The 288358-nt window shown below is 28.8% G+C and overlaps 26 protein-coding genes and 2 long non-coding RNA genes across 44 annotated transcripts in view; 15 read left to right on the plus strand and 13 right to left on the minus strand.

The window, feature by feature from the left end:
* The window catches only part of LOC137830415 (RING/U-box superfamily protein), an 8071-nt gene extending 2478 nt beyond the window's left edge, over positions 1 to 5593 (plus strand). The window contains exons 2-9 of one of the 3 annotated variants that reach the window (XR_016523222.1): positions 1 to 297; positions 1543 to 2170; positions 2273 to 2356; positions 2854 to 3048; positions 4237 to 4334; positions 4760 to 4984; positions 5069 to 5167; positions 5246 to 5593. The exon at positions 1 to 297 is cut by the window's left edge and continues 593 nt beyond it. Coding sequence is in view for 2 of the 3 variants with exons in the window: in XM_068637736.1 (XP_068493837.1) it covers positions 1 to 297; positions 1543 to 2170; positions 2273 to 2356; positions 2854 to 3048; positions 4237 to 4334; positions 4760 to 4859; positions 5069 to 5167; positions 5246 to 5308 (1564 nt within the window). In the remaining variant the exon portion in view is untranslated. The remainder of the gene's footprint in view (positions 298 to 1542; positions 2171 to 2272; positions 2357 to 2853; positions 3049 to 4236; positions 4335 to 4759; positions 4985 to 5068; positions 5168 to 5245) is intronic. The other 2 variants (XM_068637736.1, XM_090304865.1) reach the window with 2 other exon arrangements.
* A 1597-nt stretch (positions 5594 to 7190) lies between these two features.
* LOC137830416 (3-ketoacyl-CoA thiolase 2, peroxisomal) lies at positions 7191 to 12557 on the minus strand. Its single transcript, XM_068637737.1, has 14 exons — positions 12262 to 12557; positions 11540 to 11616; positions 11310 to 11394; positions 10993 to 11119; positions 10809 to 10907; positions 10656 to 10723; positions 10424 to 10531; positions 10254 to 10331; positions 10044 to 10176; positions 9862 to 9958; positions 9050 to 9173; positions 8854 to 8962; positions 7590 to 7673; positions 7191 to 7501 (listed from the first exon to the last, which is right to left on the minus strand). Exons 1-14 carry the CDS (start codon positions 12340 to 12342, stop codon positions 7395 to 7397), a joined length of 1377 nt encoding a protein of 458 aa, XP_068493838.1. The 5' UTR covers positions 12343 to 12557; the 3' UTR covers positions 7191 to 7394.
* A 4581-nt stretch (positions 12558 to 17138) lies between these two features.
* KAB1 (potassium channel beta subunit 1) lies at positions 17139 to 21479 on the minus strand. Its single transcript, XM_068637738.1, has 4 exons — positions 20672 to 21479; positions 20234 to 20377; positions 19849 to 20013; positions 17139 to 17531 (listed from the first exon to the last, which is right to left on the minus strand). The coding sequence occupies exons 1-4, from the start codon at positions 21233 to 21235 to the stop codon at positions 17418 to 17420; spliced, it is 987 nt and encodes a 328-aa protein (XP_068493839.1). The 5' UTR covers positions 21236 to 21479; the 3' UTR covers positions 17139 to 17417.
* A 34140-nt stretch (positions 21480 to 55619) lies between these two features.
* Positions 55620 to 60941, plus strand: LOC137830418 (Pectin lyase-like superfamily protein). 2 transcript variants are annotated; one of them, XM_068637739.2, is made up of 7 exons: positions 55620 to 55854; positions 56236 to 56295; positions 57235 to 57309; positions 58694 to 59336; positions 59429 to 59532; positions 59886 to 60024; positions 60124 to 60941. In XM_068637739.2, exons 1-7 carry the CDS (start codon positions 55742 to 55744, stop codon positions 60343 to 60345), a joined length of 1356 nt encoding a protein of 451 aa, XP_068493840.1. In that variant the 5' UTR covers positions 55620 to 55741; the 3' UTR covers positions 60346 to 60941. The 2 variants fall into 2 exon arrangements, with proteins under 2 accessions (XP_068493840.1, XP_068493841.1); XM_068637740.2 differs by lacking the exon at positions 56236 to 56295 and having other exon boundaries at positions 55639 to 55854.
* A 4400-nt stretch (positions 60942 to 65341) lies between these two features.
* Positions 65342 to 72074, minus strand: LOC137830419 (Inosine triphosphate pyrophosphatase family protein). The gene is made up of 9 exons (XM_090304885.1): positions 71886 to 72074; positions 71621 to 71759; positions 71081 to 71145; positions 70911 to 70974; positions 70809 to 70818; positions 67330 to 67361; positions 67104 to 67216; positions 65642 to 65718; positions 65342 to 65556 (listed from the first exon to the last, which is right to left on the minus strand). Exons 1-9 carry the CDS (start codon positions 71940 to 71942, stop codon positions 65439 to 65441), a joined length of 675 nt encoding a protein of 224 aa, XP_090161011.1. The 5' UTR covers positions 71943 to 72074; the 3' UTR covers positions 65342 to 65438.
* Positions 72075 to 78333: 6259 nt separating this feature from the next.
* Positions 78334 to 78813, minus strand: LOC137829986 (uncharacterized). Its single transcript, XR_011084122.2, has 2 exons — positions 78711 to 78813; positions 78334 to 78596 (listed from the first exon to the last, which is right to left on the minus strand). It is a non-coding gene; the product is annotated as an uncharacterized LOC137829986 (long non-coding RNA).
* An 18763-nt stretch (positions 78814 to 97576) lies between these two features.
* On the minus strand, positions 97577 to 98005 carry LOC150026008 (uncharacterized). The gene is made up of 2 exons (XR_016523035.1): positions 97910 to 98005; positions 97577 to 97771 (listed from the first exon to the last, which is right to left on the minus strand). It is a non-coding gene; the product is annotated as an uncharacterized LOC150026008 (long non-coding RNA).
* Positions 98006 to 105715: 7710 nt separating this feature from the next.
* Positions 105716 to 112051, plus strand: LOC137830420 (protein PAM71-homolog, chloroplastic). 3 transcript variants are annotated; one of them, XM_090304862.1, is made up of 11 exons: positions 105750 to 106037; positions 106585 to 106753; positions 107666 to 107846; positions 108424 to 108471; positions 108997 to 109093; positions 110571 to 110734; positions 110929 to 110994; positions 111162 to 111180; positions 111267 to 111317; positions 111446 to 111550; positions 111630 to 112051. In XM_090304862.1, the coding sequence occupies exons 1-10, from the start codon at positions 105917 to 105919 to the stop codon at positions 111529 to 111531; spliced, it is 1002 nt and encodes a 333-aa protein (XP_090160988.1). In that variant the 5' UTR covers positions 105750 to 105916; the 3' UTR covers positions 111532 to 111550; positions 111630 to 112051. The 3 variants fall into 3 exon arrangements, with proteins under 3 accessions (XP_068493845.1, XP_068493843.1, XP_090160988.1); XM_068637744.1 differs by lacking the exon at positions 111162 to 111180 and having other exon boundaries at positions 105716 to 106037; positions 106591 to 106753; XM_068637742.2 differs by lacking the exon at positions 111162 to 111180 and having other exon boundaries at positions 105718 to 106037.
* Positions 112052 to 113382: 1331 nt separating this feature from the next.
* Positions 113383 to 117563, minus strand: LOC137830421 (Core-2/I-branching beta-1,6-N-acetylglucosaminyltransferase family protein). The gene is made up of 4 exons (XM_068637745.2): positions 116648 to 117563; positions 115797 to 115872; positions 115547 to 115662; positions 113383 to 114345 (listed from the first exon to the last, which is right to left on the minus strand). Exons 1-4 carry the CDS (start codon positions 117252 to 117254, stop codon positions 113834 to 113836), a joined length of 1311 nt encoding a protein of 436 aa, XP_068493846.1. The 5' UTR covers positions 117255 to 117563; the 3' UTR covers positions 113383 to 113833.
* A 2338-nt stretch (positions 117564 to 119901) lies between these two features.
* LOC137830422 (uncharacterized) lies at positions 119902 to 124308 on the plus strand. Its single transcript, XM_068637746.1, has 3 exons — positions 119902 to 120215; positions 122306 to 122694; positions 123288 to 124308. Exons 1-3 carry the CDS (start codon positions 120175 to 120177, stop codon positions 124109 to 124111), a joined length of 1254 nt encoding a protein of 417 aa, XP_068493847.1. The 5' UTR covers positions 119902 to 120174; the 3' UTR covers positions 124112 to 124308.
* A 998-nt stretch (positions 124309 to 125306) lies between these two features.
* Positions 125307 to 130033, plus strand: LOC137830423 (hydroxyethylthiazole kinase family protein). 2 transcript variants are annotated; one of them, XM_068637747.2, is made up of 3 exons: positions 125307 to 125924; positions 128018 to 128437; positions 128916 to 130033. In XM_068637747.2, the coding sequence occupies exons 1-2, from the start codon at positions 125487 to 125489 to the stop codon at positions 128408 to 128410; spliced, it is 831 nt and encodes a 276-aa protein (XP_068493848.1). In that variant the 5' UTR covers positions 125307 to 125486; the 3' UTR covers positions 128411 to 128437; positions 128916 to 130033. The 2 variants fall into 2 exon arrangements, with proteins under 2 accessions (XP_068493848.1, XP_090161211.1); XM_090305085.1 differs by lacking the exons at positions 128018 to 128437; positions 128916 to 130033 and adding an exon at positions 126099 to 126286 and having other exon boundaries at positions 125385 to 125924.
* Positions 128939 to 129872, minus strand: LOC137830424 (dirigent protein 16). The gene has a single exon (XM_068637749.2). The coding sequence runs from the start codon at positions 129870 to 129872 to the stop codon at positions 129129 to 129131; it is 744 nt and encodes a 247-aa protein (XP_068493850.1). The 3' UTR covers positions 128939 to 129128.
* A 1272-nt stretch (positions 130034 to 131305) lies between the features above and the next one.
* Positions 131306 to 132208, minus strand: LOC137830425 (dirigent protein 16). The gene has a single exon (XM_068637750.2). It carries the CDS (start codon positions 132156 to 132158, stop codon positions 131424 to 131426), a length of 735 nt encoding a protein of 244 aa, XP_068493851.1. The 5' UTR covers positions 132159 to 132208; the 3' UTR covers positions 131306 to 131423.
* Positions 132209 to 133552: 1344 nt separating this feature from the next.
* Positions 133553 to 138685, minus strand: LOC137830427 (Serinc-domain containing serine and sphingolipid biosynthesis protein). Of its 4 annotated transcripts, none has more exons than XM_090305086.1 (12): positions 138522 to 138640; positions 137935 to 138067; positions 137587 to 137746; positions 137368 to 137392; positions 137201 to 137290; positions 136643 to 136814; positions 136334 to 136407; positions 135714 to 135783; positions 135144 to 135215; positions 134633 to 134766; positions 134440 to 134513; positions 133553 to 133818 (listed from the first exon to the last, which is right to left on the minus strand). In XM_090305086.1, exons 2-12 carry the CDS (start codon positions 137995 to 137997, stop codon positions 133727 to 133729), a joined length of 1026 nt encoding a protein of 341 aa, XP_090161212.1. In that variant the 5' UTR covers positions 137998 to 138067; positions 138522 to 138640; the 3' UTR covers positions 133553 to 133726. The 4 variants fall into 4 exon arrangements, with proteins under 4 accessions (XP_090161212.1, XP_068493852.1, XP_068493853.1 ...); XM_068637751.2 differs by having other exon boundaries at positions 133583 to 133818; positions 137991 to 138067; positions 138359 to 138685; XM_068637752.2 differs by having other exon boundaries at positions 133583 to 133818; positions 137991 to 138067.
* Positions 138686 to 143191: 4506 nt separating this feature from the next.
* ING1 (RING/FYVE/PHD zinc finger superfamily protein) lies at positions 143192 to 148792 on the plus strand. Of its 2 annotated transcripts, XM_068637755.2 has the most exons (7): positions 143192 to 143342; positions 143470 to 143541; positions 145883 to 146070; positions 146535 to 146598; positions 146753 to 146855; positions 148213 to 148375; positions 148460 to 148792. In XM_068637755.2, the coding sequence occupies exons 1-7, from the start codon at positions 143315 to 143317 to the stop codon at positions 148568 to 148570; spliced, it is 729 nt and encodes a 242-aa protein (XP_068493856.1). In that variant the 5' UTR covers positions 143192 to 143314; the 3' UTR covers positions 148571 to 148792. The 2 variants fall into 2 exon arrangements, 1 of the variants encoding a protein (XP_068493856.1); XR_016523317.1 differs by lacking the exon at positions 146753 to 146855.
* Positions 148793 to 149062: 270 nt separating this feature from the next.
* On the minus strand, positions 149063 to 153680 carry LOC137830428 (chaperonin CPN60-2, mitochondrial). The gene is made up of 18 exons (XM_068637753.1): positions 153446 to 153680; positions 153166 to 153190; positions 152889 to 153020; positions 152437 to 152596; positions 152109 to 152284; positions 151926 to 152021; positions 151638 to 151742; positions 151427 to 151513; positions 151255 to 151344; positions 151090 to 151170; positions 150938 to 151006; positions 150648 to 150725; positions 150435 to 150530; positions 150235 to 150334; positions 150053 to 150156; positions 149730 to 149835; positions 149544 to 149622; positions 149063 to 149402 (listed from the first exon to the last, which is right to left on the minus strand). The coding sequence occupies exons 1-18, from the start codon at positions 153481 to 153483 to the stop codon at positions 149297 to 149299; spliced, it is 1728 nt and encodes a 575-aa protein (XP_068493854.1). The 5' UTR covers positions 153484 to 153680; the 3' UTR covers positions 149063 to 149296.
* Positions 153681 to 155385: 1705 nt separating this feature from the next.
* On the plus strand, positions 155386 to 158680 carry LOC137830433 (NADH dehydrogenase [ubiquinone] 1 alpha subcomplex subunit 13-A). Its single transcript, XM_068637759.2, has 3 exons — positions 155386 to 155603; positions 158141 to 158212; positions 158313 to 158680. Exons 1-3 carry the CDS (start codon positions 155389 to 155391, stop codon positions 158455 to 158457), a joined length of 432 nt encoding a protein of 143 aa, XP_068493860.1. The 5' UTR covers positions 155386 to 155388; the 3' UTR covers positions 158458 to 158680.
* A 4256-nt stretch (positions 158681 to 162936) lies between these two features.
* BLI (protein BLISTER) lies at positions 162937 to 177095 on the plus strand. 2 transcript variants are annotated; one of them, XM_068637757.2, is made up of 13 exons: positions 162937 to 163484; positions 165876 to 166572; positions 166720 to 167222; positions 168511 to 168630; positions 169287 to 169352; positions 170131 to 170241; positions 171598 to 171674; positions 172672 to 172739; positions 173666 to 173770; positions 175137 to 175315; positions 175489 to 175557; positions 175946 to 176101; positions 176421 to 177095. In XM_068637757.2, exons 1-13 carry the CDS (start codon positions 163407 to 163409, stop codon positions 176499 to 176501), a joined length of 2310 nt encoding a protein of 769 aa, XP_068493858.2. In that variant the 5' UTR covers positions 162937 to 163406; the 3' UTR covers positions 176502 to 177095. The 2 variants fall into 2 exon arrangements, 1 of the variants encoding a protein (XP_068493858.2); XR_016523318.1 differs by lacking the exons at positions 171598 to 171674; positions 172672 to 172739; positions 173666 to 173770; ... (2 more) ...; positions 175946 to 176101; positions 176421 to 177095 and adding an exon at positions 169653 to 169731 and having other exon boundaries at positions 162984 to 163484; positions 170131 to 170177.
* A 1920-nt stretch (positions 177096 to 179015) lies between these two features.
* On the plus strand, positions 179016 to 186898 carry HCAR (coenzyme F420 hydrogenase family / dehydrogenase, beta subunit family). Of its 2 annotated transcripts, none has more exons than XM_068637756.2 (19): positions 179016 to 179155; positions 179268 to 179355; positions 179673 to 179757; positions 180193 to 180304; positions 181400 to 181484; positions 181595 to 181636; positions 181741 to 181819; positions 182708 to 182759; positions 182858 to 182920; positions 183075 to 183172; positions 183374 to 183409; positions 183494 to 183555; positions 183696 to 183723; positions 184502 to 184581; positions 184752 to 184821; positions 184898 to 184955; positions 185135 to 185199; positions 185286 to 185380; positions 186457 to 186898. In XM_068637756.2, exons 1-19 carry the CDS (start codon positions 179101 to 179103, stop codon positions 186548 to 186550), a joined length of 1347 nt encoding a protein of 448 aa, XP_068493857.1. In that variant the 5' UTR covers positions 179016 to 179100; the 3' UTR covers positions 186551 to 186898. The 2 variants fall into 2 exon arrangements, 1 of the variants encoding a protein (XP_068493857.1); XR_016523078.1 differs by having other exon boundaries at positions 179030 to 179155; positions 182858 to 182931.
* Positions 186899 to 199172: 12274 nt separating this feature from the next.
* On the minus strand, positions 199173 to 201466 carry YUC3 (YUCCA 3). The gene is given in 4 exon segments (XM_068637758.2): positions 199173 to 199475; positions 200110 to 200206; positions 200208 to 200467; positions 200705 to 201466. Coding segments are annotated over 4 exon segments (1287 nt in total). The 5' UTR covers positions 201407 to 201466; the 3' UTR covers positions 199173 to 199247.
* Positions 201467 to 220195: 18729 nt separating this feature from the next.
* Positions 220196 to 222231, plus strand: LOC137830434 (beta-1,2-N-acetylglucosaminyltransferase II). Its single transcript, XM_068637760.2, has 2 exons — positions 220196 to 220608; positions 220695 to 222231. The coding sequence occupies exon 2, from the start codon at positions 220760 to 220762 to the stop codon at positions 222074 to 222076; it is 1317 nt and encodes a 438-aa protein (XP_068493861.1). The 5' UTR covers positions 220196 to 220608; positions 220695 to 220759; the 3' UTR covers positions 222077 to 222231.
* A 3990-nt stretch (positions 222232 to 226221) lies between these two features.
* LOC137830435 (putative mediator of RNA polymerase II transcription subunit 26b) lies at positions 226222 to 233919 on the minus strand. 2 transcript variants are annotated; one of them, XM_068637763.2, is made up of 9 exons: positions 232594 to 233919; positions 232151 to 232219; positions 231929 to 232011; positions 230501 to 230553; positions 230287 to 230417; positions 230151 to 230178; positions 229725 to 230035; positions 229560 to 229650; positions 226222 to 226641 (listed from the first exon to the last, which is right to left on the minus strand). In XM_068637763.2, exons 1-9 carry the CDS (start codon positions 233074 to 233076, stop codon positions 226517 to 226519), a joined length of 1374 nt encoding a protein of 457 aa, XP_068493864.2. In that variant the 5' UTR covers positions 233077 to 233919; the 3' UTR covers positions 226222 to 226516. The 2 variants fall into 2 exon arrangements, 1 of the variants encoding a protein (XP_068493864.2); XR_016523219.1 differs by lacking the exon at positions 230151 to 230178 and having other exon boundaries at positions 232594 to 233917.
* Positions 233920 to 237653: 3734 nt separating this feature from the next.
* Positions 237654 to 243236, minus strand: WCRKC2 (WCRKC thioredoxin 2). Of its 2 annotated transcripts, none has more exons than XM_068637765.2 (6): positions 242853 to 243236; positions 242204 to 242278; positions 239972 to 240030; positions 239225 to 239242; positions 238567 to 239148; positions 237654 to 238181 (listed from the first exon to the last, which is right to left on the minus strand). In XM_068637765.2, the coding sequence occupies exons 1-5, from the start codon at positions 243134 to 243136 to the stop codon at positions 239120 to 239122; spliced, it is 465 nt and encodes a 154-aa protein (XP_068493866.1). In that variant the 5' UTR covers positions 243137 to 243236; the 3' UTR covers positions 237654 to 238181; positions 238567 to 239119. The 2 variants fall into 2 exon arrangements, with proteins under 2 accessions (XP_068493866.1, XP_068493865.1); XM_068637764.2 differs by having other exon boundaries at positions 239964 to 240030; positions 242853 to 243235.
* A 3029-nt stretch (positions 243237 to 246265) lies between these two features.
* On the plus strand, positions 246266 to 251374 carry LOC137830437 (uncharacterized). 3 transcript variants are annotated; one of them, XM_090304262.1, is made up of 5 exons: positions 246266 to 246421; positions 247551 to 247625; positions 247786 to 247934; positions 250520 to 250598; positions 250820 to 251374. In XM_090304262.1, the coding sequence occupies exons 2-5, from the start codon at positions 247586 to 247588 to the stop codon at positions 251005 to 251007; spliced, it is 456 nt and encodes a 151-aa protein (XP_090160388.1). In that variant the 5' UTR covers positions 246266 to 246421; positions 247551 to 247585; the 3' UTR covers positions 251008 to 251374. The 3 variants fall into 3 exon arrangements, with proteins under 3 accessions (XP_090160388.1, XP_068493869.1, XP_068493868.1); XM_068637768.1 differs by having other exon boundaries at positions 246289 to 246372; XM_068637767.2 differs by having other exon boundaries at positions 246297 to 246473.
* A 3276-nt stretch (positions 251375 to 254650) lies between these two features.
* Positions 254651 to 255626, plus strand: LOC137830438 (GCN5-related N-acetyltransferase 8). Its single transcript, XM_068637769.2, has one exon. It carries the CDS (start codon positions 254738 to 254740, stop codon positions 255428 to 255430), a length of 693 nt encoding a protein of 230 aa, XP_068493870.2. The 5' UTR covers positions 254651 to 254737; the 3' UTR covers positions 255431 to 255626.
* A 5309-nt stretch (positions 255627 to 260935) lies between these two features.
* Positions 260936 to 261908, plus strand: LOC137828342 (GCN5-related N-acetyltransferase 8). The gene has a single exon (XM_068634865.2). It carries the CDS (start codon positions 261015 to 261017, stop codon positions 261696 to 261698), a length of 684 nt encoding a protein of 227 aa, XP_068490966.2. The 5' UTR covers positions 260936 to 261014; the 3' UTR covers positions 261699 to 261908.
* Positions 261909 to 270387: 8479 nt separating this feature from the next.
* Positions 270388 to 271071, plus strand: LOC137828343 (TPD1 protein homolog 1B). The gene is made up of 2 exons (XM_068634866.2): positions 270388 to 270530; positions 270627 to 271071. The coding sequence occupies exons 1-2, from the start codon at positions 270446 to 270448 to the stop codon at positions 270938 to 270940; spliced, it is 399 nt and encodes a 132-aa protein (XP_068490967.1). The 5' UTR covers positions 270388 to 270445; the 3' UTR covers positions 270941 to 271071.
* An 11363-nt stretch (positions 271072 to 282434) lies between these two features.
* LOC137830439 (lectin DB58) lies at positions 282435 to 283377 on the plus strand. The gene has a single exon (XM_068637771.2). The coding sequence runs from the start codon at positions 282466 to 282468 to the stop codon at positions 283288 to 283290; it is 825 nt and encodes a 274-aa protein (XP_068493872.1). The 5' UTR covers positions 282435 to 282465; the 3' UTR covers positions 283291 to 283377.
* Positions 283378 to 288358: the final 4981 nt, after the last annotated feature.

Genomic DNA, 288358 nt, shown 5'->3' on the forward strand with positions numbered 1-288358 from the left:
ATTTGTTTCCACCTCTCCACAAGGTAGAGGGCACAAGAGATTGGTGCGAAATGGGTGCATTTTACCTATCAATATTGCAACGAGGGCTAAACAATTAGCTGAACAGAGAAACCTTCAAACTGAAGATGTTCAACAGAGCCACGCTGATCATGTGCTTTCTAGCAATACAGTGTCACCAAATAGTGTTGATGACATAGTTGCTAGAGAGAGATGCAATGGTAGAGGTAAAGGAAAGGAAGTACTTATTCCTCCTCCATTCAATGGACGCAATGCTGGAACCTTTTGCACTGCTAGCAGGTAACATGACCGTGCTTCACATTGAAGTTTTTTTTTAGTTTTTTAGTTAATGACTTGAAGGTAATATCACCTTTTGCTGGCAATCTTGCGTCAAGAGTTTTACAAGATTTATCTGCATGGAATTGTTGCATTATATGAATAAACTGCTAGTAGCTTGATAATTGACTGTGTGCTGTGAAGTCTTTAACAAGTTAGTGAATCGTATAACTTAAAAATGTATTGAATCTAATTACTTAATAAGGCTATCCAAAATGCTCCACATTTTATGAAAAATTGGTTCTCTTTCTTATAATTATAGAAATAAGGAACTGATCCAATATAATCAAGAATATTTAGATTATATATGTATTATTAGGAACATTTTTATTTATTCCTGTATCATATCTTTGTTATTAGAGTATATCAAATCTCCTTTATTTATTTTATTGATTCATTTTTCTCAATATAAAAAAAAGTACATCTGCTGTCTTAGAAACATATGGTTTCAGCTCAATGTTTCTCTCTTTCTTAGAGTTTAACACTCTTGAATGGATTTGATTTTTGGGGTTACAACTGAAAATGAAATGAGATTATTTCTTCTTTCTTGGTCTAAAGGCATGCATACAGTTCATTTCTTGCAATAAAAAGTTTGGCCATAAAAAAATGCATATATTGAGTCTTGGTCGTGATAATTATTGATCTTGGACTGGATTGTTGGAACTTCATGAAGTCTTTGGCACGAGTACATTTAATTAGAACTTAGGGTGAGTGAGAAAAATAACTTTAGAAAAATCTTCCTCTTGCATTAGGGTAGTTCTGATTGTCTTAAGAATTTGGTCTTAGGGTACACCTCACAACATTAGATCTTATGGTAAGGATTATAAAAAGCCATATAGGTGCTACATTGACCATATTTCTAGTTGATGTGTTTAAACCCACCAAGAGTGGACGTCCTGAGACTTGACTCAACTTTTCTGATCAAAGTCTCCATAGATAGGCCTTATAGCTTGCAATCCTTGTTTCATAATTTTGTCAAATATTTTCCTAATCCGGGATTCATTGCAAATTCTGTTGGAGGTATGAAAACTTTCATTGTGCAATGCAACTTTTTTTTGTTAGTTGGTAAAATTCAAACAAAATATTGGCCCCTAATGTTTATAGAATCCTTTTGGAAAGTGAAAAAAGCATCATTGTCTATGTGTTTAAATTTGTTACACCTCTTGTTTCTGTTGACTAATACTGAGAAGGAATTTGATACTCCTTCAGCAGCCCTGTCATCAATCATGAAGAGGTCACTGGTACCAGTAATGATACAAGAAATTCACTTCAATACTCTGGGGGACAAGGTGGTTGGAGAACTACTCATAATGAGAGGAATGCTAATCAGCACTTGTATGATGTACATGGGCATCCTAGAAATAATGGTGTTGGAAGATGTTTTAATAGACGGAATACATACCTAGTGAATGGAAGAAACATTGGGAGTGATCAAAGCTGCACACGTGTACATGGTTCTCAATCAGATCATACAGCTCAACCAATTTCTGTGATTATTCCAGATGTGGAACAGCTGTCTGTTAACCGTCCTACTGCTGACATTCTGAGTAAAAGACAAAGAAAACGTGAATCATCTGGGGAATCATCAAGTTCATATCCGGAAGTGGTAGAGTTGTTATCAACACCAAGGAACTCAGCAAGCTCATCCCGGAGCCGTGTCTTGGATCCTGAAGTGGTTGAGTTGATGTCCACACCAAGGTACAAATCATCTGAAGATTTAGATGATAATGACAATAATAGCTTGGAAGCTCGGGCCAGACAAGTGGAAGCAGATGAGATATTGGCACGAGAACTCCAAGAACAATTGTATCATGATGATTCTATTGAAGACAGAGGGGTTGGTTTCTTTTTTCTTCTTTTTTTCTTGCTTTTTATGAGATGTAGTTTAAGCATATATTTCTGTTTTTACACAGCTTCATCACATTTTGATTTGTTGCAGATTGATGAACATTTAGCGTGGGAGTTGCAGCATGCAGAGGATAGTCTGCCTACATCCATTGATAGCCACAGCAGAAATCATCCTGTAACTAAGCCTCTTCTCTGTCTCTCTTAAATGAATATGTTAAAGAAAACTCCTTTCTCTGTAAATAAAGTTTCTTGTATGTTTCACTTACTACTATGTTGTTAAGATGCTTCCTTTTGTGCAGCGATGCTATAATGTGTCCTGTATATACTCATTTAACCCTTTCAAAATATTTAAAAGACTTAGATGATCTATGGATGGTGTTGTGTTAAAGGTGGAAATGTCTGGAAGGAACTTGAAAGCTACATATGACATAACCGTTATCTTTGTTATTTGGCATGACTGTACAGTTCTCTAGAATTTATCTGTGATGAGCGTAGTTCAATATTATTCTGTGTCCATGTGAGTAGGATGCTAGAAAAATATTATTAGAACTTGTACGCTCAAGTAAGAGGATATTTTGTTACCTAGCCAGTTTTGTGTTAGTTGAAAAGTTGGGCTATTTAGAGATATATTAATTGATAGCAGGATTTGACAAAACCTACTTTATTATACAGGTACGTTTTCCTAGGGCAAACAGACAGCCTCGTATATTGCCTAATCAGAGTTCTTCCAGAAGGAGACCTGAGCCTCTAGCTTTCTCTAATAGAATGGCACGGTTGAGGAGTCGCGCCACAAGTAGGACTCGGGCATCTAACATATCATCTAGAGGAAGAAGCCCCCAGTTTCCTCTGGATATGGACTTGGACATGGTATCCTCATACATTGTCCCTCTGATATTTTCTTGTTTCTTTACGTATTTTTATTCTCTTTGCATGCCTTGGTGACTTTCTAATGTAATTTTTGGCAATGTCATGTTTTGGTAGCATGCAGTCCTTTTTTGTTATTATTTCATTATCTTAATAAAAAAAATTCTAGAGTATTTTGTTCTAGACTTGTTTAAAGTCATTTTTTTCTATTCCCCTCAGTTCCTTTGATACTCTATTAAACTGGTTTTGTAAAGGGAGTTTCCACAGTACATATGCGGGGGGACTAGGGTGCCTTGTATTTTTAATTATTTTTCCCCAGATTTTGTTTTATTTTTTATTTTAGAAAACCAAACAAAGTATGTATTTACTTTTTGCATTCATATGCTACAGATTGAACTAGGTCTATCCTAGCCCAACTTGACTTAGGGCCTATCTGGTCCAAACTTGTCTCAACCTTGCATGAGCTACACTCAACCAGACCTGGTTTTACCTTATCCGGGTTTGACCCAACCTAACCTTTCATAACATGAGACTTCTTCCACCTCTAGAAAGGGGTAACAAATCTGATAATATTCTCTGGAAATTCTTGGCATTCTGTATGTTTTCCACCATGTCTATTCTGTTACGCCATTCGATGACATCCAAAGTGGCTGCGATGGGCAGCACTGGAAAACCTGCATTATCACTGATATGTTGTGCTGGCTAGCTAAACTCCACCGCCAATTTCTGACGTGACGTTGCCATACATAGTTGATTTTGCTAACCCTTCTCTAGGTTTGGAATTATGTACAAGGAAAAACTATTTGACAATAAGGTGAGGGGATATTTTGATCAGAATAGAACTTGAGACAAAAGTAAAATCTTAAAAGCAAGTACAAAAGTGTGTATTCTGCCTTGATGTTTTAGCACATTGATATTTGACTTTGGCTTGTGTTCTCATTTTTTTGGTACATGTATCTCTTCATGTTTTTTCTCCATGATTTCTAGCTTCCTCACCAAATTTTTATATAGTAAGAAGTTGTACTTTTGCTTAATCTCAACATCAAAGTGATTCTATTGGAATACAAGCATACACTGCTTCTTGTGTGTCTGGAATTTATTATTGTTGAATTTGTAGAGTTTGGATTGAGATTATGTGGCATAGCATATGTATAATTTTAATTTTCCTTGGCATCCATCTCTCCTGTACAGAGACTTGATATATTAGAAGCTTTGGAGAATTCAATGGGGGATTTCAGTGATATGGGAGTGGTTGATGGCATCTTTAATGCGGGACGTGATTTCAACGCGTAAGTTTGTATTGAATAATTTACAATTTGCGCACATAAGTTATACTTCATTCTTGTGTAGAAGAATGATGCAAAAGAGGTTCTTCTCATTTCCTCATTTGTTTTAATCTCTAAACCAAAGCTTCTTAATTTTTCGTTCTTAAAATTGAAGTAGTAACACAACTTAGAAAGTGTAAGGGAGAGAACTGGATAAGACAAAAATACCTATGAAGGGAGGCAGCAGACAAGTTCTTCATTCTGTATATTATGCAGTACTACAAGTCATTAAAACGCAAGTGTTTTTGTCGTGCAAGGGCCCCATAATGTACTCAGTTTTTCATATCTGATTCTTTGAATGAAGTTCTTGGATATGGTGATTTCACAATTGTTTACAGAAAGTTTTATTTCTTTTATGTCATGAATTTATGGTCCATGTTTTCTTGCAGAAGTGACTATGAAATGTTATTGGCCCTTGATGAGAGAAATCACCAACATACTGGTGCATCTACTAATATGATCAATAGCCTTCCGCAGTTAACAATCCAGGTTATTTATTATTGTCTAGTGAAATTATTTATCCACTTTTGGAATGAACCCTTAACTCTGTCTCCTTTTTTCTCCAACCCTTCATGATTTCGTGGTCCAATTTCACTTCTGGGGCAGAGAACCTGGTGAGACAGCAGAAAATAGGGGTTGGGGGAAAATGGAATTGATTTTCGATTCAATGCTGATATGTTTCCTGTTCATTGTCACAGAATGACAACATGACAGAGCCATGTGCTATATGTCTTGAGACCCCAGCCAGGGGAGAAACTATTCGCCACCTTCCCTGTTTGCACAAATTTCACAAAGATGTCAGACCATTAAACCTATTTGTTTGTTTCTATGTAGAAACTGTAAAATGCTAACTTGCTTTAATCTATTTTTTGCAGTGTATCGATCCTTGGCTCCAGAGGAAAACAACATGCCCCGTGTGCAAGTCATCAATCACCTAATTCATTTTAGGACTTCAGTGGTTAATTTATCTTTTGATGATTTAGATATTCATCAATTAGCCACCTCATTTTTTCTCTCAAGGAAAAAAGTAAAACCTGATATGTAATAGATATGCCATTTCACAGTGCGCTTGTTTTATCTTTTCATACAGTAGATATTCAAAAGTGAATAGAGGCACAGAAAGATCTGCAAGTCGTAACGGTGCTGATATACTGTTACTGTCTTCTGAATTGTGGTTAGAGTTCTGGGGCAAAATGAATGCATATTGAGAAATCGGTTCTGAATCATGTTGTAATTTAACTTCTACTGCTGGTGGTAAATAGTGCAGAGTTGCACCAGCCCAATTTTCACAATTTTTTGTTTCTTGCTCGATACAATACCCATCAAAATAAAGATGAGAATCATGGTAGCTTTATTTCTAACTTTGAGGGTAAAAGAGAACGAGGCTTCAAGGTCCACAAAATGACAACAAACCTTAGATATAATAATAAATTATTTAAGGTTGTTTTGTTTGTGACCTTTTTAGCAGTTTTGTTTAATTTCTTTATTTAACTCATAAATGTCTTTTACACATTTGTTCCTAAGGTGGCTTTCTCTATCAAACCATCGTGCAAGGATAATTATTTCAAAGAAAAAGAATAAAGCAATAACAAATTTCTTATAGTCCCTCCATCACAATACTCCATCCTAGCCTTGATCGAAAAACAAATCAATTTTTTATTTTGTACCCATTTTTAACCATAAAAATATCACATTATTTTAATTTTGCCGTGTTTTTAAAAATTTAAAAATATATTTTTATTAAAGTAAATTAAATTAACGTTTTCTGATATTTTATTATTATTATAGTTTTTTTCAAATGTGTAATGTTTTTAAAATTTACGAAAACGTATATTTTGTTGTAAAGCATATAGTTTGTTATTTCAAGGATACCATGAATATGAACTGGTTTTATTCAAACGTTTCAAAATCAATTCTGATAGATTTTATTAATACAAATTATTTGTCATATCATCATAATGTTTTATTATAAATATGATATTTATTTACATGTGATATATTGTTATTTTATGGTTATTTATAAAACAAATCATCACAATAACATCGTCAATTTAAAAAAAAAAAATTATCATTGCATAAGACAAGTAGTGAATGTCTTCTATAACTTATGATTTATCCTTAGATAAAATTACATCAACGATAACATGTGAACATAATATATATTATATGCATTGCTCAATTGAAAGAATGATACATTCAAAAGGTTACAATAAAGCACATTCTTCTACATATTTTTTTATTTATGGTCTTCAAAGAATAATAATATTGACATGTTTTTTTATTATTTTCTTTATTATTATCATATTAATTTTATTTATGATAATAATAATGCGTTGGCCACATTAATCATTTCCAGCTTACATATGCTCTCAAATAAATTTCATGAACATTGTGATCACATTCTTCATAGATCACATTTCAGAACAAACTTATCAACTCTTCTACAGGTTAAAAAATCGGCTTAGACAAATTAAAATAAAAATCTAGAAATATTATACCGAAGCTTCTAAAAATTAATTTATCATATAATAATTTAATTTATAGAAAAAATAATCTCAATTTTTCTTTCTATTTTTCTGTCCTAGAAATCGTGATAGATTGTTGATCTGTTATGCAAGTTCATGTACCATCTAGGGTTTGAATCCCTATCTTTCCATTGATAATTTGCTGTTTTTTTTAACTTGGTTTTAAATTTACCAGTTAAATATATTAGAATAGATAAAAAAAAACCTTAAAATATTTGCAGCAAAAACACAGAATCCATTTGTTTCTTATTGTTCATCCTAATTAGGGTGGATAAAGAGTAGAGAGAAGAGAGAGTAAAAGATGTAATAACTTATGTGATTAGGAGGTTTAAGAGACAAAAGAAGTGTTTATAATTAAACAAAACATATGCAAAATAATGCTAGTCTTATGAATAGAAAGTTTTGAAATCTTGAACAGTGATTGACATTTTCACTGTCATGGGACAAAGCCTTAATGTGATTTTTGTTTGATTACCAACCAAGTATGAGGAAACTATTTCTAGCGAGCATCCTTGGATAAAAGAAGGTCATCCACTTTCCGGGCATTGCATAGCTCATCAGCACAATCACCACTCTCAAAAACAGCAGCTGCCCCCATTCCAGTACCTGCTCACAACAGAAAAGGCATCATCTTTTGCAGGATGTTTATGTGAGAAGGTAAGCACGTAAACATGCAGTGAGAAAGTGATTGTACCTATGCACATAGATATAACTCCAAAACGACAGTCCCTGCCACGTTTCCTCATTTCATGCAACAGTGTAGCAACACATCGAGCACCTACAAAAAATTTGAAAACCATTATTGAAATTCATAAAGAATACCATGCATTATTGGTATTTAGCAAGTGCACATGACAATAGTCGTGTTCCAGGTTGAATATAAGAGAGGGATGTTGTAGGTGACACCAGTTGTCTTGAAATCAAATGGATCAAGTCACAATCGAATCGTGAATTGTAATACTTAAACTGCTATGCTCTTAGATAAAAGTTTTGCCTTAATTATAAGCTACAATTTTAGTCTAGTGGTAAGCTCTCAATCCAACAAAGGATTGGAGAATGGTATATAGATACTCTAAAATGTTTGCCTGTAGTCATACACAGTATTGGATACCAGATTTTCTTATGAACCTAGATCATATCCAATACTCACTTGTAGGGTTGGTAATTTTTATGATTTAGTTACTTTATTATTATGCTTTTATATTTCTATAGTATACCCTCTAGCAGTATCAGTAACCTAATTTTGGAGTTAGATTATAATGCTTTTTTATCTGGTTTCTGTCAACTCCACTGATAAGCTCATTATTTTGAAGGTATATGTGGGACTCCAGTGCATAAACCAATGCTAGTAAATCAGAAATTGAACCAGTGAAGGAACTAACTGAAATAACAGCCTAATCATGGTTAAAATATGGTCGAACCAAAGTGTTATTATGTTTTGTATAATAGATTAAAGTTTCAAAGCATGTTAAATCAGTTATTTATTTTTTAACATAAAAGAAAAATTGTATATAACTAAATATCATATACTATGAGCAAAATAATCAACAGGCTAACTTGTTTCAGTAGTACATCTATCACTTTACATCCAAGGGTTCCAGTCTTCTTGAGTCCTTAATTTCCCATTTTTGTGTCAAAAATTAAAGTCCTAATCTAGTCTGATTGTACAGGTCAACCTTCAAGGCTGTCTTGTAATGGAGGGCTAATCCCTCTGATACCAAGTTGAGATAAATAAAAGAGACTATATTTTGTAGAGCTTATCACTCCTCTCATATGTTCTCATATTTATATTGGTAGAATTATGATATGATACAATTAGAGGGAAGAGCAAAGATCAAAACTAGAGTCCAAGGTACTGCTCATAGGCACAGCATATAGTAGTCTTCAATACAATTACTTCCTACCTTTATTTAATACCTATTCTAAGGAAATGTAAGATAAAAAGTTGTGATATACACCTGTTGCACCTAGAGGATGCCCAATTGCCATTGCACCTCCATTAACATTGATCTTTTCTGGATCAAGCCCTAGCTTGTTTCGGCAATACAAGAACTGGGAAGCAAATGCCTTAACACAAGCAATGTATTGAAGTGAGTAAATGTAAATTCAGACAGAGAAAACGGAAAATGTAACACAAACACATTGGTAAGGTACCTCATTTATTTCAAAAAGATCAATATCATCCAGCTCTAGACCTGCAGCCTTAACAGCAACAGGAATTGCAGCAGCAGGGCCCACACCCATGATGGCAGGATCAACACCAACTGCTGTGAAAGTCCTAGATGACAGCCAATAAATAATGTTCACATTTTTATCTTATCAATTATTCAATTTCACATTTTAACTACATAGATAATATAATTTGTGATTTTAGAATGGAAAAATTCATTACAACAAAGATAATTATATAAATATGAAGTTCCAATTTCTGAAGGAAATGCTTGACAAGTTTGTTCAATAAATTGTTATCTTCCAAGATAATATTGTATGCGGAAACAAAGGGACCGAATCTTGTATTTAGGGATTATAGCAAATACAAGAAACTGGACAAAACAAGAATTTGTCAGTACTTTTTTTTTAATATATTTTTGAGTTCTGTAAATTATGTTTTTGATGAATAGAGCACTCGATGGCAAAAACGTGTGCCAAAAGTTGCTGGTATAGTTGCCAAGAAAATTGGTACTAACCTAGTAGGACTTGATAGTAAAATATACACCTAGCATAAGAAGGAACTAGATGTATCATTTCAGAAACCAGATGAAGTATAAATATGTGTTGTTTGGCCAAAACAGAGGAAAGTACATCATTCTGCAGCTTAGCATTCATTCATTCATCTATTCCAAAATATATTTTTTCTAAATTTTGTTAAACTTAATTCAAACTTAGTCTAGAACGTTCGGCATGTCAATATGCAATGAATATATAAATATTTCCAGAGACTAAAGTTTATGTCACAGACTATGTACCTGAATACACCAAGAATGGGTAGCCCCTTTTGCTGTGCAACACTTCTTTTCATAAGCAGAACAGCTGCAGCACCATCACTCACCTGGCTAGAATTACCTAAAGCACAGGCATCACATGATTAAATTTAGAACACCAATTAGAAGGGATTTGGGAAACGAACCAGGATTTTATGATCTTATACCAGCAGTAGTAGTTCCATCTTTCTTGAAGACAGGTTTGAGCCTCTCTAGATCAGAAAACTTTGCTCCATATCGAATTCCATCATCAACAGAAATGGTGACAGATTTCTCCTCACCAGATTTTGGGTCCACAATCTGATAGAAAAGAAGAGGTTTGTTTCAGCACCCAATATCCCAAAGAAAGATTCAATATACCCTGTAATGGCAAATACCTTGGTGGAGACTGGGATAATTTCGTCTTTAAATCTACCAGAAGCAGTAGCTGCAGCAGCTCGTCTATGAGACTCAACCTAACAACATAATTGTTAAGAAGCTTCAGTTCAAAGTCATTAAATTATAAAATAGAACGAAATCTTGAATTAAAACATATATCCAAACTTACTGCAGCCAGATCTTGTTCCTTCCTTGAAACACCAAAGCGATGTGCAACATTTTCAGAGGTAATACCCATTGGAAGAAGGCAGTTTTGTGCTTGTTCAAACATTTTTACCTGTCACAACGCCGAAGAAAATATCATAACTTTGTAGCCATTCTAGAGGTTTTATTTCCTAAAACCAAAATTAAGATTGTATAATAAAGCTGGAGATGGAGTGATGAAAAGAGGGAAAAAATACTTTAGGATTAACTGATCCTTCCCATGCCATTGGATTCGCTGTCATAGATTCCAAACCAGCACCAATACCTAAACAAAATAATTAAAGGTAACATTAGACAGTAAAAATCATGGCAATCACAAGAAGAACAAAGCAAATTGGTGCTTCCTTTACCAATGTCATAGAATCCGGCCCTTATAGCAGCAGCTACATCAGCCACAGCCTGGAGCCCAGATGAGCATTGCCTATTAACAGTTCTTATAGGTACAGTTTCTGGACGAAAATAAAATTACATGTATTATCAATAACAAATCAGAGTCACATATCAGGTTTACAAGCACAGAATATCTACACATACCAGGAAAACCAGCATAAAATGCAGACATACGGCATTCACTGGCTCTTTGAGATCCAGGAGCCAATACAGTGCCCACAATAATATCCCCAACTTCACTTGGGTTGACATTGGTTCTCTCAATTACAGCCTACGATGAAAACCCGTGTTCATGTAGAGTTATAGAATAGAACATTAACATTTAATAGAGTAAACTATGAACTACAGTACAAAGTACCTTTGCATAAATCACCACAGCTTAAGAAATGCAGTTATTTGTTAGAACTCATTTAAAATTGAAAATGCACAAAAACTAAAAATCAAAAGCAAAGAACTGAAACCTTTAAAACAGGAGCCAGTAGATCATCAGCATGAGTGTCTTTGAAACCTCCACGCTTAGATTTGCAAAGAGCAGTCCGATAAGCACTACAAAATTGTAAATACATTATTTTGGGTAAAAATTAAAGATCCCACAAACACAAATCCGCATAATTCACAGCTGTAGACTGTTATTAAATAAATAAAGCCTGTTTAACATTAGATATTTCAATTGAGTAAGATCAGAACTTACGCCACGATTACAACATCGTCCCCAAATGTAGATGTTCTATGATAAGCAGCACTGTCCCCCGCCGCACATGCTGAAGCCTAGTGAATTTATACAATTAATCCAAAGTAACATAGAATTCTGAGCAAACAATTAATCAAGAAAATAAATTCCAATTTAAATGTCAAAAGGGTACTTCTCTCATACGCCAAACAAGTGAAACAACCCATTGAACAAATATAAGGACGTTCTGTTACATGAACACGTCCATATACATATTGTTTTACTATAAATAACAAAATCCCAACAATCAATCAAGGAAGCTATATGTAGCAAAAGAATCATGTTTTTTTCCTTCTTCCAAAATCCCCACTCGAACTCTAGCAGCCTATAAAATCACAAAATACATTTAAGAAAAGAAATCTATAAAATTCTGATGTAATAATCAATCAAGAGAATAAATTTTCATAAACACGTACAAGATCAAAAATTTCTATAAAATTCAGAGCTAACAATCAAAGTAGAGAACAATTTGTCATAGAAATAACAAAAGGGTAATCAACACACATGCCAAACAACCTATGAAATGAATATGCAAATATTTTGAGCTAACAACCAATCAAGGGAGCTGATTATGGCAGAGTTAGCAAAAGGGTAGTTTTCCCAAAAGCCAAAAAAGCGTGAATAGATTAAACGAAAAGGGTAACGATGAAAACCATGTTAGTGATCAGAAAAGTGAAACTAACAGAGAGAGAGGATGAATGGTTGGAAGATGAAGGGTTGAGATGATGAAGCAAAATCTTCTGTCTGTTGATCGCTTTCTCCATCTTGTGTTTGGTGATTTCGAAATTGAAGAAAATTGGCAGAGAAAGGAAGATTGGTGAGATGCAGAAAACAGATTTGATTTGATCACTTCACACTTTCCATTTATTTATCCAGTTTTTGACAGCAACACAAAAAGACATAATTATTTTATCATATTATCATAAATTTATTAATATTAATAATAGATCAAATATCTTCTCACAGTTTCTTGTTATATGTTAAAATTTATTATACAAAATTTTGAGTTGGTTTTAAACTAATTTTTAGTGTATTTTTTGTCATATTATTTTTTTTCTGTGATTTTATTTTTTTTATTTTATAAAAAGTTTTCATGTTATATATCACTATGTTACTCGACATCTCACCTAGACTGAAACCTCAACTGACAACAATCATTTATCATCACATAAAAAAAAATATTATTAAAAGAAAGAAAATACAAAAATATGGGGATTATACCAAAACTCATATGTTAACAAAAACAATACGTAGTTAGACTATACATATTAATAAAGAATTCTAAGAACATACTAGATGGAAGTCTATTATACCAATGAAAAGATTCTCTATGAATAAATCCTAAATTAGCCAACTTGTCAGCACACGCATTCCCTTCACGAAAAAATATGAGTAATCCTAAACCTGATTTTTACACCGTAATTAAGACAAATATTCCATCAATTACGAAGCATCCAAGGAACATTTGTTCTAGCAGTAAACGCAGCATAAACTAAAGCCGAGTTACATTCCAGCTAGACACTGGTAAAACCCAACTTTTGACCTTCCTCCAAAGCATATATAACTTCATAAAATTTAAAAGATTTAGAAAATTCATAATTTTGATTGCATATTCAATTTTGTAAAGTTTTTTTATTTCATTACTTTTTTTTGTCATATTTTAAAATGAAAGTGGTATGTCAATGTTTATTAAAAAAAATTAAACATACGTTAAATTCAATATTTCAAAAAATACAATAATTTACTAATAAAATCCAAGACTAAAATCATTAAAAATATAGAAGAATTAAGGAAAACCTAATTTGTAATTTAACCACTATATTATTGTTAACAAAATTTCACACATTTCACTTCTTATTTAATAAGTTAGTATGATGATTTTATAATAGAAATGTTTGAAAAGCTCATAAAAAATATGTTAAGAGGAATATTTATCTCATTAAAAACAATTTTGCTTGAATAATTTAAAAAATTTATTTTAGTTTTTAAAATAGAAAAAACAATAAAATAACCTAATCTTGTTCGAAAATGGACAAACACGATAATTCTTTAAAAAATGGGTGTTTTTTTTAGTCGCGGCTTCCAGCGCGTGCTTACCACCTTCGCTCCTTTCTTTCACGTTTTTATGGAAAGACAAAAGAATCTTACGGAAAGAGACTGATTAATTGTAATCAACAATTTTGAAAGAAAAAATTTATTATTCTTTGAAACTGTAGCAAACAATTGTTCGCCTTAATAATTTGTTATGTTAATTTTTTATTTTAATATACAATTTATAATTGGAATTAACTATCAAAAGATCATCTCTTAAAAAGTTAACAATCATAATAAATTGAAATTTAATTATTTTTAAATTTTAAATTATAAATTATAGTTTGTATTTTTTTTTTCTAGAATAAATTATCTTAGATATTCTAAACTTCTTATGATCTATATAGCACAAACACAACTGATAACATGAACACAAAAATACGTATAATTTATTAAATGTAGGACACGAAAACACATATCTATGTATTATATGTGCACAAGTATATTTTAATTTTTTTTTTAGCAGAAAGATGTTTTTCATAACTGATTTAAAATGATTTGTTCTTTATTTTTATATTTATACAATAAATTTAAATTTTTATAAATTAACGTATTTCTCCTATTTAAAATTATATTAAAATGTTAAAAAATCAAATAAATATTTTTTAAATTAAACCCTGTGCACCAATGTATTATATAAAAATTAGTTGGATTCTTTGATAAAAAAAAAATTATTAAAAAAGAGAGAGATAAATCCTTAGCAGCTATGGACGTACCATTGCACCAAATAACAACATATATCCTAAAGATTGAAACTTAAAAGTTACCAACTTTAGAAATAAGTATGTTCAATTTACAAATAAATTAATTACCAAATTTATAAAACTTTACAATCTATCTATTAATATTAATATTTTTTATTAATGTTATTATTAATATCAATATTACTAATATTGTTGTTAATATTATTTGTATATGGTTATTAATGTTATTGATATTTTTGTTAATATTATTAGTATTATTAATATCATTGTTAATATTATTATTATTGATATTATTATTAAAATTAATAATATTATTAAAATTATTGATATAATGAAAATTATTATTATTGTTAATATTAATATTAGTATTAATATTAATATTAATATTATAATTTTAATACTAATATTATTAATAATAATTGTTATTATTATATCTACTTAGAGAAACTAGTTAGATTTATCATTTCCGATTATCCATAGATTACCATTGGTGGAAAAAAACATCAAATTATATCCCAAAGAAAAAAAAAAGATTTTAATTCAATAGCCATTTAAAAACAACCATTTCATTTAATTCAAATATATTATTACACAATAGTAATCACTTTTTAATAACTAAGTTGTGCAATAATTTTCTTAAAAAATGTTTTAATTTTTTTCAATTTTTTTTTATATCTATTTCCTATACCTTTCTCAAAATTTTCTCCTATTCCTTTATTTTTCATCTCTCTTTGTTTCCTTTTGACATATTCACTCAAAATACAAAATTTATATATATGATAACATAATTTATTTTCTCTTTCCCTCTATGTTTATCACCTCACCATTTAGCTTTTATCTTTGTCCAGAATAAAAAAAATGTATGTTGGACATTCACTAAGTTGTGTAATATCTTCTTAATTTTCTAAATTTTGATTACATAAACTTAAAAGTTTTTTAAAATTATTTCATTAAGCATAGCTTAGATATATGACATGATTCTGTTATGTGCAAAATAAAATTTATTTCCAAAAAAGTTTGAATGGATAAAATGTGTTCTGTGATAGTGTAAAATTCCAAATAAATTAAATATGTATTGCATTTTTTTAATAAATTTTTGTCTTTATACAAATTAAACATATATTTTAGACTGTAATAAAAATTAAATATGTTCTTAAGGAATTTTCTTATCTATAAATTTATATAAGTTAATATTTGTATGGAATTTATAGATAAGAAAATTCAAAATATGGAAGGTGTGCTCACAGCACAGAAGCGCGTTTGCAAATTATCCAATCCAGGAGTTTGGAAACGTGCAATTTTGATGAAGCTAGATTGATGCGTAAGGGATACGTACGTGGATATATATATATATATATATATATATATATATATATATATATATATAATTAATATTATATATATAATTAAATATTATTTATATATATATATAATATTTTTTGATGAGATTTTTTTCCAATTAATTGAAGATTTATTTTCATTAAACCTTTACTCAGGACTTTGGTTCTTTTATTTTATTTATGATTTTTGAGAAATCTGATTTAATATTTAATTTTGCATGTGTTTTTTTAATTATTAATTGAAAAATAAATCTAACATATTTATACAATTAACCATAAAAAAAATCATTATTAAAAATATAATAAATTATATAAACTAAAGAAAAGTGAATATTAAACTTAAATTATAGATCTTCCTATATTTGAGAACAAAAATTACAAACAAAAATCATGGAATTTGCAGGATTGAAATGAAGCAACGTGGAAATAAAATAAGAAGAGGTTAACAAAAGATGAGAGAAGGTTAAGAGTATGAAAGAAAGAGACTCTGAAGAGAAAATTTGCAAAAAAAGGTTAATGAAAAAGAATAACTCTATGCAGAATAAGCTTCTTGTAGTAAAAGCGCAATAAATAACCTATTACACTTGTTTTAACATTTTTCCATTATAATATTTTAGAATATATGTTACTCTAATAAACTTTAGGATATAATATAGTATTGCTTATGTTAATTTTTCACATGCATTTGGTAACAAACAAGAATGTCATTCTTGTATCTATTCCAAAATTATTGTAAAAACAAATCATATAGAGTTGAAGAAGTAAATATCGAAGATAGTAATAAAAACAAAAATAGAGTCATTTGTCAAAGAAAAATAAGGATTTATAAAAAAAATGCATTAAATGAAACATTCTAAAGATAAAGAGATGAGGATTATATTTGAAATGCATTTAGGTTAATGGTTAATGTTTTACCATTTAATTTGATAATAAAGTTTCATTATTTATTCAAATGTTAAACTTTATTGATGAATATGGAAAGGATTTAAAATCCCCTACTTATCATTAAATTATAATTTTTTTTGTTTGAAAAAGATAATAGACAAACTAGTTCAGAAAAAATGAGGTTAAATAGAAAAAATGAGGATGTACTTTAAGGTGTGATGTGTGATAGTTGAACACATGAAAAAGGATGGTCTCTTTCCAATTTTTGATAAATAATCCAAATGGAACAATGGTATTTTAATGAAAATGGTGCAGTTTTAAGAAAAAATTGTAGCCATTTCTCCACCAAAGAAAGGGTTATGCACAATAACATGGTTTAGCTGTTTAGCTACACTTAGATTCAAGAATGTGATTCGTTCAATATGCCACAATGAAATGAATTTACGCCCTCACCAAAATAACCAATTAAGCATGCCTTATTCCACGAGATCAAGCTAACTACATGGTAATGGATCAAGAAATGCAATTGGACTCTCAAGATCCAAATAATAGTATCACATTTATAAGACATTAAAATAATTCAATCGATGGGAATCAATTATTTCAGAAGGCAAACGTAAGCCTAAACTCCAAGATCTTAATCCTTCGTTTCCAAAATCAAAGAAGGAAAATATAAGAAAAAAAAAAGAGTCTCAGGAGGAAATCACATAAACCAAACCAATAAATTTCAACATGAATTTTCACTCCAGTGCCCAGGGATGAAGGAGTCTACTATCTAATGCATATTTAAGATGTGTCAACCATGGAAAAACTCCGATTTCATCTGTACGAGTCAGGGCGCTTTGGCTTGCTTTGAACAACAGCTTCAATCTTCTCCATCACAACAGGAGTCAGTAATGGAATGACATCGATGGCTTTCATGTTCTCTTGAATCTGGGCAAAAGAAAGCAGAAAAAAATAAGATAATATTACAATGGCAATGTTCATTCTTGCAAGTTATATCTCAAATTAAGAATGACATCAATTGCGTTCATGGTCACTTGAACGAGTTGAACAAAAGAAACAGGAAACAGAAAAAATATGAAAATTTAAAGGTTGTGAAGTCCATTCTTGTAGGCGAGTTAAAATTGTGCACGTACAGGGATGTGTGAGCAATTATTTCATTGCTGCACAACTATATGTACAATATATTTTTAATCCTCCTTATTACGAAAAATAATTTCAAAAGTTACGAATATGCATATGGTTACAGGAGTACTTCTTTTCCTTCCGCTACAACAGGTTACATTGGTTTTGTGTTTATTGCTTCTTTGCTCAATCAATGTAAACTAAACTGTGCATCCTATTGAGATTGGTTGTGTAGTTTGTCCACATGTAAACCATTCTGTTGTGTGCCATCAGAAAACCACCACATTTCAGATTCTTTAAAGAAAAGGTTCTTTGTAGAGTTCTTTGTTTTTATCATTTGAAGGAAAAAATGGCATCAATTTTAAAGGTGGTCCAAATCACGCTGCCACAAAAGAAAGCGGTATTGGAGAAAGGATTGTGAAGTTCATTGTGTTTCAATTGATGGGAAAGCAATGAATGTGAAGGTCAAATATTGTGAGAAAGTATTACAAGTGAAATCTATAGATTAAAACATCATTTAGCAGGAACTTTAAAGGATGTTGAAGCATGTATAGCATTACCGGAAGATGTTAAACAATGTTGGATGTTGTTTATCACTTGCGGCAACATTCAATTAAAAAAATCAAAATTGACTAGCATGGTTGATTCAAAAGATGCTGGAAAAAAGACTAAGGCAAGAAGAAGGGGGTTATGACTCATCAAGTATTTAAAGAAAAGGGCAATCAAACTACTATCAATGCCATTTTCAAGATAAGCGAGAGGAGTATGCATGTCAAGAAATTGCTTTATTTTTCTATAACAATGTTATTCCATTTAATACATCAAATGGAGAAGAGTTCAAAAGGGTTCTTGAGTTCAAGTGCTTTTGAGAGGGTAAGAATTTAAATTTATGAAATTGACTTCATTATTATTTACCTATACCACCAAGTAGGTTAATATGATGTTTTGATGAATTTTATAATTATTTAGGTTTACACCAAGAAAAGGAAATAAATAGCTTACGGCAAAAGACCATGAATGTTGTGGTGTTGGTGGTGATGGCTAATTCAAGATTGAACAAAAAAGACATCATAAAAATAAATGACTATAACATTGATGATCTTCATTCTAATGATGAATGGATTGTGGAGGAGGATGAAGTAAACTCAACTTTGGATGCTTCAAATGAAGACATCTTAATTGAAATTGGAGAAGTTAGTAGTGTTGTTGCTACACACCTATAGATGATTTGAAGGTTCCTCTAATTGTTGATAGTGATGAATGTCATGGAGGAAATGACAATAATGAAAATCATGTGGGGGAGGATATCTATCATGTTTTTAATATAAACAATCTTCTTGGTTAGTTTGTTAGTATTAAGCATCTATGAATTTATTAGTTGTTTATGAGTAATTTTGTGAATTTTGAACCTATCCTTAGTTGTGTTATGTATTGGATCTCATTACTCAAGACTTATTATGAGTTATTTTTATTGTCTATATTATTTTTAAAGCATGCACAGGTCTATGAAAAGGCCAATCACTTTCAGAGGAGACCAAATTCGGTACTAGAGATAATGGGAAGGATCATGCATGACCACTATATAATTATCCGTCAAAGATAGGTTCCATGTTGAAATTTCACTAGGTTGTGAATGATGACATACTTGAAAAGGTGCTAGAGAAGCATCCCAAATTATGGGCATATTCATCTCATGGTGTGAAAGGAAGATTGACAATGGTGGAAAAATTACTACATATGTCGTCATTAAAAGAAACAGGTTTATAATATGAAACAAACTCAAAAAAAGAGGCATCAACATATACCTTCCATGTCTAGGTCCGTGAATTGGTCTAAGGCGAAGTTTCGTACCACACTTAAAATAAAGAAGAACAGGCACTAAAAATCTCTCCACACATAATCAAAACAATTCTTATCCTTTCATCTCAGAACTCATCAAGAACAAAATTCAATAATAGGCAAAATGAAGAAAAATAAGGAAAAATGACCAACAATCCTAGCTCGTAGGAATTGACATATGAACAACATTTCAACAATTTGCAATCAACATTCTAACAAATTGCAATCAACATTTCAACAATAGATAAACTAGCGATCTCCTTAAACAGCTAAAAGAACTAACCTGAGACTCCTTTGTAGCACCACAGATAACAGAAGAAACATTGGGATTAGCGGCACACCATGCAATCGCAAGTTGTGATAGTGGAACACCAAGCTCATCCGCAATTGGCTTCAATCCATCGACCTTCTTAAGCACATCATCAACCAGTGATCGCGATGCCAGATTCTACGAAAAGCACCACACAAAGAGTACTTAAACAAAAGCCACAACAGTCCAAAAATATTAAACAAAAAAATCCCAGCCCCAGTCCTTAGATTGTAAGCACAAATACCTTCAGTCCTAAACATAACAAAATCACTACTTGTCTGAAAAACATTAAACTAAATGCCAGATCGCATCAGCTAAAATGAGGATTCTATAAAGATTTCATCAAATGGAAAAGTACTTTGTAATTTTCCAATGCAAATCTGCTATCTGAAGGTATAACTCCTTTCTTATATTTCCCAGTGAGCACTCCAGAGGCAAGAGGACTCCATGTAGTGAGGCCTATGCCATAGTTGGTGTACAGAGGAAGATACTCAGACTCAACCTGCATCATTATATAGTCAAATAAGGCCAATCAAAAGACCAGAGCCAAATAAAAAAAAGAGAGCAATGAAACAAAAATAAAAAAGAAATAGTTTATACTAAAACCTTCACTATTTCCCTCTTTCAAAAGATTATCAACCACTAAAAAAACAAATCGGCTTTTAACATATCGAAAAGCAAGAGTATAATTCACTTTTTTCTTCCCATATAAGTGTTTATTCAGAGAAGTTCAATCATGCAATAAAATAAGTGCAAAGCAATTAGAGTGTGCTACTAGATGGAGTGGAGCAAGAACCTTGTGCCTGGACAAGAGGTTATACTCAGGCTGTTCAACAATAGGCCCGACGAGGTCGAGTCTCTGGGCCACAGCCCAGGCCTCGGTGATCTGCTGGGCGGACCACTCACTGGTGCCCCAGTAGAAAGCCCAGCCCTTGTCAATCACGTGATTCATGGCCCGCACGGTTTCCTCGATGGGCGTGGAGGTGTCGGGGCGGTGGCAGTAGATAACGTCGACGTAGTCCATGTCGAGGCGCTTGAGCGAAGCCTTGGTGCCCTCCACAATGTGCTTGCGCGAGAGGCCCTTGTCGTTGGGGCCCTGGCCGCCCCAGAAGATCTTGGTCGAAACGACGACGTCGGAGCGCTTCCACCCGAGCTCCCGGATCGCCTGCCCCATGATCTCCTCGGCGCGGCCGTTCGCGTAGACCTCCGCATTGTCGAAGAAGTTGACGCCGTTGTCGCGGCAGCACTGGAGCAACGCCTTCGCCTCCTTCACGTCCAACTGGTTCCCAAAGCTCACCCACGCGCCGTACGACAACTGGCTCACCTTCAGCCCCGATCGCCCAAGGTTCCTGTACTGCATCGTGCTCGATTCTCTTCAGCAGAGCGAGAGAAAATCTAGAGAGAGAGAAAGAGGAATCTAGAGAGAGAGAGTGAGTTGAGTTGCGTGCCAACTGTTTGAGATTGGAACGGGACTCGGAAGAACACAAAAAACGTGGTCTTCAATTAATAATCAACTTCATGAATCATCGTTTTGTGGTACAAATTGTTTTCCCAAATTATCCTTTTGTGTTAAGATAATTCCTAAACAAATCCACCGACTTACCACTATCAGAATTGGGTTATCCCAGATTGTGTTTTTATAGAAAAATTAAAATAATTTTAAAATCTTAATGTTACTTTGAAGTTATTAAATTTATTGCAGTTTTTGAAGTTTGTAATACTATTCTACAAAAATATATTTTTACATAATTGTTAGAACTGTAATAAAATTTAAAATTGAACAAATAAATTCAATTAATACAATTCCTTTTTCAAACTTTATTTTAGAAAAAAAAATACTACAAATATTCTAATACATTCAATGTCGAGATTTAATTCTTTACATTTTCTTTCTCAATCCTTTAAAATTTGAGATTATAACATTAACATCATTCATAAAAAAATCAAAACACATATAATAATTAGATTTACCATAGTAGTATATAACATTTAATTATAATTAAATTAAATATGTTGATATTAATAACAGCTCATTTAATATTGTATTTAAAACATAAACTAAAAACATATCAATTATAAATTATTATTATTATTATAATATCTCATGAATATTTAATGTCTCATTTGTTTCCTTGTAATCAAGACACCAAATTTATTCCACATAAAAGTTGTTTTTTCACCATAGATTTAATATACTTTTTTATTTAAATAAATTGTTTTTGCTTTTATTTATTAAAGTATACTACATAGGACTGAGAGACCCAATTCTCGCCATATTTTATTCAACTTTTCAAAAATTTATGAAAATAGAAATCGTCTTTTCTACAACCAAATTTTTACTTGTTTTTCTTTTTCAAAATATATTTTGATTTATTTTTAAATTAGAATTTTATAATATAATTATTTCCTTACATTTTATATTAGCTTAAGTATTCCATTGTTTCTTCAGTAAATATAAATATGTTAGTATTTCTAAGCAATTTAATTCTTTAATTTTCATTTAATAAATATAGATATTTTAATATCGTTATTAGTTAATTGTTATAAAAATATTAGCAATATTATTTTATTTAAATTTTTAGAAGAACATTTATTAAATTTAGTTTTTAAATTATTTTAGTTTCAATTAAAATTTTAAACACAGATATTTTATATTTTTTAATCCATTTAAGTATTTAATTTTTATTCAGTAAGTAAAAGTACTTTAATATCTTTAACTAATTTAATTTTTATTTATAATTTTTTATTTACATAATATAAGTAAGCAATAAATTTTTAAAATTTAACTAAATGACATTTAAAAAATTTATTAAATGTATTTTTTAATTACTTTAAATCAAGTAAAACTATGTTATGCATTTTTATATATAAAATATGTCAATCGTAAATTAATTTTAGAAAATCGATTAGTAAATTTATTAATATCATATATTATAACATGTATTATAAAATAATGTTTAAATTTAGCTGTATTATCATTAAATAAATATTATTTTTGTTATTACAATTAATAGAATGGATAGAAAATTATGGTATAAAATGTTAAAGCTTTATTTGAAATTATAAGGAAATGTTTTAAAAAGTATTGTTATTATATTGAAGTTGCATAAAATAATTATTTAACATACAAAATTTTTGTTGTCTAAAATAATTTCCAAATTATGCATGATAATAATGCGTATGATATTGTTGACGATACTTATATCTTGTGTATTCAATTTTCATTTTATCACGAGTTATTCATATCTCACTTTGGAAAATGACTTTTCTCAATGTGTTGTTTTTAAACTCATTTCCTTTATTACTCTTTCAAAACTTATACTATAGTTTTCAAAAAAAATTAGTTCAAACTCATTTTTTTCAATACAATTTTTAATTACGGTGCCTTGTAACTCTTAATCTTCTCGTATATGTTAATTTGTTTCATTTTAAGTTTGATTACGAATATTTTAAGATATAAGATTGTCATAATGGAAAAAAATGAAACTGAAAAAGGTAAGTGAAATAATAATTTAAACAAATTTTTAATCCCTGTAAAATTAATGACTTTTGATTTTGGTTATTATAATTTTGTGTTGTTTTTAGTTTCTAGAAAAATTAGAATGATTAATTTTAGTCCATGTATGAATTTTAGTTTTAATCATTATAAATACTTTTCCTTTCATTTTCATCTTCAAATTTCAAATCATTAGTTTTAGTACACAGTATTCATTTTAACATAAATTTATAAAAAAATATTTATTTTATAAATTGTAAAAGTTTTTTTTAGGTGTTTAAGGCTAATATTATATCCCCTTACCAATTAATCACTCAATATTTTGTTAGTGATCAATTGATGTAATATAATATTAAGAATCAAAAGTGGTGCTTTTTCATTTTCAAGAAATTAAAATTTGAATTTAATTAATTATATTAACTGAAAACATATTTAAGTGAAAATATTTTTATTGTGTTTCACAATCAACATAAACTTATTTTAAGGGGAAGAAAAAGCCGAGTTATACTAAACAATGGATTTTTCTTTCTACACCCCCCCCCCCCCAATTTTCAATTTGCACCCCATGGTTGGATAAAATTATCAAATTGCCTTTCATTTGCTTCTCCCTCACTACACTCCATCGTCGCTTTCGCTGCTGCACAAAAAAAAACTCGTCCTAGAAAGCTCTTTTTGAAACACATTCGAAAAACTTATTCAAGAAAACTCATTCTAGGAAGACTGTTTCTTCTTTCAACTCTATATATTATTTTTTCACTCAATACAAAATTTGAAAATACATTTTTATCCTTCTTATATCACTCTTATATTTCGGATTACATAATCTGAAAATTAATTTCGGATTTAAAAATAGCTTATGGATTATGTAATTCGAAATATATTTTTAAAAAATGGTATTTCGGATTGTATAATCCAGAAGTTTGGATTTAAGAGTAGCTTTCAGATTATATAATCCGGACACACATTTGAAAAGAGACTTCTGGATTACATAATTCAGAAGTTAATTTAGAATTTCATATTATGTAATCCAGAGACAAATCATACATCTTAAAAAAAGCTTTTGGATTACATGATCCAGAAACTAATTACAAATTTGGAAAAAAAATGTCTAAATTACGTAATCCAAAATATTATTTAAAGACATTTTTGAAATATCAAAAATTTGTGGAGGTGGAAGAAGAGCAAATGGAGGTGGAGGTACAGGAAGAAACAGTCTTCTTAAAAAAACATATTTCGAAAGAGATTATATACATTTTAAAAAGTTTGTTCTAAAAGTACTATTTTATAACATTTGTTCCAAAATGTATTTTATGTGTAATGAAAATTGCATTCTAAAAATCTTGTTTCAAAAAAATTTATCATATTCTATAAAAATTGTTCGATAATATATTTCATGAATTTCATAAAGTTGTGTTATGGAAAAATTTTCAGGATAGGTAATTCATAAGTTATTTTAAAAAATGGTAAAATGGTTATTTTGAGAATTATGGGGGTGCGCCAGAAATTATGTAGCTGCAGGAAGAGAAAGCCCTAGAAAAAGGAAGTGGCATTAACAACATTAGCCTTTGTATGATGATCCACTAGGTGAGTTTTCCTTCGAATAACACTTTGTGAAAGAATCAACTACAATTCTCACTCTTCACTCAAAAAGACTCAGCACTGGAACTTTTTTCAGTTGTTAGTTACTACTAACTACCTTCTTTTGTTACCCTTTTGCTTTATTCTCTTTTAAAACACACTTTCCTCATTTTATTCTTTTGCATTTTTATTGCAACACAATGATTGATGGTTTTCAATTATAATTTTTTAGGGATTTAATTACTTCTATTAATTAATTAATTAATTTATTTATTTCAATTTGATTTATCGTTTAACATAAAGTTCAATCAAATTTCTCATATTTCAAAAATAAAACGATAATGATATAAGTATTAACCATTGAATATTACATTTTAATTTACACACATACAATTTATAAAAAAAAACTAGCAATGATTTATGCCATTAACGATATTAATTTCAATCGATGAAATACTCATGTTATTACATTTTTAAGAAGTTTTAATAGTTTTTTGTCTTATTATTATCATGATTTCTTTAATTTTGTCCCATTATTTTGAACATTTTGGTTATATATATATTTTTTAAAATAAGCGAATATAAACTTATTTCTATTAAATTAGTGATAACATGTGTGGCAAAGATACATGTAGAATAGGGTTGTTGAAGTTAAATGGTTAATGGAGGGAACAAAATATGCTTTACAAATAGTAAAGTTTATGTGTAACTTTGGAAGGTAAAGAAAAAGTGAGTTATGTATAATGAAGTTCACTCATTTCATTTGAACTACCTTTATTTCGAACTCATTTCATTTCACTTCACTTGCAAGATTTATATAAATAATTTTGGGAAAAAGCTAAAATAAGTTTTACAAAAATTAAAATTAGTTTTTATGACTTAATTGGTAGTTTTTTTATTTTCTTTAAAATATTAAATTTTAAATTATAATCATCTAAAACTTAGACCTTGGTTATTTGACATTAAGTGTGTGTAATAAAAATACAAGTTCTATTATCTATTCAACAAATAAATAATTGAAAGATAATTTTAAAGTTGCTTTTATCACTTTTATTTTGGAATTGTATTCTGAAACCACTTTCTTCATTCATTTGCATCTTCCATGTTATAAAGGGCTATACTAAATTTTTGGGCCTATTGGAGGGAATTTGGGAGGTGCAGGAAGCAAAGACTTATTCTCCTTGTTCAATAATAAAAGGAAAATAATACTTTCATATTCTTTACAAAAATTACATCCACTTTATAATCTACTTTAATAATATAATAATATTAAAATTTTGCATTAAAAATAAAACAAATATTATTATTTTAATTTGTTAAATGAGTGTCTTTTATTTGATTGGTGTTCAAATATCATCATCCTTATTAAAAAGAAATGTGCAGTATTAACAGGTAATTTCTTTCCACTAATTTACAAATATATTTTAGATTATATGATTTAAAAATATCTTTTAAGTTCACATTGATACATTTTAGAATATAAAATCCAAATTATATTTTTAAATTTCATAATTCTAAAATAATCTAAAACCACAAATTTATAATATCTAAAAGATCTCATTTTCACAATTAAATATCTAAATAGGTTTTTGAAGAGGGTGATAATATGCAAGTGGTTTATGTTCATGTGAGTGAATCTTTGAGGTGTGACATAAAGCATACTCATGCAAGTTTCTCTATCAATAACTTTTATATAGGTTGTGGAAGGGTCTACTTGATGTAACATTTTATGCTTTAGATTATATCTCTCACACATAAATTAAAACAAGAACAAAAATGGAGAATTGTCAAACCATGTAATATTTTTATTATTTGTTTAAAAAATTAAAAATAAAAGTTTACTTTATATGATTTACAATTTTTTTTTGTATCAACCTAGGATGAAATACCCAGGAGAAGACTTCTCTTTTTCACTTTTTTTAGTTTTCAATAATTCTAAATATGATTTTTAAAACATAAAAATTAAAAAATATTATAAGAATAAATAAAAAAGTAAAACATTTCATTTCTTTATTGACAGAAATATTTATTTCATTTGTATAAATAAGCATTGAAATATTTATTTATTTCTTGTTTTATATATTCAAGTTTATTTTATTTCTATCTCTAAATATGTTTGAGATTTTGTTTTTAGTATTAAAACAAATTTTTAGTACTTTTGGTATGTATAATTTTTTTTCATTGTTGGTATTTGCTATCATGTAACAAGGCAAATTCTCCCTCCATCTCTCTAACTTTCCTATGTAACTTCATATTAATTATGGAAATTCGATTTTAACCTTTTTAAATTTTTTAAATAGTTCTAAATGAAATATAACTTCACTTTTTTTAAATAATCTCAATTGTACATCAATTCCAACCGCATATCTTTTTTCCAGCCACATACCTCCCTTTCAACCACAACACTTTTATTCTTCTCAACTTGCAATGCTTAAGAGAACAATTCTATCATGTGAACATGTGTGAGAGATTGACGAAAAGATTTGTTATATTTGATGTTCTCCAACGAAGATAATTTTTTTTTTTTAGTTTTGTACTATATATTTGCACCTTTTTTTTTAGGTTTTGTGACTTTCGGATTGTACAATATAGAATACAATTTTAATTAAGGGGATGTTATGAATTTCGCAATCCGATATACACCAACAAAATGAAAAAAAAAACAAACGAAAACACATCCACCACAAACAACCACAACCACATGTGAAAACACTCATTTTAAAATGAAAAAGAAACCAAAATAAATGCATGGAGGTGTAGGAAATTTTTGCAAAGTAACAATAGAAACTAGTGACGTATCAATCATATTTGTAGCCCAATCACTTGTTTTCTTACCAAATAGTTTAACAAGTTAGTTATACATAATCTTGTGTTTTTGGTAAATTATGTTTTAATCCATTTTTGGTTAGATTTGGGTTGGTGTTTATGAGGAATTGGGTTTGGGTTATTGTAGGAATGGGTAGACTTGCCATTTATATGATTAGCTTAAGCAAGCATTATAATAGTAAACTATGCAACCTTTGATGTCTTTGTCTCATCCAATGTCTTTGTCTCTTCTTTTACATCACTAAATGTTATACTAAGTATACTCCCATCTCTAATATCTTCATCTTATAATTTGATAGATGTAATAAATCCATAAGTAATATTTTTTTAAAATAATTTGAATTCCAAAGGGCTAACCCAATATTTAAGTTAGAAGGCTTAATTTTTAATTTTTGAATAATTAAATATTTTGTTTTAAATAAAATAAATAAATTAAACATTGAATTAAAAAAAATTATTGAATAAATTGACAAATAAATTAAAATGATTTGATAAACTAAAATGTGAAGAATTTAGGATTGATTTTTACAAAAACCACCCTTCATATACATTAGTTAAATATAAATTTATTTGTCTAAATTTCAATCATATCATAAGCTAATTAAATTATTCGAATATTAATTTCTTTAAAAAATACTTAAATTGATTGAAAATAATCTCAATCGTTTACAAATTATAATGAATCAATTAACATTGTAAACAAGATGCCTAATTCAAATTAGAAGTTCTTCACAAAAATTATGTAAAAGCATTGTCCAATGATAATCAAATTCTAATTAATCAAGTAAAAGATTATTAAACTAATATAAGCATTAAGTATATAGAAGAACAATATAATTAAAATAAACATTTCAAATTTAAAATAAAGTTTTACACTAGTTTGAGTCTCATCATTCAATCCTAATAAAGATTATTTACATGTCCCTATGTTCATTTTGACACAGTATAATACCTAATACTTAAAGGATCTTGCATGTGTATCCTTTGGTAATGTAATTACAAGAAATGGATTATCAAAATTCAAGAAGAATTTTTTTTTCTCACATCAAGAACAATAGTTTGAGTGAAACGTAAAAGGTGTCAACATAAAAGGCTACCAACTTCTAAAAATTTCTAGCACAATTAAGAGAAAAATAGTATAACACACCCACAAAATTCTCTACTTTACTATAAATCCAACAAAGAACTTTTATAAAACAGTAAATATTTCAAGATACAATGAAAAATATAAATACATTTTTTTTCAAAAGAGTTTAAAATAAAACTTTAATACTTTCTAAATGTTGCTATGTTGTTCTTGCACCATACAATTAATGTATACAAAAGTAAATTATTGAACTAAATTTTCAACACGAGAAAAATGTATATAAAATAAAACATTTTAATTAGTATTAAAAAACAATTCAAGTCAATCGAATACAAACATATAAAAATCATATAAACTACACATAAATTTATATATAAAAGAATATTCAACAAATAAATTAATTATCATCTTTTCAAGAAACTCATATTAACTATGTTCTATTATATATTAACATTTGATCTAATTCAAGATTTGGATTAATAAGCGAACCTAAGAGTAATGAATTAGGATAAGTTCATTACAACTCAAGATGTACATCTACACATTTTACCGTGTGCAATAAGTGTCTTTCAACTCTTCATGACCTGATATCTTAATTTATGTGACTTAGATTTAGATTATCAGTTAAATAAAGAAAATACATAGTATTAGTAACAATAAAAAGAAAAAAAAATGGAAAAGATGAATTGAAATAGATAAAGATGAAATAAAGAGGGGAGAATTAATAAAATTGAAAAGAAGATATAGAATAATTAAAGGAGAAGAGGAAGTTGAAGGGAAATGTGTAAAGGGAGAGGATGAGGAATAAAGAGAGGGTTTGAAAGTTGTTGCAATTTGCAAATGTCTCTCACTCTCTCTCTTTCCTTTGAGTGCTCCTTAATGAGCGCTTGACGTTGGTGTGTAGTTGGAGCCATGTGTTTGTTGGATCATTATTTCTTGCCTCTCCAATGTGGGACCAACACTTTTCCATTTCTTTTCCCAAACATTCTATCAATTTCATTAGCTGTCTTGCATTGCATGCCATGCAAATCTCCTTTCTTTGCCTCTTAACAAAATCAAATCAAATCATTCATTTCATTTGGGTTTTTGCCCAATCCTCTGAATTAAGATTCTAATTTGAACAATCTTTTCAAATCACTATTCACAGAAAAAAACAAAAAATATTAGTTTTAATAATATTTCTAAAAGGTTTAGCTTTTTGATACAAAACTTACTTTTATCATGTTAAAATTAAAATTTGAACACATGTGGAGCTTTATTTTTAAAAATAGCCTTTTTAATAATGTCATCTTTATAATCATTGCAAGATCGTGTGAGGAAAGGAAGTAAGATTAGGTTAGAAATTAGAACACAAAATCATATTACAAATATACCTATTTTCCTCATGTCTATCTAAGATACAATATGGTCTAATACCATACATATAAACCCTAATCTTATAAGTATATTACTTTACATATATAATTGTGATGAGAATCATCCAAAAGGATTTTACAAAATCAAATGCATTTAAAACGTAAATTACACACACATATATATATATATATATATATATCAATTAACTTCATTTAGGTTTAATTCTTACATTTACAACTTCATTTTTATATTCAAAATATAATCACATCAAATAACAAATTTTCGTACAATGAATAATATATCTATACTGGATCTAAACACAAATGCATATAAAATAAATAAAAATTTGGATGATTCATATTAATTACTTCTTATCTCATTAATACTTTATCCAATTCAAAATATTTTTTAAGTGAATGGCAAAATCAAGGATAGTGGTAAGTTTATTGGATACTAAGTCTATACATCGACAAATTGTCTTAGTGAATATCTCTCTTCAATTTGATTGATTTGATGTCTTAATTTACATTATATAACTTATCACATAAACAAATAAATCAATCATAATCATAAGAGTTTGTACTTAAGATATGTTATTAAAAAATATTAATAATTATCTTCTGGTACATCCTATAGTACTTTCATATCATTTAGAATTAAGAATAGAAGACAATTTTAATTTATTATTTATTTTAAATTATATTTTTTATAATTATTTATTGAACCGTCTTGCATTATCATCTATAACTGCTAGGAACCGAATGGTCCTATAACGTATTGGTATCTGGTGATAAGAACATTAATTAAATCATACGAAAATTAAGTGATAAGAACACTAAGGGTTTATTTGTTTCTGTGGATATAATGTAACAGACAAAGAATTGAGAGGATATCAAATATTTATACTTTATTATATATATTTAATTTTAAACTTATAACATCAAAGATTGTCTACAACTATCATTTTCCCTTAAAAAATCCTACGCTTCCCACTCTCTTCTCACTCTTCTCATTCACACATTCTCTCAATCACTTTTCCTTCTCTCGTTGTTTTAACAGTTAAAAAAATTAATTACTCTCATTTCACAACTCGGCATTTTAATAATATTTTTTTATATTTGAATATAAATTATTAATTATTATACTATTAAAATATGTTGTAAATTGCTTTTGTTTTTGTTTGAGGGGCTAGACAATAAGTGCTAGAACAATTGATTTTTTTTTACTTAAGTCATGTTTTCCTTTCTTAGGTTCTTGGTCAAAAGTGCATCTGAAAGGTTTTCCCACACTTAATTGATTATTTAGTATTTTTGGTACAATTAATGTTATAATAATGACGTACATTTGCATTGATTATTATGCATATTTAAAATATATGATGAATCTTTTACTGTTGGATCTAGATTATGATGTGTGTTGCTTAATGCTCTTATCACCTAATTTTCATATGGTTTTAATTAATGTTAATATGCGTTTTAATTAATACATTCCTCTCCATGGTGTTCGGTTGGTACCGGATATCAATACTTTATGGGACCATTTAGGGATGACAATGCGGGACAAGCCATGTGGGCCGACCCACAACCTACTATCAAAAAGCGCGATACGAACTCATTAATATAGTTCGTTGACATGCTTAGCCCGATTCCACCCCGCATCATAATCTGTACGGGCCAATAGTGAGGTGGAAGGAGTTGAACCACATAAATAAAAGAATATTTAAAAAAATAAAAATCATACCTCACTCATTAATTTTTAAATTGATATATATATATATATATATATATATATATATATATATATAAAATACATAATAAATAAATAAAATTTAGAAATAATAAATGCAATAAATTTTTAAAAAATAATAAATAAAGAATATGAATCTTTAAATAATTCAAATATTTTATTTTTGATTAAATAATTCATTATTTTAATATATATATATATATATATAATAATAATAAAATAAAATAAAAACAAAAAAACTAGTAAATAACATAATAGAAAATGAATTTTGGCAGACTATTCCCTCTTTGTGTTTGAAAAATTAAAAATGTTGTGACTCCTCTCTCACTACACACAGCACCCACGTAAAAAAATCCCACGCTTTTCAGTCTCTGACTCTCCTCATTCACACATTCTTCTCCCATTCATTCATTCATTCTACACTTCCATTATCATTCTTCTACAGCCAAATGCAAACTCTCAACCACCAAGAACTCTGCTTTTCTGTTTTGTTCTGTTTTCGTTGCTGCATTTCCGTTTTCATAGCTCTGTTTAGAGGAATGGTAGTTGCCTCTGCACTCACTGCACCTACGCTTCTGTCTCTGGATTATACGTTCTTCTACGTCTTCTGTGTGCGGAAATCTGTTGTTTTGCCAAGTTTTTATGAGATCATTCTATGCATTTAACAACATATGAATTTCTCACCTATTTATTTATTTATATAAAATTATAATATATATTATTGTATAATTAAAGTTAGTTGTTAGAGGAGAGTATTTTTTTTTAAGGAGCGTGAAAGTAATGTTTTTAATTTTTTCAAATAGTGTCACATGGTGATGATGCAAGTCTCTTGGTTAGAAACGTGTTTCACTTTTCACTCCTTTTCATTTTTCGAATGTTGTCTTGGTGGGACCTCTTTTTTCATTTTCAATGTTTTTATCAAACAATTCTATTTGCCTTCATTCTATAATATATGTAACGTAAAATCATGTGTGCCAATTTACGTCTCAGTTTTGTTAATGTTGTGCATCTGAATTTAAGGTTACACCATGTGAATTCCAGGGCATCACGCTCTTTTATTTAATGTTTTCAATTTCAATTTTTACGTCTGAAATTTCTTTTTTCCAACATTTTTTAAAATTATCATCTTCGTTTACATACTTTTTGTTTTAGGGTCTCGTACTTGCATTCATTTTATTTTTTTTATATAAATTTTTAGAAATTCTAATGTTGAATTTCAGACTCGTTTGATAACTAAGATTTGTTTTTCGTCAAATTTCAGAAATTATCATGCTTTTCAGATTCGTTTAATAATTAAGATTTTCTTTTGTAAATTTTAAAATGTTATTATGTTGAGTTTCGAAAAGACCAAATTACATATTTAAAAAAAAAACATAGGACGAAATTAGAAAACCAAAAAGTAATTAAGTCATAAAAAAACTACAAAATCCTTAATTTTTCATTGCCAAAATCCTTGTCGGGTTAAAATAAAAAATTCCAAAAAATATTTTCCTTTTTTTACATGTTTTTCTATTTCATTCGTAGAAAAAAATATACATTATAAAAATCACCTATTTTTTGCACATTTAATTAATAGTAATCGTCTTACGATAAACATTGTAGGTGTTAACATATTTTTTACGTGTAATCAACTCTAGACTTAAAATCTGATTTCAAAAATCTTTCTTTTTGGTTTTCTCATACTTTTCATAATAAATTATAATAGTGATTTCTCTGTTTTAATGAATAGTATATTGATAATGAAAATCGATTTTCTTACCTCTCGTAGAATAATTAAGCTTTTATAGTTCTACACTAACTAGTGTTTTCTTGTTATTAGTGTCTATCTAGATATAATATTATGAAGGTTAGATAAAGTGCAAAATCAAAAAATTAACGTTATTTAGTTGCATTAAATACAAGTTACTTATTCACGTTTATATATGAAATAAATGCGTTAATCATGTTGATATTAAACTATATAATAAACAAAGACATGAGTATATATATGCAAATGACGACTATTGTACAAATAAGAATCGAAAAGGTTGTGACAAAATAATTCACTATGTTATATCAATTTATTAATAAATTAGTTATTTATAATTTAAGCGATAATATAAATTTGTATATCTTGCAATATTTCATGGTTACAGTTGTTTGACTCTAATATATACACTTAACTGGAGTAATATATTTTATTATCTTGTACAAGGTAGTTGACATATTGAATTAGTTTTTAGACTTTATAATTGATTAATTTTATTTTTTCAATACAATTCTTTACGTTTTACAATAATGACCATTGCTATATTTATTTACAATTTTATTAAATTTTTGTATAATCTTAAACATGTTGAGTTATGAATGTTTTTCATTATGAATCAAATAATATTACACCTTGATTATAAATTGTATTGAACCCATATTCTATAAATTGTGGGTTTTGAATGAATTTTTGTTGGATGAAGGTTGATTTAATCGAAGTAAATATCATAAAATAAAATAATATTTAAAAAGTAGAAACAATAATAATAATTATGACGAGAATTGTCATTGTATGTGTATTTTCAACAATAACTATGGTAAGAATTATCATTGTATGTCTCTGTATATATAATTGATTTAAACAAAAGTACACCACATAACCTTTGTCCTAAGTGACAAATATGATGATAATTAGATTTCAATCATCATCGCATATACCATATAATATATATTGTTTGAATCTGTGAAAGTCTCATGTTTCAATGTTGACTAAAAAATCGTCGTTAAAGGCTTTTTTTTAATCATATTAAATATTCTTTTATAGTAGTATCTCGATTTTATCCGTAAATAAATCATCTTCACTTTTACAATTTAACTAAATTTATTATTAGAGTTTTTCTTGTCTGTTTAGGTGAAATTTGTAATAAAAGGATTAAGTATCAAATTCTTGAAATTCTTGGTTGTTTAAAATTTACGTGACAGTTAACAAATATCATAAGAAAAAAATAATTAGAATGCATATTAATAGATTCAAAACATTCACCAACGCGGTTTATCTAATTTCATATGTAAAATAATTTATGGATGTTCAAATTCTAAATTAATATAATACCAATATATTATAAGTTTGTGAAGTGTCACACGAAATTTAAAAAATGAATGGAGTAGAATAAATCATAAACTTCACTTTAAAAGTCATTTGGTTAGAAAGAGTAATTATCAAACGTTTAGTTTATAAATTTTATGTTCTAAACTTTGTAAAAGAAATAAATATTGGACATCCAAAACTTATTAATATGATATCTTCCGGTACATCTAATAATTTTACGTAATTAAAGAGTTAAGGTCAATGTCATTTTATATGAACATTCTTCCTTTAATCTATCGAGACAATTTCAAACTTCAAAACAGACAATACCTCAGATGTCACTACAAGAAAATCATGAAATAGAAACCAATTTTTAGAGACCAAAATAATTAGTTGCAATAGTAACTCAATTAGAGACCATTTTAGAAACTAAAAAAAAATTTAGTTTCTAAATTAGTTTCTATTATTGTTAAATAGTTTCCAAATTGGTATCTAATTAGCAACCAAGATTTTAGAGACTAAATTTAGAAACTAAATAATTGGTATCTAATACCTTAGTTGCTAATTAGATACCAATTTAGAAACTATTTAACAATAATAGAAAATAATAGAAACTAATTTAGAAACCAATTTTTTTTTTAGTTTCTAAAATGGTCTCTATTTTAGTTTCTATTGTAACTAATTATTTTGGTCTCTAAAAATTGGTTTCTATTTCATGATTTTCTTGTAGTGTGTGGTGATTTACCATAACTACAACGAATTTGAGATTGGAACATTAACGTTTTATGTGGAAATGAAACAAAGTTCCAAAGACAAAGTTTCGTTATCCAAGGGAATGGAAGTGGTTCTAAAGGCAAACTTTCGTCCCTATTTTCTCAACTAGGAGACTTATTTCGATACGTCCAATAGTCTTCACATAGTTAAAGAATTGAGGTCAATGACAATTTATATACATCTTCCTCTTTTAATCCATCGAAACACCTTTTAAAAACAAAATGAAACTCCAAACTCCAAAATAGAGAATATTTAGTTCATCATAACTAAATATACACTCAAATTAAAATATATAAATAAGGAAAAATTTAGCCTTATTTTACATATTGAATTAGGATTAAACTCAAATTTTAAAATAACATTAAAACTTATTTTAACATGATTTACTAGGATCTAGATAATAATAATAATAATATATATATATATATATATATATATATATATATATATACCAATTGAATATTATAAACTTCTTGTTTGAGGCATTTCGTTCTCAATATGGAAAGAATGTATTAAATATTTCACATTGAATAAAGTAAAATCAAATTAATATATATAAGTTGAAAAATTCAAAAGAAGAATTCTTTTTTAAATTAACGTGGTGCTTGTGTTGAAGTTACGTAGCAAACCAAACAATGTTAGTTGGTGAAAACTTGGTAACGGATTTAACTTCTTCCACAAGTTCCAGGAAGTTAACACAGCAATAAAAATGTGTTGAGTAAGTAACATATTAAAGGACAGTGATAACATAAAGGAGACATAAACCAAACCTATTGACCTCAAGGACACAGTACAAACAGAAACATAGTTTGGTAAGTTTGGAATTAGTACAACGTTAGGAATGTTAGTTGAAATGATGGTTCTTCTGAGAAACCATGCCATAACTGGATCAATAAATTGTGTAGATCTAGGTCTTCATCACAATAAATAAACAAAAATGAAACCCATCAAGATTTAGAGCATCCCAAGTTAATGGAGGAGTAGGTGGATATATTCCTATAGTAGTTCAAAAGAGTATTCATAAATCTACCACCCCCATTTCATCCATGTAACAACTCTTTCTATTCCTTTTCAATAATTCTTAAGATTAAATATAAACTTTTTCCTTTTATATTATAATGTACATTTGATTTTTTTTTTTGGCCAAACTTTAGACATTCTCGTATTTGTATTTTTCGTACGTAACAAACGAATTTTCAGCGTGAACTGCGTTATAATATCGTAACAACCATATTGATGAGTCAACATGAAATGTTTTAACATTCTAATTCACACTGAAAATCTATTTGTCATGTAACAAAATTTGACAAAGACTCAGTCCAATAGTTTCCTTACTACAAATATTCACGAGATCAAAAGTTATGCCTTTGGTTTAACATCCAACGTACCTTGAATATGTATAATTTGTCACTTGTACTCCAACACGTGTTTAGAGAAATATGAACCATAGTTTATAGAATATTATAAGTGACTACAACCCTAAAATTTTATTTTGTATTTAAACTTTCCATTAGATTTATTATATATTATTCTTCATATATGGTTGGAAAGCAAAATTTTGTTCTCTTTTCATCTAACTTTGAACTTGGGACATGAGAGTGACTTTAAAACAAATTTAATATTTGCAATTCTAATAGATGCCATATCCACTTTATATCATCATGAAAGCTGGCCAAAACCCTATCTATTTGCAGGGCTGGAATCTAGATTATTATATCTTTCTATACATATCCATATATCATAACAAAAAAATCTCCTAATAATTAATGTGTGACCAAGACATTCCTAAGCAACTTCATGTATAATTTTTAAATTACTTTCATATATATATATATATATATCTATATTTTGCTTTTCTATGGACATGATTAATTGGTATCTATAAAAAATCATATAATTTGATTCAGGTGAATATGTGTAAAGTTTAGTTAATAATTACTTCATGAAATATTGAACCACAAATAATTACATTTTTTTTTCAATCAAACTTTACATTAATCATCATTATATGAAAAATATTATTAATATATATATATATATATATATATATATATATAAATATGACACTACAAGAAAATCATGAAATAGAAATCATTTTTTAGAGACCAAAATAATTAGTTATAATAGTAACTAAATTAGAGACTATTTTAGAAACTAAAACAAAAATTGGTTTCTAAATTAGTTTCTATTATTGTCAAATAGTTTTTAAATTGGTATCAAATTAGCAACCAAGGTTTTAACTACTAATTATTTAGTTTCTAAATTTGGTATCTAAAACCTTGGTTGCTAATTAGATATCAATTTAGAAACTATTTAACAATAATAGAAACTAATTTAGAAACCAATTTTTGTTTTAGTTTCTAAAATGGTATCTAATTTAATTACTATTGCAACTAATTATTTTGGTCTCTAAAAATTAGTTTTTATTTCATGATTTTCTTATAGTGTGAATAAACTATGATAAAACTTATATATAAGAATAAAATACAAATTTAATTTCTAATACATTAATAATTTTGTGCCTAACTTCAAACTTATTTGCATTGCTTGTGGTATATAGTGTTTATGATTGGAGGTACAAAAATTAATGTGAGAAAGTGTGAAAGGATTTTGAGCCATGTGAGCCATATATGAAGGGTATAACCAATTAGAGCTCACATGGTTGGTCTATTTTGGTGGATAAATTGGACCATGTAATCTTGTATTCAAACACCATATGTGCTCCTAATTCACTCTACCTATCAAAATGGAACCACAAATACAAAATACTTTGCCCTAAAATATGTCAAATTTTAGGCAAATGAACATGATTGTGCACACCATTTCAAAAAAGGTTCCTCTCTTTGAAGTTCATTGCTTCTTCCCCATGTGCTTTGCTTTGGTGTTGTTGGGAACATTTTGGGTCAACTTTTAATACTATGTGTGTGTTGCTAGCTCACTCCACTTTTTTGTTTTCTTCATCACACATGCTCCTTACCTATGCAAAAACACTAGTCAATTCTTGTCGGTTTTATCACTCTTTCTTATAATTCTAATTCTCGTATTCTAATTAAGATTATACTTTCTTTGCTTGTGATTGTTTAAGTGAATGGAGAAAGTTGGACTTCCCATGATTTTAAAATTGGAAAAAAACATTCTTGAAAATCATGCAAGATTGATCAATGTTTGTTTTTAATGTGATCATGTATGTCCTAACCTATTTGTTAATTGTTAATACTTTCTTAAACATGAAACTTTTCAATCACAGGTACATAAAATCTTACCTATTACGTCAATTCATTGAGTTGATATAATATAAATTATAAAAAGTTTATATAAATTGTATAGAGTAAGAACAATTACAAAGAAAAGGATTAATATATATATATATATATATATAAAATCATATGTAAAGGGGTAAAAAAAACTAACATGGATTTAATAAGAATGGGAAAAAAGATACCGACAAACTAATCTGTATGTTTCGGTACTGTAAATATAGTCTCTCATTGTTTAGGAGTCGAGGTTAAGGATAATTTATATACATTACAAAAAAATTATTAAATAAAAATTAATTTTAGAGATAAAAAATAATTAGTTGTTATAGTGATCAAATTGAAAAAATATTGGTTTTTAATTTAGTTTTTATTATTAATAAATAGTTATTAAATTGGTATTTAATTAGTTAACAAGTCTTTTGCTACCAAATTTAGAATCTAAATTGGTTTCTAATTATTTTTTATCTTTAAAATTAGTTTTTATTTAATAATTTTCTTGTAGTGATATTTCCTCCTCCTCGAATCCATCAAAATGTTTTTTAAAGATAGAATCGTGATAAACATCAATTTACAAAACAAATAATATCTTGAATATAATAATTTACCAACAATAATGGAATGTAATATAATTTATTTTAATTTTTATGTAGCTTAAACTTTAAATAAGTGAAACATGCCTTATTATTTTTAGAAAGCAGTGCAAGATAGACAAATTATGGATTACTTCACTGGTAACGTTATAATCAATATTATACTTACTTTAAGGGTAAGTAATCAAACACACACGTGTATATATATTGCTAAATCTCACAATTATATGCAAATATTGATACTAATGAAAAAACAAATGAAGTAATAGTTGGCAATGCAATCTCAGAAGTTTGTTTAATATTTGGAAATATAATAATGAAATACTGAATGCATTTATGAACGTTCTTCCTAATTAATTGGAGTGGTAGGTTGATAGAGACTATAAACAGACACATGGTGGTTAAACCAATATTATGTGATTTCTTAATCATTCAACAGCTCTAGTTTTTTTTCTTTCTTTTTCTTCATAAATCAAACAAATTAAAATGTCTTTTAGATTATTTATATTCTAACTACATTCTAACCTCCCCATTTTTAAATAATTATATTAATTATTTTATTTTTATTTTAAAATAAGAAAAATTGTACGTTTTAATTTTTGTAATTAAATTTATATTTCATATTCTATCTAAATAAAGTCTGAATGTTGAAAAATAAATCAAGTAATTTAAAAAAAATGACTAAATAAAATGAAAATAATAATAATAATAAATAATAAGATAAAATAATTTAATTATAAAAATATAAGTAATTATTTAAAAAAATCTAACACATAAGAACATGAAAAAATGATAAAATTACGTTTAATAAATGTGATCATAAATAGAAGGAGAAAGAAAGGGAATTTGTGCAAAGTGAAAGTAAGAAATTTTAAACCTTCTAAAAACACTTATAATTAATTTTAAATGTACATTAACCACTACAAGAAAATCATGAAATAGAAACCAATTTTTAGATACCAAAATAATTAGTTGTAATAGTAACTAAATTAGAGACCATTTTATAAACTAAAAAGAATTGGTTTCTAAATTAGTTTATATTATTGGTAAATAGTTTCTAAATTGGTATCTAATTAGCAACCAAGGTTTTAACTGCCAATTATTTAGTTTCTAAATTTAGTCTATAGAGTCATGGTTGTTAATTAGATACCAATTTAGAAACTATTTAACAATAATAGAAACTAATTTAGAAACCAATATTTTTTTTTAGTTTCTAAAATGGTCTCTAATTTAGTTACTAGTGCAACTAATTATTTTGGTCTCTAAAAATTAGTTTCTATTTCATGATTTTCTCGTATTGTTAATCAAAATTTATAAACTAGTTTCTAAATTATTATCTAATTAGCTATTAAGGTTTTAGCTACCAACTACTTTAAATTATAAAATTTGTAACTAAAATTTTGATAACTAATTAAATACTAAATAGTTAATTAGATACTAATTTAAAAAACAGTTCATGAGTTTGTTGGAGTGTTGGTGACGTTTATGTCAGATATACAAAGAAATTGGGTCATGGACTTAAAATTTTGTTACATGTGTGTTCAACAAAGGAATTTATTGAGACATTATAACTGGAAGAAGGAGTTGTAGTTCTTATAGAGAATAATAAAACTTGTAAGGTGAAAAATGTGTGGTGAAACAAATTTAGATGTTTCTTGGTGTAGCTTGCTACATGGGTCGTGAATGAGAACTTAGTTTTCGTCTGGGTATGCGTCCTTGGATTGCTGTTGCATATTCAGCTCCTGTTGCAGCCGCTACTGCTGTTTTCTTGATCTATCCTATTGGTCAAGGAAGCTTTTCGGATGGTATGCCTTTAGGAATTTCTGGTACTTTCAATTTTATGATTGTATTTCAGGCTGAGCATAATATTCTTATGCATCCATTTCGCTAGAACAAAGATTATAACAATCAATGTCTCTTGGAACTTTTGACTTTTTAGATAACTAACAATTGATTTTTTCTGGTTGCTAGGTGTTTTTGTAAAAGGGTTAAAACACTCTTAAAGTGTTCCTCTCAATTTTATAAAAAACTATAATATATTTAAAAAAATAAAATTAATTTATTTTATAAAAATAATAATATATTTAAACCAAAATAGTATTTTGTTATTCTAGGTATATTGTTTCTTTTTATCTCATATCCTAATAAATGAAATGTTTTCTACTTTTACTTTGTGTTTTTAAAGAGAAGTGATGATCATTATTAATCTTTTAAGTATGGGTTAAATTTAATATATTTTTTTTAATGAAGATGTACCTTTATTTATATTTAATTTATCCTATACAAAATTGACTAACTCTTCCCCCTTAGTTGTAAGCAATTGCTTGGCATTATCATATTATGAGTTGAAAACATGGAGATGTCTCATCTAGTGGGTTGGAGTCCAATTGCACTTAAATAAGAAGTTGAAAACTTGCAAGTTAGATATTAAAGGGTAACTAGCAACAACACAACCCCACACAAATAATAAGAATAATCATTTTTCACATTAATTTATTATATCCTTTTTATTTATACTTAGTTTTAAGACCATTGATAGAATTTTTACCTTAAAAGTAGTATATAACTGAAAAAGTGTGTAAAAAATATCTATTATACATCAATCAATTAGAATTTTTCATTGCATAAAAGCTAAATCGTAATACTGTTTCCTTTTTATCACAATTTTGGTTCTCCAAATTTTTTATATTTTGTCCCATATTTTAATAAAACTGTAAATTTAGTCACGTCTTCAGTCTTGCATAATTTTTTTTTATTTAATTGAACCTCAGACCTATCAGTTAAAGCACCATCAACAAATAATTTAGTTAAAATAAAAATAAATAAAAGGGATGAAAATGTATACAAAATTAAACATTAAACTAAAATTTCAAATCATTTAAAATTTGATGACTAACATCATGTAAGGGAGAACAAAATTGTGATTTAGCCAATTTTTAAAATAGTTGTACTGAAATATTAAACGATATTGTAAAGTTTTAAAAATTTGATGCACCAATCAATTAAAAATCCTCGTGAACATAAATTTTAAAGCAATCATTTTAAAAATCAACAATGGTGTTACCTATAGTGGTTTATGATTACATTACAGTGGGAAAATAAGTTATATTACAATGTTTTAAAATGAAATTGATAATAAAATGAAGAAACAGCTTTTGATATTATATTAAGCTGTGTTTTTGTAATATTGATTTTAGGTTAAATAAGTGGAATAGTTACACTTAATGTTGCCTTACCTAATTCTTAATGATAGTTTAGTTTTATTGATCTTGATTTTGAACGTTAATAGTTATAATGTGTCGGTCGACCAGATCGTCTGCTTGTATCTCGATCAGCTTGATCAGGGAGACCGAGTCACATCATCTGGATCGGCTATACCACAAAATGTTTTTTTTTCTGTAAAAAAGAGGTTAAACTGCAGAGAAATAGAAAGGGTGATTGAGATTTGTTAAAATATTTGATGTTATGCATGAGTGTTGATAAAACAATGATTTTGTCCCTTTACTTGTGTGAATCAAATGATTTGTGTTTAACTTCTCAACTGAAAAAGTCAAAAGGTGATAACTAACCCATGCGAGGCATGAACATTGGTCCACTTAATCAAAGGTTGTTCTTTGCTTGCATTCCATCATAATAATGTTTTTTTCTCATTACATGAAGATGATAGCGTGAAGACAAAAAAGTTCAAATTACGTGAAAAACAATGTTAGCCATAGTCTCCTAGGCATGGAACTTTGTCATCATCAAACTCACCTTGCTTCTTTCTCTCTTTCTTGCATGGCAAGAGGGAACACCATAGTGGTCCAAAACCTCAATTCTTAAGCTTTTCAATAATTAACACATTACTTTATTCTAAATTTGTATTGATTTTCTTAAAATCGTTCTAAACCTTTTTTTTATCACCAAATAAATAAATATGAACTACTTTAAGAGTGATCAAACTTAAACTACTAAACAGAGAAATATAAAAACATCATACAAGTGTCCTGATCAAACTAAAAGCATGTAAAGTCAAGGACTTTTAATGATAAACAAACTCGTCAACGGATCTAGACACCAATCCGACCAGGAAAAACAAACGTGCATAACTTTAGATGTAATCCAAGACCAGATCTTTAATTGGACCAAAGAAAATTTGTTAGAATGATCTATCACTCCACCTTTAAATTTTAAAATTTAATCCTAAATCCTAAATTATACATTGATTAAAAATATAGTCAAATTATATTATATAAGTTGATATAAATTTTATCATTTAAGTTAATTATGTAAAATTGAATCTATATCTATCCTAATAAAATTATGGACTATACACATTTTGTTATCCACTATTAGGTATTTTAGTTCTTAGAGATGTTCCATCTTTAATAAAAGTATGTTTGTTGAAAATCTCATATTAATTATATATAATTAAATTATAGTATCTGAATGAATATAAATCTTACTTATTTTATAATATTTAAATTTAAAGTTTATTTTGTAATATTTTCTATTCAAAATTCATAAACATCTTGTTTAACAAAATAATTTTTTGAATTAAAAAAAAAATATATGTTTATGAATCTTACGTTAAAATAATATTATTGATGATAAGAAATTATGTAAGTAACTTTGAAAATATTCTAATGATGCCTACATATTCCAATGAGGTATCGTATGAAGAAGAAAAGAATTTAGTGAGCTCATAAATAATATTGTAAGTATTTGATTTTTTTAAAGTGATACTACGTGGTGTTGTACGTTTACTGGTGATACTACGTCGTCTTGAAGAAAATATTGTACTCTTCCGGAAAAAGAAAACAGTCACACTTTTGGGGTTTAATCATTAATTATCACAATCATTAGAAATAGTATCATGTTTTTTAAGCTTTAATTTAATTTTATATCATGTTATGACATTTACATATTTTATTATTATTCCTTTTGTTTCATTTTATTATACTTGTTTAACTTTTTTACATATATATGAAGTTGTTCTGCCACTTAACTTATTTATAATTAAAATTATATTACGTTGAGCAATACTATTTTAGATATTATTCTTCTAATAATTGTGTTCCATGTATAAGTAATTATTGTATAAGAAGTATTAAAAATATATTTTAATTATAACTCAACTTTATAAAATTAATTCATAAAATAAAATTTATGTTTATTTATATACTATAAAATATTTTTTCTTTCTAATATATTATTATGAAAAATGGGTATTAATAAATTGAAAAAATGAGAAGGAGTTAGATAGGGTAGTTGCTATTTGTTGTTCTCGTGAACCTAAAAATGGGTATTAATAAATTCAGTAGTTTTGGATGAAATATGAAGTGTACGTAATACGTATAAATATTTATGTCATTCCCCAAAGTTATGTCCGTGAATAATGCAGCACAAAAATATTAAAATTAAAAGGCAGAGACAGCAAGAACACACGTGAATGTATTTATATTTTTTATATTTATACATACTCAAAAATAAATAAACACAACAAATCATGCTTCTATACGATTATGTTATTAAAAAAAAAGAATGGAGATTTTATTTATAAATCAATGAGGAGAAAATTTGGATCACACTTTATTTTTTTTTGTCTTTTATGTGACTAAAACCTTCCAGGTAATTTAACTTTGGGTATAATGTGTATCTATTTATTCTTATGATAATAAAAATATAATTAAAAATTTAGGTAGTATAACAATTATTAAAATAAAAATTATTATTTGATGTTATTAAAAATAATATAGAAAGGTAAATATATTTTGGTAACTTTTTAATGTAATAAATACATAATACTTGAGGATAATTATTATTTATGGTAGATAGCGTTTTTCTAAAAAATATAATAAACTCAATGGAATAAATAATTTTTATGAGGATAAAATTTGTAAGTATATTTAAAAAAACGACTTCGGAAATCTTCTTTTATTAATAATTATAAATAAATATATTTTATTAATTTTAATAATATTATAGTTATTTATAGTAAAAAAATTATAAATAATAAAATTAATAAAATGGGTTACGTCTATACAAGTAAAACCTGCAGCTAAATATGTATACTAAGAAAAGTAATTACAAAAAATAATCCACTTTTACTAATAATTATAGATATATATTATAGATTAATAATACATCGTTTGGCCTTATACTTATGAAAATGGTTTCAAATTACGCTAAAAGTATTTTTTAATATTTTTATAGCCTTTTATCTTGAAAATATATCTTTATCTAGTATTTATATTTTGATTAGTATTATGAAAGAACTAATTTGACTCATGTGAGACTTGGTTCATCAGATAAGAAATAAAATTGAATTAAATTTTATATTTATTGAAGTAAAGTTAAGGTGAATTGGTTCGATCTACCTATTTATAGTAGTCAAAACATTCACTTATTTATTAAACATTAATTATAATTAAAAAATGATACTATAAAAATAATGAATAAAAAATTAAAGTGTCTACTAAAAAAGTATTCGAATGAATAACAAAAAATAAGTGTAATATGATTTTATTTGATTAAAATTATTCATGTTTGAAAAATTATTCAAGTTAAAAACATTGTCAATAAATGAAATTGAATCAAGATATTACGTATTTAATTGTTGCTGAACATTATTTGAAATATATTCACAAATTCACAATAAAGTTCTCATGCTAAAATTTCTATTAATTTCGTATTATATTACTTCAAAGTCTACATCTTATACAAAATTAAAGAACAAATCCAATTATTGTAAGATAAAATTTACTTGTATTTGAAAGAAATAAACATAGCTTGAAAATAATAAATATAAATAAATATAATGTACTATATGCTTTGGTTTGGTCGATTTTTCACTCGCATAATTTGAAGTTGAAAAAAAATAAACATAATTTGACGAAATTATAATTTTAGCTGTTTCTGATTTTTGTTTTCAGATTTTTAAAAATTTAGTTGGTTCGATTTTAAAAATCCCTATTTTAATTATTTTATTATAATTATATATTAAAAAAACATTTTATAACAAATAAGAGACAAATACTTTATTTGGATTTGAGACAGCAAGGAAGAAGAAAAATATAGAAAGGGAAATTATTGGATTGAGAATGTGGAGATAAATGATAAAAAAATATTCATAATTTAATATAAAAAATATAAATATAAATTATAATTAAAATAAATTTAAATTTAAAAAATAATATTAAATACTAATAAAAAGAATATTTTAATAATAAATTAAAATATCTTCATAAAATAACAAAATTTAAATTGTTTTAATTTATTTATTATTTTAATTATTCATTTTATTATAATATAAAAATACATATTAATAATTGATAAATATATTATTATATACATACATATATATTATAAAAGGTTTCATGTTAGACATCACTATGCAACTTATATCTCATCTAGGCTGACATCTCCAAGTAACAACAATCATCTGTCATCACATGAAACAAAATATTATTAAAAGAAAAAATAAAATACAAAAAAATATGGAGATTAGATCAAAACCTATATGTTAACAAAAACGATACGATACATATGTGATTTATACCTATTCATAGATAACTCTAAGAATAGATTATATAGAAACCTATTATACCAATGAGATGAGTCTCTATGAATAATCATAAGTTAGTCACCTTATCCGTACACGCATTTCCTTCACCAAAGATATTAGTAATCTTAAACCTTAATTTCCCACATTAATTAAGACAAGTGTTCTACTGATTACGAAACATCCATGAAACCTTAGTCCTAATCGTAAATGCACCACTAACCAAGACAAAATCACATTCAAATCATACATTAGTAAAACCCAATTTTTGAGTTTCGTTCATAACATATATAACTCCATAAAATTCAACAATAAATATATATACATATATTATTTAACTTCTATTATAAAAACAACAAATAATAAATTGTATATTTTAAGAATAATCGCGTTAAGATAATCCAAATCCTATTTAAAAAAATTATTTTAGAATGATAAATGTAAACTTAAAATTTTTATTTTAAAAATATAAATTAGAATTTTGAATGTCTAATAAAAAAAAACTTATTTTCTCTACAAAATTATATTCTCTGAATTTTCTTTATTTTTTAAAGTTGTTTTCATTTTTTCCAACAAAATTCATATTTTCTATAAATGGGATTCTCCATTATAATTGTTTTTTTATTGTACACAAATTTCTTTATATTTTATTCTTATATCAATATTTCATTTTATTTTGGTTATTTTATAATTACTTAAATTTAAAATAAAAAAGATATAATATTAAATTTAGAAGAAAAACTAGCATTACATTTATTTAAAAATAATTAGTCAAATAAAACTTTGAATTGAAACGTGATTTGTTGGATAGTTAAACGAAAAAAAATAAAATCAAAAGATGAATGTAAACCACAAAAATTTAGTTTTTTTTATCTTATTTTTTTCTTAATGGTATTTAATATTTAAAAAATACGATATATACATATAATAATAATAATAATAATAAATGGTTTCCGCTTGTCATAAGGTGATTACATCTTAGGTGTTTCCAAGTGATTAATTTAGGTATAGCTTCTGATGAATACTCAATGAAATTTATGCAACATTTGGCTTCTATAAATGTAACATTTGGCTTCTATAAATGTGTAGATAAGTTATGCAAAGTAAGTTAATATGCAGAATGTGTAATTAATATGCAGAATGTGAAAAGTAGGAAAAAGACAAGAACATACATGTAAATAGGGTTTTGGTGAAGTTTAACTAAGATGGGAATTATTTAATGTAGTGGAATACATTAAAATTGTACTTGAAATCTGCACACTGTGTCACATGCACCAATAGATGCATTCACATGTTGCCCATTATGCCACTATCTTTCTTTCAATTTTTTCATTCTTATTTGGGTTTAGGGTTTGACTCAGTTTCTTACACATTCTTTCAAACAATCCTAATTCGCAACAAAGAAAGGAAAATTAGGGCTAATGAGCAGCAAGATGTGCCATGGATTGAGGAATGATTTGTTTGTCAAAAGTAGTTTGGTGTGGGAATTCGTTGGAGATTGCTGTCCATTTCTTTTCTTTTTTAAAAATTACAAAAGTGAAAAGTTTTAATAATGTCTTTCATACTGGACAAAATCTCAAAAGATATGTATGTGTGAAATGACATGTAATATAAATATATAAATTAATTTATCCATAATTTTTTTTTTCCTGATTTATGAAGAATCTTATCCAATGTTGTCCTTATCTTGTAATAATTATATAACTAAATACCATGGAAAACAGGGAGATTAAATTGATGATTATTAGTTTGCCTGCACAGAGATAAAAAAAAATATTTTAGATAATAAAATCATTTTATAAATCGTCTATTAATAACTTGTTAATTCAAGCATATCTGAATTTATATCCTCTAAGAAAAGTTTCACCTGATATTATAATTAATTAACAGAAATGTGACCGGAAGAGAAAGATTTAATAAATTTAGTTTGTAAGATTCTGAGATAAATATTAGTTATTTACAAAATTGAATTATATTATAAGGGAATTTTAAGTCTAACTCAATTTCATAAAACTGATTTATAAGGCGAGGTTTACATCCACATATATACTATAAAATGTATTAACACTACAAGAAAATCATGAAATAGAAACCAATTTTTAGAGACCAAAATAATTAGTTACAATAGGAACTAAAATAGAGACCATTTTAGAAACTAAAAAAAAAATTGGTTTCTAAATTAGTTTCTATTATTTTCTTTTATTGTTAAATAGTTTCTAAATTGGTATCTAATTAGCAACTAAGGTTTTAGATACCAATTATTTAGTTTCTAAATTTAGTCTCTAAAACCTTGGTTGCTAATTAGATATCAATTTAAAAACTATTTAACAATAATAGAAAATAATAGAAACTAATTTAGAAATCAAATTTCTTTTTAGTTTCTAAAATGGTCTCTAATTTAGTTACTATTGTAACTAATTATTTTGGTTTCTAAAAATTGGTTTCTATTTCATGATTTTCTTGTAGTGTAATCTCTAGTTGTGGAATCTCCAACACACTCCCTTCACGTTGTGGTTGTAGCTACCAACTCGTTCATGAGACTATATATTATAGGTGATATGATAACGGTCTAATAGTAGATAATCTGATAAGCCCAACAAACAATGATTAGGATAGATTTGAAATAACTCTCCAGGTTTAAAAAATGAATTTTAAATTTACGTATCCACTTCTTCCTAATTTATATATATTTTTTTTAAATAATATATTTTAAAAAAACATTTTTATGTCCTTCTAGAATTATTAATACATTAATAATAGCAAATATTTAATTAATTTGGATCACGTTTGATGAGATGAATGATAATTGCGAAACTTTTTTTTATAGGTTTTAGAAATATTAATTTTGATAAGTAAATTAGAACAATCCTACCAATTGAATTATACACACTTGATTGAATATGGAAAAAAAGTATTAAATGATTGTTTGTTTTCTAATTAATGAATATTTTTTCAATAATATAGTATTGAGATAGTGGAAAATAAAAAAATTCAAACAATAATTTTGTTGATGATTGGGAAAATGACTAGAAAGAAAATAATTTTATAATAATAGAGTACTATAGTATATATTTTTGGCATGTGGCCCATGCTCATGGTTTTGAAAGTTAAGTGAACAAAACATTGAAAACTGAAACACTCTTATATATAAGACTTGGGTTAAAGTCAAATTTCCTCATTTTGCCTACAGAAAATAGAAAGTGAAAGATCACAAGTCAAACTCAACCCTTGTGTTTTAAGAGGAACAAATCACAAGGTAGTGACTAGGGAGAAATACAAAGACATAACTTTTATTATTGTTTATTTTACTCCTTACATGTTTTGAAACGAGAAATATGATATGTATAACAATGCATACAATATGTAACTTTTTTTTTTTATATTTATCTACCATTATATCACATATAATAATTATGAAGAAAGTAAACAAAAAAAAAATTGTTAATTTTCTCTTTAAACTAACTAATATGAAGGAAAATGTTCTTAGTTTACAACTCAATAATAATTCTTTAGCATAAAATTAGAGCACATAGTTTATTTTCATTTTTTTAAAAAAAATCTTTCATCTATGCAACTTGACATCTCAGATAGACTGACATCCTAAACAACAACATTCACCTGTCATCACGTGAAAGAAATATTATTAAAAAAATACAAAAATATGGAAGGATTATACCAAAACTCATATATTAACAAAAATGATACATAGTTAGTTCATTTTCATACTTAAAAATGCAAGTCTTAAATAACTTAACCCCTAAATAATCAAGAATTACAACTCAAACATTGCCAAAAAGAGTTAATCTAACGCCCTAGGCCAATACATATGAAATATATGCATGTACACATTTTTTAAATAATTATTTATTATATTATTCAAATATATATATATATATATCAATTAAGGCGATCACTCATATTTTTCGTGAATGAAATGCGTGTGCTGATAAATTGGCTAATTTAGAATTTATTTATAGAAAATCATTTTATTAGTATAATAAACTTCCATCTAGTCTGTTCTTAAAATTCTTTATAAATATGTATAGTCTACATATGTATCGTTTTTGTTAACATATTTGTTTTGGTCTAGTCCATCCATATTTTTGTATTTTTTTTAATAATAATATTTTTTTCATGTGATGACCGATAATTGTTGTTACTTGAGATGCTAGTTTAACTAAGATGTCAAATTACATAATGATGTCTAACATAAAAGTTTTTTATATAAAAATAATATCAATTAAGGTTAATTTTAGGTACATAACTTACTTAAACATTCAACAATTTATTTTTATGACTAATTTTCAATTATTTATAAAAAAATGTTACTTTAAAAATGAAAAAACACAAGTTTATAATTGCCATGTGATACAATATAATTCCAAAATTAATCAATTTTAGTACAAAAATATTTCTCTCTAGAACTGTAATTTGGTACAAAATTATCAACCTAATAACACTTTTCCAAAAAAACATATCTAACACGTAAAAGTTTGACTTATAATAAGTTTGATGATTGAAAAAATATTGAAAGAAAAAAGTTAAAAAAAATTGACAACCGACAGGTATAGGTTATAGAATAAAATATTGTATGTGGTGCCTAATTCAGTAGATTGAATTCTATTTGTTCATAATAATCACTTATTCTATCTACTCCAATGTGTTACAGTTACAAGTTTGAACTTGTTATAGACCTACCCCACCCAATGTCAAGTTTCTATCAAGAGAATCAAATATAAAATACCAATTTCCCAATTTCTAATTTTTTCATATAAAAATACTATTATACATAAAGCAAAAAAAATAAAATAAAAAAAAAGAGTGTAACTTTATTGGTAAGGGTTGAATGGTGATGGAATAATAGTCGTCGAACTCATTAATCTTCAGAACAAAGTCACTGCCCGTGATTACCGCATTTTCAACGTACGTTTCCGCGGAATCAATCTCATAAATAAAAAAATAACTAACTCAAAAAGATTCAAACAAAAATTTCACCAATATTCTTTTTCTTCCTCTCCCAATTAATTTAACCTATTTCAACTATTTAGGAACTTTTCTCTGTCATGAAAATGTAATTTTAGTTTATTAATTTTTAAATTTCTTTAAACAGGTTATATATTCGAGTATATTAATATTAAGATAATATTAAATGAGTCTAACATATTTTGATTAATATATTGTTCTTAAAAAATATCATTATAAGTAAAACAAATATAAATAATTATTTATCTCGATTTTTAAGTTTTGTTTGAATGAGAATGAGAATAAAAAAAGAAAAATTAATAAATAATCGATTAAGTTACTTAACATAATCGATTAGGAATTTTTTTTCCACAAATCTCTTTGTTATTATAAAGAAAGTTTAAACCGTTAAAATTATCTATTTTTTCATGATTTTAATATTTTATTAACCTGATTTAGGGTTTTAATATTTGCATTTTTACGCTCCATCCAAACACACTATTAAGGATGTGAAACATACAATTAATTAATTGTAATAAAATAAATCTTTCACTTAAAGTGTAAGAATGATTTTTTTTTTTAAGAATCGCTTAATTATGGATGAAATATTTCGATCTCAAATAATTTAAAATAATATTGTTTATAAGAAAAATGTTTCTATAAGTTAAAAAAAAATATTTATATAATAAACTCTAACTCTCAAATCATAAAGAATATAAAAACTTTGAATATAATGTGAGTGTCTTAAATGATGCTAATATGTTATTATAGATTGTAAAATGAGAATTATGTGATTATTAATTAATGTTTAGGTGGGTGAGATTGGTGGGGGTGTTTGTTGGTGAGACTAAATTGCATTAACATAATTAGTTTATAAACATAATTAGTTAAATTGAAAGATTTTTAATAGATAATAAAATTTAAAAAAAAAAATGTATCTATGATAAGGTTTTAGTTGGCTTTATTCTTACGCGTTGTGGGCGTGAAATCAGCAGTAAACGGTGTTTTGTTTTGTGTGTTATCCGAAATTGGTACGGCCCCAACTCCCGGGATATAATCCTCTGTCTCTGCCCCACCCATTCCTCCCATGGTCCCCACTTTCTCTACCCACCACTCTTCATTTATTCCACATATTCTCTCTTTCACTTATGCCATTTATTCATCTATTATTCACCCATTTCTTTTTCCATATCTCACTTTCATTCTTTTCTTTCACACCATCACCACATGTGAACTATAGTATTTTCGGACATTTAAAGAAGGTTTTTCCCCTTTTCATTTTTCGGTTTTACTCCTTTCAAACTATCATTATTATTTTTCATTATAAAAACCTAAATTTAAGGGAATACTTTATATATCCACTACATAAGTGGGGGGGTTTTAGGCCTCTCAAACTTTAAATTATAGTTTTTAAAAAAATATGTATCATACATACATGGATTCTCATTCAATAATAAATTATAGTATATGAAGAGTGTTTTCATTTTTATAGTTATTAACTTCAAAGGTATGTTTATTATAACTTTTTTTTTTCTTAGTTGGCATTATAATCTCTTTTAAGTTTATAGTATGTAATAATTAAACTAAAAATTAGTGAGACTCAATTAAACATATAATTAAGAGGAGGATTAGAGGCAAAATTATGTAAGGTATTAGAAGATTAATTGAAAAAATCGTGTTAATACAGGTTCAATAACAAGAAGGTCTAACTCGTATTTATAAATAGATTGAATCACATCATGTTAATGTACGTATTTATTAACCATTAATTACACTAACTATCAAAGATCGAAAACTGACTTAACCGTTGGATGACCTTTTGCAGGTATATCCATTGGACAGTTGAATCGAAGATTGATGTTTCAACACAAATGACAATCACACACAACAAGAGAAAGATACATTCTCGGTCCAAACATTATTGAACAACAATTATAAATAATTTTACAATATATTTATTGTTATAAGATCATAATTACTTAATATGTTATGGTGTGTAATTACAATAATCTTTGACTACTAATTAATTTATCGTTATTCAACTATGCTGATTTCGACCATAATCAATTGAATTGTGTGATGTAAGAAAATTCAATTCTTTCTCGGATACCCAATGATACATGAAAACAACATTAATTGCACTCCATCAAAATCAACCTTCTTACAAAAGAAGCAAAAACCGATGAACATATATTTTATACCATTGCGTCATTGCAAGGAATTTCAACATTTCAGATTACGTTCTTTTCATTATTTTAATTATTTAAGTATAGTGTACTCAAGAGAGGAAAACGAGAGATAAAAATTAAAAAGGAACAAAATCAAAATCAAGTTTAAAGTATATAAAATTAAAGACTAGACTATAAATTTATTTCTTAAAATTGGAATAGTATGAAAGTACGTAGATATATAATTATAAGTTGTCCATAAAAAAATTGGTTATAAAAAACCATACAAAATATATAAAAGTTAGTGTGATGATAAAATATTTTTATCAAGAAAATTCTTAAAATAAGATACTTACATATTTTATTTTTTATTTTTTATTTTTTTTTACTACTGTGTTTCTTGATTTATATCTGTCATCTTTCATAGCATTACTACTCGCACTTTTTAATTAATCATCTTTATTAAATCACTAGTTTCTCCCATTATAACTCAGCATTTTTTTTATTGTATTTTAGAATATTGGAATATATATTAACGCACATCCGAATATATGATAATTAGCCTAATTTTGTTATAATAATTAGACGTGAAATCTTAAATTATAAAAAACAGGACATAGTCTTACTAACATGAATCAATATAAAAATTACAAAGCATAATTTTGTTTTACTCTTAAATTTTCGATCGTATATTACTGAATTATCATATAACCTTAAAAATGAGTTGTTTTAAATAATATTTGTGAAAACAATTTAATAAAATGACAGTCTTAAAAATTTTAGAAAAGTTTTGAATAGATAATTTAAATCTCCATTATTCTTGTGTATTTGGGTTTGTATAATATGAAAGAATAGTAAGAAATTAAAAGAAGAATGAATTATTAAGAGACAATGATATTGTAGAGAAATTAAAAACCGTTTGAAGTTAGTTGGGAGTGACTGGTGGATAAAGGAGTAGAAAGTAGAAAAAGAGAAAGTGGTGATGTGAGATTTCAGATCTTAGTATTAGTATCAGTATCAGTATTAGTATCCGTATCATTAATTCGTAATTCGTATCGTAACAGTACCATACCCTGCGACGGTATGTGACAGCTACTGGAGCCACGTGCGAGAGAGAGAGGGTAAAAAAGTGAAATAGAAGAAGAAGAAGAAGAAGAGAGAAAAAGCAAAAGCTAAAAGCAACAACAAACAACAGTAACAGTAGTACTTTCTTAGATAACGGCGTCAGAGGGACGGCGGAGACCCAAACAAGAAAAACGATCAGTTACTTAACGCCGTGTAAAGGTTGGCGTTTCTCGTTTACTGTCTATAAAAAACCGTTATGTTGGAACCTGTCCTTCTGAGTCCACTCCACCCAATTCTCTCTCTTTTTCTCTTCAACATTCTCATTCCTTCCACCCAGAACAAGGAGAATTCAACTTTCAGGCAATGGCGCTGCTTTCTTCTTCTTCTTCTGCCACGTGGCTCCTCTTCTTCCTTCTCGCGCTCTTCGTTCAACTACACGCCATGCCCACCACCACACCGCAGATCTCTCACCTCAGGTCTCAACACAAACACTCTGTTTCACTCTTGGAACAATCTTTTCTCTGTCTTCTGTCATGGGTTGGTTTAGCTTATAGCTACATTGTGTGGATTTCCAAACCAAAACCCTACTCCTTACTTTTTTGTGGGATCTCACCATTGGAGTGGGATTTTCCATTGATATTAGCTTTTAGAGAGAGAAAAAGAAGGAAGCTAAGCACATTGTGACTTGTTTGGTTTTTGAAAAGGAAAATCTCAATTCCACGTCTCAAATTGATCACTCGTTTTCGTTTTCGTTTATTGGTGTTGCTTTTCCTTTTCATATTCCCAGTGAAACAGAGAGAAAACGAAGATCTTGCTCTGAGACATTTTTTCCTTTTCATTTTTTGTTTTGGCTGTAGGAATGTTGAAGTGGAAAAACACAGGTTGCCGAGCTTGCAGAACTCGTCAATGGTTGAGAGGTTAGTGTACTTTCTTTCCACCGTTGGAAGAAGCTAAAACTCTGATCCTTCTTCCTTGAACCGCCGGTTAATCTGAACCGTGTGTTCCGAGTTCTAACTCTAAGTCTCGGCCATTGGATCGAGCAAACGATCACAGCCGTTGAAAAATCGTTGATGCTTCGATCTGGATCGTTTATTCGGTTATGTTCGTTCTTCTCTGTGTTTGTTTGTTTTGAGTGTTCTGCAAAAGCAAAATAACTCCTCACACCACACCATTAAAGAGTTAGTTAACCGTCAACAAACTTTTTTCCTCTTCCAAAGCTACCCTCTCAATGTGTTCAGTATTTTTTTATCTTAAGGATATTTTTGTCATTATTTAGAGGATAAGGTTAAGAATTTTTTTTTATCTTAACCACTTTTATCAAGTTGTTGTTTTTTCACTTTAACTTTTTACGGAGCAAATGTATTTACCGAACTCACTAAAATCTCTCACCGACAAGTGTCACTGTTGAGTTTTTATTTCCTTTTTTTCTTTAATTTAACATTGTTCTGTCAATTTTGTTTTTCTAAAATAGGTGTTTATTTGTTCGGAAGGAAAACAATTTGTTTCTCCTTTTGTATTTTTTAAATATTTGATTTATTATAGTACAGAAAGGACATTAGTTAACAGGTCACGGTTGCCGACTGCAATAAAGTGTATATATATATATATATTAATTTTCCTTACAATTTCACCAAAAGGTGTAGTTTATCTATGGCTACTATCTTTACATTTAGTGCATAAGTCAAACTTTGGTTATTACAAGAAAAATTGATTATATATTGATTATATGAAGTTTAGTGTTTTCATAAGAGCACTGTAACTAAGCCTACTTAGTGAAATAATATAATAATTGAATTAGTAGTTTGTTTGTTTATTTATTGGTTAAGATTGTGACTGTGCTTAACTTTTTGTCTCAGGGCAAAAGAGGCTGAGAAATTAAATGAAGAAGCTGCAGTGGCTAACCCAGAGGAAGTGGTTTCAATGGTTGAGATGTGGGTCTTTATTTCTCTCTCTTCATTTTCACTATACAGACAAACCTCGTTACAATGTCCTTCATAGCTAAGCACATAAGTTAAAGCAAAAGATAAAATTACATGAACCTATAATGATCTATAATGTTTTATTATGTTTTTATTAATTTATTCATTCACGTGGAGTAGGGACTATTGAGTGTAATGAGGGTAGGGTAGTGGCGTGGCGTGGCGTGGCATTTTGGTGGCACTCATAACTCTCTCTTGAGAATTGAGACCTAACTATTTACCCAACTCACCCATTTTTTCTATCACTTTACTTTCCTGATTTTGCCACAGTTGAAACAATTTGAAACTTTGAAGACTTACCCTTTTCCTCTTTTTGACCCTTTTGTGGCATGTCAAGTTGGAACCTTACCTTGTCACTAACCAGCGACGTTTTCGGTCATGGTCTCTCTCCTTTTCATGGTTCAGTCACATGCACTTTCTCATGATATGCCCTTCTTCATGCTCATGGTGCTTTTGCATGCCATTATAAATCTAACCCCTTTGCCTATAAGCAAATTAATGAATGTTTCCTCATAAATGTGGTGTACTTCCGGGTACAACTCTTTCTCTCCATTAAAAACAGTTACTTCTAGCAGTTCTGATCAAATTTTTCGGTGCTTTGATATGTGGATTGAGTTTTTTTGTATAAAATTTTACAATGTTTTGGTTGTTGATTCCTTGTAACGTGGCCACAGTTGCACATTTGGGTCAAGATCCATGTGGTGACAGAATAGCATATTTACCATATCTTCTATTCCAGAAAAAGCCAAGAGTTTTTAGCCGTTACAATTAGGAAAATTCCTTTTGTCTTCACTCGTCACATGGATAAATTATTTTGACATCGTTTGTTTCCTCCACTAAGCTCAAGAAGATTTACGAAAAGTTTTTTCTTGGGTAGTGTCCAGTGGCTTTATTTTATTCCTGTTAGCTGACTCTACCTATTTAGATTAGGTCTATAATTATTGTGATACATAAAGTCAGAACATTTTGTCTGCATTTACATGTATGCCACACAGGAATTTAACGCAAGCATATGCAAAGTGTGCTAAATTTTTATCCCATCTTGGCATGGTTTCAAAATGTTAATGTTTGAAGCAAACAAAATTGGAAATTACATGAGAACTGATCGCTTAGTGTAGATTGGAAGAGCTTGTACAACACCAAATAAAGATTGTTGATTACAGTAAAGACATTATGAAAGCAATGTTGTTCAATTTGTAACACCTTATGTGTTTAACTTGTATCACATCCTGGCATGTTATTAAACTATTTATTTGTTAAGCAATAAGAATTGGGTAATAATATTTGATTGCTCGACACTGATGGCACTAAGAAAACAATGTTGTTGATATCACAGGAGCATCCACAATAGTACACAGAGAAGGAATCTGGGGTTTTTCTCCTGTGGAACTGGTAACCCCATTGATGATTGCTGGCGTTGTGACCCTAACTGGCAACGCAACAGGAAGCGTCTTGCAGATTGTGGCATTGGTTTTGGCAGAAATGCCATTGGTGGTCGTGATGGCAAGTACTATGTTGTGACTGATCCCAGGGATGATGACCCTGTGAACCCCAAACCTGGCACTCTTCGCCATGCTGTGATCCAGGACAGGCCCTTGTGGATTGTGTTCAAGAGGGACATGGTTATTCAGTTGAAGCAAGAACTAATCATGAACAGCTTCAAGACCATTGATGGAAGGGGAGCCAATGTGCACATTGCTAATGGGGCATGTATCACAATCCAGTTTATTACCAACGTCATCATCCATGGCCTGCATATTCATGATTGCGTACCTACGGGAAATGCCATGGTGAGGAGCTCCCCCACCCACTTTGGTTGGAGGACAATGGCTGATGGAGATGCCATCTCCATATTTAGCTCAAGCCACATTTGGGTTGACCACAACTCCTTGTCCCACTGTGCTGATGGCCTTGTGGATGCTGTCTTGGGCTCAACAGCCATAACTATTTCAAACAACCACTTCACCCACCACAACGAGGTACTTTCGGTCTAGTTTCCTGTGTCAAAGTGCACTTTTTCCCTTGTTGAATCATGGATCAAATTTGTTATCTTATTACTTTGCAAATTCAGGTGATTCTGCTGGGCCACAGTGACTCTTACACAAGAGACAAGCTCATGCAAGTGACCATCGCATACAACCATTTCGGAGAGGGACTAATCCAGAGAATGCCACGGTAATATTTAATGTCACTTTTTGCATTGAAACCTCTTTTGCTCGTTATCCTTTTCCTTTTTCTCTTTGTGTGCTTTAAATGCAAATAAATGTAACCACAAGATAGGTTGGTCTGGATGGGCAGACTCGCAGCGACCTTCTTTGGTGCATTAATTTTATTTTTAAGCTTTCTTCTTCAGTTTAAGGAAATCACAATTTTTTTGGAAGAATCAGTTTTGCGGGACCAGATGGTGTAGCCATTAATCAACAACTGGATAGGGCTATTTTGTCCCCTCCTACAATGAAGTATTTCAAATCAGAGGTGGAATATTATATTATCTAATCTAACAAAAACACTGATTATGAATAATGCAGGTGTAGACATGGATATTTTCACGTGGTGAACAATGACTACACTCACTGGGAAATGTATGCTATTGGTGGAAGTGCTAACCCCACCATTAACAGCCAGGGCAACCGATACAATGCTCCTGTTAACCCTTTTGCCAAGGAGGTACAATAGTACAATCAATCCATGTGATGCTGTAAATTGATGACGTTTTAGTTAAGCCGATTTCACTAACTGATTGAGAAAAAAATCTCGGTGTAACAGGTGACTAAGAGGGTGGAAACAGCACAAACTCAGTGGAAGGGTTGGAATTGGAGGTCTGAGGGAGATTTGTTGCTGAATGGTGCCTATTTCACCCCATCAGGAGCTGGAGCCTCAGCCAGCTATGCTAGGGCCTCAAGCTTAGGAGCCAAATCATCTTCCATGGTTGGTTCCATGACTTCCAATGCTGGTGCACTCGGTTGCAAAAGAGGCCGTCAGTGCTAGCATACACCAACCACCAGCCATGTGAATGAAAGAGCAATTATTTTTCTTTTGTGTTTGATTCTAAGTTTTTACCATATTATAGTAGAACATCATCATATATCCATTGCTTTCCTCACACCTCCGTCATCCTGCATTCTTGACAAGTGTACATTAATTACACATGTCAATATGGTCTCTGTTACCCATCGCCACATTGTGTGTTTTGCTGTTGGTCAACCTTAGCTGCTCGACTTGCTCCAGCTGAAACAAACAATGCAATTGTAGGAGCAGGTGCAGAAGCGCCATCCATTGTTTTCCTTTTCAATTTTTGCCTTTTCCATTGCTCCTTCCCAGCTCATATCATCTCATCAACCTTACCCACCAATTATATGCATATTTTTCCAAATGTCAAATCATGTCTCCTTACATACTGTTCAGTCTTTTTCAGTTTTTCTTATAGGATTTGAATGAGCCCCAAATATATATATATATGATTTTTCTTTTCTGTTATTTTTTTACTATTTGTTTTGCTGAGTTAATTATACAAGCAAAAGCATGATTGTCAAAGTTGAGTTATATGGAAACACTTTATCAATGGCGATTATGGAATTGTAATAGCTGTGGTGTTGCTTTTTAACTTTCTCAACTTTTTAGCCTTTTTTTCCCTTGTCAATGGAAGTAATCTTTGCTTTTGTTGTGCAATTATGGCTGTAAATCATTAAACATATCTGGCAGTGTTGGTTTCTCTACCAACATGTGCGATTCGCTCATGTGCACCCCATGATCCTCCTCTCCCTCATTATCTTTCTAATTAACATGATGATCCCCTTTACCTGTGTTGTCCCCCCCTTAATTCTAACTACCAATTACTTAAGATATTTCCCTGCTGCCTTTCACATTATCATGCCTCAAATACTCAACAAGACATGCCATAATTTTAAAGGAATGCTTCTTCAACAATTGAACTCTTTAAAGGCCTTCAAGAAAGTAATGTTAATTGGAAAGCTAAACCACAAAACAAAAACGATCATCTTCTATTAGACATTTCAATAATCTCATTAGGCTGTTAACAGAACATATTTAACTGTTAATGTCACAACTGCATGTCAATAATCACATTTATTTAGCCTTAAAAATGACTAATACTATTTCGATTTATTGGAATATCTAAGAATAATATAAAGGATGGAGAATTCTAGCTTGAGGGTATCGCCACTCTCCACAAAAAGTCACTGAGCAAATGTGATCAAGAAGGTGATTAGTGTTTGGTCTAATGGGTTAGGAGAAATGCATGAGAATAAGATAAAGTTTGACTAGAATGAAAGAGGTGTGTAATTTGTGAAAGGGCAGAGCAGATGAATGAAGTATTGTTGAAATGTCTGTGTCTGTGACAAGTGGTTGGAGGCAGCTAGTAAATGCCTGCGGAGAGAGCAATGGACAGTGATAAACAGAGACAGGGATGAGTGATGAGTGATGATGAGTGGTGAATGCACATGGTTAGATTTATAATAAAGACTATACCTCCCCTGCATGTGAGATAGGTCCCATAGGGCATGTGCCTTGTTCTTCGCCAAAATTGCCTTACAGATCATATGGGTTTTCGGATACCAAACTTCTCCATTCACTTTCCAAATCACTTTTCCTTTCCAAATTCCTCACTTCTACTCTTTACACATTCACACTTTTTTTTAATGTGGAATTCATATTTCAGTCAAAAATTAGTTTTTTAATATAATACAGAATTGTCAATATAAGCACTCTAAATATAATTGTCTAGTTATACCAAAAGGTTTTCCATTAGATGACCCCAATTGAGTTTAATTTAGACTCTAAATCATTACCATTTTATGAATAATTTAGAAGTCTGTTTATTACAGTACATCCAATAGGGATTAACTTATGATTTTTATTGTCTAAGGAGCTAAGCTAATTCTTGTACAGAGTAACTGTTTACTGTTTTCTATGTTACACCACTAGTGAATGAAAATTGATCTTATATATATAGAGTTATTGGTATATCTAGAATCTTTTCTGAAGACGTTACTTTAAAATAGTTGCTTCCATTAAACATTTAGGTCCATCGTTTTCTTTATCCTTCCAAGATTGCTACGAACTAATGTCTGGCCCTAAATTGGTGTCATGATATTGGCATTTGTGTTGAAGGATCACCTCTCCTTCAAAGGAAGGGCACCATGTCCCAATATTGTGATTTTACTTTTCCATTCAAATGTTCATCATCAAACACTTTAATCAATGGGTGTGTAAAGTTATTTATCAATAATCTCAAATTCAAAATCTTAAATATTTGAATCTTCAAGAGATAGTTATGTTTTTGTGGAAATACAGTGAGGAGCTTGCAAAGGGACTCAATCCAGAATATTTAAAAATTTCATAGTAAAATTAAGAGCTATTTATGAATATCATTCTTCACCAACTTCACATTTCTTTTAATAAAATCATATCAAAAGTAGCTTACTGACATGTTATTCATTCTTATTAAGTGTGGTTATTATAAGATTGTTATTAGGAATTGCATTAACTCGTTTAGAAAAAAAACGACCACAATACAAATATATAAAATAATGAGAAAATCAAGATTATTAAATTTTAGAGGTTAAATATATATTTTGTCCATATACTTGAATGTTACAATATTATAAAACAGATATATTAAAAATTTGTTTATTATATAAAAAACAAAACATGTAATAACTCATTTCTATAATTTGTTTACTGTAAATATGAAAAAAAAACAAAAAGTAATTCTACATTATATACAGAAAACATATTTAACACAAAAGTTTATTTATGTATGATAACTACGTGTAAGTCTATGTAACTAGAGGTTGAATTTAATGAAGCAAAATTCTTGAAATATGGGTGGAAAGAAAGAAAAGAAAAGTTGTGTGTTGAGAATTGTAATGGTATGCATTAAGTAGAGAAAAAGTTAGGTCATAGTAACTCTTCATATTGCAAAGTTCCAATCCAATGGTAATTTAGACTCCAAGGATCAAAAAAGAGAAGAATGAGATTGTAATGAATATAAATTTGTAGCACCGACAACGTTAATGGGTAGCCCTAGTCCTAGTCTTAGTCCTTGTCCTAGTCCTATTGGTCCCCACAGAGAAAAAGCTTGAATGAATACTACCCTTAAGAAGGGCATTCAAAGTTCAAAAGGTCAAACAAGTCACTCACACACACCCACGCAAGATATTCTCATAACCCTTTCATACTTACAAGCTATCCCTCACTATTTTTGTTGCTAAAACTTACTTACTTCTAGTTATTAAATGTTTTAAAATATAAATTTTAAAATTGAGATTTATAAATAAAAATAGGATTAAAAAACTAAAATTAGTTTCATTCCACATTTTATAGTTATATTATTTATCGATTTTTCCCAAAATTTAATCCACGACAAACAAAATTAATTCATATTTTTAATTATGTTTTATTATTCTATGTTGAAAATTATTAAATTCAAATTTGACTTTAATAATTTGTTGCAACAAAATATGTGTTAGAAGATAACACATGGCTTAATAAAATTCCATTATGATTGAAGTATAACCCTAAAAATAAATTTCCCTTTTTGATGCTATATTTTGTTGTTTGAATACTTACTAGAAAAAGTAGAGGATCTATAGTTTTTGTTTTTTTGTCTCATCTCTTCACTATTAATTATATTGTAGACAAGTTTGAGTGAGAGTGAGGGGCTCAAGAAAATTTTACTTATGATAATTATCCCTTAAGAACCAACAAAGGACCCACCCTATGAGATTTTATTTTGCATTTCAAGAAACATTATTTTTTTTACAAATGATAATTAATGATTATTGGTGTTGTTATTCCGAGAGGTGGTGAATTTGGATCTGTTAGGGTTAGTCCCTTTGTCCCAAAAGAATAATTGCAACTCTATTATGTCGGTTATCGAGCCATGATTCCATTTCAGAAAATTTATTTTAATTTTAAAGATTGAAATATTTTTTAAAAAAACTTACTATAATAAGTAACTATTTTTAAGTTTGAACTTGAGCAAACTTAAGAGATTATTAGATATTTGTAAGTTTTTTTTTATCTTCGGAAGCTGTTATTAGCTTCAGCACTATCTTCCAGTAATTCTTTTAACACTGTTTATATGTTGATAAAGAATTAAGAAGATCTGTAAGAAACAAAAACTTTGGGAATTTGTGATGAACCTTAATAAACCTAACATCTTGAAAATACGAACACCGACAAAGGTTGTTGTGTCTTTCCCTGGTTTTGTAAGGTTGACAGTAAAACAGTATCTGTGTCTCACTTCCTGGTCCCTTTCTCTACACAGGACACTGCCCAAAACACTCACTCATGAGTCATTTTTTAGATCATTCTCTCCACACTTTATATGGAAGGATTATCTATGAATTTTACTTATAATTAATTTTCATAAAAAAAAATTAAATATTCATTTTTTATTGCATGCGTACATAACATATCATTTAAAAGTATGGATTTTTAAGAATAAAATGATATTTTCTTGTCCTAAAATTATTAAATTATGAATTTTCTAAAAATCTTGTATTGGAAATAAATTGTTTGGAGAGTCTTAAAATATGATATAACAGAAGAAGATCCATAATAAATAAATTAAAATCTCAAGTAAGAATTATGGGAATGGAAGATGTCTTGTAAAGTTTTTTCAAAGGTGTTTTTTCATCAATAAATTAAATCTGCAATATTATTTCAAGTGATCCAGTTGAATATTACTTACAACTTGGTTATGAAAGAAATTTGCTTTTCATTATACAAAGATACACCCTATTTATATGATATAACTAAAAAAATCTAACCAATACTTCACTATTTCTATTTTTATTTCCTATACTTTTTTTTTTACATATAACCATTATATTTTATTCTCTTCCTGCAATTTTATTCGGACAAAAACATCTATAAACTTGCAAGATTAGCTTCTCTTTCTTTTTTGGATACTTTCCTATTTTTTGTTTTTTATTTTTGTTCTTTCACGGGAGATATAAAAAAAAATCAAAATAGTTTCCATTTTGTTACTGTTAGAAACATTCATTTGAAGTCTATAACAATCTACCAAATTGACAGCACACACACCATAGCTTTCACACGTTATTGATCTCAAAAGCATATCCAGCTTCTGCAAAATGAGATTTCACCAATGCAAGAGATTTGGAGCGGTGGGAAATTTTATTCTTTTCTTCTTTGGGCATTTGTGCATACCTACAAAGAATACAAGGAATTAGCTTTAGCAACAAACTATGAAACATTTGAAAGGAACATGACATGAAAGAAGGGATTGAAATACGTTTGATCATATCCTTCAGGTTCAAAAATAGGATCCCATCCAAAATCATTGGGCCCTCTTGGAGGAACAATCTTCCCCTAACATTACCATGGACCACAGCATTGAGTTAGTTACACTCACACATTAACCAATTTGAGATATGTAATTTGTACAACAATTTGTAGAATTTCTTTTGTCTCTCTTTCTTCCACATAATATGTCATAATAATAAAAGGAAATAAACATAAAAAACTATGTATAAATTGTAGTATATAGGAGGGTGCATCAATTGTCTTATGAATTAAGTTAGGTAAACTAAATCATGATTGAATTATAGTGTTTGATTTATTATACTCTTTTAAGTATAAAATGTTCCATCCTAACTCTCAAATAGTCTTTATTATAATGATTGAATTATATTGTTTGATTTATTATACTCTTTTAAGTATAAAATATTCCATCCTAACTCTCAAATAGTCTTTAATATAATGATAAAGAGTTTCATCCAATAATTGGTATTAAAGTTAAGATCAATTTTTTCGGATAGTTCGTTGGTGTTGTGAGGGTTGTCAGGATCTGTATAAGGGTTGGATCACCCCTGAAGTGATCCATATTTAATTTATTGTTTATTATTGATAAAAAAAAATAACGAGTTCAATTCCAATGAATCAATTGTTAAGAGAGAAATTATTACAAGTTATATCAATTATCTTTATCTTATATTATAAGATAAGTTAGGTAAACCAAGTCACAATCTCAATTCCAATGAATCAATTGTTAAAGAGAGAAATTATTACAAGTTATATCAATTATCTTTATCTTATAAGATAAGTTAGGTAAACCAAGTCACAATCGAGAAGTTATATTGCAAGTTTGATATATTGTTGAGGGGTATATATATCACATATCAACCACTTTCTATCAAGTTAAAATTTATTGAAAACTAAAAATCATGAGTGAAACTCATTAAGTAAGAAGTGAGACTCGTCCAGTCAATAATAAAGAATGTATTAGTAAAGGGGAAACCAGTGCTTTTATTCGTTGTAATGTTGATCAAACTTGGTTTTGGTCAATTATGTACTTTCAAATTGGTGAATTAGTATTCAGACTCAAGAATGAATATATGTGATTTTTGTCAACTTTGTTGTGATGGCAAAAGAACTACCACTAAACGTTAAATTTAAGCACCAAAGGAATTCATTTGACATATTTTTAGAAGTTTGAAAGAATAATTCATCAATTTAGAAGTATATATGGACTCAAATGAAGTTTAATAAAAAGTATCAGACTAAAAACATACCTTTTCCTAAAAAAGTGTTGAAGAATGTGTTGCTAGCATTTTTCAATTTGGAAAAGTATATTATGCTAGTAATTGAATCATTTAGTAACCAGATGGGAATAAGGAGATTCATATAATTTCAACCAATTGGCAGAGAAAATATATGCACTCGTAATTATGTAAAAAAGGGATTCAAAGAGATACCGGAGTTTTTCCAGAAAATGTGATAGGTTCACTATCTGGACCTGCTGCAAAGGAAAATACACATAAGGCAAAGGCTGATTTATCATCATATGCCATCAGCAAATTGTTGAGACCTGGAAAATGAATAAGAGGAATGAGTAAATCAAATTTTGTGGGATATCCTTATTCCTGAAAACATGTACTAAATATTGAAAACTGATCCAAAATTATGCAGTTTGGGTACAACCTTCATGACCAATCTTCTGCAGAAACCATTTGCTGCATGATGTACATCAATGCAGTTAGACAATAATCATTACGAAGTACTGATAATGAATCTAAAAAATCTCACTTGCTAAATGCTGATGATTCAGAAATAGTGTACACACAAAAGCTTAAAAGAATTCAGATGAATATTTTTACATTTAACATTCAATGACAATAACCTACATGGATGAGACTATTACATAAACATCAAACAGGAAATGCAAAAAAATAGGATGAGATTTTTCACTCATATACATACAAAAATACAAACATTCTTTATTACTGAAAAAGGACTGTCACTCATTTATCACAGCAGCAGCAAATATTTGGGGATAAGAAAGGGAAGCCAAATATTTCGACAACCAAAACAAAAAAGAATACAACATACTCAAATATTTATATGAACCATATAAGCAACTAGCAATTTAGCTTGTGTATTGCACAAAATAAATATTTATTTTACATAACTAAAATTTATAATCATAAATTATTTTAAATATGTAAATTATATTAAAATTAAAATTTATAATCGATAAGTATTTATAGACATAAATTATATTTTAGATTTATGATTAAATAATTTACATTGTGACACAATTAGTGGGTTTTGGGTTAGTCCCCATTTGCTTGTACGACCATTTTAATTGTTTTTTTGGTACTTGAGGTGCTGGAAATTATTGGTTCTATTTGGGGTGTCAACTATCAAATAACATAGTAATACTTTAGCACTTCCCTCTCGTTGAAGATAGTAATTCAAATTAACATATACTGAGTGATAATAACTTTGGAAAATTCAAATATGTGCCAGACCATATATAAAACGGATCATATAACAAACAACAATGAACAAATTGTGATAAATCATATATCCGGAATATGATAATTGAAACAGTACATCCCACTACACTGCAAAATCACTTCAAAGAATTCCTATCACTTGAGAAAATAAAGAAAAAGACAAAGAGAGATTGAAAAGGTTTCCTTTATGTAGTCATATTTATATACAGCAGACATGAGATACAACGATGAGAATTGAAAGAGCAAAAGACAAGTAATCCTGGGTACAGATAGGTTCTACCCAAAACAGCTTTTGAACAAAGCTAACTTAGCCTACTTTGAACCCATTCTAACACTTTCATTGTTTGATGGTAAACAATATCACCTATGGGTCGTTAATTGAAGCCTATCTTGATGCTTGCACTCTATAGGAGGTCATTGAAGATGAGTACGAAGTTTCAACCCTATTAGATAATCCAACAGTTGCTCAAATCAAAATCCACAAAGAGAGGAAGCATAGAAAGTCAAAAGCAAGAACAACCCTGATTGCCGCAGTATCATTCATTTTGTTAACCAGAATAATGACAATGAAAACATCCAATGAGATTAGTGAGTTTTGAAGCAAGAGTACAATGGAAATGAAAAGGATGCAAGAGCTGAACTTGATGAAAGAATTGGAGATGAAGAGAATGAAGGAATCAGAAACAACTAAGGAATAATCCAACAAGCTTCTTGGCATAGTCAACTGCAGGGGATTTGTCAAGCATTACTGCCAGAATTGTTGAATGCACTACAGACACAAGAGGCAAGAAGTATTTGTACAGGGAGCTTTCTAAGTCAAAAACTACAAAGGTTACAAATACAACCAAAACAACAATGCATGTGCCTTTTCACCTTGTCCCTATTGCAAGAAAAATAGACCCATGCAACAAGTGTTCGAGGGGGCCAAATATGAAATTGCACAAGTGTGATCAATTGGGACATGTGGGAAAGATATACAAGTCTTAACATTAACAAGAAGCTGTCAAGATGATAGGAACTTGGGTATTATGGGATGTCCAAATCTCACATCAAGTAGTATAGCATTTGGTTCTCCCCCTTAATAGTTAGCTTGTGAGGGTGGATTCCCCAAGTACTTGGGTGCTTATCAATTGGTATTAAAGTCGGTTGTTGTGTCTCGAAAAGGGCTTCCTGTGAAGGGGAGGATTTTGACCAACAAGATGGAGTGAAGCATCGTAAAGTGAAAGTCACTTAGATGTCCGTGCTATGATATGAACTTGGGTATTATAGGGGTGTCCAAGTTCCACATCGAGTAGTATAGGATGCTCAATGGAGTATTTAAGTATTTGGTTCTCCTCCTTAATAGCTAGCTTTTGAGGGTTGGTCTCCAAGCATGTGGGTACTTATGGGGGTTGGGTTGGAAGACTCATCAAATGGAGCACTAAAAAAGTGGACGAAACTCTCACTCAATTCCCTCAAGACATTAACAACCAGCTCTAATACTAAATTGATAAGTACTCAAGCACTTGGGAAACCGACCCTCAAAAGCTAGTGGCACCCCATAATACCCAAGTTCCTTGTCGTGTTTTACAACCAATAACTTCCCAAAGGATTAACTAGATTTGCTATATCATGTTTTACAACAAATAACTTTGACTTATACAACCAATAACTTCAGAAAAGGTTTATAGATAGTAACTTCACAAAAGATTGTACAAATCACATGACTCATGATTAAGAGTTCTTCAAAGAGCTCAACAAATTTGTCATTTCCAAAGTAAGAATTGGAAATGGAGCACATATTGCTATGAAAGGTATATAAACAACTACAATTAACAGTCATCCAGGTTTGATTTTAATTTCTGATGTCTTATATGTTCATGAGATTATTCAAAATCTATTGCTCAATTATTGGAGAAAGGTTATATCATTATTTGAACACAAAATTCGCGTGGTTAAAGGAGTGAGCATACCAGGATCTGGATTCTATAGAGGAAAAATTGCTTAAGATGGTTTTGCAGTATAAAATGATCACATATAGATGTGTTTGAAAAATGTGAGACTACAATATACACCAACATCCCTTTAATGAAGATTAGAGATAAACCCTAAAAGAAAGGTCGGAGAGTATTAAAGAGGACATAGAGCAAATCGCACTACATATACCTACAAATAAGGATCATGCACAATGGCAAACTAGAATCCCTAAGGCCAACCCCATTTACTGGGAATGAAATATACTCAGTACTTCACTTGAGAATAATGGGAAGTCCCAAATTACTGAACAGAACACAGATTTTGAGGATCTATGCCTCCCGAAGCCCAAAGGACCCAGTTTCCCCTGAAATCACAAGATAATTCTCTCTCACTCTCGCTCTCTCAACCTACCTTCTTATTTCAAACTGTCTAAGCACAAGAAAGATTGGCCCAGACCAATAATACAAAATGGCCTAATAGTACATATGTAAAAATCTATTCTCTAATATCTATCATCATCAGTTTCCTACTATAGTTTCAGCCTATTTTAAGAAACCATATGCTTCTTGTACTTTTCTACATCAGTTTTATGCTAAAAAGCTACAGTATAAATGAATAACAATATTATGAAGGCTTAAACAATTATGACAAAAAAAGGGGTAAAGTTCACCTGAGCACAATGGTTAAGGGTGAAAATGAACTTACATGTAAGGCCCTGAAAAAGTTTAAAACAGACAATCAAAATCAGTCAGGTTGTATAATAATGCCAGTTTTCCTTGCATGACAAAAAAACAAAACAATATCCACCTGGAAGACCCTTCAAGGCATTGAAGCAGAGGCAAGTGTCTTCAACCAACACAGGTCCGTTCACCTTGGCATACACCGTAAAGAAAAGTATAAAAACGATCAGAAACAGAAAAAACAGCCTAAAACCACATAAAGCCAAGCATATGTGAGAAAAAATTATAACAAGATACCTGAAGGGCAGCCATTCGAGCCTTCTCTTTAGAGATATCTTCAGGCTCTCCTTGCAACTCGGGCACTTGATATCAAAAGAATGAAAAAACAAACTCTAAGAAGAACCATCAAACAAGAAAAGCAACTGAACAAAAAACAATTGTCTATTTGATTCACTTTCTCACGTTTCAGTTCTAAAAAGTGTTTTTCTATAACAATTTCACATCACTGAGCAATCAATTTCTTGGTAAAAAAATGAATAAAGTTTTGAAAATTGTTTTCAAAATAAGTGTTTCGAAACCAAACAAGTAGAAAAGATGTTTTCTCATTTCTTTTCTTTTTTTCTCCCACTTTCATCTTGCCCTGTGTCTCCTTTTCCGCAATCTGCTATACACCTTGCACCACCCTCCATTAGGGGGTCGAGCAACTTTCTTTAGTAGCATTTTTCAAACCTAAAAAGAACCTTTGAAAACAGAAATCAAACACACCCTAAATGTCTGAACAAAACAGACAACATAGACAAGTAGAGGGAAAGAATAAAAGGGGAAGAGTGAGATTACAATCAAGTTTGAGGGATTGGAAAGGAATGGAATTCCCCAAGATGGCACGAACTTCTTCAAGCTTTTTGGCATTTCCAGTCACAAAAGTAACAGGACGTGACAGTAGCAATCCTCGTGCAGCAGCCATTGCACAAATAAGCTTTTTCATTTCCATTACAGAAAAAGAAAAGAAAAAACGTGAAAAAACGTTTCTTTTTCAATTTTTCTCCATGGGCATCACAGAAATGAACTGGAACTTAATTCTATGAATGAATGCTCTTCTTACCTGAAGGAGCGCGCTTCTCCTCAGAATCAAACCATATTCATCTATATTTATAAACATTTTAATGCAAGTATGGCTAAGCGGTCAGCCCGCCCAGCAGGCCCTCCCGCACTTGACCCACAGAATAAGGGTTGGATTGGCCCGTCCCACAGATTAAGGGCTGGTTCACGGTCTCTGGATCAGCCTGCATTTAATTTTTTTATTATTTTCAAAAATTTAATGATTTCTTTTTATTTTATTTTTAAAAAAAAATTGTCATAAAAAACAAAGACATAAAGATTAATTCAACTATAAACATTAATGGAATGTTACATAATTCAAGTATCAATCTTTCAATATTTTTCACTTACTCTGTCTAATATATCCATTATTATTTATTACAAATTACATGAAAAATATCATATCTCTATTTTTATCCCTAAAACTAGGCCAAAAAGGAGTCTTGAGGAAATTATAACTCCAATGATCCTTGTAATTTTCTATCCCAAATTGAAAAATGAAGAAAAACATAACATTTACTCTATTGCTGCCAAAGTCAATTTCTTTTTTGGCTTGCAGATCAACCTGTCCCGCCTGTTGCTGGCCCGTGCGGACTGCGAATTATGCGGGGCGGACTAATGCGGGTTAGCAGGTTCGCGCGGCCCGTCCCACATTTTTTACCAGCGAGTCGTTGTCATCCCTTTGTATTCTTAAATTTATTTTAAATAAATTAATATTAATCATAGTTATACATATATATTAACAAAAGAAAAAACAACACTATTGGGACTTTTTTTTGCAAGAGATGATATGAAGAATAAGAATAAGAAGAAAACAATAATTTTCGTTGCACAAGAAAATTATTAAATAATAATTAAATTTAGATATAAAAATAATTAATTATTATATTAATTAAATTAGATATTAATTTAAAATTAATATATTATTATTTTTAAAGTAGTTTTTATTATTAATAAAAAATTATAAAATGATTTTTAAATTTGCATTTAAATTAACTACCTAAGTTTTAGCTACTAATATTTTAAATATCAATTTAAAAATTATTTTATAAATTTTTATTAATAATATAAACTATTTTAGATATCAATAGAATTTTTTTTATTTTATAAACTGACATCTAATTTAATCAAATATTAACTAATTATTTTAATTTTCAAAAATAATTCTATTTAATAATTTTTTTAGTGTATATAGGTTATGACACTTAGATCCTTTGTGGTAGTTTTTTTTTAACACTTTTATGATATATTTGTTTGTTGACATGTATTTATATATAATATACATATACTTTCGTTTGAAATACACCTATTATACATCTTTTGTGTTTTTTTTCTATTTCTCTCCTTTTATCACATTATATATATATATAATTTAAATTTTATTTTCATAATAGTTGTTAAAACTGTATATAACTTAATAATTATATTTAATAAAAAAACTTCAAGAAATCATTAATAATGTTTGAGTGTTGTACTTAGTAAAAATTTATGTGTAATATATAAAATAAGTTGAAAACTAATTATTGATGTCAAATAATACTTTTATTTTAATATTTGCAAATCTGAGGTTTGTTTTTTATGCCTCGAGGGATGCACTTTGTTCCAATCTTCTATAATACTTGATGGATTAATTATTTTACCGTATAACTTATATTAGTCAAATCATTTTATACTTTAAATAAAAAGTTATTTTATTATTTATGAATGTTTTTGACAAAATAACAAATATTGATGTGTTTTATCTATTATATTGAAACATAGTATAAAAATAATAAATTAAATTTTTATACCTACTCCAAATTAAACATTCATTAGATTAAAAAATAACAACGTAAACAAAGTTTATGAATAACTTTGAAAGTTAAAAGTTACCCTTATTTTTTTTTCTATTTTTAATAATGACAACAAAAATAAATTTTAGTCAAATATTCAAGACAAAATTTAACATAATGGTTAAACAAATATCATAATATTAGTCAAATAATGAATATTTTTTTAGTACGAATAAAGAACAAATTTTATTTGTTTAATAAAAGAAATTAAAATTTTAGAGTGAATTATAATTTTTAAGTAATGTAATTTTAAGTTTATTACTAGTTAAAATAAGAGTATATTTAATATATATATATATGTAATTTAGTTGTAATCAAGGTTATAAACGTCATGTTTATATATTATTGAAGGAATACATTCTTTGTTCGCAACCAAATCCAGTAAGATCTAAATTAAGAGAATTGTTGAACATATTAGGAGCAACAACATAATGTCCCTGAACATTTCCCTCCCACGTAACCTATGACCTTGCAGTGAGCATCACAGTCAGGAAATTGACCACATGTTCTGTGACAGTTTGGCGGTACATGTTGACTCCCAACACCTACATTATGGATTATTCAAAACTAAAATTAGGAACAATTCACCAAAACCAAAACTCAAAGATAAAACACACATGTTTCACAAATATATGTTCTAAAATATAATTTATACATACCAGATGAAATCACAACAACAATTGTTGCTAAAAGGAGAACTTTGAACAAAACTATCCAGATTTGTGAATAAGCAGACATTCTTACAATTTTTGTGATTTTTGCTCAATATACTTTGTTTGATCTATCTATATCTAATCATGTACATTTGCCTTTATATACATGTGAATTCAAATTGAACATATCTAATACTTATTTTTCATAATAAATTAATATAATTGAATACTTGTGAGTATTAATGTGTAAGTTTTAAATATTAATTAAAAAAAATTACATGATTTTCTTTAATTTCCATTACAGAAAAATCATTAAATAGAAATCAATTTTAGAGAAAAATAATAATTAATTATTTAATTAAATTATATATTATTTTAAAGACTAAAATAATTTATTGGTATATAAAGTAGTTTTTATTATTTATAAACTAGTCTTTAAATTGATATCTGACTAATTATCAAGATTTTAGCTGCCAATTAATTTAGATTTTAAAGTTGGTATCTAAAAGCTTAAGTAATTAATTATATAGTAATTTAAAAACTAATTTATAATTTTGATTAATAATAATTATTTTAGATACTAATATTTTTTAATTTATAAAATAATATATATTTTAGTAATATAATAACTAATTATTATTTTTAATTAATTATTATTTAATAATCTTTTTATTGTTTATAAAAGTCAATGTATCTTTTATGTTATCATTGCCGAAATATGTTAATTCAGGAAGATTATTAATGTGTAGCTTTTAAATATTAATTGAAAAATAAAAATTTATATGACTTTTATTAGTTATTAATTTTGTAAAATTCTATGTATCATTTTAAAGATTCGATGTATCTTTTTAGGATATTTTCATTAACGAAGAGTTATGCCTCATTATATAAACTAAAGAAGTTTATACATGAACTATTAATGTATGATATTTAAATATTAATTAAAAAAATTACATGACTTTCATTGATTTTGTACAATTTAATATATCCTTTAAAAACTAATTATTAATGTACAAAGAGAAACTTTCATTTTAATATTTATAAATAAAAAATTATTTTTTGATGATTAAAGTGATGAAATTTGTTTAACAGACATACGTTATAATGTTTCTGTTCTTGGTTTTGTGTATATCAAGTTAAAAATAGGAAAATAGATGTTTAATGAATAAAATAATTTTAATATATAATTTTTATAATAGTTTAATATATATATAATTGAATATCAATTCTTACATAATGAAAAAATTTAAATATTATCATCTATTGTTGTTATTAGCAAAGAATTATATAAAAATATAATAAGTTTATTTATAGAGTATTAACGTCTAAGTTTTAAATGTTAATTGAAAAAGAAAAGTTAAGTGTTGTTATTAATAAAAATTTATGTATAAATAATAGAATAATTTCATTTATGGAGTATTGACGTGTAAGTTTTAAATGTTAATTGAAAAAGAAAAGTTTATATGACTTTTTCTTAATTTTTGTAAAACTCAATTTATCCTTTTAAAGATTGAATGTGTATTTGTTTTTATGTTGTTATTAATGAAATTTATGTGTTATTATATAAAATAAGTTTATTTATGAACTATAAGTGTAATATTTAAATATTAAATAAAAATTAAAAATTTACATGAATTTAATTAATTTTGTAAAAGTTAATATATCCTTTTAAAACTAATTAATTCTTTGCAAATGAAAACTTTCATTTTATTATTTATAAATATGAATTAAAGATTAAAGGGATACTTAAAAGAAAAAAATATGAATCATGTTTAATATAGTTTCACATTGTTTAGTAGTCGAGGTCAAAAGCAGTTTAGATACATATTTCTCCCTTAATTACAAGAGGTGCCTTTAAAGGACAAAATTGTTACGGATTTCCGAATTCCAAAATGAACAATACCTCGTATGCGGGGGAATCCTCCCCTTAGATCTCGTTTGCGGTGATTGGATGTACCTCGTATTGTATAATTGTATAAGTTTGAACTTAATTAAGAGAAGTAAATTATAAATTTTGTTGTTATCTTAATGTAGATGATTTGGAAGTAGGTTTAACTTAGTCACAATATTAAGTAGGTATTGTATTTGTTTGAGAATATTTAGAATGTTTTAAACTTTGAAATTTAATAATTATATGTTTATGAAATTTGAAATGTTTGAGTTAAATGTTTTTATGTTTGTAATATAATTTAATACTTCTAATATTTAGTTAGTGGTGTATTTATGATTCATATGTTGGATTATTGAAAGTAAATATCATATGACAAATAAAATTGGTTTAGTTTGAATGGATGAAGTTAAAGTAAGACATGTTATATGTTTATTAATTAAATAGGTATACTATTGTAATTTGGTCAAATTGGTTGAAGATGATGTTATTTTTAGGAACACATTACTCCGTTTTATTTATAAGAAGGAGAATAGAATCCAGCTGGATCAATTTGGTCAACCTATACAATTTTGCAGAAGTACGAATTATGCAGAGCCGATGGACAATCACTTTATTCACCCAACAAAATTCAATTAATTAATTTGAGAGATTTAGTCATTGGGCAACTAATTTATCTGCATAACGAAATTCAATTTATTGAAAACTCGAGAAATTTATTTCTTGAATGAAAAATTTGTTTACCCAACAATATTCAATTAATTAAAAATTCAAGAGGTTTGGTCATTGAGAGAGTTTACTCCTTTAGCTGAATAAGTAGAATGATGAATGAGTAAATTTTAAGGTATTTTAAATTCCCTAGAGAAGTAAAGTGGTGACTGAGCGAGAATGTTTTATCATTTATCAATATATTATGCTTAATATTATTATAAGGGGATGAATGATAAATTTGTAATTTATTAGTCTTTAAATTGAGTTGAAATATATATTAATGAAACCATATGATGATATGGTTGTGATGTGATATATGGTGTTTATAAACATAGTTACTTTCAAGGAGGAAATACTATGCTGAGATGTTTATGTTTTGTATTAAATTTGACTTTGAAGGAGATGGTTCTACCTCTATTGATATTGGACTCATATAGAAGAAAATATTTGGTGGTGAGAGTCAAAGGAGATTACTATGACATAATTTGTGGTGTGTAAAAAAGAATTGTATATGATAAGTCATATGGATTTAACCAATCCAGTCACATGATTGGATTCATCCTATTATGTAGCATTGTTGCGTGAGACAACTTAGTAAAAGTAGTGTGATATGTGTATATATGTTGTGATGTTAATGTCGATGACATATCAATTGTCAATAATATATAAATACTTTGTTCTAATTATCTACCTATCAATATTTGGAATTATCAATAATAATGAAATAAAATATGAATCAAATTAAATATGTTACTTAATGTACTAATAATTTCGTGATACAGGTTGGATAAGTAAAATAAGTTATGCGATGACTATTGATTATAAATGTTTTTGATCTAAAAACAAATGTTTGATCCAATAGTTCATATCATGAATTCATCGACATATTTTACATACAAAGTAAAAATAAAAAAATTTATCTATTATATTGAAAAATCGTATAAAAGTAATAAATTAAATTTGTATACATACTCTGGGTCAAAGACTCATTAGATTAAAAACAACAACAAACTCATTAGATTAAAAACAACAACGTAAACAATAGAGTAACCAAAAATAAAAATTAAACATGCAAATATTTGATCTAATAAGTTTTTGAATAACTTTGAAAGTTAAAAGTTACCCTTAATAAATAAGTTTATCTTTTTTTTATCTATTTTAACAAGAACAAAAATAATGACAATAAAAATAAGTTTTAGCTAAATATTCAAGACAAAATTCAACATTAAGCGGATGTTTTTTAGTACGAATAAAGAACAAATTTTATTTGTTTAATAAAAGAAATTACAATTTTAGAGTGAATTATAATTCTTAAGTAATGTAATTTCAAGTTTATTACTAGTTAAAATAAGAGTATATTTAATATATATATATATATATATATATAATTTAGTTGTAATCAAGGTTATAAACGTCATGTTTATATATTATTGAAGGAATACATTCTTTTGGTCGCAACCAAATCTAGTAAGATCTAAATTAAGAGAATTGTTGAACATCTTAGGAGCAACAACATAATGTCCCTGCGCATTTCCCTCCCACGTAACCTATGACCTTGCAGTGAGCATCACAGTCAGGAAATTGACCACATGTTCCGTGACAGTTCGGCGGTACATGTTGACTCCCAACACCTACATTATGGATTATTCAAAATTAAAATTAGGAACCATTCACCAAAACCAAAACTCAAACATAAAACACACATGTTTCACAAATATATGTTCTAAAATATAATTTATACATACCAGATGAAATCACAACAACAATTGTTGCTACAAGGAGAACTTTGAACAAAACCATCCAAATTCGTGAATAAGCAGACATTCTTACAATTTTTGTGATTTTTGCTCAATATACTTGGTATGATCTATCTATATCTAGCCATATACATTTGCCTTTATATACATGTGAATTCAAATTGAACATATCTAATACTTATTTTTCATAATAATTTAATATAATTGAATACTTATGAGTATTAATGTGTAAGTTTTAAATATCAATTAAAAAATAAAATTTAGATGGTTTTCTTTAATTTCCATTATAGAAAAATCATTAAATAGAAATCAATTTTCGAGAAAAAATAATAATTAGTTATTTGATTAAATTAGATATTATTTTAACGACTAAAATAATTTATTGGTATATAAAGTAGTTTTTATTATTTATAAGTTACTCTCTAAATTGATATCTAAATAATTATCAAGAATTTAGCTGTCAGTTGTTATCTAAAACCTTGGTAATTAATTATATAGTAATTTAAAAACTAATTTATAATTTGTATTAATAATAAAAATTATTTTAGATACTTTTTATAAAATAATATATATTTCTGTAATATAATAACTATTTTTTTTTCTTAAATTAATTATTATTTAATAATTTTTTTATTGTTTATAAAAGTCAATGTATCTTTTAAATATTAAATGTATCTTTTATGTTATTATTGACAAAATATGTTAATTCAGGGGCATTATTAATGTGTAGCTTTTAAATATTAATTGAAAAATAAAAATTTATATGACTTTTATTAGTTATAAATTTTGAAAAATTCTATGTATCATTTTAAAGATTCAATGTATCTTTTTAGGATATTGTAATTAACAAAGAGTTAGCGTCATTATATAAAAGAAGTTTATATATGAACTATTAATGTATGATATTTAAATATTAATTAAAAAAATTACACGACTTTCATTGATTTTGTACAATTCAATATATCCTTTAAAAACTAATTATTAATGTACAAAGAAAAATTTTCATTTTAATATTTATAAATAAAAAAATAATTATTGATGATTAAAGTGATAAAATTTGTTTAACAGACATGCGTTATAATCTTTTTATTCTTGGTTTTATGTATATCAAGTTAAAAATAGGAAAATAAATTATTAATTTAATATCACCATAATCATATTCGTAAGTTTTATTTATTTTTTGTTTGTTTTGGAAAAAGAGTGAAGAGAGAAAGTGTTTTACAAGCATGTCTTTAACACCACCGAATAATACTTATTAAGAATATTATAAATAACATTTATTATACTAATTTTTAATATTATAGATACTCAAAGTTTGAAATTTTTTAAATAAAAAAAATAGTACAATGAAATGGAGATTAATGAGAGTTAGAATTAAAAAAAATCATATAATAAAAACATGTTTTACTATGTTTATAAATACTATAATCTGTTTATCTTTTTCACTATATTATTATATTTTATTAATATATTATGCTTAATATTATTACAAACAAAATTGGTTTAGTTTGAATGGATCAAGTTAAAGTAAGACATGTTATATGTTTAGTAATTAAATAGGTATAATATTGTAATTTGGTCAAATTGGTTGAAGATGATGTTATTTTTAGGGACACATTACTCCATTTTATTTATAAGAAGGAGAGTAGAATCATGTTGGATGAATTTGGTGTCAACCTATACAATCTTGCAGAAGTACAAATTATGCAGAATCGATGGACAACTACTTTATTCACCCAACAAAATTCAATTAATTAATTTGAGAGATTTAGTCATTGAGCAACCAATTTGTCTGCATAACGAAATTCAATTAATTGAAAACTCCAGAAATTTATTTCTTGAATGACAAATTTGTTTACCCAACAATATTCAGGTAATTAAAAATTTGAGAGGTTTGGTCATTGAGAGAAGCGACTCCTTTAGCTGAACAAGTAGAATGATGAATGAGTGAATTTTAAAGTGTTTTAAATTCACTAAAGAACACTACAAGAAAATCATCAAATAGAAACCAATTTTTAAAGACCAAAATAATTAATTGCAATAGTAACTAAATTAGAGACCATTTAAAAAAAAAAGGTTTCTAAATTAATTTCTATTATTGTTAAATAGTTTCTAAATTGGTATCTAATGGTTTTAACTACCAATTTATAAATCATTTAACAATAATAGAAATTAATTTAGAAACCAAAAATTTATTTAGTCCCTAAAATGGTCTCTAATTTAGTCATTATAACAACTAATTAGTTTTTGTTTCTAAAATTGGTTTCTATTTTATGATTTTCTTGTAATGGAAGTAAAGTGGTGACTCAGTGAGAGTGTTTTCTAAATTTTGAAAAACATGTTTTAAGATATCTATAAATATTAAAAAAAATATCTTTCATTTTATTATTATATTTTATCAATATATTATGCTTAATATTATTATAAGGGGATGAATGATAAATTTGTAATTTATTAGTCTTTAAATTGAGTTGGAATGTATATGAATGAAACCATATGATGATATGGTTGTGATGTGATATATGGTGTTTGTAAACATAATTACTTTTAATTAGGGAATACTATGCTGAGATATTTATGTTTTGTATTAAATATGACTTTGAAGGTGATGGTTCTTATTCTATTGATATTGGACTCACATAGAAGAAAATATTTGGTGGTGAGAGTCAAAGGAGAATCCTATGACATAATTTGTGGTGTGTAAAAAAGAATTGTATATGATAAGTCTTATGGATTTAACCAGGCACATGATTGGATTCGTTCTATTATGTAGCATTGTTGCGTGAGACAACTTAGTAAAAGTAGTGTGATATGTGTATATATGCTGTGATGTTAATGTCCATGACTTATCAATTGTCAATAATATATAAGTACTTTGTTCTAATTATCTACCTATCAATATTTGAAATTATCAATAATAATGAAATAAAATATGAATCAAATTAAATATATTACTTAATGTACTAATAATTTCGTGATGCAGGTTGGATAAGTAAAATCATATTTTTGACTTGTTATACTCTTAAGTAAAATAAATTATGTGATGACTATTGATTATAAATGTTTTTGACCTAAGAACATATGTTTAATCCAATAGTTCATATCATGAATTCCATCGACATATTTTACATACAAAGTAAAAATAATAAATTTTATCTATTATATTAAAAAATCGTATAAAAGTAATAAATTAAATTTGTATACATCCTCTAGGTTAAAGACTCATTAGATTAAAAACAACAACGTAAATAATAGAGTAACGAAAAAATAAAGATTAAACATGCAAATACATAAATATTTGATCTAGTAAGTTTTTTAATAACTTTGAAAGTTAAAAGTTACACTTAATAAATAAGTTTATCTTTTTTATCTATTTTTAACAAGAACAAAAATAATGGCAGCAAAAATAAGTTTTAGCTAAATATTCAAGACAAAATTCAACATGAATGGATGTTTTTTAGTACGAATAACTAAATCTTATTTGTTTAATAAAAAAATTAAATTTTTAAAGTGAATTATAATTTTATTGTTAATTTATTACGAGTTAAAATAAGAGTATATTTAATATATATATATATATAATTTAGTTATAATTAAGGTTATAAATGTTGTTAAAACTGTATGTAACTTAATAATTATATTTAATAAAAAAATTTCAAGAAATCATTAATAATGTTTGAGTGTTGAACTTAGTAAAAATTTATGTGTAATTATATAAAATAAGTTGAAAACTAATTATTGATGTCAAATAATATTTTTATTTCAGTATTTGCAAGTATGAGGTTTGTTTTCTATGACTCGAGATGCAATTTGTTCCAATCTTCTATAATACTTGATGGATTAATTATTTTGGAGTATAAATTAGATTAGTCAAGTCATTTTATACTTTAAGTAAAAAGTTATTTTATCAACTATAAATCTTTTGACCTAATAACAAATGTTGTATCCAATAATTTCACGAAATTCTATTGATATATTTTATCTATTATATTGAGACATAGTATAAAAGTAATAAATTAAATTTGTATACATAGTCCAATTTAAACATTCATTAGATTAAAAACAACAACGTAAACAAAGTTTATGAATAACTTTGAAAGTTAAAAGTTACCCTTAGCAAATAAGTTATCTCTTTTTTTTATATTTTTAACAATAACAACAATAATGACAACAAAAATAAATTTTAGTCAAATATTAAAGACAAAATTTAACATACTGGTTAAACAAACATCATAATATTACGTCAAATAACGGATGTTTTTTTAGTACGAATAAAGAACAAATCTTATTTGTTTAATAAAAGAAATTAAAATTTTAGAGTGAATTATGATTCTTAATTAATGTAATTTCATTATTAGTTTATGACTAGTTAAAATAAGAGAATATATATATATATATATAATTTAGTTGTAATCAAGGTTATAAACGTCATGTTTATATATTATTGAAGGAATACATTGTTTGGTCGCAACCAGATCTAGTAAGATCTAAACTAAGAGAATTGTTGAACATCTTAGGAGCAACAACATAATGTCCCTGCGCATTTTCCTCCCATGTAACCTATGACCTTGCAGTGAGCATCACAGTCAGGAAATTGACCACATGTTCCGTGACAGTTCGGCGGTACATGTTGACTCCTAACACCTACATTATGGATTATTCAAAACTAAAATTAGGAACAATTCACCAAAACCAAAACTCAAACATAAAACACACATGTTTCACAAATATATGTTCTAAAATATTATTTATACATACCAGATGAAATCACAACAACAATTGTTGCTACAAGAAGAATTTTGAACAAAACCATCCAAATTTGTGAATAAGCAGACATTCTTACAATTTTTGTAATTTTTGCTCAATATACTTTGTATGATCTATCTATATCTAGCCATGTACATTTGCCTTTATATACATGTGAATCCAAATTGAACATATCTAATACTTATTTTTCATAATAATTTAATATAATTGAATAATTATGAGTATTAATGTGTAAGTTTTAAATATTAATATTAATTAAAACATAAATTTTAGATGGTTTTCTTTAATTTTCATTACAGAAAAATCATTAAATAGAAATCAATTTTAGAGAAAAAATAATAATTAGTTACTTGATTAAATTAGATATTATTTTAACGACTAAAATAATTTATTTGTATATAAAGTAGTTTTTATTATTTATAAGTTAGATGCCAATTAATTTAGATTTTAAAGTTGGTATCTAAAATCTTGGTAATTAATTTTATAGTAATTTAAAAACTAATTTATAATTTGTATTAATAATAAAAATTATATTAGATAATAATACTTTTTTAATTTATAAAATAATATATATTTCTGTAATATAATAACTATTTTTTTTTCTTAAATTAATTATTATTTAATAAATTTTTTATTGTTTATAAAAGTCAATGTATCTTTTAAATGTTAAATGTATCTTTTATGTTATTATTGACAAAATATGTTAATTCAGGGGATTATTAATGTGTAGCTTTTAAATATTAATTGAAAAATAAAAATTTACATGACTTTTATTAGTTATAAATTTTGTAAAATTCTATGTATCATTTTAAAGATTCAATGTATCTTTTTAGATATTGTAATTAACAATATAAAAGAAGTTTATATAAGAACTATTAATGTATGATATTTAAATATTAATTAAAAAAAAATTACATGACTTTCATTGATGTTGTACAATTCAATATATCCTTTAAAAACTAATTATTAATGTACAAAGAAAAACTTTCATTTTAATATTTATAAATAAAAAATTAATTCTTGATGATTAAAGTGATAAAATTTGTTTAACCTGCGTTATGATGTTTCTGTTCTTGGTTTTACGTATATCAAGTTAAAAATAGGAAAATAAATTATCAATTTAATATCACATGATCATATTCGTAAGTTTTATTTATTTTTCGTTGGTTTTGGAAAAAGAGTGAAGAGAGAAAGTGTTTTACAAGTATGTCTTTAACACCACCGAATAATACTTATTAAGAATATTATAAATAACATTTATTATACTAATTTTTAATATTATAGATACTCAAAGTTTCAAATTTTTAAATAAAAAAATAATATTACAATGAAATGGAGATTAATGAGGGTTAGAATTAAAAAAATCATATAATAAAAACATGTTTTACTATGTTTATAAATACTATAATTTGTTTATCTTTTTCACTATATTATTATATTTTATTAATGTATTATGTTTAATATTATTATAAGGGTTTTTCACTATATTATTATATTTTATTAATGTATTATGTTTAATATTATTATAAGGGAATTATTGGTAAATTTGTAATTTATTATACATTTATTTTTAAAAAAGGATTACTATATAGAAATGTTTAAGTTGTGAATTAAATTTAAGTGCTTTGATATTGAATTCACATATAGAAAAATATTATGTTCTTGAAGAAAATTTTTATATGTGGTGTGAAAAAAGAACGGTGTATGGTATGTCCGATGAATTTTTCTATCACATTAATGAATTCGTCATATTATGTAACATTATAGTGTGATACGTGTAGATCTATGGTATTGTGATGTTAATGTCAGTAACTTATGATATGAGAAGTAGTCAATTAGGTGAGAGTTTAACGTGGTGATTCAAATAGATGTTTAATGAATAAAATAATTTTAATATATAATTTTTATAATAGTTTAATATATATATATATATATAATTGAATATCAATTCTTACATATATTTAATGAAAAAATTTAAATATTATCATCTATATTTTTTAGAGTGTTGTTGTTATTAACAAAGATTTATATATAAATATAATAAGTTTATTTATGGAGTAATAACGTGTAAATTTTAAATGTTAATTGAAAAATAAAAGTTAAGTGTTGTTATTAACAAAAAAATTATGTATAAACAATAGAATAATTTCATTTATGGAGTATTATCGTATAAGTTTTAAATGTGAGTTGAAAAATAAAAGTTCATATGACTTTTTCTTAATTTTTGTAAAACTCAATTTATCCTTTTAAATATTGAATGGATATTTTATTTTATGTTGTTATTAATGAAGTTTTACGTGTCATTATATAAAATAAGTTTATTTATGAACTATAAGTGTAATATTTAAATATTAAATAAAATTTAAAAATTTACATGAATGTTATTAATTTTGTAAAAGTCAATATATCCTTTTTAAAACTAATTAATTATCTGCAAATGAAAACTTTCATTTTATTATTTATAAATATGAATTAAAGATTAAAGGAATACTCTTTGTTTCTAACCACCACTTTATAATGTTGATACTTAAAATTACCAATAATACACAATGAAAAGAAAAAAATATGAATCATGTTCAATATAGTATCACATTGTTTAGTAGTCGAGGTCAAAAGCAGTTTAAATACATCTTTCATCCTTAACTTCGAGAGATGCCTTTTAAGGACAAAATTGTTACGGATTTTTGAGTTCTAAAATGAACAATACCTCGTATGTGGGGAATCCTCCCCTTAGATTTGGCTTGCGGTGATTGGATGTACCTCGTATTGTATAATTGTATAAGTTTGAACTTAGTTAAGAGAAATCAATTATAAATTTCGTCATTATCTTAATGTAGATAATTTGGACGTAGGTCTAACTTAGTCACAATATTACGTAGGTATTGTGTTTGTTTGAGAATATTTATAATGTTTTAAACTTTGAAATTTAATAATTATATGTTTATGAAATTTGAGATGTTCGAGTTAAATGTTTTTATGTTTGTAATATAATTTAATACTTCTAATATTTACTTAGTGGTGTATTTATGATTCATATTGTAATAAATCTTATTTGTTTAATAAAATAAATTAAATTTTTTAGAGTGTTATAATTCTTAAATAATGTAATTTCATTGTTAATTTATTATAAGTTAAAATAAGAGTATATTTAATATATATATATATATATATATATAATTTAGTTGCAATCAAGGTTATAAATGTCATGTTTAGATATTATTGAATGAATACATTGTTTGGTTGCAACCAGATCTAAACTAAGAGAATTATTGAATATCGAAGGAGCAACAACAATATCTCATTGTGCATTTTCCTCCATCGTAACCTATAAACTTGCAGTGAGCATCACAATCAGGAAATTCAGCACATGTTCCGTGACAATATGGCGGGATATGTTGACTCCTCACACCTACATTATGAATTGTTCAAAACTAAAATTAGGAACAATTCACTAAAACCAAAACTCAAAGATAAAACACACACATGTTTCACAAATATATGTTCTAAAATATAATTTATACATACCAGATGAAATCACAACAACAATTGTTGCTACAAGGAGAACTTTGAACAAAATCATCCAGATTTGTAAATAACCAGACATTCTTACAAATTTTGAGATTTTTGCTCAATATATAGTCATGTACATTTGCCTTTATATACATGTGAATTCAAATTGAACATATCTAATACTTATTTCCATAATAATTTAATATAATTTAATACTTATGAGTATTAATGTGTAGGTTTTAAATATTAATTAAAAAATAAATTTACATGATTTTTTTTAATTTCCATTACAGAAAAATCATTAAATAGAAATAAATTTTAGAAGAAAAAAAATAATGAGTTACTTGATTAAATTAGATATTATTTTAAAGATTAAAACAATTTATTGATATATAAAGTAATTTAGATTTTAGCTACCAATTAATTTATATTATAAAGTTGGTACGATAATTAATTATATACTAATTTAAAAATTAATTTATAATTTTTATTAATAATAAAAATTATTTTACATGCTAATAATTTTTATAATCTCTAAAATAATATATATTTTAGTTAATATAATATAGTAACTAATTTTTTTCTCTCTTAAATTAATTATTATTTAATGATTTTTTATTATTTATAAAAGTCTATGTATCTTTTAAGTTTTAAATGTATCTTTTATGTTGTCATTATTAATTATTACTGTATCCTTTAAGTTTCATCATTTTTATTAATTATTAATTTTGTAAAATTAAGTGTAGCATTTTAAAGATTAAATGTATCTTTCCTTGATTTTGTAAAATTCAATATATCCTTTAAAAACTAATTATTACTTTACAAAGAAAAACTTTGATTTTAATATTTATAAATAGGAAATTGATTATAGATGATTGAAGTGATGAAATTTATTTAACACAGTTGGGTTATAATGTTGATATTTAAAATTATCAATAATATATAAGGATGGAAACAAAGTATGAATCAATTTAAAGTATTATAAGTTTTTTTTTTCTGGATTTGATGTATATCAAGTGTAAAATAGGAAAATAAATTATGAATTTATTTTTTATTGTGTGAAACAATTTGTACACCTAATATGGGAAAAAGATTATTTGACAACTACTTCTCTATTGCACCATCAGATTACAAACGTTGACGTTTGGTTAATTATATATTCAAAGTATTTTTTACCATTCAACAAATTTATCCTCTTTATCTTATTTTGACTTTTGTTATTGTAATAGATGTACCTAATCTATACAAAAAATGCAAAACATTATCAAAGAAGTCAATCAAAGTTTTTAAATAAAAAAAAATCATATATTCTATTTTTTAAATTATAATTTATTCTTTATTCTAACAAAAATATTTGTTTAACAACCGTGACAATTGTGATGTGACATTTTTCTAAAGAATTACAAAATTAGAAAATTATTCTTATGATATTTTAAAAAAATTATTTTGATAACTTTCTTTTCTGATTTTACATATTAATTATTTTCAACTAATAGAAAACTTTTTAATCTCACATTATATATAATATCACCATTGTCAATACTTGTATATATAATGAAATATCTTATACTTAAATTAAAAAAACTAAAAAATATAATTAAAATTTTGATATTATTAATTGTTAAATGTAACACCCAAAAATAAATCTAACTATTACAATACAGGTTTTATGTATACAAGCTAAAAGTTTTTCAAAACATTCCTAATATCTGATTAGGACGCATAGAAAAACAAATATTTACAATATAAAGTTCAAAAGAACATCCTAAAGCTTTCCGGGACCTCCAACACCTGTGTGGTCATCTTGCTCGTGTACATATAGTACAGTTATCACAGTTCACAACATAGCAAAAAAAACAAGGGTAAGCTAGTGAAAATAAAATTTTATAATTACATAATTAAATTTAAAAGAGAAAACCAAATTACATGATCAATTTATCAAATTATTCAATCTTCTTCAAATCCCAACAATAAAACAATCACATAGATCTCACATGGATCTACACATTCAGGATATTCAACAAACAAAATAACATCTGGCACCTTCCGGAAGAAGTAAATCCTACCAGATACTAACACTTGATCCAATGATTACTAGTGAATCCAACAGAAATGATCATGGTAAGTTCAATACAACCCAAGTCGTGCATCTCATATGTCACGGTGTGCATGAACTCCCCCGTCAACTTCTCATCGCATGATATCTTAGTCTATGTGACTTAGATCATCACTGTTACCACATATGCATCAATACTTAATACACATACAAACATCAGTCCATGCATTATCCCAAATGTATGAATTCAATTCCATTCAATTTTCATCGTACAATATCATTCAAAACACGATCCACAATATTCAAAAGTCTATTTAACATAAAATGACAACACTTAAATACTAAACCATCAAAATTTAATATTTTTACAAGTTTAAATAATATATAAACAAATAACACAATATATAAAGACACAACATCCTACAAGAGAAATTGAATATTGGGACCACGTCCCTTCCACATTTAGATCTTCTATACTAGGGTGCTATTAAAAATTAAATTTAGCTTCCATTACCTTAATTGCCAACAACTTCTAGAATTTTATTCCCCACCGTCCGGATAAGCTTCAAGATTTACGGGCCTAATGCAAGTTATTCAAATAGAACAAAAATTCAGTATATAATAAAATAAGTTGAGAGAATTAATCTTTTCAACTAACCCCACCAAGATTGATGAATAAATTCTAAGAAAAAACAGAGAACAAAAGATCTTTAGAGCAAAAATGAACTTACTCTGTTTGAAAATCTGATCGGGTAGAAATGTTCCTTAACTCGCCAATGAAGATTGGGAGGGGAAAATAAGGAGGGGAAATTAAGAGAGAAGAGAGAGATTTAGAGAGAGAATGAAAGATAAAGAAGAAAGAAAAAAAAAATGGTGCGTAGGGAGGGGTCTGTTGGGTAAAGAAAAAAAAGCGTTGTTACATTAAATAATTGATTTTTTGAGATATTAAATTTTTTTATGTAATTCGGAAGTGTTAATTTTTTACTTTTAGACTACGTAATTCAGTATGTTTATTTTCTTAAATAAGTTATTGATTATGTAATCCGGTAATGTTAGTTGTTAAAAAAGGTTCCGGATTACATAATTCAAAAGTGGTAATTTTTTATTTCTGGATTATATAATCTGAAAGTGATAATTTAAATAGGTTTTGGATTCCATAATTTGGAAGTGATAATTTTTTATTTCCAGATTATGTAATCCATAGTGTCAAACATTACTTATATTTTTATCTTTTACTAAAGGATAATTTTAAGAATTTGAAAACTTATGAAAGTGTCAGAAGAAGAAGTTATGGAGGTGCAGTAAAAAAACAGTCCTGAACCTACCTTCTTATTTCAAACTGTCTAAGCACAAGAAAGATTGGCCCAGACCAATAATACAAAATGACCTAATATGTATATAAAAATATCTTCTCTAATAACCATCATCATCAGTTTCCTACCATAGTTTCAGCCTATTTTAAGAAACCATATGCTTCTTCTACTTTTCTACATCAGTTTTATGCTAAGTTCATCTCAGCACACAATGGTTAAGGGTGAAAATGAACTTACATGTAAGTCCCTGAAAAAGTTTAAAACAATAAATCAAAATGTCAGGTTGTATAATAATGCTAACTTTCATGAAAAAAAAAAACAAAATAATATCTACAAGATATAATATACTTTTTGTAAATTAATTCCATTAGAAGTTTCTTACATGTAAATTCCTTTTTAAACATGTTTATATAAAGAATATTTTAGTTTATAAATAAAAAAATTATAGTTTAATATGTTTTTAAGTCCCAAGTGGACCAATAAATAAAGTTTAATTATGGTAGATTGTCAATTTTATTTGCAATTTATTAATTATGGTATTTTTACAAATCTAATATATTCACTAAATTTAATAGATATAATATATATTTTGATAAATTTGTTAACAATAAAGAAAAATTAAAAACAGTGACGAAATAAATATATGTTTTAAAATGTAATTCCTGATGAAAATAGAAGCACAGTAATTTTGGTTGGAGATAAACTTTCAATGAAATCGTTGAGATAACTGAATAATGAGACATTCCTGTGTATGTATGTATAGTATATAGGTTATGACACTTTCCTTTGTTGTGTTTTTTTTAATACTTTTTATGATATATTTGTTTGTTGACATGTATTTATATATAAAATATGATATACATATACTTTCGTTTGAAATACACCTGTTATACATTTTTTGAATTTTTTCTATTTCTCTCCTTTTATCACATTATATATAATTTAAATTTCATTTTCATAATAGTTGTTAAAACTGTATATAACTTAATAATTATATTTAATAAAAAAAACTTCAATAAATCATTAATTTCAATAATTTCATGAAGTTTTATTGATGTCTTTTACATGGGAGACTAAAAATAATCGTATAAATTTTATCTATTATATTGGAACATAGTATAAAAGTAATAAATTAAATTTGTATACATACTTCAAGTTAAAGACTCATTAGATTAAAAATAACAAAGTAAACAACAAACTAACGAAAAAGGAGAGATTAAACATCAATGCAAATACAAAAATGTTGGATCAAATAAGTTTTTGAATAAATTTGAAAGTTAAAAGTTATCTTAGTATATAAGTTTATCTTCTTTTTTTTATCTATTTTTAACATAATAATATTCACAACAACAAAAAATTAGTAAAAATATTCAAGAAAAATTTAAACATACTACTTAAACAAACATCATACTATTACATTAAATTAACAGAATTTAATAAAAGAAATTAAAATTGTACAGTGAATTATAATTCTTAAGTAATGTAATTTCATTGTTAATTTATTATTAGTTAAAATTATAGTATATTTAATATATATATATAGAGTAAGTTTACTTGTAATGAAGGTTATAAACGCCATGTTTAGATATTATTGAAGGAATACATTGTTTCGTTGCAACCAGATCTAGTAAAATCTAAACTAAGAGAATTGATGAACATTAAAGGAGCAACAACACAATCTTTCTATGCATTTTCCTCCCTCGTAACCTATTAACTTGCAGTGAGCATCACACTTAGGAAAATCAAAACATGTTCCGCGACAGTTCGACGGCACATGTTGACTCCTCACACCTACATTATGGATTGTTCAAAACTAAAATTAAGAACAATTCACTAAAACCAAAACTCAAACATAAAACACACACATGTTTCACAAATATATGTTCTAAAATATAATTTATACATACTAGATGAAATCACAACAACAATTGTTGCTACAAGGAGAACTTTGAACAATATACTTTATATGATCTATCTATATCTAGCTATGTACATTTGCCTTTATATACATGGGAATTCAAATTGAACATATTTAATACTTATTTTCATAATAATTTAATATAATTGAATACTTATGAGTATTAATGTGTAAGTTTTAAATATTAATTAAAAAATAAAATTTACTTGATTTTCTTTAATTTCCATTACAGGAAAATCATTAAATAGAAATCAATTTTAGAGTAAAAAAATAATTAGTTACTTGATTTAATTAGATATTATTCTAGAGACTAAAATAATTTATTGGTATATAAAGTAGTTCTTATTATTTATAAACTACTCTTTAAATTGATATCTAACTAATTACTGAGATTTTAACTACCAATTAATTTAGATTCTAAAGTTGGTAGTTAAAACCTTGGTAATTAATTATATAATAATTTTAAAACTAATTTATAATTTATATTAATAATAAAAATTATTTTAGATACTAATAATTTTTGTAATCTCTAAAATAATATATATTTTAATTAATATAATAACTAATTATTATTTTTTCTTAAATTAATTATTATTTAATAATTTGTTATTGTTTATAAAAGTCAATGTATAAATGCATCTTTTATGTTATCATTGACGAAATATGTTAATTTAGGGGGATTATTAATGTGTAGCTTTTAACTATTAATTGAAAAATTAAAATTTATATGACTTTTATTAGTTATTAATTTTGTAAAATTCTGTGTATCATTTTAAAGATTCAATGTATCTTTTTAGGATATAGTAATTAGTGAAGAGTTATGCGTCATTATATAAAACAAGTTTATATATGAATTATCAATTAATGTGTAATATTTAAATATTAATTAGAAAATAAAAATTAACATGACTTTCATTGATTTTGTGCAATTCAATATATCCTTTAAAAACTAATTATTAATGTACAAAGAAATTTTTTCACTTTAATATTTATAAATAGAAAATTAATTCTTAATGATTAAAGTGATGAAATTTGTTTAACAGACCTGCATTAATAATGTTATTTAAAATAACCAATAATATATAAGGAAAGAAAGTATGAACCAATTTAAAATATTATAATTATTTTTGTTCTTGGTTTTGTGTATATCAAGTTATAAAAATAGGAAAATAAATTCTCAATTTAATCTCACCCTAACCATATTCCTAACTTTTATTTATTTTTCGTTGGTTGTAGAAAAAGAGTGAGGAGAGAAAGTGTTTTCCAGGCATGTTTTTAACACACTACTGAATAACACTTATTACGAATATTATAAATAATACTTATTATACTAATTTTTAATTGAAAAATAAAAGTTTATATGACTTTTTAATTAATTTTTGTAAAACTCAATTTATCCTTTTAAAGATTGAATGTGTATTTTTTTAGGATGTTATCATTAATGAAGTTTTCCGTGCATTATATAAAATAAGTTTATTTATGAACTATAAGTGTAATATTTAAATATTAAATAAAAATTAAAAATTTACAGGAGTTTTATTAATTTTGTAAAAGTCAATATATCTTTTTTATAACTAATTAATTCTCTGCAAATGAAAACTTTCATTTTATTATTTATAAACACTACAAGAAAATCATAAAATAAAAATTAATTTAAAAGTAAAAATAATTACTTGCTACAGTGACTTTTCTAAATAGTTTTTATTATTGTTAAATAACTTCTTAATTGATATCTAATTAACTACCAATGTTTTAACTACCATTTATTTAGATTCTAAATTTGATAGCAAAAACTTTGGTAGCTAATTAGATACCAATTTGATAGCAAAATTCTTAAGTAATGTAATTTCATTGTTAATTTATTATTAGTTAAAATTAGAGTATATTTAATATATATATAGAGAGTTTAGTTGTAATCAAGGTTATACGTTCGTGTTTAGATATTATTCAAGGAAATGAATACATTGTTTTGTTGCAACCAGATCTAGTAAGATCTAAACTAAGAGAGTTGTTGAACATCTTAGGAGCAACAACACAATATCCCTACGCATTTCCCTCCCACGTAACCTATGAACTTGCAATGAGCATCACAATCAGGAAATTGACCACATGTTCCATGACAAGTCGGTGGTACATGTTGACTCTTCACACCTACATTATGTATTGTTCAAAATTAAAATTAGGAACAATTCACCAAAACCAAAACTCAAAGATAAAACACACACAGATGTTTCACAAATATGTTATAAAATATAATTTATACATACTAGATGAAATCACAACAACAATTGTTGCTATAAGGAGAACTTTGAACAAAATCATCCAGATTTGTGAATAACCAGACATTCTTACAATTTTTGTGGTTTTTGTTCAATATACTTTATATGATCTATCTATATCTAGCCATGTACACTTGCCTTTATATACATGTGAATTCAAATTGAACATATCTAATACTTATTTTCATAATAATATGATATAATTGAATACTTATGAGTATTAATGTGTAGGTTTTAAAAATTAATTAAATTTTTTTTACATGATTTTCTTTAATTTCCATTACAGAAAAATCATTAAATAGAAATCAATTTTAGAGAAAAATAATAATTAGTTACTTGATTAAATTATATATTATTTTAGAGACTAAAATAATTTATTGGTAGATAAAGTAGTTTTATTATTTATAAACTACTCTTTAAATTGATATCTAACTAATTACCAAGATTTTAGCTACCAATTAATTTAGATTCTAAAGTTGTAGCTAAAACCTGGTTAATTAATTAAATAGTAATTTAAAAACTAATTTATGATTTTTTTTAATAATAAAAATTATTTTAGAAACTAATAATTTTTTAATCTTTAAAATAATATATATGTTAGTCAATATAATAAGTAATTATTATTTTTTTCTTAAATTAATTATTATTTAATAATTTTTTTATTGTTTATAAAAGTTAATGTATCTTTTATGATATCATTGACGAAATGTGTTAATTCAGGGAGATTATTAATGTGTAGCTTTTAACTATTAATTGAAAAATAAAAATTTATATGACTTTTATTAGTTATTAATTTTTTAAAATTCTGTGTATCATTTTAAAGATTCAATGTATCTGTTTAGGATAATGTAATTAATGAAGAGTTACGCGTCATTATATAAAATAAGTTTATATATGAATTATCAATTAATGTGTAATATTTAAATATTAAATAGAAAATAAAAATTTACATGACTTTCATTGATTTTGTACAATTCAATATATCCTTTAAAAACTAATTATTAATGTACAAAGAAAAATTTTCATTTTAATATTTATAAATAGAAAATTAATTCTTGATGATTAAAGTGATGAAATTTGTTTAATAGAACTACGTTATAATGTTGATATTTAAAATAACCAATATTTTATAAGGAAAAAAAAAGAGTATGAACCAATTTAAAATATTATAACTGTTTCGGTTATTGGTTTTTTGTATATAAATTAAAAATAGGAAAATAAATTATCAATTTAATCAAACCCTAACCATATTCCTAAGTTGTTTTTTTTTTTAAAAAAAAAAAGAGTGAAGAGAGAAAGTGTTTTACAAGCATGTCTTTAACATTACTGAATAACACTTATTATGAATATTATAAATAACATTTATTATACTAATTTTTAATATTATAATACTCAAAATTGAAAACTCTTTAAATAAAAAATAATAGTACAATGAAATGGAGTTTAATGAGAGTTAGAATTAAAAAAATCATATAATAAAAACATGTTTTACTATGTTTATAAATGTTATAATTTATTTATTTTTTCACTATATATTGTTATTGTATTTATTATATTTTATTAATGTATTATACTTAATATTATTATAAGGGAATGATTTGTAAATTTATAATTTAGGTATAATTACCTTATTCGTCCTTACATTTAGGGTCAATATTCAATTTAGTATAGTGGTTTTTAAAAGAATAAATTTGGTTGCTATGTTTTTAAAATGTATCCAAATTGATCATTTTTGTTATATACTTATGTGGCAGAGAGATGTGCTTATGTGGAGGACACGATGTATTTAAAGTCATTTGTATTTAAATTTGCTACCTATGAGCGACTAATATTTTAAATATCAAATTAGAAATTATTTTATAAATTTTTATTAATAATAGAAACTATTTTAGATATCAATAAAAAATTTATTTTATAAAATTATCTCTAATTTAATTAAATAGTAACTAATTATTTTAGTTTTAAAAAATAATTTCTATTTAATATTTTTTTTTAGTGTATATAGGTTATGACACTTAGATCCTTTGTGGTGTTTTTTTTTTTTAATACTTTTATGATATATTTGTTTTTTGACATGTATTTATATATAAAATATAATATACATATACTTTCGTTTGAAATACACCTATTATCTTTTATCTTTTGTGTTTTTTCTATTTGTCTCCTTTTATCACATTATATATATATAATTTAAATTTTATTTTCATAATAGTTGTTAAAACTGTATATAACTTAATAATTATATTTAATAAAAAAACAAATCATTAATATTTTTTGAGTGTTGTACTTAGTAAAAATTTATGTGTAATTATATAAAATAAGTTCAAAAATAATTATTGATGTTAAATAACATTTTGATTTCAATATTTGCAAATCTAAGGTTTGTTTTTTATGACTCAAGGGATGCACTTTGTTCTAATCTTCTATCTTCTGTAATACTTGATGGATTAATCATTTTATACTTTAATAAAAATTTAATTTATCAAGGATAAATCTTTTTGACCTAATAACAAATGGATGCAATAATTTCATGAAGTTCTATTGATATCCTTTACATAAAAAAAGTAAAAATAATCATATAAAATTTTATCTATTATATTGAAATATCGTGTAAAAGTAATAAATTAAATTTGTATACATACTTCAAATTAAAAACAACAACGTAAACAACAAACTAACAAAAAAGTAGAGATTAAACATCGAGCGGATAAAAAAAATGTTGGATCAAATAAGTTTTTGAATAATTTGAAAGTTAAAAGTTACCCTAGGAAATAAGTTTTTCTTTTTTATCTATTTTTAACAAACAAAACTAAATTTTAGTCAAATATTCAAGACAAAATTCAACATACTACTTAAACAAACATCATAATATTACATTAAATTAACAGAGTTTAATAAAAGAAATATTATAATTCTTAAGTAATGTAATTTTATTGTTAATATATTATTAGATAAAATAAGAGTATATTTAATATATATATAGAGAGAAAAAAAAAAAGACATAGAGAGAGTTTAGTAAACGTTGTGTTTAAATATTATTGAAGGAATATATTGTTTAGTTGCAAGCAGATCTTAGGAGCAACAACACAATGTGCCTATGCATTTTCCTCCTCCAATGTAACCTAAGACCTTGCAGCGAGCAGCACAGTCACCAAATTCATTACATGTTTCGTGACAGAACGGTGGATGACGTTGACTCCCCACACCTACATTATGGATTTTCAAAACTAAAGTTACCAACAATTCACCAAAACCAAAACTCAAAGACACACAAGTTTCACAAATATATGTTCTAAAATATAATAATAATAATAATAATAATAATAATAATAATTTTTATATACCAGATGAAATGACAAGAACAATTGTTGCTGCAAGGAGGACTTTGAACAAAATCATCCACATTACTGAATAACCAGACATTCTTACAAATTCTCTGTTTTTTCCTTAATATACTTTATATCTTCTATCAATATACATTCACCTTTATATACATGCGAATTCAAATTCAACATATCTAATACTCAACTTTAAACTTTAATTTCCTAATAATTTAATATAATTGAATATTTATGAGTATTAATGTGTAAATTTTGAATATTAATTAAAAAATAAATTTTACATGATTTTCTTTAATTTTTATTCAAAATCATTAAATAGAAATCAATTTTAGAAGAAAAAAAAATTAGTTATTTGATTAAATTAGATATTATTTTAGAAACTAAAAGAATTTATTAGTATATAAAGTAGTTTTTTATTAGTTATAAATTACTCTTTAAATTGATATCTAACTAATTATTAAGATTTTAGTTACTAATTAATTTAGATCCTAAAATTAGTAACTAAAATATTAATAATTAATTATATACCAATTTAAAAATTAATGTATAAATTTTATTAATAATAAAAAATATTTTGGATATTAATAAATTTTTAAAACAATATATATTTTAGTCAATATAGTAATTAATTATTTTTTATTTTTAAAATTATTATTTAATAATTTTGTTATTGTTTACAAAAGTCTATGTATCTTTTAAATGTTAAATGTATTTTAAATATTAAATGTATTTTAAATATTAAATGTATCTTTTATGTCTGGCTGGAATGTAACTCTGTCTTGGTTTGTGCTGCGTTTACGACCAATGTTCCTTAGATGCTTCGTAATCGATGAAATACTTATCTTAATTACTGTTAACAGGTGTAGGGTTACTCATATTTTTTGTGAAGGTATGTATATGCTGATAAGTTGACTAATTTAAGATTTATTCATAGAGAATCCTTTATTTGGTATAATAGACTTCCATCTAGTTTGTTTTTTTAGAATTCTTTATTAATAGGTATAGTATACTTATGTATCGTTTTTGTTAACATATGAGTTTTGGTCTAGTCCCCCCATATTTTTGTATTTTTTTTAATAATATTTTTTATGTGATGATAGATGATTGTTGTTACCTGAGGTGTCAACCTAGTTGAGATGTCAAGTAACATAGTGATGCCTAACATGAAAGTTTTTTATAAAAAAAAATGTATCTTTTATGTTGTCATTGAAGAAATATGTTGATTCACGAATTATTGATGTGTAGCTTTTAAATATTAATTAAAAAATAAAAATTTATATGACTTTTATTAATTATTAATTTTGTAAAATTCAGCGTATATTCAATGTATATTTTTAGGATATTGTCATTAATGAAGAGTTACGGGTCATTATATAAAATAAGTTTATATATGAATTATTAATGTGTGATATTTAAATATTAATTAGAAAATAAAATTTACATGACTTTCATTGATTTTGTAAAATTCAATATATCCTTTAAAAACTAATTAATGCTGAAAATTTTCATTTTAATATTTATAAATATGAAATTAAAGATTAAAGAGATGAACTTTGTTTCTAACCCACGAGTTTATAATGTTGATATTTTAAAATTACCAATAATATATAACGAAAAGAAAAGAAGTATGAATCAATTTATTATTGTATAAGTTTAGTTTAAAGTATTTGTTCTGGTACGTTCATTATAGTCCCATATCGCTCACTAGTTAAGGTGAAAGACAGGTTAAATACATTATTCATTTAACACTGAAAGAAGTTTTTTAAGGACAAAACTGTTATAAGTTTAAATTTGATTAAGAAAAATCAATTATAAATTTTGCTATTATCTTAATGTAGATAATTTGAACGTATGTCTAACTTGATCACAAAATTAATTATTTTTTAGGAATTGTATTTGTTTGAGAATATTTGGAATGTTTTAAACTTTAAATTGAATAATTATATGTTTATGAAATTTGAGATATTTGAGTTAAATGTTTTTGTGTTTGCAATATAATTTAATATTTTTTATATTCAATTAGTGGTGTACTTATGATTCATTTGTTGGATTATTGAAAGTGAATAATATGACAATAAAAAAAATAGTTTGAATGGACGTAGTTAAAGCAAGACATGTTGTATGTTTAGTAATTAAAGAGGTATTGTACTTTGGTCAAATTGGTTTAGGGTTTAGGGTCAAATTGGTTCAAGATGATGTTATTTTCAGGGACACATTACTCTATTTTATTTATTAAAATGAAAGTAGACGCACTTTGTTCCAATCTTCTATCATACTTGATGGATTAATTATTTTACGGTATAAATTAAATTAGTCAAATCATTTTATAAGTTATTTTATCAACTATAAATCTTTTTGACCTAATAACAAATGTTGGATTCAATAATTTCATGAAGTTCTATTGATGTCTTTTACATAGAGATTTAGTTTGGTGTAAACATTTTTTTGACTGGGAGAAACCTATGGTGGATTAGTTGTGTCAGGCTTTACTTGAGGTTATGATGGATTTGGGAGAGGGCGATAGGTGGATTTGGAAGGTAGGGGGTCTTCGGACTTTACCAGTCAACTCTGCATATTCTCTTGTTATGGAGTTGTTGGAGGGTGTTGGAGAATAAGATTGCTACTGGGGTTAATTTGGAAAGGCAAGGGGTGTTGGTTGAAAGTTCTTTGTGTGCTTTGTTTCCCTTTTCCAGTTGGTGTTTGGAACCTTTGGAATGTATGAGAATGGTTGTTTGTTGTAGTTTAGGTTTTCTAGTACGGTTAGTGCTTTTGTTTGTTAGTTTGGTAGCTTTAGTTAGATGTTGGTTATTGTATTTTTGTATAAGGGTTGAATTACCCCTGAAGGGATACAAAAATATTGGATCAAATAAGTTTTTAATTAAAATTGAAAGTTAAAAGTTACCATTAGTAAATAAGTTTATTTTTTATTTCTATTTTTAACAATAACAACAATAATGACAGCAAAAATAAATTTTAGTAAAATATTTAAGACAAAATTCAACATACTGTTTTAAACAAACATCATAATTTAGTACGAATAACCAAATCTTATTTGTTTAATAAAAGAAATTAAATTTTTTGAGTGAATTATAATTCTTAAGTAATGTAATTTGATTGTTAGTTTATTACTAGTTAAAATAAGAGTATATTTAATATATATATATATATATATATATATATATATATAATTTAGTTGTAATCAAGGTTATAAACGTCATGTTTAGATATTATTGAAGGAATACATTGTTTGGTCGCAACCAGATCTAGTAAGATCTAAATTAAGAGAATCGTTAAACATCTTAGGAGCAACAACACAATGTCCCTGCGCATTTCCCTCCCACGTAACCTATGAACTTGCAGTGAGCATCACAGTCAGGAAATTGACCACATGTTCCATGACAAGTCGGCGATACATGTTGACTCCTCACACCTACATTATGGATTGTTCAAAACTAAAATTAGGAACAATTCACTAAAACCAAAACTCAAAGATAAAACACACACATGTTTCACAAATATATGTTCTAAAATATAATTTATACATACCAGATGAAATCACAACAACAATTGTTGCTATAAGGAGAACTTTGAACAAAATAATCCAGATTTGTGAATAACCAGACATTCTTACCATTTTTGTGGTTTTTGCTCAATATACTTTATATGATCTATCTATATCTAGCCATGTACACATGTCTTTATATACATGTGAATTCAAATTGAACATATTTAATACTTATTTCCATAATAATTTAATATAATTGAATACTTATGAGTATTAATGTATAGGTTTTAAATATTAATTAAAAAATAAAATTTACATGGTTTTCTTTAATTTCTATTACAGAAAAATCATTAAATAGAAATCAATTTTAAAGGAAAAAAAAACAATTAGTTACTTGATGAAATTAGATATTATTTTAGAGACTAATTTAATGGTAGATAAAGTAATTTTTATTATTTATAAACTACTCTTTAAATTGATATCTAACTAATTATCAAGATTTTAGCTACCAATTAATTTAGATTCTAAAGTTGGTAGTTAAAACCTTGTTAATTAATTATATAGTAATTTAAAAACTAATTTATAATTTTTATTAATAATAAAAATTATTTTAGATACTAATAATTTTGTAATCTCTAAAATAATATATATTTTAGTCAATATAATAACTAATTATTATTATTTTCTTAAATTAATTATTATTTAATAAATTTTTTATTGTTTATAAAAGTCAATGTATCTTTTATGTTATCATTGAGTAAATATGTTAATTCGGGGTTATTAATGTGTAGCTTTTAAATATTAATTGAAAAATATAAATTTATATGACTTTTATTAGTTATTAATTTTGTAAAATTATGACTTTCATTAGTTATTAATTTTGTAAAATTATGTGAATCATTTTAAAGATTCAATGTATTTTTTAAGGATATTCTCATTAATGAAGAGTTACGCGTCATTATGTAAAAGAAATTTATATATGAACTATTAAGGTGTGATATTTAAATATTAATTAGAAAATAAAAAATTACATGACTTTAATTAATTTTGTACAATTCAATATATCCTTTAAAAACTCATTATTGGCGTGCAAATGAAAACTTTCATTTCAAATTTTATAAATACGAAATTGACTCTTGCTGATAATATCAATTTAAAGTATTGTATAATTGTATAAGCTTAAATTTTAAATTTAATTAAGAGAAGACAATTATAAATTTTTACACTATCTTATTGTAGATAATTTAGATGTAAGTGTGAGTGGTCACAATATTAATTTTATTTTTCTGGAGGAATTTTTTTTGAAGATATTTAAAGTGCTTTCAACTTTGAGATGAATAATTATGTATTTATGAAATTTGAGATATTTAAGATATTTTTCTAAATTTTGAACGAGAGTGATTTCTAAATTTGGAAAATATATTTTAAGATATTTTTAAATGTTAAAAATTATTTATCTTTCATTATATTAAAACATATAATGTTATGGTTATGATATGTGTATTTGTAAACATGGTTAGTTTATTAAGGAAATACTATTTTTTATTTATTTTATCTTATAAGTTAGTAGGATGTTACAATTAATATTTAACACATATATTAGTTTAATTGTGATTTTGGAGTTGTTGAATAGGAATTCATTATTTAATTTTTTTAAAATTATCTTTTGATTGAATATTTTAATACTAATAAGACTATAAGTGTTTTGTTAATTTGATATAAAAAAACTTGAAAGAAACAGTTTCATAGTTCTTCACTTTTTTTTTCTAATGTTACTATCGTCCCTAAATGATACCATCTTAACCATTAAATATATAAAAATAACTAAAGTAATATACATTTAGTGATTTAAAAGATTTAATTATAATTCTAGAGTGTATAAAAAATTGGAAAATAACTCATTAATCAACTTACAATAGAGATTATGATATCATCTTCGACCTAAAACATTATGATAACGAGTTTCTGATTTTTTTTATTCAGTTTTATTTTATTTCAACTCAATAACTCGTACTTAAATTCTGAATAATATAATTTTAATATTTTGAACGTGAAATAATGTGTTGAAAGCGATTATTTGTACGATGAAATCCAAACAATATTAAAAGAAAAGTAGAATAAAATAAATGAAATTAAGGAGAATGAGTAGGAATGAGTTTTATTTTTTAATGGATGATTATTGAAGAAATACATTGTTTGGTTGGAATGATAAAGAATTATTTGGCATAGTCTTAAGAGCAACAACCCTATTTCTTTGTTGTTCACTAACGATTTAGGAGTTAAAGTTTAGGATTTAAAGTTTTTAATGATTTAAGATTTATGATTTATATTGATGTTTATCATGAAAGTTTTTATAGAAAAAAATTATTGATAAAATTTCATAAAATCGACATATAGGATGAAATTTTCACCCACTAATATATGTAATATATTTTTATAGAAATGTTAAGAAAAAGTAAAATAAAAAAACGTTATTAAAATAAATGTGTTTTAAATTTTAATTTGTACAAGGAAAATAGAACAAGAATTGCAGCAGCAAATAAGTTTAAGCAAAATGGTCCAGATATTTTTGTGTATGTATAAGATATGAAACTTTGGATCCTTTGTGCTTTTTGCTTAATATTTTATATAATATCTATCTCCTTCTCTATGTCTCTATATATTTATACTAAGAGTTAGAACCTATTGTAGCCCATAACTTCAAACTTTTTTCTCGTAATATTAATTGGAATAATAAAAGCTTACATGATTTTTAATAATTTTGTAAAAGTCGATACATGAAGACTAATTAATATTGTGAGAAAAAAAACATTTCAACATTTGAAATATGAAGTTGGCTTCTGAACCGTCCCGGATTTCATCGGACATATACCGATCAAGTTCAAGTTGAATGTATTCTATTTCAGTCTAAACCATGAGAAAGTTAATGACAAAGTAAAATTAATCATGATTTTTGTGACTATTATTATAAACCTCCACATAATTATGTTAGTGTAATAATATTAATTTAGATAAATATATTATGAAAATCAATTTTATTATGCACTTATAATATATCATATTAAAACTTGAAGAAACTAGAATTAAAGATTAAAGTCCATGAAAACTTATAAACACATGACAATTCAGAGGAAGTACTCTCAACTTACTTGAATTTTAACAATATATTTACTATATACACAAGATTTGATGTTCTTATTGATTTGAGCATATTTTCTCCACGTGGAACTCCCTCATTTCGTGAAGGTTGAATATATTCAAAACTCATCTAGATTTCGACCAATCTCGTCTTGACAAAAACAACTTCTAATAAATTATTTAAAATTATTAATGATATATAATGAAAGAAAGTATGAGTCAGATTAAATTATTGGATATTGGATAACACATTATCGTTTAAAGTTTTTGTATATATAAATTGGAAATATAAGAAGAGTATTATTAAGTGTGTCCTTGATGGTGAGACGGTTAATGTAATAATCAACATCTTATTCTTTTATGTCGGTTGTAGAAAAAATCAATATAGAAAATGTTGTACCAACACATCTTTTACTAGTAACTAGATAAAGTTTCCACTTCACCTGCATCTATATGCTGATTTTAAAATTAATATTATGTGATAAAAATAATAACCATTTAAGAAAAGCAATATCGTACTCTTTATTTATAACATGTAAATAGATAAAAAAAAATGTAATTATATATAAACCAAATTAAAAAAAAATATATTTTTATTTATATATAAACTTTTAAAAGTCTAACCTGATATAAATTATACACATTACACATAATTTTTATTAAAAAAAATAAATTTAACTTAATCTTATAAAATTGAATTTAAAAAATAACATTTATCACTAATATATATAAAATATATATTTATGAAAGGTATGATAAGGATTGTTTAATAAATTTTTACTTAAATAAATTTTAAATTATTAATTCTTATATATTATTAAAAGATAAATTCAAAATTTAATTTAATTTTATAAAATCAAACTTTTTTTCTCACTACATATTAAAATATGAGATCTTTAACATCTTTCAAACCAGATTAAATTTTACCCTAATAAAAACATAAAACCACTAAAAGTAGAATAATGTTTTAGAGGTAGTTAAATAAAGACAAGAAAATATTTACATAGGCTTAAAATATATCTAAAGGGATAATTTATAATATTAAAATATTTATAATCATGAAATGTATAAAAAGTATTTAAAAATGAGCTCAAACATACATTTTCTCAAATTACAATTTTTAATTATAATTAGCAAATAATTTGAAAATAACATTTCCATTCTCTGAAGATGGTAAGAAAAAGGCATGAATGAATGCGTGGCCACTTCATCCATAATTTGGCTCTCCCCCTTTGCATACGTGGCAACCGTCAAGAACTCTTGTTCTAGCACCACCCTTAGCTCAACTTGTTTCCTTCAAAGTTTCTGAGTTTTGCAGAACCCATTCAACCCAAAAATGGAACTGTAGAACCACTTTCACAGAAAACATGAGAGGTTTAGGTCCTCATGCCCCTTTGGTTTCTAGGGGAAAGCCTCCTCCTTCCTTGGTGGTGGTGGATGCGTTGCCTTGCTCTTCCCATTTCACCAGAACCACCATCCTGTACCCATGTAAGTTCTAACCAGCATCTATGCTGTTTTCTTACACCCCATTTCAAAAGTTTTCATTTTTATGAATTATGCTCTCTCAAGTCTTATCCTTTAGTTTTAAATTCACATGCTTTTTTTGGTGGTACTTGTTAAATGGGTTTTCTTTTTGTGACCATGAAAGGAATTTGCTATGGGTCAAGTCGAATTTGGTGGGTCAATTTCAAAATCATCACCCTTTGGGTGTTTGATGAGAAGTTATGTTTTTCCAAGTAATTATGATAACAAATTTAAGATTTTGTCCTGTGGTTTTTACATTTTATGTTGTAGTTTGAAGTGATGTTTCTTTGTCTTCAATTGGTGAGATTAATGCGTAGTTTAAGTAGTTATGGTTGTATTCATATGTTTATCTCTAATTCTAATCCTTGAAGTCTGAATCAAATCTTATGAGTGGATTTTGTGCTCTCTTACATTTATTAGACAACGGTTAGCTGCTTAGAGTTCTTTATGTGGATTATATTGTTTGTACTTATGATTGTTGGCTTAGTGAGTGACATTATGCCTGAATTAGATATAGTAAGACGCAGACAGAAATCAGGGTTGAGCTTTGCCCGTGGCACAGTTCGAGCCCTAGCATCCAATATTAGTGGTGTTCAACCAGGAGATGATGGAAGCCATAATGAGAAAGATGGCCACAATGTCTTTGAAAAGAATGCCATAGAGGACAGTTCTTCTAAAGTGTGAGTTCCACAGTTCCACTTGATTGATTTCATTTGCTATGCAACAATGAAAGGTGGCTCTAGGAACTTATCACAGTGGACTTTTAGTCTTAGCACTTTCAGTGGTGTAATGTTCTTTTGCTTTTCTGATTATATACTTCCTTGAAATCCCTGCTTTTATATGTAAAATTAGGTTGTAAACTTGCCATATCACATGTATATTTATGAAATCGAGGTGTGGGTGGAATTACATGCTTCAGTTCTTCTTATTTCTACACTTGATATTAGAGACTTGTAGTTGAGGTTTTTGATGGACAAGGTTACCAGCCACAATCCTAATTCTTAACCTCAAATCTCAAATTGGCAACATGAGCTTTGGGTCAATAAACCTGGTTCCTCTGCAGCACAATCTTTCTCCTCCCAAATTATTTGTTATCAGTTTGAGCCTAATCAAGCATGGCCATTTCCCGTTAGTTTTGTTCAAACAATCTTAGATGATCCTCTGCTTCATTTGGGATCAAATTAATTTGTTTTTGAGGAAATTGCATTCCTCCATGCAGTAAAACACTTATCATATGCTCATACTGGCTTAGCCCGATGAATCTATTAAAGTGCGAAATATATTTCTTTAGCAGATAAGATTTAAAAGATTTGTACTATAGTAGGTAAAAGTTTGAAGAGAAAATTGACAGTATTCATATCATCATTAATAAAAGATTAGTTATTTAAGCCACACATGTGGTTGCATTCAAAGGGAAACATTCTCCAATTTATTTAGCAGATTGACGTTAGTTTCTGCATCCATTATTTAGTTTTGTTGAGTGAATTAACATGTCAATCAAATCTTTTCGGTTGCTTTTTTAAGTTACTATTATTATGATTGTTCATGGCTCTATGACAATTCTAATGCGCATACATTTTATGGTTTGGCAGTGTGAAACCTCCTCAGATCCCTTATCCTCTCTCTATAGCTTTTGTGCTGTTGGGATGTGCTCTTGTCTTTTCACTAATTGCCTTTGTCAAAGGGGGGCCTTCATCAGTTTTAGCAGCAATTTCAAAGTCAGGATTCACTGCTGCATTTACATTAATATTTGTTTCTGAGATTGGAGACAAGGTAATTAGCTATTATTATTTAGACTCTCTTGATCCTTTTTCTTCACATTAACTTCTCATGGGTGCCACTTAGGCACTTTTTTCTCCAAAAAAAGGGAATTTCTTGTTCTGTAGCTGAGAAATAAAAACTTAATGAGCTACTATATGAATAGTTTTTAAGTTTTTCATATACTTGAATGAGCAGAACTCTTCAATCTGAATGTTCTTAGAAAATATCAGCTTTATTACGAAAATCCTGCAGTGACTAACATTTAACATTTTTTTGTTTTGTTTTTAATCCTGATTGGAGTTTTACGTGTTGAGTTTTGTAATGCTACTAAACCAAAATAACAAAATTTTAATCAATAGATATATTTAGTTTGTCCAAATAGATGTCACTAAATTTTTCCCGCCTCCTACATCAACTTTGTTTAGATTTTTTTATCATTATTACATTGAAATTATTGCATTGCTTTTTACCATATGGATTTCTATAACCATGACAACTACAGGTTTAGTTGTATTATAGTTTTTTATTAAACATTCATTTCCCCTGCATGTATTCATGGACCTAAAGTTGGCATTTATTCTTTTGACAGACATTCTTTATTGCTGCACTCTTGGCAATGCAATTTGAGAAGGGATTGGTGAGTCTTCTGACTTCTTTTTTCAACAATTTCTCCCTCCCCCCTCCCCCGTTTCCCAGCTTTTACTGCAATCCAGTCCATCATTGATGTAATATTATCTAGTTTTCTTTGTTATTGTTTTAATTTTGTTGGCCTGTATACTCCTAAATTTTAGAATTGAAATAATTCTTCTCTTTATGGTTTATTTTCTCTCTGTTCAACAACCTCATCTGTTTCTGTTACATTATTACATGTGTCTTTACTATGTTTTGTTGTAAAAGGCTAGACAAACAATTTTACTTAAATACAGGTTTCTTAACTTGTGTAGCAGTCGTCCTTTTCCTTCCTGCGCACACTAATTTGTTTGTCAATTCAGTAGTTTTAATATTAAAATAGCATCTGTTTAATTGATAATCTTGTAGTGTACTCATTTTGGGATTGCCATACATCTCAAAGCTCATAGTTCTAACTAATTGATTTTCATAGCAGTGTAATTTGTATTTTGAAACATCTTATATTTTTACTGAGATTTTATGTATTAACCAGGTCCTATTGGGTTCAATGGGTGCTCTTGGACTCATGTCAATTCTATCTGTTGTTATTGGCCGAATCTTTCAATCGGTGCCTGCTCAGTTTCAGACAAGTAAGTTGTAGCATATGGTATTTCTCGTACTGTTCAGATTTACCATATTTTAGTATGTCTTTATAGTGAAGGAATTTGACTCAACATTTTAGGCAATGCATTCTGTTCTGAAGTACTGTTTTAGTGTAATCTGTTTGATAAACATAGACTAAAGCTTGCTATTGAATTAATATTTTGTATGAAGTGGAGTAAGAAAATTACTATATCTTATATCTTATGCTTTTCTGAAAAATTTCATAACTTTTATAGTTTAATGAGAACTAGTGATTGATTTGTGTCATTATTTTTTTTTTCACAGTATGGCTTGCTTTAACCTCTCCAATTATATCCACATATTTGTCTCTTGTTTTAAATCTGTTTTGATGTACAGCAATCAGTACTACCAACTGTAATTAGCTACCTAAAATTGAGCTTCTCATGGAATGAGCTCCATCTGGTTGTACACACTACACATTGTTTATGGCTTTGGAAGCTCTTTCCAAACTGACATTATGATTCAAGTAGGTAAAGTTCAATTGGTCGAGCAGTGAGTGAGTTGTTGTAAACCCTCTGGTACTCATGTGAAGTACTATGATAAGTAAAAAACTGACATGATGATATATTTTAAAGAAAAAATAATTGCTGCTGATGCAGTACAAAACCATCTTTTTCACTGTTCTTATTTTCAATCAAAATATGATGTAATTGTCCATTTGCATCTACATGGGCAAATAAAAAACCCTCTTGATTGGCCATTGTTAAATTAGAAGCGTTCCCTTGGCACATAATTTAACCAAGTCCACATGCATGCTAACATCTGTCTCCCACTCTCCCTTCACAATTAAGATTAGATGGATCATGTTGGAAATGAAATGATAACAGTAGAAATTATAGCTTTGGAGAACTGTTGAGATGTCCCACATTTTCCAGTAATATGGCCAAAGTATTCCCTATAAGACTTGGCTAATCCTGTGTTCTTGAACTAGCTTTTGAGATTGAGCTTGGCTCAGTTAATTTCTTTCAGAAACATTAGGATTGTATACAGAATTAGCCATTGGGAACATTACCGGGATAGAAAATAATCAATTTTTTTGTTCTTACAAATATAAGTTGGAAGTTGTTTCAAGTATCTGAGATTAGAATGCAAGTTACAATTACCTTCCTCAACATTGATATAAACAGAGCTGTCATGTTGGTCCTTCTGAAGTTCCACTACAAGAGAGCTTGAATTTTATTGATCTGCAATAAGTAGCTTTCGATTTTTTCAGTGTGTCAATCTTCATTATTCACTGCACTTTTACATCAGATAGAAATATCTGAAGTTTGTTTTTCATAATTTTCTTTCATCTTTGTCCTACTTTAATTCAATACTTTTAGTTTCAGGTAATCTCTGTTCTGTAGTATTGAATTCTCTTTTCACCCTGGCAGAGTGTTGATCTAGATCATTTGTTATGGTAGTAAGTAACTGATGTTTCTGCTTTATGTGGTCTACCTACAGCCTTGCCAATCGGAGAATATGCAGCAGTGACCCTTCTTTTGTTTTTCGGCTTAAAATCAATAAAAGAGGCATGGGATCTTCCATCAGATGTGGTTAAGAAGGGTGATAACAGCAGTCCCGAACTTGATGAACTTGCTGAAGCAGAGGAGCTTGTGAAAGAGAAGGTTAGAAACCCTATGCATGGCCAACAGTCCTGGATATTTGTGCACATGTAAACGTTTTGGTTAAGTTTTTATGATGCACAACTCAGTAATATATCCAAGGCCGGCAGCATATGTGGTTACATTATTCTACCTTCATATTGGCAATTCAACTGTCATGTATACCCTTTAACCATGTCTTTCCGAATTACCTTCAGGTATCAAAACGACTTTCAAATCCTCTAGAGATTGTATGGAAGTCATTCAGCCTCGTATTTTTTGCAGTAAGGCTCCTATTTTTCATACCGATTTTATCAAGGAACAATTTAGCATAAATTTGTGATTGGAAAATCACCACTATAATAAAAAAAAGTGTGTTAGTTAATGCATTGTGAAAATCTTACTGAATCTTGCTTTTGCTCAAAATGTTCCCCCTGATCAATATGCTGAGTCTATGTTGTTGGCACTAGGTACTGATTAATCAACACTTAACTTATATCATGAAGCAATTGTGTTATCCTGCATGAATTTTAATTTAGTTACTGGAATTATGTAGGAATGGGGAGATCGCTCTATGCTTGCAACTATTGCACTAGGAGCTGCTCAGGTGCACTTTTAAATTCTGTGTTGACCCAACACTTTTTACTTTATATATATATATATATATATATATATATATATATATATATATATATATATATATATATGACATGAATAATATGTTATTTGTTTCAGTCTCCTTGGGGTGTGGCAAGTGGAGCCATTGCTGGACACCTACTGGCAACAACTATTGCCATTCTTGGAGGAGCATTCCTTGCTAACTACATTTCTGAAAAACTGGTAAAAGTCATAACTTAATTGAACATTGAATGATTGAATTTGTAATTTAATATCTAATAATGCAATTTACTTTCATCAGGTTGGCTACTTGGGTGGAGGGCTGTTCCTAACTTTTGCTGTGGCCACCTTTTTTGGGGTTTTCTGATTCATTGTTCTCTATCCTCACACCTTTTTTGTATGTAATGTATCATTTATGGACTTAGAAGGAATAAAACATACTCAAAACACAGAAAGATTGGTGAGAGAACAGAGAAAAGCTGATATTTTAACTTTGTTAAATTTCTTTAGCAGACATTAGGGGCAAATTGCTCACATTGTTAGAGAATAAGAAGCATGAAATGTGCCATTAGAGAAACTTGTGCAATTCTTTCTGGAGACTAGCTTTTGTGGGGGTGTGCTGATTTGTTGTATTAATAAAACTATATCACAGATTCAAAGACTATTGAAATTCTTGCTAATGATAAATATCAATGAGAAATGTCATCATGGTTGGATTCTTAATGGGCACCACCTTGGTTGTAAAACACTAAAATTCACAAATTTCACATTCACTTTAATTAGTAATTCCTTCCAATACTATTTAGTTAACCCTGAAATCTTCCAAATTTCTTCTTCTGTTGATTGTCAGATTAATTTAGAGTAATTTATGATATTAAGACTTTATCATAGCAATGTGTAGACTTTGAGAATGAACATAATGTCTCTGTTTGATATGTGAAATTAATATGCAAATTAATGAAAAACCGAGAAAGATCTTAGTCATGAAGTTCTGAAATAAAATTTGAAAATCAAAATTTTATTTTGGAATATCAATTTCATAGTGCAAAAGATACGTTTTTAAAAAAAAGTCGAAAAAATCTCAAAATATATTGTGGAAAAGAGATCTATAATCCATAAACTGTTCTGGAAATTTAAATCTGAAAAGTATTTTTATCCGCAAAGAAATTCCGAAATGTATTTTTATCCGCAAAAAAAACAAAATTTAATTTGTACATAGAAATATTGTAACGCCAAAAATTGGAAAACAGACTATTAATTAGAAAATTATTGTAAGGAAGATATCTATATGCAGGCTTTTACTTCCTGCACCCCCTAATTTGGTGAAATGACCAAATTACCCCATCTGCTTCTCCTATTGCAACCCACCACCACTACAAATGTTGCAAGAGAAGAAGACAAAAAATATCTCTGGAAAGCTTTTTCCAAAAACATTTCATTTAATTTAAATTTAATTTAATGTATTCCAAAAAACTTGTTTTGGAAAATTCATTCTGGAAAATGTATTCCACGTATTATACATATTCCAGAAATCTTGTTCCATAAATGTATTTCATATGTTAATCTTGTTCTAAAAATCTTATCCTATTCCGGAAAACATGTTCTACAATATATTTTATGAACTCTAGAAAGTGTTTTGGAAAAGCTTCTAAAATAAGCAATCCAGGAGTCACTTAACGAAATGGTAAAATAGTCATTTTAAAAATTGTGCAATGCAGATTCAGAAACAGGGGTGCAGGAAGTAAAAGCTTCAATTCCAATAGGCACCCAATCTGCTATTAAAATGACAAAAAATGCCCCTTCTAAATGATGAAAATAACCTTACATAAAAGGAGGGTGTAAATGAAAATTACTTCCAAAACCTTTTATCCAGAAATATCTGAATTTCAATTTCCAGAACACATTTTTGAATTCCAGAAATTCAATGCATTTTTAAGTGTGTTCCAGATTTTTTTGTCCTGAATGTATTTTTTTACTTTTGAATTATATTTACTTTTGGAAATTTGAAGAAAATGATAAGGCACAGGTTAGAATTGATATGGTACAAGAAGAAATTGCCAACTAAAAAATATGTTCTGGACTACACAATCTGAAATATTTCCAATCCATCAATAATTTAGATTTTTCACAGGTGGGGGAAGAAGGTATGGAGGTGCTAAAAGAAATTAGCTCCTAATTAAAGACCGAGATTCAAATATCTTCCTCACAAGCTAATAGTACATTTTAATGGAAGGTGTGGATACTCTGATATGCACGTTCCAAAGCTTTAGAATGATTGATCTAAGATTTAGTTGTAAGTAACTTGGAATCCATGTTGCAAGTATCTGAAGGTGAATGATAAAAAGGGCACTCAGAAAGAACTGCAAAATTTTCAATGATGCTAACATAATACATACCTATCTTGTGTAAAGATCTATACCCTGATTATGCTACAAGAGTTTCAGCAGACAAGGCACACAAACCATTGTTACAGTGTTGTGATGTGATGTGAGGCAAGAGTCAGGTTCATTCATATATGCACTGGTGTGATCGGAATATCCCATTTGCCAGCACTTCAACAATCGCCTTCTCAAGCCGTTGAGAACCTGTTCCAGGTCTCAAGATCTTGGCATCACCCCATGTTAAACAAGTGTTGTTCCCAGCCTCACCTAAGCACCATCCACCGGGAACAACTGATCTAGGAGTTCGACCAAGAAGATTTTGGTCAATGAGATCAAGCACAGGATCGTCTTTCTCGAACTTTTCAGCAAAGATAGCTCCACTCCCAATCATGTCATCCAAATCTGTGGAATTAAGTGATCGAAGATCATTTCTGTGGCTGTCTTGGACACCATATAGTAAGTTTTGATTTATGACTGTTCTGTTAAACTGCCGGGAATTGCAGAGAACTGTGGGGAAATAGTTGGACAAGGATGAAGGTGTGTTTGCAAAATACATCAGTAGAATCCTTGGGAGGTTGTCTTCTCCCAGGATGCAGAACTCCATGAAACTGCGACTTAAGATAGAAAAAGATGAACCTGCACAAAAAAGACCAAGATTTACCCAACCCTTTTCACTGAGAGTTGAGGCAAGTATAATTATAGTGAAAAACAATGTATGCAGAAAGTAACAAGACAACCAATGTCTGTGCATAAGTACAAGATAGAAACTCCTTTAAAGCAATCATAAATGAAATACCAAATCTATAACCTTCAATGTATAATGAGTACTTTGTGTGACCATAAAAAGCTTGTAATATGTTGTAGGGATTAAAATTCTAGGCATTCAATTGCAATGGCAAAGGAAGAGATGAACACATACAAGAGGATGTTGCAATAGATGAGTATGTATGACAGTTTGGATAGAATAGGAATGAGATCTTTCAGAAAGGAGGTTGGAGTGGCTCCTATAGAGTGAAAATCTTAAGATGGTTTGGGCAAATGAAACAATCTATATATACCTGGGTAAGGAGATCCTAGAATACTGACAATGCCCTTACAAAAGATGTTAAGTTGGAGTTATTAATAGCATACCGGAGAATGGAGACTACCAAGAAAGATCTAAGGCACATTGTTATGTTAGTTTTATTCCATTTAGTTGGATTTCAAACAGAGTAAAGGCACATTTAGATTCAGTGTCATTGATAGTAAAGTTTTACACTGACAAGGAACCATATGTGACGCGCATAAGAACCAATAGAAGCTATTTTTGCAAGTGAAGCCCTTTAGTTATTACAATGATTTGCTATTTTCTTGTTTTCTGATAGTGCAAAAAATTTGTTGTGCGCCACTGAATCAACAACTGAACATTTATGATAATTTCTGATGCGTATATATGCTTACGTCAACCTCAACTTTGCACTAAAAGATGTTAATCAAAGTTCTGCATATCTATTCTGATTTCTCCTGTCTTCCTCTGCTAAATTTAATTGGATTACCTTTCATTTGATCCATTTTCTAATTAGAGCCTATGCTGGTGTTTTACTCAAATGTCCAACCCACCATAGACAATTTTCTCATCTTCTCCTCAATACATATACAATCCAACTTTGTCCTAAAAAGTAAAAACATTTGATCTTGATGTTATCTTCCTTTTTTCTAAATGAATGCCAATCATTCATCAGTACTTAACCACTACAGCTCTTTTCCACTCTTGCAGTCATTGGCACATTAACTAAATAAAGTGAAAAGCCAAAAATATGCAGAGACTCAGATACATTACACTAAAACACATTAATACCTGTGAACACACGGTAAGCACTAGGAAGTTCTCTCTTCTGAGTAGCATAAAACATTTCAGTCCCTTCAGATAGATACAGTCCAGGATCAACGATAATAGGTTTCAATTTCCTTGCTCTACATCACCAAAACACATGGAAAACAAATATCATTGTTGCAGCCCATATAACATCAACCGCTAATCATAACGGTCCCCTATGCAAAACAAACAATAACAACAAAAGAGTAAATATACAAGAAAACAAACTTACTCTTTCCATCCAATATAACTTGAATGTTTCACAAAGTTCATATCCTTAGGCAGAAACGACAAAATGTGGAGAAGATCTGACATACCACAAAAGATTCATCATCAAAATACCAAATACATGGTTATAGGCAACATATAAGAAAAGCATAACATCATTTTAGCACCTGAAAGGCAAAAATCATCATTTTAATCCCTGAAAAATGAAATTTCCAACCATTATAGTCCTTTATTTCAACATCAATTTGAACACTTAAATTACTAAATTGATTCACATTTTAATCTTTTAGGAGGTTAAAATCATGATTCCATCTTTCAAAGACTACAACAGACAATGAATCTTTCAGTACCTAAAACTAAAATATTTTGAGTTTAACTTTTAAGCCCATCATTGCACTGTGAACAAACTTAACATACACAATTTGTGATTGAATTAGATTATTAGTACACTCACTGCTAAGTCCAAAAGCTCCAAAATCTGAAAAACACCATTTTCACACCTCAAGACTAAAAAAGTCAATCCATAATTCCGTATAGCTCTACATTTAAACCCAATTTAGTCCCTAAAAACAACTAAACCAATCTAACTCTATTTTTCCAGTAGAGAAGCTCTCAAAAGCACTTTTACCTCCTAACCAAACATGTCATCAGTCACATTATTCCAAAAGACTAATTTTCTCCTCTCAAAATTAAAAAAAATCTATCAACACAATGCAATCCTTTAATCTCAACATTTCAGTACTCTCTAAAGACAACAAAATCCACACACATTTTCGTCTTTCAAAACGACCACCACCACTTTCAAATCTTTGGAACCAAAATGGCATTTCACTCAAATTCATTCAACACTCATACCATCTTGCGTAACAAGAGGGTAAGCATCGGCGCTGAGGCTAACGAACCAGTCCCAGTGCCGCGAGAGGCGGAGCAAGACGGAGGCGGCGTGGAGGCGCAGCGAGACAGGGGAGGACCCTTTGGGGTAGGAGAAATCGGGCTTCCCCACGACGTGGACGTTCTGCGCGGCCTTGAAGATGGGGTGGGACTGGACGGTGACGGCCACCAGCTCGCGCTCTGCATGAGGGGCGGAGGGGTCAAGGTGGAGGAGGTAGATGTTGAGAGGGTGGTAGGTGGCGTGCAGGAGGCGGAGGATCCGTGCGGCATCGCCCCGGGAGCCTGAGATTAGGTAGGCGACGGCGGGCGGAGGAGGGGGAGAGGGTTTGTGGGGGTCAAAGACGAGGCGATGTGTATGGGTCGGGTGGAGATACGGGTCGGGTCCTGAGTGGGTGGGGATGGTGGAATGGGAGAGGGTGAGTATGAGGGTGAGGGAGAGGAGTGAGAGAAAGAGGAAGGTGCAGAGAAGGATAAGGGTAGGTTTTGGCTTTGGATCTCTTAGGTTGAAGAAGGTGGAGGAAAATGATGATGACGGTGGTGGTGGTGGTGGTGGTGAACTTGGGTTCTGCATATTTTTGGTTCTTCTGTGTCTGATGTGTAAAAATGGTTACTTTTTTTTATTCTTCTAGTGAGATCTCTCTCCTTTGCTTCACCTTTGATGTGATCAAATGTTGGTTGGTTCAGTTCTGGTTTTTTTTCAAATGGGATCTCTCCTTTTGCTTCAACTGTGGATTTTCATGGTGATGAAATGAAAAAAAATGGTGTTGGTTGATTCAGTTGTGTTTTTCCCTGTTGCTTCAGTTGTCTCTGTTTTTCTTTTTCTCTGTTTGCTTCAGTTGTGGGTTTTGGATTGGTTCTCTTCATTCTTCCCTTCACCAACTCAACTAAGGACATGATCTATTTAGATGAAAAAAAAATCATAATAATATCTAAAACAGAAAAAAAAAATATAAGTTAATATTAATTTGTATATAAGTAAATGTGTATAAATAATTAATTTTAACTTTAAAAAAAATTACTTCATTTTTTCTATTGAAAGCTACCTTAATTTGAAAATCACTTTCCCCACATTCTTAGATATTGTCATTAATGGATCTTATATATTAGATTTAACAAAATTAATACTCCTTTTACTGGTTTAATTCGTTAGTAATTTCATCGCCGAAAAAAAAATTATTACAATTTTATTAACTTTTTTTTATAAAGCTTTCATGTACAATTTTACTAACTTTAGAGATCTAATTTTATTTTAAAATTGTAAGGACAAGATTCAATTATAAATATTTTAAGCTTAACGATGTATATACTTGAGAACTGGAAATGGCTTTATATTTTTATTTGTGCTTTTTCAAATATGATGATTTTTTGCATTTTGATTTTGAAGAAAAAAATATGGAAAACGTGTATTCTAATAAAAATTGATTGAATAACTTCATTTAAATGGTGATAGCATTTTAATGGTTAATAAAATTTAACTACTTGTTTAATTAGTAGTATACTTTATTAAACATTAAAAATATAGGAACCCTATTTTTATTATTTTTATAGTAAGTTAAAAGTTACAAAATTATAATTAAAACCAATCATAAAATGGAAGAGAAATAATAACATTTCATAAAATTAGTTTTCAATATTTTCAAAATTATTCTGAATATATTTTGGAGTTCTATTTGAAATGGATGATAATTTTGTTTATGGTGAAAGTGTTCTTCTAATTAATTATTCAGTACCAAAATTAAGAGGAAGATAATTAGCTTTTTTCAACAATTGATATGTCATCACCAAAGTTTAACTTTTTTTATTTTTACTTAATCTAAGATTAAAACCCACACTAAAATTTCTAATAACAAATTAATAAAAGAGCAACCTTAATTTCCATTAAAAAAATTGTTTTTCTCTAAATTTACGGTAAAAAATATATCAATGTTAAGTATAGGTAGCTAAAAAAAATTAGATAAACAGTTATAAAACAAGTTAGTCATTATTTTTTATTATACTTGTAAGATAAACCTCTAAACTTAAGTTTGTAAAATCCATTTCATTAAAGTTCTTTTAAATGTATAAATGACAGTTTTAAACAATCTAAGTATTAATTTTTATTTTTTCAAAGTATTTAAGAAAAAAAATCTAAAAAGGAAAAGAAAAAAATTCAAATAATTTAGATGATATTTTTAATAACTACAAGTGAATTTTTGTATAGAATTATAATAATACTTTTATATTATAATTACTCTTTTTTTTAAAAAAAACTAAAAAAATAAAAACAATACATCCTAGATTAGAGAGATTCACACCTACTAATAGATGATTTCGGTGGAAATAGCATGAATGGTTTTTAATTTTATTCATATTTATATAAAAAAAATTATGTTGAATTTACCCCTCTCATAAAAACTAACTACAAATACGTATTATGGAAAGGATTATTAGTTATGTAACACTGAAACGAATACCGAAATGAATACGGATACGGAGATATGTTTTATCTCTAAAATGTAGGATACGGAGACACGGATTTATATATTATATAATTATGAATTATATAAATTGGTAATAAAGATTTATGTGTACAAGTATGTTTCAGTTTTTTTAGCATAAATATATTTTTTATGGCTAGTTCAAAAGGATTTGTTCCTTATTTTAATAATCATACTAAAATTACATACAATAAATTTGAATTTTTTAAAAAATTAATGTGTTTTTCCTTTTTAAAATTGTGTTAAAATCGTGATAGAATTGTCAGAAATCCAACAAATATTTTTGAATCAGACACTTCACCCATAAGTGTCCTACAATTGTCTTTCGAGTGTCGATGTCCGATATGTGTGTCTGACACGGATACACCATTTAACATTTAAGAGGAGTGTTTGGACCTAATAGATTATCAATAGTGAAAAAACAATAATATTTTAAAGAGGGATAAGTCGCCATTGACCCAAATAGATCCAAGGGATCATAATATTTGGTTTCCACATAAAACACAAAAATAAAATGAGTAAATGCTAGTATTAGTTAATGTATAGTATTTATGTATTACATAATCTTCTTCTAAGTTTTTTTATATCATGTGGTATATATTTTAAGATGTTCTAATAAATTTGTTTCAACAATGAAGTCTAATAATAAAAACAATATTTTTATAAATTTTTTACTTTTATTTTAACTTTTTTTTTATATTAAAAATTTAATATATTTGACTCTTGAAATTTGGATATTCTTAAATTTGAACCCTGGTTAAAAATCCTCGAGATGCTCTTAACCCCCTTCTCTATATCAACAATTATGTCTGAAGCATTTTTGGTTTCTCATCCCCAAATCGCTCCTCCTCTCCAAACGCCGTGACACTCTCTCCGGCAACCTACCACACGACGGTTTGCCCGGGTTTTCCCCTTTCTTCTTCCGCGGTGTCCCCTCCGATTCCCTTAATTCCGACATTTCCAATTTCTGCGTATTTGTCCCAATTCATCGGCGACCATTTTCCTCTTTCACCCATGGATCTCTCAGACACTCCAGAAGCTCTCATTCTTACTAGGTTAATTTTTGCCCCCTTTTACTTCTCAGTCCTCTTTTCTGTTCTCACTCTTGTTGATTTACCATTTTTTTTCAAGCTCTTGTTAAAAAAAAGCATCTTTTTTTATTTTATTTCTTTTTGGGTTGCTTGCTCTGGTTTTTCTTACCGCTAAAGAGAATGTGTGCAGTTATGAAATATGGGGTTGGTTGTTACACTGAGATCAGATAAGCCATGCGTGCCTTTTTATTTATGTTATGTTTGGATGTATGTCTTGGGATCCAGAGGCACTTGTTGGAGAAGACAAACTTCTCGAAGAAGAGTTGGAGGAGGGGAAAATAAGAAAAAAAATGCATTAGATGTTATATAGTTTTTTTTTTTTTTTTTTTAATTTAAACTTTTTAACTTCTGCATGAGCTAATTTAACTTACCAAGAGGATTCATTTCATTTCTTATTTTTCTCTCTTAGGAGTACTTCTGTAAAAGTTGTCCAAACAAGCCCAAAAGGAGGGAAATGAAAATGATTTTTCCTTTTAACCTTTGAAGGAAGTCAAAGATTCATTTTTTAAGCTTAAAAATTAGTTATTAGAAGAAGAAGAAAACAAATATAAGAGACCTGAAAGAGCTACCATGCAAATTAGAAGTTAAGAGATCTTTACCGAAAATATAGTTTTTATTTTTCTAACAGAAACTTCTCAAAAACTGTTCTAGCTTTGGGTTCAAACTTAGTCAAATGAACAGTTTGTTTGGTTTCATTGGTATGTTTAGGTGAAATAATTATGAAGAAAAACACGAGCATGTTTCTCTAAAATTAAAATTATTTTATGTATAAGTTAATTAATTGATATGTTGTAGTAAAAGATGATTTCTAATTTGTGCTCAAACTTGTGAAGTTTATTCAAACATAACCTCAAAATAAACTAATTTTAGTTTAGGAATGTGTGTTTTCATTTCTTTTTAATTCAGGATTATTTGTTGTTTTCCTTGTTGATTTCTCAGTTGTTGACCATAATTGGGTTGTTCATGTCAAGTTCTGTGTTCTGTGAAAATTCAATGAAGGTCTTACCCGTGTAGTGGACTTAACGGTTAACTATCATGAATTTCTGTGCTTTTATATAAGAATGTTGGGCGTTGAAAAAATAGTCTTGTTGTAAGGGCCATGCTTATTTGGATTAATTTATTTTGAAGAACACTTTAAGGAAAAAGAAAGAAACTTTTTTGAGAATTTTCTTTTTTCATTTTTTAAAGGTGGGAGAGTCCTTTTGATGTTGTTGTTGAGGATGTTATTGAGGGAAAAAATTTAAGGTAAATAATATCTACTAATGTTTGGTCTTGAATTGAGTCAATGGTGTCATGTCATGTGTGATCTATGCAGTTCATGTGTGGGTTTCAATTAAGAGAGCTCTAAACTACTTTTACTATCAAAGAAACATATTTTTCCTTCTTCATTTTGTACAATGAACTTCAGAATTAAGTTGATCCTAGAAGTACTTTCCCATCTTTTATCGAAACATGGCCTTAGTCTACTTCACCAAATGGGATAACGCTTTATTCTTTATTTTTTTTAAATGTTCTTTCTTTTAAACATGAGTGAGCAAGACAATCGAAATGTGGTGACCGAGTAATTATTGAAGGCTCGTAATACTTTTTTTCCACCACAAATCTTTCACATATCAATCATTTTTTGCCTTACTGGAGTCTGTAAAGCTATTTTTTTTCATTTATGCGGTTTATAACACATGCCACACTACTAATAAGTTAATAACACATGTTAAATCTCGGTGAGATTATGTTAAGCACTGATTGTTGGCCCGTGGTCATGATATTACTATTTAGCTCAATTCCTAAGTAAGTGGTGAATGAGGTCAGCAACATTTTCACCTGTGTACCCAGTATTTTGTGATCATCTTCACACTAGTTGGCTTACATTTGCACAATGGAGTGACTTAAGTAGTGAGGTTAAGTTATAGGAAATTTCATTTGTATCATCAAATTTATTCTACAAGCACATGAGTACATTAACAATTATAACGTGCTAATATACAGGAAAAAGTAACCAATAGTGTGTTTCTATGGACTCTTCAGCAGTTGGCATTGTCTTTTTGTTATTGCAGTCTTCAGGATGAAAAGGAACCCTTGAAGGATGACTCTGCAATTGGCAGCAATGCTTATAAGGATGTGACAAAGGATAAAACCTTTGATCTTCAATCTGTGTCATCTTACTCTTCTGGCGAAGGTTTGCCATATGCACCTGATGGGTGGCCAAATGCTGGTGATGTATGGGGCTGGAAAGTGGCGGGAAGGAGGTCCAAGGGTGGATATTTTACTGACAGATCCCTTATCCCTCCAGCATCTCTTCAGAAGGGTACTCGCAAGCTAGAGTTTCGGAGCAAGGCTGATATTAAGAGATATCTTCATTCAAATTTTCCTAACATGACACTTGAAGCATTCTTTGCTTTATTTAGCTGGATGATTCCCTCAGCTGAGGAAACCCCCACAAAAGGTTAGCCCAAAACAGTTTCACAATTTTCTTTTTCAACCCTGTGCTGTTATTTTTTCATTCATCGTTGCCTAGTTTCTTTTAATTGTTTTTATTTTGGTACTGTTTCGATTGGCTGTAGTTTAAGTATTTCAAATTTTTTTCCTGCATGAAAGCGCTTCTATTTTGTCTCAGTTTACTTACTCTTATACTTTTCCTCCATGGTTATCATGAGCCCCTACATTGTTTAACATTTACTCCCACCAAAATGATTCACGGCTTTTATTATTTGTTGGTGGACTTTCTTCCTTCACGCTTCTCCTTGTATGAGGGTGAGCACTAGGAGGCCAGTGATGGCTCATATTTTGTATGTTTCCTCAGTTTTTTCTTATTGTGTGGTGGGTCAGTTGTTTTTCTAATTGATGAGATGAGTTGGGATCTTATTTGCTAGAAAGGAGCAAAGCAAGAATCTTTTTGGTCTGAAGTTCCTCTTATTATCTACATAGTAACTTGACTTCTAACTCGTACCTTTGCAACTTTTGTTGCCCTTCCATCTTGTGTATTTCTCTTATTTCATGATGTATATGTCCTTCTAACCTTACAATCACCGGAGACAGTAGAAGATGATGATACTGGCTCCCAGAGAAAGTCAAGACGGAAAAGTGTCGGTCGCCCGAGGAAATCCTCCGCCCTAGTTCCTGTCAGGCCCTGTGTAACACCTGATCAAGTTGCAAAATTTGATGCTTATCTTGATAACTTGGATGACATGCTTGATATGCCTCATACTGAGACGACAGCATCGGATCACGCTACTTGTGCTAGTGCGTTGGATGCTGAATCGATAGAGTGTTGCAAGAAGAAGCTTTCCTCCCTTCTTGCTCTAGATTTCCCTTCATTGGTCTCAAGCAATGATGTTGCAGAAGTTGCAATACTTGCATCCCAAATTCGTGAAGATCCCAATCTCACTGTTGATCAACTGTTTAAGTTAAAATTGGTGGAACAAGTTCCCTTAGCCGGTGAGGCCTTCCTTGAGGCCAAGGAGAGCATTGAAGAGGCAGACAAACGCATGGCTGACCTTCAGGCAAAGAAACTCGAAATTCCAACTCTGAAAAAAGAGTACAACGAATTGAAGGAAAAACTGTCTGAGAGAGAAGCTGAAATGGACATAAGTACTTTATCTATCAAAGAAATTGATGATCAAATTCGGCAACTTCAATTGAAAAGGAACCGAATATCTAGTGCCCTTGAAACCATGCAGAAGGATAAAGATAAGCTCACTTCTGAGCTATCAAACGTTGCCAACTCAATTTCAACCATTGTTAATGAGATTCAGTCGGGTTTATCACAGAAATCAAAATGGGATCTGAAGAAAGCCAACAATGTCCGACGTGTAGCTGAGATACAAGAAAAGTTCGTGACTTTAAGAGGGTTAACGTTTTAATGAAACAGTTGTGGAGTTTCTGATTGTGTTAAGAACTCTTTAGGATAGTAACTATTTATGACAGTGATATGTAATGTATCTATCTATGTTTCTAACTAATCAGTCTGCATCTATTGGAGGCTTTGTGATATGTGGTAATGCCTGTAGTCAACTTAAAACTGCAAATCACCTGTTTTATTTTAACTACTCTTTCCTTATGATACCTTTTTTTTTTTTAATTTTATGTAGATTTAATATTTGATTGATGATATATATATATATATATATATATATATATATATATATATATATATATATTAGAGTAGTTTAAACGAAAAAAAATGTCTAAAATGTAGATTACATTGTAGAAACTAAAAGTGAAGCAAAAGTTGTTTTTTTTGGTAAACACTCTTCATGGTGTTAAGTGGATATGTAATTTAATTTTATAAATTTTGTAATTGTTCTTCATATTAATGCTTAAAATATCTTTTTTATTAATTTTTTATCATTCAAAAGTATAATATCTCTCGAGCAACGTATATCATGTTATGTTTTTGATAATAACCAAATCATTTAATTTAACCTCCTACCTTCTTTCGCATGTTTTTCAGATATTTTTTTTAAAAATTATTCAAATAAATTCATTGTCAAAATATTTGGCAAATTCTCCCTAAACCTTCATCTAATTTTTAAATACTAATAAAAGAATATCTAATTTTTAAATACTAAAAGTATCCTCCTTTTTAAATTTGGTTTGAGGTTCTAGATTGACTAATATGGTATTCATTTCAAAAAATTATTTCAATACTTATGCATTATTTAAAACAAATTATTGTTGATGGAGTAATTTATTTATTTTTGTTTTTGGTGGCGAAGGAGTATAGTTGAGAAATTGTGTAGATCGAATTTATAATCTGGTTTGTGTTTTATATTTACAAATTGGATTGTATAATTCAAGATACAATCCTAAATCCAATTTAAAATTTTGGATTGGTTAATTCAGTATTCATTTAAAAAAGTAATAAATTTAATATTTTAAATAATGTAAACTAATTAAATTTAATAATTTATATATACATTTTCATAAATTAACATTTTTTACGTTTTTCTTTTTCTAAAATTGTTTGTCCAAAAAAAAACTGAAAAAAAAATTGAAGGCAAAAAAGTAGGGTTTTTGAGATTCAATTTCTACTCAATTTCAATCATAGTTGAAAATAGTTAAATTTTAATTAAGGTGTGTTTATGTTAAACATTCTTAAAATGTTAAGAAAACGATGCTTGGTGTTCTAGTGAATTCAATATATTGTTGTGTTGTTTGTGTTATGTAGTTATTTCTTCTTCTTCTTCTTCTTCTTCTTCTTCTTCTTCTGCTTTTTCTTCTAGATCTTTCTTCTCTATGGACTCAAACCAAACACAGTGGGCTTCCAAGGCATGGCACCTTCTATCTCTGCTTCGCGCCCAATCCCCTCTCATCCAATGCATAACCAACTTCGTCTCCATGGATATCGTCGCCAACACCCTCCTCTCCGCCGGCGCCTCCCCCGCCATGATCCACGCCGTCCAGGAGCTCCCTGACTTCACCCCACGCGCCGCCGCCCTCTGCGTCAACGTTGGCACTCTCACCCCCTCCTGGCTTCCCGCCATGAAAGCCGCCGCCCAAATCTGCAACACGCTCCGCACGCCCTGGGTCCTGGACCCCGTCGCCGCTTCCGCCTCCTCCTTCCGCTTCGAAGCCTGCCAGGAACTGCTCCGTCTCCGGCCCACCGTCGTCAGGGGAAACGCCTCTGAGATCATCGCACTCGCTTCTGCGGAACCGCACGCCAATGCTTCCAAGGTAATCAATCAATCAATCCATCCAACAATTTAATTTCTAAACTATCAATAGCAATGATTAATTGACACTAAATCATATTAAGTTGTAATATTTATAGATTAATTTATAAACTTTTTCCAAATCTAACAATTAAATTAGAATTTTCTTTATTTTAAGGACTAAATTGTGACTTAGGATCACGGGTGTGGAAGGGACTAGACCTAACCGAGTCAGCTGAATCTGACAATTTTTTTTCTTCTGTCATTTAAACATTTTTTGTTCCACTAACTTTCACATATTTATTGCATATATTGATTGTATTATTAAGTGATTTGGTTTGAGATACTTATTATAAATAGAGTAGAATCACCTATTCCACTAAACATGATACACAATTACGAGATAATATTACACATATGTACCTGAAAATATGATACACAATTAGGAGATAATATTACAAATACATGTACCTAAAAATCAAAGTGTAAACCTATTTAAAAGGGGCGAAAATAAGTGAAGTCTCCAAACTAAATTATAATGTCAACTTAAATAAATAAAAATAGTAAATAATTTGTTTCTGTAAGTTCAATGTAGTTAAAAATGATAGTTTATATACATTTTTTTTACATAATTATGAATTTCAAAACGGATAATATATTGAATATAGTTTGAATAGTGATTGACCTAGTGTTATTATCTCAATACTTAAACACACTTGAGGCCGGATAATTATAATAGAAAAATGATTTTAATGATCGTATATTAGTATCAATTTGGGTATTTTATCTTATACTTTATTAAAACAATTTAAACTAATGTAATTCATACATTTTTATTCTTAATTTTTTAAAAATTAAAATATCGATTCAATTATTTTATTAAAAACAATAAAGTGAGACTATGTTTATAAGCAACCGGATCCTATAGAAGATATTAAACTTATTTCTAAGAAACTCTACATGTAAATTGTTCTAATGAGAAAATAATAAGATGTTGAATCTTAAAAGGATATTTATGGTTTTGTTAAAGATTCTGTAATTAGTGTAATACAGTTTTATGGTTACGAGTCCTATGTTTACACTTTTAGCCAATAAACATTATCGTTGATATGAATTTTAAGCAGTTAATGATAGATAATGGTTTTGCATCATTGACATATAAACTATTTTTCATCATAAATTTTAATGTGTAGTTTTTTTATAATTTATATAATTTGTTATTGGTTGATATGGTTAATTTTTTACACTATAGTACATGAAAATTAAACTCTAGTTTTATATTTTTCAATTTTTTTAAGAAAGAAAAAAATTGACAAGTTTTGTTGGCTCATTGTCATAGGAATTAACAAACATATTAAACTTTTTCATTATTTATAAAAGTATACAAAAGTAAACATAAACATAATATTCTATTTTTATTTTTACAAATATTATATATATATATATGTGTGTGTGTGTGTGTAATTTTAATTAAAAAAAAATATTTTTTCAAAATCTTCCAAATAACCTCTTGATTTATGTAAAATGGAACTGGTGAACGGGTTGGAGTGATTTGTTTTGTTCGTGATTGTTTGTTCTGGGTGATTATTTTTGGAGTTTAGAAGCCACAATTGGGTTATATATAGATTTATAGTGGATCACGAGGGTAAGGTGCTGCTGTGGCTGAACGAGATAATTTACTAGTGCACACAGCATTTCTAATAGGCTGTAGTCTCATAGATTATCTAATACCCTTTAACATTAGCCCCATTGGTGAATTTTGTTCCCTAATGGTATAAAAATGGAAATATAGTACTTGAATTTTTATAACTCAGTTATGGGTAAATCAACTTTGTTAATACCAAATATTGTTAATAATGTCTAGGGATTGATCGGTGGTACCAATTTCGTAGATTAAATTGATGTTTTACTTATTCTTCCAATGATTTTCTTGGAATAAACGTTAGAATGCATGTAAAAGAGTTATGACTACTGGTCCAATGTATCTTCAAGAAATGAAAGAAAAAAGGATGCTTGAGGCTCACTGAATATTCAACTAAACATTTATAATTTGTTCTCTCCCTTAAATCTGATAAAATTTGTCATTACACTATGTAATATAGCTCCATTGTCCAGGGTGCGGACAGTGTTCACGACTCAATGGATGCAGTTGAAGCAGCAAAGCTCTTAGCTCAGACAAGTGGTGCCGTAGTTGCAGTGTCAGGAGCCACTGACATTGTCACGGATGGAAATCGAGTTGTTGGTGCTCTCAATGGGGTGGCCATGATGCAAAAAATAACAGCAACTGGGTGTTCAGTCACTGCACTGATTGCTGCCTTTGTTGCTGTTGACAAAAGCCATGCTTTGGATGCGACAGTGTCAGCATTAGCAGTATTTGGTGTCGCTGGTGAGCTAGGAATGAAGATGGCCAAAGGTCCAGCATCGTTGCGAATGCACTTGATCGATGCACTCTATGGACTTGATGAAGCTGCCTTGAATTCTCATGTTAATATCACCAGTCTGTGTTGAAAATATGAAGATCCTGCTTGCGAATTGGTAATTATCATAAAATTCTTGTGTCATAATTTTCTATCTATGGTGTCCATTGATTGAAGAGGAATGTGGACTGTTAATTCAATGACATGGTGCAGTAGAGATCCCTCTATAATTTATGATAACAATCACTGGTAGCTACTTAGTAACAACAGAATCTTCATATAGTTTTAAATAACTCACCATTTCACCCCTTTCTTAGTAGAATGGTCATCATTGTGTAAGTATAGGTTTTTGTGTTCAGATTTAACTCCTAACGAGTGTATGCATATGAACTAATAAGTGACCGTTTCTTCCATTTCATGATTCATATGCAGTAAAAAATTTCATTGTCTGAATTTTTCTTGATTATCTTTCATCATGCTTTGTCTTTTTTTCTCTACAGCTTATGTTGACACCATACAGCTAATGCTTTTTTAGAACATAATGATAGCTTATTACTGATTTGCTTAATTTTATAGTTTTACTTGTAAACTGCCAGGCAATTATTGCTTCTGCTTGTATTCAAAAATCAAAATCCGATCAGAAATAAGCGCCACAATCTATCATTTTCTGTAAAGAAAAAAAAGAAGCAAAGCAGCATATGGTTTCTTGGGAATACAACTAGAATTTCAAATACATCATGCAAACAAAGTATCAAACTGACAATATACAAGACCAATCTCAGTCATCACTGATCAAACAGCACCCAGTTTTAGTATTTCAAATAGATAGTGATCCTCAGCAAGGTCTCTGCACCATCAGTGGAAATCTGTCCTGGTGGGATAAGAGCTCTCAGTTCCGCAAAACCCCTTGCATTCTTGAACTTCCCTGTGCCCCCTAGTACAGATATTCGTGACATGGTGCTTCCTATCTTATACAGGCCATAAAAGTTCAAGCTATCACCATATTCCCCTCCTTCAAACAGGGCTGTAAAAGCCATCATCTGTCTAGTCCCATCAGCTGAACTTGCCACATACACTCCTTGAGCCTTCCCAACTAGTTGGGACCCCTCTTCAGGTTGAGAGGTCAGCATATCATCAATGACAGTAATTGTACCAAAGCTTAGTCCCAGTCCATCAGGTCCTAACTGCAGCTGGGCATTGTTTTGGTTGTTGTTAGCCGAGTTTGGTGCAAATGAAGTACCAGCCAATCCAGTTCCTAGTGGAATACCAAAAACTCCATTGACAGTGGGGTTAGCACCGTTGGCATTGGGGATGGGAATCCCACCTTGGGGGGTGTTGAATCCTACTGGCGTTGCAAAGGGTATTTGACCACTGTATATGCTTCCCAGCAAGCCGGTCACTGGTCGAGCTGTCGGGTTACTACCCCCCAGAATGTCGTGCATGTATAACTCAATAACAGGTTCTTTCCCAGTGGCTGCAACTGCTGCTACAGTTATGGCCAAATTTGCACAGGCAAGCAAAATTGCAAGGGAAGCTGCAGTAAAGGATCCCATAACCGTCTTGTTTACTAGTGTTTCATAGGTATTCTTCTATATGGTAATGAATTTTATGAGAGAATGTGGAATCAAATGCATGTCTTAGTGTTATATAGGAGGGAACACACAGTGTGTTGGAGTGGTTGAGACACTGTCGATAATGAAGTTGTTGAACATAACAGGAAAGTAGATTAGTTGTGCCTTATACTCAACCAAATGAGTCAACATTTGTGTTCAATGACATTGTTTAGATGTAAGGAAAGAAAGTGGCTGTGCTATGAGGTTCATTGTGTAGGATTCCATGGAAGAAAAAAGTAATAGTGTGCTGTGTCACAACCACCCTATTAACCTGTAATAATTTACATAAAAAAGATAAACCATATATTTTAATGGAAATTAAAATATTAGGATAGCTTTCTGTCACAAAACTTATATCGTCTCAGGGATAAAGAAAGAATTTAGAAACATGAAAAATGAGAATTTTCCTGCTAATGCAAACTGTTAGAAATAGCAGTAGCAATGTAGCTATGAATGTAAGGAAATAACGATCATTGCAGGAAGTAGAGTTGTTGTCCATGTGATGAAAAAATAGATTGAGAGAAGATGAAGCCCTTGGAGCATATGATGTGTACAGATAGACAGTTCCACATATGAAGTTATTTTTGATAAATTTTTCCATTGGTTGCTGTTGTGTAAGTTCATTCCGAAATGGTTCTCCAATTTCTTACTGAATGGGCAACTTAAGTTGAATAGCATATAAAAAAAGTCAGTACACATAACATGCATTACATTTATTGGTACCTTATTAAGGTCATATTAACTAATTTACATACCCAGGGTATATCGTGAGCACGTCTCAATATGTAACCACCATGTTCAATATGGCTAACTCAATCAAACTCTTCCGCAATATACATAAATGTATATTTAGAAATAAACTAACACATTTTTATACAAACTCACATAAAAGGGTGTCTCACAACATATAAATTCTTCTTAAAAGATACTCTTTAATTTCACTGTACTGCAATATTGTTATGCCCCAACAAGTATGTAAGTCTTCCATGTTATTTTAAAGCATCCATGTCAAATTCGAATGAGCAAATTCAAAATTGGAAATTAAAAAAAAATGTGATGAACAAGTTTTAAAGTTCATTCATTAAGTAAGAAAATCATTCAAATGATGATTTAGAAGTTATGGATGAAAACAGGTTGAAAGGAATACCAGTAGCAAATATCCATTATATTTTTCATCTAACTAATTAGCTTTAACCCTTTTGAGTACCTTATTGCCAAAGTATTTGTAAATTCTTTTATACTCTCGTGCATGTACATAGATACTTTTCATTTATTTATTTATTTTCGATTAAAAAAATTAAGTTGTCCCATTATCAATAATAATATATATGATACACTGTTAACCAACTTAGTCCAAGTTACAGATTCTCATGTAACAATTCACCAACAGGTTTTTTCATGGGATTATAAGTTGAAATACATTGAGAAAAACACAAGACAAAATAATCTGATAAAAACAGAACTAATCACAAATGCATCCACATCAGTAGTTCAATAAAAGTGAATAGTGATTCTGAGCAGTGTCTCAGCACCATCAGTGGAAACTTGCCCTGGTGGGATAAGAGGTCTCAGCTCAGCAAACCCCCTTGCACTCTTGAACTTCCCTGTTCCCCCTATCACAGACAATTTCGACAAGGTGCTTCCTATCTTGTACAAGCCATAAAAGTTCAAGCTATCACCATACTCTCCTCCTTCAAAAATTGCTGTGAATGCCATCATTTGTCTGCTCCCATCTGCTGAACTAGCCACATACACCCCTTGAGCCTTCCCAACCAGTTGTGACCCCAACTCAGGTTGAGAGGTCAACACATCATCAATCACAGTTAGTGTGCCAAAACCAAGCCCTAACCCATCAGGTCCTAGTTCCAATTGTGCACTGTTTTGGTTGTTGCTGTTTGGTGCAAAGATGGTGCCTGCCAAGCCAGTGCCTAGTGGAATGCCAGTGACTCCATTCACTGTGGGAAAGGCACCATTTGCATTGGGGATGGGAATTGAACCCTGTGGGGTGTTGAACCCTATTGGGGTGGCAAAGGGCACTTGACCACTGTATATGCTGCCTAGCAACCCTGTCACCGGGCGTGCTGTAGGGTTACTGCCCCCAAGAATGTCATGCATGTACAATTCCATCACAGGTTCTGTGGCTGCCATGCAAATTGGCACTGCCACAAGGGCAAAGGCAAACAACATTGCAACACCAAAAACTGTGGCAGATGAGCCCAAAGACATGTTTTGTACTTAGTTTGTTTGTTTTAGGAGAATAGAATGGTTATTTTGAATTGAGTGAAATGGAATTCATCTCTTGGTCTTATATAGTACTAAGGAATTAATTCAGTGTGTGTGTGTGTGTTGGAGTAGTTGTGAGAAATGGTGGTAATGAAGTTGTTACTGCCATAACATATTAGTTGTGCTTTCAGCAATTTGGATCAGTCAATTTTAATTGGAAAAAGTTTCTTTAAAAACATATATTAGACAAACATTTATATTAATATAATAATATTTTGAATTAAAAATAAAATGAAAATAAATAAAATATTAATTTATTGAAATGTGAAAGATATGTTTTTACTGTTTACAGTGTTAACATATTAGCATCTGAGTGAAAGGATTAATCGAACAATTGCTTTAACCGGATACCAACTTCTTTCAAGGATTTAAAATTTGCTACCTAGAAACTTCAACGTGGTACGACTTTTAATTTTTTTTTTTTTTTTCTGTTAAGCAATATTTTAAACTCTTTTTATGCAAAATATATGTATATGATTTGCAACTTTAATCATCATAAAAAATTAAAATTCATTAAAATCTCTTCATCTCTAATTTCTAACTGATTTAATTTTTAGTGTTAATATTTTTTTTAAAGTTCGAAACTTAATAAATTTATTTTATTTTATTTTAAATATATGATATTGTCTGAGTTAATTAGTTTCACTGCCCACATGTTTATTGAGTTAAAATACGTATTGCATTGTCCAAAAATACTAAAAAATTATATGTATTCAATTTCTTTTATTACTAATATCATCAGTATATGTCATTATATATTAGTGGTTATGATAAAAATTAAGTTGAGCAACCAAAAAAAAAATTCAAATATTTTAGGATCATTGAAAGAGCCAACAATAAAAACAAAATATAAATAACTATTTCTTTTCTAGAAAAAATTTCTCGTTTATTAAACACCTAATTCAAAAGGAAAGTTCCTGGTTTTCAAAACAAATATATGTTACATATTTTAATTCAAAAGTTATATATGCTTTTAAACTTTAATAAATTTTTACTTCCAAGGAAAAAAAAGTTCTATACATATTGTTACCAAGTAAATAAATAGGTTTTATATATAATCCATTAAAAGCATAACTGTTGGGTGAATTTATACCAGAAGAAGTTGTCAACCATTTTTTTAACATAATCATGATGTAAATTTAAATAATGAGGTCAACAAACACTTAATACAAATTGCTGCCAACTAAACCATTAGTTTGTGGTCCTCAAGAGCTAAACCAATTAGAACTCATATTACATCAGATCATAAACCTTACTAACCATGATTTGAATTTAAATACTGTGGTTATAAGCACAAAGTGATGAGATATGAGAACCATGAAGATTTGAAAATGTCAGGTCTACCTCCTAAAGCAAAATATTTTATCATTTTATTGCAATCTCCACTTTTTTGCCTTTCAACCATTAAAGAATAAGTGAGTTGAAGAGTAAAATACTATTATGGAACAGAAAAATTTTAAAGGGAAGATTTTTTGTGGTTTTAAGAATGTTGGTGATTTTGTCTTTGTTAATCATGGCATAACTGAGTCAACTGTCTCCTGCACAGATCCACCATTATCCATGATTTTGTTCTGTCTCACAATTGGGGAAATCAGCATCCATACTGTTTCAATCAAATAAATTTGAAACCAATTAATATATGAATTGGAAAGGTGGGTGAATTATTATATGTCTATATTAGATAAGCTTGTTTAGAAACACTTTAAGAGAAGAAAAAAAATAACTTTTTTTCATAAACTAAAATTAGTTTATTCATAGATTAATTTTGTAAAAATATTTCCATATTAACTCCCCAATAAAATGTTTTTTATTTATAAATAAACTTCATTCTTTCCTCAACAAAAGTTTAGCAAAAGTTTCACTTGCAATCCCCAATTATTAATAAGTTAACTTTAAACTTAACTCAACCTTACAAAACAAACTTATAAGAGAGGTTGTGAAATCTCTAACACCCCTCGTATCGAGACTATGTATTTATGGATGGTTCGATAGCGAATGACTTTCCAACACAATTCTCATTAGAATATGTTATAAATAATATATTAAGAAGTCGACTTTTAAGCCTAACTAACTCAATTTTACAAAACAGACTAAAAAAAAATTTATACTCACTTATCTATTATAAAATGTTTTATCTGTGTTGTTAATATGAGTAGTGGTTGAATCTATTGAAAATTTGGAAAACAGTTTTTTCTACAGATGTAGATAATAGTGATTCACTTACTGTAAATTGTTGCTGCAAACCACTCATTGATAACTCTCACCCATGCACTTATCCAGCCAACATCAATGCTCCACCTGGTGTGGTTTGATGTGTGCATGATTCATAAAAGTGATGAAGAAGATGTAAGATGTCATAAATTATCATGATCATACAGAATGCATAGAATGACTATATTATGAATTAGGTTCCTCACTTTCTGGCTGAGTTATTCAGATCCCAACTGATGAATAACATTGCAAAGTACATTGCCCCTAAGGAGAATACCAAATGAAAAAATCCATAACTGTAAGGAATATCATCTTCATGTTCAACTTTATCTTCTGAAAACTGAAAAGGACAAAAAAATCGCTTCAATATGTGGGCAAAAACATCATTTTACGATTTTATCATCATAATCACACTGATCTTTTCTATCTGTCACAATAAGGAAGTGGCTTTGCTTTGATTAAATAATGTTGTTTTGGATATTGAGAAAGCCATGAAAAGATTATGGTCTAACTTTTTCACTGATCATAGAGGGATAATTTTCTCTTGACTTTTTAAAGAATTTTTTTTTCAACTTGCAGCATGCTTGAGTTGTCTTGTTAGATCAAAGAATAGAGATTCAGAAACTCCTTAAAATGTAGGAAAGGGTTGAAAATGGAATTTTGAAGAAACAAAAATTTTCTGAATTTAATGGGGGAAGACTCAGAAGAATGATTCACCTGAAAGGATTTGGAATCAATGCCTGTGGAAAAGGCTGCTATCACAATTGCAAATATGGCGATAAGGAAGCCCTGTTAAGAAAATAATACATGATGCAAAATAAACAGGTGGACTAAAACATTCAGGTAAAGAAACATCAATAGTATGTGAAAATGTGCATATTAATTGTAATCCACAAAACACAAAAACAAAAATATGAATAGAACATTATGAACCAAAGTGATTTTCCTCAATCATTATTTACCAAGCATTTACTCAAAATGTTAATTTTGTAGAGCTGCAGTTAAAATAGAGGAAATAAGCATCCCAAGCTACTTCTCATGCAAGAAAAAAAGACAAATATATCACCTTCACATAATAAACATAAGATATACACCTACTTCTACTTAAACATTCTGCCAAATCTGCCAATACTCAAACAGAAAATCTACTTTTGTTAACCTCAATAATTACCTATAAAAGACTGAAGAAAGAATGAATGCTTTGGAGTTTTGGACTCTAGAGAAGTGAAGAGGAAGTAAACAAAGGTTTTTTTCAAATTTAACATGAAGATAGACTCAAAAACTTACAATTATAGTTATCCAATCACTGTTTCCTTTCTCTTGATTCTCTGTAACACATCTTGCAGTTGCAGGTTCACTGAAACTCCATGATGGAGATCTATAAGTATACAATCTCTAGAAGGAATTTCCAAATAAAATATACGATTTGAAGTTGACACTGAATTATGTTAGTACATATATAATTCAAATTAACCCTCTTTAGCAAAATCAAAGTAATGATCATGGAATCAGCCACAGCTGAGTATATTACATTCCATGTAAGAAGGAAATTTTGATCTATCTTCATCTAAACAACATATGCTAACGTGAGTCATACATAAAAAGAGAAGTTATGCTTCACAAAACCTTAATTTTGAAACAAAATAAAAGAAAAGTGACAATTAATCCACTGAGGTGGTAAAACAAACACAAAATTACAGGAATCAAAGGTGAAGAAAAAAAATTAGTGACAAAAAATGTGACTATATTTTATAGATTAAATACATAATTAAGTTAAAGTGATATATAGTGTGTTTGGTTTGACTTTTGAAATCTCAAATCCACATTTTGATGTGAAAAACTGAAAGCTATTCAAAATAGACATGTATATAATATCCAAAATTAGACAAAGAAATGAGAATCCTGACCTTCTCATTGCACACCAACAAAGGAAAACAATGTAAGAAGCCATAATCCCTGAAGATAAAAGACCTCTATTAACCTGTAAGAATTAAACAGATAAATGATAAACCACACATTTTAGTTATTTTAATGGAAATTAAAATATTAGAACATCTTTCTGTCACACAAAAATTTCTCATTCTATATATAAAGATTAAAAACATGTTTAATCCCAACTTATATCATCTCAGGGATAAAGAAAGAAATTAGAAACATGAAAAGTCAGAGATTTTTCCTGCTAATGCAAACTGTTAGAAATAGCAGTAGGAGTGTACCTTTGAATGTAAGGAAATAACCATCATTGCAGCAAGTAGAATTGCTGTCCATGTGATGAAAAATAGATTGAGAGAACATGAAGTACTTGGAGCATATGATGTGTACAGATAGACAATTCCACATATAGAGGCAACATAAAACAATGTTGACATTAGAAGTCCAAAGGAGCACCTGTGAAAACACACTATTATTGATTATCTCTGATTTACAGTTATATTCCTATATCAAATTGACCTAGATTTTATCATTCATAAGCTTTAAACTTTGATGACTTTATTATTAAAAAATATACATAAATAAAAATCACAATGAACTGGTAATAGGTATTCACTAGTATGAGTATTAGTATACATTTAGTTAACAAGGGGTAATTAAGATATTTATTCTAGTTATCTCCATCTCCAGGTATTCATTAAAAACACCTATTTTATAAATTGTATATATTGAGAATTTTAGATGCAGATATCCAGTCAACAATCTCTAACCAGAGTAATGAAAACATGAAAAAGTTGATTTTTTAAGTTTAGCTATGAACTTTTGCAGCAATATGTACCTACCTCTGCTTCCTTTCTTGATCTGGAGTCCAGTAGTTATTCCACCAAGTGATAAATTGGATGACACTCACAAGTTGTAGAAGAAGAAAAATTCTGTGTGGGCATGAACCACCACATGCATGAACAACCTTGTATTGGTAAAAAAAAGTGAAAGATTTTTTGAAGCTTACCCTGCACCAATACGAGCAACCTCACCTGCAAGATTGTACCTATGTTAAGATTCTTATCCAATGATATTCAAGGAAAAGGCAAAGAAAGAAAGAAGTTCTGTTTTCAATGAATGAAAAATAATATTGTACTCAAAGCTATTTGAATGATAACCGCTACTTAGAAGCATCACTATTAGTACTATGTGATAGTCAAAATTATCAAAAAAGCAAAAAACTTACCATATATTTGAACAAGTTCTGAAGGGAAAAAGAATGGGAGTGCCATTGATACAAGCAGTATAATAGACTTCACTTCCCACTTCCCAGAATGCCATAAATTCCGTTGTTCATGTAATTTTCTTGTTTTGACTGTTGTGACTAACATAACTAAGAAAAATATCTGTTTCATCGTTAAGGAAGATATTTCTTGTTATGAATCAACATTCTAGCATATTCTGTTGGGAATCCAAATCAGAAAGTTATAAATTCTGTTGGCATTTCAAGGATGTTGGCAGAAGATACAAGATTACTATATAGTAAGTTAATAAATAAACATTGCTTTGTTTAGAGGGTTATATCCAGAGATACAGTGACAGTATATAATGATTCGTCATGGAGCTGAAACTCTGATAACTGAAAGATACATAGCATCCTAAGCTCACGCGAAGAACTCCCAATGCATGAAAACAGTCTTCTCCTTCTTTTCCACAAACTTTGATATCTGTACAAATTAGAACAGTATGAACAACAAGAATGAGTAACAAATAGGTCCATGAAAAATGTTTAATGGATTGTTGTTCCACTTTGAAAGCTTCATCATGAAGAAATTGGATTATATAACTTTTGGCAACAAGAAGCGTATTTATTTTAAGATTTTTCTGGGAGATACAAAAGCATTTGCCATGACCCTCCTGATCAACTTTGAAGTATCCATTATAGGCATGGAAGCTTAATCATTTCAGTGAGAATCTAGAATTCTTTACCAAGGTATAGAAGATAGATTTACTCTTACAATGAATAAATGGTAGAACACCTTGTCCATAGTCACGGAAAAACCAGGCAATAAAATTCATTATCAAGAATATAATGCCAAAATAATAGCGAGCTCTCAGTGATTTCTTTCTTCCCACTGCATAATCAACCCTGTTTAACTCCAAATAAGAAACCACTTCTACCTGAAGCACACTCTCTGTGTCCCTTAGATTAGCATGTGCTGCTGTTGCTTCAGTTGTTACTTCAGAGGCACTCATTCTGCAATCAAACCAAGCAATTTATCAAACACTGGCAGTGTCACATACCAACAGTGTTTCAAATATTACCAACTATCAAAATGTGTAGCAAAACATTAGCCTAGTGTTACACTAGAAACTAGATTTAAGTTAAAAGATAGTGAAATGTGCTCAAAAGATGGAAACACCCAACAAAGATGCTCATCTTACAAACTACAGAAAGGAGAACAAAGCCAACTTAATGATGCTCACACAAGAAACATTCAATAATTGACTAAAAATAAAAACTCTGATTACAAGTAGACCATGGAGTAAGAGTTATGAACTCAATGCAGGAAATGCCTTTTAATGCATGAACCAAGTACAAAGTTCTCGCCTTCTTTTGGTTAAGAGTGCACTCAGAAGCAAAGACACAGTTGAAATAGAGAAATAGAATAAGGGTGTTGTTGATCCTACTTGGTAAAAGAAAATGCCAAGTCTCAGCTTGAGAAGCAGCAGGTTGAGAAGTGTATTTGAAGACAGAAGAAGGAGGGTATGTGATATGTAATGTAATAGCTTGAAACTGGTGTTTTCACACCCGTTGGAATGGATTCATTGGAACAATTTTGTTGGTGTCCACATTTGACATGTTGTGATACTTTAACACATCAAATATTTGTTTTTGTCCTTTCTTTTTGACTTTCTGCATCATTGTAGTAAATCTTCACATTTTGGTGCAGCTCACTTATGTAGAAGCTTCCTCTTCTTTCCATAATATTAATTTACAGAAAAACTAGCCAAGAAATATAATGTTAACAAACTAAGTACCTTCTACAAGTAGAAAAAGCCAGCTGTTTGATGAAATTTTCACAAGATGTAATATTATTTTTAGTCCTTGTGCTTATGCTAGTTCAAACTCCTATTGTAAAATTCACTCAACTGTTGTGTTTAAACTTGATAGCAGCTAAAACAAGAAATTATTGGGTGGTTAAGAACTATGACCCTTCTATGGTCGCAACCAATACATATATTTAAATTTTTAATTTATGATCAAAGTTAATAACATTCAATTATATGTCATGCACAGATTAACAGGGATCATGATAATATACCATCATCTAATCCTTTTTGCAATAAACAGATTTCAAGAATCTATATTTAATATCCAAATAATTTGGATATACACTAAATTGAAACCAAAGTTTTATGACTTGTATACTATAAGGTGATTAATATCTGAACAAAACTATATGATCTTTTTCTTTTAGAATTTTCAATTTAAAGAGTTTGGAGTTTATCCAACTTTGAGGTATGAATACTCTTCTATCTACTTTATTTTATTAAAAAATTATCATTAAATTTGTCTACTATTTTATTAAAAAATTTCATTAAATTTGTCTACTATTTTATTCAAAAATTATCATTAAATTTGTTTACTATTTTATTTTATATGTATAGGATTATTTAAATAAACTTATTCTAAAAGAAGAAAAAATCTTTTTTAGCCCTTGAGTATGTAAGAAGTGTGATTATGTTATTTCAAAATCAGATTTTAAGTTTAAATGTTATTTCTATTCACTTTATATATTATCATTTTTTTCATATCTTTAGTAAATGTAAAATGTTGAACAAATCAATTTATATATTTTTTATATGAATTAAATTAAATTTTTTATTATATGTTTGTTGAAGATTTCACATCAATTAATAATATATAAGTGAGTGTAAACCTAAACTTCAGTTGATCTTGTAAAATTTGATTAGACTTGCTTAATAATATTAGTTTACATATTTTACGTATTTTAAGTAGTAAATTGTTGATTTATTTGAAAGCTAATCTAGATGAAAATGTACTAGATGCATGATTGATTGAGTAGAGTGATTATTGTTAAAAATGTTGGAGAAAAATGAGATTGGAAAAGGTGTTTGTTTGAATGAAAAGAAGTTTTGGACATTAAAAAAAGAAGTTAGAATATAGACAAAGAAGATGAAGACAAAAATGGGTAGCCACATGAAGAACTTTTCCAGCATTTGCTACATCATTTCAAAAAATATATCCAAACACGTCCTAACGCTTATTCAAATAAGGATTAGTAACCGTTGAATGTATCTTTCCCGTACCAACTTTTATTTATATTTTTTTAAGTTATTTAAGCTTCAAAAAGAAACAAAAACTTAATAAACTTTTATGTACTTTTTTTAACATGTATTATTATTAGATTGATTTTATTTGGATATCCATAATTGAAAAGTAGATATATTTTTATATCTATACAAAGAACAAGATTCATAAAATTTATTTAAAAAAATAAAAAATTAATTAAATTTGAAATATCTTATAAATTTAGTATTTTTAGTTAGGTTTTTATTAAAAAAATAAGTATTTCTTAATGTTTTTTTTTAATATCTGAATAAGTCATTTTATTTAAATTAGTTGATGGGATGACTATTAATTAAATTTACTTATTTATTTTTAAATATTTTATTTTTATAAAGTAAAAATAGTTAATAGTTGGTTAAAAAATATTAAAATAGGGATAACAAATTAAATATAAGCTAATCAAATAATTTATAACTTATAAACTAAAATCGTTTAAAATAAAATATTTTACTCAACACTTTTATGGTGATAAAACTAACAAGTCACTAAAATAAAGTAGTAATTAATTTATTCACTTCAGAAAACATTTTTTTTTTCATTTATATAGTGTTATACACTCTAACATATACCTCGAACACATTATTAACTAAAATCTAATAAACACTATAAGTGAAATTCTTCAAGATTCTTAAAGGTGAGATTTATTAAATTTTATAATTTTTTCTAAATAAAAAAACAAGATATTAAAAAGTGTGTTGTTAATATTTGTAGAATAACTAAATCCATGTCCTATCTCAATGAGATAAAAAAAATTTCTATACAAAGATTTTAAAAAATTAAAATAAATTTTCTGTAAATTCAATTAATTTATTTATAAGCTATCTGTTTTTGAATAATTTAAATAAAAAATTGTATAAAATAGTTTATGTTTAAATTTATGAATAAATTATTTTATATTTTTGGATGTGAACCTGAGTTGTCTTCTTCATTAAATTGGTGTATTCTATTTACGTACAAAAGTATAAATAAAATTTGTGTTTGTTTAAAACGAATTGAAAAAAAAAAATTATAGAAATCTCAATATGAAAGGAAAATTTAATTTTTTATATATATTTTTTTTTCCATAAAAGATTACATGTTTTCTTGCTATATACTTTGCCCGTATTCTTAAGCACAAATAACTTATTTGTAAAGAATTTGAATATGTTTTGAAGTTAGGTATGTGTTCTTCACATACTGAGTCACAAAACTTGCAACTATGAAATTTATTTGTGAAACCATGCAGATTATGTTTGGTGAAAGTTGATAAGAATTAATTTGAAAAATATGTTTTTTTGGTAAAGAAAAAGACCAAGAGTAACAAGATTAATAAAAAATATGAGAGAGAAAATATGAAAATGAAATAATTTATCTTTTGTTAAAAGACTTTTTAAGTACAAAACGTTACAAAGTACTAATTTTTAAAGTGAACAATATAATTTTCTTTTGCTATTTTAAAAATTCTTTAGTTAATCTCATTTTTTTAGATAAGTTATATATATATATATAATATTTTGTCAAATTAATGTTATATATCAAATATCAATATATTAACTATACCACTATAAATTTGATAAAAGTATTATTTTTAAAAAATAAATTAAGATTACTTATAATAATAAGACAAAATTATAAAAAATTAACCAAAATTTAATTATAAAAACGAAGAGTTAAAAAAAATATCTAGTAATTTTGGACAACTAACATTTCTACGTAAACCTTAAACCTTAAATCCTATTTGCGAAGATTTATCTAGATGATTAAATACTAATCATATAAAAATCTACTATTAAAATAAAAAATCAATAATAAAAAATAGTTGATAAAATAGAACTTTATTATAACTTAGTATATAAAATTATAAATTACATATATCTTATATTTATTATTAAAATTATTTGAATGCAATAATAATGTGATCTAATAAGATTTTTGCTTTCACAATTTGTAAAGATTAACAAAGAAAAAAAAAATCAGATTGTCAACAAGAAAAAAAATATCTATGACATCATTAATACCTAGTACTTCTAGACAACATTTGTCAACATTAGTTGTACTTTAATCATATAGCGATTTATATATATTTATATATATTTATATATATATATATATATATATATATATATCAATTTTTTTTACTATAACACATATAAAAGTTAATTTAATGAAAATTGTAACAAATTTGTAGAATTAATCCTACTTTGATGTCTAACAAATTACTAAATTATGTAACTGTTCAATTCCGGACAAATTTTTCTGTTCATAATATTTTTTTATACTAAAAAACAAAACAAAAATGGTCATGGTGAATATTTATAAAATAGAGACAAAAAAAGTGAAATATAGTAATTTATCATTAAGATTAAAGTAATCAAGATTTTTAAATATATGTAGATTCTTTTAAAAAAAATTATAGATTAATACATCTTATTATAGTAATAGATTAAACTTTATGACATTTTAATTTATTTTAAAAAAAATATTGATACAGGCAAAATTAAATTCATCTCCTACCTTCATTGTTTTTGTGATCAATTGTTACAGAAAATATTTTGATTTTTCATCTTAAACTGAACTCGACTACTCCCATTCAGCTTTCTGTCCACAAACCCTAACCCTAATGTCGTTCCTCGAGGAATTTCAAGCCAGTAATATATTCCTTCCTCTATTTCTCCATTTCTCTTTTCCCTTTTGCAGATTAGGATTTTTAGGGTTCAATCATGTGTTTGTGCTTTCAATTCCCAATTAACAAAATCACTCTGTGTTTTTCTACAGATTTGGATTCGCTGCCCGTTATTCTTCAGAAGAAGTATGCGTTATTACGTGACTTGGATAAGAGCTTACAGGGTAATTGTAACCATAAAATTCTATTTATTTATTTATTAAGAGTCTCTATTTTTTTTAGGTTATTTTTTTATGCGCTGTCAGTGAAAAAATGGTTACACAATCAAACAATAAGAATGTACAATTGTACAATTGGAAGTAGTCGTGTAAGAAATCAATAAACATGTACAATTCTTATCTATAACCAAAATGAAGATCATTGCCCTCAAAGGTTTTGCATTTCAAACTTTGGGAGCTGCTGCTGAAACTTGAATAGGTGGACACATGTAGCCTATTCATCAAGTAAAACCACACTAGACCACCAAATATTGTGATGATAAGACTCTTCTTCCTTCTCACATGTTTGTTGGGGATCTTTTCAGGAAGCATAGACTATGCATGGCTGTAACTTTAGGTAACTGGACCTACCTACCTTTTATCAAAGGGGTCTTAGCATCACTGCATAAAGAGAGATGAAATGTTGAGTTTATTTTGTGAAGTTTTTGGAAGGTGTAATTTGTAGGAAACTGAACCTAATTTTTTCAGAATCTTATAGGCTCTGAATAAGTAAGAGCAAGATTTTGAGTTTTTGGGAGTTGGAAGACAGGGCTAGAAGAGCGAAAAAGGGAGAACAGTAAAACAGAATAGAGAAGAGACAGGGAAAGATGAGAGAAACTAATATCATATAATTTATGCAGTGCACTTCTGTCATTAACATTCAATTTACATTCAATCTGTACAGAATACAATAGCCTACATTATTCACAGGCAGCTACCAAGCAGCTATGAACTAATAGTGTCTAACTAATTAACTAACATCATTCTCTTGTTTACATTTACATATCAGATAAAGGTTGAATTTCTAAAGAATTTGGATTGTCCTCTATGCATAGTTGATTTCAGAAACCCATGGTTAGTGGCCACCCGGATTCAAAAACTTGTTTTCGAGATCAATTTTGCATATTCTATCTTGCAAAAATAATCAGGATACTACATTGACATCAATTATTTGGTATAATATGTGAACTTTGCATAGGCAAACTCTAAAGCATAGTTATTATTCACCGATAGTAGCACATAGTGGTTATAACATGATAGCAGAATAGTGTGATAGCAGATAGTAGGATAATCACTATTCTGAGGAATGTAGATACTGGCTGAATAATTATATTAAACATATATAAATGCTAAAATAACTAAATATTTATGCATGATGAAAATATATTTATAATTAATAATCAGAAGCTACATTCTTAAGCTAAATACGCAAGTCAATTAGAACAAAAATAAAGAAATTGATTAAGTATAAGGTTCCCAAGTGGATGATGCTACAGCTACTTAAAGGGTGACTGATTAAAAAAAGACAATCAAAATAGAACCGAAACATAGAACAATAGGGGTGAGTGGTAGAACAGACCAAGAGATACAAATAAAAAAGAAAGGTGTGAGAACTGAAAGAAGTAGAGGATGAGCAGACAATTGACAGAACAGAGTTCATGCAAAATAGAGAAGTTTTGGCTGAAAACAACACCAGAAAGGACTGGAGTTTTTTTGTGGGTTGTGTGAATAAAGCTTTCAACAAAGTTTCAAGCAAGGTTTTGTACCCATCACAGTGGTGCCACTATAACGCTGAGTGAAATGTTATAGTTCTAATGTTATACATTGGTTAGACTAGAATTTTTAACTTTCAATGATAATTTCAGTATACTATGATAAGTTTGTGCTTGGAATTTTGAAGATCTTATTTTTGGTTTATTTGATTGATCATGTCCAGTCAATGCTATTGTTGGAGATTTCACATGAACTAAAAATACACTAAATTATAGTGTATAAGTAGTGCAAACCTCACCTTGCAAGTCAATTTTTGTGAGATTGGATTTGGCTTGGCTTGAAGTCCAATTTCTAGGATGGTATCGGAGCATATTCTACTAAAGTTTATTGGTTGGACAACCCACAAATATCTAGTTCTAAGTTTGAGATGTTTAGTCCTCGGTGTGAGAGGGTGTGTTGGAGACCCTATACCAACTAAAGACATGGTCAAATTATAGTATACAAGTGGGTAAAAATCTCAATGTGCAACCTACTTTTGAGGTTGTATTAAACTTAAAGTTCGCTCTTTACATTTACAATATGATATATGTTCATTATGTTGCTCGTGATTACCCATAGATATATATATTAAACTAAAGATACAGTGCACTATTTTTCATATTCATGATCAATATCTGCAATTCCCATTCTTCTATTGATAAATGAAAAAGAAGAAAAACGTAGTTGTGTGTGTCCGTTTCTATTGTTATCATATCACATCTTAGGTCTTGTTTAAGGTTTCCACTCAACATAAGCATTGTGTGTGTGTAAACAGATATTCAAAGGCAAAACGAACAGCGTTGTGAACATGAAATTGAAGATATTAGGCGAGGAGTTAGGTCTGGAAACATTACACCTGATACTTCAGTTATTAGATTCTCTGATGAAGCGCTTGATGAGCAAAAGCATAGTATCAGGGTTGCTGATGAAAAAGTTGCCTTGGCTGTCCAGGCATATGATTTGGTAGTCCACATTTATCTTGTTACATTCATTTTTAAGACCTTTGTTAATGCTTGGCTTTGAATATGTCTACTTGCACTTTGATATTGTGGTTTTTTTGGTAATACCTACTGTGATATAGCTGGATCAAAAGATTGTATTTCCACAACCCAGCTATCTGTATCTTGCTTCTTTACTGGTTTTTTTGTTCTTTTTTGGGTTGTCGATGATTTTCATTACACTCAGGTGTTCGCATGTGAAATAGTTATGCAAACATGGTTCGTGTACATTATTTTCCTTTTATTACGCACTTGTTTTGGCTATTGGAAGTTGGGTAAGGAGTTATGTATGCAAGTATTGTTCTTTGGTAAAGAGAAATTCAGTTCAGGAATAGATATTGGAATAAATTTACGGTGAAGTTAATGAAAACTGGTTTCTTGTTTTATTTTCATGAATTTAGTAATTACATATTTATGATTGTGTTGCAGGTAGATACACACATACAACAACTTGATCAGTATCTTAAAAAGTTTGATGAGGAGCTTCGGCGTGGTACTGCACTTCCTACCTTTTTTGTGCAACTTATAATCTGCAGTGTAAATGTTGTTAATAGTCTTCTATATGTGATATAGTTGAAGTGTATTGTATTTGATAACAAACTAATCCTACTTGTGAATAAAACCTAATTTTATATGATTAATGACAGAAAGAGAAAATGCTGCAATAACTGGAGTGCCTGCTTCCGGTCCCGAGGGTAATACAAAACCTGGAAGGGGTAATGAAAGTGGGACTGGTAGAGGACGAAAAAAGTATGTCTCTTCTAGAAATCATTTTAATCGATTTTCTAATAGCTTATAACTTATCCTTTATGCTTTTTTACTGTCACGTGCATTTCCTAAATAAGGATTCTTGCCTTTATGATACTGTTATGTGCTGAACTCAAGAATTACTTCTTGAGTACAAATGTGGGGTTTCCACCTAATAATATGATACCTTAGTTCCCTTTAAAGTCACCCAAATTAATATAAAATAACTTACTGTCACGTCATAATAACCTATAACTGCCTAATCCAAAATTAATGCAAAAATAACTTCCTATTACAAATTATAAGTGCCTGAATCAGATTTGGTCCTAATAATGCCTTCCGGTAAAGCACCTTGTCCTCAAGGCCTAAAATAATAAAGAAACTATTCCTTGCTGATCAACACTGAATTTGGTTTCATCAATTCAAGACCTTTGAATCTTCTCTTCTGTTATAGTCTCCCCCCAAAATAAGCACTCGTAACTTCCTTTTAGAACACCTTCAAAGGAGCCCAAATGGCTTGCCAATGGCCACATTGAAAAGAACAACCTTTTCTTCCCCGTTTTTTAACATACTCTTGATAAGGTAAATGCTTACTTCCATGATTTCTAAACATTTTTTTTTTCTTAATCATTAGCAACAGAGCCTGTACCTTGTATCTGCTCCCACTCCCTACGTGAAGAATAGAATGTCGTTGTTACTTGAATTCAATTTGTGATACCTAAAAAGCATTGACTCAGAAGTTAATGAATAGGCAGATATCAATTTTGATGGAAGAAATATATGATAATTTTCTGCTATCATCCCATGTTTATATGTTTTTTCTTCATTTAATACTTTCACGACACTTGACATTATGGTATGGTTCTTTGTTGTTATGTGCTTGTACATTGCTATCCGGATACCTTACTGTCATCAATCATAGCATCTATATGTAGTTAAACCTCAATTGATCCAAAATACTTTAAGTATATGAAAGTTCTAGATCCTCAAGTACTACTTATTCTGATACAAAACCCTAGAAGTGAAATATTTGGAAGCCAAATTTATTTAAAAAAATATTTACCATAATGAAAAATCCTTATGATGTAATAAAATGTCAGAATTTCGTTTTATAATTCCTTATGACTACCTTCGTAACAACAGCAGATTTCATTTTACACTTAAAAGAGCATTATCCTTAAACATTTAATAAATAAGTTTATGAAATGAAGAAGTGGTATTTATATATAAGTTTAGCTTTCTCTTTTTTCTTCTCCTGTTTTCCCATTAGAATACACTTATGCTTCATGTATGCTAAAATATATCAAACATAGCAAGCAAGAGCTTACAATCTGATGCATTTTTTGAACTAACTCTCCAGAACACGCCAAACCACATTGGTCACAGCGGCAGCAACAGAAGCACAAACCACAGCAAAGCCAACTGGCATGGATTTAGATTTACCTGTTGATCCAAATGAACCCACATACTGCTTTTGTAATCAAGTTAGCTATGGAGCGATGGTTGCATGTGATAACCCCAACGTAGGTGTTTGTTTTTCCCTTTTACATTTTTTGTCCATTTTATCTACATTGCTTACATATTTCCTTATCTATTCAAATTGACAGTGCAAAATAGAGTGGTTCCATTTCGGTTGTGTTGGCCTGAAAGAACAACCAAAAGGAAAATGGTATTGTTCAAATTGTGCAGCAACCAAAAATCGGCGTAGAGGCAAATGAGGCTGAAAGAAGTCTAAGAATAATTTTAAAAATGATTCAGTGTGTATATCTTCATATCTCCAGAAGGGTTTTATTTATATTAACGCGCAGGGCCTAGAAACTTAGCTTATGTAGCTGTTATTATTTGGGAAATTTTGAAAGTGCTAATTTCCTTCGACTTGTGGTGTATGTTTTTGCACAAATTTCAGAGCTATTATCAATGCTCCAATTGTTCTTCTCCAAGTCATAGAATAATGATTCTGCACAAATAATAAATCTAAACTAAACGGTAATAAACCAGATCTTGACCATCAAGGGTCAAAATAAAAGTGAAACCCGTAAGCAGATGGGAACTAACTTCATACTTTTCGACCAGATATGACCATGGAGTATTATTGTTTACATATAAACTGATTCATCGAGATATTCCTCATGTAAAATCCGGTAAAAAACTAGAACTAGTTCGGTTAAAAGATAAATTATGAAGATTGTTTTCAGTTTTGGAGAGTGTACTTGTACTAAATATGGACGGAATTCCTTAAATCAATTCAGTTTTGGGAGGAAAAAATTGTTCCAAATGTCTTGTAATTGGAATTATTACAGTCAAATTTTCTTACCTACATCTCGTTCTCTCACTATGATTACAGTGATGCCTTCACACAAATAATTTAACAACAAAAAAAGGTTGTGAGTGTGGGTTCAGCACCAATCTATGTCTTCAGGTGCAATGAAACCAATCGAAGCCGGTTAATAATCCATGCCACCCATTCCTCCAGCCATAGCTGGAATATCCTTATCATCCTTAGGAAGTTCAGACACGACAGCTTCAGTTGTTGTCATCAAAGATGATACACTGCAGAAAAAGGGTCATAAGCATTAACCAATATACACAAAACAAAAAGGTACATATCTAGAAGTCTGGTTATAACCAACTACATAACAAACAAACAGTTAAAATGCATCAATATCTACATAAAATTTCAGAATATCCTACCTTGCTGCATCAACCAAGGCTGTCCTAATCACCTTCAATGGGTCAATGATTCCAGATTTAACCATATCCACATACTCACCTAATTTCGGAATAGAAACAAAAATAAAAATATATCAGCAAAATCAGTATCTCTTCTGTCGAGGAACAAATACACAACAAGAGAAAATGAAATAAAAGAACACTAACCATTGGCAGCATCATATCCTAGATCAAGATCGTCCTGTTCCAATAGTTTGCCAACAACAACTGCACCCTCAACTCCCGCATTTGATGCAATTGTGAGCACGGGTGTCTGCATTATATTTTGGGGACAAGAAAGAATATAATGGCAACCCAAATTAGCAATTTCAGTTAAAAGTCTTAAACAATTTCATAGATCTTAAGAATATCAATTCATATAGCAGAATGAACACTAGGATGAGAAGAAAATCGTGGAGCAAGTTTTGCTTGCACAAGTGTCAGAATCAAAATGTGATATGGAGGAGCATAAGAGCAAATAAAAAACAGACCTTTAAAGCATTTTGGATAATCTGGACGCCAATCTTCTGATCGAAGTTAGCAGTTTGAAGTTTATCCAACTCTTTTGATGCATATAGAAGAGCAACACCACCACCTGAAATACCAGAACAAATTGAGGTCAGATATCATTCATGATTGTAAAACTAATAAACTGTTAGCATTAATATTTTACCGGGTACTATGCCCTCTTCAACAGCAGCCTTAGTTGCATTCAAGGCATCTGTCACTCTATCCTTCTTCTCACCAACTTCAGCTTCACTGGCTCCTCCAATCTGTAGAAAAGTATTTTTCAAATGTTACTTTTGTCAAAATAGAACAACAGTGGGATGTTCACCGCAGACAAACCATGAAACCAAGATGAAATAAGTATACCTTAAGCACTGCAACACCACCAGAAAGCTTGGCTAATCTCTCCTGTAACTTTTCTTTGTCATAATCCGAGGTACTGTTTTCAATTGCTGATCTAATCTGTTTATCAAAAGTCAATACAATCAAGTCAGATATGGCATTAAACCTGACATGTTGGCTGGAAATAGAATACATGTATTACGGGAAAACCAAATTTATAGATCAACTAAGTCAAACCTGTTCGCATCTTTCCTCAATTGCTTTCTTGTCACCAGCTCCATCAAGAACGACAGTGTCATCCTTAGAAATAGTTATCTGCAACAATAAATGAGTTGTCCACGTTAACCCTATGCACTTTCATGATAAGAACAGAGAACACAATGAAAATATATTCCAACATCAAACAAGAAAGTTGCTCCAGGAAATTCAACATCCTCTACCAGAACCAGTAAACAACATTAACTGGGAAAAGGTACAAAAGTTGTAAAGTGGATTCAAATTTTTTACAAATAAAGCTAAATTCTTACTTTTTTGCAACTGCCAAGCATATCCAAATCCACTTGTTCAAGCTTCAAGCCAAGTTCTTCAGTGATAAGCTATTGGGATACAGAAAAACTATCATTAATAAGTTCACAAAATAAGATTTAATGCAGCAGTAACCTCAAAACAGTAAACTTACTGCTCCTCCTGTGAGAACTGCAAGATCTTGGAGACCAGACTTCCTATTTTCACCAAAACCAGGGGCCTTAATAGCACATACCTACAGCAAAGCTTCATATATAACATCAACTCTGACTAATAATCCAAATAATCAGGAACCTACAGTCAAGCAGGCAAAACGAACCTTAATTCCAGCCCGAAGCTTATTTAGAATAAGTGTTGCAAGAGCATCACTTTCAACATCCTCGGCAATAATCAATAACGGTCTTTGTCTCTGAAAATGAGAGCAGGTGTCAGTCAGCCAGTATCAATATTTTAAAAGTCAGAGGCAAAAGAAAGTGAATGACACTTCTCACCTTCAAAGCTAACTCTAATACTTTAACTACAGCATTTATACTCGAGATTTTCTTCTCATGGATTAGAATGAGGGGATCCTCAAGTTCCTAGAGGCACAAGACATGCATGGTGGTAAGTATATAAAACAAACAAGTATTCATGAGCAAGGGATTTAACAGACTGCTTTTATAAATAGTCTAATGTTGCGAAGTACATAGATAAAGAACATACACATTTCTGGTTCTTATCATTTGTTATGAAATAAGGAGATATGTAGCCCCTGTCAAGCTTCATTCCTTCAACAACTTCCAACTCATTATATAAAGTTTTGCCATCCTGAAATAGTTCAATGATCAAGCTCATAAGCTACAAATATAAAAGGGGTACAGATCTAAACTACTAAACAACCCTCACACTTATCTCCACAAAGAAAAGCAAGACGTAATAAATTAAAATCTTTCTACAAGTAAAAATAGGCATGTAAAACACTAATATATAGCATGATCAGATAAAACTTACTGAAATAGTGATAACTCCCTCTTTGCCAACTTTCTCCATAGCTTTGGCAATCAGCTCACCAATTTCACGCTCTCCATTAGCAGATATTGTCCCAACCTATCAATTCAAATTCAAAACTCAGAGTCTATATTAGCATCTCCTGCAATATGCAAGGAAAGGCATTAACAGAGTTGTTCCACAAACCTGTGCTATTTCTTCAGATGTGCTAATCATCCGAGCTCTACTTTTCAAGTTTGTTACAACAGCATCAACAGCCATATTTATACCACGCCTCAGGTCCATTGCATTCATTCCAGCAGCAACTGATTTGCAGCCTTCAGCAAATATAGCTCGTGTAAGGACCGTGGCACACGTGGTTCCTACAAAACAATTGAAATGCTCCCTCATTATTTCAGTCACGGTAAAATTTAAATTACTACATAATAAAAGCTTGCTAAATGTCAGTGTGCAGCCTACTAGCATCTATACCATGTCCTGATATAATAATAAGATGTTAGATATGTCAGCTTACCATCACCAGCCGCATCATTAGTAGCATTAGCAACCTGCTTTACGAGACTGGCACCAACATTCTTAACTTTATCCTTGAATTCAATGCTCTTTGCAACAGTTACTCCATCTTTGGTTACTTTAGGGCCACCAAAACTTTGCTCAATTACCACATTACGCCCCTTAAAGAGAATAAACTCAACATCAATAAACTATTGAACAGTGACAATACCTCAAAACAGACTAGCATTAATATCGTTCATTATTAGTCAAATAGTACTTTTGTCCCTCTAAAGCAAAAAATTGACTTCATAGACAAATGAGATTCAGCCGTGATCATACAGAAATGGCATTCCTTCTACACTTACCACTTATTCTACCTCCTTTACAAACAATAACTCTCCCCATCTAACATCAACAAAAGAATGTAAGAAAACAACAAACACAAAGCAAACAAATAATCCACTTAGTTACCTTGGGACCCATGGTTACTTTGACAGCTTCTGCAAGCTCTTCAACACCCTTAAGCATCAGAGCCCGAGCCTCCACACCAAATCTAATGTCTTTAGCCGCATAATTTCGGCTCCAGCTCAACCTACTTCCAACCTAAATCATGCAGCAAAAGATAACAGACCAAAAAAAAGAACATAAACTAACGGTTTACCCTCACAAATCTCCAAAAAAATCACATTTTCAAATGTCAGCGTTACAATACTTAAAAAGAAGTGTCATTAAAACATTAGAGTTCCACCTGTTTGCTGCCACTCCGAGCAATCCTGCAACCAAAGAAACAGCAATTCAAAGTCAAAACAAAAACTCCATTAATCCCAGTCAGGTGTTAGCCTCCAAACCCACAACTTAGCACCCAACATGTAAGACTCAATCACACAATACCCAATGAGGTAATGATTAAAAAATCAAACTTTGATCCATTTTGCAAGATTTTCTGTAACCCAGATGAACAATTTGACTTCCACACAACACAGGAATAAGAGGGAACAAACAAAAGCAAGAGTGGATAGGAGGGTGACCTTGCTTTGGAGGCGAGGCTAGAAGCAAAACGATACATGATGCGAATAAGAAATGAAGAGAGAAAGTAAAGAAATGCAGCAATGGAGCACCCAATGCAAAGGCAAAGTGAGAGAATGGGAGAGAGAGTGTGTGGGGTTTTTGAAAGGAAAGAGAAGGGTCTGGAAAAAGCGGCTTCTTCTGCTCTCTAGGGTTTAAGCCAACAACCCCTTAACCACGTTCATAGTTCACGAAATTGTGTTTTTTTAATAATTAAATTGAAATTCAATCACTGATTTTTAAAAATAAAACAGTGTTTGTATGTTTGCATCCAACATAACAAATTTAATTATTTTTCATATTAGTTTTAAAGTATATTAGTAATAAAAAATAATAATAAGATTTAAAATGTTTGATTTTGAAAATATTTAATTCGATAAATGATTTTTCAACTTCTCTCTTTAAATAATCTTTATTGATAAAAGAATACATGATCTTAGATTTCAATACCAAGTTGGAAATAAATATGGAAAATGAAGTTGTCATTAAAATAAATTAAATAAAATATTGAATAGATCGAAATATATTGATTGCCTCTCATCTGAAAAAAAAAATATAGCAATACAAATTTTGATACACTATTCACATTTTCCCATGAAGATACTTTATAAATAAAATTAGTTCATTTTAATAAATCAAAATCATGAATAAGTACATATTTTATTTTACAAATCAATTTTCGATTCTAACCCATTAATACTGTTTTACAAACCATTATTTACAAACATATTATAAAATGAACATACGGTTAGCTTATATATATGTATAATTTCCAATTTTTCTTAATAAAAACAAATAAACATTTTATGAGTTTTTTTTTTTTTTGCAAACATAGTTAAAATACACGTTTTGATATTTTCATTTTCAAAAATAAAAGTCAAAGAATAAACAAACATGTTATGTAAAAGTTAAAAATTTGAAAATGAGTATATAAATAGAAAATGAAAGATGGTTTTTTTCAATAAAAAAGACACCCACTTAATTATTTATCCCATTATTATTTACCCATATTCATTACACATATTGAGAAAAATGCTAACAATATATACTTTTCTCATCTAATTTGAGGGTAAAAAATTATTGAAAATAAATTACTCTCAAAGTGAAAAAAAAACAAGAAAAATTCAAATGTGATGATCTTACCATCTTATTCCAAAACTTTTATTCTTTCAAATTAAAGTATATTTTATTAACCATTTTTTTTCAAGATTTACCAAATCGGTGTAATTTTATAATATAATTATCAAAATATATAAATTTTTAAAATAATATCCATAAGTAAGTCATACTTCATGACTTCAGTTTTTTTTTATAGATTTTTGAAGTTGTATTTATCTAGTTTTTGTTACAAAAATAGTGTTTAAATTGATGAATTATAACTTTTTAATTTTTTAAAATTCTAAGCAGTAACTACTAAGACTTTCATACTAGAATCTATTATCTATCAAGGTTAACCAGACATCTAAATTGAAGTGAAATAATAATAATTTAATTTACTAACATATTTTTTAACAAATAATTTAATTTGAATGAAATAGAGAAAATTTTCTAACATGTTTTTTTTTATGAAAAAATAATTTTCAGATTTCAATGCAGTTAGCAGCAAGGGGACAATTTAATATTTTAACAAGCTCATAAATAGGGGTGCACATGAAAACTATGGGAGTGCAAAAGGAAATTACCTAAGTTGTGGGCTGGGATAAGGTCCAACAAAACGGGTTACACTGTAGGACTATCCACTTAGGAACCCGACCCGAATATAGAACCCGAATCCCTTTCAGTTTCCCTTTTCACATACTCACAGAGAGAAGAGAAACAAAGCAGAGCTTGAAATCCATTGTTGATTGTTACTACTTTTTCCTGTTTCCCACACAACGAGTGGCGGAAGAGAAGAGATCGGAAAAAGATGACGGAGGCTGTGATAAGGAACAAGCCAGGGATGGCCAGCGTCAAGGACATGCCGGTTCTCCAGGACGGTCCACCGCCGGGCGGGTTCGCTCCGGTCCGGTTCGCTCGCCGCATCCCTAACAAGGGCCCCAGCGCCGTGGCCATCTTCCTCGCTACCTTCGGAACATTCTCTTGGGGGATGTACCAGGTCGGCCAGGGCAACAAGATCCGAAGGTTCTTCTCTTCTCTTCTCTTTTCCATTTTTTTTCTTTTTGATTTATTTCTCTTTGTTCGGAATCTTTCTATCAATTGAAGTTTTAACATTTTGTATGAGGAGTGAATTCCATTATGTATTCAACTGTTTTCTAATTTAATCGAGGAATCGTCTTTGATTTCCTCATTTGGATTTCGTCATATTATTTCTTTAACTTTATATTTTGTTACTTTTTTTTTTAATTTCTTCTCCTATTGGTGTTTATATCTGAACACACGCCAGAATCATTTGGCTTGTTTAAAGTGTTTACATTATCATGATCAAAGTTTAGCTTATAAGGGAAACTAATTTAGTTTCTCCTTCTATTGGTGTTTATGGATAAACTAATCCAAACAAAACCCTTTTAGTGTTTTTGTGTCACTTTATAATCGTGTATCCTGTCGCCTATTACATATTCGTAATTCGAGTATTCTGTTATTGTTGGGTTGTTACTCTATCTTTTATTTGTCCGTGATTCTTTAACAGCATCTATTAATACAGAAATTTATGTTTTTAAATGTTATAATTTGAAGTGTTGTCAACAAATTCTGGGATTTAATTGAGCGTTTGGAGCTCCTGATTTGATATTCGAGACTATTATGTATCATTTGACTTCTAGATTTAATGGTGGCGATTAATTATTACTGTAGGATTTTGCTTCTTTGCTTGATTTCAAAATGACTACCTTGGAATCTATATTTCTTTACTGTAGTTGAATTTGAATGAAATGATGTTTTAACTAATTGCCCCGTGGTTGAGGACCATGCTAGCAATTGAAGTTTATTCATTCTGTACGAGGAGTGATTCCATTTTGTATTCAACAGTTAGCCTTGTGGTTGTTATCCCTGATTTTTATTTATTTTATTTTAATTACTTGTGGTTGTTATCCCATTTTTACAACAAGAAGGCTTGGGCCACTACTTGACCTAATCGTTTAAATTAATAGGTATTTAAAGTTTTAGTGTTTTTTGTAAAGCAATTTAGAATACTTGGAATAACTTCTATGAAAGTGTTTAAGTGTCTCACACCATGAGCTGTGGTGTTCCTTGATTCTTTGGCAAAGCCATAATTAAGTAGTCCACTTCCTCTCTTATAAAGGAAAACCTTAGTTAAATGTTGCACATCATTACTTGACACCAACCTCTTGATGTAGCATATAACCCATTAGTAACCTACAAATCATATTCCAATTTTGGGTTGGAATAAAGGAATTCTAGATATAGGCCATTGGTTACATCCTTCTATTTACTTTCATTGTTATTGAAAGACTTCATAATAGTTTCCTTAGGACTTTTCCATTGCTTCATAGATATGGCCAACAGTTTTTCTTTCCCCGTCTACAAGATGAAGTACATGAACAAGAGGAACTACGATTTTGAAAATGAAAACCACATGGTTCCAAGAACAAAGGCGGCAATGATAGGCCATAGGCGTGGTGGCACCGGTAGGCCACAGGACTTTTTAGAGCAATTGTTAGTTTATGAATTATAAAGGGAGAGACTTTTCGTTGCAGTGACTTGTATGTTTAATTATGATGATGAGTTGTTAATTGTTACTGCTGGAGTCTGCATCTTTCCTTGATTCCAAAGTGGCTACCTTGGAATGTACATTTCTTTAATATATTTGAATGAATATTCTGTTAACTAATGACCCTAACCAAACATTTTTGGTTTGTTTGCTTCCTCTGTGATTTGGTTGTTTCCTTGATTTCCACTTTGTATTTTCTTAACAACCCGGTTTGATTATAGCTTACATGCAAGCCAATGTATTGAAAATATGCTTTACTCAATCCAGTTAGTGGGAAATAATCGAGGATCCATTGTTACAGAAAATAACTTGACCGTGGAAAATGTTTTCAGTAGAAATGAGCTTCTTGAATTAAATCATTACATGAAATACTTCCCGCAGAAATATTTTCAGATGAGAACATAGAATACAGGAAAATTGAAAAAGGTTTTCCCTTCTTTTGATGGGTTGTACCGGTTGACCAGAAAGAATTTATTATATACTCTTTTCAATTTTTCTTTTGAAAAAACTAGGTTGGAACAATTCTAAATTTGTCTGGAAAGTAGAAACGAAAGGAGCCTGTATTTTCCTGTGTAAGTTAATTTGATACTGGAAAATTGTTTGTCTCTTGTGTCTTTGTGGGAAAAGGATATCTACAGAAGACGTTTTGGTGCTCTTGATTTTTCTATAAAAGTGGAGTTTCTATTTGTTAGCGAGAGGTGACGTCTAATTTTAATTTTGAAAAAGTATAAAAAACACCTAATTTACTACTCCTTAGATTTTGTCCATAAAAAGAAATGGATATTAGTGCATATTCTTGGATATTTACTTCTCACTGCGAGTCTCTGATTTCACTGTTTTTTATTCTTCTTTTATGATTGGTTTTGGGCATTGGTGGGATGTGGTACTGAAAAATAGAAATCTTCGTTGAAGGAAGAACCAGACACGTAGTTTTGTTTTCAGTTCCCACTCAAAAAACTAAAACTGATGTATAATGTTTCATTTCCTATAGGGCACTGAAGGAAGAAAAATATTCTGCCCGCCGATCCATACTGCCTGTGCTACAGGCTGAAGAGGATGAGAGGTATTTGAAAATGCTTTCACCAATTTTGTAATGTCACATACACAGGTACTATTGTGCTAACCATTTTCATCTCCATTATTTTGTTTGTTTCCTCCTCTAGATTTGTTAGAGAGTGGAATAAATATCTCGAGTATGAGGCAGAAGTGATGAAGGATGTGCCTGGTTGGAAAGTTGGAGAAAGTGTATATAATTCTGGGAGATGGGTGCCCCCAGCAAGTGGTGAGTTGCGTCCTGATATCTGGTGATGTTATTTCGGCCATCTCCATCAGAAATTGTGCTGCCTCTTGCATGTTCATTACATTCTGGTACTTTTGTCCAGTTTCTAAAATAAATTTGTATCTGGAACATTTGTGACTGCTTTGCCAAATTTTAAAACAACAATGCATTTTGAATTTGTCCTTCATGTTGGCAATTGCACTTATCTCCGATGTATGTCAGTACATAAATGCACATTCTTGGCATTGTAAACTGTGACTTTTTTTTTCCGTAAGTTGAGGAAAGAACAAGTATCGAACCCAAAAAGAGAGAAGTGGTGAAATTTTTAACAGTTTTTAAAACAGCATTGCCGGTGTTGTAGGGGATTAGATAGTACTCCATCTTATCTCTGATTTCTAGAACAATAAGGCACATGCTTAATCGGGGTAAAGAAGGGTTAATTCCAACGTTTCTCCACCCTCTTGGCCATTAACCATTTGGAAAATCTTTCATGTTCCTTGTTTCATATTTTTTCTTAGTCACTAGTTTTAAGTGAGGTGAGCTCAGAACGGCAACAGTGTACTATAAAGAACTGGTGCCTGACTCTGTATACTAAGTGTGATTAGATTTAGAAGTTTGAGGTTGATTGTTTTGAGGAATTAGAAACCAAGTGAAAGCCTTGGATCATATCATATGTTGTTGTTCTCTGATTCTAACAAGTTTTCAAAAGAAAAGGTGAAAAGGGTAGAGCCTAAAATTTGGGGATGTAGAAAGCAGCACATTTGATTCTCTTGGATTTACTTGCATCCCAGGTATTCCCTACATGACTGTTTCTTCCTGCACCTCCATATCTTCTCCTCTCATCTCCATACGCAACATGAAAATATATTTTTATCCTTTTTATGTCACTCCCATATAGTAATTTCCGGATTATGTAATCCGGAAACTCATTTAAAAAAAAACTTCTGGATTACATAATCCGGAAGCCAAAATAAGACTTATGGATTATGTAATCCGGAAATTAATCATGCATATGAAAAAATGTTTTCGGATTATGTAATCCGGAAGTTAATTACAAATTTGAAAAATAACTTCCAGATTACATAATCCGGAATAGTATAGAGGGGCATTTTTGGAAATTTGAAAATATATGGAGGTGAGAGAAGAAGGCATGGAGGTGCAGGAAGAAACAGTCTCCCTAAAGGTAAGAATTTTCAAAACAGATCAATTAAATTTAAACCAACTTTATATTATATTTTTATTTTATCTCAAATATAAGCTTGCTAAAATTTAGAAAAAATTATATTACAATTTTAGTTTGTTTTTTATTGTATTAGTTTTTTTTTCTATATTTTAACTAATTTAGGTATTGGGTATTAGGTATTGGTGTTAGTAGTATACTTCTTTTAACTCTCACGTGAATAGAATATTTACAAATAGTAATATTTATTATATTTTGGTTGTACCTACTTTAATTCGTCATTTCCGAACTACTCGATATAATTGAAAGAATGTTTGTATTTAAGTAGTGCTTGGTTAATTATATTAACTTAAACTTAGTCTAAAGTGAAAATTAAGATAAGAATCTTGAAGTGTTCTCTCTTAATTTTATAGTTTATCAAACATAATCTTGTATTTAAGTGAAAAAAGGGTGCAAGGTGTTATTGGATCTTCGGTTAAAAATTAATGAAATTGAGAAGTAACTCGATTTGTATCATATTTTTGCATTAAAAATGTTCAATATTGTCAAAAGGAAGAAAAACTTAAATTGAATAAATATTATTTTAATTGCCATCATTTTAATTGCCATCATGTTATTAGTAAGAGTGAGACTATAATTAAATATTCTAAATAAGATTTTGAATTCAAATATGATAGATAGAACAAGGTGATTAAAAAAAGAGAAAAAAATAAGAATTAGTTTTAAAAAGGGTACTGTGTATTAATATGTTCATAAATATTTATTTGTTTAAAAAAAAAAACTTTAGTTAAATGTAAGAAGTTTCTCGAGTTAGGTTACTTGATGTCCTAACTCAACTTAATTCAATCAATTGAATATCGTTTATAATTAGGTAAACTAACTTAGTTGAGTGATAAGTTTTTTATTTATTTATAAAAGCTTTTATGTATCATTCTACAACTTAACATTTATCAAGTTAGACTCATAATTCATATAACAATATTCATCTGTCATTATATGAAAAAATTATTATTATTAAAAAAAATAAAAAAATATGGTAGAGCTACACCAAAATTCATATAAATTGAGTGATAGATTTTTTATCTAATACTCTAGACTCACTTTTATAAACTTTTATGAATAAATTTATGTTATGAATTTTTCATGTCTTAAATTAATTTGGATAACTTTTTTATGACTTTAATATATTGATTTATTTGAAATCTTTAATTATTTTTTTTAAGATTGTGTTATTTTTTTACATCAAAAATGTTTTTTTTTAAATCTTAATCTAATTAACTAAACACAATTCAGCTGTTAGTTGAGTTGAATTGAGTTTAATATAAAAAATGTATAAACTCAATCCTACATAATTCTATATTTTTTTAATGAGTTGACTAAAGAATTTGTCCAAATTCTATCCAACTCAACCTCCAAACACTCTAACTGTAAATTAAAGATGTATTTAAATATATAATGTAATACTTATAAAATAATCGTGTAATTTTATTATTATTTTATTTGCATGATGGAACTTTTTATTATTATTATTATTATTATTATTTATTTCTAACATTTTTTTGTTTGCATTATGTTGTCAATAAACAAGGAATAGATAAAAAATGATGATGTATATAAACTAAACAAACAACTAAGTACATAAAATAATAATTAAATATTTATGTTTAAAAAAGACAAATACATAACAATCTTTTAAAATTTGTGGAAAAACTACAAATCACCATAAGAATAATGCAAATTTTCAACATAACTTAGTTATGTACAAAACCTTGTTACAAATATGAAAAAAACTTTCTTAGTTACAAATGAAGTATTTTTTTGCATACAACTTTCATGTAATGTGTATGTTTCATTTGTTCATTCTTTTATTAATCTTTTAAATATGAAAAAAAACTTACTTTTATAAATATTTTAAATCGAATCATTATATTTTGTCTATTTATCAATGTCTTTTCATAATCACATTTGACTTTAGACTGATACTATTTATTGTTGTATCTAAAGTATGGTGCAAATAAAGTCTTTAGGTAAATTTTGTAGACATGTTGTCATAGAAAAATATTAACATTTTAAATATGAATTTCATATTAAAACTTACGACTTATCATCATTATAATGACTCAATAATTTTAATAATTTTTAAATAACATTTCGTCAATTAAAAATATATTAAATAACATATCTTAAATTAAGAATATAGTGAATTATCATATGAAAACATTTAATATTGCATTGAACATCACTAAAATATTTTATAAATATTTAATATACTATTAATAATATAATTAATTATTTTAAATTATTAAATATCATTGCATTTAATATGCTATTGGAATATTAAGAAAAATACTTATATGGTTTTACAAAAATACTAAATATAAATAAATAACTGAGTAAGTGAGTTGGGGATTTACACTACTAGTGAAAGTTTCTTACAAGTTAAATTATAAAGCTTAAATCAAATCTTAAAACACTATTATACCATGTAAGAGAGTTTCAAGAATCATAGTAGAAACTTTCAATGATTTGTTCATAAAAAAAAAAGACAATCCTATACATTTAATATATAACATAATTACTACAAATGTTTAACCTAAAGTTTTTTTTTTCTTATCTTATGACACATTTTTGTGCAAAACCATTAATATGTTATGAACTTTGACCAAAAAAAAAATTGTTCTCCATTGCTACTTTCTCCACCAATAATGGACTAAAAAGTATTTAAAAAACTGCATTAATTTATAATCAAAATTATATATAAAAAATAGAAGGTTAAAAATATATTCACCCTAACTCTTCATTTTGTCTTACTTTAACTGAAATATTAGGCATTTATTACATTGAAAGAAATTAAAAAAGTTACAAATATATGTTACTCTGGCATAACTTGATTTTTTAATGTATATATTAGTTTATAGCCATAACTCTAATTTAAAAGGGATACTTTTCATTCAAGATAAATAAAAGTATTAGAAATGAAGGAGTGAATTTAATTCCATTAATTATTTTTATACTTTTACAATACATGGATTGAATATATTTTCTTGTCAGTCAACAACACTGTATATAATAGATAGATAGATTATTTTCTCAAATTAATTTAGAATATCGGAAATAAGAAAATAAAAACAAAATTAAACAATTACCTAATGGGTTGAGTTTTCCTAAAATGTATGATTTATTAAAAAAACAAAAATATAAACCTAAGTTAAGAAATAAAATTGGATCTCCTATTAAAATAACATTTTCTTTATTCTGAAACAGTTTATTTAAAATAATTCACTATTTAAAGTTTCTTACATGAGAAATTGTTTGAAGTGAAAATGGCAAGGACACATGTCCTCTTTGGTAATTTCCAGCAAGGCACCCAAATTAGTTCAAACCCTCCATCACCTGCTTCCATCTTCTCAAATAATAAAAACGTTGCAAAACAGAGCCAAAAAAAATATAAACAAAAATAAAGCAAAAAATACAAAGAAATCCCAAATCCAAAACCAAGAGAGAGGCCCGAAATCTCTCTCTCCGATCAGATCGGGCACTGTCTGTCAAATACAATTTCGATTCCTTTCTTTTTCTCAACGTTTCATTTCTCAAATTTTCAAATTATTCGCCATTTTTATCGATTCCTTTTTCTGCACTCTTATCGTTTCCGATTTCCGCGATCTGGGGAGTTCCTTCCGATGTTAGGGTTTGTGGCTGTTTGATTCGGATCCATTGCGACGGTGATGGCGATTAGCGCGTTGAGGTTTTGAATTTCTGCCTATTTTTTCGCTCTAGATCGTTTGTTTGGGTTCTCTAATGGCTTCGGCTCAGGTGCTGCCTAACTCCTCCACGTCGTCGCGGAAGCAAGAGCATCTTGAAGCTGGCAAGCGCCGGGTATGGATTTGTTTGTTTGGTTGATTTGGTTTTGCTGTTTCTTTGTTTTTGTTGGAGATTGAGATTGGGAAATGTGGTGTTGTTGATTTGGTTAATGCCGTGTTTCTTGTTGTTATAATGTTGCGCATTTGTGTGTGCACGTGGGAGTAATGTGGGTAGTTCGGTATAGGGTTTAATTTTTGTTGTTGGACTTGGATGGAATTTATTATTTTTTCTTGTCATGAATATTTTGTAGCTATTGGATTGTGTTACTGATTGGGATGGGAAAGGGAAGGGAATGGTGAAATGATTGGAGGGGGCTGAAAGGAAGTGGAATTTTTGATCTTCAATGACGCATTGAATGCCAGTCTTTTAAGCAAGTTGAAGGGAAGGGAATAATGAGGGTGGTCCTGTTTCTGAGTATATGCAAGAGGAGGGTCTGTTGGATGGAGCTTGGTGATCTAGTAGCTGCTTGCATGAGGATCCATTCTTTGGGTTTACAAAGCTTATGCTATTCCTTAGGCTTCGACCAAGGTTTTGAATTATAGTCATGTGACTTGATATTGCTGGAAATTCCAGACAAATGTGGCTGCTATTGTGGTGGCGGATATTCGAACCAAAAACCATGACAGTACAGCCAAAGGTTGTGGTGGCAGGCCGTTTTTTAAAATCTTAGCTGCTATGTTTTGTTTTGGGGACAGGGAGAATAATCTTGGGAGAGTATCTTTTTTCCCCTTTGAGGGATTTAGTTATCCTTCTTTTTGTATGTTACTCATTATTACATAAACCTCAGCCGCACTTATGCTTTTTGTTTAGCACCTGACTGCTTAATATCTATAACCCACTAGTTAGTTCATTAGTAGCCTGGTCTGTTTCTTTAACCACCAGGTTATTTCGCATTGAATCTTGGGTTTGATTTGCATCATACAACCAGGGAGGCTGTTTGCGGAATAGTAATATTATATTATTATAGTACTGATCATTCTTCCCAGTTCCCGTTTTCAAGAGTCCTGTTTTAAAATAAGGTCCAGTAAACATAAATAATTCAAGCATGTAATAATTTACTATGCCCATTAGGGGAGTGATAAATTTACAAAATTATACCATTGAAATTAATAAACTAGTTAGTTTATCGTACAACCAGGAAAGCCATTACCGAATAGTAATAATGTTGTATATTCACCATTTTCCCCATGAAAGACATCTTTTACTCCCAGCGTAGTCAATAGCAGACTATAGCAGCATCGTGGTGTCATGGCCATGGCCACCACTATGTTGGCTCAGTGACAAAACTTTCTATTTTTGCACCTTGAATGACAACATTTGGTGCTATGTAAGGTGTGAATTCTTGTGATTTTTCTCCTTTTAATTATAAATATGCCTTTATTTATTCTTGAGCCTCTATATATATGTAATATAAACTATGTAACTTATATCTGGAATTTCATAATGGTGGTTTTCCTGCCATAACAGTTTAGGTAGGTTGGCCACTCCGAGTGGCTATCTGGGACTAATAACTGTTTTTATCTGTTTGAAGAAGATTTTCCTAAGGTGCTAAATGCCTTAAGTTATGTTTTGTTTAAATGTTGGACTTTACATGTTTTGTAACATGTAATCTATCTCAGTAAATCTCACCTTGATTTAGTTAATCTAATTCTAGCCCCTTTGTGTAGTTATTATTATAGAGTGATTCAGTCATTTATTGGTTTAGAATATTATTTCCTTTTGAACGTTATTGAAATCAGCTGTCATATTGTCATTAATTGGACCCAAAGTTTCTGAATATTTTTATTCTCTTGGTTATGAAAGTGTTCACTACTTTTCTTAATCTCAGAATTCTCAGTTAATTACATTGGCCTCTTTGAATAAAAAGGGCGTTTTTTGTTTCTAATTTTTACTTAGAGGTTCTATATTGGTGTGTCACTCTCACTGTGATAGTTCTGCATAATCCAGCCTTTCTGTGTCAAGAACTCACTATCTCTACTTAAATTGTTGGGTGAAGACTGAATGTGGTTTTTATATTTGACACCTCGCCCTAAGCAATAATTCTTTGGGCTTTAAGTGTGGGCAATTCATAGGTCTACCTTAATCTGTTTTGAAATTAACTTTTAATTAAACAAATTGGGCCAGGTAACAAGGATCAAACAGTAGATCGCATGATCATTAGAGGCTTTGATACCTTGTCAAGAACTACATCAAACCTAAGCTCCACATGAAGGCACAGATGAATGGTTTCATGTCTTTAGATTCCTTATATTTTCTATGCAATTTGACTACTCATTTTATTATTAATTCTTTCTAAGTTATTGCGTTGTGCTACTTTGTAGTTTGTACTACTTCTGAAATGCTATTCTCTTTTTTGCCTTTTTTTTTCTGTCAATCTCAAATATTTTGGATTTTTGGATCTTGCAGCTGGAGGAGTTTCGGAAAAAGAAAGCTGCGGAGCGAGCCAAGAAGACTTCAAACTCTAGCCAAGTTCACAATTCTGATGATAACTTGAACAAAAAACAATCCTCTGAAGTTGAAAATGTACGCATTAACGATTCCGATGGAGTTACCACATCTGATGACGTGGGAGGAGCTGTTACCGACAGTTCAACTTTGGGGATTGGTAATGACAAGACTCAGAATTTGTTTAGCCAAAGTAGTAATCAAGGGTCTTTGGCTGGTAAAACTTCTTTTGCGAGGAATGATCTTAGTACACCATCTACAAGTTTGGTGGAGGCACATTCCAAAACTGATGAATATAATAGATATAATTCTTCTTTAGTTACCGCATCTTCAGATTTTAGTCAAAGAAATGAGACAAATAATGTGAATGATATGTATGGAATTTCATCAGGGGAAGCAAACCACCAAAGTGTTCCTCTCCACCTGCAAGAAAGTCAATTTGATAGTAATGCTAGTCAATTTAGTTTTCATGGGATGAATGTAAACCAGTCAAATAAGAGTAACAGCTCTTTGAAGGATTATGCGGTTACTGATAATCTCACTTCACATTTTCCTTCAAAAACCGTACCTCAGAACTCTGTTGATGGTCTACAGCAAATCAAGCTGACAAATTCTAGCACTTTAGATAGTGGCTACTCACATAGTTTGCTTTCTGGAGGTAACAGTTTATTTTTCACTTCTTTGCTTTTATAGTTTCAAAGTTTTGTAATTTGTTTCATTATTTTACCTTTTTCATACATACAGCCTGACAATCACATAGTGCTCTCTGCTGATGTAGTTGTGCATAATATATGTATTATTTCAGGTTTCAGTGAGTCTTTCAGCTCCAAGTTTAGAGAAACCGTTACTAGTTCTGATAATAATCTGCCCAGTCTTCATGGTGCTACTATGCCAAAATTTGATTCCACAGGCTTTGAAGCAAGAAGTTCCTCTTATAGTACACCAATGGAATCTAGTTCTAGGAGGTCACGTCCATCTTTTCTCGATTCTCTAAATGTCACCAAAACTTCTTTGGGCTCTCCATTTCATCAATCAGAGCAAAGTTCCTCTATGTCCAATCATTTAGAATCAAGCAGCAATGATATACCTGGCTCTACTTATTTCCCTAAGCCATCTGAAGAGACTAAAAGTGTGTCACTTTTCCCAAATTTTAAAACTGAGAATGTTCATAGTCCACTTGAGCATTTAGCCCCTTCTGTTGTTGATAAAGATAATCATGGCGCTCTGTTAAGTGCTAAGGAAAATGGCTTGGAGAAGAATGCGTATTACTCATCTTCAAAAAATGAAGACTTTGCTGCTTTAGAACAGGTGATTTCTGCTAGTTATAGTCATGATATTACTTTCTTTGAGCCTGTTATATGATGCAATAGTGCTTTACTTTGTTGATGGGCTTGATGATTAGTATAAAATATAATCTGGTTCTGTTTATTGAGTTTTGTGCTTAATTTATTAGTTACAGAAATGTTTGTTTTTACAAGCATTTGGTTGATGGGAATATGATATGCCAAATAGGAGCTATGTACCTACTTTTTATTAGAGTTGGGGAAATTTTTGATGATTTTGTTTGTGCTTAAATTGTGAAAAGAAATGTCAATATGTTACAACTAAGATATTTCCATACGTGATTGTAATGTTTATATTTGTCTAGTTTAAACCAATGGAATGTGGATATAAATTGTCCATATTGGTTCATCCATTCTAGCAGCAGAATATTAGTAATTAGTATGCCATTTTGGGTAACTACATCCAAGTTAGTTAGTTGTTATATGAGTATATATGTCAGAAACTAAAGTGTCAGGTAGTAGCAAATTTATTAGAAAACAGTTGTGTTAGAAACTTCGGGATGGCAGTTAGGTGTTGCAAATAACTGCTTCAGAAAACAGTTTGTACTAGAAACTTCAGGATGGCAGTTATATGTTTAAAATAATTGTTATGTACCGAGTCTTTCCATCTGATAGTAGGTTGTGTAATTACCCAGTGCTAAGTTATTTGTAGTTTGGGGACAGAGTGTTATCTGTGTAGGAGACTTTTGTCTCTGGGACAGCAAACTCTGGTGTTGTCTTGTGTCTGAATCCGGTGTTCAATATTATAACTTATTACTTTATTAAATGGTGTTCTATCAGTCATACACTAGGGATGTAACCTCACTATTTACTAGTGCAGCGTTCTACTTTTGATATGTCAACTGTGAGTTGATTCTTTCTTTGGTTTGTGGGTATAAAAAATATTTTATCTGAGTGGTGAACTTGCAACAGTGAAAATGATGCATATTGGTTATATAAATAGTGTTAGAAGCTGAATATATTTGCATATTTTCTTTTGTACTTTCAGTCATCCTTTTTTGTGGGGGTAGTCATACATTATGCTTTGCTTATTTGTTTGCTCGGCATGTCTTTTATATGTCTCTCAACTTGCAAAAGTTTGTAATTGTTATGCATTAAATGAATTTATAATTTTTTTAGTTGGTATTGAAATTATTCTTGTGAAAATGCACTCATGTAATACACATCTTAGTTTTTCACTGTTTTATTATTATATGGGAAGCATAAATCTTATATTTGTTTATATTTTTGTCCTTTTTTGTTTTGTTTTGCAGTATATTGAAGATCTAACAAAAGAGAAGTTTTCTTTGCAACGTGCTCTTGAGGCTTCTCAAGTGTTAGCAGAGTCACTAGCTACTGAAAATTCAACTCTAACCGATAATTATAATCAACAGGTTTGCCTATGTATTGCAGTATATAATTTGAGGAATATTTAACTTTGCCACTGTTTTTAATTTTTATCACGTTGGTTTCTTATCTATTTTCCTCTTAAAGCCTATCCTACTGGTATTTGAGAACTCTATTAGTTATTATAGTTATAAAACATGCTTCAGTGGTTCTGAACTTAAGGTGTTTTTCCATTGAGCATATTATGATATTTCATGTTGAGCTATTTAATTTTAATAATTTAATATGAAGAACCTAGGTTCCCAGTAATAGGAGGCAGTCATTTTTATGATAGTTAGTGACTTTTTGGTTACTTGTACCGTACTCCTTTGATATTAGATCAAACATCTGAACATATTGGCCTGTGATTGTGGGTGTGTGAAGGAACTTAATTAGTTGTGGGTTACAGTAATAGTGTAAATGTCTCTTGCTTTTTGGTCTTTCAATTGTGGATGGGTGTATAAAGGAACTTAATGGCTGGTGTAGTTCTTTTAGTCAGCGGGTTAGTTTCTTACTAATTATTTTAGTACTTTGATCTTTGTTATCTTGGCATCACTTACCTTATTTTGAATTTAACTTGGTGCATCATGTTTACATTGGTGGTAAGATAGTTGTTTGTAAGGATATGAAGCAGTCACAATTTTTTGTTTCCTTTTTTTTGTAGAGAAGTGTTGTCAACCAATTAAAATCAGACATGGAGAAGTTACAAGAAGATATCAAAGCCCAACTGGTTTGTATCAACACTACCTAATCCCTGTCTAGTTGCACAATTTTTTGGCTGTGCTGGTAGCTTGTATTTCTTATACAAACATGCAATTTCATTTGGGCACTTGCTTCTATTTATTTTACTAGACCATATATTGGAAACATTTTTATATATTTAATTATTAGTTTTGTAGTTATTATAAGTTAAAAATTAAAAAATATTAAATATATCAATCATGTTGACTCATAGTCTTTTGAACTGAAATATTAGGGGGTTTAAGCTTGATTGAAATAGTATACTTAGCCTCATATAAAATTGATGCAGAGATAATCAAGCATCGAATTAAGCGATGCCTACCGAGCTTGTTGAATTGAGCTTATTGTGATTCCTTCCCATGTCTTCAGTAAGTAGAAAGTTTATGGTTGGATTAATTGGATGGCTCTTTGTATCATTTTGTCTGGAATATTAGTGATATATTTTGGTATACACAATACGCTTTCTTGACACCCATCCATTTCAATTGATATAATCGGTTTCCTGAATGTAAGCTACTGATCCTTATAAATATATAAATCTGAATCAGTAGAAAGATCTAGTTTAAGATCCCTTGAGCTCCTTTTCTCATATATTCTCTTTTAAATGTCATCAATGATTTTTGCAGTGTGGTGTTTATCCCAAAATCTAAGATTGTTGTGGTCCGATTTTGGAGCTACAGTTTTTAGTGCATTAAACTTGGTTTAACTTCTGCCACATTTATTGTTGATTGTCTTCGGTTGAAAATAGACTGGTTTCATATCAACAGGTTGAGCTTCAGGCTTTCAAAAGTGAATATACAAATGCACAACTAGAATGTAATGCAGCTGATGAGCGTGCAAAGTTATTAGCATCTGAAGTTATTGGTTTAGAGGAGAAGGTACTGATTTTTCTTGGTATGTTTGCCATTTGTACTTTTGAGGATAAAATATTTTTTCCCATCTTTTATCTGAAATCAAGTTGTTAACTTCACTTATTTTGTAATTTTTTAATCTTCATCATGTTGGCATTTTCTGATATTTAATTAACTTATACTATCATTTGAAATTAATTGATGACTAAAATATTATGCAAAAAAATATAGAAATGGAAAATTAAGAAACAGGGTGCTACTAAAATATCTTCTAATGATTTGTTGAAGGAATTATCTTAAAATGAATCGAACCAATAAAACTGATAAGTTAACTATGTCGACTGTTTTATTATGCTTCAATCTTCAGATATAACATATTCAAAGTTCAGTCAACATGCAGAATAATAACAAGTATGTAGGTAGAATGTTCCTGCTCAAAAGTTTTTTCTTGTTGGCTTGCATCCCACATTGGAAAATCCATAGAATCTTGAGATCCAAACTATTCTAGGAACCAGTTGAAATTGCATTGGAAATCGTGCAATTCCAATAAGAGCCAAACTGACCTGAAACTGACATTTGAATTACTTGCAACACACCAATGCCACTACTTATTAGTTTAGTGAGAGTGTTTGTTGTGGAAAGGATTGGGTGCACCTGCTTGGTTTTGCACCTTCTTGGTTGTGCACGCTGGTGGATTCTGTTCTAGTAATTGGGTGTCTGGGCACTTTGCTTTGTATCGGTACTATACTTATCAATGACTAACCATTGTGATATAGCCGTCGAGAGTTGCATTGTAGCCTCTGGCCCCTGTTTTCCATTTGCTTCAGTTGTGGCCTCAGTTCTAGAAATGATGTCCATTTGTGGAAGTTTCAATCTCAATTTATAACAGTGGGTTAAAAACTCTTTTTGATTGTTTTGTTGGCAATCAGTTAATCTCACGACTTTGTCCCCTTTTTATTCAGTCAAAGGCCCTAGTTTTGTGTTCACAAGCTGGATAAATGCATCTTTTCTCTTTGCTTGGATAAAACTCCTTTGATCCACGTCTATCAATCCTAATCTCGAGCCAACCTAGATGTGTTGCAGCCCACCCATCCCTGTTCAATGTTCTGCTGCTTTTGTGTTATCTGTGAAGTCAGCTCTTCCTTTTTGTTCCTTTTCCTTTCCCTTTGTTGTTAATGAGTTGTTTTTTTAAGATTATTTTTTATTCTTAATTATGAATATGCTGTTAATTTTTAGTAAATTTTTAATTTTCAAACTTATATACATGTCTAATATATATATGGTACTTAAAATATTATACACACATAATTGAACTTTAGAAGTTATTTAATGCAAATATATTAGATTATAGATTTAATTTGTTGTGTTCAACAAACATGTCAGGCACTCAGACTAAGGTCCAGTGAGCTAAAGCTGGAGAAGAAGTTGGAAAATGCACAAGCTGAAATTTCTTCATTCAGGTACTTTTGAGGTTTTAAAAGATCCTTCAAATGAACTATACATGGCAAGATTGTAATTTGTTGAATAGTCAATCATTGTTTCTGGCCAAAAAGATAGTATTAATATGAAGGTTACCTGTGTTAGAAAGTCTGGTCTTATATTTAATCTTGCAGGTGGGACTTGCAATTGAAACTTCTTGTGTCAATGTAATTTTTCTCTTGATATTGTGGTTTTTAATATCCAAATTTGATGGTATTTTGTCTTATATCTGAATATTTGAAATCATTGGACAAGCTCAAAGCATAGTTCTTTAAAAAAAATGAGGTCACTGGTGAAGAGATAGAGTGGTGCTAGGATGTTAGAGCCAAAGAATGAAAGAAAAAACAACCGATGCCATCCCTTATCCTTCATTGTCTGCCTAATCCGTTAAGAAACTTGTTCTTATACCTCTTTTCATGCATGTTTGGGTAATTGGTGCAGAGTTGCTGGAGTAGAATTTATTTCTGAAGAAATAAATTTGAAAATCATTGCTCATACCTAGTTTTTCTTCCCATGCTTATGTTTCTTGTATGGAGATTTCTTTTCCTTGAAGTTCTTACTTTTCCAAGTAAAATATGAAAATAAAGTTTCCTGGTGTATTGAGAAAATTTGGTAAACTATTTGAGAGAATGTTCACCCGCATTTATTTTTTGATGGTTGAGAAAGTAACACTTGAAACTACCTTTCACTGAGTTTAATTTTGTTTTTGGCCCTAATCTAACATTGGGTTGGCTGTCAGACATTGAAGCTTTTATTGTATAGATACCTTTTTCTGAACTTTTACTATTACTTTTTGATTGATATCTAATTATGGTTAAAATTGTGCATTTTCTAGTTTAAATATAATTTTACCTCATTCTGACGTTATTTGATTTTATGTCAGTTCTTCATTTCCTTCCTTTTTGTTGATTCTTGGGCATTTTAAAATATTTTGCTTATTTTATCTGGGGCAATAACTGTCCATAGTAAATATTGCAGAAAGAAAATATCTAGCCTAGAAAAAGATCGCCATGATTTGCAGTCCACTATTGATGCTCTACAAGAAGGTAATCAGACTTTAGCTGTTTTTTATTCTGCATTTTGATTCACGCAAAATTTGATGTTTCATTTTAAGTTGTAATTTTTATTTATTATTGGCCTTCCGTACTGTGTTTAAGTTTGGTGCCTATAATTATTTTGAAACTTATAAACTAGCAATGACAATAGAAAATAGAACACAAATGTTTTTGAATTGTAGATATGACATCTCTTTCTCTAGCTTATACTCACAAACACACATAATATTCATTATCGAAATCCAATAATCTAAGTACTTTGCTTCTAGTCCATAGGTTTTTTATTATTGAAAATAATGCTGATCTTTAGTGTTTTTAGAGACAATGTGATAATAGTTACTATTGTCCCTAGTTAGTTCACTTGGTGGTTAGTACTCTGTTCTATCAAAAGAACTGTTCATCATTTGTTTTAACTTTGTGCCATTGTCAAGTCTGATATCCATAACTCTTGTGTACTCTTTTGTTTTCTCCAACAGTTGCTTTTGAAACAAATATTATCTTTTGCATGGAAGTTTTAATGCATGTCTACTTTGATCTTTTCAGGGCTTAAGTTGCTGATGGTTTTTACATTTATTGTTTTTTCGGTTATATGTGGAATTCTATGATAGTGCATATTGCAGAATTATTTTGATGTTTATGACTTTAGACTGTTTATCTTTTTCTGGATATAGAGTTAAGTGAATTTATTTGTTGGTTCTTTTTATTGGTGGATATCATGTAATTAATTCATTTTGTTCTTTTTTTATTTACTTTTTTCTTTTCCTTATGAAGAGAAAAATATTGGAGATGTGGTAAAAAATCCTAGTTAACCATTCATTGCAAGCTCTTAATACGAATCACATGCAAACAAATTTTGTTTGAGCTGAAATATTATGAACTCAAACCCATTTTCTTGCTTTGCCATTGCCCTGATACAGAAAAGAAGGTGCTGCTTTCTAAGATGCGAAAGGCTTCAGGGACTGGAAAGTCTATCGAGAGTCAAACAAATAAAAGGGATGTTTCTACATCAACGGAGGATTTAGGTTTGTTTGCCTCAGTTTGCACTATTACTTTGTCTGTTTTTGGTATTCTTCATGGTGTTTTCAATTTACATATGCTGTATTCGACATCAATTGAGCAATTTTGCATACTAATCTTCTTTGTTCCATTATCCTTAAGTAGGAATAAGAGAATGAAATGCTTGGTATCCACAAATAAAAAATGCTTAAAAACAGAAAATTTCAGGTCTATAGAAGTTCTTATGTAGACAAGCATATGAATATATGATGTAATATACCTAGCTCAGGTTCATTTTATTTTACTTTATTATATTATTATACTTGAAGATTTAGAGTTGCTGGAAAAGCTTGAGTGAATATCTATTCTCAGCAGCAATATGCATATATATATATGTGTGTGTGTGTGTGTGCGCGCTTATGAATGTATGCATGTATAGACTAGAGGGATCCACCAGCCCTTAGAGTAACTTTAGAATACTGCTCTTAATTTGGACCATTTTTTTAATTTCAAATCAATGGTTTAAGATTAAATAACTAAATCTCCTCACGTGACGTATCATTCATAGTAAGCTTTCTTCTTTTCATCTTAAACCAATTATCCACTATCATAAAACTCTCCAATCATTTTACTTCAGAGGAGTCCCCACAAGAGAACAACTGCAGTATGGCTTCATTGCACTGTCGCAAGTACAACAAACTGGTGCTGTGGTGCAATAGTGTCACCATCTCTGATGGGTTGATACCTAATCCTAACCACACACTTAACCATCACGCCTCTACTTTTTTCAACATAGTGCAAGCTTAGCACGTTGGAGCCCTCATCTGTGGCCAAATAGGAGAGTTATATTAGCAAAAGGAGCATACCGGATGGATGATAGGACCAGTTGAGACTAGGAGAACCTGCACCTATGTATAGACTTTTCAGACTACATAAAAAAATAGCTTTATGAAGCTTTACAAGACTATTTTTCTGTCAGCTGATACAACTAGTCTTTTCTCAACATAATTTCACTAACAGTAGGCACAACTGGTCTTTTCTTAACAATTTATATCATATTCTTTTATGTAACTTATTGCAAGAATGTCTTATACATGTGCAATGTAACCAACGTCTGGTATCCGATCTTTCCAGCACATATAAACGTGTATTCTTATATTTTTACGGCTAATGTAACCCTTGTTAGTATTTGCTCTTAATTGGTTCAAGTCACGAAAGATAAATAAGTTTTTCTTTTGGATCATATATCCCCCTTCGTTCAAGGATTTTTATTTGACTTAGGAGTCAAGACTGGCTGGCAACTGATACTTGATTAAAGTATTTGCTATTACTTTTAGTATTTTACTGGATTAGTATCTAGTTTGTTATGTTTATATATTTTATTTCATGCAGCAAGTGAAGATCCAGCTTCTAACACTTCCAACCCAGAAATCAATGATAATGCTGCTGAGGCCTCTAGTTCGTCGTCCTTAGTTCCTGAAACTAGACGCTCATCTCTTGCCGTTTCTCCTGTTAATATTCCTCATGATCAGGCGAGAATGATTGAGAACATTAATGCACTTATTTCTGAGGTAAGGTTCGGTGTTTTGAGAATTTGGTGGGTGGGATATACCCCATCTCTTGTTTTTTTACTATTTGGAGAATTTGTTTTGCCACCTATCTTGCTTTCCATATTTTATCAGAGTAGTGTGAATTTGTTATCAAACAAGCACACATATTCACCTGTCTACCTTTTGATATGTAGCTGGCATTAGAGAAAGAAGAATTGATAAAAGCCTTGACATCGGAATCATCTGAGTGTTCCAGGATGAAGGTAATTCAATTAGAATGCATTATATTAAATGTGGAAAATATATTTTTAAAAGAATAGGAGATGTAATATGTGGAAGAGCTTATTTCACTTATTCAAATACTTGTAATCTTATGATCAAACTGCTACCATCCTAAATCTAAATGATAAGCGACATCCTTAGAATTTGAAACATAATAATAATTCCTGAAAACTAAATTATTTGAATTCAAATTACAGATTTAGGCATATATTTGCAATACTAATAAAAATGTGGGAGCTGCCTCTCTAAAGTCAGTTAGATTTTCGAAAATTTTCTTGCTTTAGTTTTTCACATTCTTGTCTGTTTTGTCATTTTGGTTGTGTCCTTGTCTAACCTTGTGATATATGCTGTTTCTTTTCCTGATTGAAGGAAATAAACAAGGAGTTGTCCCGAAAACTTGAGGTCCAGACACAAAGATTAGAGCTTTTAACTTCTCAAAGCATGGTCAATGAAAATATTTCTACTAAGCAACCAGATTCCCGTGCTGTGTATGAGAACACCCCATATGCAGATGAGGGTGACGAGGTAACCTATGTTCATTTTACTGTAGTTTGGTTATGTGAACTTATTATTGTCTGCATGTCTAGTGCTCGTCATTTATACATCCTCATGTTTATTTTGAAGTCTTGACGATGAATCCCAGCATACTATTTTGTAATTGAAAGCTTCACTACTTGCGAAGTTGCGAGTAGTGCAAGTATCTATATGAACTTTATAGACCTGGGTTATGTTGTTAGGTAGAAGTAGTGGGTTTGTGCTTAAATGATATCAAGTAGCTAAGATTATAGAGATTAGAAAACTTGAAAATGAAGAAAAAGGAATTGATGTCTATTTCTGGTACTAGGTTGTGGAAAGGGTGTTGGGATGGATTATGAAGCTGTTTCCTGGTGGACCTTCAAGAAGGAGAACCAGCAAACTTCTTTGATTGGATTTACATTGGACTGTTATTTGTTGTCACCAAAGTCTTACTCAACTGTTTGGATGAATCATGAAGCTGTTTCCCAGTTGCCGCCAAGGTAAAGAATCAGCACATTTCAAACCCAGTTCCATGAGTAACATGTCGACTAAAGTCTACCGAGTTGCTTTTTGTTCTTGTAACCTCCTCAACAGAGTGGAGGTCGTGATCTGTAAATTTTGAGTGAATTATCCAACAAATTCTTGAGAAGAATTTCTCTTTTGGGCTGCTGCTTATTGATCGGTGGTGAATCCGGCTGCAATTATTTTGGAAGATGGTAATAAAATCTGTTGTGTCGTTTTATCTCTGATTGAATTCCAAATTTTGTGGGTATAATAGTTGGGTATGAAAGAGACTGTACCAAGAAGCTTAGTGAGAGAGACAGATCAGTTGTTAGATAACAGTATGAGATGTGAGAACATTTGTTGAATGTATATGATGCTAGATAGAAGTGCAAACACAAGATTATTATATTGACACATAATTGGAGTCTGTATTTTTCACATCACTTATGAACATTATATTTCCTTAGTATATACAGTGAACTACATTTCACCTGATTCAGTTTACAGTTAGCCACTCATCTCCAATGATGCTTAAATCAAGGTTCCTATATCTTAATCAGGAATCTTAGAGATTTTCTTACTTTCTTTAGGGCTGATTGAGTGAAAATTGTTGAAAGACTCCAATTTTAGAGCGTTCTGTTTTCTGAATTTTTTTCATTAACCTTGAGAAAAGTCACAGGAAGAACTACGTTCAAAATTCTGATTTTGTTCTAGAATGTAGAATTTGAAATTCATATTTAGTATCTCAGATTATTTACTTTAGAATATTTCATAATCATTTTGAAATGTTTTCCCAAAAGCCATTTACAATTTATTCCAAAAGGTTATTTTAAAAATTTGAACATAAAAATTCTTTAGCACACCAGCATGACGACAAGTGCAATAGTAACTCGCCATCTCTCCCTATTAAAAAATAGGTACCATTTCCCTTTCTCTACCTTATTATTTGCTTTATTATTTTTTAGTTTTGGAATCCTTTCCGAATTCACTTTCCAAAAGGGCTGTTAAAAAACTCCATACGTGAAATGTCATTAAAGAGTTAAACAATTATTTAAAAATAAAATAACAATTTAACTGGAAGTTATTAAAGTTTTTCCTAAGATTATTATCATTATTAGGGAGCAGTATTCATTTGAGATTTTAAAAGATATTTTTACATAAAAAAAAGGTCCTGTAGATTTTAAGAGATTTTGTAATATAATCATTTAAGAAAAAAATTAAAAAACTTATAATTAGGATTTTTTTCATTTGAATTAAAAAAAAATATTTATAGGATGTGAAATTATAAGAGAATTTCACGGATTTGTAAGTATTTTTTAAAAAGCGATAAATATTTTTTGACGGTGAAATCATATGATTATGTTTTGTGATTCAAAGTAAATTTTAGTTATCATAAATGCTGATATTACAATAGATATAATTGAAAATAGTAAACAATTTTATTATTTTCATACGTTGTTTTAATTAGATAAAATGTTAAACATCAAATACAAAATATTTGTGAAAATGGGTACATGTTCAGTGACTCATTATTTCCAGCAAAAGTAAATTGAAGTTGTGATTAAGAATTTCTAAAATATCTACCAAAGTTAATGAAAGCTAAGGTTTCGATTAAGAAAAAAATATAAAACTAATACAAATTATAACAATTAATTGACTTGTAGGCACACTAACGAGTTGACATCTTTAGTAAGGTTATGCTTGTAGAATGCTTAGATTTTATTAAAGCAAATTTAAACATGATTAAATGTTTAAATAAGAGGCCAAAATAAAAAAATAAAACTAACCAAGACCTACATTGTAAATTAGGAAATAAAACATACTTAAAAGAATCTTACATACTAAAAAATTGACAAAGAAAATCCTATTTTGTAAGCAAGTCATAGAAATCTTTACGTATACGTAAATATGTGTCATCTACACTATCAGGACATGAACATGTGCAACTAAATACTTTTATACCACCGATTGAAAAAAATAAATTGAAAATATTTTTAATAATAAATACAACAAACATTCTATAGAGGTTACGTAACATTTTTAAATAATTAAATGTATTTTATAAATATTTCAATTTTGTTTATAATATAAACTTCGCCATTTTAAAATAACCGAAATTTAAATGTTTGGAAATAATTTTAAATTTGCTGTTTTGTTATTTTTTAATAAAATTTTAGTTTATTTTTAGATAAATTATATCAATATTTGTATTTGTAATAGATAAGAATAATACATTTATTGACAGTATAAAATTGCTTTAATAAAATTCTTTCAATAATAACATGTATTGTTACTTCTATAAATAATAAAACTCAAAGTACAATCATCTTAAAATATAAAAGGTATTAATATTTAAAAAAAATAAAAGGAAGAAAAATTGTTAGATATTTGTTTGTACGTGGCATGTTGGGGCCACATCATTATGAACTAGTGGAGCAGAAGCTAAAACAGTGCACAATCTAAGTTACTTTGTCACTCATCAAATCTTCCACTTCAACTCAACTATGTCTGCCTTATCTCTACCAATTCCCCTCACCATTCGTTCTTCTTCATCTAAAGGTTCATCCTTCATAACAAACCCTTCAATTTCTCTTACTCTGCATGCACAAATGCTTAATCTGATTCTCTTCTCATCCATCTTTTGTTTTCTTTACTTCCATCTGGGAAGCAGATACAGATAGTTCTTTGAGAAAGGACTGGAGGAAAAAATCCAAACCTATCCCACCAGGTGGCATCTATCCAGCAAAAGATACTTGCAGGTATATAATTATGTACTTTGTGTTTGTGTGTCTGTGTTAGTTACCCCCATTTTATTCAGAAAAAAATAGGGTATGTATTTGAAAGAGTAAAGAAGTTTACACATAATTTAAGCATAAATCATTATGTATAATGATAAGTGATTGACTTTTACTATATTTGTCTTGAAAGTCATAAATTTCTGATTAACAGACTATTACATTGAGAATGCATAACCATGAACTCCTTTATTTATTTATGGAAAATGTTCTAGTTGCTACATAGTTTTCTATGTTATTAGTTCTCATGGTTTGGTTTTGTTATTTTTCTTTTGGGACAGTCGTTGTGGGTTGTGTGATACATATTACATTGCCCATGTCAAGAATGCATGTGCTTTCCTGGGAGATGGAATGTCTAGGATTGAAGTAAGTCTCTTTCTTTCCTCTATTGCTTATATATCTGCAATGCATAAGCTAGGTGACACCCTTTGTTTTATTTTTAAATATAAGATTTATAAAGTGTTTCAAATGATGATACCTCTGAGAGAGTTTTTATGAATTAACAGGCATAAGTTAGAACTTATTGAGAAACTTATTTCAGTTTTTTCTCTCTTATTAGTAACTTATGGACAAACCCCTCTGAACAGACCCACATGTCAAATTGAAATTTCAATAGGCAATAGTTATTTGTTTTTTTTATTTTGGCTTTGGTGATTGAACTTCAAATTATGTATGACTAATTTGAATGTTACATGAGTATTTTTATTACCATACTTTGCTTCTAATTGGAAACTTTAGTCTTGTAAAAATATTTTGCCTAACTAAAGTTGCTTCTGTGCTCCCAATTGTTTTCCCTTTCAGAGACTGGAACCTGTTGTTCATGGTAGAGGAAGGAAAACTGATAACTTGGACGAGACCTACTTAGGGGTATATGAGGAACTTTTATATGCTCGGAAAGTTCTCCCTGTAGAAGGTATTTCTAGTTGAATTTCTGATATTTGGTTCTGGTTGCTAATCCTAATTGTTACAGATTCAAGGTAGTCAAGGTTCTGTACGTGGCTAGTTACTTTAAAGTTGTTTTCAGTAATGCTATATAAGATTTTTTATCACTTGTAGTTTGCATGGATTTCAGTTTGGGTTCCTCAACTTGATGGATTACCTTTTTAATATGAAGCTTTTACAGGTTAAGATCTAGTGATTTCCATTCATTGCTGCGTTTAACGTAGTCTTTTGTGGTAATCTTGAGGCGTAAGGAATATGGCGAGAATTAGACTAGATGCAAGAAGAAGGAATTTTCTCACATGTTGATATTTTTTATCAATTGAGGTTTCAGACTTAGGACAACAATTGGCAATAAAGGTTTTCTTTACTTGTAAAATGATATTTTGGTCCTTGGAGATGGGTTTCTCGCAATTTAGTCCCTGATTAAATTATGCATACATTTAGTCCTTTAGTTATTCAAATGCATAATGTCATTGACCTTATCAGAAATAGTACATAAAGTTAGGTGAAACAAATTTGACTAATTGAGAACTGAAGTGAAATGTAAATTAAATAAAGGGTCTAAATTATTGCATAATTTGGAGACCAATTTGATGAATGCTGATTTTATATTTTATGCTGCTCTGGAAAACCAAGAAGTCATGACTCATGAGGATGTTTATTCTTTATATTTTCTAAAAGGATGGTTACCATATTTTCTTTTGGTTGAGTTTGAGGAATATGCTATCAGGAATGCTGTATATGATTGATATAGGTTATAGTTTTAACCTAGTTAGGATTATAGCCTGTAAAGTGATGCTGTAGCATTCTTTATCATTTAAAAAAATGGAGAATTGTTTAAGCATCTATTGGGGAATTAACTGATTTTTGGTTTCAATAAGATGAAAAGATCACTGTTTAATATATTGATATGGACATATATATATGGACATATATATATATATATATATATATAAACTTTTTCTTATTTGGCATTTGAATATTAACAAAAGTTCTGTTTATTTCCAAGTGATTTAGACCAGGTTTCTTGACTAGGTTTTACATATAAAATTCTTTCTGTTTATAGGAGCTCAATGGACTGGTATAGTAACAACCATTGCAATAGAGATGCTTAAATCAGGGATGGTGGAGGCTGTCATTTGTGTACAAAGGTAATAGAACATAATTGCAATTCTAGATGGTAAATAAGATGCTATATTTTTTATTGCTGAAACTGACTTTTTCTTTGTTAATGCCTTTGGTGTAACTTTCTTTATTATAGTGATCCTGATGACAGATTCACTCCAAGACCTGTTTTAGCAAGGTCTGCATTTTCTTAATGTCAAATGGATCTAAGTTAATTTCCCATCATGATATTAAGGTTTTTTCTTTTTTAAAACACTGTTTATTTCTTCAAATTTCTTGTAGGACACCTGAGGAAGTGTTGGCTGCTAAAGGTGTCAAGCCAACATTATCACCTAACCTCAATACCCTGGCTCTTGTTGAGGTGTGCAAAATATCTTTTCACTGGAGAAAGAATTTGTCATGATCTAGGATAAATCTTGTATAAAATTTTTAGTTGTGTATTATTCCGAATTATTTATGTAAACCAGCTTATCTATAAATATGAAAAAGCTTCTGAAAAAGCTGTCATTCAAATGAATCTAGGCTAGTAAATGAATGTGAATGCAGTACTAGGGAATGAAATATGTTGATATAATAATGCTAAACAATATATGGGAATTAAAACCAAGGGCATTTTGACCTTTTTCTTCAAAATATAAGAGATATTGAAAGATACAAATGAGGAAAGTATTAAGGATATTCTCTGTGAGATTCATTTGTTTTGGCATTCTGTATGAGCTGTAGAAACAAAATGATTGCATCCGGTATATTTTCCTCATTCGATGCACCTTGGCTTTGGAGAGAATTGAATCCATTCTATTCTTTTGAGACCATTACATTTAATTTCAAGACTGGTATTCAATTTCTCCTTTGTGATTTTAATGTTCTCCTTCCTGATTTTGTTCATTTAGCATATTGCCCAAGAGCATTGGGGGTTCTCCAAAAATTTATTCTTTGCTCTGCACTGGATATATCTGATGAATTATATTTCTGCCTCTTAGATGAGAGAGAGCTCTGTAATCTAGCTCTTGATTCAAGAGTGTCTTAGATGTACAACAGGAAATTTTAACTTCTAGAAAGTTCTATGAAACATAGATCTTAACTTTTCCTGTGATACAAATAAAAGACAACCTGTCAACTGCCCATGATATTTTTTGCATATAGCTTATTGGTTCCTTAATTTCAGTTGTCATAAAATTTATCAGATGTATTCTTCAGAGGAAACCTATTACATTCATAGTTATTCTTTCTGAATTTTCATTACTGATAGGCTGCTGGTGTCAAGCGTCTTCTTTTCTGTGGGGTAGGTTGCCAGGTGCAAGGTATCGCTACTATAAAGATACATCTTTTTGCAAATTTTCATCATTTTCTCCATCGTGACTTGTAATGTTGTAATGCAGAATAATTTCTTCGATTGCAGCGTTAAGATCTGTGGAGCATCACTTAAATTTGGATAAGCTCTATGTTCTAGGCACAAATTGTGGTATGGAAAAGGTCCAGTGTTTGGCTATAAGCCTTTAAATCATTTGTTGAATATTTATAAAATCAGTAACATCAATAATTTCTTAGTGGATCTGTTTAATATTGTAAATTCTTGCTTGAAAAAATGGACTTGTACTAAAATTCTCTTTCTGCAGTGGACAACGGTACTAGGGAAGGGCTGGATAAGTTTCTAAAAGCTGCGAGTACATCACCAGAAACAGTTCTACATTATGAGTTTATGCAAGATTACAAGGTTTTCAGCTGAAAAATCCTTTCTGGTTTAGAGCAGTTATGGACAAATGAACATTTTGGTTTTGAAGTGGAAAATAAATTGATAATTTATGATAGTAGAATAACAAATTGATTTATTTAGAATGGTGCTTTATCATAACATCTTTCTCTATTACCAAGTTTATTTTATGTTCCTAAGTTGCTTTTTCAAACATTCTGGCAGGTTCACTTGAAGCATTTGGATGGTCATATAGAAGAGGTATACAATATCCCTTTATTTTACTTTGTTTATGGGTTTCTCAAGCATGAAACTTTGTTCAGTTTCAAAACTTACCCTGCACAGGTTCCTTATTTCTGTCTGCCAGCAAATGATTTGGTTGATGTTATTGCCCCATCTTGTTACAGGTAATTGTTATTTTACTTTGTCTAATGTGATGGCTTGAAATTTATATATAGGAATCATGATTTTGTTTATACTTCAATTTCTTATTTGTTCTTTCATTATATGTTACACTAAGTTGTCAATTTATTTTTCTTCCTTGCAGCTGTTTTGACTATACAAATGCTTTAGCTGTAAGTTCTTATCTGCTTGACCATCTTGTCTTTTTGACATGCATATTTTACTTGAACAGAGGAGGACTGTGTTAATTGCTTCTAAGTGTTTGTAAAGCTGTCTACAAAGTACAAACTGTTCACCTGCCAAATTCTTTCACCATATATTGTTTAATCACTTCCCATGATGCTAAAATGTTTCAACCTTTTTTCTTGATTATAAAATATTATGTCAAACTTGGTTTTGGTTAATTATTCCTTAAATATAAGACATAATAACTTGCCATAAACTTGACTAATTATTCAGTTGGTATTAAGGATTATATATGTTACTACTTTTATACTTTCACTTGCTTACATGCTCCCTTTTATTGCCTAAATTTGATCTGAAGTTGCATTTATGATGGCAATATAGTCTAACAATGAGATGACTTATGACAACTTATTGATTAGATATTATATTTTATCTATGCATTTATTTTGTTATATTGTAGGATAGACTTCAAAAGAATATTTTGTATGAGCTCACTTCTCTTCATTCTTTAAAAACCATATGCATTTTTTATCCTCTCGTAAGAATCAAATTTTCATGCGTGATACACCCTCAATTTGATCTTGTTAATATGTAACTAGAAACTCCAAGAAAAAAACTTCCATTTACTTTTGATTTTATGTGAGTGTGAAATATGAAGAACTGTTGTATATTGCCAATTTTGCCAATTTGCTTGATGTTCACACGTTTGTGCATATTTTTTCATGTTAAGGAACGGTTATTTGACACTAGAAAAATAATTTTCAGGACATGGTGGTTGGATATATGGGCGTACCAAAATATTCTGGAATCAGCATGCCACAACATCCACAATATGTTACAGTCAGGTAACTCGATGGACTTAAAAACCCATGTCTCTCTTTTTTTGCACAATATCATTGGGTATATGCTCTTCATCTATCATAAATGTTTATTGGCCAAATCATGCATTACTCTTTCTTGAAGGGTTGCTTTTTGGAAGGGTTGAGCCTTGTATATTTTGCTCTTGATATGACAGGAATGAACGTGGAAGAGAGATGTTGAGTCTAGTGGAGAACTTACTAGAGATTACTCCAACAATTAGCACTGTAAATACTTTTCCATTTAAGCATATTGTTTTTATTTTAGAACGAAGAAGAGTATGATTTTTTCCATTTGATTCAGGGGGATAGGCGTCCATTTGTCATGGAGACTGTTAAGGCTGATGATGAAGCAAAGTTAGGTATATAACATGTTCTTTGTGATAGAACTGGATTTTATGGATTCATCAATTCATATGATAGAATATGAGAGTTATTATATTATCTTAGGCTTAGAGTTTCTCTTCTCTGTTTGTTTTGATCAGTACTACTGTATATACTTTCAGTTTTGGTTACTTCTTTCTTTGAAATTCTTGATCAGGAAGAGGTCCTTCTCAACCTGCCCCAAAATTTGTTGGAAATCTGCTGGCTTTTATACTAAACCTGGTAAAAGATTCATAGCATTTTATCCATTTCTACAAGTATATTATGCACGGCATAACAATATTTTTGGCTCTGGCTTTTATGTTCAGATCGGTCCTAAGGGTCTTGAATTTGCACGTTATTCACTTGATTATCATACCATTCGCAACTATCTTTACGTGAATCGTTTGTGGGGCAAGGAAAGGTATGTAGAGTATACTCTATTGTTCAGATTTGATCAACTTGTGTGATTTGATCATATTGTTCAGATTTCTTTCTGAATACTCTATAATTAGGACATATTTGATCATTTTCTCAGATTCTATTTGATTTTAGTTCCTTAATTAGCTTAGGATAGATAATAGATATAGACTATGTATAACATATTCTTTTTCTACAGCAAAATTATCAAAGAGTATTCAGAATTGTACTAAAATTCCTTATACCATGTTGCTAAACCCCTCACTTTCATTATGATCATCAACTAATCAAGTGCATAGTAATTTCCACCCAAACTCTTTGTTCTTAGAGATTATGCTTCAATTCTTCAACCAACAATACATTTTTTATCAAAATTGAGGAAGGGCTTCTAACACTTAAGAACGGAAAAATGTCTAAGAGGGCACAATTATCTCTTAGTTGATTCATTCATTTATATGGGTTCTTACATCAGTAAAATACAAAAAGATATAATGATCTGCACATAGGTGCCAGATAGGTAATACAAAAGATGATTTAACCTATTCTAACAAGTTAACCCCTTCACACAAGTTAAGCAATTATGACACTCCCCCTCAAGCTGGATCATACTTATCATATACCAAGCTTGGAACCTATAATTGAATTTGAGGTTCTCTCAAGAACTTGTCAAAATATCTCCAAGTTGATCATTGGAGTTGACAAATTTCGTGCAAATTTCCTTGGACAACAACTCCCAAACAAAATGACAATAATCTTTGTATGTTTGGTTCTCATGAAATACACACAATACACAATTACTCTACTATTTCCCTTATCTTCATAGAGCAATCCTTGTCCTGAAGCCTTTTCTATAATTTTGATTAAATGGAATCGATTTGTACAGATTCTATTCGACTCTATTTCCTTAATTTACATAGAATAAACATATATGTCCATCTATTATCCACAAGCTTCTAATGTTATTCAGAAATTGTTTTTTCCTTCTTTCTTCAAAGTTAGGATAATTTATTGCAGACCCTTACTTTGGATGTTAAGGATATCAAGTTTGTTTGTTGTTTTGAAATGTAAAAATGTTTGCAGGGCTGATAGGCACATGCCTACATATGCTAAGAAAATTGTGGATCTGTACAACAAAAATGGTCAAATTGATAAGATGCTTTCTGACAGACCATAAGGTTCCAATCAGTGTCATAGATAACTTGAAAGCATGCATGGTGATGGAGTCTCTAGTTTTCATTTTACATTGAATTCATGAAAATGATCATGAGGTCATAACTAGCCTATGTTTGGCTAAAGAAGTGATTAGCAGTTTGAACAGCACTGGGTTCATACAAAGATTTAGGATAGAGTATTGAGTAAATATGAAGATTTAAATTCGAACTTATTGATTACAATCTACTGATTTTGAGATTGTTTTGCAAGCTGTAACAGGTAAAATGTGAGAACAATTTATCTTTTGTTACTTTTGTGGCATCATATGAACACATATCCTACCTAGTATCAGAAACTCCAAATTCTAAAATGTCTTGTTCCTAAATGAATCAATTTTAAGAAAATCTCTTAATAGCATTTTGGTTCGCCACCATACTGCATGGCACAGATTGTAAATCAGTGCTGTTCAAGCAACCTGAAAATTTCATCTGCCACCATTCTTTTTTTTGGGAATGTTTTTTACCAATTTTCCCATATTGAATAGTTTTGTCTAAAACATATGTTTATCATTGGAAACAATCTTGCTTAATAGAAGGATCATTATGAATTGGTTGGTTTCTTTCATTTAAATTTGGAGCTTGTGTAGAAATGATTAAATTTTTCGAAGGTTAATACTTCTATGTATTACTTTTTAAGTAAAGTTTGTATGTAGAAATTAATATATAATATAATTTTTTAATTTTAATAAAATAGTTAAGGTTTTTATTGTCTTTTTACATTAATATATATACTAAAAATTTATTGAAAAGTAAGGATACGATTAATTAAAACATAATTAATATTATTTAAATTTTTGAAATTAAAAAGGAGTTTGTATATTTCATTTTTTTATGAAATAAAAAGTAAGATTATTTTCCAAGATCAAAAGAGAACCTCAATTCGACATTTCTTTAAACTTGTTTTAACCAATGGAATATGCTGACTTGTATTTATTGAAATTATTTTGATATTTTCTTTATTGGTTTTCTTCCTATTTATATGTTTGTAAAAGAAATTAAGGGAGATATAAACGAAAAGATGATTTATACCAGTAGATTCAAATTTTTATAACTGTTTCTTTTGTCATTTTTAAGTAAAAAAATAACTTTTTATTATCTATATCATTATACAAGGAGAATACAATTTTTTATAATTGTTTTTTTTTTGTCATTTTTAACCACACAATTTTACTCTCTACTAAATTAAAATAATTATATTATTTATTAAAATAGATAGCTATACAATATGTACTACAAGAACATCAAACTCAAAAATAATTAGTTGGTATAGTGACTAAATTAGAAATCATTTTATAGACTAAAAAAATTATTGATTTCTAAAATTAGTTTCTATTATTTATAAATAGTTTCGAAATTAGTATCTAATTAGTTATCAATGTTTCAACTATTAATTATTTAAATTTTAAATTTGGTAGCAAAAACTTTGGTAGCTAATTAGATATCAATTTAAAAACTATTTATCAATAGAAACTAATTTAGAAATCAATAATTTTTTTAAGTATCTAAAATGGTCTCTAATTTAGTTACAACTAATTTTTTTTATCTCTAACATTAATTATTTTTATTAATGATTTTCTTGTAGTCTTGTGTGATGGGAAAAACGCACGCGGAAGCAACACAATCACGAATCCACTGCAGAAACGACAAGATTTAATGTGGTTCGGTCGCCAACTGCAACCTACATTCACGGACAACTATTAGGTTTTCATTTCTTTACTGTTGCACACTAATTACAAGTACAATAATCTCTTTAAATAAAAATTATAAAGGGACATAATGATTAAACTCACACACTAATGGTGTCTAGTCAACTCAACCCAATTGGTTATAACTTTCATATCCAATATTCTGTAGGAATTAAATGTTAGCAACATAGAAATAATAAAGTTTGTCTACCAAACGATCCCTTAGATGAACGTAAAAGTGTTTGGTTTGGTTTGGAGTTATTCACAAGACATGATCTCTAATGCATGGACATAGAAGGCATAACACGTGCAAGTGGATAATTGTGTTTGCATCATGGTACCAAAAATGGTAACAATGTACGTGCACTCAACCCTCAAAGATCCATTATGTTTTTATAAACTTTAACATTATACTAATTAACATGTAAATTCAAATAAATACAATTAACAATCATATAGTAAAAATAAAAATGGTTATTTTTATAAGGAGTAAGTGCTTTACTAGTATTGCTCTCGAGTTTTAAATGAATGACGAAGCTAAGTAGAGGCAAAAACAAAATTAAGAAAAACATAATATTTTTTAACATCTCATTTTAGTGATAACAAAATATTTGTTATAATATTGACGAACTTATATACTATTTTATAAAATTTGTATATAAAATAATATTTATTATTAGTAAAAATTTATAAATTAGTTTTTAAATTGATAGATTAGTTATTAACTATTCTAGATTTTAAATTAATCACTATAAAGTTTAATTTAGAATATAAAATAATTAGTAGTTAAGGTTAGATATCAATTTAAAAACTATTTGATAATTTTTTATTATAATAAAAATTATTTTAGATATTAATATTTTTATAGTTTATAAAATAATATTTAATTTAGTCAATATAATAACTAATTATTTTTTGTTTTTAAAATTAATTGTTTTTTTATGATTTTTTTGTAGTGTGACGGTCAAACATCTTCAACTTTCATGTATGTTCCTTATGTATGTGACGAACTTGAATATGGACGTTAAATTAAATGTACTCCATGTAACTTTAGATGCCTTGATCACGCTCAATACTTTTCTATGTAACATAACCTTTTGTACCAACTCATGGTAAAAAGTACACATTATATATGGTAGATACTTGAGTCAGAGTTGAAATGTTTTTTGTGTCATAAAATTGTTGAAGAAAACAACTTTAACTTGTGTCTTGAGAGATTTTGATGTTAACTTGAACTTAAACAACTTTGGTTAGAAGGAAGAAATGAGTATGTTATGTAGCATAACATGAGTGTACAAATATTTGAGTAATATGAAATTAGCTTAAGTTATGCTTATAAGATGTAAGAAAATATTAAATTGTATTGTATGATTTGTATTATCTGAGACACAACACTTGTGTTTGATATGATTTGTTGTTGAACTAAATAATCTTCTTTTAGATGAAATATGACCTATTAGTATTTAATTATTTTTAGCACTTAATTAAAATTTAAATGTGATTGGTCTTTCACTCTAATCTTATTTTTTACATTAAAAACATTTAAAATCTAAAATACTTGAAATGTTAAATATATTTTACATTTGGAGATGATCATATAATTTTGGTATAACTTATATAAATTGTCATTAGAATGCATTAATTCAAAATTATTTGATATCGTATTTAAATATATAAGAATTTGAATAATTTATTTATCAATGTTATTTTCTTAATACAATTTTGATAAACATTCAAGAAGTCTATATATATTATAATTGAACGCTTTTTGAATCAATAAAAATTACAATATATAATCATTTGATAATTTTTTTTACTTAACAATAACATACATCCATTAAATAAAAAAACTTATAGGGTTAAATTATTTAGTGAATATTTATACATAAGTGGTAGTGTTTATTATATCAGGTTGTTTTTACAATTTTGCAAAAAAATATTTTGGATAAAGTAAAAAAGAATTATACATCATAGATGTACTTCAAGTATCAATCAAATGATAAGGCATCGTGTGGCTAAGGTCTCATGCCATCTTAACAATATCTTTCTTTTGTTTTTAATCAAACTCACTCAAATTATAGTTATTGTCGGCCATTGGTTTAAATTTACAATTAAGGTTAATCAAGATTTATTGTCAAAATTTAAATTGTGAATACCTACCACTGAACACTTGGATTAGTAAAACTTAATTAAGTTCAAATTATGAATAAACAACTATATTGGATATTTGGAAAAATAATTTTTATCGCATATATATATATTAAATTTGAGAAAAATTGTTTTTGGTAGAAAATCAATGTTATTGCTAAAAAGAATTGTAAATTTGAAAACTTTATAACTACGAATCTATATATTACATCCAATTCTCAATTTGTTTAAGATAAAAGAGAAGGAACACATAGTTTCAATATAATATAAATGATAGTGTTTAATACATAATTTGAAAATAAATTGAAATGTAACATAAAATAATTAAAAAAAGTTATAGTTGTAAGACTCTTTTGTTAATTCACAAAAAAAATCATTAGATAAACTCCAATTTTAAAGATAAAAAATAATTAGTTACTATATTAATTAAATTAAAAATTATTTTATAAACTAAAAAAATTAGTGGTATCTAAAGTAGTTTCTATTGTTAATAAATAGTTTTTAAATTGAAATTTAGTTAGTTATCAAGATTTTAGTGATCAACTTTAGAATCTACTTAGTTGGTAGCTAATTAAATATCAATTTAGAAGCAATTTATTACTAATACAAATACAAATAATTAAATATGTTTTTCGTTTATGTATTTTCACCCAAAATTAGGTTTTGTTCCTATTCAATAATTTCCTTAGTACAAGTATTCACGAGGTCTGAAGTTTGGACTATGAACAAAAATCAATTTTGCATTCAAAAAATATATTTAACCCTAATATAAACACTTTAAATAATAATAATTTTCTTAGTCTCTAAAATAATATATAATTTAACTAATATACTAATTTTTTATTTTTAAAATTAGTCTCTAGTATATATATATATATATATATATATATATATATATATATAACATTTGTAACGAATGTTTTAATTGTACACCAACTTTTTTTTTAGTTTTAGTATAGGTTAGGATTATAACTAAATATGATCTTAAAATACATTAATGGTGTACATTAAAGAATTTCAATATGATAAAAAATAATTATAGTAATAAATATAATTTATATCTCCATAACAATGTATATGTAGGATAAGTTTAATATTATTTTTATTTCTTTTCGTTTATTAATTTAAACTAGTATAGTCTTGTATGAGAATTGGTTAAAAGAAAAAGAGTTGAATGATGTGATTTGCTATCAAAGATACAAAATCACATTGATTCATTAATTTGCCATATAGAAGATTGAAAACAATAATTGAAGATTCATCAAAATGACATGAATGAGAATAAAAATAATTTAAGATTGATGATTGAGTGATAGTATATATAAAAGAAGAAGAATAAAATTGTAATAAGTTATGATGTGGTAGTGGTGAAATAATATAATAATGGGTAAAAGAAAGAATTAAGAGGAGAACAAGGAGGAATGGGGTATGATAAGGGTGGTGCCACCCATGTGGTTTTCTCCATTGATGGCTGCATAGCTTTTATGAGAAACCTTGGAAGTTGCAACGTGAGTGAGACAAAAAGTACAGTAGTGTAATCAATGTTGATGGATTCAAGTTCTAATAGTAAATCTTTGTTCTATGACTCAAGAAAACGGTGCTTATGCCAACTCTCTATCATGGCTTGTCTTCCATTTCAGGACTTGTTATTCATTTCGTTTGAAGTGTGTGGACCAACACATTTCACTAAATTATTTACTCTCTCTCTCTCTCTCACTCTTATCATCATTTTTATTTGGTTGGTTTAGAAATGAAAGTGTCTTTCAATTTCTGAAACTGCTAGACTCTCACAAAACTTCTTTCTTCCTCTTCTTTGAGTGAACATAGTTTTGGGTGTTCAAAATGGAAAGGATAATCTTTTGGTACACTCGTTAGTTCCATATTGTTTAGAATTCGAATTCGAGGTCAAAACACTTCATATACATATTCTTTTTTTATGTGCTTGGATTCAGAAGAAGATTTGTGAGGAGAGAAGGAAGTGAATTTGTGAGGATTAGAGAATATGTGTGATGTTGCTTGGATTGAGGGATGATAGAATGAATTTGTGATGATGATTTATTAAAATATGTGAATGATGTGATCGTTGTTAGAGAATTTAAAAATTATTTTAAAGGTGTAAAATGTAAGTTTATAAACTTATTTTTGTTATTAAAAAATATTTGAATAATGAATTATGATATATTTTTTTATGTTTGAGTTAAATAAATTTTTCTAATATATAATATTAATAATTATTTGTACTTTTTAATAAAAATTAGAAAATATAATAGAAAATAATTTTGTGTTAAGTTGAAATAAATTTATTAAATATATTAAAATTTATGAAAAAAATATTTATTATTATATACCTTTGTTATTTTATATATATGTTTTGTTGATATTATAATTTTATTTTATTATTTTCATTATTTATAATTATATGTTGTTATTAATAGTATAATTAAATATTTTTGAAATTGTTAAATAAATTTATCTAATATTTGATTTTGTATATTGTATATTATATCTATAATTATGTTTTGAAAATGCATGCACAAAGGTATTTGATTAAAATACCAGTGTTACTCTCTTTATTTGTGTGAAGAATAAAAAAATGTTCTCACCCTCCCCCATATCCTCTCTCATACTCTCAAAGCCACTGAAATAAACACAATAAGCACTCACTAGTCCCTCTCTACTCATTGCAAATACATAAAAACAAACCAGAGTTAATAATTCGATGTGTCTTTTAAGGACAAAACCGTGATGAAACTCTCAATTACAAAATGAACAATACCTCAAATGTTGTAATTGACCTTAACATGTTATCTTTATGAATTTGAGATTAAAACATATCACATTTTACACTTCTGAAATCAACTCACTATTAGGTTCTTCCTTTTGGTAAATAAATTGAAAGTTATGTTTTGAGGTAATAGGAAATGATGTATGGGATTATAGATTTGATGATCTTTGACAATTGGCATGATTAAATGTTTTGTCAGTTTGGGGATGAATTAGGAGTTTGATGATATCCTTGTGGCCCAAAATGTGGAGTCTTTGTGTGATTTGTGTGGTCCAGCTACATGCAATAACAAGTATAGAAGATCTACCAGGATCTCTTTCCAAAACAGATATTCCTTCTATTTTAGTTACACTATCTACATCTATTCCAATACCAATTCTACACTACTTTTACAATTCGAATACATGCCTAATCTATTTCACTAAGTATATAACTGATGTTGAATTATAAAAATATATAGATATTATCTACAAATTTTATGTTAGTTATAATCATAATCAAAGATATAATAGGTGTAGAAATCAACTTTTTTTTTTATATCTTGTCTATTTTTAAAGCATTTTTAAATTGTCAAATAAAAAAAAGGCAATGTCATGCTAAGAAAAATATAATTTAAATTTTGAAACAATCACAAATAAGCATATGAAGAAGAACGTTAGACACACATGTGTGTTTTATAGACACATTGTCAAAAATTCTTTTAAAAACTTGTTTCTGTAAAGTTCTTTTTCTTTAAGTCAGATGAAGATTTTTATAATATTTAATCTGACAAGATAAGGGATTAAAAAAATTTACCAAAACATTTGTATAGTGTATTACTTTTTTTATCTCGTTTGTTACCTTAAAGTCGTCATGTGATCAATGTCTAAAAAAAAGTATTTTCTTCACAACAACACTTCCAAGTCGTCTTGTGACCACTCCTTACCTATAAGGAGTCGTTGTCGTAACTGTCAACTCCAAGTCTTGCTGCCATTTTGAAGAAGTTGTCGTCTACATTATCCTCCTCTCACTACTTTTAAGTGGTCATAATATTTAATTTTTTTAACTATTTTTAAATTAGGAAAATATCAAAATAATATAGTATGATAATTTAATTATTTGATTAATACTTTTATAAGTTTATTTAGCAAGTAAAATGTATTTGTTATAATTAGTTTAAGCCATTTTCAATTAGAAGTTGAAGAACACATATAGTAAAACAACTTTAAAATAAATAGTCACACACTACATTACATTCTTGAATACAATTGTGTTATATACAACTTTATAAGTAAATTTGTCTCACTTTCTACATCAATTAAAATTTAATATAAAAAATCTCTCACTTTTTAACATAATCTTATATCTTTATTCAATATATTTAAAATTAACATATATGCAAAAAAAAAAAATACAATAGTAATCATGGATTTAATTTAAAAAATATTTCTTAATATCAAAATGGTGATATCATAAAAAAAATGGAAATACTAAAGTCCAAGTAGAAGTTGTCATTATGATTGTGGTGTCTCTTATTACAAAGTTGATGACAAACTTCACATCACACTCTAACTTTGCTTCCAGATCTTATGTCTCTACTAAACACGTTCTATTTAGGGTCCAAATATTTTCAAAATCATAACCTTAGAATCCATTTTAGAGTGAATCATGGTTTTCTTCAAGAAAAGTCAATTAAAAAAAATGAAAGGCAAAAAGGAAAAGGCATAGAAAAGTAATAAAAAATGATTATTTTAGTAGTTTGGTATGCATATATATATATATATATATATATATATATATATATAAAATTACAATAATTTTGTTTGTTTGATTGAAAAAAAAAAGTGAAATAAAACAAAATGTATATAAAATAATAAAAATATCACAATTAAAAAATAAGAGTAACTTACGATTTAAATGCAATAAGACATTTTATTCATGATTTGAGGAAAATAAAGGATAGAAAGATGATGACTCGCAATTAAACACATGAACTTAACATATCATATATTTGTTAATTATTTCCTTTGTTAAATAAGAGAAAAAGACAAATAGGTAAGAAATAAAGTAAAAATAAATGGTATAAGTTGAGAATAAGATAAATGAGAAGAAAAATATCTATTTTTTCAATAAATATGCATCGAGTAAGAAATTGTTTTCTTTTCTTTGATGCTATTAATCAATGAATTCTTTTTTTTCTTTTATCATCTTTCACTTGTCACAAACATAGTTAGTTTGGAAGGAAGAGAAATATAAACATTACTTTTATATTTAAGAAAAATAGAAAAATAAAATAGAAAAGTGATGATGAATCACTACAAAAAAATAATGATGGTAGAGTCCCCAAAAGAGTGACGCAAATAGTAAAAGAGAGACACTACATGGGGCTAGCGTGAGTTTAGCGTCCCAATAAAAATGGAAGTTAATCTTTTGATGGCTATGCATTAGAAATAACTTCCAATGGGACACAAATTTACAAGATAGCGTTGGCTAAGCTTACATAAAAAAAAAATATTATTTAACTATAACATAGGTTCGAGACACTAAAATGGATATAAATTAAATAATTATTAAAAAGTGGACCTTAAGTCTAACTCAACCTCATAAAACTAGCTTATAAGGTGAGGTTTGCACCCACTTATATATTATGAAATGTTCTAATTCTAATCGATATGAGATCTCCAACACACTTCCCTCACGCCGAGACTACCAACTCGTGCGTGAAACTATATATTATGGATAGTCTGATAATGGAACGATAAAAGGTGGCTTAATAAGCCCAACAAACAATCGCAAGGATAGACTCAAAATGATTTTGATACTATATTAAGAAATGAACTTTAAGTCTAATTCAACCTCATAAAATCAACTTATAAGGTGAAGTTTGCACCCACTTATATACTATGAAATGTCATAATCTCTAGTCGATGTAGGATCTCCAACAATAATTAAACTTAGCGTCGCTTTTGGGAACACTACGTGGGAAAGCAAATGTGAGTAAATTGTCGTCATTGGAGACACTACTTGGGAAACAAATATTAGTGTCGCCTAAACATACGCTAAATGTAATAAAATATTAACTTGCATCCATTTTGTGTCCCTATCCTCGATGAGTATCATTTTGCAACTTATTTTGTGATTGCATCTAATTTGTGTCCTCATTCTAAATGCTAACTTATTATTATTATTTTAATAATTTTCAGTGTGAGTTAAATGTCTCCATTATAGACACAATATTTGACATTTATTTTTGTGTCCAACTTGAGTAGACTTCACCCTTGCTAGTGGTTTCTTTTTAATAGCTCCCATTTTTTGTTGATAGCTAAAATGAATTTTTCTTGGAGTGAATAAAAAAATAACAAAATATATTTTGAATAAAAAGATGAAAATGATATCATTTAAAAGAATGAATTTGGATAAAGTGTTTGTGGGGTCTTTGTTTTTGTATTTTTCATAAGTAGCCATTGTTTTTGGTTGATAAGGTAAGGTAGCCATTGAAGGCCATACAAATTGTTTTTGTGTACGTAATAGTTGCCAGAGTTGTACGTGACACAACAAATCTTGTCAATTATATATGAAAAAATGTTATATGTCTATGCCAAATTTAAGATGCACTCACAAAGGAAATAAAAACTTTAAAAAAAAAGTATATATATTCACGGGAATATCATATTTTTCGTCTATAAATTCTTTGAATGTAAACAATTAAATTTAACTTTTATACTTAATCATCTTATAAATCAATTTGTAAAAATAGATTTGGATTCTAATTATATTATACATTTAATAATATTTCTAATCAAAATAATATCTTTCAATAGGTTTAGATGAAGACTATTTGTCATATCTTTCTTAACATTTAAAAGATATAAAAAAAGTAAAAACTTACGAATAATTTTATCATTTATTCTTATTTTTTATTCTTAATACATTTAATACTCTTTCTATGTATGCATATTTGGGAGTAGATATAGATAAGAGGGGAGAAATAAATCAAATACATTTTTAACATTAATTTAAGTGAAATATTTTGCTCATTATACTTAAGATTAAGTTTTCTCACCTCTCGTATTGCTACCTGTATGTACGGTAAAAAAAATTATTTGTAATTTAGCTTAAAAATATTTTATTTATACTTTAAAATGAAAATATAATTTGGTCCAAATTTGTGGAGCTTGATATATATTTATTTGCAGAATGTGATGTTTAGGGTGTGCACAATACAATAAAATAATTGAATAGAAAATAATTTTAGATAAAAAAATAATTAGTTGTTATAATGACTAAATTAGAGACTATTTTAAAGACTAAAATAATTTTTGGTTTCTAAATTGGTTTCTATTATTGTTAAATAATTTCTAAATTGGTATTTAATTAGTTACCAATGTTTTAACTACCAATTATTTAGATTCTAAATTTGGTAGAAAAAATTTTGATATCTAATTAGATACCAATTTAAAAACTATTTAACAATAATAAAAACTAATTTAGAAATAAAAAATTATTTTAGTATTAAAATGGTTTTTAAAATTAGTTTCTATAGAAAGGATTTTTTGTAGTGGGAATGTATAATTTAATGTAGTTTTGGGAGGAGACAATTTGAATGGAAATAAGTAAGAATGACAAATTAACATGTTTTTCTCTTTGAGTATTAGTGTTTATTTTTAATAAAAAATAAAAATAACTAGAGGAAGTAAAAATTAGATGTAAGAATGATGATTGAAAATGATATAGTTAAAAAAAACATGTAAAAGATCACTGAAATATCATGATAAACAGATAGACCATATTGCAATGGACGTGATTTAATTTAAAAATATAATATATTTATTATATAAATTTAATTTTAAAAAATAAAATAATTTAAGATAATAACCAAAAATATGTATAATATATATGAAAATTTATTATTATATAATTTTGGAATAATAACTAAAAAAAATTCAACCAAAGTAATACATATCACCGTAATTTTATTGTTTGAAAAAAATGTGTGTTTATTATTTAGTATGTTTATTTCTGAAATGATTATGTTCAATTTGATTTTTAGGATTTATCATTAAAAATAAAAATAAAGTAACATAATTTTATAACTTCTCGATCTTAACATAGAGACCACTTGTATTTAAAAATGATTTAATAAACAAAACATTTACATATAAAAAATTAAATATTATATTATATCTATAATATGATATAGATGCATTAACAATTCAATAAAAATCTTAGTATATGATGTAGAAGAGTCAATTTATGTGTTTTTTGGTCCAATTTCATTCCCATCTCAAAGCATCTGAAATTAATTTTCTTTTGACATTAGGATATCTCTCCATGTGCTTTGCAAGATGGGAATATACAACATGTTTCTCTTTCTCAATGTCAATATTTATTGGGCCTATGTTGGAGGACAAAAGCCCATGAACATGTCTTGTGATGTTCATGAGTTTGACCTAAAAATAAACCATATTATAAGGGAGAGAAAGAGCTTTGACATTATTAATTAAACATAAATCTTGTATTCAATATTAATCAACTATGAATTAATATTCCTTACAACTAAAATACAATAATAAACAATTGCATTGACCAAAAAAGAACCAAACAAGCCTCATCATCCTTTCTACAAAATAGCCAAATTATTTTCAAATAGTGGATTTGCTTAAGGAGAGGGCTAATTTTTTTACTATCTTTTTTTTTTCCTAAACAAGAGAAAGGGACAAATCTTATTTGTGGGAGATCACACACTTACAATTCAAATCCCACAACTATGCATTGAGTTTCTAAAGTTTAAAATAAATTCGGTTTTGGTGTCTCAAACTATTCTACCTATTATTTTTTTTTAAATTATACTCTCTATACATTAACATGGTTTTTTGTGTGTGTAGAATTTGAAAAACCAAAACCGAATTCACACTGAACTTTAGTAACCAAAAACATGATTAAACTGGTATTGGGACTCTGCTATTGTGTAAGTTATGGCCATGGTGATCTCTTAATGTTTTGGATTGATGAGAAAGAAAGAAAAGAATCTGAAAATGATTGTGATGAAAGTGAGTGTCTTGATTAGAAGTGTGATATGCACCTCCTGTGGCGTGCAGCCACAGTTTTTCTGTTCTGTTTGTTTTCCTCTTTCCAACTCTTGGCAATGTCATGAGCCACATTGATTGCATCCAAAGAAGCACCAGAAAGACCTCTCCTTGTGAATCCAACTGCATAAAGACCACCTTTGCCTTTCCACCCATTTGGAAAAGGGTTTCTTGGAATCCCATCATTGGAGAAAAACTCATTTTCCTGATCACATATAACATTGCATTTTAATTAACTTATCCAAACTCATTCAACTCACTGCATTATTACTATCATCATCATCTACATTTAAATTGTTTGTCCCTAGAACACAAACATGATAATGTCTACAAATGTACTATATTGATGCCTGTAAATTTGGAGCATTTTCAGAGTACATTGAAATTTATTTTCCCAACACACAGACACACACCTTCCCTGGTCTTTCAATAGGGCCAGAAGGCTCTGTGGGGGGCTCAGTCACAAAGGGTACAAAACAAAAAAAAGTTTGCATAGAATGGTTTTACACTTGTATCTATTTACAAATGATTATATACTGTTATTTATAGAAATTACTTTTAAAATAATAATATAAAACTGTTTTACACTCTAATACAAGATAACAACTAAAAAGGAAAGCACAGTGAATAGTAGAAGAAACATGTGTTATACTTGAATAAAGAAAAGAAAAAGAAAAACCAGCTGCCAAAACTAACAATCTAACATGGTTTTGGTTTTATTGAGAAAGAGGGAGAAAATAACCCAATCTACTTCCATAACTGTCAGCAAGAATCCAATGCAAGAGAAAGTATATAAAAAAATGTGTCAATAAATATGAGTTGTATAAAGAAGTACTAACCTTCAACCATGATGGTACATTGCTGTGATAACCAGTGGCAAGAACCACAGAATCAATCTGAAGAACTTGGCCATCAACAAGTTCCACTTTCCCTGGTTCCAGGAACCACTTTGATTTTGCCAGATCTAATTTTCTCAAGGGCCCCAATGTCCAGCACAGGGGTCTTCCCTGCAGTGTGCTTGAATTCCAAAGGACCCACTGAAGGCCTTTTGAGACCATACTTTTCAACATTCCCCAAAGTCAAACGTGCCAGAATCAGCAATATCTTATCAACCATCCAAAGAGGTAGCCTCTTCATCAACATCACAGCAACTTCAAAAGTAGATTTCCCAAAAACCTCTCTTGGTAAAACATGAACCTGCTCATGAAAAGAACATAAAAATATCAGACAAAATATCAAAAAGTTGTTTTCTAACTAAAATTAGACTTTCACTTCAAGAGCATGTAACAAAAGTTTCTATTAAAGGTTAACATAAATTATTAAAGTGAAACTTCAATTCTGAATGAGAAACAATTACTTAAAACATACATTGAATGAACTACTGTATCTAAGTTATGTTCTATAAAAATGCTAAGAGTTTTTTTTAGAACTTACTGAGCTTCTAACCACCATCGATGGTTTTGCATTGTGGTTACATAGATCAAGTGAGACTTCCATTCCTGAATTTCCACAGCCAACAACAAGCACTTTCTGTCCACCAAAACCCTCCCCTGATTTATATTCACAAGCATGCGTGACATGGCCACCAAACTCTCCCAACCCTTCAAACTCAGGCACCACTTTCTCTGAGTTTTCACCAGTGGCAACCACAAGCCACCTGCAAATGTACTCAACCTCACACTCAGCACCAAAGGAGGGCCCTTTCCTCCTGATGGTCTTGACCCTCCACAGGCCAAAGGTCTCATCATACTTTGCAGACTGCACTGTTTCATTGAACTGTGGGGCTATGTTGAAGTGCTTGGCATATAACTCAAGGTAGCTAATGAACTGAAACTTTGTGGGGTACTCAGGGAAGTCCTCAGGGAAAGGGAAGTTTGGAAGCTGGCAGAACTGTTTGGGGAGGTGAAGCTTGAGGCGATCATAGGTGCGGTTTTGCCAAAGAGAGGCAATGCAGTTTGCTCTCTCAAGGATTATGAATGGAACACCTTGGTCTTTGAGGCCTGCAGCCACTGCAAGACCTGAAGGACCAGCACCAACTATCACAGGTCCATTCACCCAAATGCAACGCCTTGAGAAGAGGTCCTCAGGGTCGAAGTTCTGAACCATTGGTGGCATGTTGAGACAAATGTCATGCATTTTTGTTTGCTTGACTCAAACTTTGATACAAGTGTAAAACTATGTGTGAAAGAGTGTGCTTTAGAGGGTTGTGTTGTGAACAATAGACACCAAGACTATGTTCAGTGAATTGATGGTGATAGAGGGTGATGGAATTGACTTCTAATGAAGAATTATATGGAGAGAGATAGAGAGAAAAGAGAGTGATTTAGTTGAATTGAGGAGTGAAGAGGGTGAGGAGAAGCATGAAGGGTATAAATAGTGAAGGGGTGGAGAATGCAGAGGAGCATGTGATGTCATTTGAAAATAACACTTAGTTAAATTTAGACTTCATAGTTCAGAGTTCAGGGAAAGTACAAGTGTTTCTAGTTTAATTTAGTAAAGAAAGCCTAATTTTTATGGAAAAGACACTGTAGAAGTCCATAGAACAACATTAAAATTTTGTCTCTTTGCAAAAATAAAATGAATTTGATTAACAGTTTTAAATCACTTGAACAATAATAGTTAACACTACTTTATGTCATTTCATTCTATCTGTTATGATCAATACAAAGGTACACTTAGATGGGGATTCTCAAATGATATGCTTGTGGGCCTCATTCTTTGTTTATTACAACTAATATTTTATTTTTAAAAGTTAATCTTATTCATAATATGATTTGATTCTTTAAAAGGGGAGATAAATATACATGCAAAATATTAAATTTAGATCATAGTTTAAAAGGGTCATACTTTTAGATCATAATTTTTTTTGCAAGTTTAGATGACTCTGAATGTTAGCATATGCATTTTACTTTGAATGATTCATTCCCAAACAGTTTATTCTGGCTATGCACATGGGAGAAACAGTCACTTACATGGGATCTTGTTTCAAGCCTCCAAACTTAAGATGAGTGCCCACACTTCAAATAAATAACTAAATAAGGTTAAATAAAGCTTTGGCTGCCACTTTATCATTCAAATTTTACTTTTAACACTGTCTTATATTTATGTAATGTTTTAAACTTAAATATATTATTGTATTCATGTAAAATTTTAAATATAAATATATGTTTAGTTGCTATAATTTCACTCGTAATTATTAATTGTGAATGATGTCAAGATATTGATCCAAATACATTATGTACCCTAGGTAAATAGAGAAATTAAATATTAAATGTTTTTCAGAAATCATAAAATATTTTATAAGAATTATCAATATCTTTTGAATAATAATTTTTGTTCTTGTGTGAGGACTGAGACAATAGTATCCACTAATTGAACAATGTTATGATAATGATTACATTTGTCTTAGTTATTGTGTCTATTTATAGTATCTGATGGATCCTTTCACTGTTGAACCTTAATTAAGACGTGTGTTAGCAATTAACGTTCATATTATTTAATTTCTTTCATACAATTAATACACACTTTAATTAATACACTTAAACTTATATTGTTGGATCGGTATTAGATATCAACGTACTTGATAATCGTTTGGTTTTTAGAGACTTTTTTTGTTAAGAAGTAGATAGTTCAGTTTTTATAACTTTTGTCTATGATTTTATAATCTTAGTATTTTGTAATTATTTAGCGATTATGTAACAATCATTTATTGATTTTATATTTTTAAAATAAATATTAACTAAAATGAATACATTCAAATATAAAAGAAAAATTGTATAAAGTGTTATAAATGCATAAGAACTGAAAGGAATAATAAGAAAACAATGTGTTTGAGAATAAAAAATTTACTAACCTCATTGTTAAGTTATTTGTTGGAGATCCCACATCGACTAGAGATTAGAGTCTTTCGTTGTATATAAGTGGGTGCAAACCTCAACCCTATGAGCCGGTTTTATGGGGTTGAGTTAGGCTTAAAGTCCACTTTCGTAATATGGTATCAGAGCCATTTCGAACCTATCCTAGCGTCCCACGCACCGGTTTTATGGGATTGAGTTAGACTTAAAGTTCACTTTCGTAATATTATTTTTAATAAAAATTAGTTATAAATAAAGTTGGTGACAGTACATGTCTATTAACTTATAACATATAGAGATATGTATAATAAAACCTTATACAGATTCATTAACAAAGGTCACCAGATTAAAAGGAACATTCTAGTCATCCTTGCCAAATGCTAATCACCACAAGATTTCAACCTAATCCATGTCCAAGGTTCAAGATTTCAACAAGTAGAGCATCATTTAAGCAACTGCCACATGTTTATACATGGTGAAAAGTTGGGCCAATAAATAGTTCATTTAGGGCAACCCTTCATAAGTTTTCATGTTGAAAGGGATTGTTCATGATGGCTTTTTCTTATTTTTGGGAATAGTTATATGTACATGTTATTATATATATACTCTAGCAAGTTCTTGGTGAAGTATTATTTTGGCTCTAGGTCTTTAGTGCTTGAGTGGTCCAACATGTGGTTAAGGGAAATGAATGAAGAGAAATTTGGAAGGTTGAAGAATTGGAATATATGTTCATGATGGTGAACTCACATAAAAAAAAATGGCAAAACATGTTTGGTTTTGTCACTTGAATTGATGGTGTTCTAATTAGAACCAACAAATTTGATAGTGCTATTACCTAATCCTTTAGACATGTTGGTAATAGATTGAAGTTTTTTGTAGCATGAAAATAGTCTCTTCATTGAGCAAAAATTCTTCACCTTCTTTAACTAATTCCAATTTTTGTTTTGCCCATTTTTCTAGAGACTTCAAAATGATTATCTAATAACTTTCCAAGTTCCGACATGGAATGTAAAGTGAGACTCATTAAAGCGACAAGGTTTGTGATCAAAATCGAATGAAGAAATCCTCAGTGTCACTGTCCCCAAAGAACTTCAGGTAGTTTTTTCTAATATTCTTCTTTTTTTACTTTATTTATTTCAAGCAGAAGAATTTTAATTATTTACAATTCACGTGATATAATCATTTGTGCATCTTTTCGAGAAAGGATAAGATTTATTTTCTTCTCTTTATTTAGTTTTGTTCTACTGTGAAAAGAAGATAAAATAATATATAAGACACACATGTCTTACCATCTTTCTAAATAAGAGAAAAACAAAGAAACTGTTCTTTAGGATAAAAGTATATATAAATAACATTTGACTTATTTGTAATAATTTTTTTATTTAAAAAATTGTCTATTAAGTATTAAAAACATTTATACTTTCAATTAAATTTTAATTGAATAACATAATTGTTATTTTGATCATTTGATGATCAATATAAAATTATATGTAATTTTTATTATTCATATATATATATATATATTTAATATTATTTTATATTAATCATAAAATTTCATATTTATTAATATATGGATAAGATAACATGTTACTTAAGGAAAAAATTAAATAATACAAATTTAATTAAAATATAAATTATTTAAATATTATAAAAACCATAAATTAACTAAAAATACTTAAATTTATGGGTGACTTTAACTTAATTAAGTCATAAAATTATTATAATATATTTCTATTGAAAGTATTTATATATATATATATATTATTTTATGATAATGAGAGTTGAGTAGGTCGATCCACAACCTAATAAGAAAAAAAGTGGAACATACTTCTTCTTTTAACATGTTGGTCGCTTTTGCCTGTTTTGCCTAACTCACAATCCATGCGAGCTAAATGTGGGACAAGGTGAGACAACCCGCATAACCCACATACTAAAAAATTCCAAAATTATCCATCTCATACTCTACCATTAGAAATACAAACTTCACTTTCAATTCCTTAACCAATATCATCTCCATTTATCCAAAAAAAAAATCTCATTGACTAACATTTTCAAAAACCATATTCTCACCAAAAATGTTATGGTTGAGTAATTACAAGTTAAAGATCTCACATCGATTAAAGATAAGAAATTTTCATAGTATATAACTGAATGCAAACCTCACCTTATAAGTCAAATTTACAAAGTTGAGTTAAGTTTAAAGTATAATTCTTCATATAATATATAAGAGTCATTTATAATCTATCATAGTGATAATTTGTTGGACTTATTAAGTCATCGTTATCGAATTACCCATAGATATATAGTCTCACACACGAGTTGACAGATCTCAAGGAGAAAATATCTACTTGGTGTAATAATAATAATAATAATGAAAGCAAGAAAGGTTATATAACATTTATCTTTCTTTTGCAAACTCCTAATGAAGTTGAACATGTGATAACATGTTGAATATGGAGTCCTAGACTCACACGCTACAATTGAAATTTGAAACTCTCTCTTCTTGGAGCAATACAAAGTTTTTGGAACTTGGATTCATACCACCACCCATTGTACCTTGTTCGTTTTACACCTTGAAACCAACACTATTGGTTTATCCAACCAAAAAGACTATTATTCAACCACTAATTCCAATTCCAATTGTTGGTGTGCACACTATGAAACACACCTCGTTTTCATATTAAGATTGAGAAATTAATGGTGTTGTATTGAGAATGGGGTTAGATAGGATAATCCAGAACAAGGAATTGACCTCACGTGCATGGAAGCTTGATCTTCTAAAGTTTAATTTTAATTATCATGGAGAACTACACTATGACTAGATCTTTGTTGTCATACACTTTTTTTCCCAATATGTTTCATTCTACTTGGCAAAATAAATGTTAACTTATTCCTTCTTCTAGACTCAATTATAAAACAATTAATTACTTTTATAACAATTAAAAATATTATTTCTAGACTTAATTATAAACAAAACTAACTACTTTTACATTAAGCTTATTTAATATTATTATTTGGTAGTTAAATTTAAAGATAAAGGTTTTTTTGAAATAATAGCGCATTAAATGGGTTTTAGAAAATTCAAATTTACTTATATTTAATTATACTAAATTTAACCATTTTTGTTTCTTATATTATCTTAGGAAGAATATTGACGAATGAGTAAAATATTAATAGTTCAGGAATATATTTAATGCAATTAACTTATCTCTTCAACCTAGGTGAATTTAGTTTATGTTCCCTTATAAATGAGAACGAATTGAAAACTGAGTTTGAACTTATAATATGTATACAAACATTGCGAACACTAATATGATACGGACACATATATGGATATATAGATACGTATAATTTCTAAAATGTATTGTTATGAATTATATAAATTGACAATGAAGATTTATGTACACAATAAGTTTGAGTTTTTATAAAATTAATGTATTTTTATTTTATAAATTTGTGTTAAAACCGTGTTAAAACTGTTAGAAATTTAATAAATATTTTTTAAATTAGACATTTTATCATACGTGTGTCATACGAGTGTTGGTGTCCGATATGTGTGTCTATTCGAAAATACTTAATATAAAGTTGGTAAAAAAAATACTTAATAAATTATCATTTTTTATTTTTTTTTCTTAAAATATAAAAAACTTAAGTGTTTATTATTTTATTTTAAATTTAAAGTTGTTGTTGTCAAAAAATATGGATACATATAGTTTATATTTCTATTTAAATATTATAATATAATTTATTTAAATTTTTATATGTATTTTAAATGCTAAAAGTTATAAAATTATGTTTTTATTTATTTTTAATATAATACACACATATATATATACAAAAAATTATAATATTACATTTATTTAATATTATTTGATGTAGCATCAAATTATTATAATTATTTTATAAATATCGGTTCAAGTTCAAGGGTTGAACCATTGAGTTGAATATTCAATTTTAAAAATAGTGATGCTAACAAATTGTCGTAAGGATATTTATTAAAGAATTAGTAAAAGATGAATTACTTTTTATAGGAAGCGTAGAAATAGATTTTCCCATGATTTTTTAGTGCGATATTGCACTTTCATAACATTTTTAATATTTTTTGTTTCTTAAACAGTACCTTGGACACTCGTTATATATACTGTCTTTTTTTTTTTAAATACAAGACACTTATAATTATTTTATATTTACTAAGAAAGTTGTTTAATTTAGTTAACACCATTAATTTATCTATTGTAAATAATAATAATTTTTTCCTTAAATTAATGGCTATAGATTTTCCTTAAAAATAGTAATAGAGTTTTAATTTTTAAAATTAAACTCTTTATTTTTCGATTTCCATAGCAAGGAGAAAAATAAAATTTCATAATATTATCATTTAGGAACTAAAATGGTTCAGAAGATTTTAATTAAAAATAATTAATATAGATCAATTTAAAGAATAAAAGTAATAATGAAATAAGTAAAACAATATTTATTTTCAGTACGGATAGGGAATACTTTTATTATTATTTTTTGTGTGAAATATACTTATTAAAGTCATTGTGGAGAAGTGTTTCTCCATTTTTGATTTATTGATGAATATCTTCTATCATGACAAATTATATAAAATTGCTTTGAAAGTATCAAACAATCAATTTTTTGAAACAAATCATTGTTTCAATGAGTGAATAACAACAATTATGCCAAAGTCAATTCTAATAATTCTGAAAAAAAATAGTGCAATTAATTTATAAACTCATTGGAAAGTATTCTTCTCCGTATAATGTTGCACGTTATACTATACATAACATATTACATAATATAATATATATATATATATATATATATTTATTACGACTTTTAATTTTAATTTTGTAGATGCTATTCATAATGATTGAATCACATAAATTGTCACCATGTAATCAAATCCACGAAAGCTGTTTTTTAGCTAAAAGAATAAGTGCTTTTTTCGATTTTGAAATGATTGGCCAAATTGAAAAAGTGTTTCATGTGAAATAAAATTGAAACCTAAATCTCTTGTTGATGAAGAAAAGTAAGATATCGATTCTTCTTTCAAAGGCATAATTGTTAATTAATATCTTTATAATTTTTCTTTTACCAAAGTGTTTTTTCAATAAGCAATAATTGAATGAAATTATAGGAAAACAATTTGAGTTTGGTTCGTTTAACATCTTAAATTCAATTTAGAATTTAGGGTTTAGTTTGTTTTCTCTATAACTCAATATCATAGAAGATTTAAATTAGCTTGAGTGAAAAAATACGAAAAGTAAAATAATATTTTTTTATAAATCAGAATTAATTTATTTATAACTTGAAAGCAAATTTTTGGAATAAAAAATTATAAGAGTGTCGTTACAAAATAGTTTATACACAAGTTCTTGTTTATCTTAAAAGATTTTTTATTTTCTCAATTTTTTTACAATTTTATTGAGAATAGTTGAAAAAAATGACCATCTCAATTTATAATTTATCTAGTGAAAGAAATATAATTAATTATTTTTAACATATTCTTTTTAATATTCAATCCTTAAATTTAATTTACAAAACTCGTTCTTATGGTCAAATACTTTCAATAGTGACTTCTTCTCGCTTCTAAACTTTCCGACTTTTAGGTGCTATAGTCCTTTTGTGCTTTCATTTCTTTTAGTGACAGAGAATATTTGTAAAAATATTTTGACATTCAAATACGAAGTGGATTTTAAGTCTAACTCAACCTGATAAAATCAGCTCAATGTGATGAGGTTTACACCCACTTATATACAATAAAATACTCTAATATCTAGTCGTGGATCTCCAACCAGATCGATCATATTTTACATATAATATAATCTGATGTGTGATGTGTTAGTACAAAACTTTTTTGGAATGAATTATTTATTGGTATGTTAAAATGATATGATTCATTCTTATCACTTCTTGTTGCATTACGTAATGATGAATGCAGAATCATGCATGAGGATTTACTTTAACCAATGCAGTCTAGAGAGAATGATCTTGTTATTAGGGATGTGCAAAATCTTCTTAATTGTATCATAAAATATTTTAAAATGATGCATTCCAAAGAGTGATCTAATAGGAATGTGCAAAACAATGTTATCTGTGCCCTAGACTTGTGTGTTATTGGAATTAATGCTTCAATAAGTATAAAAAAAAAGTGATTAAGTAAAAGAATTATTAATTGATTGATTGAAGTAGGGCATGCAACAAGACTAGACTAGAAGGATATTCTAAATCCACACTTAACTGTGCTCAGATTTCTGAGTTCTCTTCTAAGTGGGTCTCACTTTATTTTTTTCTAAAACATGCTTTAGTGGCTGGTCATTTCATCAAAATATTCACATAAAATAAATAAATATTTTTTATTTTATTTTTTTGATTGATTATGAGAGTAAGAGATTTTATAATTGCAATCTATAGAGGAAATGTTAATGATTGAAAAATGAAAAATTGATGTTTGGTAACCACACTCATGTGGTTGTTGAGTACGCGTTTCATGCCTTAATGGTAGGGAGCATGGCTCAAACCAAGTTACATATTTCCAATAGTGCATCTTAATAAAAACCAAATCATAATTTTATTCCACAAATTATTTTAACTTTTAAATTTTGTATGAATTTGGAATAGTGACAGTAAATTTAAACTGTATTCTCTATTTTTTGAGAAAAAACTCTCTGCTCAAAATTTGTAGAAATTTAATTTAAAGTTCAATACATATTTTCGTTCATGAATGTTTAGGAAAATTGGTTTTACTTTATAGTTTAAAATTTATATTTATTGAGTATTTATAGTAAAAAAATTAGTGGAATAATTTCTTATCGTTATTTTTTTTATATTATGTAAAAAAAATTATAAAAATTCATTTTAATAATTTACTTATTATGGAGTATTCAATAAATCTAAAATTTAGAATAGGGACAAAAAATAATTTCACGTTATAATTTTTTAGAATTTAAATATTTTAATTAATTTTTTATTATAAATTTTTGTTTAGTGCTTTTATTTTTGTCTAAATAACTAACGAAAATCTTCAATGAAAATACAGGTTAGACGCAAAATGTAAAAAAAATAAAATTAAAAATATCTTAAACACATTTTAATTTATTATTTTTATCGCCGATTTTATTGAAAGTAAAAAAAATCTCAAGTATACAATTTATTAAAAAAAAATGAGCGAGACTTATTAATTTGTATTTAATTAATAAGTGTTATACATAATGTATTTAAAACTACTCTTGCTTCATTTATTATTCGGATATCTCCGTACAAAATTTATTTAGTGAAATAAAAATATCATATAGTTATTTTACTTAATGTCATTATTTTTCTATTTAATTTTATGTTTCCATAGGTTTTAGGCTCAATTTTCTATCTAGCACCATTTACACTTTTATTTCCCTATCTAGCACATTTTTATTTTTATTTTTCTATCTAGCACCCTTTTGTTTTTATTTCCCTATTTAGTACCCTTTTATTTTTTATTTCCATATCTAGCACCATTTCAAAAATAAATAAATAAATAAATAATAAATTAATTTTTTTTTATACTTTTAATTTTGAATAAATTAAAAAATAAGTATTTTTAATGTTTAAAATAGTTAGAAATATAATTAATGAATAAAGAAATGAGTTTTTACAAAATAAAAATAAAAAAGTAATAAACTAAAAATGTTTAGTTTAAATTTTGTTTTAAGAATGAAGAAAATAAAAAATAAACTCTACAACAACGTAAGAGTTGAATCTATAAACATAAATTAGTATTTATTTTTATTATTATTGATGATGTAATCATGTTAATTTCAAGGACATAATTATAAAAAAATCAAAGTCAATTAATATTAATTAATATTGAACGCACAAATAATATTGAAGTGTCTATCTACCCTAAATGCAAAATCCTAAAAAAAAACTAATGCAATTGTTACACTTAATGCTTAAAAATGAGAAAAAGAAAAATATAAAAATAAATAAATATAGAAAATAAAAGCAGCAACATTGCAAAAGATCTTTCATGTTACTAAAGGACTATTTGATGAAACTCATAAATGAAGAGTATTGGCCTGCATACACTGGTAAAATACTATGCCTAAGTCCCGACATGAAAATAACCTCAAAGGGGAGACCTAAGTCAAGTCGAATAAGGACTGATATGGACATAAGAGAACAACATGATCAAACAAAAAAAATGTTCATATTGTCAAACACTAGGACACAAAAAAAGAACATGTCCCAACATTATTGGATTGTGCACTTCTCGTCATTAATTATGTTTCATTTCGCATAAACTATTTAATGTACCATTGAAGAAAATATTAAATGAATGATCATCTTTCATTTATTTTTCTTTTTATGATTAATATCTACTTATTTATTATCGTTTTATATCTCTTATCTTTATCTTGTGTAGATTTTTTTTATATCTTGTATATTTATCTTATTTTGTTTTACCTTTATTTTATATCTTATATGTTTTTAGTTATTATTTTTTTCTGCTATTGTTTATTTATTTATTTTTTTTGTTTTTATTTTATTATTGTTGTTTTTATTTTCTATACTTATTTATTTTTGCATTTTTTTCTTCTCATTTTTAAGCATTAAGTGTAGCATTTGCATTAGTTTTTTTTTTAAGATTTTGCATTTAGGGTAGACACTTCAATATTATTTGTGTGTCCACTATTAATTAATACTAATTGACTTTGGTTTTTTTATAATTATGTCCTGTATTTTTTACTTGAAATTAACATGATTACATCATCAATAATAATAAAAATAAATACTAATTTATGTTTATAGATTCAACTTTTATGTTGTTGTAGGGTTTAATTTCTTATTTTCTTCATTCTTAAAAAAATAATTTTAAACTAAACATTTTTAATTTATTACTTTTTTATTTTTATTTGTAAAAAGTCATTTCTTTATTCATTAATCATATTTCTAACTATTTTAAACATTAAAAATACTTATTTTTTTAATGCATTCAAAATTAAAATTATCAAAATAATAATAATTTATTATTTATTTATTTATTTTTGAAATGGTGCTAGATAGGGAAGTAAAAAATAAAAGGGTGCTAGATAGGAAAATAAAAACAAAAAGGTGCTAGATAGAGAAATAAAAGAAAAAAATGCTAGTTAGGAAATAAAAGTGTAAATAATGCTAGACAGGAAATTTACTATAGGTTTTAAGTAAGTGTTACTCTCCAACTATTTTTAAGTAAGAATATTAAAGAAAACATTATAAATGGTGATTAAAAAAAACATTATAAATAGTGGTAAGTAAGAAAAAAAAACTACTGGTTCTCAATTTAAGTAGAGTACTTAGTTTTATATTGATTAAAATGTTAATTAAGTTTCTGTAGTTTTTTATTTCATAAAAAATAAATAATCTTCAATCATGGTTTCTTAAATATGGTGTAAAGGTTTAAACAAAAAATACTTTAAAATAATAATATTAAAGTAGTTGAATTTTTTTTTTATATTTAGGTTCATCAAAAAATATTTTATATTTATAATACTATAGTGGGAAGTACAAAAATATTTTATCTATATTTTTAATAATATTTTAAATTTACAATAGAAAACATTTAAATAATATTATGTAAATTTTTTTTAAAAAAAACTAAAAAATAGTAAAAAAAAGAAAAAAAAAGAGCAAACTAAAGCATATGAGAAGGGAATTTCAACTAGATGAATAGTTTATAACAATCACTAAGAAAACATTAAATAAAAATTAATTTTAAAAATAAAAATAATTAATTTTTATATTAACTAAATTAGATATTATTTTAAAAAAATATTAATATCTAAATTAATTTATATTATATATTAATAAATAATTTTTAAATTGGTATCTAATTAGTCAACTTTAGAATCTAAATAATTGGTACCTCTTATAATTAATTAGATACTATTTTAAATTTTTTTTATCAATAATAAAAACTAATTTAGATATTGTTCTGACCTCAAGTCCGTTGGGCAGCATCGCTAAGGTCAATCACCGCATCCGTTGGACAGCATCACTAAGGTCAATCATCGCATCCGAGGTATTATCTGTTTTGGAGGTCAGTGCTCCGTCACAATTTTGTCCTTAAAAGACGTCTCGGTGGGTTGAGGGAAGAGGAAGTATATAAACTGCCTTTGATTTCGACTCTTGAACGACGTAAGACTATATTGGTGTACGGGAACAAATACTAATAATTTTTTTTTTTAAAAATAATATCTAATTTAATAAATATATCAATTAATTATTTTTTATTTTTAAAATTAGTTTTTACTTAATGATTTTTTAACAATAATTCTATTTATTTAGTCCAGTTTGGATAGTAAGTATTTAGTATGCTTAATTCTATATAATTATTTTTTTATTATTATAATTAGATAATGAATAAAGTAACAGAATAAAAAAATATGGTGCTTTTAATCAATATTGTCAGAAATAAACTATTTGGGAAAGAACCAAGTTTTCCTTTTAAATATAGGGTAGACCTACATCAAAACTTGCATGTGATGATTCACTCAAACACTTCCTCACCAAATTTTGGTGGTTTGCATAACAAAACTATAAACCATTTCACACCTTTATCTTTTGATAAACATATAATTATTTTGTTCACACAAGAGCATTCTTCCACTTTGATTTATTAATACACACTTTAAGATTATTTATTTTCACCAATATCATTGAAGAGAAAAATGAAGCTAATTAATGATTATGGTGTGGGGAAAGAAGATAAAGGATTTATATGACACCATGAATGGAAGATTTGTAGGATTAGGTCTTTCTTCTGCTTCATAATCGGATGCAATGATAACACAGATTTCTATGATTTGATGCTGTTTTTTAGGTCGGTTATGATAATTAATTTAGAATAAATGGGTTGCCAAGTTCTTTTAATTTGGGTCATCTCTTAACAATTAACTAATATTATAAAGCATGATAAAGATCTCATCATTGAACTAATTAATGAGGAAATAGCATTTGTTTTTTGTGTTCACTTTATTTACAAATTATAAAACCTTGCTTCAGAATCTTTGTATATGTGTTTGACTAGTATATATCAGATACTAAAAAACATAACTAAATAGTCATGTGATGATTGATCTCGAGATACACTCTATATACTACCACATTATTTTATTAGCTTTGGTACATATTTAGATTTTGACCTTAAATTCTTATTTAGGAGAGTTTCATCCTACCCAAAACAAGTATATTTAATGGATTTTTTTTAATTAATTATCGATATTTTAGTTATAATTATTATATATTTCAAAGTTGATAAGTAAAATGTTATAATTATTATATACAAATTTAGAAATTAATTTATAAATTTATATTAATAATAAAAATTAATTTAAATATAATAAATTATTAGTGTATAGAATAATATTTAATTTAATTCATATAATAATTAACTATTTTTTTAAAATTAGTTTTTATCTAATTTTTTTAAGCAATTTATTAATCAATAAATTAGATATTGAAAAGACAAAAGGAAAACTCAGAAAATAATTGCGAGTACTTGTGCTATTGGTTTTCTAATAAAATATAAATATGTGTTGTATTTTATTTATTTCACTTTCAGTTAATGAAAAAAAAAATCATTTAGAGAATAACACCGCCAATACGTAATCAATTTTATATAACTAATCAATATTGGTTAGGACAGAGTAAGGAATTTAAATATTTCAATAAAACAGTTTAGAACTATCATACGCATATCACTATTTAGACTTAATTGATATCATCATGGTTGAGTTACACACTTCATGACATATTTTTGGAGATATTTTGTTTACTAATATTTTTGTTGGAGAAAAATTTATTATATTTAAATAAAATATACTTATTATCAAAAATTTATATTTTTTATACCAGACAAGTGAGGAAGTTAATAAAATAAGAGATAAAAGAGAGTTTATACGTAACAACAAATCAATAGACAAAGAGTTAATCAATATCAAAACTGATGACTTAACGAATATTTTATATATAGTTTTGGTTAATATTTACGTCAACTTATATTAGTTTTATTAAATTTGTTTTGTCTTTTGAAATTGTAAAATTTTGGATTAAGTTGATGATAGAAATATGTAATGAAATCTATTTTTTATAGATTGTATTCAGTAGTTTTTTTACGTGAGTTTAAACATCTCTTAAATATTTTTTATTTATTTATTATTTGTTGATAAAAAAAATTACACTTGATAACATGATTTATTTATTTGACACTAATAATAATAAGCACTTAAGTGATGAAACCTTATAAGGTTGAATAATGGTTGTAAACTTAGTTGAATTTGGTTTTGTTCTTAAAAATAAAAGAAAAAAATGGAATTGAGTGGGAAGTAGAGAGTTCAATGAATGTAGATATGATGCATATGATATTGCAGGCAATGAGAAGTTAGAATGTGGAACATGCAGCAACTTATTGAGACCAATCCTTGTCTGCTTCTCATCAGTGTATATAATAAAACCACGTATTTCAAGTGGACATTATAAAACCCACTTTCAAACCATTCATGCCCTTGCTTCAACATGCCACATCAATCCAAAATAAACACATAAACTATAAACAATAATCAACACATTCATATCCATATCTTAACATTATTATAAGATAATTGAGCCATTTAATCTAACTTCACATAGATTTAAATAAAATAAATTTAAAGTAAGTATTGTTTAGTCATTACATGTTGGAGTTTCATTGGAGACACATAATTTCTTCACACACAAATGAGATTAGAACCTTTCAATTCATTTAATAGAAAAATTAAAATCGTGATATTGTGTGAAGTCACCTTAATGTTTGTAATAACAAATAATATTATAACAATATTTTTAAAATTTTAATATAACAGATTTATAACTTATGAGAAATTTGTTGGAGATCTCACATCGACTAGAAATGAAGACATTTCATTATATATAAGTGGGTGCAAATCTCACCTCATGAGCCGGTTTTATGGGGTTGAGTTAGGCTCAGAGTTCATTTTGTAATATGGTATCAGAACCATTCTCGAACCTATCCTAACAAGTATTTGTTGACCTTATCAGACCACTCACTATCAAATCGTTATAATATTGTAATATAATACGTGTTGAAAATCCATTTTATCATGTAATGACTCATTCCAATAGTTTTCTTATTACAAATATTTTGAAAGTCTGAAGTTTGAATTAAAATAAAGACAGAAAACATATTTAATCCAAAATATTTCAATTATTTACTATGACTTGGTTTATTATTATGAAAAGGGGATAAGATTTTTTTTCATACTTGCATTATTTCTAATTATTCATAAATCATGAGAATAAAATTAATGTGAGAAGTTTGTAAGGAGATAATCTAGAAATACTTTGAAAAAAATGATGTTTGAACATTAAAATCTGCCCTAACCCTTCCTAGATCTAACTTATCTAAATTTGTAAGAAACTTAGAAAAGAAAAGACTGACACATAAATAAATGATTATACAAAGATGACATAAAGTGGGTTGAATGAATATAGAAATGCAACTAACTCCATAACTGTAATAACTGAAATAGTAGTATAATATTGAGTCAAAATGTTCCCTGGTGGGAGAGAGAGAGAGAGACATGTGATCACATGAATGTTTGGAGAAAAGGAATAGAGACCTTAGCTCAAGAAATGGTCAATGGCTTTAAATCACCAAATAAGTTATCATGGAGAATGCCATGTGCTTCACAAAATGCCAAGAACACACACCAAGCCAAATAATTACATATGCTCAACCTACAAACCTCCAAAACCAATATTATGTTTCAATCAATATATTTAATTCAAGGTTGGGGTGATGAATAATTGTTTCACAAAAATCTTTTTTTATTTCTTGCGTGCTAATAATATCTTCTCTATAAAAAAACTCTTATAGTTTTAAAGCTCCAATACAAAAATTAGTAGAAAAAAAATTGTTTATTACCTACCATTTTTTTTGTGTGTATATATAGTTATTGGAGATTGCATATCATTTAAGATATGAATAACTATAATATATAAATGAGTGTAAATTTATTTTATTAAATTAGTATTTTAGAATTGATACAGTTAAATTATAATATATAATATAAATAAATACAAATGCTATTTTATATATTAATTCTGTTGGGTTGAATAAAGTTTAAATTTAACTTTTTTTAAGATGACAAGATATTTAAAGTTTATTTTGACAAAGTTAATTAGGTCTATCTCACAACTTATCGAATCCCTTTTTATTCACATTCTTAGGACACTTTGTTTCTATGATTTTACTATTCACAGGAAAAAATGTGAGGGTATATTTCTTATTTGAATCTATGGTTTTGTATAGAAGAGAAGAAGATGATATAAGTATGAACAATAAATCTATTCTTCCTTTGAAATGAAGAGAAACAAAGAAAAGTCATTTCAGCATTGGATTTTTTCCAAATTTACCCTTTTTTTATTTTAGAGTTTCATGTTTTTTTTTTTACATTTTTCATTAATAAATAATCTTCATTATAAATATTAGTTATTAAATAAATTTAAGTAACACAAATATTTTAATAAAATGAAATAATAATTAATAATGAAATAAAATTTTGATAAAAAATATATAATTATTTATAATAAAAAATTATATAATAATAACTATTATTATAAATATAATAATATTATTTACATTTAATAAAAAATATTTTGTAATTAGAATTTATAAACTTATGAATATTTAAATTATTTATTTCTATATAACAATTTAAAATTTGTACATGTATTCAAAAAATTTCCATATAAATTAACTTTCGTCAAGTAATTCATATTTTTTTCAAAATTAATTATTTAATTATATCAAATTATATTAATAATAATTTTAATTCATCCAAATTTAGACAAAAAAAATTGTATTTTGAATTCTAAAGTTCAAAATTGGAAAGAGTGAATGAAGAATATGAAAAATGACAAAGTTGTCATTTCAGGTATCGCAGGTGCAGAAAGAAAACATGAAGGTTTAGGAAGAAATTGTGTAATACATGTTGTGTGTTAGTATACCGAAATTTTCAGTAGCCCATTATCTTCGGTGCTGAGAGTTTAGCCCAACGAGTTCAGCCCATTTTCAATAGCAATATTTTTCTAACCACAGTGCCCATTAGTACACCTACTACACATTTCTGGAACTCAAATATTTTTCTTTGGATATTTTCCTTAATTTTAGTTTCTTTTATATTTTTTTCCACTCTATAAATTATTTTTTAAAAATTAAAAGTACATTTTCAAAGCTAATTTCCAAATGATAAAAAGAGTATAGGGGTGTGAAGATAAATATAATTGGTTCAGCTCTATCTTCAAGTTATTATTGGATCGTTGAAAGGCAAGTTATTTCTTGTATGGGCCTTCCAAGATATTTTTGGATCATCAAACTAAAGACTGTTTCTTCCTGCACCTCCATATCTTCTTCTGTCACCTCCGTACACGATATGAAAATACATTTTTGTCCTTCTTGTATCACCCCCATAGAGTAGTTTCCGGATTATGTAATTCGAAAACTCATTTGAAAAAAGACTTCTGGATTAAATAATCTGGAAGTTAAATAAAACTTCCAAATTATGTAATCCGGAGAATAATCATGCATCTGAAAAATGGCTTCCGGATTACAAATTTGAATAATGACTTCCAGATTACGGAATCCAGAATATTATAAAGGGGCATTTTTGGAAATTTGAAAACTTATGGAGGTGAGAAAAGAAGGTACGGAGGTGCAGGAAGAAACAGTCCAAACTAAATAGGATATGGATACTCTAGAATGATTTGTATAGGATATGGATTGCTTAATTCAAAAAAACATTCCATCTAGCAATTTAGAATTAAGATTGAAGGTTTCAATAAGGCTATCAAGAAATCATTTTCAAATTACATCATCGAAAACACAATTATAGATTATTCATTCTATGATAGTATACATTCTGAAAAGATTTACAAAAATATTTTAATAATGAGTTTCAATGCCTAGTTCATTACTCTTTAAAAAAATTTGATTTAGTTTTTCTGCTCAAGTGGTTCTAGAGTCACACGGTTTAGTTGGATAGCATTATCAATTTTTGTTTAAATTTTGTCCATTGTCTTGACTCAAATTATAGGAGGATTTGTGATTTTTGTATGTTTCTCTTGAATAGGTTGTGATTGCTCATTTTCTTTGATCTAATTATCTTACCCAACTTGTCTCCTTTTTTGTTTACTATAAACCTTTAAGTAAAATATTTATGCTATAATCTGCTTATAATGTACATTGGAAGTTGTTTGTCTTATTCATAAATTATGGGAGCAAAGTAGTGTTTATATGTAGTAACTTGTTGGACTACGGTCCTATTTATGTGCTTAATATTTCAAATGATTATGTACCTAATGTGTTAAATAATAACCTTGCATCAATTGTTTGAACTCTAAAACAACAAACAACTACATCTTCCCCACTAGGGTGTGTCTTGAATTAAAAGTAAATGTAGACAATTTACTCTTTATATTAAAAGTTTTACCTATAGTTTTCTCTACTTTCCCTTTAACCATTGGATCGTTTTTCATCTAGTTGGCCTTAAATAAATAATATACTAATAATTATTAGGTCAATATTATTACTTACAAAATTAATAAGTTAATATTTATTCATTAAATAAGTTATAGATTAATAGATTATTAATTAAATAGTTTATATATTAATATTTATTAACTAAATACTTAATAAATAAATAATGGAGAAACTATTATCTCTTCATTAAATAATAAATAGATTACTATATTATTAGTAACTAAATGTGTATACTAAAGAATTTGGTTAAGAAAATCCATAACCTCCTTATTCACATGAATGAAGAACAATAGTTCCCAATATATATTTGCAGCCTTTATATGATTTGTAGAGGAAATAAAGAAGCTAGACCTAAAAGAACAAAATTTAGAACATGCAAGACATAAATGAGAGTAGAGAAACATAATAAGAGATAATTTAGGCTAAAACGTAAGAGTACTAAGAATTTGGTTCTTATTATGAAATGCACATAATAAAAGTATAAGTAGGAAGTGTGATTAGTATGAAATTGTCATTTTCCCTCGACTGACTTGCTTCTCATAGCCGTCATACCCGACCCATCCAACGGACACAAATCTTTGGTTTTTCCATCGCTTCATGTTCTGCCGGCAGTTCAAACCTCTCTTTCTGTCGTGTTTTCTACGTTTGATTAAAAAACAAATCTTTCCTCTTCTAAGTCTTTACCTTTCTCATATTTTCTCGACCCCAATTCCATGCTTCTTCTTTCCCCACTCCACTTTTGATCCCATACTCAAAAGGGTCTTGCTTATTTTACCATCACAGCACAACCTTGGTTTTTGTGTTTGATTCTATTTCCACGTGTTAGGGGAAGTGCAAAGTTTTATTCTTTAGCTACTAGTAGAAGTGGGTTTTCGCGATGGCTGCTTCAATCTCTACATCAAAGCCATCATCATAGGTTTTTGGTACTCAAAACTCTTTCTCTCTTTCTCTTCTGATGTATTTATTTTTTGTTAGTAGTTCATGTCTTGTTCTCAATTTGCTTGTATAGATCATGTTTGATGTAAGTTGTGAATGAATCTAGAGTCCCTCTGATGCTTTGCGTCTTGCCGCTGTATGGTTAGTTCTACTTTTATGGCTGCTTCCAAGAGACCCCGCCTTAGACTTAGGGATGTGGCTTTGTGCCGTCTGTTATCTGTGGTCTTTGTTACTTTATCTGGGGTTTTGCTTCTGATATTTCTCCTTGCTTCAAATTCTACACCAACATTAATTGTGACTCCTGATATTGACAATGTTGATGCATACCATCATGACTTGAAGTTTGAAAAGTGGCATGATCTCCCCCAGCAGAGTGACTTGTCACTTAGATTGGAAAAGATAAATGGGTTGCCTCCAAGAAACTTGGATCTGTATCCGACTCTCGCGAAGGATCATATCATTGTTGTTCTGTATGTTCACAACCGGCCTCAGTATCTGAAGGTAGTTGTTGAGAGCCTTTCGCATGTGGTGGGGATCGGCGAGACCTTACTAATTGTTAGTCATGATGGGTACTTTAAGGAGATGAACAAGATCATTGATGGTATCAGGTTTTGCCAAGTTAAACAGATATATGCACCCTATTCACCCCATTTGTTTTCTGATAGTTTTCCTGGGGTTTCGGCTAATGACTGCAAGGATAAGGATGATGCCGGGGAAAAGCATTGCAAGGGGAATCCTGATCAGTATGGAAACCATCGCTCCCCAAAGATTGTATCGCTGAAGCATCATTGGTGGTGGATGATGAACACGGTGTGGGATGGATTGAGAGAAACGAGGGATCATTCTGGTCATGTTCTTTTCATTGAAGAAGACCACTTCATATTTCCCAATGCCTATCGCAACCTGCAGGTCCTAACTTCGCTGAAGCCTAAGAAATGTCCTGATTGTTATGCTGCTAATTTAGCACCTTCTGATGTGAACTCTAGAGGTGAAGGGTGGGCATCATTGATTGCTGAGAGAATGGGAAATGTGGGTTACTCTTTCAATCGAACTGTTTGGAAGAAAATACACAATAAGGCTAGAGAGTTTTGTTTCTTTGATGACTATAATTGGGATATCACAATGTGGTCAACTGTTTATCCTTCATTTGGTAGTCCTGTTTATTCATTACGAGGTCCTAGGACAAGCGCCATTCATTTTGGGAAATGTGGCTTGCATCAGGGTCAGGGAGAGAATAAGTCTTGCATGGACAATGGCATGGTGAACATTAATGTAGAACAGCCTGATACAGTTTCTAACATTGGATTAGATTGGAATGTCCACACTTATGAGAATCAGCCTGGTTATAAAGCAGGGTTTGAAGGCTGGGGAGGTTGGGGGGATCATAGAGATCGTCACTTATGTTTGAGTTTTGCCAAAATGTACCAATCTACACCCACTGCATCTCGGTTGTAAGATTTAGTTTTTGTAGCTGCAGTATCTCTTTTTTTTTTTTTTTGTTAAGTCTTAGACAGCCATCATTGAATCTTATGTACTCGTTGTAACATTGGATGGATAAATCATTAATATTGGCTCTTCCTCATCTGAAGGAAGCCTTTGTATTATGTGAACTACTCTCTCACTCTCTCTCTGTCTATGTGTTAATTTATAATACTTAGGTGTGGGAAATTGCATGTTTGTGGCCTTTGAGACTTATTTTTCAATATTTGTTTCCTACCATGTTTCAAGGCTGTATTTGTTATGCTACTGGAGAGTAATATTTATAAGCTTTGTTGTATTTTGTTTGTCACTTTGTTGTGAGCTCAAGGATTCAGCCAAACACTGGATTCTACTTTTATTTTTAACCTAAACATATGGGGTTATATTACTATTGAAGTTTGAACACATAACATATGGATTCAATCATTAATGTCATTGATGCTCAGCATGATAAGCATGCCAAGTGTTAAATACCACATAAATGCTTCTAATTTTGCAGTTAACTCAAACACTGGAACGGTTCAACATGTGTACTAAATTAGATGAACATGAATGGGTAAGAACGAAGGTAACTTAATAAAGAGCATCAATTTTGTTTATCATTGCCTCAACAGTGTTAATTAAGAAATCAAAAGTGACAAGTTTTATACAAAAGTACACTCTTTAGCACTGAAATTTTATGCTGTTTTTGGAAGATAGAGCATTCTTTTGCTGTTACATAAAATGTCATTTATAGAACTTGAGGCTACATTTTATTAGTTCAACCAGTTTTCTTTAACTTCTTCAAGTTGTTATCAAGCATACAAGTCATTCATTGCCATTGTGGTTTAACAATTTTGTAGGGCATATGCATCAAACATCAACTATAAAATCTGAGATGTAAATGCAATAAGTGTAAAGCCAGCTGAACTTTTTATGACTCATCCTTGTTAAAAGTTGTTCTCTTGTTTCACATCCTCCACATTCTTAGGGTCGTTTTGGTGTTCCACTGGAAGCAAGGAAAGCAGAACTGTATGTGACACTTTCAGAGATAAGAAAAATCCCCTCTATTTCTTTCATTACTATGCTTTTGAGGAAATAAATGATACTCTCCATTATGTATTAACATTTCCATTTCATTTATTTTCGTAAAGTTATAGTAATGGAAGGAACGGAGAGAACTTCCTCTAACAGATTGACCTTGTGTTTCATCCTTCTCAATTTTAGTTGTGTCTTAAATTTCTGCACCATCACTCCCATACTTATTGCTTTTAAGGAGGGACTGAAAATTTATTTAGACAATGGAACCATGATAAATAGAGTTTAGGGAGAAGAGAAATTGTGCTTAGGAAGCCTTTAAAAGTTTATCATAAAATCATTTGTCAACACATAAGGGTGCCAACTACCATAACAATCCCCTGTAATTGAAGTGGTGCTTGTGCTGTCATATTTTTTCCTCAAACCAGCTTCCACCAAATGCCCAAAACATGGATTATTGATGAATGGGAAAGCTAAAGATGATATTTTCAAATCATTAGCTGAACTAGAATGGTACACTATTGGTATGAAAATTGAAATCTTACAATTAGCAACATCAGTTTTTTAGAAGAGAAGCAACTCCTAAGTAAGCAAATAAAGTTGAAATCTTCCAGGGGCATAAAACAGATGTAAAGTGCATAAAGAGACTGTGTCACTAGCAACCCTATACATATTGTAATGCAAATGTTACATTGTTACATTATCTGTATGCGTTGTCTCCTCATTGCTTTGAAAGTAAGCATGTCTTCAACTCTACTTCATCAATAAGCTTCCAATCACATCCCAAAATCGAATACCAAAGCACTTGGCTATGACAAAGTGGAACTATATTTCTCCAATTTATCCTCTTTGGCTTGGAGGTCTGAAGAAATGGGTTGTCAGTATGAAGAAAAGGGTTGAGATTTGATCTTGAAAGTTGTTAAATGACAAATTTGACTGGTCTAAGCAAGTTGAACTTGATATGCTATCTGACATTGTGCCTGGAAGTTAGTTATCTGACAAATTATTTTTATCATTCTTTCTCCTTTGTTTTGTTTAATTTGAAAAATTATTCTTTTATTATACAATTTTTTCGTTATCTGTTAATTGTTTGATTCATTCGACATTCATAAGTTCATTTAGTATGTCTTCATTTTGAGGTTTTTTTTTCAAAGCATTTTAGTAATTTGAAATCTCAATTCTATCGAATTAAATCCTTTCAAGAACATATATTTGATCATTTATTTTTTTTTAATATATTTGTTGTTTATTTTTTTAAGATGAAAATGTTTTATTATTAACTTTGGTAATCTAAAAACTTGTCTTCCCTTTTCTCTTTGATTTTTAATTTCATTCCATTTGAAAAACTATTCTTTCGATAATAGATTTCAATTCGGTGCAAGTATTTTTTAATATGATGATTCTTTTATGATTTTATTTCTCATAAAAAATTATTTAATTAATATTTAAAAAAATTATAAATGAGTATGAGTAGGAGTATACTTAGTAACTAATAATGAGAGAGTTAAAACAATTTTCATTCTTCATTCCAATACGATAGGGTTATATAATTAGTTTTATGATAATAAATAAAAGTATATAAAATCATTTTGAATGGAGTTGAACTAATAAACTCAATTAGTTTTTTTTTTTTAACTTCAATCGAGTAATGTTCAAATAAAAGGCTTATATCAAATTTGCATAAAGTTTAACTAATTCTTATTAGGCTTTTGATATATGCACCCCATGATTTCTTTCTACATTTTGTTTTTCTTTTCAAAATGATATGTTTTTCCTCGTTATTTTATTGCTGGTGATGCTCATTGTTGGAGGTGAAAGTCTTTGTAGGAGTTGAATTTAATTGTATTGAATTAATATGAAAATGTAATAATTTTTTAATTTCTCTAATCAGAGACATTAATTAATTAATTAAATATTTAAAAAAATTTATATAATTAAATATATTTTTAGAAACTTTAGAAAAGAAAAAAAAAACTCACATACTGACAAGATAGTTCAGGACTTTTAACCTTTTTCATTTTGTTTTTGTGGATTACGGTGATTCTGATTAAAATGAACTAAACTTTAACTTTACCACCCTTAATTATTGTTTTCTTAAAAAAATAAAAAATAGTTTTTTACCATAAGATTAGAAATATGGAAAACATTAAAAAATATATTAATATAATAATATGAGCTCTTGAGTTTACATTTAAAATAAGAAGTGTTAAGTGATAAATTTTATTGGACATTTTCCTGATAAATGAAGTGCACACCAATTTACATTTAATTTAATAATATTATAAAAATTAATAAAATCCAACCACTAGTAAAAGAATGACAGAATAATTCAGTGTAAGAAAATGGCTTATCAGGTACACCAACCTATAAATTTAATTTTCATTGTTAAAATTATGCTGAAACAATATACTTTGGCTTAATTGTGTTTAATTTTTTTTATAGTTTATTAAATGAACCATGATTATACTTTCTATAGTTTTAATTGTCCGAATAAAAAAAACTCATACTATTTTTTGTACAATTTTTTTTTCACAATTAAGGAAAATATTTGAAATATAAGAATTTAAATATTTATATCTTTATATAGAGAGTGGATGAATATTAATAGAAAGAGTCCCCTAACCAAGCAAGAATGGCACAGCATAATATTTTTTAAAGAGAGGGGGTGTCAATATAATTTGTTATCATCTTTTTAAATGTTTAATTGAATTAATTATACATACTTTTCTTGTAATTTAAAAAATATTTATATTTTCAACATTTGACTTCAATTGATAAAAAAAAAGATAGGAAAGTTAGGTAGCAGATTAAAAATTAGAGAAGAATACACTATTATTCAAAGCCAAGTAGAGTTGCAGCATTTTCCTTGGTAATTCATTCCACAATATCTTGTGGCATCACACACACTGAGCATTTTCTTGGAAGTTAAATTGAAATGGTAGTTAACAAACAGCATGCAAAAAGAGTTGAAAAGGTTCATTGCTTTAATGCTATTTTCTTATTCTCAAGACCTCTTGAATTTGTGACAAGGGAGCTGAAATGTTGAGCCTGGTGTATGTTGTGTGACAAGAGAATTGTCCAGAATTAAATGACCAAAATCATGAAGATGGAATCACATCAACAATTAAGTGCTCAAGAATCCTCTTCCAAATCCAATCATAGATCAACAAAATTCTATATATATATATATATATTCAACCTTTTTTAACTTAGGAAATGAACACTGACTCAGAGGTTACTTCCCTCCCAATCAGAACAGCTCTATACAGTTAAGAATGGTGAACTGAATTATAGTTTTTGAATGGTCAAGAGGATGAAGCTTCAATAATGGCTAGCAAAGGGAGTTCTTGTCCAGATTTTTGAAGCATGAAAATGCATCCAAATTAACAGTAAACTGTTCTATCTTCGTCCCTGGCCCCATTGCTTCCTTTGATTTCCAGGTTTGACATGCGGATTTCGGTGGCCAATACCTTGCTTTGGGAGGTCATGCAACTCCATAACCTGTACTGTCCGCTGCCTCTTAGCTGAAAATGAGAATAAAGAAGCAGTCTCATCAATAAATTTAGTTCTGATTCTGAAATCAAGCTCTAAATTTTGAAAGGTTGATCTACCAAATCCAACATTTAAGGCTATAATATACAAAGTGTTAAGACAAAGTTTGTTATTCTGTTTTTTTTCTTTAGTTAGATCTTTGATTGTTGATAGCTGTATATATAAGTTTGTACCCTTTCTTTTCAATCAATGAAAACATTACTACCATCTCAATATGGTAAAAGTACAGATCTTCATCTCCTTAATGAGATACTTTCCTTCTATGTAATATCTCTCTTGGTTCTCCATGGTTACCATGGATGATTCCAAATCCAATCCCTTCAGCATTCCTCCCTCTGACAATCCCAGTTTCGTTCTCGTTTATCATCCTTTATGTGGAGATAACTACAGTTTTTTGAAAAAAAAAGGCCATCAAGATGGCTCTTCTTGGCAAGAACAAGTTTGGTTTTGTCAACGGTTCCATCCATGAGTGATGTGACCATTGACATGGAGGAAATACTTCAAGCTAGGGATGAAGACAAAGATAACAAGGCAAAGAAAGAGATCTATGAAGTTTGGAAACTTTTAAGGAAAATTAATAATAGTTTCCATGTCACAAATGCTTTGTTGTTTTGATGTACAGGGTTAGCTAGAATATGATAAAATTTCTTAGTATTTGGTTACAAGTATTTATTGGATATCCAATGGGATACAGGGGAAGTTGGCTTTATGACCTTGACGCCAAGAGGTTCTTTGTTTCTCACTAAATGACATTCCATGAAAGCATATTCCCTTTCCAAACCTTATCTGTTTCACTTGAGGTACCTGATCCTCTAATTGGTTTGGTTATTCCCTTCTCTTGCCAATCACTGATCCCATTCTTACTCCTCCACTTCATCCTCCTAACACCATACCTAAACCAACAATCCATCTGCCTCACCCAGAAAACTCTAATCCAAATAATTCTTCACTCTATGTACCTGTCAATCTGCTAGAACTACTAGAACCCCTGCTTATGTAAAAAAATGTACACAAAATTATCCATTTCACAATTTTTGTTCTTATACAAAACTTCAATCCCATTACAAAACTTCATTAACCAAATCTCATTCACTTATGAACCTCAATTTTTCACCAAGTTGTATCTTTTCTGAAATGGAGATAGGCTATGAATGAAGAAATCCATGCCCTGGAGGCAAATGAGACCTGGTCTCTAGTCCCTTTACCACTTTCAAGCTTTGTATTGGTTGTAGATGGGTCTACTGAACTAAATACAACATTATGGTAGTATAGACAGAAGCCTATTTTGTGGCTAAAACTTGGGATTGAATTTCAGTTACATTCACTCTTGCTGCAAAACTTCAGTCCGTGTTCTACTCACAGTTGCAGCAGCTCAGAATTGAAGTTTACTACATCTAAATGTCAAGAAGGCTTTTCTCAACGGTGAGCTTTTTGAGGAAGTCTGCATGGAATTACCTTCTGGTTATCATGCAGTTAATAAGAATCTTGTTTGCAAGCTGAATAATAAATTTCTCTATGGACTTGGGCATGCCTCACAACAATGGTTTTGCAAAATGTCTTCCACTTTGTTGAATCGTGGTTTTCTTCAATCAAAGAATGAGTATTCTTTATTCCAATATGGCACTGATGCTTCCTTGGTTGTGCTTCTAGTTTCCACTGATGACATCATATTAGCTTATCTAAATTCTAAATGTGTTGTTCAGGTACAAATTCGTTCAAGTTGAAAATTCTTGGCTCCTAGAAGCATTTTTCAGGTTTAGAAATTTTGAAATCTAACAAAGGGATATCCCTCCCAATGCAAATACACATAATCTCTTCTGAAGAACACTGGTTATCTAGGCAGCTAGTCTGCTCCCTACCCATGGATTATAATTTAAAGTTGACAACCACCGAAGGAAATCCTTTGCCTTACCCTTCTATATATAGACACCTTATTTGAAGACTCCTGTATTTTGACTATCTCAAGGCGTGACATTTGTTTCGTTGAACATAGTCTCAGTTCATGCAACAACCTTTTTCTTCTCATTTGAATGTTGTTCACAACCTGTGACAATATCTAGCAGGGCTTATTCTTTCAAGCAAACAATTCTTGGCACCTCACAGCATATGCAAATGCTATGCTGATTGGGGCATCCGTATTTGATAATCATATGTCCACTATTGGTTTTTGTGTGTTTCTAGGGGATGCTTTAATCTCTTGGAAATCCAAAAAGCAGCCTACAGTTTCCAAATCCTCTGTGGAGACCGAGTACAAGTCTCTATCATCTATTGCTAGTGAGTTAGTTTGGTTAAATAGTCTTAGTCCACTTTGAGGTTCAGGTTGCTTCAGCCACGGTTTTTTGTGACAATCAATATGCTATGCATCTAGCCTACAGTCCTGCTCATCATGAACATTGGAAGCATATTGATATACACTATCATTTTATGTGAGAGTTGGCCTAGTCTCATGTTATTTAGCTGATACATGTTAAAAGCCAGCACCAAGTAGCAGGCATCTTCACTAAAGTATTAAGAAATGGTTTGTTAATCTGGATTTTCTGTTACATACACTTTTGATTGTTGACAGCTGTATATATAAGTCTGTACTTGTTCTTTTCAATCAATGCACCACTCTTAATAGCTATAAACTTTAGTACAAATATCGGAGTGAGTCACAGCACATCAGTAAGATTGTTGCCTTGACTCTTTGAGGTCATAAGTTCAAATCTTTTAAAGAGTCTCACTAGGCCAGTACCATGTACCCTTCACTAGACCCCATTAGGTGGGGAGCCTAGTGTGCACTAGGTTGCTCAATTTAACTTTATTATGAGTAGACTTCAAGAGATCTATAATCTAAAAATTATAATTTGAAAGAAAAATAGACATAGATTTTGGAAAAGAAAACACAAACCATTTTCAACTTGTTGATACCGCTCCTGAAGTTTCCTCTTACTGGCTTCTAACTTCACTTGGACTGACGCATCATCCGAACACCTGGGTTTCTGATAGACAAGAAATGAAATTCAAACAAAATTCAAATCTACAAACTTGATGACCTAAGAAAACTTTTCCTTACATCTAGCTGACGAACATAAGGATTTTTTGGGATAGTACTCTTCACTGTATTTTGTTGCACCTGCGGCTCAATATGGCTTTTCTTCTGCATGGTTGATTTTGGTGGTCTACCAGGACCAGAATCACCGATAACTGGTTGATTTGGCCTCACAGCAGCCTCATTTTTCTTTGCTTGCTGACCCTTACTGTCCTTGGCAATAATGTTTGCCTCATTTGATGCCTGGGGTTTCCTCTTTGCTGTATTTTTACTGTTCAGAGTTGGACTTCTTCCATGATCACGGTTTCTGATGAATTCCCCACTATGTCGAGGATCTGAAATAGTAACCCCCAAGCATAATCATCAATCTAAGAAGTGCGGAATTCAAATAAAGAACCGTAGAGAAAAAGCTTGCTAGACTAGCATTAAGAAATTGCGAAGTCAACTCACTTCCATCATCATCCATGCCATCAAAGAACTTTGCATTATCAAGTTATGTGACATCCAACCAAGAGAAGTTGAAGTTAGTTTCTAACTGTTAAATACTGCAAAACATTTAATACAAGAAAGGAAGACATTGAAGTACCTGGGAGAGTTCCATAGAACCAGTTGGAGCGGCAAATAAAGCCCCTTCATCCATAGGAGGTGATGGAAGGCCTTCTTCATCCTCATCCTCAACAACAGATGGATTTACTGAATCTGGAGTACCTTCTGAACCTATAAGCATGAATTTATTTCAAAATTAGAAAGAGAAGATTTTAAGGACCATTTCCACAAGAAGGCAGATAAAATGTTTATACCTGCAAAAGCTGTGGTAGCTTTGACCCACGTATCCACCATTTCCTTCCAGCCACTACAATTCAATAACAATGTTTAGAATGTATAACTGGTATCTCATGCAAACCTACTACACTAAGTGAATAAAAAAAAGTAATAGAAGACTTAAACATGAGATATTTGAGCATGCAGCAGCAGATTGATAAATTGAACTGCAGTCATGCACCTACATTCAGATCCGCATCAAACATAACTAGAACAGGCACCATGCTAAAGCACGGAAAAGAAACCCAATAGTTCCAGTTTACCAACCCATTTTGTCACTAAAAAAGCAGAATGCAGAGAAAGAAAAAGAAGTGTAGCTAAATTGCATAGAATGGTAACATGTGGAAGTTTAAAATGGTGATTGGAGACTTTTTATATTTGATAAGCATTACATTTGATCAAATGAGACATGATTGACCAAGTAACCTATACAACAAGTACAATTTCAGGACCCGTAAAAGTATTAAGTATTCACCAATGACCATGAACACAGACACAATGCATTAGTCTAATTACCAGAAGATGGTTAACAATCTGGCATAGTGGCATGTAGCAGCATATTCTAAAAATGCTATAGCAGAATGACATGAAATAGAAAAAAAATTAAAAATTGGCATGATAAACAATACAATGTCACAGTTTATACACACAATCACCATTTATCATATGAGCAATGAGAACATAGTAATGAAAAAAAAACATCAATGAGTCATAAGAACATAGTAATGAATTCAAAAAATGAATGATAAAGATGAAACTAATAGAACGAGAACATAACAAAATATATTAAATTTACCAAATTTGAATTAGGAAGCTTAAAGAAACTAGAAAGAATGAAACACTAGAGAATAGTCCTATAAAATGTGAAGGAACAAAAGTAAAAATAGAGGCAAGCTTGTGTGGAATGGTCAAGGAAGAAGGGTTCCAAATCCTATTATGATTTCTGATGCAAAAACATGCATATTAGAAAATGGAGGAGAAATCACAATTTTATCCAAACAAAAAAATTAACATCATTGTTTTGGGGGTTAAAATAGGTTTTTGAAGCTTATATTGTGTTTAAAAAGCTGATATTTTTGCTATATTGAAGTCACAATGACCATTATGGAAAACCCTTCCACTATTTGAATCCTATAGCAGCCAAAGGCCACTCTACTATAATGTGCAATTGACTGCTATTCATGACAGTGAGATGAATGGATTAGAAAAACAATAGTGAATAAACCCATTGACCTTCACTAAAGTTCATAAATAGTATCACAATGAGTAACAAACCACTAATTGTGACGAAGGAAACTAGTTACAAACATTAATTCATGTAGGAGAAGATAAAAACCTATTTATCATTTATAGATGCTGAGGATATACACATGAAACACAACTATCAAAGAAAAACCAATTCATACTCGATAAGAGTCCGTGCTAGTCGACAAATGTCACTTGATCCATGCTTCCGAAGAGGATTGACAGCCTTTCCAATCTCAGTTGCCTGGCAAAATTAATTTTTCAGACAACTAAAAGATGTCCTGAAACCAAAAATGGCAGGAAAAAAACATATCTGCAAGCCAAACAGCAGGAAATAAAAATGGCAGGCTTAATGAATGAGCAAGGGATGACTCAATTCAAACCTTCAAAAGATCCACTGTGAGTTCCATCAGCTGAAGCCTCCTCAATGAATCAAACAATACTGAATCAGACTGTTGCAACATGAAAAATAAAACCATGAATCAGGGGACAGCAGGACACAAACCAATTTAATCTTTCATGTACGAACTCCACTTCCATCCAATAAAACCACTTATATTCTATGACAAGGCTTTTAGAAAACGGTCACTGTGGTTGCAGCAAGACCATCCAGGTCTGAGACCATGATGGTCACATTAACCAGATTTATCGCAACATCAAAAATTGCAATGACCATAATCTAAAACCTTACTCTAAAACTACCCAGAATCCTTCTCACAAAGTAAGAGAAACTTATTCTTCATTAAAACTCAAAGAAAAAACCAAATAAATCGCAACACAAAGAAGCAACAAAAAACCAAACAATGCGCTAAAATAAATACCATACCGCTTCTTCATAGTTAAGCAAAACATCCTTGATCCTGAATACCTCTTCAACATATTGTGACTCTTCTTCAATCTCATCGGTCAACGCCTCAGCTTCTCCATAGCTGTAATTGCTCACTCGGTTCGTGTTCATCTCTCCAGGATCATCATCTCTGGCACTATTGACCTTGCTCTCTTTACTTGCGCCTGCTTCAGACTCAAACTCAGCACCAGCCCCATCAACGCCACTCTTACAACCACCACCACCTTCACCGCCATCATCATCCACTGACACTGCCAATTCCACCCGCTCACACCCCAAACATCGACTCAGTCTGCAAGAAAACAACCTCTCTGCAATCCCATCTCTCCTCATCCTGAACTCCTCGGGGCAATCAGAAGCAGCCACCATGATCGCATGGTCAATGATGCCAAATATGTCAGAGTTCGCAGCTCCAAAGTAATTCCTCCAGTAATCAAGTGACCCTTTATTCATTCTCAACATCAAAACCCAAAAGCCACAACCTCGGATCAATAGATCGAGGGAAAACCAAATCCACCAACCACCCACAAATCAAAATCAATTTTTTTTTAATACCAATTATCACTGATCAATGAAAAACAACACGGGCCTCGATCAAACCTAGAAAGCTACTAGATTCTTATCCTTCCCCTTGTGAGGAAATGGATTAAAGGGGTTCAATTTAGGTGGTCGACGGTCGATACCCAAAGCTAAAAGCTACGTTTTTTTCCTCTATTTTTTTTGTTTTGTTTAAGAAAATAATATTTTTGGTGTTGCGTTCAGGCAAAGGTTGGGTTTTGATTCGGGTATAGGTAATGGATAAACGTTGGATTAGAAGGGGATGGAGGTTCACGGTAACACCACAAAATCAGAAACAGACACACAACTCTTATTATTATTATTATTATTTTATTATTATTATTATTATTATTCCAACAAACGTCGTATGTTGTTGTTGTTTCAGATTCTGGCGTTAAAGTAAAAACCTCCTCCAAGAGAGAAACACCACCTTGGCCTGGTTTTTCTCCAAGGTTAAACAGAAAGAAAAAAAAATTATTATAAAAGCTTATGAAAAATGGATTGTTTTAACTGACGAAAAAATTGGAACACAAAAATAACACAGAAGTTTCAGTAGATTCTCTGTCTACTTAACTGGGTGTGTGTATGCAATGTAGAGTTCTTCTGTTCTCTCTGTTTATACAAGCTAACAACTGAGTGATGCAAGAATGGTAGAGGAAAAATAGTTCAAAAATGGGTTCTCAGGTCCTCCCAAACAGTCCCTTGAAAAGACAAAAAGATGGTTTGTTGTGGATGTTTTTTTGTGACAGGGTTCTGAATTTTGGTGATATTAACCTTTTTGAGTTGACAAAAGCTGTGGCTAAAAAAATACGAGGAAAACAAAAAATTAGTGTGGAAATGTTTCTCTCCATATATATATTATATAGTTTAAGAAATTGTAAAAATATATTTTTTAATTATTTAATCAAATATATATAATATTTTTTTCTAAACTCGATTTCTTATTTTCAATTTCCTCGTTGGTCACTAGAAAACGGGTCAAAATTCTATTCTTGAATAAACCTTTTATTATTTAGGTTGAGAAATTGATCTTTCAATGCTACTTTTCTTACCTTCAAATTCATTGTTGATAAGGGGAAATTGGTGAAATTTGACTCTTCCAAAATTTAATTCTATTTTTTTTGTTTACTTTTTCACTTGAGTTATGTTGGTTGTTATTTTAATTTTAAAAACAATTACATAAATTTATTTAATAATTAATGTACTTAATGTAACTTTGAAAACGGTATGTAAAGTAATTAATTAAGATAAGAAAATATTATTAATAAGAGTTAATAGTTTATAATTAATGATTAATTATATATAGTTTTAACTTTTTAATATTATTAAAATTATTATAAATTATAACTACCAGTAATAATAATTAATAATTATTTTCAAATTATGCTAATTTAAATTATTATGCTGTGAATTGAAATTTTGAGGATGATTACTAATTTAAAGCATAATTTATAGCATTCTTAATATGAAATTTAAAATGTTACCTAGAATTATTACATAATAAGTTTTAAAGTTGAAATTGTTGATTTAAACGTTTTGTGAATATTATTAATTGATGTTAATAATTTAAATATATGTTAATAAAAATTTAAAGTAATTGAATTATTAATTTTATTATTGATTAATTAATAACATTTTTAATAATCTATATAAATATTAAAATAGTACATTTTTAATTATTAATATAAAAAAGTTGATAATTCATTCATATTCATATAGGAATTTCTCTATACTTAACTCTTCATTTTTATTTATAGAAATATATTTTAAAACTTTAATTTTAAAGTTTCATGATTTTTTTTATTGAAATTTTATTAAATATGTTAGTTTTAAATAAAACAAATGAGTGTCACTTTATTAAACATACAAAAGATTATTCTCGTTTATTAAAATTAAAATGGCGAGGGAAATTAATGTGCATTTAAAAATTAAAAAAGAAAAATATACGAATATTTGAAAACACACAAAAATATGTATCTATTTTAAAAATATAAAAAAATGTGCATTTATTTTTAATCCAATAGTAACTATAATTAGTTACAATTTGATTGGATTAAAAAATAACGTTGTATTTTCCTAAGCTATAATTTAAGAAATAAAATATAAAATAAAATCACAGATGAATTACTTGGTTCATTATAGATATAATTTCCACCAGCATGCATACTTGTTTGGAGAAATATCTCATCATTGTTAAACACATCATCTGCATTTTTATTTTATTTTTATTAAAAAATTTATAATTGATAATTATTGTTATGTTAGTTTAACTGAAATGTCAACTTGTATCCTGATGTTTAACCTAAAAAAATTTATAAAAAAATAATCAAATTTGAAGTTGAATGAAGAGGTTGTTGCACATATGTTGAACTGTAAAATAATGTCAAATTACAAAACAAACATTACTAGAAACAATTATTGATCAATAGTGAGAATACAAAACAAAAAAGAGAAAAGTAGCTTTACTTGAAGGAACATGTGCAGCATTGGAGTTTAGTTGTGATAAACCTGCAGGCTTATGTGAGGTCACAGATGCAACTTCAGTTAAGCTAACATTACAGTTAGATTCTGACAAAAGTCCAAGGTTCTTATGTCACTCATCAAAGTTGAAGGTAGGCTATGATAAAACATTTACATCGCAACACTTTACATCAAAACTAATTTTATAGAAAAAAATAATTAATTAAGACAAAAAATTATTAATTATTATAATGATTAAATTAAAAATATTTTAAAGACAAAAAAATTATTAATTTATAAATTAATTTTTATTATTAATAAATAATTTATAAATTAATATTTAATTAGTTATTATGTTTTTCACTACAATAAGTAAGTAGTGAGAGTAAAAATAACTTACACACCTATTCCATATCTGAAATTCATTTTGTAAAAGAAAATTAAAAAGTTTGAAAAGATGAAAAAGTAAGAGCACAACAATATGGTTTATTTATGATCCTTTTTCACCTAACAAAACATTGACAGTTAGTTAAAAGATAAAAGTATAAAAAAAAAAATTTGAAATTAATATTTTTTAAATTATTTGAAATTAAATTTTGAAATAGAATTAAATTTTTGAAAAGATAAACAAAAATTCAACATATTAAAACAAGACAAGAGATATATAAATGAGTCATAGAATTTGTGAGTTTTATGTTATTTGAATTTGATTTTTAAAAAAATATACGAAAAGATAAAAATAAATAAAAACATAACAACTAAATCCTTTGAAGCAAACTTAACTCTACTATTTAATCACTGGGTTACGATACATAAAAGCAAGGAATATAAAAATTAGACAAGAATATCTTATAAATTACTTTATTTTATTTTATTTTTAGAATAAAAATAAAAAGCTTGAGAAGATTAAAAAAAAAAAAAAAACATAACAGAATGGTTTAGTCTTCTAAAAGTAAGATGAGCATATTTGATAAATTATTTAAATTTAATCCAAGTCATACTCAATTACTAGTGAGGATTTAGAAGTATGTTGGTGAGAAAAAAAATTAACATAATATGTACACAAAGAAAAATTATAATAAGCTTTCACAGAAATATAAATCTCATGAACAAAAAAACAAAATATCTAAGTTTGCACAAATTATAATCATCTTTTACGCATTTCATATCTTGAAAATATTTTTCATAGTGAATTTTATAAGAAAAGTATACCTGACTTTAGATATATTTGTAATGAGAGATAGTATCGTTAGGGTCAATCACCGCAAGATATTGTGCACTTTGAAGGTCGGTGTTTTGTCACAATTTTGTTCTTAAAAGACGTTTTGATGGATTAATGGAGGAAAGTGTATTTAAATTGTTATTGACTTTGAATCCTGAACTATGTAAGACAGAACCGGAACATAATTAAACAATTATTCACTAAGTATTAAAACTATACAATATAATATATAGCATATGATATAAAATAAGATAATATAGTATGACATAATATGTTTTTGTTATTCTAGAAAAAAAATATTTAATTTTAAAAATTAATCATTAGAATAAAATTTATGAAAAAGTAAACAAATAAAGTTAGTACCAATTTACTCTCTATTTTGTTCTTTATAATTTTTTAAAATTCATTAAAAACATCTTAAATAATTTTGTATGATTCTGTAGTGAGTAGTGACTCTTTTAACCAGTGGAAAATAGGTGTATACAAATTATTGAATTACTTCTGCTCAAAAGTGAAAAATATTGATAGTTGGAATATATAGAAAGCCATAAGAAATATAAGGATGACAACCTAATATTCTAATTCTTCATTGGCCTATTCTTGTTAAATATCACTTCTTGGATTAGTCCTTTCCACTTTTTCCATAAGGATCGATTGAGATTAAATATATGATTCATATGTAATTAACAGTAGAATTACTCCAATAGTTTATCTTTATTGATTAGTAATGCATATAATGAAAGTCTGCTATTAATAAACTTGGGAGGTTTCTTTGTGATGTTAGTCCTAGAAGAGAACATTAGGCTTCCAAAGGAAAAGTTTATTGGCTAATAATGATGATAAAAATTTCTAACTTGCAATTATGCCTCAAATGCTACTTTAACCTAATTAGAATTGTAACTTGGACTTTCAATGAATTGAACAAACAAGTAGCCAAATTGCAGTACCACAGAAGCAAAGACAAAGTCATGTAGAGAGAGAAACTAAAAGAGATTTGAGTACTTGAGATCAATAGTGCTGAAGTTGACACTAAGGTATAAAGTTGTTTGGCAGGATGAATTTAGTGATAAGATTTGTCACCCAGTGGAAGGAAAATTGTGGCTTGGTTCAAAGTTTGTTGCAACTCCATTACACCACTCAAATGCTCAAGCCATTCCCTGACTTGGTTGTGGCTTTGAATGTTAGTATGGTTTCAAACTGTGTCCCCTTTCTCTTGGATGCCCTGCAGCTATAAGAGAGGAAAAACTTCTGTGGTTTCCATATACAGTAGCAATGTCAAATTCCAACTTGTCCTTTGGCCTAAACCCTGAGATGCACCACTAGCAACCTGCAATGTAGACAACAACCACGTCACTTAATGGAATGGAAAACTAATGTTTTGTTCTACACGGGAGATAAAAACAAGGAAATAAGATGGTCGAGTAGAATTAAATGAGAAATTAAAGTTGTTTGGTGGGGTGGGACAGAAATAGGAAGAAGATCAGAAGAAATATATGAATGGAAATTGATGAGAGCTAGTACAATAAGCTCCACCATTTTTTGAAATTATTTCTGTTCAACCAAACAACCAATATTATTTCCATCTTCACTCATTTTCTCCTATCATCAACCTAAGTACCGAAGAGAGGAAATAACATTCGTGAACAATGACTATGATCATTCCAAATACGTTTGTGCGCAACATTCAAAACAGAAAAGATAGCAAAGGTTACCTTTGTGCATTTGAAGGTGATCACAGGTCACCAAAAAATTCATCTCCATGCAATTTTGTTACATTTGAAGGTGGTCTTCTCATGAACAGTCCTAATTTGACAATTGCTTTGAGATGGCGATGTAATAGCTTAACCAGCTCTAACTCTCTTCTTTCGGATTGAGGTGTACATCAAAGATTTGATAACAGGCTACTTATCCCCATTTCATACACCTCAAATTAAGATAAGAAAAAAGGGAAAAAAAACCCTTTGGAAGAGGAAACTATAAAATTTTAAATCTCATTCAATAAGACAAACATCCCAATATCAGAAGATGTCTCACATTGCCTCAACTATAACGATGTGAATACCTTTTAACGTAAATCCTTTAAAAGTAATGGTTTTAGGTAAATAGAAAAGAAAAAAAAATGGCAGCATAATAGTTTTTTTTGTATACATGGGCTGGGAAAAATATAATGCAGTAACGTAAAACCAGTTTAAAACTTGTCACTCATTTTCAATCATCTCCTGAACCTCATTTATTACTATATATGCTTTATGGCCACCAATAACTTCAGCTTGTTTCTTGCTGTCTTTCCACAGCTGCACAATAAACATTTAAATCACTGACAAAGACGAATATAATAAATTTATCAAATCAAACTTTAAAGGTGCTTACTTGTATGGTTGGCATTTTCTGCAGTAATTGAGAGCCGACAACATATGAATACATGAAAAATGAAATCTAATAAGTATTAAGATAAAATGTCTACATAGCAAATTTAGTTGAAACAGATAAAAGAATGGTTGCATATCAACTGATAGACTCATCAGGTAGAGGTATAATGTAATTATCATATATTGCTAGTGAGAGATTAAAATACAATAAATTTTCTGCAGCTGCTCTGCTCCCGAGTAAAACATTCAAAAAACATATAAAAATAATCACAACAAAAGCCTTTTTTTCCCTTACGTGGGATTGGCTATATAGATCAAAATTCAAAGAACATTATTGCGCTGCCAAGTTTTTCAGAATGTCCATTTAGACAAAGGCTTTTTACAGAAGAGATTATATGGCCTTTTCCTTGATCTTCATGATCAACTCTTGTTCTAGGACTTCTATTGGTCTTCTCCAACCAATATTTCAATTAAAAGATACCAGAAAAATTTCGCAAAGCACAAATGCATATGATGTAAAGGAATAATTTAAAGACACTTAAGGAAACTAAAAATATTTATCCAACAAGTTTCTATATAGATTTTTCCAACAGGCACACATGAAGTACCCACTTGGCAACATCTGTTCATGGAAAGACATTGTTAAGTTGAAGATGTGATAGAATACAGTTTTCAATACATTACCCTAAGATAACAATTGAAAGAGAAAGAACATAATGGGGAAGCTACGAGAAACTCACAGTCACACCTGCACGAGCAACAAGTTTGTGTGAAACTGTATTAACATCAACACTGTAGAACTGCAATCTGCATGACATCCACATAAACACATCCTTGATTAATGAGTTGATAAGCCTTATGATAGATTATTAAATAAAATATGAATTAAAATATCATAACATAACCAAACAATTACACATGCGAGGTATCATCTCTATGCTCTAAAATACAAATAGCTTAGTAATATATTATTAACATCTTGTGCATCAACCTAGATTCAATAGCTTATGAGCAGCTTACAATCATTATCATACTAAACTCATCTACAAATATCAAGCAGCTACAATGATGTTGCAGTTATAGCTGTCAATTTGCTCTGCAGTTAACATTTCTAGATTTTTAGCTTAAAGCACGTGTAGGTGTAGCATAAAATGGACAGTTTGTACACAATATACATACCTTCTCAATTACTATATTTCAAGATAGTATTTGAGAATTATCACCCACCATGGGCTGTATCTATTGTCCGTACAAGTTCACATGGAATTCCATTGTATATTGTATATCTAAGTCAGAACCAGTTCTGTACAATCCCATATTGATTTCATGTGAGTGCTTCTGGTACATTTTAGATACAGCATGACCCTGTCTTTTGTCGTAATGATAGAGCTTGCTGCTAGTGAGGGCCAACTGCCCCCAGCCTAATAATGTAGCTGGTGACATATTATCAAACAGTTTGAATATGATAATTGGTGGTTCAAGTTTTGGTATATTTTACTGTTGAACTCTGACAGCTGTTAATTATGTTATGGTAGTTTCATAACTTGGGAGAAAGTATAGATGTACTTGTGTCTTTGATGAAAGTGGTTCAGATGTAACTTTGCCATTTTTCTTTGCAGAGATTCTAAAAAAATTATCAGGGGATTTGTATTGTTTAGTTGTAGTTAGCTGTCTGAAATGGTTTCAAAAGAGATGAAGAAAATGCAGTGCTTCTTTGACGATTTCAAGTCAGTTGAGGTAATTGGGTTGATATCTATTCTGCTCTCAAATAAGTGTGGATTGAAACACTTCGAGCACAAGTACACGGTGTGTTACTTGTATGAAATCCAGTGCTGAATGACAAGGTTGGGATTGAGGGGATCACTGGAGAGAATGGTTAAGAACTACTAAGTCTGTGTCTTTCTCGATCTGTATGTGATAGGATTAGTAGTATGCCAAGAAGAAAGTTGGACCAAGGTTGAGGAATGAGGAGAGTAATAGGCAAAGATCTCTAATAGTTATCTGCCAAGGACATTAACAAAATCTTATTATTATTCCTGCCAAGGACATCAACAAAATCTTATTATTATTCCACGAGTATGAAATTAGCCTAACCTCGTGTTGAGAGGGGTTGGGCTCTTTAAGATTTTGGCATTCTTTGGTTTCAGTATTAGGAGAGTATCACATCCCATTCTATGCTTGATAATTAGTACAAAAGGGGAAGCATTATAAACACATCACACACATGCATCACAATTTATTAAAAGAAAAAAGCTGCCAACCCTCTCTCAAACTTTGGAAAGCATGAAGTTTCATACCTTTTCCTCTGCTATTAAAACTTCTGCAGACAAAGTTGAAAACTCTCCCTTACTACATTACTTAAAATTTGGAAAACAAACATACACACTCATTAATTTAGAACTTTCGTAGTTCTCTATTTAAAAAAAAAAAAATATTCCGCATATCTCAGCATTTTTTATTTATTATAGTCAGAATTTGAATCAACCAATAAAACAGGAAAGTATCAATGAATGTGAAAACAGGAATTTGGGTGAAACCCAATATTCTGTTGTGTGCTTATTTACTTTAATATGTTGCAAGCTTAACAAGCTTCAGCTTTAAAATACTAATCTAGATTCTAGATTCATTAGCATATTTAGCACATCTTTGAATATCAGTCAACTACACAAGTCCTTGACAAAAACTTGCACTTAAAGGATAAATAAGCCGGATTGCATGCAAACATGCCACAATTTCTCTCAAAGACTCTAGCTCAAAAAGAGAGATTTATGTTTTATGACGTGCTTCTACAGACTATGCTACATTAAATAATACCAGAGAAAATTTTCAATCCACGGGTAAGGATTATAAAGCAAAACTCCCTCACACTGGTCAATGTAGTATAGTCTGGATTCCATTAGGTCAAGCACACCTATAAATGAACGATATGCCAGAAATTATTCTAGTTACGTGTGATAAAGGAAAACAAATGTAATCTCACCTTGGATAATAGTCTGCTGCCAACTTTTCCAATTTTGGTTTTAAATATATACATTTTCTGCACCAGTTTGCCATCCTACAAACCAGGTAATCACCTCAAAGGCCATACTGGTAAAATAAATATCCACTAAACGAAAAAATGAAACAAATAAGTTTATTATGTAATGCACAATACGATACATCTCTCTTCAGGAAAACTAAAACTCAGATTACCATTGGCACATTTTTTCCATGAAACTTGCAAATATTAGACAAAATTCGTACATGATCCATCAAATAAAACTGGCTTCCTTCATCATTTAGTACAAACTACTTGGATTTTAGACCTGTTTGGACGAACTTTCCATAGAGACTTCTAATTCATCATTTTCCCTTTTTTTTTCTTTTGAAGTTTTTTCGGGTACAGAAAACAATAAACAAGAAAATGAAATTCTTTCACCACCATGAGCTAAAATTACAAGTTAATTTTTTTTTTAAAGAAACTACACAAGAGAATCTCTACAAATTATTTTATCCAGAAGCCAGGAGAATTCAGATTCTTTATTTCTTCATATATTTTCTCAAGATATTAAGGGAAAAACTCATCTAAACAAACACATGGTTAAATTTGGAAGAAAAGGCAAAAGAGTCTTAACTAAGAAGGAACCTACCAAAGGACAACGACAGCTTGGTGGAGCCCTTGAGCCTGGTCGAGGACAAGATCGAAGTGGGTTTCGCTTGAGACAGGTTGAAGGTAAAGGGAAAAAGGTTTTCCTTCCTCTTGCAACGGCGCTTGATGGCTGAACCGAACCGGAGAGGTTTGACGTGCGCATCCGCATGAGACGGAGGAATGGAAGCCGAAGCGGAAGCCATGGAGAGAGAAAGAATGTGGATTGGTGGTTGGGGTTATCGAGGAGAGTGGTGAGAGCTGAAGAGTGCGAAGATGGTGTGACATTGCAGAGAGAAGGAGAACGGTCTGAATGGTACGGAGAAAGTATCCCTGTTACTTGGTCAAACCACCAGTTACTGTTGAATTTGGTTTTTCTCAAAAAACAGTTTATTTAAAATAGTGTTTTTTTCTAACTTCCGTATTTGTTTAAAGCTAGTTATTCTTTCCTATTAAAATGTATAATTAATTAAGTTTCTTCCTTCATTTCTTAATTCAATTTTTATTAAATACTTTTAATTAAATTTGTATCGTTAAATGTTATCTATGTTTGTGTGTTAACAAAATATAAGATTTTATAATTAAAATAAAATAATAAATAATTTTTTTATTTATATTGACAATAATGTTATTTTATATCAACTATAAAATCTCATTTATGTGTTAAAACATAAGTATAAATAAACAAATAGGTTAAGAATAATATAACAATATATTACTTAATTAAAAGAGAAACTAAATGATAAAAACATTAATTAAAATATTATAATTTAATCACTTAATAAAAAATATTAATAAAGACTTAATTACAAATACTTAAATTTTAAAAAAATTTAAACCTTAATTAAATCTATTAATAATATTAATATTTTAATTTAATATATTAATTTGTCTCTTTATTGTTATATTATGAGGTTGGAAGAGAGAAATAAAGATGCGTGTCATATTTTTTAAACTTTGGTGGTAAATTTTTTTATAATTGGTTTTTAACATTCTCATCTTCTAAATATTTATATAATACTATTTAATATATAACTATAACATTTAATTCACACACTCATGATATTGTATTATAAAATATTATTGATTTTTAAAAATATATATTAAAAAACAAAATATTTTTGTTTAAATTTTTTTAATATTAAGATTCATTGTTAATAATTATTCTATGTATAAAATATGGTCATTAAAATTTAAAAAAAAAATACACATAAAAGAATTGGGTGGGTAAGATACTATTTTTTAAATTTTAATATAATATTTGTTTAAATATTTTCATATCTCTTAATTTACATCACAACACATATATTATCACACTTCATTCAATCCAATTAATACAATAATATACATGTGAATCACAACATTTTATCCATATTCATATTCATGTTGTAAACAATCAAGTGTCTATAAATATTTGTTGTTTAACACTACTCATGCAAGAAATTCAACTAATAAACATTTGACTTTATTTCTAGAATATTTATGTATTAACTTAAACTCGTAGATTTATATTCACCACATTTCATACATATTCACATACTAAACAATAAGTATCTATAAATATCTCTTGTTTAATACAATTCATGTCATAAATTCAACTGATAAACATTTGATTTTACTTATAAAATATTTGTGTATTAACTTAAACTCGTAGATATATATTTGTCATATTTTCTCAATGTGTGAAATAAGTTAACTTGTCTAATAAAAAAACTAAGATAACTTTTTTAAGATTTAAGATTTATCTAAAAAAAAAGTTATCTTGTGAAATAAAAATGTACATTTATGAACAAAACACATGAGTAAATATTTCTCTACAATTTAATCATTCATAACTATGTGTTTTTTTTTTATCAGCAAAAAATAAATAAAATAAAATGAAACACTTCAGGGATGCCACAACTCTTATACACAAAACAAAACTAGTTTCCTTGCACTCAACCAACTAAGAATCCAACAGAAAGTACACCACATTACCCAAAATTACAATCCAAAATAAGAAACAGAGTAACATCAACTCACCCGTGAAGCACACCCTCATGATAGACAGAGAACCCAACACTTAAACCATAGTTTGACAAATGTCAAAACCTAATTACCAAAAACACAAAAAAACAACCAAACCTACAAGAAGAAATCATAAGCGAGATAGACCTCCACACAACACAAACACCTTCCAAGCGCAACCCAAGGGCACACACCTCAGTCCAATCTTGCCGGGTGGGAGGACCCAGTGAAACCTGTACAAAACACACCATTACTTCCAAGTATGGACAAAAACGTTAGTTAAAACCCCCAAAAAATCAGTCTTTTAAATACCTCATACAATAATGAGGTTCCAAACACTAGTCTGAGTATAAAAAAACAACCAATTTTTCTTTTATTGTGACCCAATACCAAGTATTCCTTTGTACCACAGTAAGAACCTGCACTAGATCTACCCACCCATTCTCAAACACAACCTTATTCCTGTGATTCCAAATTTCACTTACAATACCTACCCAAATGCCCCCTGCACTTGATAATAGAATATTTCAAGCCTATAAGTTTAAACATCCTAAAATGTATTTGTGCATCACAATGTAGAACTGAATAATACCCCAACCACTCGAGAAATATACCCAAGTTCTCCAAGAGATCTTACATTCAAAAAATAAATGTCTTACCGACTCTTCTTCCACACCACACAGAGGCACCGACCACTTATCAAAGGTATACCACGTCTCAAAAGATTGTCTTGGGAATGACATTACATAACACTCTTTAAGTCGTAAATTGTGCCGAAGATAAAGACTTTAGAATTCCGTAAAATAATTCCTCAACCACTACAAACTCCTCCCCATGAGAATATTATAGGTTGACTGCCTTCGCCGTATGTGTAATAATTTCTTAAACTTTTATAATAACGATAATATAACTATGATTAATGATTTATTTTATTGATAGATAAATTTTTTGAGATTTTATAATCATTAATTAAGCATATAATATGATAAAATAATCATAAAACTGATATTTTAATATAAAATTAACTTTTTATTATAACTTATATTTTGATAAAAATATTAATTGGAAATTTAAATTTTCTTAAATCAATAGGTAGTTTTAGACCTGGGTTATAAAACAAATATAATAGTATTTAAATTTTAATCAATTTTTTCAAATATAAAAAATGGTTTTATATAGTTAAAATTTATAGTAAATAAATATTTTTAAACTCATATATATTTATGATTAATAGTTTGTATTCTTTTTTTTGTCATAATAATATAAAAACAATATAATTAAATTCAAACTAAAATATTAAAATATTATTATTATATCATTTATACAGTTTGTTTTCTAGAAACATCTCATACCTAGTCTCTTAATACAAAAACAATGCAATTAAATTAAAATAAAAATAGAAATATTATTATTATATCATTTCTACGAAGTTTGTTTTCTAGAAACATCTCATACCCAAACCCAGTTTCTTTTTCGTTCAAGGTCATTCTCCATTTTAGAACCCCAACACGCAGAAGGTAAAAAACATAACTTTCGCCACAAAAACCATCGTCTCTGACACACCAAGTTAATCTTCTCTTCTCTCCCTTGCAATCACGCTATACGCGTTTTCAAATAGGTTCTAATTGCATACTTTTATTCTCTTTGTTACGGATTCTTTATTCAATTATCTGAAAAATCGGATTTTTGTCTGAATTATTTGACTCAATTTCTTCATATGATATCTTAGTAATAAGAGACTACAAATTTTGCAATAAAGAATGGTTGGAAAGTAAAAATCTTATGAACTCTTTTTACACTTTGATGGATTCTTAACCAGAAAAGGTTGATTATTAGTTATGTTTCCTTTTGTCTGCCTGGTGTTGTGCCCTTCTTATGTTATTGGTGTTTTGGTGGTAGCTTATGAGGTGTGCAATTTCATTCCTTTACCCTTATCTTTTGTGGTTCAATTCTGTTTGACTACGGTGGGATTCTTTGGTTCTTGTTGCTGACTGTCTATTGGTCGTGTTGTTCTGTTCCAATTTCTCATAACAGTGGTTTTGGTGACCGATGATTTTGAACTGCGTTTTGCTTCTGTTGTGGTTTGTATTGTTCTTTTTATGTTCACAGTCAAAAAATTTATAAGCTTTACAGATAATTTAGTTGTTGTTTAATGCACCACATGGTTACTGCAACATCAAAAACATAAAATTCATCTCAATTAAAAATGTTCTTCTATCTCTTTCCTCCGGTAATGTTTGGGGTGAGATTTTGGGCTTTGGAGGGGAAGGGAGGGCAGCACAAATTTTTTATTTTTAAATTTAGAGATGTTGAGAAAGATAAACAAAAGATTTGGATATTAAGATTGTGTTAATCTATCATCTTGTTTCTTTCATTTAAAAAATTATCACATTAGAGAATATTTAATAGAAATGTTAAATTTGCCATCTCTTACCTTTCCTTAAAACTTCAACTCCCGGACACACCCTAAACCTGAAATTTTTAGAATTTTGCAGTTCATTTTTGGCTTATCAATAACTAAATTCTTGATAGGAATTAGTTCAAAAATGGCCTATATGTACAATGATGTAAAATGAAGTAAAGTACAACTCTGAGCACTTATTCCTCCGTCTCCTGTTTAACATCTATCTCTAGGCTCATTGTATATATTCTGTTTGAAACTGATAATTTGTTATCTGCCTCATCATGCAAACAGATAGCATCTGGTCATAATAAAAAAAGTGGACGACAATGGCAAGTAGTGTTAGCACTTCACCTCTACTTTTACCAGGTACCATGATTTTTTACATCTTGACAGTGCCCATTTCTAGCAACATAAAGCCATGACTTTAGTGTCTTAGAAGTTGCTTAAATCATGGAATAAGTCATTGTTATTTTTTATATACAGTTCTTAAATCATGGAATAAGTCATTGTTATTTTTTATATACAGTTGGTATTAAAAGTCAGCCTGAAGCTGATGTTAAGTGTACTGGACCAAACATTGTTGGGATGAAACCTTTACCATATAACATCAGAAAAGGAGAACTTAAGACTGCTACATTGCAAAGTTCATCATATACTAGTCGTGCTGCTGCTTTGGTAAGTTATTATTTTATTTTATTTTGGTTTTTGTTATGTGTTATTTGTCTGTTCTATTCATGCTATATCTTAATGTAGTTGTAAAGAGGATGCAGTGCTTTGTATTGTTTGCAATGTAGAATTAGCCATAACTGAAAAGTTTGTGAGGTTTGGATAGAACACTGGTAACCTATAAATATTATCATCCAGCAATAGGTGTTTGGCTCCTTTCAAAAGAGGAAACCCTCTTGAAAATTGCGGAGACCTCCAATGTTGCCCAAAATTCTTTTGTACTAGTACATCAATCTTCTCACAACTTTCTATCTTCTCACATAGACATGTAAGCCCCTCATTGGCTTATTTGTTATTACTCTCTCCAGTCCACTATCCTTCCTACATCCCCTTCTAGAACTAGAATCATATTACCCTACCCCTTCTATGACTCCTTCCTACTACCCTAATTCAAATGTAACACAAAAGCATAGAAACACAAAAATGTCAATTAAGAGAGAGAATCTTGATATTTCAAGAACATTTCTTTCTCTTAGAAAGTGCGAGTTTAAACCTAACTCAACCTTATAAAATCAGTTTGCAAGATATGGCTTGCCTTTACTTATATACTATAATGTGGTCATATCTCTAGTCAATTAGGATCTTATTAGCAAGTGAATTTAAACCTGACACATCCTCACAAAATCAACTTGTAAGGTGAAGATTGGCGCCACCTATATACCGATAGGTCCAACAAACCTCGCTAAGTTAGACTGTGATATCATATTAAAAAGTAAGTTTAAGTCTAGCTCATACTCACCAAACCAGCTTGTAAGATGAGGATTGCCCTTACTTATATACTGTAAATTGGTATTATCTCCAGACGATTTGGGATCTCTAACACACCTACGTCGAGCACTGAACATATTAAGTGTGAGACTAGACATTTGTGGATGATGCAGGTGACATGATAGACCAACAACCCATGGTAGTCAAACTCGTGATCTTACTCAAGATCGTAAAGAGAAATATGAATCATAAATTGTAAGATTCTACAAATTTTATGAAAATTTATATATACACTTTAAAATCATTATATCTCACTCAAAATTCATAATTGAATATATAAAAGAGTACATAATTAGGTGTAAACGCCACATCCTATTTCCCCTTGGCTAAACTTATCGTCACCACCAGTCAATGACCAACTCGCTTGACTCCCCACATTCAAGCTATATCATGCCTTCACAATTGTTCAAAAAGAAGAATTTCTCCTTGCATCTACCATTAAATCAACTTCAACCGAACAGACAATTTGCATCATTCAAATAAGGTCCAATGTTCCTTTTGATGAATATTTCCATGAAGTTCATACATAAAATAAGCCATGCGCTGCTCAACATGTATTCAAGACATTAAATCCTTGTTGCAATTCAGAGAGACTTTTGAAGGGGTTTTCTACTTTCAAACCACCTAACCACACCAAAAAAGCTGCTTTTAATGTTGGAGTCGATTTATTTTTTGCTATACTTTGAACCAATGCACTGCTGGTCCCTTATACTCACCTTCGCAAGTCTTGAATATCAAAAAATGTTTCTGCCCAATATATACCAACAAGGGGGATAGTACCCCGCAAAACAGGGTAGTTCAACCCACTTGACAGCAGAAACAAAAATCCTCAATAACGTCACTTTGCATCCCCTTCATTCCAATACAATACGGGTGTTGGCCTATCTTTGTTACCTCCTTCACTAGATGATGCAGTACTGACATGTGAGTTATCAGTCCCTTTTGATATATGAGTCTCCATCTTCGTCTCTTCCATCAAAATCCTTGAAAACACCTTGGGACGTCCTCTTACATCTGCTATTGCACCTTTTAGCATTTTTGGAAATAGACTTCATAACTGCTTCCAAAGAAGAGATACGAGTGACCATGAATGATAATATTGATTCCTTTTGCTTTGGCATACAACATCCAGTGAGCAAATCCGGCAGGTAGGACCAATGTGACGAACCCAAATGACAAAATAACATAAATCAAAATGAAGAAATGTTACAACCTCAGACAGACAATTATTTGGTGCCCACTAATAGAAACTTCCCCAAAATCTGATTCTCCCTACTCATCCCCATTATCATATTCTTTATCCCACATGTATTTCCTCGCATTCAGTAACTATCTCAATACTCAGCTCAGCACCCTGATATTTTTCTTTTACTTTCTTGCTTATCCTCTTATACAGGCCAAACTTTGGGCTCACTTTTATTTTCCTTTGAGATGCTCTGTTTTATTTTTGTGTTAATGGACCAGTAATAAGATTGATTCCCACTTGAACTTGCTAGTCTGGTAAGGTTTTCAAAAACTGGTGTTGATTTATTCATACATGTTAATAATTTATCTTTTACGGTATGCTTTGATAAGGAAATCTAAGTGAGCAATTTAATTTATGTGGGAATTTGAATTTTGTCTTGAATTTGTCATCCTAATACAACTTAAGTTTGAGATTTATATGACAAGTAGATTTTTGGGTTATTATTTTTGTCGCTAGTTTCAGTCCAAGTCTTGATGCTTGGCTTAAATCTTTAATGATTCTGATTGTTTGTTGTGAACAGAATACTAAATGTGCCGCTGCAGCTGCAACTGCATCCCAGACCCTAACACGCAAGGATCGGTCAATGACTAAAACACCTGGTAATAACCTCTCAATGTGTTTGCCACCACCATTTGTTGTGCTGATCCTTTTCTGTTTTTCTTCTGATGTGTTTGTTTTGAAGGTACCTTATAACTTATAATCTATTGTATTTTACTCTTATATAATAGATTTTTATCCTAAAATGTTATATAGATGCAAGTATGTATACCCTTTAGCATAAATGATCCCTTACCCTTATGTTATGTATCTGAAATGACAGACAAAGTGATGTCCCCTAAACTTGATAACAACGGACCTGGTTTGCCACCTCGAGACGACGATGGAAATGGCGGTAATGGAGGAGGAGGAGGTAAGTTTTCAGGTGGTCTCCCCCTTTTGGGTATTCTTGGTGTGCTAGATATTCTAAAGGACATTGAGAAACAATGGCAAAGCAAACACAAGAGATGATCTTCAAAATCAGGATTCATATGGTAGGAGTGAAATTAGTTTACAAATCTGATGCAAACTCCTGCTATATAAGTAGAACTCTACAGAGACAGTGCGGTGATTCATTTTGAAGTATACCAGCAACTTGGAATACTTCAAATGCTTATACAAATTAATTACTGAGGAATAGCTTCATGATTTTTTTTTCATCAAGCTTCATAAACATAGAAGGACTATAAGTAGAAGTTAGACTCAATATTACGATTTTCCCCCTAAACACTATTCAGATTTGTATTCGTGTGGATAATTTCAATGCATGTGTGTCTCTGCAGACTCTGCTTATATAACTCTGCTTATATATCAGTAAACTTTACCATAGATTTTATTATACGCATGTTTTACAGAATAATTAAATTATATTTAAACTTGCGTGATGTATAGGTTTGTTTGAATTATACAGTTTTATATTTATATTTTACACTTTTGAAAACTATATGTTCAAAAATAAAGTTATCAATTTTAAAAATATTCAGTATTAAAATTAAAAAAATAATTATATTTTTAATTGAATAGGTGGTCTTAAAAGTTTATTGAATTTATTGAAGGGTAATGATTGTAATAATAATGATTATGAAAAATATGTCATAGCATAACAAATTAAGATTTTAATAAATTTTATGTACTAGAACAACAAATAGGATCAAGTATTGATGATCTTGGAATTGTCCAAGCAATACAACAACAAAATTAGGGTTTCTACTTACTCCTATTCTGATGCAGAAATAACAAATGTTATATCTGAATCCATTTATTAAAAGATAAATAATATGAAATAATAAAACAACAAATTTAGTATATGTATCAGACAAATTGTCATGGAAGCCATTAGTTAAAAGAAGTAATTAATTCAGATAAAATTTGACACATCTTACTTTTATGTAAACAGAAAATACACTATGATTATTTATATTTTATTGGGATAAAACTCATTTTAGCTAAAAAGTAATTTCAAAACTAAAAATAAAAAATATGAGAAAGGAATGTGAGGGTGTGGCCATAAGGATAAGATTGAATAAAGCAAAAAATAAAAAAAGTAGAGAAAAGAAGGCATCAAGAGACACCTGGAACAACTATTCTTAGCTTCTTTGGCTGCATATATTTTTTATTCAAAATCACATCATCCTACAAATATAAATAAATAACTATTGTTCATGGATATCAGAAGAGCTCTCCAAATTTCATACCTTAAAAAGTATTTTACTTTAACATGTAGTGAATTAATCCGACGATATCTGACAATTGTAGTTTACATTTTATCGGAAACAGACAAAATCAAAAAGTAAAAATATTGATACTTCCAATAATAATTCCAAAAAAATCAATCACAAAATATGAAAAAAAATACTAAATTACATAAAATAAACTACATATTGTATATACCATATGTGGTTCTCTAATTAAATTAAGTTTCATGTTACAACTTCACATCTTAAATTAAATATTATTTTAAAGATTAAAAAAATTATAAATATAAGTTTAACTATTTAAAATTTAAAATAATTAATAAATAAAATATAGATAACTAATTAAATATTAATATAAAATTAATTATCAATAATATAAATTATTTTAAATACTAATATTTTTTTAATTTTTAAAATAATATTTATTTTAATTAATATAACAATTAATATTTTGTTTATATAAAAAAGTTTTTATTTAATGATTTTTTTATAGTTTAAGTTTTTTAGAAAAAATATTTTAAAAAATTTATGTTTAAAAAATGGTTGATGAAAAGGAAGGAACTATTAGTGGAACTTTAAAAACCTGATCAGCACCAGTTAGAAGTGAAAATGGAATACGTTTTCTTCATTCCCGACGAAATTTGAGTAGTAAGCAACTTCCTTTCAACTTTCAATCAAACACCTTTTCAACACTCCAAAAAAACTAAATTAACTTTTAAAGTAAATAATTTTTTAAATTTTGAACTTGGGGTTTATGTATCTATCACTATTGGATTTTTTAGGAAAAAAAATTGGGAACTAATGAGTCACAAATGAGTCACAAATTACTTTTATATATCATCCTAAAAAAAATTTCAAAATTATATATTTTTAAGTTTTTTTTCTAGTCAATCTACAACTTTCAACCATGTGTAATTTTTGGGATATATTATATTAAGACATCAATGAGTAACGAGTAAATCATATAAGAGATCACAACATCACCTCTAACCCAAAAATTTAAGGCAATATGATATCTTTTTTCTTATATATTGTTCAGCCTTTTCATTTCTACTCAATATGAGATTTTCAACTCATACCTTAATTACTAAGCGTGTCTTCCTCAAGTAAAAAATAAATTTTATCATAGATTTTTAATATAACGAAACATGTTTATCCTTTTCATTTGTCTCTCAACCCAATTCACTTTACCCTAATTACTATTAGGTTTTACCATAATAAAACATATTTCTCTATGTTTAAGTAAATTGCCAAGACAAACAACTTGACTTTAATATCATTATTGGAATTTGTATAATAGATATACACTATAAAGATTCGCCATCAATTTATCCATTTAAAATAATATAATCACTTTTAACTCAAAATCTTATATGTTTTATGAATCTTTATTTTTGATGTTACTCAACTTTCTTATTTTTAGATAAATATAAAATTTTAAATTCATATAGATACTCAATTTGGAACAATTCTAATTGCTACCTATATTGAAACTAAATCCAATTTTTATTAGTCGATGATCTCATCACTTGAATAGTGAACTAAGAACCAAAAAATATTTATTAATAATAAAATATTTTTTTATTATTTAATTTCATTAATGAAAATTCAAAAGTCTATAATACACATCCATACTAAAATAAATACCCACTTAATATAAGTCTTATTATATTTACTATTATATTATTATTTTAAGTTGGTAGTGATTTGGAGTTTCAAAAAAGTTTTCGTCAGCAATTCAATTGGAACTCGTCCTTTAAGACTCCAGAAGCTTAAAGAAAGAGATTTTTTTTCTTTCTATATTTGACAATGTTTCATTTTCTATTATTCCTTTATACAATTTTGAAAAATAACAATTTTATTAATAAAATCCATCCACTCAATCAAATTGCAAATTAGTTAACTAACAAATTATAGTTAAAATAAAACTGGTATGAAGTCAATTCAACAATCTATACAAGAAATTAAAAAAATAACCGAATATATTTTAACTTTTTAAGCTAACTAAATAACATAAAGTATTTATTTCGTATCCTAAATATAAATGGTTATTAACATTATTAAATTTGGATTCAAATGTTATAATATTTTTTTTTGAAATAATATATGTTTTAGTTTTAGTTATTATTACTACAAATTATGATATTACTTCTTAACACTATTTAGAAAATCAGATATTAACATAGAACTTTTATAAGGTTGGACCAAAATGTCTATTAAAATTTTGAAATGATAAGTATGCTTACATAAAGAAAGAAAAATAAGAATTTTTTTTTTATTAATATAAACTAATTTACAGTATTTCCTTCATATAACTTTTTTATAATTTTATATTTAAATTTAAATGTTAACTTATTTTAATTTATAAAAAAATCATTTTTTAAAGGTTATCATAGTCTGTGTCATAAATAAAAGCTCTTCATCCATTTACCCAAAAAAAACCGCTATCTAGAACTCTCACGAAAACCAAAAACCCTCTCTTTCGTCATTCCACCGAACCTCAACCAATGGCCGCCGCAGCTCCGCCTCCGGCCCCAACTCCGGCTCCGGAGCCCGTCACATCATTACCGGAAACCACCCCTCTCTTCACGCGCATCCGTCTGGCCACCCCCTCCGACGTTCCCCACATCCACAAACTGATCCACCAGATGGCCGTCTTCGAACGCCTGACCCACCTCTTCTCCGCCACGGAGTCCTCCCTGGCGGCCACCCTTTTCTCCCCAACCGCCCAGCCCTTCCACTCCTTCACCATCTTTCTTCTAGAAGCTTCCCCCAACCCCTTCGCTGCTTCAACCTTGGACTCCAACCCCTTCTTCAAACCCCTGACCAAGTTCGTGAATCTGAGGGTCCCCATTGAGGACCCCGAGCGAGAGACGTTCAAGAGCATGGATGATGTTACGGTTGTGGGGTTTGTGTTGTTTTTCCCGAACTATTCTAGCTTTCTGGCGAAGCCGGGGTTTTACGTGGAGGACTTGTTCGTGAGGGAGTGTTACAGGAGAAAGGGGTTTGGGAGAATGCTGCTGTCGGCGGTGGCGAAACAGGCGGTGAAGATGGGGTACGGGAGGGTGGAGTGGGTGGTGCTGGATTGGAATGTGAATGCGATTAGGTTTTATGAAGAGATGGGTGCTGATATCTTGAACGAGTGGAGGATTTGCAGGTTAACTGGGGAGGCTCTTCAGACTTATGGAGGTGCTGATTAGAATGCTTTTTCTCTCTTTCTTTCTCTTCTGTGATAATAATAATAATCAAAATCTGGGTTTCTAGTGAGTCTGTTAGGGAAGGTTTGAATGGGTTATGAACGAGTGTTATCTTTTTTTTGGCTCAGAGTATGAATCGTGATGGTGTTATGTCAAGTAATTATGTTATGATAATGTTTTAGAAGCTGGTGATTTTGTTCTTCATGTCTCTGGTTACTGCTTTAAGTGATGTCACTCGCTAACCGCATCAGTATACATTAAATATCTCAATAAATAACAAATCCTATACAAATAATGATCATATCCCTGGAAATATGAGATATATTGGAGAAATTAGTTATCACTTATTCAGGGAAGATAGATTTATTAAAGGTATTCTCTAGCAGAGACCCTCGTACTAACAATTTAGTTAATACTCATGTAGCACAGACCTCATACTAACACCTACTCAAATATACATAATCTCTAAAATGTAACCTCAATCTCTACTATGCATAATAAAAGTTTTGAGTTTTTTAAAAAATAATGTATTTCTTTTCTCTTACTTAAAATATTTCTTTTCTCTTACTTAAAATGTTAAAGATCAATTTTAGAATTGTCAAAAATTTAATAAATATTTTTTTTATTGACATTTCATTAATACGTGTTATACGAGTGTCATAATCTGATACGTTATCTAAACACTATAAATAAAATTCTCTAACTAAAGGATCAACTTTCACTATACACTATTAATACAAACTATCAACTTTCACTATACACTCTTAATACAAATTACTTATTTGATAAATACAAACTATCAACTTTCACTATACACTCTTAATACAAACTACTTATATACTTATTTGATCATGTAGTACTTTTTTTTTTTTACCTTTTTTAGGTTCACCATAATTTTAGATACCATTAGAACCATTTATATTTTTCCTTCGGATTAAGATTTGCCTCTAAAAATATGAGAAACCAAAGTTAAAACATTGAAAGAATGTTTTGGAGGAATGAAGAAATTATGAGTGTATAATGATGATTTGAAGGGACCTTGGTGTGGTGGGTGAAAGATAAAATCAAGTTGTTTTGTGTTGGATGTGAAATGATACTTATTTGGTAGTGTGTGAGGATGTTTCAATTGTTGGTGATTGAGTTTTTCCCAAAGCAGATTGCATCTTTTGGATGATAAGTTTGTGCCAATTTCAGTATAAAAGAAAGAAAGCTTTTATCAAAGATTGTGCCTTTTGGATAAGAGAGGAAAAATCAGGTTAAATGGTGATTACGCTTTCACTTTGTACTCATTTTTTTAAGGATTAACTTGACATTTTAAAGGTTAAATTGTCAATTGATTGTATAGTAAAGTTTGGAGATCAAATTGTTACTGTTATTATTTTACATGCTTTCAAAATTGAATCATAACTATTTATTTTTTTCTTTAGAGTTTAATTAAAATAAGCGGTATAATTTGTTCGATCTGGTTTATCTTGATCATCATTGTTCAATTATTTTTATTCTCCCACTCTGCCAAATAATTTTGAACCAAATATAATAATCAAAATGTAAATGAATGTAATAATTATTTTAAAAAAAGAAAGATTTTTTTTAAAAAATAAAAAATAGAAAATTTTAAATGTAATTTAAATATATTGGTGAACAATAAAAATGATTTAAATAAAATGGATATTAATTTGCTTTGTTAAAGTAAATAAAGAATACAAACTTTAATTGTTACATATTTTAATGATTATGTATAGGAAAAAATTATCTTTTAAAATTGTATATATTTAATCAAATATGGTAAATGAAGATTAAGATTTCATAATTAAAATTATTTTTTTCATATACTCTATAATATATGGTTGGTAAATTAAAAATTAAATATATTATATCAACTCATTCTGTAATTTTGATCAACTTCAAATTTTAGTTTTAGAATTATTTTTTATCCACTTTAACATTTCTAATTTTTACATTATACACAATAAATTAAAATTAAAATTCAATATATTTTTTAATTAAATGATTATTTTAGGTAAGTTCATCGATCCATTATAATTCAAAACAGGTAAGTCAGGTCATAGTTAGGTGAATTATTCTTTAATTGTTATTAACTTCAAATTTTCATTTTAGTTATTCTTTTTGTTTATCAACTTCAAAATTTCTAAATTTTCACTATGCACAGTGAATTAAAAAATAAAATTTTAATTAAATATTAAATTTATAATTAGGTGAATTTATTTTAATGTATTAGTTATTATGATTCAATCTAAGTGACTCAAAATGATTTTTGGATCACTTTACCTTTTCTTTATATCTAATAATATATAAGGTACTTTCTTGCTAACAAACTCTTAATTAATGGCTAATACAAGTTAAATATAAAATGTATAAAATGTATATCATCATAAAAAAATTATTGTTTTATATACGAATTATTACATACATATTTATATTCAGATGTAAATTGAGCGTTATATAAAAATATTTATATACGAATTTAATTTAAATTACATATAATTTTTTCTGCTCGTAAACTAAAACTACACTACAAGAAAATCATGAAATAGAAACCAATTTTTAGAGACCAAAATAATTAGTTACAATAGAAACTAAAATAGAAACCATTTTAGAAACTAAAAAAAAAATTGGTTTCTAAATTAGTTTCTATTATTTTCTATTATTGTTAAATAGTTTCTAAATTGGTATCTAATTAATTAGCAACTAAGGTATTAGATACCAATTATTTAGTTTCTAAATTTAGTCTCTAAAACCTTGGTTGCTAATTAGATACCAATTTGGAAACTATTTAACAATAATAGAAACTAATTTAGAAACCAATTTTTGTTTTAGTTTCCAAAATGGTCTCTAATTTAGTTACTATTGCAACTAATTATTTTGGTCTCTAAAAATTGGTTTCTATTTCATGATTTTCTTGTAGTGCTAGTTACATTCGAACATAATCATTATGTAATTTTGGTACCATGAATAAGGAATAATGACATAATGATCATATCCATATATATAATATTACATTTTTAATTAAAAAAATCGATAATTGTTACATACGGATTTTATCCATATATAATGTATTACATATTTAATTAAAAAAAGATAAATAGTTACAAACAAATTTTATCCATATATAAGATTTTACATATTTAATTAAAAAATTGAAATATTTACGTATGAATTATATTCATATATAATTTGTTAGATACGAATTTTAAAAAATCAGAAATTGTTACATACAAATTCTATTTGTATATAAAATATTACATATTTAATTAAAAAAACTAAAATATTTACATAAAAGTTATATCCGTATGTAAAGTTTTACATACAAAATTAAAAAAAATAAAGTGTTTTATGAAAGTATGTTATGTTTTGTTAAATATTGATGAATATTTGTCTTTGAATGAATTATATTGAAAAATGGAATGTCTTTCGATATATGCATACATGGAATTGATTTCCAGTCATAGTTACGTACAGAAATTTATCCGTATATAAACATGCACATAGTTACATATGAATAAATGCATATATAAACTTTCACACAGTTACATATGGATATATTTATATGTAAACCTGCACACAATTAGATAAAGATAAATCTATATATAAATCTACACACAGTTACATGCAAAAATATTCGTATGTAATTACATACATATCCTAAATCTGTATATAATTACATACAAATCCTAAATTCGTACGTAACAGTTACTACTATAATTTTACATATGAAAATTCTTGTTCTTATATAATACATACATAATTATGTTTTATATACAAATTTATGTGGTATATAATACCAACTTTTCTTGTGGTGTTACTAATTATATTAATTTATTTATAATGAAAATCATAATTAAAAAATTAATTTAAAATGAAGTGTGTCAGTGTGGTAACATTTAGAACATTGGATAATGAATGAGAGAAATTTTTAAGAATTTTAAAATTAATTAACTACTCACTTTTTTTATCACCAGTTATTAAGCGACCAAAAATAGATATAAAATTTTGTTAATTAAATATTAATCAATTAAATGTTTGACATAAATTTGTGATTTGTTATGAATTTGATTTTTTTTTATTTTAAAACAAAAATGACATCAATTATTTGATGGTATAACATTAAAAATACTCTGAGTATATTATAGTTTGTATCAATTTATGTTTTCTTACTAATTTTAAATTCCTGCCGATTTAATTCACGTCAATCACACTTATAGTTGTAATTTTCATCGTCTTTTCGTTTTTGCATAACAATGTGATTGGTTTGAATAAATAAAAGTAGGTGTTTTAAACAAAACAAAATAATATATATACACATATATAGAAATATAGTGAATTTTCTTATAGTGACATGGTTAAAAAATTAAATTCAAATTCCAATAATCATAAAAAACGGTTTACTTTATAATAAAAAAAGACATATTTAATTTGGTACAGTGTATTAATATTCAAAATTCAAATAAAAAATAATAAATGTAAGTAATTGTATTTCAACGAAATAAGAAATTGAAAGTTAAAAATTAAAATAAATTTAATATTTAATATAGGATATATAACACAACAATTTCTAAAATTATTATAGTTTAAGAGAAATTATTAATAAAATTTTCAAGCTCAAATCTTGTGATAAGTGAGATATGAAAGTAGAAATTACTTTTACCTTTTGATTCATTTTATCTATATGAATATTGTTTTTTTGTTATTTTAATGTTAAGTGTAGACGTGAATATGGAAATAGACTTAGAAGTAATAGAAACTAATTTTCTTCTTGGTAAGTTACTAATGTTTTATTGTTTTAAATTTATTTATATTTTAATATTTCATTTTTTTTATTTCTAATGCTACGAAATATGAATGAAAGCAAGAAAATACTCTTATTGAAACAAAAAATATTGACTAATGAAGAATGTTCAATCATTTATTATATTCCATTACAAAAGAGTGTTGATGGAAAATGATTAAAAAATTATTTATATTCGAATGCTTAGAATATAACTTCCAAAGTACGATGAGAAGTAAGGATCATAAAGGAAAGTTAATTGTCATAAAGCTAATTGTCCACATGCTTATTTAAAATAAATAATTATTCAAATTTTGAATTTGGGACTTATGGACCTATCAATATTGGATTTTCTAGGAAAATAATTGGAAAAATTCAAAAACTAATGAGTCATAAGTTACTTTTATGAAACGACATGACACCACTTTCAAAAAAAAAACTTTAAGATTGTATGTTTGTGAGCTTTTTTTTTCTAATATATTACTATTTTTAGTTAACATTGAACTTTCAACTTATACTTGAATTCCTATTAGATTTTTTTCCTAAAATGAAAGTTGGTTTAATCATGGGCAATTTTTAGACCATACATTAAGAGACATGAATAATGAGTAAACCATAAAAAATGATAAAAAATATGATGACATCATCTTCAAATCAAAATCTTAAACTCGAAACTTAAGGTTGTATGATTTTTCTTATAAAAACCATAATAGTTTGTCTCTCTTCATCCATTTATAAAAAAAACCGCTAACTAGAACTCACGAAAACCAAAAACACTCTTTCATCACCGGACCTCAACCAATGGCCGCCGCAGCGCCGCCTCCGACTCCGGAGCCCGCCACATCATTACCGGAAACCACCCCTATCTTCACGCGCATCCGTCTGGCCACCCCCTCCGACGTTCCCCACATCCACAAACTGATCCACCAGATGGCCGTCTTCGAACGCCTGACCCACCTCTTCTCCGCCACGGAGTCCTCCCTGGCGGCCACCCTTTTCTCCCCAACCACCCAGCCATTCCACTCCTTCACCATCTTCCTTCTAGAAGCTTCTCCCAACCCCTTCGCTGTTTCAACCTTGGACTCCAACCCCTTCTTCACACCCCTGACTAAGTTGGTGAATCTGAGGGTCCCCTTGGAGGACCCCGAGCGGGAGACGTTCAAGAGCATGGATGATGTTACGGTTGTGGGGTTTGTGTTGTTTTTCCCGAACTACTCCACCGTTCTGGGGAAGCCGGGGTTTTACGTGGAGGACTTGTTCGTGAGGGAGTGTTACAGGAGAAAGGGGTTTGGGAGAATGCTGCTGTCGGCGGTGGCGAGACATGCCGTGAAGATGGGGTGCGGGAGGGTGGAATGGGTGGTGCACGATTGGAATGTGAACGCGATTAGGTTTTATGAAGAGATGGGTGCTGATATCTTGAACGAGTGGAGGATTTGCAGGTTGACTGGGGAGGCTCTTCAGACTTATGATGGAGGTGCTGATTAGATTTTTTCAATGTTTTTTTTTTCTCTCTTTCTTTCTCTTCTGTGATAATAATAATCAAAATCTGGGTTTCTAGTTACTCAGTTAGGGAGTGTTTTACTGGGTTATGAAGGAGTTTTGTGTTTTTTTGGTTCAGAGTATGAATCGTGATGGTGTTATGTTAAGTAATTATGTTGAGATGAGACTGTATGATCGTGTTTTTGAAGCTGGTCATTTTCTTCTTCATGTCCCTCACATGCATACGCTACGTATTAATATATAACAAACACGTATTAATAGTGAAAGATATTATTTATTAAACACATTTTCTAAATATACCAATATATCTATATCTATCTCTTGATAAATTAGGAATAATGATAAAAATCAATTAACACTAATATTTAATACACAATAAATATCTATAATTATATAAATACTATATATAAATAAGTCCGTTAAGTAAGATACGATCAATTTTTACTGTATACTTTTAATATAGAATATTTATTTGATTGTTGAAGTATATTTTCCAGGTCAATTCTAAATAAATTCTATATAAAAAAAAAAGTAAGATACATCTTAATCAGTTTTTTCTATATATTTTTAATAAAAATATTTACTATTTAATACAAAAATACTTAAAGAGTATTTTTTTTAGTTCAACCTCAATTCCAAGTATTTATCTCTATCACCATTTTCCTTCTAAGAAAACTTCTGGAGGATTAAGATTTGGCTCTATTTTAGAGTAGATGAGAAATCAAAGTTAAAACATTGAAAGAATGTTTTGGTGGAATGGAAAAATTATGTGTATAATGATGATTTGAAGGGACCTTGGTATGGTGGGTGAAAGATAAAATCATGTTGTGTTTGTGTTGGATGTGAAATGATACTTATTTGGTAGTGTGTGAGGATGTTTCAATTGTTGGTGATTGAGTTTTTCCCAAAGCAGATTGCATCTTTTGGATGATAAGTTTGTGCCAATTTCAGTATAAAAGAAAGAAAGCTTTTATCAAGATTGTACCTTTTGGATAAGAGAGGAAAAAACAGGTTAAATGGTGATTACACTTTCACTTTGTACTCATGTTTTTTTAAGGATTAACTTGACATTTTAAAGGTTAAATTGTCATTTAATTGTATAGTAAAGTTTGGAGATCAAATTGTTACTGTTATTATTTTACATGCTTTGAAAATTGAATCATAACTATTTATTTTTTGCTTTAAAGTTTATTTAAAATAGGTCGGCATAATTTGTTGGATCTGGTTTATCTTGATCATCACTGTTCAATTATTTTTATTCTCCCACTCCGCCAAATAATTTTGAACCAAATATATATAATAATCAAAATGTGAGTGAATGTAATAATTATTTTAAAAAAGGACAGAATTTTTTTAAATGTAATTTAAATTATATATTGGTGAACAATAAAATAAATAATAAAAAATGATTTAAATAAAACAGATATTAATTTGGTTTGTTTAAGTAAATAAAGAATATAAACTTTAATTGTTACACATTTTAATGATTATGTATAGGATACTTAATTTTTTGAATGATGAAGAAATTTACTAATATAAAGAGATGATAATTAATTAAAAATAATTATTAAAAATAATTTTACGTTATGAATTTTATGATAAAAGTAAAAGTCATTAATAAGGAATAAAATGAAAAAAAATAAATTTTAAAATTAGAAAAATTAGAGAACTGAAAATTGATATGGAATAGTTGTCAAATAGAATTTGTTTTATATTATATATTATATATTTATTGAAGTATAATGATTAATTTACGTAATAATTGAAAATAATTAACTAAACAATGCATAGAATTTGGGTTGTTTTTCTTTCTATTGGTTATTTAGTTTTTAATTAATGTTTTTTTTTTCTTGATGTAGAAACGATGGAGAGTTCCTCAGGTGGACAACTTGGTAAATGCCTTCTTCGTCAAGGCTCATGTAAGTGGTGGAGGTCGAGGTAGCATAGAATGTAAGAAATTATGTAAATTAATTTCTATAAAGTAACTCATATGACTTAGAGTTTGAGCTTTGGGCCCGAATATGATTTAATAATAATAATAGAATAAAAGGCCCATTGGTTAACGTGAGAAATATATATATATATATATATATATATATATATATATATATATATATATATATATATATGATGATGATATACCTAATGGAAAACCTACATCTGATGGAGATTGGGTACTAAAGGTTATATGGTTCTGTCTCTGCAAATAATAGTTGTTTCACTGTTAACCATCACGGAAGTGTGTGACAAGAACGGAATTGCTAAGAGATAGATTGGGAAGAAGGAGATAAAGTAACTACTTAATTAGGATCACTCATGGATCAAGGTAAGTGTCTATTCCTTGTTGATTGTATGATTGTGTGAGAATCATAATATGATAAGATCTATATGAGAACATTATTGTATGTGTTCAATTTATGTTTATTCATGTCTTAAAAACTTACATAGAAACCATGGCTTTCAACAACTCTTCGGTCCATGGTGTTGATCCCTTGACTCCTTCTAGTAAAGGTAGGAAAAGGCTGAGGGAGGCAAGCAACATAGCCACCATCACACGTTCTCCTCGCACCATGCCTCCTCCTCCTCGTCCCTCCCCCATTAACATAGACTCTCCTCCGTCGACTGATGATGTCAATCATCCATCCACCGTCGAGGCTTCAAAGTCCCTTCTATCTCTTTTAGGGGGTGTCTTACAATTTTCAAAGGCAGTCCAGGTCGTTTTGCCCCCAGCGACTCTGGAGATACTCAGTGTTGTTCCTAAGGAGGACCTATTCCAGGACAGCATTGAGATGCTATGTTGGTGTCTCGTTATGACCCGACTGGGTACTGACGCTTGGGTCCATGTGCTCATCCGGGTCGGTCATTCCATCATAGGAATTCCTATTGAAGTCTTTCCACTTCTCTAGCAGTGGTACACTGATAATGGAATCGGTAAAAGGGTGTCGGTGGACCGAGTCCAGGGTACCGATCGTAGGGGCTGACTTGTTCAGATATGACTCGCTGTCCACCTCTTAGGTATGGATCTTTTTCTTCGGCTCCTTAACCGTCTTGGGGCCGGTGGAGGTGGTGAATGACCTACCGACAAGATTGATTGGTCCAACATATGGTCACCCCTCTACATACTTCCTTTTCATTTCTTCATTCTCCTTTTGGAGAGCTAGATCTCATCCTCATTCTTTCGAGTGATCTCCTCCTTCCTTCTATTCATCTCAGCCATCTTTCTCTGCAGAGACATTAATAATGTCATCTGCTCAGCTTCAGACATCCTCTTGCTAACCATGTTTCGGGTTGATGCCATATACTTTCTTCTTCACGCAAATTCTCTCGGTCTCACGGTGTGTGCCAATTGTTCTCGAACACCAATTGTTCTCGAACGGGGTTGAGGCCTAGAGAACTATTGAAAGTACTCCTCTGCTTTATTGGTTGGTCGGTCGATATGTACTTTAGTTCCTCTTCAATAAGCTCCTTCCTCTCCTCCGTTCACCCTACTTCTCGGTCTTCACGTAGTCCAGACTCGGATGGTACCTGCAGAAGGCACTCCGATGCTCAAGTCAGATTTAGTAATCGATGCTCGGTAAGTTCAGTACTGTATAATGACATACCTAATTCTTGAAATTTGTGCTATTATATGACTTTGACAGACCTTTCTTATTGGGCTAAGTTAGAGAGCTAGGTCATGTTTAGAAATGCATTACCTAGTTCTTGATTGTTGATTAGACTAATTAATTCTGCTTAGGCATAACTGATAGTGTGTATTGATCGACATGATGACCGAATCCGAGACATGGTCTCAGTCGTGTGAACCTTCCCATTATACATTATCAAGAGTTAAAAGGTGTATTGAAAGAAACTACCACAAACTCTAATAACATTAATTTAATTGAAATAACATGGATATAATTCAGTTAAGCGTGAATTTTATTATGCTGTATTGTCATAATACTTGAAATAATTACTATATTTAAATTAACATTTTAAAAAAATAAAACTAAATTCGATTCATGGAAAACTGAATTTCGACTTATTTACTGGTTTGAGATGCGAAAACCAAAACCAAAATTTAACTTTCCAAAAACCAAATTTCAGTTATAAATAGTCAATTACACTATCTTTGTAAATATTAAACACTGTATGCTACTTAGGTTAAAAAAATTAATATTATATTAGTAAAAAATTCAACTCGACTTAGTTAATATTCAATATTTAAAATATTGACTTCAACCATTTAAAATTGAAACAATTACTTTTAAAAAAATTATCTTTTAAAAATGTATATGGTAAATGAAGATTAAGATTTCATAATTAAAATCAGATTTTTCATATAATATATGATATATGGTTGGTAAATTAAAAACTAATATCAACTCGTTATGTAATTTTTATCAACTTCAAATCTTAGTTTTAGTATTATTTTTTATCCACTTTAATATTTCTGATTTTTACATGATACACAATAAATTAAAATTTTAAATTAAAAATAAATATATTTTATAATTAAATTATTATTTTGAGTAAGTTCATCGATCCATTATAATTCAAAACAGGTAAGTCAGGTTATAGATAGGTGAATTATTCTTTAATTCTTATTAACTTCAAATTTTCATTTTAGTTATTTTTTTTGTTTATCAACTTAAAAATTTCTAAATTTTCACATTATGCATAGTGAATTAAAAAAATTAAATAAATATGAAATTTATAATTAGGTGAATTTCTTTTAATGGATTAGTTATTATGATTCAATCTAAGTGACTCAAAGTGAGTTTTGGACCACTTTACCTTTTCTTTATATGTAATAATACATAAGGTACTTTCTTGCTAACAAACTCTTAATTAATCAATCGCTAATACAAGTTAAATATAAAATGTATAACTAAGTATATCACACTAATTATATTAATTTATTTATAATGAAAATTATAATTAACTTAAATTAATTTAAAATGAAGTGTGTCAATGAAACAAACATAGTGGTCGTAACTTTTAGAACATAGGATAATGAATGAGAGAAATTTGTAAGAATTTTAAAATTAATTAACTACTCACTTTTTATCACCAGTTATTAAGTGACGAAAAATAGATATAATTTTTTTAATTAAATATTAATCAATTAAATGTTTGACATAAATTTGTGATTTGTTATGAATTGGAAAACTTTTATTTTAAATAAAAAATAACATCAATTATTTGATGGTATAACATAAAAAACACTCTGAGTATATTATAGTTTGTATCAATTTATGTTTTCTTACTAATTTTAAATTCCTACCGATTTAATTCACGTCAATCACACTTATAGGTTGTATATTTTCATCGTCTTTTCGTTTTTGCATAACAATGAGATTGATTTGAATAATAAAAGTAGGTGTTTTAAACAAAATAATATATATATATGTATAGATATAGATATATATAAATATAGTGAATTTTCTTATAGTGATATGGTTAAAAAATTAAATTCAAATTACAATATATTAAAAATCCAATAATCATGAAAAAAGGTTTACTCTATAATAAAAAAATGACATATATTTAATATTTGGTACAGTGTATTAAGATTCAAAATTCAAATCAAAATTAATAAATGTAAGTAATTGTATTTCAAAGAAATAAGAAATTGAAACTTAAAAATTAAAATAAATTAAATATTCTATATAGGATATATATAACACAACAATTTGTAAAAATATTATAGTTTAAGAGAAATTATTAATCAGATTTTCAAGCTCAAATATTGTGATAAGTGAGATATAAAAGTAGAAAGTTAGATTTTTTTCTATGATAACTAGTCATTAATCTAATCAATATTTTCATATTAGTAGCATTATTAGAAAGAAATATAAAAAGTTAAGATAAGTACGAAAGGAAAATGTAGGTGTGATGACATATATAACGAAAGCAACTGAACAGTGCCAAAACTTAAAAAGATTGCTTGGTGGTTAAGTTTTGATTTCCTTTTTCCTTCTATAAGATTCAAACTTTGTAAAGTTTCTACCTAAAACCAATAAGTAAGTCCTCCATATATGTTATGTGTGGTTCCATAAATTAGCATATGAAGGAACCACATGGTTTCAGAAAAAAAAAAAGGTAAAAGAGAAAATATTTTTAGAAGTTAGATAATAACTTAGTTTTTTTATAAAAAAGCAAAAAAAATAAAATAAAATAAAAAGTGAAAGAAAAAATATAATAATATATTTATAAAACAACATAAATATTTAAAAATAGAAATTAAATATAATATAATAGTTTTGTTTAAATTTGTTGAAATCCCAAAGGTGCAATTGTATTTATTAAATTTTTGTTATCCTTTGTATATTTTCTTTAGAAATGGAAAATAAATATTTTGGTGTGAGATCTATATTTTTTTTATATACGAGTTTTGATTTTTTATATATAAGAAAATTATATAGAAGATGGTAAGAAAAATGAATATGTCTTTATTATGGTATAGAGAATTTCTCTCTCCATATTATAAGCTAATTATGTAGGAATTCATTAATCATAAGATTTTATCATTATTAAATTAATTGCATATAATATCGTACAATAACGTACAATAATTGCGTATAATTAGACAATTTTGTTTAATATGATAAAAAAATAAGTAATTAAAGGTACCAAATCACCTAATTTCAACTTCAAATCCATTGAGATAATATCAGTGAAATCACCTAATTGTCTGTTTTAGAGTTTGAAACTCCATCACAGTTTTTTTCTTACAAGATGTCTCTCTAAATCAAAGAAGAAAAATGTATATAAAATACTTTTGATATCGACTTTTAACAATGTGAATCAAAATATATATATAATAGATATAATTTTATATTATGTATTATAAGGTAATGAAAGTAAATCCCTTGAGTTGTGTTAATGTGACCTATGAATAAAATTATTTTTTATCAATAAATTTTAAAAAATAAACGTATTTAATTTCTAAAATATTAAAACATAGTGAATTAATTAGTGCGTTGAAATAGATATTAAACTATATCTTAACATCAAAATATCTTAATAAATTAAAATTAGAATTTCATTAAATATTATTTAGGAGTAATATAGAAGTGTTTTCTATTTTCTTGATAAGAACTATTTCTCTAAGGATGGCAGAATTAAATTTTGCTAGATCATTTTTTATAACTTTGTGAATATAAACCAGAAATAAATAATTCAATATAAATAAGAAATAAATAATTTAATATAAATAAGAAATAAATAATTCAATATATAAGTATGTTCATACCCATGATTCGACAACTCAATTTTACTTTAATAAAATAAATATGATAAAAAAATTTCACATAAGTAAAAAAGCTCTTAATAATGAATTTATGAAGGAAAATAATAAAGAGAAAAGAAAGTAAATTTTTAAGACTTTTACTTAAAAAATTGTTGACTTTTGTCACGTCTCTTTTTCATACTCTAGTTATTATTTCTGTCTTTTGAATATCAGTGTCTCTTCATTATTATAATTAGATTATTGTTAAATTTATTATTTAATTAGTTAAGCTTTTTATTATTTGATTATGCAGTTAGTTATAATTAGGTTTGGATTAATGCAATATGTATGTAATTCATGATTATTCATTATTTCTTTTTATTATATTTGTTTGTCCTTAAGTGCTAACTAGTAGTTTCAATTGTTATTTCTGGTCAATATAACTAAAAGAGAAAGTTAACTCTAAAATATAAAAATATATGATTCGACATATACCAATAAGACACACATGTATATCTATACTCACTTTTTCCATAATATCATTTATTACATTTATTTGATTTAGTGAGAGAATAAAAAAAAACATATTTTAAAATTTTATATTTATGTTTTCTTCTCTCAACAAACTCTTAAAGGAATACACTATTACTTTTATTAGGAAGTGACACATACTCAAAGTCAAGAAATGTATCTAGCTCTATATAAAACATGTATCTCATATATTAAAAAGAAAACATGTATCTAATATAAAAAAGGTATTTTTTTAAAATTATTAATTAATTGTAAATTTTGAAATATCAAAAGATTTAATAAATTTTCAATCTATTTTTTTTTCTAAAATAATATAAAAAAATGGATTTAAAATTGATTTTGAAAAAATATACCAATTTTGAAATTGATATAAAATTAATTAATGAAAATATAAATTAATTTTTTAAATATGAATTTAAATTCAAATCCAGTCCATTTATTTAAATTTATATCTACAAAATTTTAAAGTATTATTTCTAGAAAATATATTCGTTTTTGAGATTTTAACTCTGATTTTGTTTTTAAAAGATATTTCGATGGATTAAAAAAGAAAGATGTATTTAAATTACTTTTGATCTTGAATTGAATTGAAGATATCTCGATGAATTAAAAGAGAAAGATGTATTTAAACTATTTTGATCTTGAATTGAATTGAGGTGAGACTATATTGACCGTATCATAACAAATTTTTATTTAATTGTTTGGAATTATTTGGATTGAGGTTGAATTTTTGATTCTATTCTAATCAAGACCACCCTACTTTTAGGGATTTTTACTTCCAAGTTAAATCCTTTGGAACAGCCTAATGAAATCCTACTCACATGTCTATATAATTAATCCAGAGTCAAAATTTGAACTCAATTTTATATTTTTGATGAAAAGCAATTTTGACCAATTCGGCCCAACCCACTTGGTTGGCTTTATATTGTTGAAACATAGAGAGGTGTTTGGCATTTGTTCATACAACCAAAGCCATAAGAGTCAATCAATGAGCAAAGACATGGCAACAACAACAACCTTCAACTCCCTCACTTCCATCTTCTTCCTCACCCTTATCATCATCATCATCAAAGGTATCTATCTTCTTTCACTTCTCCAATTTTTTCTCTATTCCTACCCAATTCCATCAAACCCTTTTCCAATTCCACCATGATCTTTTCCATTTTCAGGTTCTTGTGACTGTTCCTTGAACAACATCAACATAGGAACAAGCAGAAGTGGTAGGGAAATAGGGGGCCAGCCAGAGTGGAACGTGAGTGTGATCAACAATTGTTCTTGCCAACAGAGTGAGATAAAGTTATCATGCAAAGGGTTTCAGAGCTCAGAAAGTATTGACCCTTCAATTCTTTCCATGGAAGGTGATAGTTGTCTCCTTATCAGTGGAAATCCCATGAAGGGTTTTGACACTGTTAACTTCTCCTATGCCTGGGATCCTCCCTTTCTCATGTTCCCTTCAAGCTCTGTCATAGGTCCTTGCACATAGGGATTTCCATACACTTCTTGCTATTTCCAAAATTCATCATATTAAATTTCATATCTTCCATTTTTTTTTTACTCTTTTTCACACAAAACACTTTGTAAATTTGTTCCCAAGTAATCTTGTTTTTGTATTCACACATCTTATAAAGCATAAACGTGGGGATTGTGGGGATTGGGGATGGTGGTAGCGTGATAAACCCAACAAATACTCGTTAAGATAAGTTCGAAATCGTTAGGAAAAGTTCGAAATCGTTAGGATAGGTTCGAAATAGTTCTGATACGATCTTCAACGTACTAAAAAGATGATTTTTTTTTATTTATAATTTATTCCATATTTAGTAAATATGTTAATTTGTTCCCAATATTTAATATTACTTTTAAATTAATAGTTAGTTTTGCGAGTATAGTATGTAAATATATATAAATATAGCAAGTGAATAGTATGAATTCAAAGGTAATAGCCAAAATAACATATTTATCAAATATTGATTACCGAAAATAAATTTGAACTATTTTGGAAATAATAGGTTTAATAGGATGAATTTATTAATAAAGATAATAATTATTGTATGGTTTTGATAATTCTAAGAAAAGAAGAGGAGAATTATTGTTGTGGGAAGTTAATATTATAATGTTGTTAGAGTTATGTTTGTGGATATAAGGCATTTAAGGGTCCTAATCTAGGAATATACAGACTGTCATTCACTAATTTCTTTACTCTTTTTTTTTTGTTCTATTTTCCTTTTGGCATTATTAATGTATGTTGGAACAAACCATGGGACACTCAACAATCCATATTCATAAATCACTTCCAGAAATTCTTCACAATTAATTGCAAGACAATAAATTTCTTACAAAATAATTCTTATTAAACCTTACTAAAACTGTTTTGCAAACATACTTCAAAGTGTTAAATAATAGATTTTTGTATTTAGTTTCATCTTTATAGATTTTTTTTTTTTAAATTGTTCTTATAATTCTTTTTATTTTGATTATTGTTATTATATTTTGACCCATGTATTATATTTGAGTTTGTCTTTGTATAGGAAAGAGTTGAAATTTTTTAATAACATTTTAAAGACAAAAAAGAATAAATATTAAAGAAGTCACTGTTTTTAAAAAAATATTATCTTAGTTAATATCTCAAAAAAATAGTACAAGCTACCAGAAAGTTTTATAACAAATATTGAAATTAAAGTGAAACAAAATTTTCTGCTGGAAAAAAAAGTTAAAAATTTATTTAAATAATTTGATGAACAGTATGTATACATTTATCTACTATTTCATTTTATCGGACATAATTCAACCCAACTCGTATATAGTTAAATATATAAGTTTATAATAACCCACTAAAATAAAATAAAAAAAGTTGTGTAAGCATATAACTCATAAGGTAACCTACCTAATAAAAACTTAATATAAATAATGTAGATAACGTCATCAATAATATTACCTTAATACATATCTTATTACAATAATGAAAGAAATACTAACAAAAGTATAGAACTATATTAAAAAAACTAATTATTATATATACTTACCTTAATGCTTAAAAATATTGCTAAAATAATGGTCACCATTATAGTTTAGATTGAATCATAATTCAACTATATGTTGAAAAACTAGTAATCTCGAATGAATTATTATTAAATAAAATATTGAAAATATTTTTTATTAGATTTTAATTACATAATTTACACTATTCATCAATTTAAGCCAACTAAGAATTTATAATTAATATAAACTTATCTACATACACAAAACCCCTAACTACTATTAGAAAATAATTGAATAAAAATCAATTTTAAAAAATAAAAATAATGACTAAATTAAATACTATTTTAAAAATTAAACAAAAATTATTTATTTCTAAATTAGTTTCTATTATTGATAAATAGTTTCTAAATTGATAATTAGCCGCAAATATTTTTTCTACCAAATTTAGAATCTAGATAATTAATTGTTAAAACTTTGATAGCTAATTAAATACCAATTTAAAAATTATTTATAAAAAATCAAAACTAATTTAGAAACTAATAATTTTTTTAATCTCAAACATAATATATAATTTAATTAATATAACAATAAATTATTTTTCGTATAAAATATTAATTTTTATTTAATGATTTTACTCTATTATTTCTACCTTTACATGACCCAATGACACCCCCATTACATAGCAACAAATTTTATAAAATATCTGGTTGAAAAAGAAAACCAGAAATTGGCAGAATCATGAGCAGTGGTTCCATCAGGTTGAGAGTTGTGTTCTTGACAATTTGTAGAACAAAAAAGGCATTACAAATATGTGATTAAAACCTTAAAAAAAGCATTTTGGATTTGAAGAATTAAGGAAGAATCTCAAGGTTTTGGATTCAATTTGCTATTCCCAGCAATTTGATCACAATACTTTTCACAAGCTGGACCACACACAGCAATGGTAGAACCCTTCTCTTTCAAACACACAGGCATGCATTGTTTGGCACAATCAGACAGACTTTCAGCCCTTTCAACACAGGCCATGGTAACCACCAAGCAGATCAACATGGCACCTATTGTTTTCTTTGACATCATACTTGTAAATGTTTCTTTTTTCTGCAAGATTTTGAAGCAGGTAAATTCAATGATGTTTGGTTAATTTGGTTGGTTTATGTATGTGGATCAAAGGTTGTTCTTGCATGTGGGGTGAAGAGAAAACTACGGCAATATTTTAAAATTTGAGCTTAACTAGGACTGCATGGTATGCATAATTTTAACCAAATGATTGTATATATATTACATGTATGTACTGCTTTTGGGGTATGTATGGATGGTGGTCATTGAAAATACCTATTTTAACACTTTCACATTTCATTCAATCTCTTCCATTCATGCACATCATGAACTCTTTTTCCAAAAAAAATGTGTTGTAACTTATTTTAATTAGCTTATAATTTATTAGAGATTTGTTTGTAAGTTTATTGAATTAATTTATTTGTTTTTACAAGAGAAATGGAAGCAGAGTTGTTCATTAGTTGTCAATAATATTATAAAAAAAATGTACATTTAAAACGAAAAACATACATTTCATATAAGCCCACCAGCCCATGATCACCCTGAGACCCAAGCCCACCATGCTGAACGCGTTTTCTTCCTCTACTTTCATTCTTTCTTCTTTTTCTTCATATTTTTTTTATGAAAACTCTCATTTATCTTTAATAAAGTTATATTTTAAATTTTAGAATTCGAAATCTTACAATTTGAAAGTGAAAAAAAATAAAATTCTGTGACAGGGAAGTTTTGGAATTAAAAGAATTAAGGAAGTGTGAGAAAAAACTGTGGAGGTGCAGGAAGAAAATACCCATGTCTAATCCTAAATGGGCAGATTCTCCCTGCACCAGATCATTTTGGACTGTACCCAATATATGTAAAGGAAAAGATCAAAATACTCTTAATGAAATGAAAATTAAGGTTTAGGTAAAATGTGCACCCAACCCAGCAGTGCACCCTTCATTTTTCTATAGTCACTATGAGGCAGCGCTGCGGAAGCTTGGAAACTTAAACAAAGAGCAATTCAAGCACCTCCATTCTTATTCTTCTCGTGACTGTGGCAGCATCGAAACTCAAAAGCAACGTTGAGGCACCGCAACGACAACAAACAAAGCCACCGGAGAAGGATTGAAGCCATCGGAGGAGGAGACAAAGCCACCGGAGAAGGGTGCACTGTTGGGTTGGGTGCACATTTTACCTAAATCCTAAATTTCATTTCATTAATGATATTTTGGTCTTTTCCTTTATGTATATTGGGTGTTGTCCAAAATGATCTGGTGCAAGAAGAATCTGCCTCCTAAGTGGTTGAATTATTACTACGGGCTATAAGTCTCTACATAGTCTTTGTAAGAGGGGCTCTACATTCTACACCCCATAAATTTAAATTGCACTCCCATGATATATGGAAAAGACCGAAATACCCTATTTCTTATATTTATATTAAACCTACCTTTTCTTCTCCTCCAACTCTTCTTCTTCCATCTCCGCTGCACCACTTCCATTTTTTCATATTCCAAAAGGAGTTTGATAGTACTGAAATAGAAAATATTTTACGTTATTTTCACTACTAAAAATTTGTAAAAATTTGTTGTGTGTGCCTGAAAGTTACTCACATTAGATGTTTGAGTATCACTCTGCATCTGTTGAAGTTAAAAAAAGTTTTGTTGGTAAGGTCGTCAAGTACATTTTTTTTTATCAAAAAAGAAAAAGAAAAAGAAAAGCATATGGAACCCAAAAAGGAAAATCCAGTTTTAAGAATTAAAGAAAATTCCTTATCATTAAAAAAATTATTGTTATTAAAATCATCTTTTCGAATATGACATTTTTTTTGTACCTCTAAATTCTAAAGACCAACCGTGCAATGAAGAGGAAGAGATTGAGTGGGTTGAAGAAAGACTCAAAAAACCTTATGGAATACTTGATCTTCTAAAATATCAAATACTTGTGAACTTTTGGATGATAATAAGAATTGTTTACAACTTAATTGGAAAATGTATAGTACTTTGAAATAAAAATATATTTTTTGAAACATAAATAAATTGTGAAAGAGGAATAGAAAATATAAAAAACATATAAATTATTTTTAAAAAAATTATGAAAGAAAAAGAAAAGAAACATTTAATATTGATCCTGGAATAGTAATAAAATTGTTTTTCTATTATAAATTTTCTCAAATTTTATGGACGAAACGTATTTAAGAAGGAGGATGATAAGTGTACGAATATCCAAGATCTTAATTAGTCTTAAATAAATGAAATGTTTGTAGAATAATTTATTCTTTGAATGCAAATTTAAAAAATTAAAAATAAAACTAATAGGTGTAAATAGTAATTTTGTGTTTGGACTTATGAAGCCCAATAAAACTAAGGGTGTGAGCATTGAAAGACAAAGAAGTAAATGGCATTTTAAAGTCAAACAAGCTTACTTTGAGTGAAGTTAAATATCAACCAAATACAAAGAGAAGAAGACATGGAAAGTGTGAAACCAAGGAGGCAAAGCAGTGCATGATCAAGTTCATCCAACCTCCTTCATTTTTAATCATTCTCTTTTTAAATTTTGAAATTCAATTTTTCTTTAGGTTATTTTAAATTTTTTTAAGAGAGTTCTCTTCTTAATTAAGTTTTATTTTATTTCATTAGATCAAGTAACATTAGATAAACCCTAAACTCTTTCAACTCTTATCATGAAGTTTTTTAAAGTGATGTGATATCTTTATTTCAATTTATTCTTGAATGTGAGTTTTACTATTATGTGCTTGGGTTTTAGGATGTCAACAAATTTTTGGCAGATTCTTCTTCCACCAGACGTAAAGGAAAAGACTAAAATATTCTTACTGAAATGAAAATTAGGGTTTAGATAACTCAATCCACACCCAACTCAACACTCCACCCTTCATTTTTATGTGGTCACCGTAAGGCAGCAGGGTAAGAAATTCCAATTTATAATATTTACCTAGTGATCAAAGCTCATTCATTATTTAAAGGATAAAATGGTAAGAAATTGAATCCTCTGTTTTTTTTTTTCAAATTCAAATTTCTCTAAATTTTTTAAAATTCAAATTTTCAATTTAAAGTAAATACTTTTTATATCTTAATATAATAAAGGATAAAATTAGAAAAAACCAAAAAAAAAAAATCCTTTTCTATATTGTTATAGATAAAAATATTTTTTTTAATACTTTCAAACATACTTAACTACTTCAATAAAAACTAATTATAATTATAAGTAATTATAAAAATTAGTTATTAAAATAAATTAATTTTCATTATTATCTAGTAAAAACAAAAATTCATAAATCTCACGTGTTGCTCGTGGCTAACTAACATCCACAGCTTTCGTACAAGGAAACATAAAAATGTATTCGTATCTTCTTTTCTGAAAGCAACTATACAGGATCTGCCCATGATTTTTCGTTTCTCTCCAAGCACGTGTACCTTACAAATTAATTTTGGTCTAATTTACAAAAATAGATAAATAATTTCTTATTTATTTAAATATTGTTATGGAAATACGTATAGCTCTATCATATTGATAGTAGATAATACTATAAATTCAATAAATTTGATTATAACATACTTTCATATCTAATTATTTACATAATATTATTTAGGGTTAAACTTTACCTTAAACTTTCCAACCTAAAATAGTGTTTATTTTAGATACTTGTGTTTTGTTATGGTTTTATATTTAAAAGACTTATCATTAAAACTACTTCATGGTATTAATACTTTGAAAATATTTTGATAAATAAGAAATTAAAAATAGGAGAAACATATAATTTTATGAAAAAAAATAGATAATTTTTCACATTATGTTATATCAATATTTATTTATTAAAGATAAAAGAAAAAATCATGACTCCTCGTGTTGAACGTGGCTACCTACTCCAGAGCTTTTATGTGATGTACTATATATTTTTAATATATTTATATTATCCATGAAAAGTTAAGTGTAACTCTTTATTAAACAATTACTCTTTCCAAAATTTATTTCATTAATTAAAAGGTGCGTTGAAAAGTATAGTTATAGGATGTTCCTATGCTAGCACTTTTTGAAAACATATTAATAAAAGGGAAGAAATAATAAACTTGCTTAAATTTTGTTAATCTTTATAAAATTTAAATTACAAAATTTAGCCTTTTAATTTTTTAAAGTTAAATTATTTTAATCGACTGCTAATATATAACTCAGTTGTTAACAAATGTTAACATATTCCTAAAAATAATATATATTAAAACTAATTATTAAAGTTTACTATTCATATTTTATGAAATGAAATATTAATGTTATTATCATTTAGAAATGTGTAATATTTTCTGTAAACAATTACATAATTTATTAATATGATTAAATTTATTTAATTTTAAAAACTCGAAACACCAAATCTATAATTAAAATTTTATAAGGACTAAGTATGATAATCAATAAACGACAGGAATCAAAAGTGAGTTTAAAGTTTAATAAATACGGTGATAAAAATAAGTATACTAATTAAATTAAATTGCACTATATATTTATTTATATAAAATTAAAAGCACTATTTGAAGATAATTTGACCTAATTAAACTGCAAAAAAAAAAGGAAAAACAGGTATGAAAAAAAACCATTTTGTCAAAGGTTTGGGAGGATTTGGATCCGTTATCTGTTTACGGATAATGCAGGATATCTATCTAATAAATCATAACAATTTATTATATTTATTATTCAAATTTTTAAAAATAAAATTATGAAAATAATATTTTTTTGCCAGTGAAAAATGATGAAAGGATTTGCTTATGTAGTTTAAATGAAATGATTTAAAATAAAAGAAAAATAAATATTTTAATTATTTTAAGTTATATATATATATTAATTATAGGTGATTTTTCTTTTTTTATTGTTCTTTTAAAGTGCGAGACGAAGAAGATAATAAAGTTTTAATGAATTTGAACTCATCCAATTTTGATTTGAGTAAGGTTTTCTTAGATCTCAAATTCCTTGTTTTTGTTTTGTATAACATGGATTGGATTTTTCTATCGAAACTATAATCTGGTCTGAAAATATGATATGAATATCTCTTAGTTTAGGTTTATGTGTTTAATTTTTGAATAGGTTTTCAGAAAATAAGTTAAGACATCATTAACTCTCCTTTTTCTTCTTAGTATTTTGCTTGAAGAGCAAAATATATCATCAAGGGAAACTAATTTAATTTAATTAACTTGAGTTTATTTCAGTAAATCCTATGTTATAATTGAAGATGAGTGTTTTTATCAAAAACGATTGAATGTTAAGCTTGAGTGAAGTAAGATAATTTAAATCAACTATAAAAAAAATTGATGCAATCTTGTTTTGAATTGATGTGTTTAAGTTTTGGTCTAATAGATTAATTTATTAAATTAAGTTATTATCTTATACATATCTCACTTACGTGAATGATTCGTTTAGGACCAAATATTGTCTTATTTAGTACTGTTACAAATACTCGTCACTAAAATATCAATCTCATTATTCAAATAATGTTGTTCAACGTTCAAACTCCTAAGTATTAATTTAAGAGAGAAATTATAACAATTTTTTCTTGAGAGTTTGATAATTTAAGCGCTCAATTGAACACTTAAACTATGAGTTAGTCGTTAAATTGGTCAATTCATTTGAATGAGAGACTGAATAAATTCTATTTCCTTCTAATAAATATATTTGTTCAAGTAATATTTTATATGATTTAATGCATGTTTTAACATTTTCAAACATTTACTATGTGCTTGTGTTTATATAAGAAAAAAGAGTAATGATTGGTGGACTATTATGTAAACAAATTTCAATTCCCTAAACCATATTTCATTTATTATATATTTACTATTGTTCTTAATTAATGTGATAATGGTTAATTTTGCTTATAGTTGAGTTGTCGCTCATGATTATCAAATTATACATATAATTATTGTATGCACGTAATTATTATATATTAGTTTACGCAATTATACGCAGTAATTAATTTGATAATGATAGAATCTCATAATCAGCGGATCATTACATAATAAATAAAAATTTTATTTTAAAATAATCAAAGTCAATTTTGCATCTGATTCACAGTTTTTCACACACTTCATCATCATTTATTCTAAAGGTTGCGCCCATCTCATCTACGGACACAGTTAAATTCAATGACAATATCACTCTCAAAGATGTTATTTGCGTTTCTATTTTTAATTTAAATCTCATGTCCGTTAGTAAGATAACCAATTCACTAAATTGTTGTGTCGTTTTTACTCTACATGGTTGTGTTTTGCAGGACTTGGCTACATGGAGGATGATTTGCTCGGTAAACAACACGCAAGCTTATACTACATGTCCCCTCTTCCAAACGAAGCTCACGCATCTCAAATTTCGACCGAGATTTATGAAACGCCTCAGACATCCTTTTTCAATGTCTTTACAACTTGCATCTTCATTACTACCTCCTATCAGTAAAAATCTAATTACCATTCATAATAATTGTAGTATTTGTCCCAAAGCTACAAGGCTACCCTTTCCTTTAAGCACAATAAAATTTCATTCTCCATACAATCTATTGCATTGTGACACTTAGGTCCTCATAAAACCCCAACGCATTTTGGAAAACGTTTTTTTCTCACTATAGTCGATGACTATACTAGATGTACTTGGCTATTTCTTATGAATCACAAGTCTGAAACCCAACATTTCTTAGAATCATTCATTACTTTTGCACAAAATCAATTTCAAACATTTATTAAAACCATTCACATTGACTATTAAAACCATCTGCGTTGACAACAAATTGGAATTTATTTCAATGCGTAATTTTTTTTCTCAAAAAAGATATTGAATGTCAACGCACTTGCGTCTACACTCCTCAACAAAATGGAGTAGTAGAATGCAAACCTAGACACATTTTAAACACAATACAAACCCTCCTATTTCAGCCCCATTTACCATTAGAATTTTAAGGAAAGAGCCTTGCCTCATTGTAAAACAAGTTGAAAATTGAGAGTAATGAAATGCTAGTGAATTTTAGAGAAAGTTGTGAGCCTTGACTCTTCTTCTCTCTTTAGTCTCAAGTGGGCTCTCAAGTGGCGGCACCACCACTCATCTTGGAGCAAACCACCCTCCAAGTGGCGTGAAGATCCTCCCTTGGTCTACAACCACATAAGTCACTATTTCTATCTTCCATTTTCTTCCATTTTTGTGTTTCTTACTTGTGTTTCCTATTCTATTCGGTGCAATCTGTTCTTTGTTGTTTTCCTTTTCATTTTCTGCACTTTATTTCTCCTTTAATCAGTGCAGTTTGGTTGTTTCCTTGCTGTTCTTGATTCGTCCCTTTTCGGTATCCAATTACGTGTGATAATCTTGTTGTTTTCAAATTCCTTTCCATGGGTTTTGTTGTTTAGCTCATTTCATTCGGTAGATCCTTTGTATGTTGCGTTAACTTGTTGTTCTTGACACTGTTCTTGTGATTCCTGAACTGTTCTTGGGGTTTACTTGCTGTTTTAGAGTTACCCATTCATTCTATATCCATATCATGTTATTGAAATCATATCATGTTTTAACCACCACATATATCATTAATTGTTTGTCATCACCTTTACTAAAAAATAAATCACCTTTTGAGATATCGCCACCTTCACTTTCTCACCTAAAAACTTTTGGTTGTCTCTGTTACGCAATTCTTGTTTCCCCTTCGCAAAAATTTGATCCGCACCGCACGCTCGACAATGCATCTTTGCTGGTTATTCTCTAAAAAAAAAACATACACATTATTTGATATAAATGCAGGTACTTCCATGAAAGTGTTTTCCCTTTTTGCCAACAGTCTCAGATGCAATCCTCACCTCCATTACAAGATATTTTGCCCGCATCAACAGTTATATGGCGTGCCTTATCGCAAATGGTACACTCAGATTGAAGATGGTGAGTTATTAAAGGATCCACTCAAATACAGGCGACTTGTGGGACGACTGATATATATACTTCACGGTTACTCGGCCTGACATAGTGTTTTTTGTTTCGGACCCTAACGCAATATATACAGGCTCCACGAAAACCTCATTGGGATGCTGCAATTCGAGTCCTAAAGTACATCAAAGGATCACCGGGACAAAGATTACTATTGTCATCCGAGAACAATCTGTTTGGAGATAGTTTGGTTGAAATATCTGTTACAGGACTTAAAGGTGTCATGTAACTTGACAGCTCGACTTTTCTGTGACAATCAGCAGCCTTGCATATTGCAGCAAACCCAAAATTTCATGAATACACAAAACACATTGAATAGACGCCACATTGTGCAAGAAAACTTACAAGGCAGAATAATCAGTCCTATGTACTGACACCGTATGAGCTCGCAGATTTTCTATGAATGCACTAGATAAGGAACAATTTTTGATGCTGCGGCGCAAGTTTGAGATTTGTGATTTTCACCTACAAAGTTGGAAATTATTAAAAAAATAATGATACATAATTATTGTACGCAATTATACACAATTAATTTGATAATGATAGAATAATTTGGAGAGAAAAAATCTCCATATACTTATATATATTTTCTATACACAAGAAAATAAAATCATTTTTTTTTCTTACCATCTTCTGAAAAATTCTTTTATAATTGAATTATACAAATTCTAAAACCTACATATTTTTGTGGTGGTAGAAAATGTTCCTAGAAATATCAACTCGTGAATGGTGGGTATAGCCCAACAAATGGTGGATTATAAAAATTATTTATAGATTCAAATTGATATGTAATACCTATGATTAATATTTCCTATAAACACATGATCCGTTCTGTATATGTATGTGTATATATATAAAAAAAAAAAGTTTTCATCTGATTATAATGATTAACCATTCCAAAAGACGTGTTTAATAATAAAATGAAACAAAAAGTTTGAAAGTCTTTGCATTGTGTGTTGAAAATTGAGAAACTACGCACAGTGCAGTTGTTGTTCTATAAATAGACAACAGACTCATCCATAATGCATCAAACCATCACCTCAAGCCATGGCTTCCTCCAATGTCCTCTCCCTAGCCCTCTTCCTTGTGCTTCTCACCCATGCAAACTCAACCAACCTCTTCTCCTTCAACTTCCAAACCTTCGACTCACCCAACCTTGTCTTCCAAGGTGATGCCTCCGTCTCATCCTCCGGCCAGTTACGACTCACCAAAGTCAAAGGCAACGGCAAACCCACGCCGGCCTCTCTGGGCCGCGCCTTCTACTCCGCCCCCATCCAAATCTGGGACAGCGCCACCGGCAACGTCGCCAGCTTCGCCACCTCCTTCACCTTCAATATCCTCGCTCCCAACAAATCAAACTCCGCCGACGGCCTTGCCTTTGCTCTCGTCCCCGTCGGCTCTCAGCCCAAATCCAACGGCGGTTTTCTAGGTCTTTTCGACAACGCCACCTACGACAACTCCGCCCAGACTGTGGCCGTGGAGTTCGACACCTACTCCAACCCTAAGTGGGACCCCGAAACCCGTCACATTGGCATCGACGTGAACTCCATCAAGTCTATCCGAACGGCGTCGTGGGGTTTGGCCAACGGGCAAAACGCGGAGATTCTGATCACCTATGACTCCTCCACGAAGCTCTTGGTGGCTTCTCTGGTTCACCCTTCTCGGAGAACCAGCTACATCGTCTCCGAGAGAGTGGACCTGAAGAGCGTTGTTCCCGAGTGGGTGAGCATTGGGTTCTCTGCCACCACAGGGTTGCTTGATGGTTCCATTGAAACACACGACATCCTCTCTTGGTCTTTTGCTTCGAAGCTCTCAGATGAAACCACAGAAGGTATTAATCTCGCCAATTTCGTCCTCAACAAGATCCTCTAGACTCCAAACTCCTGCACTGTGACACTTGTTTCCTGCTAATAATCTTCATCTGTCACACAAAATAATAACATCATGCAGTTAACTCTATTTTACTCTTTTTATATTTTCTTAACTTCCTAATAATCCACACTTAACAACATATATAAAACAGATTCAATCACACTCGTTAATATAACATTTTAATCTATAAATTATATACAATTAAATAAGGATAAATATTAACAAAATAGAGTTGTAATATTAATGCATAATTTGAAAAATATGTAATTTAAAAAAAGTTTATAATAATGGAAAGGATTATTATAAGTTAAAGTATAGCATAAAAAAGGAAATATTTGACTTTCACAAGCTATTAAATCACTAAAGAAATCAATATATAAACTAACTTACTCGCCCATCTAATTTTTATTTAAATTTCTTTACACTTATCTTTCATTTCTATGATATTATTTAATATTTTTCTCTTCTTTTTCTTACTTTCTAACTCTATCCATTTAAAATGGATAGATGTTTATCAACACCACTCTAAAAAGTTTACAATAACGCGGCTATTAAAATACAAGAGCTAAAACTACGCGTTTTATAGAGGTAAAAAATCTTGTGTTCACGTGTGTTATAATGTTAAGTTTAACTACATCATAAATCCAATTTATTCATCAAATATACGTATCAACAAAAAGGTTAAGGTTAATAGTTAACATTTTATTTTTCTTAAATAAATTAAATAATTGAAACACTTTAGGTATCTCAACCCTTCTACTTTACGAGCTTCCTATATATTAAACAACAAAATAAATATCATAAAGAATTTCATTCCCTAACAACACGAAAATACATCTTTTGAGAAAGTCTCTATTATATATATCACATAACTTCCTATTTATGTTCTCTTTCTATTACATTAAGTCAGTTTATCCTCCTTAAAGTTAATCATTCTTACAAAATACAAATATACATTTGAATTAATATTATCTATATTTTTCCTTTCATAATGACGGTAACAGTTAACATACAGATTAAGGATTACCATACCCCACTTCCCTATTTTTATTTCATGAAAATAATTAAACCATTAGCATATATTAAGAGGTAAAAAAGGACATGATCCACCTCTCAAACTTTTCTACTTAAATTTGTAACATATATATTAAATAATATTTTACCTTTACAAAATTTATAAGTTTTGATCTTTCCAAAATATTCATTCATGCCATTGCTAAAAGATATTTTAAACCCCTCCCAATCCTTTTGCTACCTTCAGATAGTTCTTATCAAATATTAATAATTTCACTACATAATATTAAATATAACCATACAAAAAATATATTTTTTTAGGCCCTATTGTTTTATGTATTGAAGCTTGATTTGCATGTTAGAATCCTATTTTTATAAACGAGCCAAAAGAAACTGCTAGTTAAAAAATAGAACCTTTTCCATTGTAGGTAACCCTAAAAGTACAATATTTTTTGTATTATTTTTCAAGAAAAATAGTTAAAATTAATTATCATATTTTTAATGGAAAATCATTTGTAAAATTATAAACACATTCTCCTAAAATGAATGGGAGAAGATGGTGAATGCAATAAGATTGTGGGGCAATTCAGGGACTATTCTAAGCATACTTTTTGTTTTTGTTTTCTGAGAATAATATAATAAGCACGTTGGTCACATGTCTATTAAATTTATTCATTTCACGCCAATAAGTGATCCACAAACTTACACGTATCACTGCTGTACGGTGTCCGACACTCATGTCGAGATCTGAGTGAAACTGAAGCACCCTAGAATACATTAAATAATTAAAAATTATTAAATATTTTTTTTTTTAGTTTAAATATTAAAATTTTCAAATGTTTATAATAAAAAACTATTAAAACAAGTTATTATTGATAATTTTTTTAGGTGATAAACAATGGATGCTAAAATTCTGAATTTTGGTCGTGATAAAATTTCTCGAAATTTAGCTATTTTTTGTTTTAAACGAATTCATTTATTTATTTTTTTCTTTCAAGAAATAGACTATTATTTTGTATTTTTTGAACATGTTAGTTGCCTTGATAAAAGTTCCCAATAATATCTGCATTATAAAAGAGAGTGTGAGTGGTTCCCTTCAAAGGAACCATGATGCAAAATTCATGGTTCTTTTCGGCAAGAGGGTTTGTAGTTTTTGTTGAAGAGTCTTCTCACTAATTACGAATTTACTAAATTTTAATAATTTGTTGAATTAAGGAAAGTGAAGAGAAAAGTGGGATTTAACAAGCAAATAATTTATCTTTCATTTGAAAACTTGGAACTAGCATGTATAGCTTAACCTGATTTGAAACCATAAGTTTATGCTGAAACATCTTAATTTTAGAGGTAGATTAAGTAAAATTCACAAACTTTTTTTTTCAGATGTTTTAGAAAATGAATAATAGATATTGTTATAACAAAAAATATTGAGACTCTAAGCTAGAAATATTCCATGTATATACAATTAAAATTCCTTTTTAAAATAATAGTTTTGTTTTTTAAATTAGGGTGTAAAGATATAATACGATAAGCAATCTATAAGTATAACAGAAGATGACCAAAATTTGAATTTATATTGGTTCATAACTATTTTTATCTACATCAAATTCTCCTTAAAATAATTACTGAAAGACACACTACTATAGAAAACTCCTTTAATCATGGTTAAAAAATTATATAAAAACGGTTTTAAAAAATTGTTGTTATTGTGAATGTAGTTATAAATCCACATTATGGCAAATAAAAAAAAACACTTATAACGTTATAAGTGCTTCTGGCAAGCTTTTAAAGACGGTTCCAGTGGAAATTGTCGTTATAAGTGTATTTTTTTAAAATGTTTTATTATTATATACTCACTCTAATTTTGCATAAAATATAAAATTTTCAGAACAATAATGCATGTAATATCATAATTTAAATATGAAAGTCTATAAAAAGTTTTATAACTATATGAAAAAGTTTTTGTCATCTAAAGTGTTATATATGGTTACCTTAAGGTGCATCCAAGTGAATTTATTTGCATTTGCACTTCTCCTTCCACTCAACATGTTATATCCAGAATAAACACTTAAATAATAAGATTTCATGTTAAAACACACACATAACATAATGTATGAATAATAAATTTTTTAATGTAATATAATCATAATCATAATCATAATAGTTTGATAAATCTCTAATTTATACTAGGAAACATCATGCAAAATTTCAGATTTTTCTAACAAGTGTAAGTATGAAAACTAAAACTTTAAAATACTTGAAAAAATACCTAAATAATACATAAAAAAATACTAACTTTCATTACCTTGTGATTTGTCCTCATTTCGAGCAACTTTCATTTCTTACGCGTCTCCATCCGACTTCTCTATCAAAAGTTATAGTTGTTTGAAGTTTCTTCATGCTAATTTTTGCCAACACCAAATCTATCACTCTTCTCTTCAATGTTAGGGCTCCTCCATCAAATATCCACTAAATGAAGTTCTCACAAACCCTAAACTACTAACTAATCAACACATAGATACATGCAAATATTTATTATAAAATTAATTAAAAAATTTAAAAAAACACTAGCTAACCTTCTATAGTTGTTTAGGGTTTAGATGTTGCCGGCGTGTGGAGGTGTTGCCGATGTGAAGGGTTGGCGATAGAGACAGCTGTTTGCGTGCACGTGGAGGAGAGATGTGGCGAAAACCGATGACATTGGACGACACAGAGGGGGAGAGAGAAGACGACGTTGGCGGTGCGGGGGTTGGGGGAGCTTGGATGGTTGGTCACAGGTGCAGCGGCGCAGTCGCGACAAAGCTGGTAGCGAAGAGGGGAAGAAGAAAGGAGAGGGAGGTGCCGTGAAGACGGGAAGAAGAAAGGATAGGTGCAGTGAAGACGGGAAGAAGAAAGGAGAGAGATGTGCGGTGAAGAGGGGAAGAAGAAATGAGAGGTGCAATTAAGAGGGAGGAAAGGCAAAGAAGAATGAAGGAGTGAAGAAGATTGAAGGCGCAAACGAAGAAGTGAGAGCGTGGGATTTGAAAAGCCCCGCATACACGCTTATAACGACAATTCAGGATGGAACCGTTGTTTAAAATGCCACAAACCCTCTTATAACGATGGTTCATGCTGGAACCGTCGTTAAAAACCTTAAATAATTACAAGTTTGTCACCACACTTTTTTTAATGATGATTTTATGATAACAGTCTTTATATTAGGTTGTCCTATTGATATTTTGTACTAGTGACACCAATATAACCAAAATAAAGATGATATACTAGTATTTACATGAGTATACAATGACAATCTTAAGATCAAGAAAATCAAGTACTCTTATAAAAAAAAAGGTATACAATAAATCTCACTTATGACTATAGTTACAAATTCATTATGTGAAAATTATAACTCTTAAAGACTAGAAAGTCTAGAAGATGGACACATTATTGTTGAATGATTTTCATGAATATTGTCATTATTTTATGAGAATTATGTGTTATTTTTTTAAATCCTTTGTCTTTTATAAGCTATATGAATATATTTGTGGTAAGATATCTAATTTTAAATATTGATTTTTTTTTTACTAACAATGAATAAATTGAAATATTTGAGGAACACTCCAACACTTTGTAAAAAATAGTCTACCTCTCATAATTTCCAAAAACATGTTCCAACAGTAGGAACTCGTAAAAAAATATATAAGCCTAGCACAACCTTAGTATGTCCCAATAGAAAATGGATATTTTGTGTGTCTAACTAACAATAAAAAGTACATATATTATATGTGAAAATACTATGTTGAAATAAAATAAGACTTTCGATAAAAAATTTAATGTAATTTGCCTTCCAATTCCACCAGTTTCCATCCATTCTTCGTGTGATCATGTCGAGCACCGTGAGGTTAATCCTATTTGTATTGGTTGTCCACATCTTCTTTATAGTTTCTAGATGTTTAAAAGTGCATGGAAATAGATGCTTCAGAAAACCGTTCTCAACATGCTTGAAATAGCATAGTCATAGTTAGGGGCGAGCTCACTAACCCAATCCATGTACAAAATCGCACAGAAACAAACAATT

Source organism: Phaseolus vulgaris, chromosome 7 (genome assembly GCF_051622355.1).
Source record: "Phaseolus vulgaris cultivar YP4 chromosome 7, ASM5162235v1, whole genome shotgun sequence".
In the NCBI taxonomy this organism is placed as follows: Eukaryota; Viridiplantae; Streptophyta; class Magnoliopsida; order Fabales; family Fabaceae; genus Phaseolus; species Phaseolus vulgaris.

Bases quoted from the DNA above. Each gene is read 5' to 3' on its own strand.
- LOC137830416 (XM_068637737.1), bottom strand. From the start codon at position 12,342: ATGGAGAAAGCGATCAACAGACAGAAGATTTTGCTTCATCATCTCAAC. The intron at 10,332-10,423 runs GTAAGTTTGGAT...TTATGTTGTTAG, and splicing joins AGGAACAAGATCTGGCTGCA to GTTGAGTCTCATAGACGAGC. The intron at 7,674-8,853 runs GTGTATATCACA...AATTTTTTGTAG, and splicing joins GCATCCTCTAGGTGCAACAG to GTGCTCGATGTGTTGCTACA.
- KAB1 (XM_068637738.1), bottom strand. From the start codon at position 21,235: ATGCAGTACAGGAACCTTGGGCGATCGGGGCTGAAGGTGAGCCAGTTG. The intron at 20,378-20,671 runs GTTCTTGCTCCA...ATAATGATGCAG, and splicing joins ACCTCTTGTCCAGGCACAAG to GTTGAGTCTGAGTATCTTCC. The intron at 17,532-19,848 runs GTTAGTTCTTTT...TCTTTTGCCCAG, and splicing joins GTGCTACAAAGGAGTCTCAG to ATTCAAGAGAACATGAAAGC.
- LOC137830418 (XM_068637739.2), top strand. From the start codon at position 55,742: ATGGCGCTGCTTTCTTCTTCTTCTTCTGCCACGTGGCTCCTCTTCTTC. The intron at 59,337-59,428 runs GTACTTTCGGTC...TTGCAAATTCAG, and splicing joins ACTTCACCCACCACAACGAG to GTGATTCTGCTGGGCCACAG. The intron at 60,025-60,123 runs GTACAATAGTAC...TCGGTGTAACAG, and splicing joins TTAACCCTTTTGCCAAGGAG to GTGACTAAGAGGGTGGAAAC.
- LOC137830419 (XM_090304885.1), bottom strand. From the start codon at position 71,942: ATGTTTATAAATATAGATGAATATGGTTTGATTCTGAGGAGAAGCGCG. The intron at 65,719-67,103 runs GTATCTCTTTGA...TGGTAATGTTAG, and splicing joins CATTTTCTGGAAAAACTCCG to GGGAAGATTGTTCCTCCAAG. The intron at 65,557-65,641 runs GTATTTCAATCC...TATTCTTTGTAG, and splicing joins CCTGAAGGATATGATCAAAC to GTATGCACAAATGCCCAAAG.
- LOC137830420 (XM_068637742.2), top strand. From the start codon at position 105,917: ATGAGAGGTTTAGGTCCTCATGCCCCTTTGGTTTCTAGGGGAAAGCCT. The intron at 106,754-107,665 runs GTGAGTTCCACA...ATGGTTTGGCAG, and splicing joins GAGGACAGTTCTTCTAAAGT to TGTGAAACCTCCTCAGATCC. The intron at 110,995-111,266 runs GTAAGGCTCCTA...GGAATTATGTAG, and splicing joins TCAGCCTCGTATTTTTTGCA to GAATGGGGAGATCGCTCTAT.
- LOC137830421 (XM_068637745.2), bottom strand. From the start codon at position 117,254: ATGCAGAACCCAAGTTCACCACCACCACCACCACCACCGTCATCATCA. The intron at 115,873-116,647 runs GTATGAGTGTTG...GTGGTATGTCAG, and splicing joins CCCTCTTGTTACGCAAGATG to ATCTTCTCCACATTTTGTCG. The intron at 114,346-115,546 runs GTATTAATGTGT...TTTTTTGTGCAG, and splicing joins TGCTTACCGTGTGTTCACAG to GTTCATCTTTTTCTATCTTA.
- LOC137830422 (XM_068637746.1), top strand. From the start codon at position 120,175: ATGGATCTCTCAGACACTCCAGAAGCTCTCATTCTTACTAG. The intron at 120,216-122,305 runs GTTAATTTTTGC...TTGTTATTGCAG, and splicing joins GAAGCTCTCATTCTTACTAG to TCTTCAGGATGAAAAGGAAC. The intron at 122,695-123,287 runs GTTAGCCCAAAA...CACCGGAGACAG, and splicing joins TGAGGAAACCCCCACAAAAG to TAGAAGATGATGATACTGGC.
- LOC137830423 (XM_068637747.2), top strand. From the start codon at position 125,487: ATGGACTCAAACCAAACACAGTGGGCTTCCAAGGCATGGCACCTTCTA. The intron at 125,925-128,017 runs GTAATCAATCAA...TCCATTGTCCAG, and splicing joins CGCACGCCAATGCTTCCAAG to GGTGCGGACAGTGTTCACGA.
- LOC137830424 (XM_068637749.2), bottom strand. From the start codon at position 129,872: ATGGGATCCTTTACTGCAGCTTCCCTTGCAATTTTGCTTGCCTGTGCA.
- LOC137830425 (XM_068637750.2), bottom strand. From the start codon at position 132,158: ATGTCTTTGGGCTCATCTGCCACAGTTTTTGGTGTTGCAATGTTGTTT.
- LOC137830427 (XM_068637751.2), bottom strand. From the start codon at position 138,596: ATGAGTGCCTCTGAAGTAACAACTGAAGCAACAGCAGCACATGCTAAT. The intron at 138,068-138,358 runs GTAAGAGTAAAT...TAATTTGTACAG, and splicing joins TGTTCTACCATTTATTCATT to ATATCAAAGTTTGTGGAAAA. The intron at 137,291-137,367 runs GTAAGCTTCAAA...ATGCCCACACAG, and splicing joins GTTGCTCGTATTGGTGCAGG to AATTTTTCTTCTTCTACAAC.
- ING1 (XM_068637755.2), top strand. From the start codon at position 143,315: ATGTCGTTCCTCGAGGAATTTCAAGCCA. The intron at 146,599-146,752 runs GTACTGCACTTC...GATTAATGACAG, and splicing joins TGATGAGGAGCTTCGGCGTG to AAAGAGAAAATGCTGCAATA. The intron at 148,376-148,459 runs GTAGGTGTTTGT...TCAAATTGACAG, and splicing joins TTGCATGTGATAACCCCAAC to TGCAAAATAGAGTGGTTCCA.
- LOC137830428 (XM_068637753.1), bottom strand. From the start codon at position 153,483: ATGTATCGTTTTGCTTCTAGCCTCGCCTCCAAAGCAAG. The intron at 153,191-153,445 runs GTCACCCTCCTA...CTTTGGTTGCAG, and splicing joins AGCCTCGCCTCCAAAGCAAG to GATTGCTCGGAGTGGCAGCA. The intron at 153,021-153,165 runs GTGGAACTCTAA...TGCATGATTTAG, and splicing joins CTCGGAGTGGCAGCAAACAG to GTTGGAAGTAGGTTGAGCTG.
- LOC137830433 (XM_068637759.2), top strand. From the start codon at position 155,389: ATGACGGAGGCTGTGATAAGGAACAAGCCAGGGATGGCCAGCGTCAAG. The intron at 155,604-158,140 runs GTTCTTCTCTTC...CATTTCCTATAG, and splicing joins CAGGGCAACAAGATCCGAAG to GGCACTGAAGGAAGAAAAAT. The intron at 158,213-158,312 runs GTATTTGAAAAT...TTCCTCCTCTAG, and splicing joins CAGGCTGAAGAGGATGAGAG to ATTTGTTAGAGAGTGGAATA.
- BLI (XM_068637757.2), top strand. From the start codon at position 163,407: ATGGCTTCGGCTCAGGTGCTGCCTAACTCCTCCACGTCGTCGCGGAAG. The intron at 163,485-165,875 runs GTATGGATTTGT...TGGATCTTGCAG, and splicing joins TTGAAGCTGGCAAGCGCCGG to CTGGAGGAGTTTCGGAAAAA. The intron at 168,631-169,286 runs GTTTGCCTATGT...TTTTTTTTGTAG, and splicing joins CCGATAATTATAATCAACAG to AGAAGTGTTGTCAACCAATT.
- HCAR (XM_068637756.2), top strand. From the start codon at position 179,101: ATGTCTGCCTTATCTCTACCAATTCCCCTCACCATTCGTTCTTCTTCA. The intron at 183,556-183,695 runs GTAATTGTTATT...TCTTCCTTGCAG, and splicing joins ATTGCCCCATCTTGTTACAG to CTGTTTTGACTATACAAATG. The intron at 185,200-185,285 runs GTAAAAGATTCA...TTTTATGTTCAG, and splicing joins TGGCTTTTATACTAAACCTG to ATCGGTCCTAAGGGTCTTGA.
- LOC137830434 (XM_068637760.2), top strand. From the start codon at position 220,760: ATGGTTAGTTCTACTTTTATGGCTGCTTCCAAGAGACCCCGCCTTAGA.
- LOC137830435 (XM_068637763.2), bottom strand. From the start codon at position 233,076: ATGTTGAGAATGAATAAAGGGTCACTTGATTACTGGAGGAATTACTTT. The intron at 232,220-232,593 runs GTATGGTATTTA...ATGTTGCAACAG, and splicing joins TGCTTAACTATGAAGAAGCG to TCTGATTCAGTATTGTTTGA. The intron at 230,418-230,500 runs GTATAAACATTT...TCATGCTTATAG, and splicing joins AGCTACCACAGCTTTTGCAG to GTTCAGAAGGTACTCCAGAT.
- WCRKC2 (XM_068637764.2), bottom strand. From the start codon at position 243,136: ATGTCACACCATCTTCGCACTCTTCAGCTCTCACCACTCTCCTCGATA. The intron at 242,279-242,852 runs GTAGGTTCCTTC...CCTGGTTTGTAG, and splicing joins CAAGCTGTCGTTGTCCTTTG to GATGGCAAACTGGTGCAGAA. The intron at 240,031-242,203 runs GTGAGATTACAT...GATGTCATGCAG, and splicing joins GCAGCAGACTATTATCCAAG to ATTGCAGTTCTACAGTGTTG.
- LOC137830437 (XM_090304262.1), top strand. From the start codon at position 247,586: ATGGCAAGTAGTGTTAGCACTTCACCTCTACTTTTACCAG. The intron at 247,626-247,785 runs GTACCATGATTT...TTTTATATACAG, and splicing joins TTCACCTCTACTTTTACCAG to TTGGTATTAAAAGTCAGCCT. The intron at 247,935-250,519 runs GTAAGTTATTAT...TGTTGTGAACAG, and splicing joins CTAGTCGTGCTGCTGCTTTG to AATACTAAATGTGCCGCTGC.
- LOC137830438 (XM_068637769.2), top strand. From the start codon at position 254,738: ATGGCCGCCGCAGCTCCGCCTCCGGCCCCAACTCCGGCTCCGGAGCCC.
- LOC137828342 (XM_068634865.2), top strand. From the start codon at position 261,015: ATGGCCGCCGCAGCGCCGCCTCCGACTCCGGAGCCCGCCACATCATTA.
- LOC137828343 (XM_068634866.2), top strand. From the start codon at position 270,446: ATGAGCAAAGACATGGCAACAACAACAACCTTCAACTCCCTCACTTCC. The intron at 270,531-270,626 runs GTATCTATCTTC...TTCCATTTTCAG, and splicing joins TATCATCATCATCATCAAAG to GTTCTTGTGACTGTTCCTTG.
- LOC137830439 (XM_068637771.2), top strand. From the start codon at position 282,466: ATGGCTTCCTCCAATGTCCTCTCCCTAGCCCTCTTCCTTGTGCTTCTC.